The following is a 288,358-nucleotide window of genomic DNA, read 5'->3' on the forward strand; positions in this document are numbered from 1 at the left end:
CTATGATATGTGTTCTATGTCCTATTATGAATAAAATACGGCTATAAAACATTTAAAAATAATTGTATTCTTGTTGTAGTTATATTTTACACACCAGCCCAACATTTTTGAATTTGGGGTTGCAGATGTGATATGTGATGGTTGAAGGGAAGATTGAATCTTTTCACCTGAAAATACACTTTACCTTCAAAGTAAAATTCAAGGGGTTTTCTTGGATTAACAAACATATCTACAGTCATTCTATGTGACTGAAGATGGCCAAATCCTGCCAGTAAGCAATATGCACATTGTCAGGACTTTTTTATATTTCCATATCAAGCGGGTAGACATGTGACTGAATATGCGATATTCATAGTTGTGGTCACATGCTAACAAGCAACTTTTCCAGCTTCTCTCAATGTTCTATTGAGAGAAGTAGATAAGATAAGTAGCACATGACCACAATATCTCGACCTTTCATCATTCAACTCAATTAAATGTACCTAAAGCACCTTAGATTACATAGAACCCTTGAGATTCAGTTGCATATTTGTGATATGTGTAGCAGTGTATTATTGAGGATTGTACATTTTCAAAGGATTTGAGCCTTCTTACTTCACATCTATTTGTACTTTGCATTGTATGAATGAACCAAAACTTTGCTGCAGTTTCGTAATGTCTATTATGAAAACATACATTCACATGGACCCGCAGAAGCGCTAGTCATAGCGTGAAACAGCTGTCCTCCACCTCCTCCCCGCACTCCCTGCTTTCCATTCATTTTATCTGAATATGAAATAAAGGACTCTTTATTTTTACATAAACAGCGAGTGCAGCTTTTCATCATCTTCTCTCTATTGGACTATTGTTTCTGCATTTTAAAGCTGGCACCGCAGGTTTATGCGATGTGAATTTGCCGTTAAGATTCAGGTGCGGTCATTATGCGCTTAGAAGGTGGTGCAGGCTCATTCTCCATTTAGCTACATACATTAATTGAACCGGCCCATCTATGGGGTAAAGAGGGTGGCGCTAAATGACAGCAGACTTGTCCTTTCTCTGAGATGTGGTTACAGACACAAACATTTCAAGGTGCAATGAAACATCCAGTCGCTTGAAATAATAACACACCAGTACTTTATGCATTTCCTTTTTTTGTTTTATTAAAAACACTCAAGTAGAAAAGAAAGAAAAGACATTATCAAGACTCTCTGTGATTTTCATGCACACACAATTTGCATAAACGCAGGCACCGCGCAAGGTTTGCATGGGGTGAAGGGTGGAGGATCATTTTCAGACTCTCATAATAAATACATTGCAAACTGGCCATGGGGGGCAACTATTTGGGACAAACACCAAGTAAAAACCAATAAGACATTTGTTTTTGTCAGTCAGCTTTGCAGCATAATATTCTTTAGTAACAGATGTAGCGGTACCATCATACCACAAAGGTATTTAGTTCAAACATCATTACCATGCAGTGCTCCAAGAGGAGTCCAAATGCTTGTGCTATAGTAACATTTCTAAAAATGAGAAATTGAAATAGGCTGGATTGACCCACAAATGCCGCCTTTGCATTTAGCTGCTGAATTTTGTTAATTTTGGGGATTACCATTCATGTAATGGAATCCTGTTCAGACACTGAATTCTTATTGATGGAACAAATAGCAATGTCACTTGCAGTTTATGTAGGGAAAATGGTGGTTTTCTTAAAGGGGTTGTCCATTATTGTGTTATTAATAATGACCTATCTGTAGGAGAGGTCTGATCAGCTTTTACCGGTGACCAGATGTAAACAGCAAAAGTAGCATAATAGATCCATGACACTGTTAAGTAACCACCACGGAATACTGAAGATCAGCTCCTATTCAGAAAAATATTGAGCTGAGCTGCAGTACCTGACAGCAGCCACTAAAAACTGTGGAGTGGTGGTGTTCTTCTCGTACACTTTGTATCCGGCCACACTGTTCAGAATACTGAAAATCAGCTCCTATTTTAATAAAATAGAGTTGATTTGCAGTACTCAACAGCAGCCACCGAACAGTGTGCAAGAGTGGTGGTGTCCCACTTCACACACTATTTACTTCTAGTTGCTAACTACTGGGGTTATTGGGTGTTGCACCCTGACTAATCTGATATTGATGATCTATCCTAAGGACAGGTCATCAATATCATAGTTAAGTTAAGAACTTCTTTAATAGAACTGCTATCTAATTTTGATTATACATTAATTTGTTTGCCAGACGAAAATTGACCTTGGTCATCTAGACAAAGCTGCAGAAGTTAGTATGGCACAAGCATCCAGGCTCCATATGTAGCCATTTTATCTATGAAGGCCCTAATTGATCTTCAGCAGTCTTGGACTTTGCTGTAGCAGAATTTGTCTAGTTTTCCATGAAAAATGTATCACAAAATATAGTTTTAATGGAGCCAACCGTAATCTTGCCTATTTTTTAATATCTTCTTTATTCACATGTCACATGCCAAATTAAGCAAGCACATCTGGTGCAGATTAAAAAATACCTTCTTGAAAATTTTAAGAAGTAATTTTACAGGAACAAACAAATCTTCAGATTTTCAAAAATATAAAATTTAATTTCTTGGATATTTCATGAGATTAGGGTAGAAAGAATATATATTTTAAAATTTTAAACAAAACAGATCAAACTGATCAGTTCTGATATGTGAAATACTGTATATGGCATATGGCCTGTAATGTAAGATTTGAATCCAAAGAAGGCAACTTTAACATATAGGATTCAAATTTTAATACAGAATATTTCAGACTTATTTCAGTCCAGTCATTGAGGCAAATGATCTATCATAATTTAAAATAATCTCTCCCTGAGAGACCAATTTACGTTTCATTCTTAAGTAAGACAATTACATTTAGATCTATTTTGGCATTATATCATTGTTTATATATTGTTTTGGATCTAATAATTATGATTTCTGCAAAAGTGTTACAATCATATTCATGAATGTGCTGCAATTAATCAATTGCATTATATTGGCTTTTGAAAAACATTTTAGATTTTTCAGCAGAAAATAAAATTGTATTTTCAAATGAAATTATGGAACTAGAAAATATCAGCTTTTTAATTTGAAATGGGGCATTTGTTCAACTTTGGAAAATTCATGGTAAAAACTAAGTCAAATAAACCAGTACAATTAACAAGGATGCAGGCAAGATGAAAGGATACAACATAACTGTGAGGAAGTACAAGAATATTTTCTTCTTAAAATTAATGAGGGCACAAGTGAAAACCCTGACTTCAACAGCACAATAAGGAACAAAAATAACTTGTTTTATTTGTATCAAGAAGTAAAAAATACTGAAATGCAATAAAATTGGCACACCCAAAATAAATGTGCTTCTGTGAAATATAAGCACAAGAAAATATTCAATTAATGTATAAATCTGAACATAAAATGAAAAAATATTTAAAAAACAATATCTTAAACCAATAAAATTTAATTTTGTCTGGATCAAAGTAACAAGTTATGATGTGTTCCTGATCCATTGCATGGAAGGGAAGTTTATGTGCCCAGGTCTGTGGCTTTTATGCCATGTGTTTTCTCCCATCTGCGCCAGACGCGCCTTTCCGCCCCATGACGGGTTATCTAGTCATCCTGACTGATCTCATTTTTTTCAATAGTGAGCGGCATTTGACCACGGGTTTGGCCCCTCCTATTGTCCAATGGTGATTTCAATCAGTGCTGTCTATATAGCGTGGTTGCTGTAGCTGACATAGGTAGGCTTACTGGCCAGAGCTGTAAGAGAAACATAAAATAATTCTTTTTAATTACTAAAACCATTGAGGATCACTTAAAAAAGCCATGCAATAGCATAAAATAAATCTCGGTAATTGGTTTCACAAACACTGAAATGTCATCCAATTTATGTTGGTTGTCACTTTCTAATATTAATTTTCATGTACAAACCGTAAATAGTTACATACAAGTGCTTCTCACAAAATTAGAATATCATCAAAAAATAAATTTATTTCAGGTCTTCAAAACAAAAAGTGATACTCCTATATTATATAGAGTCATTACAAACAGAGTGATCTATTCCAAGTGTTTATTTCTGTTAATGTTGATAATTATGGCTTACAACCAATGAAAACACAAAAGTCATTATCTCAGTAAATTAGAATACTTTATAACAATAGCTTAAAAGATGATTTTAAAATCCGAAATGTTGGCCTACTGAAATGTACACTGCTCAAAAAAATAAAGGGAACACTCAAATAACACATCCTAGATCTGAATGAATGAAATATTCTCATTGAATACTTTGTTCTGTACAAAGTTGAATGTGCTGACATCAAAATCACACAAAAGTCATCAAATTTATTAACCAATGGAGGCCTGGATTTGGAGTCACCCCCAAAATTAAAGTGGAAAAACACACTACAGGCTGATCCAACTTTGATGTAATGTCCTTAAAACAAGTCAAAATGAGGCTCAGTATTGTGTGTGGCCTCCACGTGCCTGTATGACATCCCTACAATGCCTAGGCGTGCTCTTGATGAGGTTGCGGATGGTCTCCTGTGGGATCCCCTCCCAGACCTGGACTAAAGCATCTGCCAACTCCTGGACAGTCTTTGGTGCAACGTGACATTGGTGGATGGAGCGAGACATGATGTCCCAGATGTGCTCAATCGGATTCAGGTCTGGGGAATGGGCAGGACAGTCCATAGCTTCAATGCCTTCATCTTGCAGGAACTGCTGACACACTCCAGCCACATGAGGTCTGGCATTGTCCTGCATTAGGAGGAACCCACGGCCAACCGCACCAGCATATGGTCTCACAAGGGGTCTGAGGATCTCATCTCGGCACCTAATGGCAGTCAGTCTACCTCTGGCGAGCACATGGAGGGCTGTGCGGCCCTCCAAAGAAATGCCACCCCACACCATTACTGACCCACTGCCAAACCGGTCAAGCTGAAGGATGTTGCAGGCTGCAGATCACTCTCCACGGCGTCTCCAGACTCTGTCACGTCTGTCACATGTGCTCAGTGTGAACCTGCTTTCATCTGGGAAGAGCACAGGGCGCCAGTGGCGACTTTGCCAATCCTGGTGTTCTGTGGCAAATGCCAAGCATCCTGCACGGTGTTGGGCTGTGAGCACAACCCCCATCTGTGGACGTCGGGCCCTCATACCACCCTCATGGAGTCGGTTTCTAACCGTTTGTGCAGACACATGCACATTTGTGGCCTGCTGGAGGTCATTTTGCTGGGCTCTGGCAGTGCTCCTCCTGTATCTCCTTGCACAAAGGAGGAGGTAGCGGTCCTGCTGCTGGGTTGTTGTCCTCCTACGGCCCCCTCCACGTCACCTGGTGTACTAGCTTGTCTCCTGGTAGCGCCTCCAGTCTCTGGCCACTACGCAGACAGACACAGCAAACCTTCTTGCCACAGCTCGCATTGATGTGCCATCCTAGAGGAGATCCTACAGGAGACCATCCGCAACCTCATCAGGAGCATGCCCAGGCATTGTAGGGAGGTCATACGGGCACATGGAGGCCACACACAATACTGAGCCTCATTTTGACTTGTTTTAAGGACATTACATCAAAGTTGGAACAGCCTGTAGTGTGTTTTTTCACTTTAATTTTGGGGGCGACTCCAAATCCAGGCCTCCATTGGTTAATAAATTTGATTTCCATTGATGATTTTTGTGTGATTTTGTTGTCAGCACATTCAACTTTGTACAGAACAAAGTATTCAATGAGAATATTTCATTCATTCAGATCTAGGATGTGTTATTTGAGTGTTCCCTTTATTTTTTGGAGCAGTGTATGTTCAGTAAATGCACTCAATACTTGGTCGGGGCTCCTTTTGCATCAATTACTGCATTAATGCAGCGTGGAATGGAGGCAATCAGCCTAAAGCACTGCTGAGGTGTTATGGAAGCCCAGGTTACTTTGATATCAGCCTTCAGCTTGTCTGCATTGTTGGGTCTGGTGTCTCTCATCTTCCTCTCTCATCTTCCTCGCCTGACGTTGCTAAGGTCAGGAGAGTTTGCTGGCCAATCAAGCACAATGGACCAGGTATTGGTACTTTTGGCAGTGTGGACAGGTGGCAAGTCCTGCTGGAGAATGAATTTTCCATCTCCAAAAAAGCTTGTCAGCAGAGGGAAGCATGAAGTGCTCTAAAATTTTCTGGTAGACGACTGTGCTGACTTTGGTCTCTTGATAAAACACAGTGGACCTACACCAGCAGATGACATGGCTCCCCAAACCATCACTGATTGTGGAAACTTCATACTAGACCTCAAGCAGCTTGGATTGTGTGCCACTCCACTCTTCCTCCAGACTCGGGGACCTTGATTTCCAAATGAAATGCAAAATTTACTTTCATCTGAAAACAACACCTTGGACCACTGAGCAACAATCCATGTCTTTTTCTCCTTGGCCCAGGTAAGACGCTTCTGGCGTTGTCTATTGGTCATGAGTGGCTTGACACAAGGAATGCGACACTTGTAGCCCATGTCCTGGATACGTCTGTGTGTGGTGGCTCGTGAAGCAATGACTCCAACAGCAGTCCACTCCTTGTGAATCTGCCCCAAATTTTTGAATGGCCTTTTCTTAACAATCCTTTCAAGGCTGAGATTATCCCGGTTACTTGTGCACCTATTTCTACCACACTTTTTCCTTCCACTCAACTTACCAGTAATATGCTTGGATACAGCACTCTGTGAACAGCCAGCTTCTTTAGCAATGACCTTTTGTGGCTTACCCTCCTTGTGGAGTGTGTCAATGACTGCCTTCTGGACATTTTTCATGTCAGCAGTCTTCCCCATGATTGTGGAGCCTACTGAAACAGACTAAGGGACCATTTTTACTGAGATAATGACTTTTGTGTTTTCATTGGCTGTAAGCCATAATCATCAACATTAACAGAAATAAACACTTGAAATAGATCACTCTGTTTGTAATGACGCTATATAATATATGAGTTTCACTTTTTGTATTGAAGAACTGAAATAAATGAACTTTTTGATGATATTCTAATTTTGTGAAAAGCACCTGTATTTATGTGTGTGTGTATATATATATTCACAATCCTCAACATTGAAATTGTAACACCAAGAAGAAGAGGTCATTGAATTATGGAAATCACAGGATCGATAAACATGTTAATGATAGGAAACTAATGAAAAAATGTAAAAATAATTTCAAAACATTTCAATTTATTCAGTATCAAGTATGAGCGCCACATGCATAAGTACACACACACTACTTGGCATGTTATCAATGATGGTTTTAATGGCTTGTCTGAGGAATGTCCTGCCACACTTGGTCACACAAATCATCAAGATCTGCTTGTAGCTCTCTTCGCAATTGCCGACCAATGAAATACCAGATGTGTTCGGTGGAAGACAAGTTAAAAAATGCTGCAGGCAAAAGTAGTATGTTTACACCACACAAGCTGCATGTGTTGTGTTGGAAAATTACTCCTGGGGTACTTTAAAGAAATAGATATCCCACTGGTTCCACCACCAAACACCGATCTATTTTTGTACCTGGAAAGATGACAAGAGGGGTCTAGCTACTGTACATTATGACACCCCACATCATAATCCAGGGTGCAGAATTAGTGTGACATTTCCTTGTGAAGGCCTGTTCTTGGCATTCACAAATGCCAGGAATCTAACAAGCAAATTGGAACAGCTTGAGGCCTAAGGCACTGAAGGAACACACAGTGATGTTGCAAAGAGGTGGTTCAACTATGCTGTAAATGTTTCTTGGATTTGCGCTATTTTGGAAAGACAGGACAACTTGGAAAGTTGTAATATGACAGCGAGTGTCACAGAGGCATTAGGGGAGAAACCTTGTGAGGAAGTAGAAACCTTACAGGTGGAATTACAAAGAAATGTAAACATTGAAAATGTAATTTTTGGTGTAGTAATAAAAAAATAATAATTTTATTTATAATAGTGGCAACATATTCCGCAGCACTTTACAACTGAACAGGGACACAATAGATAGAATTTGCTTGTCATGTATGGTCCAGACATCCTTATGATAAATAGGGGTTATGAATATGATATAAAGCAGTATGAGCTAGTCATCAGCCAGTATGTATCTAAGCATAGTTACCAAGTGCTATTGGGTGCATGGAGGATGTGGAGACAGATGAATAAGAGGGACCAGATTCTGAGGACAAATTAGAAGGGGGAACAGTGTAGAGTTAGATTAGTGAAGTGAGGTGATGAGCCTGTCAATAGAGATGTCTTTTTAAAGCACACTTTAAAATGTGGGGGCTAGGTATTAATTGGGTCTTCTGGGGTAATGCATTCCAGAAAACTGGTTCAGCATGAGAGATTTTGGAGGATGTTGGTCTTAGATAAGTTGCAGAATGGAGAGCAGGGGTATGGTGATAGGAATGATGAAGAAGGAAATATATGGTGGTGCAGAACTGTGGAGAGCTTTGTGGGTGAAAGTGATGAGTTTATATTGTACTCTGTAACGGATGGGTAACCAGTGCAATGACTGGCACAAGGTGGAGGAATCAGTGTGGCAACTGGACAGAAATACGATTCTAGCTGCCACATTCAGGACGCATTGGAGAAGGGAAAGTTTGATGAGAGGGAGATCAATCAGTAGACGAGTTGCAGTAGGCCAGTTGAGAATGAATAAGAGCAACAATAAGAGATAAAGAGTTGATAACTCTGGATGTTTTTCAGATATAGGTGACATGAGAGAGTGAGTGATCAGATATAGAGAATAAAGGAAAGTTCTGGGTCAAATATGACGCCAAGACAGCGAGCGTGCTGCTTGGGGATTATGGTTGAACCCTGAGAAGAAATTGCTATATCAGATATAGACTACACAAATCTCCTTAGAGGCAATACCAAGGAGTACATAGGAGTCCAGACACAAGATAAGCGATAAAATATCTACATTTTTATTCAATAATAATTAAAATTTACACAAAATGAATAAAAGAAGAAGCGTGGCGAAACGGCGCCGTCGGGGTGCAGCACCGCTTAGCGTGGGACACTGGTTTCGTTTACTTCGGCTGTAAGTAGTTCCATCCAATGGCTTATCTATTTTTGTCTCGGTGGTAATGGTCTGGTTTAACACTATCTATTATGCCCAATGGGGAATATCTGGGGACCTGGACCTACTAATGGGCACGGTCTGATAGGGATCTAGCTAAGACATGATTGCTGCTAGCATGGTCACTTTATGAGGTACCGCTCAGGCACCTATTCAAGGCTACTGACACAGTCACTTTACTGCATTGACACTTTATTGCATTGACACTTTGAGATAGCTTTGAATAACATATTGAACCTTTGATTGGAGGAAGCCTAGCACTAGTATCACCTTTTCTATTTTGATACAATTGTATTGGATAATCTGTCATACAGCCCGTTGTGTTGTAACCCACTTGCATAAGCCCTGGTGCTGATTTATTAATCAATTTTCCTGTTTAATTTTATTCATTTTGTGTAAATTTTAATTATTATTGAATAAAAATGTAGATATTTTATCGCTTATCTTGTGTTAGGACTCCTATGTACTCCTTGGTATTGCCTCTAAGGAGATTTGTGTAGTATATAGATTATTTGGGTGTGACTATGCCAATATAGTGACTTATGATTGTGGTTATATCAGATATAGGTTGGGAGAGGGGGGAAACACAAGGAGTTCCGTTTTGGAGATATTCAGTTTTAGATTGAGGGAGGACATGATACTAGAGACAGCAGACAGACAATCCTTGGTATTGTGTAGTAATGCAGGGGTGATGTCAGAAGAATATGTGTATAATTGAGTGTCATCAGAGAAAGGGTTGGTTACTCTGGATGCTTTTTAGATATAGGTGACATGACGAGTGAATGATCAGATATAGGAAATAAAGGAAAGTTCCGTGTCAAATATGACGCCAAGACAGCGAGCGTGCTGCTTGGGGTTTATGGTTGAACCCCGAGAAGAAATTGCTATATCGGATATAGGTTGGGAGAGGGGGGAAACACAAGGAGCTCCGTTTTGGAGATATTCAGTTTTAGATTGAGGGAGGACATGATGTTAGAGACAGCAGACAGACAATCCCTGTTATTGTGTAGTAATGCAGGGGTGATGTCAGAAGAAGATGTGTATAATTGAGTGTCATCAGAATATAGATGGTACTGGAAACCAAATCTGCTGATGTTTGTCCAATAAAGGCAGTATATGTGAAAAGGAAAAAGAGGAGGGGGGCCTAGGACTGAGTCTTGTGGAATTTCGACAGTAAGGGGAAGAGGAGAGGGTGATGAGCCAGCAAATGAAACTGTGAAGAAGCTGTCAGAGAGGTAGGAGGAGAACCAAAATAAGAGCCCGTAGAGCGGAGCATAGTGAGGAGGAGCTAGTGTTCCACAGTGTCAAATGCTGCAGAGAGATCCAGGAGATTGTTAGACTTTAGTAAGGGCAGTTTCAGTAAAGAGCGGAAACTGGGTTGTGAAAAGTCAAGAAGAGAGCTATCTGAGAGATAGCGGATTAGCCTGGAGTGGACCAAGAGTTCCAGGATTTTAGAAATGAAGGGGAGATTAGAGACAGGTCTCCAGTTTGCAGAACAGTTCTGGTCCAGGGATGCTTTTTTTAAGTAGAGGAGTTATGGCAGCATGTTTAAACGGGGAGTGAAAAATACCTGAAGAAAGGGAGGTTAATTATTTTAGTTTGATGCGTAGTGACAACCAGGGAGAGTGACTGAAGGAGATGTAAGAGAATAGGGTCACAGGTACAGGTTGTAGTGTGAGGAGAAGCAAGGAGCCTGGTAACTTTTTCTATGATAGTTTCAAAGGTGGAAAGTGAACTTGAAGTGCGTAAAGGAAGGGGATACAAGCACCAAAAGACTGTGCGAAAATGTCCTTATGGATATGGTTGATTCTTTCTTGGCTAGATTGTAAGAGCTGAGGTTGGTGACATAGCTTCAGCCTGTATTTTAGGATTCAGAAAGGAGTGAAAAGTTTCAAAGAGTCATTTTGGGTTGTCGAATAGCCATATGATGGAGAGTAGAGTTATAAGTTTTTAGAATGAACTTCTAGTGAAGTCTTCTGCTAGGTGCTTGTTAACATTAGCATAGATTCAGTCATGCGAGAGAATCAGGCTGATTATGCTAAAGAAACTAGGCTCAACTGAGTGTAATCTTACTGTGATCCGATTTTCTCGAATGAGAGAGAATCGCAGCATAGGTGCGGAGAAGATGGGGAACTTAATTTCTCCATCTTCTCCATGGTCAACGGATGACATCAGAGTGCAGTCTGATGTTCTACACGCCCCTGTATGGGCACATGTGGTCCGAATTGCAGAGCCAGTCACAACATGCTGCGATTTTTTTTTCATGCCGATTCGGAGGACAAAAATTGTGAAACTAACCTAACTTTTTCTCAATAAGTTAGTAGAAATCCGGACAGTGGGGTAACTGTGGAAATAGTGTTTTTGGACATTGCAAAAGCATTGGACACTGTCCCACACAGACACCTAATGAGTAAATTAAGGTATTTCGATTTTGAAAGCAAGATTTGGACTTGGATTTAAAACTGTTTCAAAAACCATACCTGGAGAGTTGTAGTGAATGACTGCTATTCCATATTAATGATATTGAAGACAGGATTAATAGCATTGTTCCTATTTTTACAGATGACATCAACAAGATATGAATATCTTCCATAGACTGCACAAAACTACATACAGTAAGTTACAAGCTGACTTGGACTTAATGACTTAATAGAACATTCATGACAAAAAGCTTCAGGAACACAGATGGGTATATGTAGGGCTTCACCTGAGGACAATGATAATTAATTACCTTTGCTGGGTTATAATGAAGTTTGATTAACTTAATTTGTGTTCTATTTAATACAACTTAATTGGTTTATTAACATTGTTGTTAGCGAAATGAAAAACATATTAATAAATAATTTGCTGGAGTGGCCCCAAGATTTCAACCGCCTAGGGGCCTCCACAGGGTTTAACACGGCATTGCTTATATAGCGTCATTAATTCCACAGCGCTTTATAGACATTATAATCACTGTTTCCACTGGAGCTCACAATTTAAAATCAGAACCACTATCACTATCCCACATATTTGTTTTTGGAGTGTGGGAGGAAATTGGAGTACCTGGGGGAAACCCATGGAAACACGGGGAGAATAGCAAACACTAAGGCACTTGCTGAGCAAATATGTCTTTATTTTATCGTTTGTGCCTTACACATGACAGTGCTGAATCATAATATGTTAAAATATGATGACAGACGTAGAGAAAGTCAAAGAGCAGCCTTTGCATTATTATTGTTTTATTTATGTCCTTACCTTTTCACTGGATTATGTTGCTTGGCCACAGTCACATACTCCTTGCACATGTTGCTTAAGAACACCAGCACTACAAGATTATAGTATTAACCACTGAGCCACCATACTGTATGTAAATAATAACATCTTTGATAGCCTGTTAAGGCGTGCGTGTATTTCTGCACATGGCGCACATACTTGATACTGTCGCAGACTGACATGATTTGAAAAATGAGTTTCTAGTTTTTCCTATCTGTAAGATATCTATTAATCCTTTAATATTCAGAATTCTACGCCTATTTCTTTTTGGTGTTGCAATTTCAATGTTGCTTGGTAACATATCCAAACTCCTTGCAGATGTTTTCATTGGTTGGATTTGAACCCAGAACCCCAGCGCTGCAAATCTGCAGGGGTAATAAGTGAGCCACGGTATGTAACTAATAGCTCCATTGATAGCATGCCCAGACGTGTAAGTGCATGTATTTCTGCATGTGACGTACATACTGGATACTGAATAAATCAACAGGTTTTTAAACTTTCGTTTCCATCTACTCATAGTTTGCATATCATAAACATGTAAACATATCTAGCAATCCTGTTATTTCCATAACTCCAGAACTTTCATAAACTTGTATAAAAAAAACACTTTGACACATGCCTTTGGTTTTTAAAGTTGTAGAGAATGTTGTTTGTATAGCATTTTTAATCCTGCTTTTAAATTATGTCTAGTATCCAGGCGTCACGTTTCAATCCAGATTTAATGCCTTAGAAGTATGCAATAATTTGTCTATTTGAACGATTCTAAATTTCTCCCTTTTACCTCTACAATGCACACAACAAGACCGATTCAGGATCTACACTTGACATCCTGAAATTGTTGCCTCTCAAATATCAAGGCTTGCCTTTAATGTAAGACCTACTTCAATCAGACACATATATAATACATAAGCTTTTATGCAAAGTCAAGTGGAGTAGGCACAAAAAGCTGAAATTGCAAAACAGAAAATATATGCACAGAAGTGAAGTGGGCATAAATAAGTAAGTAATATGATAGCTTCCACAAAGGTGCCTTTTTAGATTTATTTGTGTGAGACAAATTTAAAAGGGTTTTCTTGATACAATATAGGATGACAAACCATGGAAACTTGTCATGTGAGTCCTGTGGGTAACTTTATACCAGGAATTCTTAAAGTAACCCTTCACCCTTGGACTAAAAAGTCACTAAACATTTTTCATGGAGGAGCTGATGAAAAAAGCGGCATGATCCGGGCGTCAATGTGGAGAATTTATTCATACAACGTGTTTCGGAGATGGTCCGACTCCTCTCTGAAACGCGTTGTATGAATAAATTCTCCACATTGATGCACGTTCAGTCTCTTACTCTTCTTGGCAGCGCCTGGGATTCGCTGCTTTTTTTTATCAACGTCCCAATTTTCTTTCCCACCATGGTGTGGGTCAGCGTCAGGAGTAGCAGCCTCCCATTGTGCTTTATGGTGGTCCATGGAGTTGTGCTGAAACACAACCCACCCAGGTGAGCAGAAACCTCCCTTGCCTATCCACTTAACGTTGTGGTAATACACATGGAGAGCCTCTTTCCTTTCTTTTTTAAATATTTTTCATGTATAGTTACCTTCAGATAGACTTTCCATTTCTTGTGCAGAAAGAAAGGCAGAAACTAAGGTCTAAATCGAACCTCCCCGATTTCACAGCACAGGTGAGGATTAACCTTATTGCTACACTCCACAGTAAAAAAAAAAAGTTTTCTGGGCTCACCGTATATAATACGCCCCCTCCATTATTGAGTGAATGGGTGCCACTCCACTGCTACCTGGCAGTACATAGGACAGGATGAAGACAAAGTGCTGGCACTTTCAAGAACATTAATAATCTGGTTTCCTTCTCTACGATTAAGGGCGTTTGTTATGCTGGAAATGCGTCAGAGGTGCAATATGGAGCCATGCATGTAACTTTTTAAACAAATGCATGAATGAATAAAACCAAAGTTTTAATGTTCTTGGAAGTGCCAGCTCTTTTTCTTTACCCTTTCCTATTGCTACACTCTCTTCGCTACTGTAGCGCTATGATGCAGGGAAAATGGAATACTAATCTGACCGAAGCAGGCAAAAGGAAGGCATCAAGTAGTGTGACTACATGAGAAATATTTAGAAAATTTTCAGTCCCAGGGTGAAGGGTCACTTTGACCTTTTAGAACCTAGGGTATGTGCACCCGATCAGTGTTCGCTGCAGATTGGACGCAGTGCACTTGCGCTGCATGCTCTCCGCAGCGGCCAGCTGTTACAGCATAGTGGATGGGATTTGTATTAATTCCATGTCCATTATGCATCTCCATACACCCGCGAAACTGACATGCGGTGCATCTTTCCAGACCTCAGCATGTAAATTTCTCCTGCGGGTCCGCATGCGGACTTTCCCCATAGACCTAACCTCTATGAGGAAAGTCTGTAGGTGAAAAATAAAAAAGGCTCCGCTCATTTGCATATTGAGCGGAAACCACGAACAGCTTCTCTGCAGCGTCGGTGCCGCAGGCGGTGAGAAATCGTGTCCACATACCCTTATACATATAATGGGATCCATTTGTTATTTCCATTCAGATGGCCATCATTTGCTAATATTTTTTTCTGGTTAAAGTGACAGAATTTGCAATAGAGCCTCTTAAGAGGGGATCTGACAAGAGGTAAGCATAGCATTAATACTCACATTGTTACTCTAGATTAGCAAATAAGAAATACTGATTGCAGACTGCCATGCTGATTTTGTTTGTTAGCATTAACTTGGCAACTTTATAATTGTAACCTGCATGGCACAGTGATTACGGCATTTACCAACCTTCTTACCATGTTGGACCCCTCAAACAAATGTGCCACTTATGGAAAAACCTTTACTTTCATTGCTTCCTCAGGAAAGCTTGATGTATGGGCTGGTGAAGCATTTTGCAATAGTTGCCCAGCGCTGTAGTCTGGCTGAGATATGCTGGTGATTGAGTGATTAAACATCTTAAATTGGTTTGCTAACTCTACCGTAAAAATCACATTTCCTTCTGGAGAACCCTGGTCAGCAAAAGCTATAAAGGGAGTGGTATGATGATTGCAGAATATATTTAATACCGTAGTCAGTCTTTTCTTTTTACTGGTCCTCACTTTTAATCCCATAGTATAGGTATGTGTCCTTTCAACTGGTAGGCAGGTCGCTACCTTACAAAACTATTGTTTTTGTTCCATGGGTGAGTTCTCATTGTTATTTTCTTTTCCAGTTTATCATTATTGTTCATGACCATGATTCTTGGGTTTCCATTGAAATTCAGGCAATGTGACATTAAGCGATAATTTATGACCGACAGAGGGACGTCATTTGGAGCATAATGGGGCATACGCAGGAAAATGACTGCACTTACATAACAGATACAGGACATTATGTTGCGTAACACAAGTCACGTTTTGTTATGTCACCTATACATTAGCACTGGTTTATGTTGTACCCTTCAATTGTTTCCATCCTAATTGAAGATCCTAGGCCTAGGTGAATAATATGCATGGGATATCAGCAAAGGCACTTTTTGAACAAATACGTCTCTATACGGGATGGTACTGAATTATGAAATGTTAAAACATAGTGGAGGACAGGGAGAAAGTAAGTGCAGATATTATTGTATCAGGAGTGAGAGTGTTTTCTGCATGTACTCCCCCGTTCACACCATGCATCGGCATACATAGAAATGTGCTGGCACTATATGCATCACTGCATTATGTTGCTTGGTAACATATACATTACGCACATTATGGTTATGAATAAATAGAATACATTTCTGCACAATGATGACAATAATGAGTCTGCAGCATTGTGACAGAAATTGTGTGGAAGCTATAGAGGTTTCACATTCTGCTTGATGAAGCTTTGATATGTGGAAATGTGCAGAGTATGTGGAATCCATGCAGAGTACACCCCCAGGTTACTGCAGGATGTCTACGGCTGCCGCCTGGGGGAGATGTCGCTTGACATTGAACCTGTGAATGAGAAGATGAAGTCTGACAGCGTCATTAGCTGTATGCTGTGTTTTCTGAGCGGCGGCACCAGGAGGGGTTGGGGGAGCTATTGATATACAGCTGTTTATTTAAAAGCTACGTGACCCAGGCTCGCGAACAAATCAGTGGCTAGGCTAATCCTCTTTACCATTTTAGTCACAGATCTAGCTTTGGCTTTGTTGATTTAACGTCTTGGAGCCTTATTTCTCATTTCTTGAACAAAGCGGCAGATTTTTGATTGACTATTAACCAGGTTTCTTTGACTTTCATGGATAAGATAATGTTTAGATTCCTTAATTACTTGTCATCCTGCAATAAATTGCTTTTGATGAAACAAATAAGTCTGCTGCAAAGTTAAATAGCGTAGACATGTTTGTTATGCTCAAAATATTACTTGCCTTGTGTCTCCATGCTATCACATAGCTCAGTCTTGGCCTCACCATTTGGTCTGTAGCCTCCTTTTTGTGTGAATTTGTTGCTCATAGTCGCTGCAGTGACAACAGCCTTGAGGCTTCTTTTGCGCTTGGGGACATTCAGTTCTGGGTGGAAAAGGATAACATAGACCTTGGGCATGTAGAGCATACCTAAGGACACTGAGGCACTCAAACTCACTGAAATGGTCAGTGTTGTGGTCTGGATATGCATCTGAGGACAAAATGTAGAGCAAAATGAGTCACTCAGGACTTTAGGATGCAAACAATACAAATTTTCATTTAGTAAAATATTATAGGTTATCTCAATGCTTACATGCAAATAGGCCTCATTCAGATGTTCGTGAGTCACATGCGTGTTCTGTTTGTGTTTTTCATGAATATAACAAGTACCCCTCTTTATAGTCTAAGGAAATCATGACATAATTGTGATTTTTGTAAACCAAGTCGTCTGCAAAAAATCAAGTGGATTTGTCCAATTTGATTTGAATCACTGTTCAAAATTAGCCATACAAGTGTATGAGTCCTAGAAAATCACGGATAGCACATTGATGTAATCTATGTCCAGTCCGTGCGCTGCTGTCCATGGTTAACATTGCAATGTACAGGAGAAGCTTTGCAATTTATTTATTTTTTTTATCTGATAAAACAGTGATGGTAAAAACTGTCAAACTGAAACTCGGATCCAAAATGCTGATGAATAAAGGTCCGTGTTTTTATATTCAAGAAAAATCACAGACGTCTGAATTAGGCCTAAAACTCAGTTTGAGCGATATAAAACACACACAATGTCATGTCATGCCTAGAAAGCTAACCATAGACATTATATAAATGGAGATCAGGATGGATGAATTTGTCAGCCATTCATTGGTCACCTCCTTTTGTACAAATAATGATTGTTATGTGTTTGTAGTTTGTAGATTAACACAATAACTCAGTTATAGGATAAGGTGTAACTACAACTGGATAACAAGAGTGAAATACAATTAAAGCTACAGACTAGATAAAAGACGGAAAACTCTGAACAAGCATTTCATTTCTAAATAATCTCGAACAGGTCAGTAGTGTTGAGTGAGTATGTTCTATTAACCCTTTCGCCGAGTATACTCGGGCCGAGCTCCGAGTTTTTACAGCTGCTCGGTGATATGGTTGAATCGCTCCCGTGTGCATGATTTGCAACTATTTGACAGCTTTATTACATGTGAGGAATGTCTATTTCTTACACATTCCTCACATGTAATAATGCTGCCAAACAGTTGCAAATCATGCACACGAGTGCGATTAAACCATATCACCGAGCAGCTGTAAATACTCGGAGCTCGGCCCGAGCATACTCGGACAGAACATACTCGCTCAACCCTACAGGTAAGTCTACAGTAAATCGAAAATAGTGAAAGAGCAAAGCTATCATTTTAAAAGACTGAAATAATAATTTGACCCCTGCTATTGACAATGTGATAGGAGTGGCCCTCAGTAGGCAAATATGTTGCATGACAACATGGTATTATGCTAAGTTCATCTGTGGCTTGCCGAGAAGCAATGGCATGCAAGATTGCAACATATGAGCCAATTCGGTGCAGTGCGTTCCTAGAGGCACAAAAATCATGCAGGATAGATGCAGAATTGTATTCTACATCTTATGTCTCCGCTTACATAGGCACAAAATGTTTTTTGAATGTTTGATTAGCATGGAAAAATTGAAAATACTTTAGGTTGCAATGGATATTTTATAAGTAACATCTCAAGATGATTTTACTACTGAAACGAATGGTATCACCGTATAGGTCCTAGTATAGCAATAACATTTATATCTGCCTTGTAGCAATCCAATGTGACTGCTGCATGATAGCATCAAACTATGAAGCCATACGCAAATAAGCCTGAAAGGGTATTGAGGGTGCACTCACACATCATTGACAGGCCCCACTGCACTTCTAAACTAATTTGCATGTGGCTTCAAAGCTGGATTTTATAGCGTTTGCACATTGGATTATTACAAAACAGTAGTGATGAGCGTAGGTGCTCGTTACTTGCTCGGGTATGCACCGAGTATGGTGGGTGCTCGAGTGACATGTTTTGCGGCTGTTAGACCACCACAAAACATGCAGGGATTGCCTTACAAACATGAGCAATCTCCGCATGTTTTTTTTTGGGGGTGTCTTACAACTGTGAAACATGTGGTACTCAAGCATGTCACTCGTGCACCCATGATACTCGTTGCACACCCAAGCACCCTAGGCAAACTCAAGTAACGAGCACTTGCGCTCATCACTAGTGTTGAGCCACCCCCGTAGTGTTCGGGTTCGGTTCGGTTCGTCGAACACCGGGATGTTCGAGGAACTGTTCGTCGAACTGTTCGTCGAACACCTTAGAACACCGTCGAACACCGTTAAAACCAATGGCAGGCAAACAAAAACACATAGAAACACATAGAAAACACCTGCAAAGGTGTCCAAAAGCTGACAAACTGCTCAGAAGACACTCTCTTTAAAAAAGCCGGCCGGCAAATTCAGCAGCGGCATACACCGGTACCCGACAATTTAGACAAGAAGAAATAGAGCATCACACATAGATTAGATAGAAACATGTCAGTCACACATATAAGAAGCACAGTGACAGTGTTGGTTACTGCACTTGTCATTTAGTGTAAAGGATTTATTAAAAAAAATATTAGTGTTTTCATGCACCGTCTCTTTAAAAAAGCCGGCCGGCAATTCAGCATCTGTACCCGACAATTTAGAACAGAAAGAATAGAGCTTCACACATAGATTAGATAGATAGAAACATGTCAGTCACATATATAATAAGTACAGTGATAGTGTTGCTTACTGTACTTGTCATTTAGTGTAAAGGATTTATTTAAAAAAATAATAGTGTTTTCATGCACTGTCTCTTTAAAAAAGCCGGCCGGCAATTCAGCAGCGGTACCCGACAATTTAGAACAGAAAGATAGAGCATCACACATAGATTAGATAGATAGAAACATGTCAGTCACATATATATGAAGTACAGTGATAGTGTTGGTTACTGTACTTGTCATTTAGTATTAAAATAAAGGATTTATTATTAAAAAAATTGGCGTGGGGTTCCCCTTAATTTTAGGCTCTAGCGGAGGTTAAGCAGACGGCTGGGGCAGATGTTTGAAGCCTGGGAAGGGGGTAATACCCACGGAGCTTCCCAGGCTACTAATATCAGCCCCCAGCTGAATACATAGCCTTTACTAGCTATTAAAATGGGGGACCCCCCCAAAAAAATGACGTGGGGTCCCCCCTAATTTAATAGCTAGCAAAGGCTAGGCAGACAGCTGGGGGCTGATATTAATAGCCCAGGAAGGGAGCCATGAATATTGGCCCCCTCCCAGGCTAGAAACACCAGCCGTCAGCCGCCCCAGAAATGGCGCATTCATAGGATGCGCCAATTCTGGCACTTAGCCTCGCTCTTCCACGCTGCCCTGGTGCGGTGGCAGGGGGTAATAGGGTTGGGGTTGATGTCAGCTTATAATGCCAGCTGACATCAAGCCCAGGTTAGTAATGGAGAGGCGTCTATAAGACACCCCCATTACTAACCCCATAGTCAAAGTTAAAAAAAACACAAACACCCAGAATAAAGTCCTTTAATTGAAATAAAGACACAATCCTTTATTGTTCTAAATTAAACCATACTTACCATCACGCCCATTCCAGCTGAAGCCAACGATCTCCTGCAATAAAAGAAAAATAATAAAGCAACCTCATCCTTACCTTTCCATGGTTCCCACGACAGCTTCAGCTCTGCTACATCGAGATGACAGGCTGGACCGCAGCAGAACGCTGCCATCCAGCCTGTCATCCCGCAGACACTGAGAAGCGCAGGCTTGCTTGCGCTGCTCAGCGTCTCTCTGTGACGACATCCAGATGAGCCGAGTTCATGTCCAATGAACTCGGCTCACCTCATGCACGTCACTGACAGCGTGGGAAAATTCTCACGCTGAAGCGCTGATTGCAGGAGAATTTTCCCACGCTGTCAGTGACGTGCAGGAGGTGAGCTGAGTTCATTGGACATGAGCTCACCTCATGCACATCACTGACAGCGTGGGAGAATTCTCCTGCACTCAGCACTTCAGCGTGAGAATTTTCCCACGCTGTCAGTGACGTGCATGAGGTGAGCCGAGTTCATTGGACATGACCTCGGCTCATCTGGATGCCGTCACAGCGAGACAGTGAGGAGCGCAAGCATGCCTGCGCTTCTCAGTGTCTGCGGGATGACAGACTGGATGGCAGCGTTCTGCTGCGGTCCAGCCAGTCATCTCGATGTAGCAGAGCTGAAGCTGTCGTGGGAACCATGGAAAGGTAAGTATGAGGTTGGTTTATTATTTTTCTTTTATTGCAGGAGATCGTTGGCTTCAGCTGGAATGGGTGTGATGGTAAGTATGGTTTAATTTAGAACAATAAAGAATTGTGTCTTTATTTCAATTAAAGGACTTTATTCTGGGTGTTGTGTTTTTTTTAAATACTTTACTAGAAATTCATGGCGGTCATGTCTAATACTGGCGTGACCCCATGAATTTTGGGCTTGGGGCCAGCTGATAATACCAAGCTGGCCCTAACCCCTTTATTACCCAGTGAGCCACCGCACCAGGGCCCTGGATGAGTTGGGTACAGCGCCAGAAGATGGCGCTTCTATGAACGTGCCATTTTCCGGGGTGGCTGCGGACTGCAATTTGTAGCGGGGGGGGGCCCAGAAAGCTTGGGCCTCCTTGCGCTGCAGATTCCAGCCCCCAGCTGCCTAGTTGTACCTGGCTGGACACAAAAATAGGGCGAAGCCCCACGTACTTTTTTTTTAATTATTTCATGAAATTCATGAAATAATTAAGAAAAAAAGGCCTTCCCTATATTGTTGTGTCCGGCCAGGTACAAATAGGCAGCTGGTGGTTGGGGGCAGCCCGTTCCTGCCTGCTGTACCTGGCTGGACACAAATATAGTGCGAAGCCCCACTTCAATTTTTTTTAATTATTTCATGAAATTCATGAAATAATTAAGAAAAAAAGGCCTTCCCTATATTGTTGTGTCCGGCCAGGTACAAATAGGCAGCTGGTGGTTGGGAGCAGCTCGTTCCTGCCTGCTGTACCTGGCTGGACACAAATATAGTGCGAAGCCCCACTTCAATTTTTTTAAATTATTTCAGGAAATTCATGAAATAATTTAAAAAAAATTGACGTGGGGCTTCGCACTATATTTGTGTCCAGCCAGGTACAGCAGGCAGGAACGAGCTGCCCCCAACCACCAGCTGCCTATTTGTACCTGGCCGGACACAACAATATAGGGAAGCCCTTTTTTTCTTAATTATTTCATGAAATAATTTAAAGAAAATTGACGTGGGGCTTCGCCCTGTTTTTGTGTCCAGCCAGGTACAACTAGGCAGCTGGGGGCTGGAATCCGCAGCGCAGGGAGGCCCAAGCTTTCTGGGCCACCCCCGCTGCAAATTGCAGTCCGCAGCCACCCCGGAAAATGGCGCGTTCATAGAAGCGCCATCTTCTGGCGCTGTACCCAACTCATCCAGGGCCCTGATGCGGTGGCTCACTGGGTAATAAAGGGGTTAGGGCCAGCTTGGCATTATCAGCTGGCCCTAAGCCCGAAATTCATGGGGTCACGCCAATATTAGACATGACCACCATGAATTTCTAGTAAAGTATTTAAAAAAAACACAACACCCAGAAAAAAGTCCTTTAATTGAAATAAACACACAATTCTTTATTGTTCTAAATTAAACCATACTTACCATCACGCCCATTCCAGCTGAAGCCAACGATCTCCTGAAATAAAAGAAAAATAATAAAGCAACATCATCCTTACCTTTCCATGGTTCCCATGACAGCTTCAGCTCTGCTACATCGAGATGACAGGCTGGACCGCAGCAGAACGCTGCCATCCAGCCTGTCATCCCGCAGACACTGAGAAGCGCAGGCTTGCTTGCGCTCCACAGTGTCTCTCTGTGAGGGCATCCAGATGAGCCGAGTTAATGTCCAATGAACTCGGCTCACCTCATGCACGTCACTGACAGCGTGGGAAAATTCTCCTGCACTCAGCGCTTCAGTGTGGGAGAATTCTCACACTGAAGCGCTGAGTGCAGGAGAATTCTCCCACGCTGTCAGTGACGTGCAGGAGGTGAGCTGAGTTCATTGGACATGAGCTCACCTTATGCACGTCACTGACAGCATGGGAAAATTCTCCTGCACTCAGCGCTTCAGCGGGAGAATTCTCACGCTGAAGCGCTGAGTGCAGGAGAATTCTCCCACGCTGTCAGTGACGTGCAGGAGGTGAGCTGAGTTCATTGGACATGAGCTCACCTTATGCACGTCACTGACAGCGTGGGAGAATTCTCCTGCACTCACCGCTTCAGCTTGAGAATTTTCCCACGCTGTCAGTGACGTGCATGAGGTGAGCCGAGTTCATTGGACATGAACTCGGCTCATCTGGATGTCGTCACAGAGAGACGCTGAGCAGCGCAAGCAAGCCTGCGCTTCTCAGTGTCTGCGGGATGACAGGCTGGATGGCAGCGTTCTGCTGCGGTCCAGCCTGTCATCTCGATGTAGCAGAGCTGAAGCTGTCGTGGGAACCATGGAAAGGTAAGGATGAGGTTGCTTTATTATTTTTCTTTTATTTCAGGAGATCGTTGGCTTCAGCTGGAATGGGCGTGACGGTAAGTATGGTTTAATTTAGAACAATAAAGGATTGTGTCTTTATTTCAATTAAAGGACTTTATTCTGGGTGTTTGTGTTTTTTTTAACTTTGACTATGGGGTTAGTAATGGGGGTGTCTTATAGACGCCTCTCCATTACTAACCTGGGCTTGATGTCAGCTGGCATTATAAGCTGACATCAACCCCAACCCTATTACCCCCTGCCACCGCACCAGGGCAGCGTGGAAGAGCGAGGCTAAGTGCCAGAATTGGCGCATCCTATGAATGCGCCATTTCTGGGGCGGCTGACGGCTGGTGTTTCTAGCCTGGGAGGGGGCCAATATTCATGGCTCCCTTCCTGGGCTATTAATATCAGCCCCCAGCTGTCTGCCTAGCCTTTGCTAGCTATTAAATTAGGGGGGACCCCACGTCATTTTTTTTGGGGGGTCCCCCATTTTAATAGCTAGTAAAGGCTATGTATTCAGCTGGGGGCTGATATTAGTAGCCTTGGAAGCTCCGTGGGTATTACCCCCTTCCCAGGCTTCAAACATCTGCCCCAGCCGTCTGCTTAACCTCTGCTAGAGCCTAAAATTAAGGGGAACCCCACGCCAATTTTTTTAATAATAAATCCTTTATTTTAATACTAAATGACAAGTACAGTAACCAACACTATCACTGTACTTCATATATATGTGACTGACATGTTTCTATCTATCTAATCTATGTGTGAAGCTCTATTCTGTCTGTTATAAATTGTCGGGTACCGCTGCTGAATTGCCGGCCGGCTTTTTTAAAGAGACGGTGCATGAAAACACTATTATTTTTTTTGATAAATCCTTTACGCTAAATGACAAGTACAGTAAGCAACACTGTCACTGTACTTCGTATATATGTGGCTGACATGTTTCTATCTATCTAATCTATGTATGATGCTCTATTCTGTCTGTTATAAATTGTCGGGTACCGCTGCTGAATTGCCGGCCGGCTTTTTTAAAGAGACAGTGCATGAAAACACTATTATTTTTTTAAATAAATCCTTTACACTAAATGACAAGTACAGTAATCAACACTGTCACTGCACTTCTTATATATGTGACTGACATGTTTCTATCTATCTAATCTATGTGTGATTCTCTATTCCTTCTATTCTAAATTGTCGGGTACCGCTGCTGAATTGCCGGCCGGCTTTTTTAAAGAGACGGTGCATGAAAACACTATTATTTTTTTTGATAAATCCTTTACGCTAAATGACAAGTACAGTAAGCAGCACTTTCACTGTACTTCGTATATATGTGGCTGACATGTTTATATCTATCTAATCTATGTGTGAAGCTCTATTCTTTCGGTTCTAAATTGTCGGGTACAGGTGTATGCCGCTGCTGAATTGCCGGCTTTTCATGTTTCACTGTTGGCACTGTTCCCATCGATTTGGGCAATCACTGTAATGCCACAACCACCATGGCTGTGGCATTACAGTGAGTGGCAGACAATCCCTGCATGATTGGTGCTCTAAATAGCGCCAGACATGCAGGACACGCTTTTGGTGCATGAACAGTTATCGAACATAACCTCGAACAGCCGAATTTTTTGCAAATCATTCGGGTTCGTCGAACAACTCGAACACCGCCCAAAACAGCTCGAATTTGAGATTGGCGAACAGTTCTAGTCGAACACCGCTCATCTCTACTCATCACTACAAAACAGATTTAATTTTTATTGCTATAGTTGGACCTAAGCACGCAATACGATTATTTACTATTGTAAAATCATCCTTACAGGGTTTATTTAGCTGCTGAAAGTCCAATATAGTATTTTTATGGGTTTACCATTTTTCTGTATTTAGGCTCATGTGGACTTACAACGACTTTATGTAGAATATGTGAGATCCCTGCATTATGAATTTTTATTTTCGGATGCTTTTTTTGACAAATTCACTTATTTACTGATTGGGAAAAAAGTGAGTTTTAAATCAATTGTATGAAAGTATTTGAATATGAAAAGCACTTAGTGGATCCTTGTTTGGTGGTCTCTTTGTACTACTTATGGTTTCAAATTCAAGCTTGATGCATGTGTCCTTGTCAGACTTTATAAAGCAAGAAAATAGGGGATGTAACTGGGTACCAACCGCATACTACATCATAAATAGCATTTTTAAGGTTAGTTTCACACACTCCTTTTGGAATTTACTAAAGCTATATGTTTTTTATAGTGTTTTTAATAACATGTTTTGGAATAGTTTGATATTGAAACTGATGTGAATGGATGGATTTTAATTCAAGCACATCCATTTTCTTTTTACATAAATGTTGCTCTTGTTGCTGTTGATCTTTGTTTTAGAGTGGGTAAGGGGATGGTAAGCCGATCATGTGACTGCCTTTTGAGAAAAATGGATTCAAAAATGGACACATTAACATACGCTAATGTCAGGAAATATGTAAAATATGTTTTCCACAGACTTTAATGTTAAAAGATGTAGCCTCATGAAAGTATTGCAGACTTCACTATTTTGATCTTTCTAAAAACGGATCCAAATCAAAATATCTACACATGTATGTCAAATGGATACCCATTTTTCACCCATTGTATTTAAATTTTCATTTTCATTTCATTTTATTCAAACTGAAACATCAAGGCCTCCACAAATGATTCTGAAACTAGCCTAAAAGTATAAATCTGATATACTGCTGTATTAAATTATCATTTCTTTGACAAGTCTTATTTTTTCTCGCATAAGGTAGTTTTAAATGGAATCGATCAATAGATTCGTGCTGCCAGGACCGCGAGCAGGTTGAATCAGAGCGTGGGTGCGCGAATGTGACTTTTCAGAGAAAGCCTAGGTTGAAAAGCCAGCTGGGGACATTTCTGGCTGCAATTTTGGTCTCGACGCTCTGATTCATGTTGCAAATGGTTAATGCTGCATCACTGTAGAGAGAGGTTCCCTTTAAACATATTAAAAGATATACAGTATAAATCTATACAAATGTGTAACCAGATAAATCCAATTGCAATAGACTTCCATTCTAAAAAAAGATGTACTAAAACGTAGACTTTTTATGCTTTCTGCAGCTGTAAAAAGCATGGCAGCCAACATCTTTCATTGCTATCCAAACAAGCATTTATTCTTATTTCTTCTTTATTCAGATGTAGAACAGACTTTCTCCATATGTCTGACCCATCTTTTTAGGCTTTTTATTTATTTTTTCATCTCATAGAACATATTGCATACTGTGCGTTAGTGTACATGATATTTTATTTTTCACCTATATATTGCCAACTGTATGGTCAAATATGGCACAAATAAACTCTTAAGCTTATTTTAGACTGCATTTTTTCCATTCTGAAATACACGTTTAGCAGGAGACATTGATGGATGCCTTACAGTGGCATCTGTCACCTATAGGTCTACATTAAAGGGAAAAAAATGAAGTATACAAGTGGCTTAGCTTCTGTGAGAAAAAAAGAAATGAGCATCTAATAAATCCAATATTCCTGAACCCCTTTTTTGTTAAACATATGCTTATACGGACCACTATATGAGGCATAGAGATTAGACTATGGACTAATACTGACGAAATCTGTGGTTTGGCTGAATTTTATCCCATTCAAGAAATAGAGGGCAGACATCCATAAGAATAATAGTAATTGCAAAAAATAATATAAACCTAGAAGACTATTCGAAAGTATAATAAAATATACCAACTTTTATTATATCAAAATAAAACCTTATTATAAAATACACATAAAATATTTAGAAGGAGTGTATGATACAGGAAGGAAAAAAAGGTCCTATTGTACATAATTAATAACAAATAATCCTAACATGCATATATTTTAGTTAAATTCAGTGTCTCCAAGGTGTAAAAAATAAGGAGAATTTAGAGAAAAAAATATAAGCTTATGATAATCCTTAAAGGACCACCTCAAAATGCACAAATGCAAAGAAGATAAATAGATATCTAATCAAATAATACACTGCTCAAAAAAATAAAGGGAACACTTAAACAACAGAATATAACTCCAAGTAAATCAAACTTCTGTGAAATCAAACTATCCACTTAGGAAGCCACACTGATTGACAATCAATTTCACATGCTGTTGTGCAAATGGAATAGACAATAGATGGAAATTATTGGCAATTATCAAGACACACTCAATAAAGGAGTGGTTCTGCAGGTGGGGACCACAGACCACATCTCAGTACCAATGCTTTCTGGCTGATGTTTTGGTCACTTTTGAATCTTGGTTGAGCTTTCACACTCATGGTAGCATGAGACAAACGCTACAACCCACAGAAGTTGCTCAGGTAATGCAGCTCATCCAGGATGGCACATCAATGGGCACTGAGACAAGAAAGCTTGCTGTGTCTGACAGCGTAGTGTCCAGAGGCTGGAGGTGCTACCAGGAAACAGGCCAGTACACGTGGAGGGGGTCGTAGGAGGGCAACAACCCAGCAGCAGGACCGCTACCTCCGCCTTTGTGCAAGGAGGAACAAGAGGAACACTGTCAGAGCCCTGCAAAATGACCTCCAGCAGACCACAAATGTGCATGTACCTGCACAAACGGTTAGAAACCAACTCCATGAGGGTGGTATGAGGGCCTGACGTCCACAGATGGGGGTTGTGCTCACAGCCCAACACCATGCAGAACGCTTGGCATTTGCCACAGAACACCAGGATTGCTAAAGTCGCCACTGGCGCCCTGTGCTCTTCACAGATGAAAGCAGGTTCACACTGAGCACATGTGACAGACGTGACAGAGTCTGGAAACGTCGTGGAGAGCGATCTGCTGCCTGCAACATCCTTCAGCATGACCGGTTTGGCAGTGGGTCAGTAATGGTGTGGGGTGGCATTTCTTTGGAGGGCCGCACAGCCCTCGATGTGCTCACCAGATGGTAGCCTGACTGCCATTAGGTACCGAGATGAGATCCTCAGACCCCTCGTGAGACCATATGCTGGTGCGATTGCCCCTGGGTTCCTCCTAATGCAGGACAATGCAAAACCTCATGTGGCTGGAGTGTGTCAGCAGTTCCTACAAGATGAAGGCATTGAAGCTATGGACTGGCCCGCCCGTTCCCCAGACCAGAATCCGATTGAGCACATCTGGGACATCATGTCACGCTCCATCCACCAACGTCACGTTGCACCACAGACTGTCCAGGAGTTAGCGGATGCTTTAGTCCAGGTCTGGGAGATCCCACAGGAGACCATCAGCAACCTCATCAGGAGCATGCCCAGGTGTTGTGGGGAGGTCATACAGGCACGTGGAGGCCACACACAATACTGAGCCTCATTTTGACTTGTTTTAAAGACATTACATCAAAGTTGGATCAGCCTGTAGTGTGTTTTTCCACTTTAATGTTGGGGGTGACTCCAAATCCAGGCCTCCATTGGTTAATAAATTTGATTTCCATTGATGATTTTTGTGTGATTTTGTTGTCAGCACATTCAACTTTGTACAGAACAAAGTATTCAATGAGACTATTTCATTCATTCAGATCTAGGATGTATTATTTGAGTGTTCCCTTTATTTTTTTTGAGCAGTGTATATGCTTTGCTTCTGCTTTACTTTAATAACTTCAACATGTGGTACTCTAAAGACCTTTCAGCAATCCTACCAAGCCCCTAAGAGTAAAATGTATGGTTTTATATATGGTGTATGTGTTAAGAGGACGGTTGCAAACAGCTTTATTTATAATGGAAAGCAACCGAACCCGGGGTCCGCGATGCAGCCTCGTGGACTGCGGCCGAACACCTTCCGGGTGAGAAGGTAATACAACCAACTTAAATGACAATCCCTTCCATGTTACAGCACACCGGGATGGGAATAGGGATTCGCACTATCTCCATTAACAGCACGAGAGATGTGCGATAAATAATATATCTGTAGTCCTGTTGCAGCACAGGGACTACACAGTTGGCGCTAGGATGCGTGTGTGACTCACGCAAGCGAATACGTGCTCCCAGCCGGCGTGCTACCGGACTGAGGAGGATCCCTCCACGTGGCTTACAGGTGGTACCGGGAATAGGTGTCTGCAGACTGCTTGGGGTGTAAGGCGACCCCTTTGTCAGAGCCAGGCTGTCAGATGAAGCTACCTGCCTTTTTCATCTAAGCCTGCCTATTTCCACTAAACCTGCCTGCCAGAAACTAAAGCACACGTGGAGCCCAAGAGACCAAGCGTCCACACAACACCATCACTGCTCAATGATCAGAGCGCACCACCATGTTAGTGGGCGGGTTTTTTAAAGATTAAGCCCTGCCCACCATCGCACCATTGGTGACATCACCCGCGACGAATCAGGCGGTGCCAGGTCACCGGATCAGCTGACTCCCAAACCACCAATCACGGTCCGCCATGTCACGGGCATGCTCAGTACAGAGAATCCTGGACTTAGGCTTTAACAGCCCTATCTCCCTCCGCAACCTATCCTTCATGTTGCTAGGAACGAAGACCTAAGAGACAACCTGTACATCTCATGCACCAGCTAGGCGTTGGGACTGATGATGATGCTGAGCAGCATCAGCCCCAGCTGGACTGGAATGGGAGACCATAGAGTCCACTGATGGTTCTGAACCCATTTCAAATCCAGCAAACGCCAGATGCCTAACAGTATGTGGCTCTCTTTTTAAAAGGGAACCTGTCATGTTTTATCCTGCATATATAGGGTTAATCTAAAGGTTACAAATCTATTCAGCAGTCTTAGGCTATGTTCGCACGTTCAGTATTTGATTGCAGAAATTTCTGCATCTCTCGGCAGCAAAAACGAGCGTTTTGATGCATTATTTGATGCGTTTTTGTACAGCAATGAATGCATTTTGGAGCTAAATAAAGAGATTTGCAGGAAATTACTTATAGATGAAGCAAAAACCAGCTGGGCAGAAATGGAAAAATCATACAATGGGAATTCTCCCTTAGACGTGCTTACTGTTGCGAATTTACTAGACCAATCCCTTCCTCAACCAGAGAATATACTAATAAAATCTACAATTATGACTTGGAGGAAATTATATAACATTTCTATCAACAACCAAGTTAGTTACACATTAGAAAACCTTTCTTTCTTTATATCCATCCTGCTCTTCCGGACTTCCCTATAGACAAATGGAGAAAGAATGGTATAACAAATTGTTCAGCCTTATTTACTGGACCTGAAAAAGATTCAATCATACATTTTCTATCCTTGACTCTATCGTACAACCTTCCCAAAGAGGAAATTTATAACTTTTTAGAACTAAGGAAATATATTAGGGAGAAAATCTTTCTTCCCATATCTCTTCCATGAGTTATCATATCTCTTCTGGAAAATTGCTTAAAAAATACTTGGAACACCAAAAATCTGTATACACTCTTCAATAGTGCCATAACTATTGAAAAATCAAAACACATGGTTAAGTGGGAAGAAGATATGAATGTATGTTTTTCACCTGAGACATGGAAAGAAGCAATTGAAATAACATACAAATCAAATGTAAATGCTAATATTCATGAGAATTATTTTAAAATCTTATCTCGTTGGTTCTATACACCTGTCAGATTAAAGAAGATTTTCGAGGACGGATCAGACTTATGCTGGAGGAATTGTGCTCAAAAAGCTAACATATTACATATTTTCTGGTCCTGTCCTAAAATAATCGACCTGTGGAAAGAAGTAGTTTATTTATTGAGCAATATTAACAACTCTGTAGTTGAAATCTCTCGCTTGATTCAAATCAACTCCCCCCAAAAATTAAACATCTCGCAATTCATCTATTTGCTTTAACAAAAATACTAATAGCATCTAAGTGTAAATCATAAGATGTTCCTTCCATTCCAGAAATAATGAAAAGAATGTCTACCCATAATTCTTTTGAACATTCTTACTCTCTAAGAAGTAATTCTTTAAGAAAATACTGCTCCACATGGTCACCTTGGAACCTATTTCTTTCCTCAAGTCAGAATGCCCCCTTTTAGATAAAAAGATTTATTATATGCCAAGAAGTACACGTACAATCACATATTTAATTAAGCAAATTGAAAAGTGTTTTGTTATAAATATTGCTTCAATAAGGGTGATCTTTTCCCCTGTCACGACTCTCCACGTTTATCTGATCCAACCTTCCCCTTGGCCGTTTTCTTTCCGTTCCCTTCTCCTCTACCCTTACTAACTTTTCCTTCTACATCCTTTTCCTCTTGCACTTACCCTTTTTTCTCTCTTGCTTCTTCTTTGAATAGAACTTCTTACTTATTTGTTTAATTGAACAAGTTTTAGATCATTCTGTTATGTTTTATCACTCACTTTATTGACTATAACTATAACCCCCTCCCTAAAAATTGTTAAAAAATCCCATTTTCATGTGTACTATTGATTTATGAACTAAAAATTAAAAGACGGTTACTTTTTAACATTCCACCAGGGTTTAGTGAATAAGATAGCGCAGATACACAGACATCTTTCCTATAGTATCCCAAATGGTGATATGTCGTCTCCTGGCATTTTTTTGTCCAATGGCTTCCCCTGATCTGCCTATAAAAAACTCTATGCAGTAAAGGTTCTCTTTTGTTCCGATCTTGAGTTTATTTCGTTTATATTACTGTATTATAGTCAAAGCAGCAGGCATTGAAGCACTTATTATGCGGAGCATACTGTGATAGTGGTTTAAACTATCCACACTAACTTCCTTCTGCTGCCAAATGGAAGAATATGCTGCAGCGTCTCAGCAAAGCAGAAACAGCCAGTGCTTGCATTTATGATTATAATACAGTGATATATGTCCAATAAATTTACAACTATATATGTTCCCCCCATCCTTTGGTATAATAAACAGAAACCAGGTGTTGTTAGGTTTCTATTGTAGGCTCTATAATCAGATTGCTCCTGCTTTGAAAAATATTTTTCACTACGTTAGTAAAATTGTCAGGCAACATTCTGGTTTTTTTTTGTATCAGGCTATGGACCTCTTTGCATAGTCAGCGGGAGTAATATTACCAAAGACATGCCATACATTGTTAAAGCTTTAGAGTTAGAGGTAAATATATGGTAAACAATGGACACATCATTTATTAGATGTTTTGCTCCTAGCAGCAGCATATTTGGTGGGGGGTGTGAGAGGCTGGCAAGGCATTTGCCTAATGTGGCAACCCAAGGTGTGTCTCATGTGGAGGCATCTTGCCGCTCCTCGAGAGTAGGATTCAACTATTCTTTAAACCAGTTGTCAAATTGACAGCTGTTTGTTAAATTGACAACCGACTCAGAGAACACCGGCTCCAGCAATCAATTGTACTTTCAGGTGTGACTACAGTTGAAACTTGGACCGCTGGCACTTCCAGGGTCATTATGATATCAGTAGATATAATTACCCAATCACACTGCAGATGTCACTCTTGCACCGAAGAGGAGGACAATTAGTGATAAGGTAAGCACGCTAATGGAGATGAATATACACACGAGTTTTGGGGGAGAATTGGGGAACACTATGGGGGAGAAAAGTGTGAGGGGACAGTATGAGGGGGAGAAAAGTAAAGGTACAGTATGTGGGGGGAAAGTGTTGGACAGTGGGGTGAAAAGTGTGAGGAGACACTATATGAGGGGAGTGTGAGGAGGGAGCACAGTATAGAGCCTGGGCAGTATAAGGGGACATAGAGTTTGGGTACAATGTGAAGAAGATGCCCAATATGGAAATGGGGCAGCAGAGTGAAGGATACTCAAGGTAGTGACAAAGTAGTGCATGTACCATAAGAGAGACAGTGAGAGGGAGATATATTGTGCAGGGAACACAGGGAGGGGCAATTATTTATTCAGGGGCACAGCATAGGACAAGTATCCTTATTCAGGAGAATGATAAAGACACTGTTATTTTTAATGATATTGGGGCGGGATGTGCTGCATAAGATCACAGAAGTCTGTGGAGATTCCGCATCAGCAAAGGTAACTGGATGTAAATGTGATACTGTCTTCATCTCACCAGTACTGTGGTACCTGTATGATCCACAGTCTGAGAATGGTTGTGAACAACAAATTCTAGTATCTCCTTATCATTACACTGTGTGCAGAATTATTAGGCAAGTTGTATTTTAGAGGATTATTTTTATTATTGATCAACATCTATATTCTCAATCAACCCAAAAGACTCATAAATATCCAAGCTTAATATTTTTGGAAGTTGGAGTGTTTTTTTTTTAGATTTGGCTATCTTAGGAGGATATCTCTTTGTGCAGGTAACTATTACTGTGCCGAAATATTAGGCAACTTAATAAAAACCAATATAATCCCATCTCACTTGTTTATTTTCACCAGGTAAACCAATATCAGTGCACAAAATTTAGAAATAAACATTTCTGACATACAAAAACCAAAACCAAAAAAATTAGTGATCAATATAGCCACCTTTCTTTATGATGACACTCAACAGCCTTCCATCCATAGATTCTGTCAGTTGCTTGATTGGTTTTTCATCAACATTGCGTGCAGCAGCTACCACAGCCTCCCAGACACTGTTCCGAGAGGTGTACTGTTTTCCCTCCCTGTAGATCTCACATTTTATGATGGACCACAGGTTCTCTATGGGGTTCAGATCAGGTGAACAAGGGCCATGTCATTATTTTTTCTTCTTTTAGACCTTTACTGGCCAGCCATGCTGTGGAGTAGTTGGATGCATGTGATGGAGCATTGTCCTGCATGAAAATCATGTTTTTCTTGAACGATACCGACTTTTTCCTGTACCACTGCTTGAAGAAGTTGTCTTCCAGAAACTGGCAGTAGGTCTGGGAGTTGAGCTTCACTCCATCCTCAACCCGAAAAGGTCCCACAAGTTCATCTTTGATGATACTAGCCCATACCAGTACCCCACCTCCACCTTGCTGGCGTCTGAGTCGGAGTAGAGCTCTCTGCCCTTTAATGATCCAGCCTCTGGCCCATCCATCTGGCCCATCAAGAGTCACTCTCATTTCATCAGTCCATAAAACCTTTGAAAAATCAGTCTTAAGATATTTCTTGGCCCATTCTTGACGTTTTATCTTATGTTTCTTGTTCAAAGGTGGTCGTTTTTCAGCCTTCCTTACCTTGGCCATGTCCCTGAGTATCGTACACCTTGTGCTTTTTGATACTCCAGTAACGTTGCAGCTCTGAAATATGGTAAAACTGGTGGCGAATGGCATCTTGGCAGCTTCACGCTTGATTTTCCTCAATTCATGGGCAGTTATTTTGCGCCTTTTTTGGCCAACACGCTTCTTGCGACCCTGTTGGTTATTTGCCATAAAACGCTTGATTGTTCAGTGATCACGCTTCAAAACTTTGGACATTTCAAGATTGCTGCATGCCTCTGCAAGACATCTCAGAATTTTGGACTTTTCAGAGCCCGTCAAATCTCTCTTCTGACCCATTTTGCCAAAGGAAAGGAAGCTGCCTAATAATTAAGCACACCTTATAAAGGGTTTTGATGTCATTAGTCAACACCCTTCCTCATTACAGAGATGCACATCACCAGATTTACTTAATTGGGAGTTGGCTCTCAAGCCTATGCAGCTTGGAGTAGGACAACATGTATAAAAAGTATCATGTGATCAAAATACTCATTTGCCTAATAATTCTGCACACGGTGTATAAAGAACATAATGGGAGTTGTAGGTTCATGAGATATAATAGTATATATGTCTGACTTGACATTGCACTTGATCACTGCACTAAGCTTGGTGATGTTGTATTCCTGTATTTATGGTGGTTCTGGTGATGGATTTATGTACTGATGATGGTTCTGGTGATCTTTTCATGTACTGAAGGTAGTTGTGATGCTGTATTTCTATACTGTTGTGCTTGCCAGTTCCAGCTGTCATTATATGACAGCTCATATGTGATTTTTATACTTACAGTCGCGTGCCAACTAGCTTCTCTTACTGCTTCTCTCAACGAAGCAGGGGCTGTGTAATACTAATCCCGGTGCCCCTGCATGGTTCCCCTTCTCCCCCATGTAGGAATACCAACATATTCATCGCTCCGGGCACGCGACATGGTCCCCGACATGTCTCCCTGCTCCCTGCCTCTGTCTGTGCACTTCCCGGTGGTGAGCCTAGTGCGCGCACGTGCTCCTCTGTTCTTAAAGGGGCAGCATGCACACCTGTTAAGTTGCCCACAGCCAATAGCTGAGAGGCATCTTGTATAAAAGGCACTCTCCCCAATAGGGAGGTGCCAAAGCAACATTGATTTACTAGTGAGTTAGTTTGAAACTAGTGAGTTGTTATGTCCCCTGTTTCGTGTGTGGCCCAGTCCTGAACCCGAATCCCTGATCCGTGTGTCGCCAGAGTCTGAACCTACCTCCCCTGGTCCATATGTGGGGAGAGCCTGAACCTACCTCCCCTGGTCTGCGTGGGGCCATTGCCTGTACCTGCTCACCTGGTCCATGTGTGGCCAGTGCCTGAACCTACCTCCCTGGTGCCTATGTGGCCTGTGAGTGAACCCAAACCCCTGGTCCTTGTTCAGCCAGTGCCTGAACCTTCTCCCCTAGTCCGTGTGTGGCCACTATCTGAATTCTGAAACTGGCAGTATCTGAACTGTGTTTCTGAATGTCTATCTATCCTAGTACTCCGATTTGTCCAGACTGTTAGGGCCAGATTCGGAGACTGGTATATCTGTGACTCCATGTCAGTATCCATCCTGCCCGAGGAGTAGCCTGAATGGAGTCCGAGTCCAGTCCGTGTCTGCGTACCTGACCCCTGGGGTTAGCAACTGCAGTACCGGGAACTGCCTAGGAGTGGTACCTGGTGGCTAGATGCAGCTCAAGCCTGACTCCACCATCAAGATCTCCAGTGAACACCAGGTAGCCGCTTAGCTATGCCACTCATAGGTAAGCCCGGCCCCATTGCACAGTGGGTCCATAAACAACGTGCGCCACTGGCATGCGTGACAAGCTGTAGTATTTCACTGAACATTGAGAGAATTATAGTCAGTCAGAACATATTATAAGTGTGTAATTCACATATGACTGGTCACATAATGACTACTCAAACTGCTTAAGCTGTGCATAGGAGGGAGGTGCCAAAATGAAATTTTGCCATAGGTGCTCGTCGAGTATCTTCAGCGTGCTCGGCCATTATGTTTTAGTCACTCCGTGAGCATGATTTGCGACTGTTTGACAGCTTTAATACATGCGAGGAAAGCCTAAGAAACAAGCATTCCTCACATGTATTAAAGCCGTCAAACAGTCGCAAATCATGAGCATGGCGTGACTGAAACATAACACCCGAGCATGCCGAAGATACTCGGAAAACACCCGAGCATGCTCGTAAATCTCGAGTAATGAGCATGCTCGCTCATCACTAGCTGCCATACATCCAACATGCTTTTGGCCACTATTAAGCCCTCATATAGAATGATGTTAATATATTTTATCAATGTGAGGAATAAAATAGCAGACTGAGCTATTCCACACAGAAATATCCAGAGGCTACATTCAGATAACCATTATTTTCTGACTGAGTGCTGTCTATGGAAAAACTGACAGCACTGAGACCAATATTATTCAATTGAGCTGTTCAGTCTATTTACACGGACCGAATGTCTGTGTGAAAAAGATTGCAAAAATTTACGGCTGATGTATAGAAATGAATGTCATACAGGTGACAATACAGAAAGAAAAATCATCCATTTTTTTCTAGATGAAAGTCAGACAATTTTGTATACACTCATGTGATCTCAGATACGCATATTATACCTGGGATGTTCAGATGACAGTTGTTCTTCATGTACTGAATGTTCACATAACCAAGAATCGCACCATGCAGTATTCTCTTCCGTATTTCATGAGACTTACCAAATCTAGTCAATGAGTGTGCAAAAAAATTGGATGATCATCCGAATAGAATCTAATTTTTATGGAAACAATTCTTAGCACTGTGAATTGCATTTGATTATGTACATCGTAGACTGTTAATGTATATATACATATGCCATATGGTTGTAAAAAACAGACACACAGATGGCACACGGATACATAAAAAGCTCTCTGCAAATACTGCTGTTGGCACAGCAAGGTATGGCTAGATTAAGGTCAAGTTGATCCCTTGCCCTCTATTGATTGAGAGCTTTCTTCTTAGGCATAGCGTAGGCAGAAAGATCACTATCAGAGATGAAGGGAAGTAATTGGAACTTTATGAATTTTAACTAGCTCCATCCCTTTTGCTGATTGATGGCTTTTTGACTATAATATTTACAGAAAACTGACAATCGTGAATATTGAGGCCAATAAAAGCACCAGCTCACCATTAAATTAGATAAGTGACCAGATTTCACAAAGCACATGGCATATATTATTAACCCCTTCATGACCGGGTCATTTTCCGTTTTTGAGTTTTCGGTTTTTTTGCTCCCCTTTTTCCCAGAGCCATAACTCAATATGCCCATGTGAGGGATTATTTTTTGCAGCACAAGTTATATTTTTGAATGACACCATTGGTTTTACCATATAGTGTACTGAAAAACGGGAAAAAATTCCAAGGGCAGTGAAATTGCAAAAAAAAAGTGCAATTCCACAGTTGTTTTTTTTTTTTTTTTTTTACAACGTTTGCTGAATGCTATAACTGACCTGCCATTATGATTCTCTAGGTCATTATGAGTTTGTAGATACCAAACATATGTAGGTTATTTTTTATTTAAAATAGTTAAAAAAAATCCAAAGTTTGTTAAAAAAAAAAAAAAAAAAAGAAGGAGCTATTTTCCGAGACCTGTAGCGTCTCCATTTTTCAGGATTTGGGGCCGGTTGAGGGCTTATTTTTAACGCACCGAACAACGAGCACGCCAAGCATTGTATCTACCATTTTGGGGTAGATACAATGTTTTGATCACCCATTATTGCATTTTATGCAAAAAAACATAATTCTGGCGTTTTGATTTTTTTCTCATTACGCCGTTTACCGATTGGATTAATTGGTTCTATATTTTGATAGATTGGGCATTTCTGAAGGCAGCAATACCAAATATGTGTATTGTTTTATTGTTTTATTTTGAATGGAGCAAAAGGGTGGTGAGTTGAACTTTTATATTTTTTTAACATTTTTGAAAGCATATTTTTTCTACTTTTTACTTGCTTCAATAGTCCCCTTAAGAAAGCTGGAGCAGCGATCTTCCAATCGCTTGTGCTACACAAGCAGAAATCATCATCTCCTATGAATGCCGGCTACAGGTTGGCATTCATAGGAGATCTGCAATGACAAGCACAGGGGTCTTCCACAGACCCCCGGCTGTCATCCCAAGCCATCGTTGCCCTGCGATCATGTGACAGGGGCGCCGATGGGCGGATCTTATGATGCGCTTCCGGTGCGCGCGAGTTAAATTCCTCTGTCAGTGATTAATAGCGGCATCTAACATGCCAAAAGCTACGGGTGGTTCGGGATTCCACTAGCAGCTGTTAGGGGCACATGACAGCTGATCAAATCAGGTTGTGAAGCGGTTAAAGGAAATCTATCAGCAGGTTTTTGCTATGTAATCTGAAGACAGCAGGAGATAATCACGGATTTCAACCATGTGTCACTTTTTGGCTGTATGCAGTTGTTTACCTACAGTACAATGAAGTTTTATCACCTGGAGATTATCACTGGAGATTATCACTGCAGTGAGCTCTGAAAGATTATGCCATGATTCTCATGATCATGGGTATGATTCTTTACTGCCCGGGGATGTATATTTAAAGGTAGCCTTTCTTGTCCAAGGGCACAGTCCATTGTCCCTCATCAGTCCTTAGGACAGAGACACAGTCTATTAGGGGCATAGTCCATTTTTGGATTGAACTCAGTCCTTAACTGAGGTGTATTGCACTTTCCAGCCGCTGCAACATCTCTCAATCAGCAGGGCGGTAAAAACTTCAGCTATCCGAGGCTAACAACGTGGGTCAGTCCCAGATACATGTGGGTCCTAGACTGCGTACCTCATGAACCTTGAACTGTTCTGGCTATTGAGTGCAGCTAGCACAATGTGGCCTTCTTCAGCTTCTGACTCCGTTTTCCTCACTGGTCCTCTGCCAACTTCTGCGATACACCGTTTCTTAGTGGTAGGGGTCTCTCCCTCGGAGGTGGGGACTGCTCTCGGGGTTGGTGGGGAACCCACAGGCATCTGATCTTGTAAGGCTTCCAGGCACTTGACCCTACCATGGGCTATGAACCAGGCCGTCATGAAAGGCTCCGGCTCCCGTACAAACTCCATCTTCTCCATCAGGCCGCCTGGTCTCACCTCCTTTTTCTCTATCGCCATTAACTGTCGTAAACACCCTTAGCCCATCTTCTCCTCCATGCATCTCACTCTGTGCCTGTTGCATTCCCATTCTGCTATCTTGCTCTCACACTGCTTCTTTGCCGACTCACAACTCACAAATGGCACAGTTTCTCGTCGCTTGAGGCCTGTCATAGTTCCCCCTTTCACTGGGTGAGGTTTTCTTTGATTCACCATCCCATTTCTTGATCTTCTCTGCCTGATTTCTTGGGTCACACCTTACTGGGCAGACCTTTTCCTTCCACTTCATTATCCTACAAATGCCACTCCTTGCTCTAGGAGTGCACTTCGACTTCCAGTTCCGACACTCCCTTCTGTAGGCGTAACTTCTGAAGGGCTGGACACCGCTTTGCACCCTTTTGTTCCTTCTATGCCCCATCTGGGCAGAACCTCCTTTTTGTTGTGCACCACTAACCACCACTCCAGAGTTCATGTTCGGCGCCATCGTAGACCATGTAACGGTCGCCATCTTTCTTGTAACTCAAGTTTTCCCCGCATCACCCTCCTCTTCCAGCTGCAAGACTTGATCCTGCTGACTTTGCCAAGTATAATGTGGCATTGGGCAGTAGCCATGGGTGAGGTACTCATGTCTTGTGCCCCGGCATGTTACATGAAAGTGGGGGTCCTAGCTGGGTGTGTAGATTTGTGCATTGAGGGCGCTGCGCCCATGCAGGCCCCATGTAACCGATGACACAGGTTTGCTAGGACCATATGTTAACCAATTCTTGAAAGGAGTCCACCAGTTCTTACAAACAAAGCTTTACTAAACAGCCATTGTACCTATTTACACAGTATAGGGGGTACACAACTTCTCGCATGTTTTTTCATTAATTTAGAGCATCTCAGTACACAGTCTTGTTACTTCCTTGGCCTCATACATTCCTGCCTCCACTGGTCTCATTTCCTTCACCACCACCCAGCTCCCAATCCAAACTACACTTTACATGATACACAGCACTGATGTCATCAAGGGGGAACAGGGCAATATGTCCATCTCCTTACATATACAGGGAGATTGGGAGAGCAAAAGCCATAGAGCTACACAGAGACTAATTAAACTTATGAACTAGTAGGAATGGTGCTAGGTGTTTCAGAATGTTTGATTACACTACAGTTGACTATATTATATGACCACTTGATCCCCCACAGTCCACTGACCTGTGTGATGCCATTGTCAGCACTTGGAACATTACCTTTAATTACACAATTAAAAAAGCACTCCCATCAAAGTTTTCATCCTCTTAATAAATTAGAGTCATCATATTATACAGCACTGTGTACTTACAATTGCTCATTTTGCCTTTCTACCCAGCTACAGTAATTCTTCTCTTTTTTCTGCTCTATGTATAAACAGAAATCTATTGCTCTGCATTTATCATTCCTCTCTTCAACTCCTGACCCAGCTGCTCCCTCCTTTCCCCTGTCAGGGACTTTTGGGTTGTGTGCCCACAATGCATTTTTTAAGCGTTTCCGCAGTGGCAATTCCGCCTCGGAAATGCTTAAAAAATGCATGGTAGAAGGCCTGCCATGTTCCCCAATGATAATCCGCATGTGCTGTGCACATGCTGCAGAAGTTTCCGTTGCAGATTATCATTGCAGAAAAATCCGCAGCATGTCCATTAATTTTGTGTAATCGCAGATTTTCGCAGCTATTGACTTGCATTGAATTGCATAACATCCGTATGACTACATGTGCACATGCGGATATTAAGCGATTCAATGTGCGGATGATACCCGGGTCTGGAGAAGAGGAGACTCTCCTCCAGACACGGGTACCATAGTACCTGTAAAGAAAAGAATTTAAAATAAAAAATAAACATTATACTCACCTTCCGATGTCCCCCGGTCTCCTCAGCGATGCATCCTGGCTCCCTGGCGGCTCGCGATGGTCTAAAAGGACCTTCCATGACATCATTTAGTCATGTGACAGGTCACGTGACCACTGACGTCGGCGGTCGCATGACCTGTCACATGACTAAATGATGTCATGGAAAGTTCTTTTAGACCACCGCGAGCCGCCCAACACGCCGGACGGACCGGAGAAGGAGACCGGGGGCCATCGGAAGGTGAGTATAATGTTTATTTTTTATTTTTTACTATTTTATTCTTTTTTTAACTATTAACTTGGTCACACTATAAAAATCCATGCCGGTTGCATGGATTTATATAGTGTGACCAAGTTGTCAAGCACTTTCCAAGTGATGCTAAAATCGCTTGGAAAAGCGCTTGACAACCCGCATGCGAAATTGCATGTGAAAAACGAGGGATATACGCTTGTCCCTGGCAGAAAAACACATGTACAATCCGCATGCGTTTTTTCAGCCAGGGAGATGCAGAAACGCTCAAGAAAAAATCCGGAGCATTTCTGCATCGTGGGCACATAGCCTTGCAGTTACTCATGACTCATGAAGGGAAAAGATGCTTCCTGTTTCTACATAAAGCTTAGAAGGATTCAGCTTGTCTGTTTTTAATTAAGTGATGTCATAGACCTAATGGAAAACAGAAGAATTAACTGGGTAGAAGAGCAAAATAACCAGTTGTACACAGTGCTATATAATATGATTGTAATATATTAAGAGAATATCAATTTTGATGGGAGTACTTCTTTTAAGGTGTCTCTTCAAATCCACAGTAGTTAAATTTATTATGGACTATTTTATATAAATCTGTCATTGCAGATCTATCTATCTAGAAATCTATCTATCACTCAAGTTAATAAATGTTACAGAGACAAGTGGAGGAAGAAAAATGTTATTACCTTGTTGTATGTTGGTAATTGGTGCCACAGTGTTTGAACCTTGAAACTTTAGATCAGAGATTCCATCCATGAGAGGGAAGTGGGAGGGATGTTAGAAGGAAGAAACCGTGGGCAGTAATTTATCCATCTTGACACTGTATAGGATGGGATTTTTGTAGGTGGAGTAGGCATCACTGAGGATTCCAATGAGGGGGCTGAACAACTTTGGCAACAAAGCCAGAGCACACTGTCTTTTTGGAAATGTACCTACATATGAATATGAAGGTTTTCACTGAACCACTCACATATAGTAGAATATAAAATACATTGTATTGTACATAATTAAAAGCATTTTTAAACATACTTAACAAACATGAGGTTCAAAGAACAAGAGGTGGTCATGGTGGTCCTTACAGTATATTACATTATGGGTAAGCAGTGACACTTTACTATTCTAACAAAGTATGATTTTGCTTTTTCTTACTTGGGTCAATATCAGACTGTTCCAATGAATGGCAGCCATCTTTAATATGTTATAGGGGTGAATACTGACCCCTTTTTACTTGGATTTACCATCTTTACTTAATCCTTGCTCTTTGAACCCTATTTTTGTGAAGTATGTTTAAAAACGCTTTTAATTATGTTCAATAAAATTTATTTTATATTTTACTTTGTGGGTATATTCAGATGTAGGTATTAATATTGGTGTAACCCACTCTCCTTGCTTTTCCATATACTGATGGAGAGACTGATATCAATATGTCTCTAGCCAAAGTGAGTGCTTTTTTAATACTATTGGGAAATGTAGCCTAGAGGCACAGAAGGAGAGCTGGCAAGAAGTTCAGAAAAACATTAACAGACCACACGGATAGCTGCAGGGAACTGAAAAGGATATAAAACATTGGTGGGAAATATTGGGGAGTTTAAAGACTCATTTCAGGGATTATATATATATATATATATATATATATACAGTACAGACCAAAAGTTTGGACACACCTTCTCATTTAAAGATTTTTCTGTATTTCAATGACTATGAAAATTGTACATTCACACTGAAGGCATCAAAACTATGAATTAACACATGTGGAATTATATACTTAACAAAAAAGTGTGAAACAACTGAAAATATGTCTTAAATTCTAGGTTCTTCAAAGTAGCCACCTTTTGCTTTGATGACTGCTTTGCACACTCTTGGCATTCTCTTGATGAGCTTCAAGAGGTAGTCACCGGAAATGGTCTTCCAACAATGTGAGTTCCCAGAGATGCTTAGCACTTGTTGGCCCTTTTGCCTTCACTCTGCGGTCCACCTCACCCCAAACCATCTCGATTGGGTTCAGGTCTGGTGACTGTGGAGGCCAGGTCATCTGGCGTAGCACCCCATCACTCTCCTTCTTGGTCAAATAGCCCTTAGACAGCCTGGAGATGTGTTTGGGGTCTTTGTCCTGTTGAAAAATAAATAATGGTCCAACTAAATGCAAACCGGATGGAATAGCATGCCGCTGCATGATGCTGTGGTAGCCATGCTGGTTCAATATGCCTTCAATTTTGAATAAATCCCCAACAGTGTCACCAGCAAAGCACCCCCACACCATCACACTTCCTCCTCCATGCTTCATGGTGGGAACCAGGCATGTAGAGTCCATCCGTTCACCATTTCTGCATCGCACAAAGACACGGTGGTTGGAAACAAAGATCTCAAATTTGGACTTATCAGACCAAAGCACAGATTTCCACTGGTCTAATGTCCATTCCTTGTGTTCTTTAGCCCAAACAAGTCTCTTCTGCTTGTTGCCTGTCCTTAGCAGTGGTTTCCTAGCAGCTATTTTACCATGAAGGCCTGCTGCACAAAGTCTCCTCTTAACAGTTGATGAAGAGATGTGTCTGCTGCTAGAACTCTGTGTGGCATTGACCTGGTCGCTAATCTGAGCTGCTGTTAGCCTGCGATTTCTGAGGCTGGTGACTTGGATAAACTTATCCTCAGAAGCAGAGGTGACTCTTGGTCTTTCTCTCCTGGGGCGGTCCTCATGTGAGCCAGTTTCTTTGTAGGGCTTGATGGTTTTTGCAACTGCACTTGGGGACACTTTCAAAGTTTGCCCAATTTTTCGGACAGACTGACCTTCATTTCTTAAAGTAATGATGGCCACTCATTTTTGTTTACTTAGCTGCTTTTTTCTTGCCATAATACAAATTCTAACAGTCTATTCAGTAGGACTATCAGCTGTGTATCCACCTGACTTCTGCACAACACAACTGATGGTCCCAACCCCATTTATAAGGCAAGAAATCTCACTTATTAAACCTGACAGGGCACACCTGTGAAGTGAAAACCATTTCCGGTGACTACATCTTGAAGCTCATCAAGAGAATGCCAAGAGTGTGCAAAGCAGTCATCAAAGCAAAAGGTGGGTACTTTGAAGAACCTAGAATATAAGACATATTTTCAGTTGTTTCACACTTTTTGTTAAGTATATAATTCCACATGTGTTAATTCATAGTTCTGATGCCTTCAGTGTGAATGTACAATTTTCAAAGTCATGAAAATACAGAAAAATCTTTAAACGAGAAGGTGTGTCCAAACTTTTGATCTGTACTGTATATATATATATATATATATATATATAATCTATTTTTTTATATATTTTTTAGTTTTAAATGCCTAAACAAGCTTTTTTAAGATTGGCAAAAACCTTGTGACAATCTCCAAGTAAGAGTAATGGTTCAACAAATCTGAATAACAAAAAATGTCAGACTTATGCAAAAAAAAAGTCATACATCACTATTATAAAAGGCATGCAATATAGTGTGCCTTCTTTACCTTCTCAGCAGACTGAGCAGTGCCAAAGAAGATTGGAATGAAGGCCAGCCAAACAATGCAGGTGGTATACATGGTGAAGCCAATAGGCTTTGCTTCGTTAAATGTCTCAGGAACTCCACGGGTTTTGATAGCATAAACAGTGCAGGTTACCATAAGAAGCATGCTGTAGCCCAAAAGACAAATGAGGGAAAGGTCTGAAATGTCACATTTGAGCACTCCTCGTGCAAGTTGTGGGTCCGGTGTACGTTGGTTCTCATAATCCACTATAGGTCGAGATGGGTCCACAAAAAACCACACAAGCACACCCAGTAATTGGACAGAAGAAAGACTAGCAGTGATTACCAGCTGAGAAGATGGGCTGATATATTTTGGTGCACTGACTGATCTTTTACCCTGTTCAAAAATACGGTAGATTCGGTTAGTTTTTGTGAGCAATGCAGCATAGCTAATGCTCATTCCGAGGCCCAAAAATACCCTTCGCAGTGAGCAAGTTCCATAGCCAGGTTGGGCCACCATAATAAACGTGTTGACATAACACAAGAAAATGCCAGTAAGAAGGACATAACTTAGCTCTCGACCAGACGCCTTAACAATTGGAGTATCGTTGTATCTCATGAAAGTGCCCACAACAATCAGCGTTGCTAAAATTCCAAGCACAGCAAGAAGTAAGGGCACTACAGCCCAAGGAGAACTCCACTCAAGCTTGATCACCGGAATGGGAGTGCAGAATGTGTGGTTCTCATTTGGTCTCATATGGATAGGGCATCTCTTGCAGGTGTAGGCATCAAGTTGGTACTGATAACCTTCACATTTTTCGCAATGCCAACAGCAGGGCATTCCTTTTACCACCTTCTTCCGCTCACCTGGAAGGCAAGGCTGGCTGCAGACAGAAGGGGGGATCTGAAGGAATTGGTAAGAGGTAGAATGTGTACCAGGCCAATGCATACGATCAATCTTGCCAACAAATTCAATGATAAAGAAAGAGGAAAGGAAGAGGAAAGCTTAGGTTAGTTTAACACAATGCATGTGTAAAATAAAATGAAAAGGATACAAAAGGTAAAATAATAAGATATAAGAATTAGATCACATTGCATTATTTTCAAAACAGTAACATATTCTTCATTCTTTCTCTCTTTATTAACATTTTTTCAGCTACTTCATCCCTTTGCTCTTTAAATATTCTCCACTTTTAAAAAAGTGGTTCCCAAATTATAGAACTCCTGTAAAAAAAAGCTAAATTATAGAACTAGTGTAAAATAAAAAAGGCTGAAGACTTTGCCAGCTAAATGGTACATTTCTAAAACATCAAACCAATTAGTTTAAGAAACCATACGATGATTTTCCACTCCATTATAATAAGTCACAATAAATGTCAAAAATGAATCGTCATGACCCACAAGAAAACCGCAATTTTACATGCTTGTTTGCATGCATCACTACTATAAATTAAAGGGAACCTGTCACAAGAAAAAATGCTATTAACCTGAGATATGCGGTTAATCTGCAGGTTAATAGCATTATTAACCTGCCCAGCGGCTGCATTTACCCGAACGCTGCGGGGAGAACTTTATTAACTTTATTCTCCCCAGCAGCAATCCGGTTTCAGTCACGGGGGCGGTGCCGGCGCAGGTTCAGTTATTGTTCTGAGTATACAGAGCGGATGTAACAGCACCCCCAGCCCTGACTGACACTGGATCTGCATTGGGGATGGCTGTCAGTCAGTGGGGTGCGGTTACTCAGAGCGGTGACTGAACCAGAGCCTGCACCGCCCGCGTGACTGAAACCCGAACGCTGCCAAGGATAATAAAGTTCATTTTCTTCATGCAGCATTCAGCTATGTGCAGGCCCCGGGCAGGTTCGTAACGCTATTAACATGCAGATTAACCCCATATCTGCAGGTTAATAGTGTTTTTTCTGGTGACAAGTTCTCTTTAACCCCTTTCTGACGTGGAGCTTAACAGTGCGCCCCATGTCAGATCCCCCTGTTTGGTGCGGGCTCCGGCGCTGAGCCCCCACCTTTCTGGGTACATGTCAGCGGATCCATACAGCCGACATGTGCTGCAACAGCCGCAGGTGGACTCGTGATCCACCCGCGGCTGTTACCTAGTTAAGTGCTGCTGTCAATCTATGACAGTGGCATTTCACTAGCTCTGCCAGGAAGCGTGTCATAGGCCCCGCCCATCGACGACCCCGTCACATGATCGCGGGTCGCTGATGGGTCGGCATGACAACCCCGGGTCTGCAGGAGACCACTGTGATTGTCACTGCCAGATTGCTATGAGTGCCACCCAGCGGTCGGTGCTCATGGCAAGTGAGCAAATCTGCTACACACAGACGATCTGATCATCGCCTGTGTGTAGCACAGGCAATCAGACAAGTGCAACTTCTAGTCTCCCATGGAAGCTATTGAGACATATATAAAGTGTAAAAAAATCAGCTCAGTGCGCAAAAAATAAGCCATCACCCGGCCTAAGATCACGAAAAATGGAGACGCTGCGGTTTTTTAAGCAAACTTTGGATTTTTTTTTCACCACTTTAATAAAAAAGAACCTATACTTGTTTGGTGTCTACGAACTCGTAATGACCTGGAGAATCATAATGGCAGGTCATTTTTAGCATTCAGTGAATGTGCTAAAAAAACAAACAAAAAACAACTGTGGAATTGCACTTTTTTTGCAATTTCACCGCACTTGGAATTTTTTTCCCGTTTTCCAGTACATGATATGGTAAAACCAGTGTTGTTGTTCAAAAATACAAATTGTCCTGCAAAAAATATCCTTCACATGGCCATATTGACTGAAAAATAAAAAAGTTATGGCTCTGGGAAGAAGGGGAGCAAAAAACGAAAACGCAAAAACGGAAAATGCTCTGGTCATAAAGGGGTTAAAGGCATGCACTATACTGTGCCTTTACCTTTTCAGCAGACTGAGCAGTGCCAATGAAGATTGAAATGAAGACCAGCCAAACAACACTGGTGCTATACATGATGCAACCATTAGGTTTTGCCTTGTTAAATGTTTCAGGAACTACACGGGTTTTGGTATTACTCTCACTACTAATGTAGACGGCACAAGCCTCTGAGCTCAGTGATTGGTGGCAGCGGTGATGTGCACTATCGACGTGATATTACCACTGCAGTCAAAACACTGAGACAGAAGCAACGGTGGAGAGCTGGCACTGGACCTGAGGAGGGTAAGTACTATCTGATTCTCTTATTTTACATGAGTTCTTTGAGAACCATTCTTTTTAAGTGGGAAACCCCATTTTATTTAGTTAATTCATTGATTCTTCTCTTACTTTGAGGTGAAGATGATCAGCCCATTGTCCAATCACTTTGTATTCAGGGGTTCCATTGTGGATCTGGTACTGATAAATTTCATAGCGACCTGGAGCATCACCATTCTCATTAAATGTCACTGGTGTGCCAGCAATTCCTGCAAAATGATATCTGCTTGAGTTACAAGTAGTATATACAATAACAAGAAACCTGCAACGCAGATGTGAAATAAAAGAAAAAAGTTTTATTTCACTCTGCAGTCTACATCACGCGTACATTTCAACATGAAAAATTTGGTGAAATTGTCATAATGTCATACTTTAAATCAACCTCTTCTTTTACCTTCATACTTTGCCTCCATTACTGGTTATACATTTTTCCACACTTAATTTATAATTGTAGAAGTAAGAATAATATTTACTAGTGCAATCGAGTGCCATTGTGTGCTTTACAATGGCTACATATACCAACATTGTTAAAAACAAAAGTGAACAATACTGCTTGAAGGAACTGCCATTTAAATTTTACCAGATCGTACCCACTTGTACCCATCGCAATACAAACTTAAAGTGATGAATCTTAGATGTCAAGTTTAATAGGCTCTGCACTGAAATGTATTTCTAGTAACCAATTTATCTTTGTGTTTGACTATATACGTGATATGTCTATATTATGGGTTTTCTACCTGACTTTACACTTTATCTCTTCAGTCCTTTGGAATATCTGCATATGTATTTTCCGTAGTATTTGTAATGTACTTAAGTAATTTAGTCTTTGTGTCCTGTTTACCTGTCTGTGTATTTGTCTGACTGACCCATTTATGTCCATTTAAGTATTCATCATAAGCGCCTGCCTGTCCACATTTATGTCTTTGTCCAATTTATTTATACAGTTTTCTATCTATACATCTGTATTTCCAGTGCATATATCTGCCTCAGGGATAACACTAACAAGAACAATATTTGGATCAGACATTGTAAGTGGGTTCTTTTTTTTTCTAAATAAGAACTATTTTAATATTTTTTTAAGTTTTTACAAGTTGGTATTCATAATTAAAGCTTTACACTGTAGAATATACAATGTATTTTGTATTAAACACTGATCAATACACTCACACAAAACATTTCCATTAATATGCCATGTATATGTTTTCTAATAGAAATCTAACTTAAAGGATTATTCTCAAGTTTCAAAGTTATCCCTTATCCTTAGTATAGGGATACTTTTCCAATAACCAGATGTCTAACCGCTGGGACCCCCACCGATTCAGAGTGTGAATAGAGTGGTGGTCAATCATGCGCACTGCAACTCAATTCACTTGGAGTGCCAAAGACCAGTCCATTGTAGCTCAGCTCGGTTATTTCTGGTGGTCCCAATGAAAATGATAAATGGAGAAGCTGTGCACGTTATTGACCACCACACCATTCATATAGAGTTCTTCAGAGCCCTGGTTTATGGGATTGCTGAGGGTTCCATTGGTCGGATACTCAATGATCAGGAAGCTATTACCCATCCCATGGGAAGGAGATAACTTCCAAACTTGAGGATACCCCTTTAAGATGTATTTAGAGAGGCTAAGAATTGACTCTGTGCAAATATTTCTCAGCCTGAATATTGACCCAAGTAGATATGCCAGCAATCACCCAACAAACAAAAAGCTTATTATTAGAGTGTCTGAATCATTTATGTCAGCATAAAAAATCATTGTTACCGGTAGCACATTACCCAATGTAATCAGAGGATGTGCTGCCAATATCATGATGCTGTGTGGGACAGAATAATCATATTAATTGTCTTTACCTGTGAAATTGACATTACGTATGTACTTCAATAGTTCAGCTCCATCAACTGGGTCCATGCGGCTGCACAGTCCAACACTCCCAGGACATACAGCTTTGTGTATGTTATGAAGGGCATGAGCCATTGCATACACTGCATCAATAACAAATTGTACCTTGCCTTCCTGTTCATATGCAGATCCCACACCAATTCTCTCCTGATCTGTGTGAAAGAGAAATGCAGATAAGTATATGTGTATGTGTGTATATATATATATATATATATATATATATATATATATAAGCTTATGATAATCCTTAAAGGACCACCTCAAAATGCACAAATGCTAAGAAGATAAATAGATAGATATATAATCAAATAATACACTGCTCAAAAAAATAAAGGGAACACTGAAACAACAGAATATAACTCCAAGTAACTCAAACTTCTGTGAAATCAAACTGTCCACTTAGGAAGCAACACTGATTGACAATCAATTTCACATGCTGTTGTGCAAATGGAATAGACAATAGATGGAAATTATTGGCAATTATCAAGACACACTCAATAAAGGAGTGGTTCTGCAGGTGGGGACCACAGACCACATCTCGGTACCAAAGCTTTCAGGCTGATGTTTTGGTCACTTTTGAATGTTGGTTGTGCTTTCACACTCGTGGTAGCATGAGATGGACTCTACAACCCACAGAAGTTGCTCAGGTAGTGCAGCTCATCCAGGATGGCACATCAATGCGAGCTGTGGCAAAAAGGTTTGCTGTGTCTGTCAGCGTAGTGTCCAGAGGCTGGAGGCACTACCAGGATAGAGGCCAGTACACCAGGAGACGTGGAGGGGGTCGTAGGAAGGCAACAACCCAGCAGCAGGACCGCTACCTCCGCATTTGTGCAAGGAGGAACAGGAGGAGCACTGCCAGAGCCCTGCAAAATGACCTCCAGCAGGCCACAAATGTGCATGTGTCTGCACAAACGGTTAGAAACCGACTCCATGAGGGTGGTATGTGGCCTGACGTCTACAGATGGGGGTTGTGCTCACAGCCCAACACCGTGCAGGACGCTTGGCAATTGCGACAGAACACCAGGATTGGCAAAGTTGCCACTCGCGCCCTCTGCTCTTCACAGATGAAAGCAGGTTCACTCGGAGCACATGTGACAGATGTGACAGAGTCTGGAGATGCCATGGAGAGTGATCTGCTGCCTGCAACATCCTTCAGCATGACCGATTAGGCAGTGGGTCAGTAATGGTGTGGGGTGGCATTTCTTTGGAGGGCCGCACACCCATCCATGTGCTCGCCAGAGGTAGCCTGACTGCCATTAAGTACCGAGATGAGATCCTCAGACCCCTTGTGAGACCATCTGCTGGTGCAGTTGGCCCTGGGTTCCTCCTAATGCAGGACAATGCCAGACCTCATGTGGCTGGAGTATGTCAGCAGTTCCTGCCAGATGAAGGCATTGAAGCTGTTTCCCAGACCTGAATCCGATTGAGCACATTTGGGATATCATGTCTCACTCCATCCACCAAAGTCACATTGCACCACAGACTGTCCAGGAGTTGGCGGATGCTTTAGTCCACGTCTGGGAGGAGATCCCACAGGAGACCATCCGCAACCTCATCAAGAGCATGCCCAGGCGTTGTAGGGAGGTCATACAGGCACGTGGAGGACACACACAATACTAAGCCTCATTTTGACTTGTTTTAAGGACATTACATCAAAGTTGGATCAGCCTCTAGTGTGTTTTTTCACTTTAATTTTGGGGGTGACTCCAAATCCAGGCCTCCATTGGTTAATAAATTTGATTTCCATTGATGATTTTTGTGTGGTTTTGTTGTCAGCACATTCAACTTTGTACAGAGCAAAGTATTCAATGAGAATATTTCATTCATTCAGATCTAGGATGTGTTATTTCAGTGTTCCCTTTTTTTTTTGAGCAGTGTATATATATACATATACACTGCTCAAAAAATAAAGGGAACACTGAAATAACACATCCTAGATCTGAATGAATGAAATATTCTCATTGAATACTTTGCTCTGTACAAAGTTGAATGTGCTGACAACAAAATCACACAAAAATCATCAATGGAAAACAAATTTATTAACCAATGGCTTATTAACCAATTTATTTATTAACCAATATATATATATATATATATATATATATATATATGTCTTGTAATAATAGAGTATAAGAAAAATGGATCTGGTCCCCTAGTCTATAGAGTACCATGATTTTTGCATTTTTCATGATTTGTGTTTAGGTGGTAGGAAAAAAGGCTGCAACTCATAGCGCTAAAGCCCCTTCAAACTGCTGATCAGTGAGCGTGCCACAAGTGGAACCTTAACTGATCATTTATTGATAAGCTATTCTAAGAGTAAGTAAATTAAATTTCTAGTGGAGCTCTGCACTTTTTCTGAAACAATATGGAGGTCCGCTATAAATGTGAATGTTCCGTGTACTGTTCTGTTATCATCAGTTATATATGAAATTATGGTACTTAAAGAGGTTGTCCAGTCTAAAATGACAAGTCTGCAATAATTAGTCTGCATAGAGTGACTGTAGACTTGTGAATCTGCCCAGCGCACACACTGCGTGTTGTGAGGATTTGCTGGTGTCAGTGCTGGGAACGGCAGTCACATGACCACAAGTATGTGAGTTGTATACTGTCGGCCATAACCCGACTAGACTGTTTCCGGATCGCTAAATACAAGTGTACTGCGCGAGGCCGGAAACAGACTAGTCGGGTTCTGGCAGGGAACATGCATAGTTGCAGTCACGTGACCGCCATTCCTGGTTCTGACATCGGCAAATGTTGAGAGCACATAGTGTGTGCGATGGGAGCATTCACAAGTCAGCAGTCACATACAGCGACTGTAGACTTGTCATTTTACACTGAACAACCCCTTTAACAGCATTACAAGAAAGTAGTACTGGAAAAACAGCTGTGAATAGCGTAGCCATGTATTATAATTAACATGAAGGCTATGATGAGAGATGTTAGAAAAAAGCAAAATAGGGTGCAGATAATTTTGCTGACTGGTCTGTGGATTCATCTGCAACATAATTGACATTCTGAAGTTTAAAAAAATCCACAACATGCTCTTTTTTCTGTCCATATTTTTTCAAAACCCCATCCACATGAATTGTACTGTAACTTGCTGCAGATTCCATTTAAATGAAAGGGTTTGTCCACTACAACTATTTACACTAAAATTGGGCCAGAGGAAAGTGCAGCTCTGTTTGGATGGAATGTTAAGGCCATAGCCAATTAGTGGTCACTGACTGGATGAAGTGGTCATGTGATGTCCCCCGTCAGAAGAGGAAATGAGGAGACCACAGATTGCAGCGCATGTAGGAGTGGCGGGGATCCAGTAAGTGGTTTTCTGCTTTTTTTCTGTTTACCATACATTTCTCAAAACAAACTTGCATTTACTTCCAAGTTTTGGAAGTTACTTGATTGTGATAAAAGAGTAAACAGGCAACTAAAGTTATTACAAATGTATTTAGATTTAGATTGCAGATCTATTATATAATCCATTCAAAAAATTCAAGTTTTTACTCCTGCATAGTAGCTCACATACTGAATTGCCAATCAAACACTATGAAAGAACATGATAAAAGAAATGTATGCTGCAAGACTGAACTCCATACTTGTTGACTGTGTCTATAACTTACTGGTGCATTTCTTTCCATGACCACCTCTGCGTAATGCATTTCTGCTCAGTCTGCAATGAAAATTGTCTTCCCAGAATTCAGCAAACCAGACATTCCTTCTATTATTGTCTAGTGTCCGACTAGTAAAATAACGGTCAAACCCTAAGTAAGAGAAAAATCTAAATATAACAACACATTAGAGGATAAAGGAAACTTGAAGAAAGATGTTTAGAACAAAAAACAAAATGTATGCTTATGTGAATAAACCTCTGACTGATGCCCTCCTTGGTAGTATGGTGACAGCTCCTTCTGCCACTTCCTCCTGTTGAAGTACTGGAGAAATCTTTGAACCCCAACTGTCGGAGCCAACCCACATGAAATGTCCGGTTTGATTTGCCCTCTTTGCTGCTGCAAGTACTCGCCTGTGGAAAAAACAGTCAAAATAAAAGTAAATGTCATCCACAAGGACCAATGTTTATCATACTCGGCATGTAGAACACAAGCAACAAAGGCTTTCTGCTTAGTTGTGAAAATAAATTCTCATCTGCAACGTAGAATTAGGCTGTGTGCCCACGATGCGTATTTCATGCGTTTTTGGTGCGGAAATTTCCGCAGCGTAAACGCCTGATAAACGCATGGTAAGCCTTCTGCCATGGTCCCCTATGCAATTCCGCACTTTCAATGCCCATGCTGCGGATTTTTCCGCAACGTTTATGCTGCGCTCAAAAATCCCCAACATGTCCATTAATTTTGCGGAAGCGCAGCGTTTTCGCTGCTATTGACTTGCATTAGAACGCGCCAATTCCGCATCACTGCATCTGTACTTGCGTAATTGGCGCGTTCTAATGTGCGGATGGTACCCAGGTGTAGAGGAGAGGAGAGTCTCCTCCACACCCAGGTACCATAAAAAAAAGAATAAAATAAAAAATAAAGATTATATTCACCTTCTGGCGGCCCGCGCCGCGCTCCTTCTCCTTTGCCGGCACATCGCGTTGGACTGTAGGACCTGCGGTGACGTCACAGTCATGTGACGGCAGGTCCTTCAGTACAGGGCATCGCGATATCCCGGCAGCCAGGAAAGAGCACAGCAACACACCCTGAGCCATCAGAAGGTAAGTATAGGTTTATTTTTTTATTTTTAACCATTCTAAAGGTCACACTATATAAAGCCATGCCGGTTACATGGATTTATATAGTGTAAAGTTGACAAGCACTTTCCAAGTGATGCTAAAATCGCTTGGAAAGCGCTTGACAACCCGCATGCGGAAATGCAAGTGAAGAACGCTTCACATCCGCATGTCCCTGGCAGGAAAAGCACATGTACAATCCGCATGTACAATCCGCATGTACAATCCGCATGCACAATCCGCATGTACAATCTGCATGTACAATCCGCATGCGGAAACGCATGTGAATCCGCATGTATTACGCAGGAAAAACGCATGTACAATCAGCATGTACAATCCGCATGTACAATCAGCATGTACAATCCGCATGTACAATCCGCATGTACAATCCGCATGTACAATCTGCATGTACAATCCGCGTGTACAATCCGCATGCACAATCTGCATGTACAATCCGCATGTACAATCCGCATGTACAATCCGCGTGTACAATCCGCATGCACAATCTGCATGTACAATCTGCATGCGTTTTTTCTGCCAGGGAGATGCAGAAACGCTGCAGAAATTTTCTGCTTCATTTCTGCATCATGGGCACATAGCCTAACACAAGCTTTTCTGAAATCTTTTTTTCAGTGATGAAAACAAATTACAAGGTGAAATTATTCTCTCTTGACTATAATTTCATTAAGGCCACGACCCCACTATCAATATTTGGTCAGTATTCAGTCAGTATTTTTTCTCAGGAGTGAGAGCCAAATCCAGGAGTGAGTGATAAATGCAGAATTGGTGACTTGTTTCTATTATACCTTTTCTCTGATTGTTCCTCACCTGGTTTTGGCTCCCACTCCTGAGAAAAAATACTGACCAAATACTGATAGTGGGGCCATGGCCGTAGACACTCTTCATTAAGTAGAAAGCCTTAAAATCGAATCTAATATGTCATGCACGCTGCCCGATTCGGGATCCATATTATATGGATCCCAAAAACAGTGCTAATTTGTGCCTACAATCTTTTATCATGGAGCAAAAGAAAAATGCAGAGAACTAAAAGGTAGCTTGTTCTAAAGTATTCCATAATACTGAGCTACTCTCACTAAAATACATTGCTGGTCGGGGAAAATATGATGATCCATAGAGGCAGCAAAAGGCAGCAAACACAGTGCAAACTGTACTGTCATACTGTATGAGTCATACAAATTGCATAAACTGGTGTAAAAAATCTAAGACTATAGCAGAACCATAGCTACTGAAAGGTGGGAGAGGCAGAGGTTGCCCCGGCCAAGCTTTCAGAGGGGCCCACCCAGAGCTACCTTCAACTGTACGAGTGTGTGCAGCACACCAATATAGTTAAGCTGTGCAGTAGAACAGGGAGATATGATCTCCCTGCACTAACGCTCTCCTTTCTGTAGACCGCAGGCCGTTTTATGCCTTAAGTCTACAGAAAGGCAGGGTGATGGAGTAACTGAGGCGCCGGCGCATGCACAGGACGTCAGAGTGTGGCGCAAAAGATGTTGGCCCATTATACTGTGTATAGGGGAGCTGTAATATTATAACTGCATATTAACATATTTGGCGCCAAATTTGTCCAGATAATTAATAAAGTAAAGAATATTTGATATATACACATTTATATTTTCAAAATATGGATTTGATAAAAGGTTGGCATAAGAAATAAGGCAGAGTTTTTCACCTGATATCATCTTCACTTGCAAAGATGATGACAGCTCGGGCATTGGACGTCTCCAGAAGTCTTCGTATTATCTTATCATATTCTCCTGCCTTTGGCTCCCGAGGAATTTTAACTGATTGTGCTACACACAAACCTCCTGCAAATACAAGGCAAAAATCCTATTTTATTGTGGTTTTAGACTTCACCGGCAAAACTAAGCACATAGTTTACATGAACCACAGATGAACACTAATAGACATGCTCATTTTCCCTGCAATATACACGCTACATAATTAATAAAGCTGTTTTTTTAAGCAATGTTTATTACAAGAACCACAAATGAATGACCAATGTTGCAAAAGAGCAGTTAAATTGTTTTATTCAGTGAAGTGCAGAAATGGATTTGGTAAAATCAATGTCATCTTCTTTTAAACTAACGGCTTCTTCTACTATCACCACAGGTTACTTTCAAGAGCCTAATTTTTGCTTCTTACCATCTTCCCTGGATTTCTGGATAAACGCCTCTACTCCACTTTCACCATAGCTGCCTTCAGAAGCAAGTGTTGACACATAACTCCACCGTAAGGCCTTGACAATATCCACCATGGCCTGAGCCTGATAGGTGTCAGATGGAACCACTCGAGAAAAAAAGTCATATCGACTGTTGTCACTAAGGTCGGGAGCAGTGGAGGCATAGCTCACTTGTGGAATCTAAGGAGATAGAACATTAGGCAAGTGAATTCAATAGAACAATAATAATAGAAGACAGGAGAAGGAAAGATCTAGATAAATGGGTCATACACAGAAACACTTTTATTATTGTCAATAATAATTGAATTTACCTCCAAACTGCATTACCAGCAATTGTGTAGAGGTACTTCATGTGAATTAAGCCTCCATGCTTTATATAAATTATAAAAGTAACATTGATTTACATATCTAAAAGAGAAACTCCACAGTTTGCGGTCTGTTGCTTAGGGAATGTGGCAATTTTAAGTAAGGCGGTGTTCAGTGTTTCAAATGACTTTTAGAAGAGAGAACAATGATTTTCATATCAAAAGATAACTAGTTCCTGTAAATTAGACATAAGCATAATATATATCAAAATACTAAATCAATTTCACAAACACCAAATTCACTTGTCACCATCTAAATATTTGAGCACATCAAAAAGTATTAGGGCAAGTTCTGTAAAGTAATGCTAAACAAATCATAAAGTGGAAATGCCAACCTAATATCGCCTATAATAATGGAGTTAGAAAAAGTCACGTAATTTCGATAAGATTACAAATTTTAATAGAAATAGACCCAGGGAAAGGCGATCAGTACAAGAACCCTGGATCAAAAGTACTACTATAGGTGTAACATTTTGTCTAATTTAACTGTAGCCCACAATGTTATGTGTATCGAGGAAATCATCAAGCCCTTTTTTGAACGCTGTTATAGAATCTGCCATCACTACCTCTTGTGGTAGGGCATTCCACAGCCTGACTGTAAAGAACCCTTTCCTGTTTAGGTGCCAGTTTAGGTTTCTTCCACCTGTAATTAGTGCCCCCTGGTCCTTAGTATTGTCTTTGGAAGGAATAAGTCATGGGCTAGACCTTTGTACTGACCGCACATATATGTATATATATAAATGAGATCTCCTCTGAAAGGTTTTTTTCTAAGCTAAACAAGCTTAACTTTTCCAACCTCTCATCATATGAGAGGCCTTCGATTCCTTGTAATATTCTAGTTGCTCGCCTTTGAACTGACTCTAACTTCAGAATATCTTTTTTAAAATGTGGAGCCCAAAACTGGTAAGGGGTAACAATACGTTGGGATCACGAGATTTTATTTCTCTTTTTAAACACCCTAAAATCTTGCTTTCTTTTGCGGCAGCTGATTGACATTGAGTACTGGTGCTCAGCTTACTCGTAACCAGAATACCCAAATCCTTCTTCTGTTCTGTAGTCCCAAGTATACTCCCATTTAATGTTTATGCAGCAATACGATTACTCCGTCCTATGTGCATTACTCAACATTTATCTACATTAAACCTCACAATTCTAATTATTATATTATTAATAATTATATTAATTGTATCAATTAATATTGAGCAGAATTAAGTATGCTCACATCCCCCTATATACTGTTTGAACCCAAATACAGCTAATTCTATATATCGTATGAGCCCCGCCACAGTCCCTTTTATATTGTATGATCCCCCCCACAGACCCTTATTTACCATAACAGCCCCCACACAGCCTCCCCTATAAACACCATGAGCCCCACACAGCCTCCCCGTGTCCAGCAAGAGCATCCCACACAGCCTCCCCCTGTCCAGCATGCGAGCCCCACACAGCCTCCCTGTGTCCAGCATACGAGCCTCACACAGAATCCTCGTGTCCAGCATGCGAGCCCCACACAGCCTCCCCGTGTCCAGCATGCGAGCCCCACACAGCCTCCCCGTGTCCAGCATGCGAGCCCCACACAGCCTCCCCGTGTCCAGCATGAGCATCCCACACAGCCTCCCCGTGTCCACCATGAGCCCCACACAGCCTCCCCGTGTCCAGCATGAGCATCCCACACAGCCTCCCCGTGTCCAGCATGAGCACCCCACACAACCTCCCCATGTCCAACATGAGTGTCCCACACAGCCTCCCCGTGTCCAGTATGAGCATCCCACACAGCCTCCCCGTGTCCAGCATGAGCGTCCCACAGCCGGAAGTCTCTCCTCCACCAATGCAGTCTGCATGGATGGAGACAGACTTAGAGGATACAGCAGGCGAGGGCACGGTGCGGCTATCTCGGTCTGTGGGCCGAACAGGAAAAGCCAGAGGGCTGGATGTGGCCCATGGGCCGCACTTTGCCCAGGTCTGCCCTAACACATACAGGATAATAAATGACTGCCATTTGATATACTGTTATACAGTATACACATTGTTATATATACAGTTGTGCTCAAAAGTTTAAATACCCGGCAGAATTTTTGCTTTCTTGGCCTTGTTTCAGAGAATATGAATGATAACAAAAACACTTTTTCTCCACTCATGGTTATTGGTTGGGAGAAGCCATTTATTGTCAAACTACTGTGTTTTCTCTTTTTAAATCTTAATAACAACCAAAAACATCCAAATGACCTGATCAAAAGTTCACTTACCCTAGTGATTTTGGCCTGATAACATGCACAGAATTTGACACAAATGGGTTTGAATGGCTACTAAAGGTAGTACAGATATATTACAGTGTGTATACTGTATAACAGCTGGTGTCTGTGTTATTCTTTATACTATAGTGGTGTACTCTGTGCACAGATATGCAATGTAGTATGCACTGGATTGATCAATCCTGCACCTGGCACAGGAAATCCATATTGTATACTGTATATACAGGGCTATATATATATATATATATATATATATATATATATATATATAAAATGTGTATATATAAAAACGTGATGTCCCGTAACCAGGCTCAGTGTCGTTCAGTCCAGTGCTGTATTCTGTATTGTGCCTCTGGTCACTCTGAGGTATAGGGATAGAGATTTATTGCAGCAGACTGAACTTTCCTTGGGGTCTGTTGATGATGAAGCCGATGACCTGGCACTGACAGAGCGACTCTGAAAGTTCAGACTCCTGCAATAAATCCTCCCCCTCACTTGACTTTCCCCTCTCCAGTCCATCCTTAATGCAACAGCCAGGGTCATCTATCTGGCTAATTGTTACTCGGATGTTTCTGCTCTGTCCCAGTCATTGCATTGGCTGTCCATACATTGTAGGATCCAATTTAAATTGCTTGTTCTCACCCATAAAGCTCTCCACAGTGCGGCACCCCCCTCCCCTACATCTCCTCCCTCATTTCTGTTTATCGGCCTACACGTTCTCCACGCTCCACAAGCGATTTTCGACTAACCTCCGCACTAATCCGTACCTCCCAATCCCGGCTCCAAGACTTCTCCCAAGCTGCACCTATTCTTTGGAATGCTCTTTCCCAAGCAATTAGGACTAATCACAACTTACACAGTTTTAGGAACTCACTAAAAACACATCTGTTTAGGGTGGCCTATCATGTTCCCAAATCGAAGAATTTTTATATATATCCTATTCACTATTTCTCCAAACATAATTCTCCATCAAACTACACCGCACCCAAAAGCACTAAAAATATTGGCTGGTGACTAGCTCATGCAGCCTTTATCTGTCCCCTATTCCCTCAAGATGGCTGGACCATCAATGTAAATAATCACCTGTACTTTGTGTCACCCCCACCTCATTGTAGATTGTAAGCTCTTACGAGCAGGGTCATCATTATTTTTGCTTTAATTATTGTATTATCTTTAACCGTTAGTTATGACTGTTGTATATGAACCTCTGAATTGGAATATTTTGGCGCTAAATAAATAAAGATTATTATTATTATCTTCCTAAAGCACAGGGGTTATGGTGTATCTTTTAAATGAGATCACCTCTATTAGGTGCAGATGATTGTTCATTAGTGCTATTAAGCTTTTACCAGAAGTAAAGTTACTGAAACATTTGAATTTTAATATACTGTATATTAGGCAACATTTTCTTCAAGCAGTTTTCCAGGCTCAAAATAAATTTCTGCAGTTAGATGTGACTGTATATAGGCAAAATGTAACAGTGTGCAATGTGCACACTATCAGAACTGCCCTCTAGTTCCATCAGGAGTGGGTGGTCATGTGATTGCATGTATGCTCTTAGAGGGGAATGGTACACTGTCCTGATTTGGTGATCTGCAGAAGGACAAAGTGACTGCAGAAATTTCTCTTGAGCTTAAAAGACCCTTTAAAATTATTTATAGCCTTAATTTTATACATTTACATCATATCCTATCAAGGTAGAGTTTAAAATATAATTTGCCAGCTGGAGACTTACACGCTATAACCATTTTTTATTCAATACCTATTAACTACATAGATGCTTCCTTGGGTTGCTTATGCCTTTAGGTATTTCAGACATTTCCCAGATAATGTAACATTTTACTAGATCTTTGCTCAGTAATTTTTATATTATTAATATTAGATTGCACTAAAAAACGGTAGCAGCAAATATGTCTGCAGTACATGCCTTCCTATATTTCAGGCGTATACAGCAGTGTGCCATTTACCTACATAATGCACTGGCTGAGTAGTGAGCGCAGATATAATGTATTCCCTTTGGTTTTGCACAGCATCTTAATAGGTTAATGTAACAGAACTAGGCAGCCATGCTTTAAGCTACCGCATATAGAGTGTACTGTTTATGGGGGCTAAATCCCTAAATATAACATCATCATACATGAAATCTATAATAGAATAAGGAGATACATGCCAAAACTAAAGACCCATACAAATTCCATATTGGTAACAGTTTTCTCGCAGCAGTCTACCTGATGGATTATTATCTGTTCTTACATTCCTTCTAGATTTCTTTGTGTACTTAAAGACTAATTAAGGCAGAATAGCAAATGTTATCCATAAAGCAGTAGAACTATGGGACTTCAATGCAAAGAATGACAAAAGAGAAGTAATTGCCATCAATTTTGTAACTTATCCGTATATAAAAGCAAGTAACATAAAGATGAAAGCAGTTCTATTAATTACAGCTACAGTGTATCAATGTCTGCTGCCAGGACAAAGCAAATACACATTTGAATGAAAGAACACAAATCTATTTGCAAATCGCTGTAAGATCATGATTCCTATCTGCACATTTCCACCACCGTGCGTCTGCATCTCCTTGCAGAATACAAAAGTAGTAAATAATGGTTGAATTCTAGTGATTGCGTATAGAGAGCTGCTGTTTGAGTTTCATATTGCTGCTTTTCTCTATTAACAAGCCATACACTCTTATAAGGCCTCCATCACACACAGGTTTTATTTGTAATATAAAATGCATATAAGAATGACACATTTATACAATTTTAAAGCACCATACCACTTTTTTTTCTTGCACCGGCAGGGTGACCTTAGTCTTATACTTAACCACTTTCATCTTCACCGTCTATTGGCGCCGCACCGGTTGGTCTTCAGCAAGTTGTGTGACCTGCCGAATCACTCCATAGTTTGCTGGAGCGAGCCGGAGGTCACTTTTCAATGCAAGTCTATGAGAGTCTTGTTCTAGCTGTCATAGATTTTCATTGAGAGCTTGAGACCGTTACTTCTGACTTTCGGTCAGTCAGAAGTGTCAGTCCTAAAATGGCTGGTAAGTAAACACTATGGGCAGGAGTCTTTGATTAGAAGCATCACTCCAGCACTGAAAAAAAAATGCAAGAGTGGTGCTTTAGTGGCCTTTTTTTAAATGCCTTTTGGGATTATTTTTTATTTTGTTACATTTTGTATAGACAAACTTTCAAAAAAGTGACAATTGAAAAAAATGTGTATACAATTTCTAAGTATTTAATATTCACTTTAATATTGGGGCATAGCATTTTTGAACCTAAAAAGTGCAAAAAAAAAGGCCATAAAAGGACCACCTAAAGCCCCCGTCTCACATAGCGAGATCGCAAGCGAGATCGCTGCTGTGTCACGGTTTTGGTGACTCACCAGCGACCTCACCAGCGATGTCGCTGTGTGTGACACTTTGCAGCGATCAGGCCCCTGCTGTGAGATCGCTGATCGCTGCAAAGTGTCCTGGACCATTTTTTGGTCGTTGCCCTCCCGCTGGTCAGCACACATCGCTGTGTGTGACCAGCGGGACCAGTGTTCAGGCTGCTAACCATGGTAAACATCGGGTTACTAGGGGGCACACGCGCACTTAGTAACCCGCTGTTTATCATGGTTACCACTCTGCTACGGTGAGCGGTAACCTCCCGCTCACGGTAGCTGAGTGGTAACCATGATAAACAGCGGGTTACTAGGTGCGCGTGTGCCCCCTAGTAACGCGCTGTTTATCATGGTTACCAGCCTGCTCCTGCTTCAGCAGGCTGGTAACCAGGAGCAGGACATCGTGGAAAGATTCTTTCCACGATGTCGCTGCTCCCCTGATCGTTGGTGAGCCTGCCTGTTTGACAGCTCACCAGCGATCACATAGCGACGCAGCAACGATCCCTGACCGGTCGTATCGTTGTCGGGATCGCTGTAGGGTCGCTAAGTGTGACGGGGCCTTAAGTGCTCTAAAGGAAGCTGTCCTAAAGGGAGTGGTCATTATAATGTGTGCATATTAAAGAACTGAAAGAAGAAAATATCCAGCTCTCAAGAAGCCGAATATCGATAAAACTTGTACATTCTTTATGCCAAATGATTTAAAAACAGGTGAGTATCCAATGAATATTCATAGGTATATGAAACCATTTTCCATTATAGAAAAAAAGAAAGGAACATGAGAAAAATATACAATTTATCAGACACGTTTCGAACAACACATGTTCTTGGACTTGGTATGAAATAAATAATATTTGGACATAGCATTTTTGTGCGAAAAAAGACCATAAAAGGACCACCTAAGTGCTCTAGGGAAAGCTATCCTAAAGGGAGTGGTCAATATAATGTGTGCATATTGGGGAACTGGCTACCATGTAATTCTCTAATGCTCTAAGAGCCACATTTTAGTAACCTTAAGTCTATGTGCACTTTTCATCACAAAACGGTATGGTGCTCAAATAGATTCCCAATTATCATAAAATTTGTATGGAACAGCAGTTTTATTTGCAAAACCAAGTGATCAACTTCAAAATTGTGCAGCTTCTATGAATGGTCCTAATCTAGTAAGTTAGATAAATTCTTCTTAGTGCCTATTTTATAGTTAAGTTTTCAAGAGAAACCAAAAATAGAATTTAAAATGGGCTGTTGATTAATCTTATAAAGCATTTATTTCTCTGAAGAATATGTCCTGTTGTGAATTACCCAGACAAACTATTGATTTGATTGAGCAATAAATAATGCTTTTTTGCCTCTGTAGTAGCACTGCCAGGTCCTAATAGGCAGATCTTTTGTAATCATCATATTGCCAAAGGACTCATCTAACAAGTATATATTGTCCAAAGCGAACAACTCCTTTAGAATAAATGTTTGGGAATCAAATGTACAGAATTGTGTAGCCAAGGTAAACCGACATTTACTTTATAGATTGGACATTAGATGAAAACATTTTGGTTTTCTAAGCAAAAAAGATACGTCCATTAACTTTGAATTTTTATTTAAAGATTCAATTAAAAACATCTCGCATACACCAATCTTCCATAGGCCAGTGTCCTCATCTGAGAGAACCGGGCCAATTATGCTAATCACACTCTGATCAAACTCTGGTCAGTTTGATCAGAATGTGATCAGAATGTGATCATAGTGTGATCCAATTTTCTCGGCTGAGAATATGGAGAATCAGATTGCACTCAGATGTCATCCAAGTGCAGTCTGATGACTTTTTTCGCACTCACTGACTTGCATGGCCGAGTATGATCCAAATATTGGATGCAAGTCTTGCATGCTGTGATTCTTTCCTTGGACAGGAAAAAATTAGACATGTGCGTGGCTTCATAGTAATAACATTGGTCCACGTGCGAAACAATGTTTTGTCGGATCACACTCGGACCAAAAATTCTGTCATCTGCACGAGCCCTAATAAAACTCCTTCTCTCCCTTCCTGGCAGTCTAACAGATCCTTGGATTAGCATTATGCAACAATCATACCAGTAACCTTGTCCAGTATCAACAGCACTATTATTATTATTTATTATTATAGTGCCATTTATTCCATGGCGCTTTACATGTGAAAAGGAGTATACATAATAAAAAGAAGTACAATAATCTTAGACAATAGAAGTCGCTGACTGGTACAGGAGGAGAGAGGACCCTGCCCGCGAGGGCTCACAATGTACACTATAATGCTATGTGAGCCTCTGCAAATACGGGAAAGTGCTATGACTTTCAAAATCTGTCTCATTTAAAAAAACAGGGGAAACAGTATTAGTATAGCTTCCTTGGGTACTCTGATTACTAATTAAATACAGTATTTTGGATAACATTTTATCCATTTGATAACTATGGCTAAGCATTGTTATTCCGTTAATATTTTCAAAGAACAAGACAGAAATTTTTTTTTTTTTTTTTCCGATTTTAACCCCTTAACAACATCTGATGTACTAATACGCGTGGACTTAAGAGCCAGACCCGTATTAGTACGTCATGGTGATCGCGCGTGCACACAGGCTGTGCGGGCGCGATCGCCGCCGGGTGTCAGCTGATTGTCACAGCTGACACCCGGTACTATGTGCAGGGAGCGGTCCTGCACTGCTCCAAGCACATTAACCCCCGCGATGCTGCGATCGAAGTCGATCGCAGCATTGCGTGGGCAAGGGGAGGTGATCGCAGATACTCACCTCCTCTTCCAGCACTGTCTGCAAAGGCTTCCCGGGTGTTGCCATGACGACCCGATGTCGTCATGACAACATCCGGGTCACCAGACAGCAGGAAGATTGTTTGGACATGCGCAGTGCATCTCCAAACAATCTTCTCCCTGTCCAGCGCTGACACCCTGCATGGCACAGGGATGGTGCTGCATTCCTGTGCCATGCAGGCGATCAGAGAAAAAAAAGTGAAAGTCCCAGAGTGGGACAAAGTAATAAACTATATAAGCTTCCAGAAAGTGAAAAAAATAAATAAAAAAAACTGCAAAAATATAAAAAAAAAAAAATAAAAAATAATCCACCAAAAATAAAAATATAATGTACCCATCAATAAATATTATTAAAAAAAAAAAAAAACAATAAAAGTACACATATTTGGTATCGCCGCGTCCGGAACAACCTGACCTATAAAACTGTACCACTAGTTAACCCCTTCAGTGAACACGGTAAAAAAAAAAAAAAAAAAAACGAAGCAAAAAACAATGCTTTATCACCATACCGCCAAACAAAAAATGGAATAACACACGATCAAAAAGACAAATATAAATAAAAATGGTACCGCTGAAAACGTCATGTCATCCCGCAAAAGACAAGCTGCTACACAGCTCCATCAGCCAAAAAATAAAAAAGTTATAGCTCTCAGAATAAAGCGATGCTAAACAATATTTTTTTCTATAAAATTGCTTTTATTATGTAAAAGCGCCAAAGCCATAGAAAAACAATATAAATGTGGTACTGCTGTAAACGTACTGACCCGAAGAATAAAGCTGCCTTATCAATTTTACCACACGCGGAACAGAATAAAAAAAAAAAAAAATAAATTCCTGAATTGTTGGTTTTTGTTTATTCTGCCTCACAAAAATCGGAATAGAAAGCGATCAAAAAATGTCACGTGCCTGAAAATGGCACCAATAACAACGTCAAGTCATCCCGCAAAAAACAAGCCGTCACATGACTGTCTGCCAAAATCTGGAAAAATTATAGCTCTCAAAATATGGCGATGCAAAAACTAGATTTTACAAAGAATGCGTCTTTTAGTGTGTGACAGCTGTCAGTCATAAAAACCCCATATGATTCTGGTATTGCTGTAATCACACCGACCCGAAGAATAAAGTCGTCTAATCACTTATACCGCACAAGGAACGGCGTCAAAAATAAACTCTTGGGTTAGGATTGGGCTAGGGTTAGGGCTGGGTTTGGGGTTAGGGTTGTGCTAGGGTTAGGGTTGTGCTAGGGTTAGGGTTGTGCTAGGGCTAGGGTTGTGCTAGGGCTAAGGTTGTGCAAGGGTTAGGGTTGTGCTACGGTTAGGGTTGTGCTAGGGTTAGGGCTGGGGTTGGGGTTGGGTTGGGGTTAGGGTTGTGATGGGGTTGGGATTTTTTTCAAAAGTGAGAAAAAAAGATGACGATATGGCGGCTAGTGTTGAGCGCAAGTGCTCGCTACTTGAGTTTGCATCGGGTGCTCTGGTATGCATTGAGTATCGTGGGTATTTGAGTGACATGCTCGAGTCTCTGCCCCATATGCTTCGCGGCCAAAAAAACTTTACGGGGATTGCCTGCCATGCACGAGCGATCCCCGCATGTTTTTTTTTTGGGTGTCTAATAACCGTGAAACATGCGGAGCAGGGACTCGAGCATGTCAATCGAGCACACGCTGTAGATGGTGCATACCTGAGTACCCGATGCAAACTCAAGTAGCGAAGTAGCGAGCACTTGCGCTCAAGACTATTGACAACTTATTCAATATGATGACCTAATGTAAAAAATTCTGTGTCGTACCTCTGGGTTCAAAATGTTCACTATACACCTTAATAAAATCCTTGAGGGGTATAGTTTCCAAAATGGGGTCACTTGTGGGGGGAGCTCCACTGTTTAGGCACATCACCGGCTCTCCAAACGCGACATGGTGTCCGCTAACAAATTGAATGGAAAATCGTCTCAAATTGTTATCGGACGCCATGTTGCGTTTGGAGAGCATCTGCGTGCCCAAACATTGGAGCTCCCCCACAAGTGACCCCATTTTGGAAACTAGACCCCCCAAGGCACCTATTTAGATGCATAGTGAGCACTTGGAACCCCCAGGTGCTTCACAAATTGATTCATAAAAATGAAAAAGTGTTTTTTTTTTCACTTTTTCATTTTTATGAATCAATTTGTGAAGCACCTGGGGGTTCCAAGTGCTCACTATGCATCTAGATAGGTGCCTTGGGGGGTCTAGTTTCCAAAATGGGGTCACTTGTGGGGGAGCTCCAATGTTTGGGCACACACGGGCTCTCCAAATGCAACATGGTGTCCGCTAACAATTTGAGCCGACAATTTGTTAGCGGACACCATGTTGCATTTGAAGAGTCCCTGTGTGCCCAAACATTGTAGCTTCCCCACAAGTGACCCCATTTTGGAAACTATACCCCCCAAGGCACCTATTTAGATGCATAGTGAGCACTTGGAACCCCAGGTGCTTCACAAATTGATTCATAAATATGAAAAAGTGTTTTTTTTTTCACTTTTTCATTTTTACGAATCAATTTGTGAAGCACCTGGAGGTTCCAAGTGCTCACTATGCATCTAGATAGGTGCCTTGGGGGGTCTAGTTTCCAAAATGGGGTCACTTGTGGGGGAGCTCCAAAGTTTGGGCACACAGGGGCTCTCCAAACGCAACATGGTGTCCGCTAACAATTTGAGCCGATTTTCCATTCAATTTGTTAGCGGATACCATGTTGCATTTGGAGAGTCCCTGTGTGCCCAAACATTGGAGCTCCCCCACAAGTGACCCCATTTTGGAAACTAGACCCCCCCAAGGCACCTATCTAGATGCATATTGAGCACTTGAATCCCCAGGTGCTTCACAAATTGATTCGTAAAAATGAAAAAATGAAAAAAAAACACTTTTTCATTTTTACGAATCAATTTGTGAAGCACCTGGGGGTTCCAAGTGCTCACTATGCATCTAGATAGGTGCCTTGGGGGGTCTAGTTTCCAAAATGGGGTCACTTGTGGGGGAGCTCCAATGTTTGGGCACACAGGGGCTTTCCAAATGCAACATGGCGTCCGCTAACAATTTGAGCCGACAATTTGTTAGCGGATATCATGTTGCATTTGGAGAGTCCCTGTGTGCCCAAACATTGGAGCTCCCCCACAAGTGACCCCATTTTGGAAACTATACCCCCCAAGGCACCTATCTAGATGCATAGTGAGCACTTGGAACCCCCAGGTGCTTCACAAATTGATTCATAAAAATGAAAAAGTGTTTTTTTTTTCACTTTTTCATTTTTACGAATCAATTTGTGAAGCACCTGGAGGTTCCAAGTGCTCACAATGCATCTAGATAGGTGCCTTGGGGGGTCTAGTTTCCAAAATGGGGTCACTTGTGGGGGAGCTCCAATGTTTGGGCACACAGGGGCTCTCCAAACGCAACATGGTGTCCGCTAACAATTTGAGCCGATTTTCCATTCAATTTGCTAGCGGATACCATGTTGCATTTGGAGAGTCCCTGTGTGCCCAAACATTGGAGCTCCTCCACAAGTGACCCCATTTTGGAAACTAGACCCCCAAGGCACCTATCTAGATGCATAGTGAGCACTTGGAACCCCTAGGTGCTTCACAAATTGATTCGTAAAAATGAAAAAGTGAAAAAAAAACCACTTTTTCATTTTTACGAATCAATTTGTGAAGCACCTGGGGGTTCCAAGTGCTCACTATGCATCTAGATAGGTGCCTTGGGGGGTCTAGTTTCAAAAATGGGGTCACTTGTGGGGGAGCTCCAATGTTTGGGCACACAACGGCTCTCCAAACACAACATGGCGTCCGCTAATTATTCAAGCAAATTTTACAATCAAAAAGTCAAATCGCGCTTCTTCCCTTCCGAGCCCTGCCGTGCGCCCAAACAGTGTTTTTTCCCCAAATATTGGGTATCTGCGTGCCCAGGGGAAATTGCACAACAAATTTTGAGGTCCATTTTTTCTTGTTACCCCTGTGAAAATAAAACAAATTGGGTCTAAAATAACATTTTTGTGAAAAAAGTTAAATGTTCATTTTTTTCTTCCACATTCAAAAAATTCCTGTGAAGCACCTGAAGGGTTAATAAAGTTCTTGAATGTGGTTCTGAGCATCTTGAGGGGTGCAGTTTTTAGAATGGTGTCACTTTTGGGTATTTTCTGACATAAAGACCTCTCAAAGTGACTTCAAATGTGATGTGGTCCCTAAAAAAATGGTTTTGTAAATTTTGTTGGAAAAATGAGAAATCGCTTGTCAACTTTTAACCCTTATAGCTCCCTAATAAAAAAAAAATTTTGGTTCCAAAATTGTGCTGATGTAAAGTAGACATGTGGGAAATGTTATTTATTAACTCTTTTGTGTGACATATCTCTCTGATTTAAGGGCATAAAAATTCAAATTTTCAAAATTGCAAAATTTTCAAAATTTTTGCCAAATTTCCGTTTTTTTCACAAATGAACGCAAGTGATATCGAAGAAATTTTACCACAATCATGAAGTACAATATGTCTTGAAAAAACAATCTCAGAATCAGGGGGATCCGTTGAAGCGTTCCTGAGTAATTACCTCATAAAGTGACAGTGGTCAGAATTGTAAAAATTGGCCTGGTCAATAACGTGCAAACCACCCTCGGGGCTTAAGGGGTTAAAGGAACATTATATCTTACACAAACTGCACCAATGATTCTTTAAAGCTACCAATAAGTTTACTACTTGTATAAGTTAATGTAAGCATTAGAAGATAACTGCTTAGAAAACTTTTTTAGCCATCCTATATTGCAACATTTCTATATACCGGTATTTGTCATACAAGTGATCTTCAGCAATACATTTAATCAGCTCACGATTGTTTTAACTCCTTAGTGGCCAAGCCAATTTGACTTTAATGATCAAGCCAATTTTTTGAAATCTGAACAGTGTCACTTTATGCGGTAATAACTCCGGAATAATTCAACTTACCCCAGTGATTCTGATATTGCTTTTTGTGACACATTGTACTTTATGTTAGTGGTAAATTTAGGTCAATATATTTTGCATTTATTTGTGAAAATATCAGAAATTTGGCAAAAAAAATTTTTTAAATTTGCAATTTTCAAACTTTCAATTTTTATATCCTTAAACCATAGTCATAATGTACATAATAATTAATAAATAACATTTCCCATATATCTACTTTACATCTGTGTCAAGGATACGCCGCAGCCAGGGTGCTCATACAGATCCCACCACTGCCAACAGTTGTTAACGGAATGCATCTTCACTGCCTCCAATTATCAAGACAATTATGCATTTGGCTGATGAATGATGGACGACACTGTGACTGCTTACAATACTAGGCTAGTTAATGGGGAACTAACAGTGAGTGTATGGTATATACACCTTTGATTCCAACACATGGAATATATGTAAAGTTGTGTAAAAAAATGTTTGCCCTCTGAATGGCTTAAGAAAAACAAAATTAAGACTTTGGAGTGGCCTAGTCAAATTCTTGACCTTAATCCAATTGAGATGCTGTGGCATGACCTTAAAAAGTCGGTTCATCCTCGGAAACCCTCCAATGTGGCTGAATTACAACAATTTTGCAATGATGAGTGGCCAAAATTCCCCCAGAGCATTGTAAAAGACTCTTTTTTTTTGTTTGCTTTTGTTTTAACACAAAGGCTCCGTTTTTAGTGTCAAAATGGGTTTTGCGCGCTCTTTTTGTGTTTTTTTTTTTACTTTATACACATTTTATTTTACTTCTTTCACTTTTTCACTTAGCGCCACTGTGAGAAAAGAATATTTTTTACTTTGATAACTGGTCACTGCACTGTAGTCGCTGAGACTTGTCAGTGTCTCACTGACTTTGCCGATTAGACCCTGCTTATAGCACAATCCAACAGGTTTTGGCGTGTACTCTGGTGACCTCGGGGTACCATGGCAACCATAGGCATTTGCGATTACAATTGCATGGGGCTGATGTTGTCAAAGGGGGTCTTTTAATCCCGTTTTAACCACTTAGATTCCGCTGTTGCGATTGACCACAGTATTTAAGGGGTTAATTGGCCCTGATCAGTTCCAAAACTTGGCAATGCCGCAGGATGTCAGCTGTCATATACAGCTGTCACCAGTGGGATTTTTAACCACTGGGGGCGCTATACATTTATTCTTGATCGTCACTTTAAAAAGGCAATCAGGAATAAGTCCCCTTAACGATCGACGTTTTAATGCATATTGGCGATCATTAAGAGGTAAACTTAAGATCCCTATTCACATTAGATAACTGTCAGCCAAACATTTGGTCGATTGAAAACTATCTTTCCCAACTCCCACAAGCACAAGCGCTCCTATGTTCTCTATAAGGGAACAGCTGCCATACCTCACCGGAGAGTCTTATATCACTGTGAACAAAAGGATAGGCCCCTGAAATTCAGCAGGTCAGGTTGCTCTCTTCCTTGACATCATCTACTGGGGCAGAGTAGGCTGATCCCGTCGATATTAGAGGGGTTCAGCAGACCTTAGGCTAAAGTGTATAGAGCATCTGAGTTAAAAAATACAAATCCATTCCTTCATCGAGAAATTCTCTCCAATTAAAATAAAGGGCCACAAAGTATTTTAATGGGTGCGTAATAAGGTCATTTAGGTGTCATAGGGAAAAAAAATCAACTTTTTGAGGGTCTGTGGAAGTGGACCAGCTCACATACTTTGCACAACAAGCTTTCAGCATTGCAGATTACTAAAACAATCTTTCGGCTCTCCAATACACGTCATGCCATCATTTATAAAGTTCTAATGGGAGATTTGGTCCGCATTAGAACTTGAGTACCCTGAGTGTGATTAAAGAAATCTTTTCCTAAGGTACAGTACATATCCAAACTCATGTCACCCTTAATTTCTTTATAAATACCATTGTAAATCTGTATTAAAGGGAATCTGTCAGCTGATGCATGCTGTTCAATCTGCAGGCAGCATAATTCACAGCCACGCTGCACAATTGCACCCAGGTATATGTTTCTTTGAAACACTCCATGTCTACCGTAAAAAACATTTTTTAAAAACATTGAAAATAGACACATATTTCCTATTTTTCTTCATCCAGAAATTTTGGACAGTCACCAAATCTTTGTGATGTGGCCAACGAGTGCCACTATTTTTAATTTAAAATTAAACAACTGAGATGCAAGTGAAGTGTAGACTTTCAGGTTTAATTAAATGGGTTGACCAAAAATATCCTGTGAAACATTTAGGAAGTGCAAACATTTTAATACAAAGCCCCCTCACTTCAGGGGCACAAAGCTAATTGGACAAATTAACTTTATCATAAATAAAATGTTCATTTTTAATACTTTGTAGGGAATCCTTTGCAGCGAATGACTGCCTGAAGTCTGGAAGCCATGGACGTCACCAAATGCTGGATTTCCTCCTTTGTGATGTTTCGCCAGGTCTTTACTGCAGCGGACTTCAGTTGTTGTTTGTGTGTGGGTCTTTCTGCCTTATGATTTTCCTTAAGCATGTGAAATGCATGTCCAATGGGGTTTAGATCTGGTGACTTACTTGGCCATTGAAGAATATTCTACTTACTTGCCTTAAAAAACTCTTGGGTTGCTTTTGCAGTATGTTTTGACTCATTGTCTATCTCAGTATGAAGCGCCGTCCAATCAACCTTGCTGCATTTGGTTTAATCTGAGCAGAAAGTATAGCGATGTACACTTCAGAATTCATCCGGCTGCTTCTGTCTCAGTCACATCATCAATTAACCCTAGTGACCCAGTGCCATTGGAAGCCATGCTATCACACAGACTGCCTCCACCATATTTTACAAATGATGTGGTGTGCTTTGGATCATGAGCCATTCCAAGCCTTCTCTAGACTTTCTTCTTCTCATCATTCTGGTACAAGTAGATCTTAGTTTCATCTGTCCAAAGGATGCTTTTACAGAACTGGGTTGGCTTCTTTAGATTTTTTTTTTGCAAAGTCTAATCTGGCTATTCTATTTTTAAGGCTTATTAATAGTTTGCACCTTGAGCTGAACTCTCTGTATTTGAACTCAAGAAGTCTACTCTTTTTGGCAGATTTACTGAACTCTACTTCCTCGAGAGTGTCTTTCACTTGGGTGGATGCTGTGAAAGGGATTTTCTTCAACATGCAAAGGATACTGCGATCATCCACTACGGTTGTCTTCTGAGGATGTCCATGTCTTTTTGAGTTCCCAGGCTCAACACTGCTCTTATTTTTTGAGGAATGTACCAAACTGTTGATTTGGCCACTCCTAACATTTCTGCTAACTCTCTGTTGGATTTCTTCTTTTTTTCAGCCTAATGATGGTCTGTTTCTCTTGAGAACTTCTTTGACTTCATGTTGATGAATCACTGCAACACCTTTCAAATGCAAAAGCCACACCTGGAATTAGCTACAGACCTTTTACCTGCTTAATTGATGATAGATTAACGAAGGAAAACAGTTAACATGCCAAAACTTGTCATTGTCCACATATTTCTGGATCTAACTGTATTTTTTCCAGAAAAAAAAGAATCTAAAAATTAAGTCCCAGGCAAAAATTATTTGAATATCCCAACTAGGACATTTTTAGAGCCATTAAATGAGCATGTATGATAAAATCTGAAAATGTGCTTTGTCGGGAATGGGCAAAAATGGCCTGGTCATGAACTGGTTAATGAAAATCACCCTCCATGCACTGTCTTCCTTTTGAGCCTGTGAGATAACTCAGAAAAGCAAAGCTGCAGGTGATGTACAAGAGCACACGCCTGTAACAATAATTCAGGAGGTGTGTCTCAGACTACCTTAGACTCCCTGTAGACACAGTAGCTAAACTGAAGTTCAAGAGCTTTACTCTGCTCTAAAGAAACTGGGGTATAAGCACAGCTAAAAAGAAATAAAACAAGTACTTTTAATTCATTTACTTTTCATTACTAATACTCCAAACTCTGGCACTCAGAATAGGGAAGTTCGGCTGACACCGCGTAGTGGCAGGTGTAGCCCATACACTTCTGTATTAAATGTACATTCTAGAACCAGTGGGAAAATAGGATTGCTTTGGGACTTCTTATATGTATAGAAAAACTGAACTTGCAACAGATCTGCTTCTTTTGATGCAGTAGTCAGCGGATATATGCCCCACTTTTAAATGCTATCCAATGGCCTAATTCTAGCATGAGTAATTTGATGAAAATATGGATGTATTTTCTGAACCTAAAGACATAAAAACATAACAGAAGTTAATATCTTGGAGGTGAATGATGATGTAGACTTGTTAGTTTTTGGCAGCAACACTTAGTATTTTAGCTGTTGACTCTATATTCAAATGAAGTATAGCAGTTCTAATGCATACAAATTAATGCTATCTTATAATCATTTTAATTTGATATAGCATACAATAGAACATATTATGCAGCACTTTAAAGAGAATTTATTAAACGTTTGTCCCATTAAAGCTTAAATTCCGTTTCCTTTAATGAATATGAGAAATCACTGACTGCAGTTTGTGGTGCTATGAAGAAGATCCACAGTTAAGGTATTATCTTTCTACTGACTTAATAACAGAAAAGATGAGTTTGCATCTGTGATATACAGAAAAATAATATGTTTTGTTCATACCAAAAGGATCATGACATTTAGCCTATTCAGTGATAATAAATGTTTTACATTTGGCAGCATCATGTAGCACAATTATTTCTTCTGCTTTTAGACCTTCTGATTTTTCCCAGTGTTGCTATGGGCCAGTGGACTCTGAACTTATCCAAATCATTTTGCTCATTTCTGCTCTCATGTGCAATCTGAAATACATAATCTTTTGTTAAGTCTAAATCCCATTTAAAATAATTTCTTATTCTAAAAATATTCATGTTGTCCAATCATTAAACCTTTAAATTTGTTTTCGCTCCACTCATAGCTTTACGGTCATAAGCGGCCAAATAAAGGAAACACATTCAAAACAAGATGATTCAATGTGATGTACTTTATTGTTCACTTTCTATAGTGCTGTTATTAAAAAATGACAGGCATTAAGCGTAATCATTTAATAATTTTAGTTTCTGTGTGCTTTTTAAGAGGTTCTTAAAATGTCAGAATATAAATGCATAGTGTTCTATGACAGAAATGTATCAAGAGAAAAATGAAAGTACATGGTGAACGAACAAAAACACTAAATTTAAAGAATACTATTTGTCCTGAGTTAAGAGTTTCAATCTAACTCCCTAAAGCAACAGATTATGAATTGTAAAATAGAATTAAAGTCAAAACTTTTCCCCAGTAGGTTTTCTACCAACAGAATGTATGAAACATATTTTAACCACTTCATGACATTTGGTGTAAGCTAACGTCATGATCGTTTTGCAGGGGTTCCTGCAAAATGACGTAAATTTATGTCACAAAAATCATATGGGCACAGAAGCAGTGACTGAAGGATCATCGCCAGCAGCTTGGCTTAAGTGAGCACCGAGCCTGGGATGAACCACCAAGAGCGGTGCCCGCACCACCCCGGACCCTTTAACCCCTTTCTTTTTTAATAGTACGCCCCACGTCAGATTCCACTGTTTGGTGCAGGCTCTGGCGCTGAGCCCGCACCTTTCCGGGTACATGTAAGCTGATCTATACAGCTGATATGTCCCCACAACAGCCATGGGTGGAATCGTGATCTACCCATTGCTTTTAACTAGTTAAATGCCACTGTAAATCTCTGACAGCGGCATTTAACTCAAGCATATGGGAAGCGCATCATTGACCACAGGTCGCTGATAGGTAGGCATAACAAACCTAGTGGTCGGCGCCCATAGCAAGTGAGCAATTCTGCTACACAGGCGATCTGATCATTGCCTGTATGCAGCAGTGGGGATCAGACAACTGCAGCTTCTAGTCTCCTATGGAGACTATTGACGTATGCAAAAAGTGTAAAAAAAATGTTTTTTTTAAAAAAATATTTAAAAAAAATATAAAAAAATATAAAAGTTTAAATCACCTCCTTTCGCTCCATTCAAAATAAAACAGTAAAAAAAAACACATGCACATATTTTGTATCATCGCGTCCAGAATCGCCTGATCTATCAATAAAAAAAAAAGAATTAATCCGATCGATAAACGGTGTTTATGTTTTTTTGGTTGCTGCAACATTTCAATAAAATGCAATAACAGGCGATCAAAACATTAGCGCGCAAAAAATAAGCCCTCACCCGGTCCCCAGATCACGAGAAATGGAGACGCTACAGGTCTTGGAAAATGGCGCCATTTTTTTTTTTTTTTAGCAAACTCTGGATTTTTTTTTCACCACTGAAATCAAAAAACAACCTATACAAATTTGCAATGACCTGGAGAATAATAATGGCAGGTCAGTTTTAGCATTGAGTGAACATGGTAAAAAAAACCACCAAAAAAACACTGTGGAATTGCACTTTTTTGCAATTTCACCACACTTGGAATTTTTTTCCCGTTTTCCAATACAGGATATGGTAAAACCAGTGATGTCGTTCAAAAGTAAAACTTGTTCCACAAAAAATAAGCCCTCACACGGCCATATTGACCAAAAATTAAAAGAGTTATGGCTCTGGGAAGATGGGGAGCAAAAAACGAAAATACAAAACGGAAAATGCTCGGGTAATGAAGGGGTTAACCCCCTAAATGCAGCAATCATAGCACTTAGAATACAGATAGAGGAAGCGGTCTCTCTCTCTCTTCAGATCAGCGCAACCACAACGTCGACGCGAGGGACCGATTCCTGCCATGACCTGGGTCAGTCAGCTACGGCAAGCCTCTTAGAGCATGGTCTAAGAGGATTCTGTAAGTGCAGCACTGACAAATATAATGCATTGCAATGCATTATACCAGCGATCAGACTAATAAAAGGAGGGACTAAGTAAAAAAGTTTATAAAAAAGTAAAAAAAAATTGTAAAAATATATAATAAAAAAAAAAATCATAAAATAAACAAAAAAAAAAATGAAACCAATAAATAGGTTATGGAGACACGGGGATCAGTGGATGCTCTTGTCCGCTGGTCCTGCTGTCTTTAGAAAGACCGCATGCACCAGGGCTCATACCACTGAACGTCACCACTCCTTCCCAGTGGGCATAATACTATTCAGACAACACAGGGTGAGGGTAAAACAGTGTGGCAATACTTTATTGAACCACCAACAGACAATAACATATAGAACAGTCCCAGCAAATACGCAAGATAGTGGAAATTGCAGAGTCTCACCCTTCCGCTGGCTTGCTGGGATTAGAGCTTCTGTGACTTCGGGGTTCCAGTGTCGACTACCCCCACCAGTGGCACCTCACTTTTGGTGGGCATCCACAGAGAGGAGGTAACAACAAGCTTAGAAAGCTGACAGTCTATTGAGGTACGTGTCCAGGTTACTGGAGGGTAACAACCTGACTTCTCTGAACACCTCTCTGGGGCCAGAAAACAAGAGGGTCTCAACCTGGCTTCCCCAAACATCTCCCTGGGTTCAGTGATGGTCAGTGGAGAAGATTGTATTGTTTCAACATGGGCCATGGTCCCTTAGGCTGGCATCCTGTAGATTGTCAAATCTGTGTCCCTCTTGATGGAGCCATGGTGTCCTGGCTGTTGTTTTGTAGAGTCTCCTCTAGCAGAAGGATAGGGATCCATTTTTATACCCACATCTGTGGTTCAGGCCATCATCTACAAATCAGGGGTCAATCTGCATAGTCTGGCCTTCGCATGGACTTATACAATGGGTAATCACCATATTAGCAAACATCGATTGTTCAATGACCCTGCATCCCTGTCCTCCAAGAATAGCAGTACAATAAATTGTAGGAGCTGATATAAGAGGTAAGCAGCAGCCATTCAACAATTCACAAACATCAATTCAAGAGTCAACGTTCATACTTATATGAACAATAGTCTATGTCTGCTGGCCTACTGAAAATATACGTCTGGCATAATTAAGGTTAAATGCTGTGTCGTCATATAAGTATAGTTCTGTAAAAAAAATAAATATAAATAACAAAAAAAAACACATATTTGGTATCACCGCGTCCGGAGCGACCTGACCTATAAATAAAATTATTTAATCTCGTCTGTGAACTCCATAAAAAATAATAATAAAAAACATGGCAAAAAAACTATCCTTTTTCATCATACTGCACCCAAAAAAGTGTAACAAAACGCAATCAAAAAGTCAAAAACTTCATCTTGTTCAACAAAAAAAACAAGCTGCTATACAGCTTAGTCAGCAGAGAAATAAAAAAAAGTTAAATCTCTCAGAATATAGCGATGCAAAAACAATTCTTTTTTCTAGAAAAAAATTTTATTGTGTAAAAGCGGCAAAACATAAAAAAATAATATAAATGTGGTATTGCTGTAGCCATACTTACCAGAAGAATAAAGCTGTCTTATCACTTTTACCATATGGTGAATGGCATAAAAAAATGCTAAAAAACAATTCCTGAATTGCTGATTTTTGTTTTTCTTGCCTCCCAAAAAGCGGATTAGAATGCGATCGAAAAATGTTATGTGCCCGAAAATGGTACAAATAAAAACATCAACTGCGCTCAGTGAGTGACAGGATACCGCTTGCTGAGCGCAGCTCAGGGGTCCGCTCACTGTAGCACATCATTCTTCCCGACTCCTCGGCATAATCGGTCACATGGATTACAGAGGGGGACACTTAGGACAGGTGAGTATAAGGATTTTTTATATTATTCTAATTTTTACAGTTGGACACTGCGGGACCAGACACTACTACCCTCATCATGGTCCCTGCTGATGCTGATCGCAGCGCCAGCAGGGAACCATGATGAAGGCAGTGTTCAGCGCTTGAGAACAGCACTAACTGTACCACTGACTCCCAAGCGCTGGTACGTGTCATACGGATGCCATCCGTGTGCGGTACGTGTTTGCACGGACCCATTGACTTGAATGGGTTCATGTGATCTGTGCTGCCAGTCAAAAACGGACATGTCTACATGTTGGTCACACGGACACATGGTCGGTGTAAACACACTGACATGTGCACAGACCCATAGATTTGAATGGATCTGCGTGTGTCAGTGTCTCCGGTACATGTGGAAACTGTCACCACACGGACTGGAAACACTGACATGTAAAAGAGCCCTCAAAGACAATAAAAATGGAAACTTGCATGTCTCATTTCAAATGCATCTACTAGACATAGCAGTAAGCCAAGCATTGAAATGACTGAGGATTGTTAAAAGTTTACTAATCAGAGGTTGTATTGCGCCGCTGGTCGATATGTGTAAACAGATCCTTACGGAATGGACAAAGCAAAACCAAGGTACTGAAAATATTGCACTAACATGTTACAGAGGTTGTACATATTTCACAATTTATATAGATCAGAAACACTTTCTATATACTATTATTACATGCTTATTGCATACTATTATTGCATATTATTGCCAACTAGTACTAATTTTCCCCTAAGTGGTACTTGTCATGTCTCTAGAGGGTATTTGCTCTGTGACCATACTGTGTTTTCAATAAGCAGCACAGTGTATAATCACAGCCTGAGGATACTTTAATGTAATATGCTTGATTAGAGGGCTCATAGCTTACAAACATTCCTAACTACTGAATTTACTGGATTCAACCCATACTTTATACATAGTGATAGGTCAATTGACTTTCTATATAAATAGTGACAATTTATGAATGGTGGTGAGGAATAATATTGGACTATAAAAGCAAAGGGAAATAAATGCTGCTATAGTAGCATTATACTAGCTTGGCTTCTTCCTGCAGAAGCTAACATGTGCAAGAAGCAAATATGAACTTGTTAAATCCCTAAAAATTTTCATTGAAGGGAATTAAGAGAAATACTGTGGTTTCATGAAACATCATGTAATTTGAAATAGTTCATAGTTTACAAGATAGCAAAAAATAGATTCTGGGCACCTACAAATGAAAAACATTCTGAAATAGAATCTATCATGTAGAAAAATCTGTAAATTTGCAGATATCATAGATTAAGTAATATATTACAGTGTGCTTGCTTTTTTTTTGCTTTCAGAGAACATGGCCTTCCCTCCAGTTCCTGCTGGGTGGCAGATGTAGGTGACCTCACAGAGATAGAGTAGGATATTGCTCTTAACCCCTTTACCCCCGAGGGTGGTTCGCACGTTAATGATCAGGCCAATTTTTATAATTCTGACCACCGTTTAAAAGTTGACCAGCGATTTCTCATTTTTACAACAAAATTTACAAAACCATTTTTTTAGGGACCACATCACATTTGAAGTGACTTTGAAGGGCCTTTATGACAGAAAATACCCAAAAGTGACACCATTCTAAAAACTGCACCCCTCAAGGTGCTCAAAACCACATTCAAGAACTTTATTAACCCTTCATGTGCTTCACAGGAATTATTGGAATGTGGAGGAAAAAAATTAACATTTAACTTTTTTCACAAAAATGTTACTTCAGACACAAATTTTTTTATTTTTGCAGGAGTAACAGGAAAAAATGGACCCCAAAATTTGTTGTGCAATTTCCCCTGAGCATGCAGATACCCCATATGTGAGGAAAAAACACTGTTTGGGTGCACGGCAGGGTTCGGAAGGGAAGGAGTGCCATTTGACTTTTTGAATGTAAAATTTGCTTGGAATAATTTGCGGACGCCATGTTGCGTTTGGAGAGCCCCTGATGTGCCTAAACAATGGAAACCCCCCACAAATGACCCCATTTTGGAAACTAGACCCCTTAGGGAACTTATCTAGATGTGTGGTGAGAACCCTGAACCCCCAGGTGCTTCACAGACGTTTATAACATTGAGCCGTAAAAATAAAATTTTCCCATTTTTCCCACAAAAAATGTTTTTCAGCCCCTAATTTTGCATTTTCATAAGGGTAACAGGAGAAATTGCACCATTCAGTTTTTTGTGCTATTTCTCCTGAGTAGGCAGATACCCCATATGTGGGGGAAAACTACTGCTTGGACATATGGCAGGGTTCGGAAGGGAAGGAGCACCATTTGACTTTTTGAATGTAAAATTTGCTTGAATAATTAGCGGATGTGCCCCTGATGTGCCTAAACAGTAGAAACCCCCCACAAGTGACACCATTTTGGAAACTAGACCCCTCAGGGAACTTATCTAGATGTGTGGTGAGCACCCTGAACCCCCAAGTGTTTTACAGAAGTTTATAACATGGAGCCGTGGAAATAAAAAAATCAAACTTTTTCCACAAAAATTATCTTTCAGCCCCAATTTTTTTATTTTCACAAGGGTAAGAGGAGAAAATGGACCCAAAAACTGTTGTGCATTTTTTCCTGAGTACGCCAATACCCCATATGTGGGGAAAATACAGTGTTTGGGTGCACGGCAGAGTTCAGAAGGGAAGGAGCACTGTGTGACTTTTTGAACGCAAATTGGCTGGAATCGAGAGCGGATGCCATGTCACCTTTGGAGAGCCCCTGATGTGCCTAAATAGTGGAAACCCCACACAAGTGACCCCATTTTGGAAACTACACCCCTCAAGGATTTTATCAAGGGGTATAGTGAACATTTTGAACCCAGAGGTACGACACAGAATTTGATAACATTAGGTCATAATATTGAATAAGTTGTCATTAGTCTTGAGTGCAAGTGCTCGCTATTTGAGTTTGCATCGGGTGCTCAGGTATGCACCAAGTATCGCGGGTGCTCGAGTGACATGCTCGAGTCCCCGCCCAGCATGTTTCACGGTTATTAGACACCCAAAAAAAAACATGCGGGGATCGCTCGTGCATGGCAGGCAATCCCCGCAAGATTTTTTGGGCTGTATAACAGCTGCAAAACATTTAGGGCGGAGACTAGAGCATGTCACTCGAGCACCCACTATACTTGGTGCGTACCAGAGCACCCGATGCAAACTCAAGTAGCGAGCACTTGCGCTCAACATTAGTCGCCATATCGTTGTCATATTTTTTTCTTTACTTCTGAAAAAATCCCAACCCCAACCCTAACCTTAGCCCAACCCTAACCCTAGCCCAACCCTTTTCCAACTCTAACCCTAGCCCAACCCTAACCTTAGCCTAACCCTAGCCTAACCCTAACCCTAGCCTAACCCTAGCACAACCCTAACCCTAGGCCAACCCTAACCCTAGCCCAACCCTAACCCTAGCCCAGCCCCAACCCTAACCCTAGCACAACCCTAACCCAAGCCCTAGCACAACCCTAACCCTAGCCCAACCCTAACCCTAGCCCAACCCTAACCCTAGCCCAGCCCCAACCCTAGCCCAACCCCAACCTTAACCCTAGTACAACCCTAAAGTTTATTTTTTACGCCATTCCTCGTGCGGTATAAGTGCTTAGACGACTTTATTCTTCGGGTTGGTGCGATTACAGCGATACCAGATTTATAGAGGTTTTTAATGATTGACAGCAGTCACACACTAAAAGACGCATTTTTTTGCAGACTAGTTTTTACATCGCCATATTTTGAGAGCTATAATTTTTCCATATTTTGGCCGACAGAGTCTTGTGGCGGCTTGTTTTTTGCGGAACAAGTTGACGTTTTTATTGATACCATTTTCGGGCGCATGACATTTTTTGATCACTTTCTATTCTGATTTTTAGCAGGCAGAATAAACAAAAACCAACAATTCAGGAATTGGTTTTTTGAGTTTTCTTTTATGCCGTTCTGCGTGTGGTAAAATTGATATGGTAGCTTTATTCTTTGGGTCAGTACGTTTATAGCGGTACTACATTTATATTTTTTTTATATTTTGGTGCTTTTACACAATAAAAACTATTTTATAGAAAAAAGAATTGTTTTTGCATCGCTTTGTTCTGAGAGCTATAACTTTTTTATTTTTCGGCCGTTGGAGCTGCATGGCGGCTTGTTTTTTGCGGGACAAGATGACGTTTTCAGTGGTACTAGCAGGACAGTTTTATAGGTCAGGTCGTTCCGGACGCGACGATACCAAATATGTGTACTTTTATTGTTTTTGTTTTTTTTTCATAAGATTATTTATTTATGGGTACAATATATTTTTATTTTTTTATTATTTTTTTTCATTTTTTTTTTAATTTTTACAATTTATTTTATTTATTTTTTTTTCACTTTCTGACATTTTTATTACTTTTTCACATTGTCCCACTATGGGACTTTCACTTTTTGCAGCCTGATCGGGTGCATGGCATAGAGAGCAGCAGCACCCTATGCCATGCAGCCTGTCAGCGCGACACAGGGAGACGTTCCTTTGGTCGTGCACTGCGCATGAACAAAAGTTTACCATGAACAAAAGTTAATTTTAATCAATAGTTCTCTGAATAATAATAATTTCCACAATTGGATGTATTTAAATAAAATGTTCCTGTGGTGAGATAATCTTATAAATGAGCCCCTGCTGTGTACTGTGTAATGGCTGTGTCTGACTGTGCAGGAACATGGTCTGATCATACCACAGCTCCTGGGCAGGGGTGAAAGCAAAAGACTATACAGACATTACAGCAGGGGATCACAGAGGATTCTTTCTTTGAAGTAAAACATTGTTTAAAAACAGGCAGAGAAATCTTTTATCTCAGCAAAAGAATCAGCTGTGATCCCCTGCTGTAATGTCTGTATAGTCTTTTGCTTCCTCCTCTGCCCAGGAGCTGTGGTATGATCAGACCATGTTCCTGTACGGTCACACACAGCCATTACACAGTACACAGCAAGGGCACATTTATAAGATTATCTCAGCATAAGAAAATTTTATTTAAACACATCCAATTGTGAAACTTATTATTACTCCAAGATCTATTGATTACAATGATCTTTCGCTCATGGGAAATCCCCTTTAACTTTGTGAATTAAAGTGAAAATATGTCCCCAGTGTACATACTTTATGACGCCTACAGGACTACCTGTATGCTCAGTTTTCTGAGGCTCGGATAGGTTATGGGGATTACAGTATTTTTCGGACTATAAGATGCACCGGACCATAAGATGCATCTAGGTTTCAGAGGAGGAAAATAGAAAAAAATAATTTAAGCAAAAAAATGTGGTCACTATGCCCTGTTATGGGGGAGGGGGTCTGCTGCTGACGCTGGTATTGGAGTAATGTCCCCCAATTCTGTTAATATCCTCCATGCTGGTATGTATGGCCCTCCTTCCTGGTTTACAAGGCCCTCATCCCCATCCTGGTATGAGTGGCAAGCATCCCCATCCTGGTATACTTGGCCCTCATCCCCATCCTGGTATGCATGGCACCCCAATCCCCCATCCTGGCATGCATGGCACCCCTTGATCCCCCATCCTGGTATGCATGGCACCCCTTGATCACCCATCCTGGTATGCATTGCATCCCTTGATCCCCCATCCTGGTATGCATGGCACCCCTTGATCCCCCATCCTGGTATGCATGGCACCTCTTGATCCCCCATCCTGGTATGCCTGGCACCCCTTGATCCCTCATCCTGGTATGCATGGCACCCCTGATCCCCATCCTGGTATGCATGGCACCCCTTAATCCCCCATCCTGATATGCATGGCACCCATTGACCCCCCATCCTGGTATGCATGGCACCCCTTGATCCTGGTATGCATGGCACTCCTTGATCCTGGTATGCTTGGCACCCCCTGTTCCCCATCAGGCTGCCCATAAAAAAAAATAAGCAATCATACTCACCTCCTCTTACCTCCAGCGCTGCGTCTCGCTCTGCTGCCGACACTCTCACTGTGTGAGCCACGCATTGCATCCCTGCCATGCGCCCTCACACAGTGAAGTGCTGTGTCGGAATAGTCACTGCTCCCCACGCCGGGACTGTGTTCATGGGGAGCAGTGACCATTCACTATCTTCAATAGCGCGCACACTGTAGCCGTAGCACGGCTCCTGCTGCGGCTAGCGGTCAGAGTGCCCGCTATTAAAGACTATGAATATTCACTACAACCCATGGGCGTGGGGAGCAGGGAATATTCATTTTCTTTAGCAGCGGGCACAGCGTAGGCTGCAGCAGGCGGCTCCTGCCTCCTGTGCCCTGCTCCTCCGCCGCTGCCTCTCCTCCCACACCACCCACAGCCACAGTATATAGTAAGGACATGTATAGTTTGGACTATAAGATGCACCCTCCACTTTCCTCCAAAATTTTGGAGGAAAAAAGTGCATATTATAGTCCAAAAAATACTGTAAATTTGAACATTTCTATATGATGTTATAGGAGATGTAATACCCGGAGATCCCAAAATATGCTTTTTGTCTATCAATCCCAAGATATTCCCATCCATGGCTAAGTGTCCCCTTCTTTAAGAGCTGTGACAAAGTCACTGCCAGAGTGCAGGAAGGAAGATATGTTTCGCTGAGGCTATTAGCTTCAGTGATGTGAAACCTGGAAGTATTCTCATGCATGATATGTGCTGAGAGGGTTAATCAGCCATATTTAAAGAGATTGCTTTTTTGGCCATAGCGAATAGCCATAGTGTGGGTGGGAGGCAATTCACCATATCTGCACCCCTGGGTGTGGTCTGGGGTTTAAATACTCGGCCTGTAGAGGCATTGAGTGTTCAGTGTCTGGAGAAGCTAGCTCCAGAGAGAAGCTTGTGTTAGTTTTTCCTGAACCATGTCTGCTGTGCTAACCCTGTGCGGGCGGACCCCTACAGGCCTATGGATTGTACTACCTTATTTTCTTTTGTTTACCCGTTATGCCAAGAAAGGCCTGTTTGTTTTGATGGACTTGATAATGGTTTATGCCATGTTTTTTAATAAACCACTCAGGAATTTAAAGGAACAGCATTCCTGAGTCTACCTCCGTGTGAAGCCGAGTGAGCAATCTACCACAGGGCTTATAACATGCTTGTAAACAATGGCAATAATTCTAAATAACTCATGAGCTTCCCTCCCTCAAAGATTAGATCCATTCTGTTAATTTGACCCAACCTTTCAAAAAACGGATATAAAGGCATAGGAGTTAAACGGTTTGTCAACTAGAGGAGAATAGCAATCTTGGGTTCCATTTAAAATTAAATCAGTTGATATTCGCCTCCTTCAGAGGAGCCATTTTGGCAATGTTTGCGCCACAGTTCCCAGTGGGTCACCTGACACTGTTGTGTCTCACGTCTGATGCAGCCAATCAGCGGACGTTGATCAGCTAATCAATATTCCGTCAGAGCAGACATCCACATTGACTAACTAGTAAAGACTGCAGTCAAGTAGCAGCCGCAAATTGGCTGCAACAGATCTGTCACACCAACTTCACATGCCCCACAAGAATGATGCTGCGGTAGCAGGTGAGTATTCACTATATTTAGTGGAGCCGAGAATTGGTTAACCTGGGATTGTCGAATAGTGGACAACCCCTTTAGGAGTCGAATTTCCATAGTGTCCCATTATTTATCTTTTGAAAGTTTCTAAACACAGAGACGTTTCCCTGTGTGTAGCTCCATTCTAAGGTACTTGGGAAACTGGTTAATATGTAACTTAAAATTGAACTCTTTACCAGTCCCCCTCTTCACTTACACACACTTATTTAAAAGGAAATCTTTCACTAGATTTTTCTGAAAGCAGGAAGGGACCCTGACTCCAATGATGTATCACTTACTGGGCTCCATGCTGTCATTTTGATAAATTCTCTATTTCATCTGGTACCAGTTCTCTAAATGCCAACATCACTAATTAGCAGCTTTCTATATGCTGTCCAAAGAAAACTGTTAATCATCTGGGGGTTATACAGAACCAATGAATATGAATTTCCTGCTGATAAAACTATGATTTTATCAAAACTACAGCAAGCAGCCCAAAAAGTGACACGTCGCTAGAATCAGTATCTCTGTCTCTACATTATGCTGCTCTCAGATTAGGTGGCAAAAACCTGGTGACCGATTCTCTTTAAGTACAAATTTCAGTTATATCTCTATTCTCAAATCGTAGCACAAAAAGGACTGGTGCACATACTACAATCGGAACGATACTCGTTTGTTTTTGTTTTGTTTTTTTTTTGTTGTTGCTGTGTTTTAGGGTAGGGTCACATGAACATATAAAAAATTGGTCCAGTTTTCATCCAGAAAAGTTGGACAATTATTTCTCGCTTGTCATCTGTGTGCTGTCCATGTGCAATCCATTTTTGTACTTAGCAGCTATTAATCATTTACAGGGCCATTTACAGTTTTCTATACTACAGAATTGTAATGTATTCGTAACAATTGGATGCCAAACTGTGCCTTCATATGGCATTCGCTTTTCTCCTTGCACCCATCCCATTTCAGAGTGAAATCACACACAAATTCGTCAGTTAAAAAAACTGTCATCACCACTGTTCCATTGAATAACACTGGTCCGAGTGCAATAAAACATCAGATAGCATTGATTTATACTGTGGTGTGAGCGAGCCCTTTACACTTAGTTGTGGTTGAAATCTGCTTCGGAATGTTAGGGATGGGATACATGCTGCCAATACCGTTTCAATTTAAATGTTTTTTTTTGTATTTCTGAAGATACTGTTTTATTCAATATGGATTGTATACAGCCAATTAACCGTGCTTCTCTAATTTATGTTCTCTTCAAGATGTATTTACTCCTCACTTGATGACAACAGCAATGTTCTTATTAGTCTGCTGCTTTTGAAATAGCAATTTTTTTTTCATGTATTAAGACTAAGAGGTATACGTAGAGTAGAAATTATATAAATCATTTTTGTGGTCTTACTTAAAATGTAAACTTTCATTTCTAGGCACTGTTTTTTGTGAAAACCTTCAGTGATAAATCTTGGGTTAGAATTTCATTTAGCATAATCTTTATGGATACTGGTAATATTACTATACATTGAGCCTGGAAGCTTTTTAATTAAAAGGATGAGCGTTTACTCGTTTCTTATATTAAAATTATACTGAATATATTAATTTTTCAACATCATGAATATGAATTCTTTCAAGTTCACACATCATAATTTGTAAGTGTCAAATGTATGGAACTGATAAGTGAGAGGTAATGATGAATGACGTACAATGGCTGATATATAATTAGATTAAAACATGATGTATGATTATTTAACTGAATTGCAAGCAAAATTATTAATGTAATGTAGAGTAGTAGTTTTAATAAATTAAAGAGAATTGGTCACCAAGTTTTTGCCACCTAATCTGAGAGTAATTTAATGTAGAGACAGAGACCCTGATTTCAGCGATGTATCACTTACTGGTCTGCTTGGTCGTAGCTTTGGTAAAATTATTGTTTCATCAGCAGTAGATTATCCATTTTGTCAGCTCGATCCTCCTCCATATTTGTGAGCACCCTTTACTGCAACTAACTGGCAGCTTTCTGCTTTTGCATAGAGTACACATAAAGGTGACGCTAGTCACTACTCAAGGACAAGCAAAGGCGTAGTCAAGACACATGCCGGGGTGAGAATTCCAAGATGGTAGTGTATGAAGACACAGGGCTACGCAAACAGATGGTCAAAGGCAAATTCAAGATCAGAACAATAGAACTCAGCTATCTGCTTTTTAATTGTTTTCATCACACGTTTTTTGTCTCTAATAAAAATTATATATTGTACATTACATGTGGGCTTATCATTAGTTACTGGTAATTTATTTTTATTTGTTCAGTTCACACTCAAAGCACAGTGTAACACACGTCACTTGAGCAGAGCTACAACTGGCAGAGATTAGAGGCATACAGCCAGTTAAATAGCCTGGCAATCATTCCAAACAGGAGACACCTGTAGGCAAACCTTTGAGGGGTCAACCTAGAACGGAAGGCCATGATCAGGCGATCGGCCTTCATAGCTTGAGCTGGAACGCAGGATCTCTCCTCAGGCCCGTATCCCTAACAATGGATGAAATACTAGAAGGAATTACGGACTTTCCGATAATCCACAATATTTGGTGCCTCAAACTCTAAACTGTCGTTGACAGAAAGTGGAGGAGGCGGGGATAAGGAGACAAAATCAAAAGGACAAACTCCTTTAACAGGGATTTATGAAAGACGTTAGGGATGCGAAGGGATGGAGGAAGCTTCAACCTAAAAACCATTGCGTTGAACACTTCCAGAATTTTATAGCGACTAATTAACTTTGGACCCAACTTCGTCAACAGTACTTTAAGTTTAATATTATTGGATTACAACCAAACCTTATCACCTACTTTAAAAACAGGATCCAGCGAACATTTTCTATCAGCCTTCTGTTTTTGCCAAATTTGAGCGGTCCCCATACTCTTTTGAATCTCCCTCCAGACATCCCCAAATTTCTGTATTTCGACCTTCACCCTAAATATTTAAAAGTTATCCTATAAAAATTCATCAAAATGGAATGAAAACCATAATTATAAAAAAACGGCGAGGTTTCAGTGGACTGATTGACTTGTCTGTTAAAGGTAAATTCAGCAAGAGGTAAGAATGAAGAAGACCAGTCCTCCTGCTGAGCCATAACAAAAAATCTTAAAATTAGTTCCAAAGATTGATTTGTCCTTTTCGTCTGAGAATTCGTTTGAGAGTGGTAGGCATAGGAAAATGACAAGTCCATCACCAGTTTCTTACAAAAAGCTCTCCAGAATATGGAGACAAATTGCCCTCCCCTATCAGACACAATGTTAAGAGGAATTCCATGTAATCTTACAACACAACAGCAAATAAACAACCCAGAGAGTGTCTCAGCATTTGGAAATCCCGATAAAAGGAACAACCGGTCAACCACCACACAAATAACAGTTTTCCCACCAGACAGAGGCAAATCCATGATGAAATCCATGGACTGATGAGTCCATGGTCTTTCTGGAATTGGCAATGGAGCCAATTTCCCGGCCAGCTATGGCAGACTTTAGCACATACGCAAACTTTACGAGTGGATATAAAATCTTTAATATCATTATTCACAGATGGCCACCAAAAGAGCCTAGAAATAGCTTTCCACATAGGTGTGAAACCAGGATAACTACTCAAAATGGAATCATGAAACTCCTGAAATCTTAGGTAGACAGGCACAGATAATTTGGACCCTGTAGTGGCTGTGATGTCAGTACCTTCTGACATACAGTTGGTCTCACTCGCTCCTGTAATGGCCCTTCCTGATAAATTTTCAAGAGAAAAAACAGTTTAGGGTGTTGAATGGAAAAGCTGTAAGCTATTTTTTATACTGCAACCTCGGTCTTCGGGGAATAAGTTCCAGCGGGTAGGGATAATCATGTCTCTACTGCGAGGGGGCCCTCAGACTTGGGCATTTTCTTTGTCCACACAAGTCCCACAAGGGTCTTCTGTTGACGCATTAGGTTTTATCTATGATGAACCCGACAGGTTCCAGGTTGCAGAGGCAAAGATAATAAACCTGCTACAGAGGGGCCGTACTGCCGAGGACTACAGTACTGAATTCCGGCCATGGTCCATTGAAATTCTATGGAATGATGCAGCTCTCAGTTGCCAGTTCCGCAAAGGTCTTTACGAGACTCTCAAGGACACTTTGGTTCTTCTTGATTCTTCTTGTTCTCTGAGGGGGACCCTGACCCTGGCCAAACCGATGGACCGCAGAATTCGTGAGAGATGTGGTGAGGAACAGGGGGACCATTATACTACTCTGAAGCAGGTCCATTTACCAGAGGTGAAGCCATTGAAGGTGGGAGTTGCCAGTTTTTGTGCTGTGGAGAAAAGATGCAGAAAAGATCTTGCACTCTGTCTATACTGTGGTTTTGAAGCACATTTTTTAAAGGACTGTCCATCTCGCTCTCAAGCGAACAAGCTGTCGGGAAATGCCTAAGTGTAGGAGATTGTTAAAGAGGTCACCCAGACTTCTTTAGACCTTTTTTTTCCCTCTGATAAAGTACAGCTATATACGTACGGTTTTGTTCTTCAACAACCAAGTATTGCCAGGATTGGCTTTCATTGACTGCGGGTCTGCAGCTAACTTTATTGATTCGGGACTGGTTCTAAAATCAGGATTAGAGGTTGTCTGGAAAAACTCATTCCAATATTTGCTATTGACAAAACACTGATACTTCAGAACTTTGTTAAACAGGTAACGGTGGAATTCATGCTTTAGGTGGGAGCACTTCACTCTGAATCAATTTACGGTTTTGTTTTGGATAATTTACCTGCTTCGGTGGTTCTGGGGCTTCCATGGCTGTTTATTCTAAATCCTGTTATTGAAAGGTGTCAGAAAGAGGTTGTTAAGTGGAGCCTCAATTATCATAAGAAATATCTCAGTTTTTTACAAATATGCTCCGCCAGTCTGGAGGCTCTGCCGGGGTACTTGAAAGACTTAGCAGATGTGTTTTTGGAAATAGAGGCAGAGACACTACCTCCCCATCTACCTTATGATTGTGCTATTTATCATGTCCCAAATCACCTAAAGCTCGTCATTATAATTTGTCTCGGCCAGTTGTAATGTGACGCTAGTCACTCCTCATGGACAAGCCATGAGGTGGAGAAGTCAAGGTCAAAAGCCAGGAGGGTACGTTATAAACAAATTGAAACATGATGTATGATTATTTAACTTTATTGCTAGTAAAATTATTAATGTAATGTAGAGTAGTAGTTTTAATAAATTAAAGGGTATCTGTCACCAGGTTTTAGCCACCTAATCTCAGAGTAACCTAATGTAGAGACAAACATCCTGATTTCAGTGATGTATCACTTACTTGTCTGCTTGGTTGTATCTTTGATAAAATCATGCTGCCATGTAGTCCTCCATTTTGTGAGCTCTGTTTTTCTCCATATTTGTGCGCACCCTGCCCTACAACTAACTGGCAGCTTTATCCCTATGCACAGTGTACACATAAATGTGAAGTTAGTCACTACTCACGGACAAGCCGTGAGGTGGGAAAGTCAAGGAGTCCGAGGTCAAAAGCCAGGAGGGTACGTCATAAACAGAGAGGTGATGCAAAGGCATAGTCAGGTCACAGTCTGGGGTCAGAATTGTAAGAAGATAGCGGATGAAGACATAGGGGCTAGGCAAAACAGATGGTCAAAAGCAAATCCAAGGTCAGGCAACATAGATCAGAAAACTAGAACTCAAAGCACAGCGTTCTGTGTCATTGCTACATATTTAGTATATTTTGGGGATATCTGTTTTTTAATTGTTTTTATCAAACTTGTTTTATTTTTCTCTAATAAAATTTATATATTGTACAAAACAGGTATGCTGCTCATTAGGTAAGTACTTTTTCTTTGTTCAGTTCACACTCAAAGCACAGAGTAACACACCACTTGAGCAGAACTACAACTGGCAGAGATCAGGGACAGATAGCCAGCTAAATAGCTCGGGAATCATTCCAAAACAGTAGACACCTGTAGGAAACCCAGCACATCCCAGCCCTGATTGGGCGACTGGATTGTCACTCGCCACACTGGCAGCTCAGCACGCCCAAGCATAAGATTGGACGGCTGAGCTGTCTATCACAAAAATGACAGCTCAGCACACCCCTGCCCAAGATTTAACAGTTGAGCTGCAAATCACCACACCGAGTGGAGGAATCGTGACAATAAAGCTGCTAATCAGTGGTGTTGGTGAGATTATATAGATCTCAGTATGCAGAGAACTGATAGATTAGCAGAAGATAAAAAAGTTTTTAATAAAACTTCCAGCAGCCAGTAAAGTAAATGATAAATCTCTCGAATCAGAGTCTCTATCCTTACATCATGCTACTCTCGGATTGCAAAAACCCTTTAACCCCTTAAGCCCCGAGGGTGGTTTGCACGTTAATGACCAGGCCAATTTTTACAATTCTGACCACTGTCACTTTATGAGGTAATTACTCTGAAACGCTTCAACGGATCCTCCTGATTCTGAGAATGTTTTTTCGTGACATATTGTACTTCATGATTGTGGTAAAATTTCTTCGATATCACTTGCGTTTATTTGTGAAAAAAATGGAAATTTGGCGAAAATTTTGAAAATTTTGCAATTTTCAAAATTTGAATTTTTATGCCCTTAAATCAGAGAGATATGTCACACAAAAGAGTTAATAAATAACATTTCCCACATGTCTACTTTACATCAGCACAATTTTGGAACCAAAATTTTTTTTTGTTAGGGAGCTATAAGGGTTAAAAGTTGACCAGTGATTTCTCATTTTTCCAACAAAATTTACAAAACCATTTTTTTAGGGACCACATCACATTTGAAGTCACTTTGAGAGGTCTTTATTACAGAAAATACCCAAAAGTGACACCATTCTAAAAACTGCACTCCTCAAGGTGCTCAAAACCACATTCAAGAACTTTATTAACCCTTCAGGTGCTTCACAGGAATTTTTGGAATGTGGAAGAAAAAAATGAACATTTAACTTTTTTCACAAAAATGTTACTTCAGACCCAATTTTTTTTTATTTTCACAGGGGTAACAAGAAAAAATGGACCCCAAAATTTGTTGTACAATTTCCCCTGGGCATGCAAATACCCAATACGTGGGGAAAAAACACTGTTTGGGCGCACGGCAGGGCTCGGAAGGGAAGGAGCACCATTTGACTTTTTGATTGTAAAATTTGCTTGAATAATTAGCGGACGCCATGTTGTGTTTGGAGAGCCCCTGTGTGCCCAAACATTGGAGCTCCCCCACAAGTGACCCCATTTTGGAAACTAGACCCCCTAAGGCAGCTATCTAGATGCATAGTGAGCACTTGGAACCCCCAGGTGCTTCACAAATTGATTCGTAAAAATGAAAAAGTGTTTTTTTTTTCACTTTTTCATTTTTACGAATCAATTTGTGAAGCACCTAGGGGTTCCAAGTGCTCACTATGCATCTAGATAGGTGTCTTGGGGGGTCTAGTTTCCAAAATGGGGTCACTTGTGGGGGAGCTCCAATGTTTGGGCACACAGGGACTCTCCAAATGCAACATGGTATCCGCTAACAAATTGAATGGAAAATCGGCTCAAATTGTTAGCGGACACCATGTTGCGTTTGGAGAGCCCCTGTGTGCCCAAACATTGGAGCTCCCCCTCAAGTGACCCCATTTTGGAAACTAGACCCCCCCAAGGCACCTATCTAGATGCATAGTGAGCACTTGGAACCCCTAGGTGCTTCACAAATTGATTTGTAAAAATGAAAAAGTGAAAAAAGAAACACTTTTTCATTTTTATGAATCAATTTGTGAAGCACCTGGGGGTTCCAAGTGCTCACTATGCATCTAGATAGGTGCCTTGGGGGGTCTAGTTTCCAAAATGGGGTCACTTGTGGGGGAGCTCTAATGTTTGGGCACACAGGGACTCTCCAAATGCAACATGGTGTCCGCTAACAAATTGTCGGCTCAAATTGTTAGCGGACACCATGTTGCGTTTGGAGAGCCCCTGTGTGCCCAAACATTGGAGCTCCGCCACAAGTGACCCCATTTTGGAAACTAGACCCCCTAAGGCACCTATCTAGATGCATAGTGAGCACTTGGAACCCCCAGGTGCTTCACAAATTGATTCGTAAAAATGAAAAAGTGAAAAAAAAAAACACTTTTTCATTTTTATGAATCAATTTGTGAAGCACCTGGGGGTTCCAAGTGCTCACTATGCATCTAGATATGTGCCTTGGGGGGTCTAGTTTCCAAAATGGGGTCACTTGTGGGGGAGCTCCAATGTTTAGACACGCAGGGGCTCTCCAAACGCAACATGGCGTCCGCTAACAATTTGAGCCGATTTTCCATTCAATTTGTTAGCGGACACCATGTCGCGTTTGGAGAGCCCGTGATGTGCCTAAACAGTGGAGCTCCCCCACAAGTGACCCCATTTTGGAAACTATACCCCTCAAGGATTTTATTAAGGTGTATAGTGAACATTTTGAACCCAGAGGTATGACACAGAATTTGTTTACATTATGTCATCATATTGAATAAGTTGTCATTAGTCTTCAGCGCAAGTGCTCGCTACTTGAGTTTTCATCGGGTACTTAGGTATGCACCATGTACAGCGTGTGCTCGAGTGACATGCTCGAGTCCCTGCTCCGCATGTTTCACGGTAATTAGACACCCAAAAGAAAACATCCGGGGATCGCTCGTGAATGGCAGGCAATCCCCGTGAAGTTTTTTTGGCCGCGAAGCATATGGGGCAGAGACTCGAGCATGTCACTCAAATACCCACGATACTCCATGCATACCAGAGCACCCGATGCAAACTCAAGTAGCGAGCACTTGCGCTCAACACTAGTCGCCATATCGTCATCTTTTTTTCTTACTTTTGAAAAAAATCCCAACCCCATCACAACCCTAACCCCAACCCTAACCCCAATCCCAGCCCTAACCCTAGCACAACCCTAACCGTAGCACAACCCTAACCCTAGCACAACCCTAACCCTAGCACAACCCTAACCCCAAACCCAGCCCTAACCCTAGCCCAATCCTAACCCAAGAGTTTATTTTTGACGCCGTTCCTCGTGCGTTATAAGTGATTAGACGACTTTATTCTTCGGGTCGGTGTGATTACAGAAATACCAGAATCATATGGGGTTTTTATGACTGACAGCTGTCACACACTAAAAGACGCATTTTTTGTAAAATCTAGTTTTTGCATCACCATATTTTGAGAGCTATAATTTTTCCAGATTTTGGCAGACAGTCATGTGATGGCTTGTTTTTTGCGGGATGAGTTGACGTGTTTATTGGTGCCATTTTCAGGTACGTGACATTTTTTGATCGCTTTCTATTCCGATTTTTGGGAGGCAGAATAAACAAAAACCAACAATTCAGGAATTGTTTTTTTTTGTTTTTTTTTAAATTCTGTTCCGCGTGTGGTAAAATTGATAAGGTAGCTTTATTCTTCGGGTCAGTACGTTTACAGCGGTACCACATTTATATAGTTTTTCTATGTTTTGCACTTTTACATAATAAAAGCAATTTTATAGAAAAAATTATGTTTTAGCATAGCTTTATTCTGAGAGCTATAACTTTTTTATTTTCGGCTGATGGAGCTGTATGGCAGCTTGTTTTTTGCTGGACAAGATGACGTTTTTAGCGGTACTATTTTTATTTATATTTGTCTTTTTGATCGCGTGTTATTCCATTTTTTGTTTGGCGGTATGGTGATAAAGCATTGTTTTTTGCTTCGTTTTTTTTTTTTTTTTTACCGTGTTCACTGAAGGGGTTAACTAGTGGGACAGTTTTATAGGTCAGGTTGTTCCGGACGCGGCGATACCAAATATGTGTACTTTTATTGTTTTTTTTGCTTTTTTTTTATAATAATATTTATTGATGGGTACATTATATTTTTATTTTTGGTGGATTATATTTTTTATTTTTATTTTTTATATTTTTGCAATTTTTTTTTTTTTTTCACTTTCTGAAAGTTTATATACTTTATTACTTTGTCCCACTCTGGGACTTTCACTTTTTTTTCTCTGATCGCCTGCATGGCACAGGAATGCAGCACCATCCCTGTGCTTTGCAGGCTGTCAACGCTGGACAGGGAGAAGATTGTTTGGAGATGCACTGCGCATGTCCAAACAATCTTCCTGCTGTCTGGTGACCCGGATGTTGTCATGACGACATCGGGTCATCATGGCAACACCCGGGAAGCCTTTGCAGACAGCGCTGGAAGCCGGAAGAGAAGGTGAGTATCTGCGATCACCTCCCCTTGCCCCCGCAATGCTGCGATCGACTTCGATCGACTTCGATCACAGCATCGCGGGGGTTAATGTGCTGGGAGCGGTGCGTGACCGCTCCCTGCACATAGTATCGGGTGTCAGCTGTGACAATCAGCTGACACCCGGCGGCGATCGCGCCTGCACAGCCTGTGTGCGCGCGCGATCGCCATGACGTACTAATACGATTCTGGCTCTTAAGTCCCAGGGCACAGACGCGTATTAGTACGTCAAATGTTGTTAAGGGGTTAAAGAGGCTGTCCGGGGAAAACAAGTTATCATTTATCCACAGGTGATCTCTGAGATTAATCAGCAGAATGAGAACATTTATTCCCAATGGGGCAAATTTATACCTGTGAGAATGGGACAGTAATGTCCATAAACGAATGTCACTCCATTTCTTCTTTATGGGACTGCCAGAAAAAGCTGAGCTTAGTCTCTATTGGGGATATAAGTGGCCTGCTCTGCTAATCCGTAGGGGTCTAAGTGGTCACTGATTAATATCTCATCACCTATCCATGATTACATGTTTTCATCAGACAACCCCTTTAACTAGGAAATTAAGTAATAATTAGTCTCATACAGATCAGATGTGCTTCAAAATTACAGACGTTTTGGGGAATTGTACTTGTTTTATTTTGTTTTATATATACAGTGCTGCTCACCATTATTTGCACCCCTTCATTTTTTCATAGACTGTACAATATCTTCAGAAATAAATGGAAATGTACCAAAGTTATATCCTCAGGATTCTTGAATTAGTGGTCCAAAATAATACAACAAACAATACATCCCCTGTGGATTTGGATTGTATACCATTACTCCTAAGGTAGATATCCTGTCTGTGGCCTATGGATATGTATATTGGTACATAATGCTTGTGGTGTTTGTCCTTTTGCTGGACATCTTGAAGCCAGCCCAAATGGAGATGAACCTGTCCTACACAAGGACTTTTTTCCAAAATACGAGGGTGCCAACTGCAGGAAGGTGTTGACCAATGCAGTCAATGACAATGTTCATACTACCGGAAGATGATTGGCTATATTTGCCACAGGAGATACCGGAGAAAAAGGGCGGAGTCGCGGGTTGTATGTGGGTGTGGATGTGAAATCTTTAGTATATATGAGGTAGAGTCAAAACTATCTCTCTCTTTCTCTTTCTGCCATGAAGGATTGTTGCTAAGTATCTTTATACTTGTATTTGTATTTTCTCTAATTAGAGGACACTGAAGAAAGGTTCTATTGTGAAATTGTTAATTGAATTGTCTTATTATTATCTTATTTTTCTTGTTATTAACCATCTTTATTATTTTCCCAAACTTGAGTTATTGATTATATAGGAAAGGTTCAGGACAGGATACAGAACTGGAAATCACCACCTACATGCCGTCTGTAAACAAACTGTTGCTTTGAATTGCCAAAAAACCCTATTTTTGTTTCATCTGTGCACAGAACATTTTCCCAGACGGATTGTGGTTTGTCAAGGTACTCTTTGGCAAAGGTCAGTCGTTCCTTTTTACATCTTTTCTTCAGCAATGGTTTCTTCCTTGCCTTCTCCAATAAAGCTCTGCTTGGTTTCATGTTTGGCATATGGTACTTATTGAAACCATGATCCCAGAGTGTTTCAGGTTGGCCTTCAGGTCTTTGGATGTTTGACCTGGTGTTTTTTCCACCATTTGCACCAACCTTAGAAGACATCTCGTCAATTTTCCTCTTTCCCCCACGTCCAGGGAGGTTCTTGTCAGTTCCATGCTTGGTAAACTTCTTAATAACATTGCGCACTATTGAAACTGGGATACCAAGGTCTTTAGAGATGGCCTTATACCCTTTGGAAGTCTTGTGTTTGTTAATAAGAGCATTTCTGATGTCCTCAGACACCTCCTTTGTCTTCACCATTGTGACAAAGGAACAGGGCCTACCATGTGGCTTTTTCAAACGTTGAAGTCATCATTCATTGGCTAATTCATATCACATGGGAACCGACAATTAATCACATGTGAATCTCTTTTGTGATTTACCACAGACAAGTCAAAATGTGTTTCCATACTAAATTATTGTAAAGGGTGCCAATACCAGTGACACAGCAATCTTTAGGTTTTTCTATTTGTCCTGTACATTATTTTTTGCTTTAAAATTATTATTTATCATTTGCTCCTTTGTATTTAACATGAGTGCTCTATACAAAAAAACTGTTTCACTTGATTAATTTTTTTCAGGGGATATTCCACATTATGTATTTAAACTTCATCAGTGCCAATAATGACGAGCAGGACTGTATGTATATATATATATATATATATATATATATATATATAATCGTCTAATTCTGTCTGTTTGTCTGTAACGGAAATCCCGCATTGCTGATTGGTCGCGTCAGCCGCCCGCGACCAATCAGCGACAGGCGCAGTCCGGCCGCGAATTGGCGCGGGATTTGAACCACGCTTCACTGATTGGTCACGCCCGGCCTGCCGCAACCAATCAGCGATATTGGTGCAGCTACTTTAAATTAACCCCCCAATGTATCCCCCGGGGCCCCTAATGAATTTCGTAAATACCTCATGTTGTCAATACTGCCTGTGCTTGGCGCTGTCGCTGACAGCGCACAGGCAGCTCGTGACCCCCGGCAGCAGCCGGCTCTTGCTTCCACTTACGTCACGACTATTTGCTGCTGCAGCCAGGGATCTCCTATTCCGCGTTCCATGGTGAGTGACGGGTTGTGGGCTGAGCTATCCCCCATCGCGTCACACCCTGCATCCACCACGCGCTCATCACTAACGTTTACTGAACAAGTTCTGTCAGTCACAGTGCCGCGTAGTTCACTCATGTTTACTGAACAAGTTCTGTCAGTCACAGTGCCACGTAGTTAAGTCACGTTTACTGAATAAGTTCTGTCAGTCACATTGCCACGTAGTTAAGTCACGTTTACTGAATAAGTTCTGTCAGTCACAGTGCCATATAGTTCACTCACATTTACTGAATAAGTTCTGTCAGTCACAGTGCCATGTAGTTCACTCACGTTTACTGAACAAGTTCTGTCAGTCACAGTGCCACATTGTTCAGTCACATTTACTGAACAAGTTCTGTCAGTCACAGTGCCACGTAGTTCAGTCACGTTTACTGAACAAGTTCTGTCAGTCACAGTGCCACTTAGTTCACTCACGTTTACTGAACAAGTTCTGTCAGTCACAGTGCCACGTAGTTCAGTCACGTTTACTGAACAAGTTCTGTCAGTCACAGTGCGACATAGTTCAGTCACGTTTACTGAACAAGTTCTGTCAGTTACAGTGCCACGTAGTTCACTCACGTTTACTGAACACGTTCTGTCAGTCACAGCGCGCTGAATAGATACTTCTTTACTGTACGCTATCACGATTTACGCTTTCTGTCTTCCAATGTGTCGTAAGCGAAAATACACCAATGAGGATGACAGAAAAGCAGCAGCAGCAAGGCAACAACAACGTCGAGAGCAAGAGACACTTCAACAAAACTGCCGCCAGACAAGCCCAGGATGCAGAATCTCACAGACAATGTCGGCAACAGGAAACACCACAACAAACTGCCACATGACAGGGACAAGTAGCTGATTCACAGAGACAACGTCGGGAACAGGTGACACCACAACACAATGCCGCTAGGCAGGAACACGATGCTGAATCCTACAGACAACATTGGGTGAACGAATCTCCACAATCCAGGGCAAACAGACAACAACACGATCGCCGAATTCATAAAAAACGAATGCTCTACCAACTAAGGCAAGCCCAGCAGAATATTCTACAACTTGCACATTACATAACAGACAGCGAAACTACAATTAATGAAAACTACTGTGGGAATATGAATGCAGTTTGCTCTAAATGCGACTCTCTGAATTTTATTGATGAAAAACCATCTGACAATCAATTTACTCAATGCTGCCAAAAAGGAAAAGTTATGCTACCAAGACCTCACTACTCAGATCTGTTTAAGCAGTTGATGAAAGGAACGCATCAACACAGTATAAATTTTATGGAAAATATCAGAAGAATCAACAGTTCTCATGCATTTGCTTCATTTGGTGCCAACATTGCACCGCCCCCTGGATTCTGACTGTATTGTTTTAAAATTCACGGCCAGATCTACCACCGCACTGGAACACTTCATCCAGAAATAGGACAACCACCAAAATTTGCACAATTATACATCCTTGATACAAATGAAGCTACAGAACAAAGGATGAACCTGAAAGAAAACGAAGTGTGATGCTGAACTGATGAACCAAATTGCCGTACATTTACAAAAAATCAGCCCATTTGCTGCCGCATATCGCATGCTAAAAGACGTCGAAGCTGAGGAGGAACAGAGGGCTATACAAAATGGGACTGAAATGCCTTCTATTGTAATGGCCATTAAATAAGAACGTAAACTGGATCCCTGACTTTACAACAAACCACGTGTAAGTGAGATCGCAGCTGTTTTTCATAACGATGACGGAGAGCCTCTTTTTCAAGGGGATATATTAGTCCATCTTAAGCCAGACCAAAACAACCCTTTGGTTGCTAAGACACAACGAATTAGCATTTTGCACAGCAACCTTGATGCTCTTCTGTATCCGCTATTCTTTCCAAGAGGTGATCAAGGGTGGCATGAAAACCTACACCAGCAAGGAACTTCAAGAAAAATTATACAACTGCAGTATTACAGTTTTGTTCTGTCTGTCCGAAATTACTTCAATCCTATTTTAAACAGTGGGAAACTGACACAACAGTACTTAGTCGACGCATACGTTAAAATTGAAGCTAATCGTCTAAATTTCATACGAATGAACCAAAAACAACTTAAAGTTGAAGATTACTGCATTCTTCAAGAACATTTGCAAAAATAATCAATTCAAAAGGGAATTCCAATTGGAAAAACAGTAATTCGTCGTTTGAAGGTAGCCCCCGCAACATGCAACAGCGTTATCAAGATGCAATGGCAATAGTAACAAAGTATGGAAGACCTGACATTTTTGTAACAATGACCTGTAATCCTAAATGGCCGGAAATTACCGAAAATCTAGAACCCTGGCAACAAGTTGAACACAGGCCGGACTTAGTCGCACGCGTATTTTCACTGAAACTTAGCAGCCTTTTGAAAGACATCAAAAATGGGCTTTTTGGAACAGTCGTAGCAATGGTACACGTCATAGAGTTTCAGAAATGAGGTCTCCCAATGTGCATATACTAATTATCTTAGACGCGGATTCCAAGTTTCGCACGGAGGAAGAAATCAGCAACATAGTGTGGGCTGAAATTCCTAACTAAGAAAAGTATCCTGAACTGTATAATATTGTAGTTTCTCATATGGTTCATGGCCCATGCGGTGTAGCAAATCCAAAAAGTCCATGCATGGAAAACGGAAAGTGTACAAAAGGGTTTCCAAAGGAGTTCAAACAGCACACTGTTAAAGACTTGGATGGCTACCCTTCCTAACCGGCGACAACACATTGATAACATTGTTCGCAACAAAAATATTATAAAAACTCATGGATAGTTCCATACAACCCGTACTTATCAAAACGCTACAACTGTCACATCAACGTAGAAATCTATGCTTCAATAAAAAGTGTAAAATATCTTTTCAAGTACATCTACAAGGGGCATGAGAAAGCCAACGTCAAAATACAACAGAAAACAGTCAATCACAATGAATCATCAACTTTTGTTGACTCAAGATATGTGAGTGCTCCAGAAGCTGCTTGGAGGATATTTGCGTTTCCAATGCATTCACAGTCCCATGCTATTATACGTTTAGCTATTCATTTACCAAATCAACACCAGCTTTATTTCTTTGAAGATGCTTAAGTCAAAGATGTCTCAAAAACTTTAAGCACAACGTCAACATTAATGGAATGGTTTTGCTAAACCAACGTGACGAAAACGCAAGGCAGTATTTGTATCGAGAGATTCCAGAGCATTACGTTTGGAATAAAACTTGGAATCCAAGACAACGAGGTCTTAGCAGAATAACTGGACGCATGTATACTGTTAGTGTCAAGGATCAAGAAAGATATTGCCTTTGGCTGTTACTACTGCATGTGAAAGTAGCTACAAGTTATGACGATTTTAAAACAGTTAACGGAGTATTGACGATACATTTAAAGCTGCAACTTTGGCTTTAGGACTTCTATTGGATGATACTGTGTGGAGACTTACTTTAAAAGACGCAGTTACCCTACATATGCCTAAGCAACTTCGTGAATTGTTTGCCTACATCTGCGTATTTGGACCGCCTACAAATCTGGACAAATTTCAAAGAACATATAATCGAGGATTACTGCTTACATCTTCACAACAGCAGTGGAAATTGTCAAAATTGCGAATCTTATGCCATGCAAGATGTCCAAAATGTCTTACTACTGTATGGAAAAACGTTTTCAGACTTTAATTTGCCACAGCCTGCAATTCAAGTTCCACAAGTTCTAGAGTATGATGAAGCTTATGAATTATTGTTGGCAACAGAGAAGAGAAACTCCTTAAATGAACAACAACGGATTGGATATGACACTATTGTGAGCGCTATAGAAAACCAAGCAGATGCAAGGCCAAAATGTTTCTTTATTGACGGTCCAGGAGGGAGCGGTAAAACATACCTCTATGAAATTTTAATCACGTTAGAGGGTTGGGAAAAGTCGTATTGCCATCGGCTACAACAGGTATTGCAGCAAACCTTTTATGAGGAGGTCGCACTATCTATTCACTCTTTGGGATACCAGTTCCAGTCAACAAAATCTCCGTTTCCAGAATAAAACAAGACATATTTGCAGGAAGACAGTTAAACAATGCAAATCTTTTGATACTTGACAAGTGCACCATGGCACCCAAATATGCTTTGAGCTTAATTGAAAGACTTCTGCGTGAAGTAATGACTAGAAATGTTACTGAAAAAAATGAAATTCCGTTTGGAGGTAAAGTTTTTGTCATTGGCGGAGATTTTAGGCAATGCCTTCCAGTCCTACCAAATGGAACAAGAACAGATGTTATCAAGTCCAGCTTAAAAATGACTGACCTTTGGAAACAGTTTAATAATCTCCAACTAATTAACAACATGCGATCTTCTGACCCAGAGTACAGCAAGGGGCTTCTTAAACTTGGTAACGGTGAACTTAGCAACGAATACAACCTTGGAGAAGACATTATTGAAATGCCAGAAGACATGATGTGAACTGACTGACTCTTCCCATGCAATTCTCTGTCCCAAGAACGATGACGTGGCTCTGCTAAATTCCCGTGTGATGGATAGAATGCCTGGAGAGTATAAATTGCACAAAAGTGATGATTCAGTGGATATAGACAATGAATATGAACAATGGGAGAATTATCCAGTTGAATTTTTAAATAGTCTTACGCCATCAGGAATGCCATCCCACAGACTACAACTTAAAGTTGGAACAATCGTAATGTTGCTGCGGAATCTAAATACAAAAAATGGTCTATGTAATTGAACTCGCCTTATTGTTACTGGACTCCATTCCCACGTAATTCAAGCAAGAGTAATCACTGGATCAGCAAAAGGAGATGAAGTGTTCATTCCACGCATTGATTTATGTCCTTCGGACACCGGTCTTTCATTTAGGCTTCGGTGTCGAGAGTTTCCAGTAAAACCAGCTTTTGCCATGACAATAAACAAGTCACAAGGTCAAACTCTACATCGTTTTGGCATATATCTACCGAAACCCGTTTTTGGTCATGGACAACTCTACGTTGCATTTTCAAGAATTAAAATGAGATCCAATGTCAAGGTGCAAGTTCTTCATACCCCTTTACAAGGAAAGTTGCTTATAGATAGTCAAAAAGTATTCACAAGAAATGTGGTGTACAAAAATATTTTGGATTGATATTGTTAACAAATATATTATAGTGTCGATGTACTTCTTTCATCCGATGATTTATTTAAATACAGTTAGATATTCATGTAATGGTTTATATATTTTGATGATCTGTTTAATAATTTCATTCAGTTGTATTAAGTTCTATGAGCAATAAAATTTAATGATAATGTATATATTTTACCCAGAAAATCCTGTCTATTCATTGCATTATTCTTAAATCTTTCTTCATAAATAAACTACATACATATTCTAGAATACCTGAAGAGTTAGAATTGGGCCACCGTCTAGTATTTACACTGCTCAAAAAAATAAAGGGAGCACTGAAACAACAGAATATAACTCCAAGTAAATCAAACTTCTGTGAAATCAAACTGTCCACTGATTGACAATCAATTTCACATGCTGTTGTGAAAATGGAATAGACAATAGATGGAAATTATTGGCAATTATCAAGACACCCTCAATAAAGGAGTGGTTCTGCAGGAGGAGACCACAGACCACATCTCAGTACCAATGCTTTCTGGCTGATGTTTTGGTCACTTTTGAATGTTGGTTGAGCTTTCACACTCGTGGTAGCATGAGACAGACTCTACAACCCACAGAAGTTGCTCAGATAGTGCAGCTCATCCAGGATGGCACATCAATGCAAGCTGTGGCAAGAAGGTTTGCTGTGTCTGTCAGCGTAGTGTCCAGAGGCTGGAGGCGCTACCAGGAGACAGGTCAGTACACTAGGAGATGTGGAGGGGGCCGTAGGGGGGCAACAACCCAGCAGCAGGACCGCTACCTCCGCCTTTGTGCAAGGAGGAACAGGAGGAGGACTGCCAGAGCCCTGCAAAATGACCCCCAGCAGGCCACAAATGTGCATGTGTCCGCACAAACGGTTAGAAACCGACTCCATGAGGGTAGTATGAGGGCCCAACGTCCACAGATGGGGTTGTGCTCCCAGCTCAACACCGTGCAGGACGCTTGGCATTTGCCACAGAACACCAGGATTGGCAAAGTCGCCACTAGCGCCCTGTGCTCTTCACAGATGAAAGCAGGTTCACACTGAGCACATGTGACAGACGTGACAGAGTCTGGAGACGCCGTGGAGAGAGATCTGCTGCCTGCAACATCCTTCAGCATGACCAGTTTGGCAGTGGGTCAGTAATGGTGTGGGGTGGAATTTCTTTGGAGGGCCGCACAGCCCTCCATGTGCTCAACAGAGGTAGCCAGACTGCCATTAGGTACCGAGATGAGATCCTCAGACCCCTAGTGAGACCATATGCTGGTGCGGTTGGCCCTGGGTTCCTCCTAATGCAGGACAATGCCAGACCTCATGTGGCCAGAGTGTGTCAGCAGTTCCTGCAAGATGAAGGCATTGAAGCTATGGACTTGCCGTCCCGTTCCCCAGATCTGAATCTGATTGAGCACATCTGGGAGATCATGTCTCGCTCCATCCACCAATGTCACGTTGCACCACAGACTGTCCAGGAGTTGGCGGATGCTTTAGTCCAGGTCTGGGAGGAGATCCTACAGGAGACCATCCGCAACCTCATCAGGAGCATGCCCAGGCATTGTAGGGAGGTCATACAGGCACGTGGAGTCCACACACAATACTGAGCCTCATTTTGACTTGTTTTAAGGACATTGCATCAAAGTTGGATCAGCCTGTAGTGTGTTTTTCTACTTTAATTTTGGGGGTGACTCCAAATCCAGGCCTCCATTTGTTAATTAATTTGATTTCCATTGATGATTTCTGTGTGATTTGTTGTCAGCACATTCAACTTTGTACAGAACAAAGTATTCAATGAGAATATTTCATTCATTCAGATCTAGGATGTGTTATTTGAGTGTTTTCTTTATTTTTTTGAGCAGTGTATAAACATATGGTGGGGAAAATAAGTATTTGATACACTGCCTATGTTGCAAGTTTTCCCACCTACAAAGAATGGAGAGGTCTGTAATTTTTATCATAGGTACACTTCAACTGTGAGAGACAGAATCTTAAAAATAATCTAGAAAGTCACATTGCATGATTTTTGCATTGTATTGCATGAAGTATTTCACCACTTACCAACCAGCAAGAATTCTGGCTCTCACAGACCTGTTAGTTTTTCTTTAAGAAGCCCTCCTACTCTGCACTTATTATCTGTATTAATTGCACCTGTTTGAACTTGTTACCTGTATAAAATACACCTGTCCACAAACTCAATCAATCACATTCCAACTTCTCCACCATGGCCAAAACCAAAGAGCTGTCTAAGGACACCAGGGACAAAATTGTGGACCTGCGCAAGGCTGGGATGGGCTACAGGACAATAGGCAAGCAGCTTGGTGACAAGGCAACAACTGTATTGCAATGGATCTGGTAGGTCCTCTAGTTAAGTCCACTAGTGGACACCAATATATTCTGGTTGTTCTGGGTTATGCTAGACGCTATCCAAAAGTGATCATTTTAGGAAAAAGAGCCATTGCCAAAGAGATATTTCATATGTTTACCCAGATGGGGCTAGCCAAGGAGACACTTGCTCATCAGGGAACACCCTTTATGTCAAAGTACAGTAAAATGTTTACCAAACACAAACAGATGTTTTAGTGAAGAGGTTTAATAAAACCTTAAAGGGGATGCTTTTAAAAAGTTGAGACATTGGATGTGCAAAACTGACACTGTCTTTTGCCATATCTTGTGTTTGCTATACAGGAAGTTCTCCAAGCATCTACAAGGCTTTCTCCTTTTGAGTTGTTGTGTGGTCGACACCCCAGAGGACTCTTTTATTTAGCCAAATAGGCCTGGGAGTAGAAAGCTATCAAATACCTAAGTGTTATAGAGCATATTGCTCAAATGCAGGACAGAATTGGAAGAGTCATGACCTAGTAAATGAACACAGCAAGCCTAGGAGAGTCAGTTGTGGGTGTACAAAAGGTTTTCTAAAACTATGGGCATCAGCCCTGGTTCTTGTTCTCATAGTAAAAATAAATACACACATGGTCAAAATTTTTGGTACCTCTCGTTTAATGAAAGAAAAACCCACAATGGTCACAGAAATAACTTGAATCTGACAAAAGTAATAATAAATTAAAAATCTATGAAAAGAAACAAATGAAAGTCAGACTTTGCTTTTCAACTCTGCTTACACAGAAGTTTTAAAAAAATTAAACTCATGAAATAGGCCTGGACAGAAATGATGGTACCTCTGAAAATAATGTGACAAAAGGGACATGTTAAATCAAGTTGTGTCCACTAATTAGCATCACCTGTGTCTACAATCTTGTAATGGAAACAAGGCTTAGCGACTCAACTATGCATAATAACTGGGGTGCAGAAAAAATGTTAGCAGGTGCTCTGAATCAATGAGTTAAAATTTAAACTATCTGGCTGCAACAGAAGGCATTTTGTTCATCAAAGGCCAGGAGAGCAATACAATAATGAGATTTTTAATGAGGCAATAGTGAAGTATGGTTGAGATTCCTTGCAAGTTTAGGGCTGCATTTCAGCAAACAGAGTTGGAGATATGGTGAGGATTAATGGTGTCATCAATTATGAGAAATATAGGCAGATACTTATCCATTATAAAATACGATAAAGAAGATATCCGATTGACTACAAATGTATTCTGCAACAAGACAATGACCCCAAACATACAACCAATGTCATTAAGAATTATCTTCAGTGTAAAGTAGAACAAGGAATCCGAAAAGTGATGATATGGCCCTCATAGACCCCTGATCATCAGGTCTGTTTGGAATTACATAAAGAGACAAAAAGATTTGTGCAAGCCTACATCCTCAAATGTCTGTGGTTCATTCTCCCAGATATTCTGAAGAACCTCCCTGTGAAGTTCCTTCAAAAACTGTGTGCAAGTGTACCTAGAATTGATGCTGTTTCGAAGGCAAATAGTGCAAACTGTCATCGCACTAAATATTGATTTGATTTAAACCTCTGTCTTGTTCAATTTTCTTCATTTAATCTTTTGGTAATTGGTACAAGTAAACTATTAATAGTTCTATTTTTGAAAGCATTCATACTTTGCAGTAGTTTGTAGTATTCTAGTATTCTGATTTACTGCATATATACAGTACAGACCAAAAGTTTGGACACACCTTCTCATTTAAAGTTTTTTCTGTATTTTCACGACTATGAAAATTGTACATTCACACTGAAGGCATCAAAACTATGAATTAACACATGTGGAATTATATACTTAACAAAACAGTGTGAAACAACTGAAAATATGTCTTATATTCTAGGTTCTTCAAAGTAGCCACCTTTTGCTTTGATGACTGCTTTGCACACTCTTGGCATTCTGTTGATGAGCTTCAAGAGGTAGTCACTGGAAATGGTCTTCCAACAATCTTGAAGGAGTTCTCAGAGATGCTTAGCACTTGTTGGCCCTTTTGCCTTCACTCTGCGGTCCAGCTCACCCCAAACCATCTCGATTGGGTTCAGGTCTTGTGACTGTGGAGGCCAGGTCATCTAGCGTAGCACGCCATCACTCTCCTTCTTTGTCAAATAGCCCTTACACAGCCTGGAGGTGTGTTTGGGGTCATTATCCTGTTGACAAATAAATGATGGTCCAACTAAATGCAAACCGGATGGAATAGCATGCCGCTGTAAGATGCTGTGGTAGCCATGCTGGTTCAGTATGCCTTCAATTTTGAATAAATCCCCAACAGTGTCAAAAGCAAAGCACCCCCACACCATTACACTCCTCCATGCTTCACGGTGGGAACCAGGCATATAGAGTCCATCCGTTCACCTTTTCTGCATCGCACAAAGACACGGTGGTTGGAACCAAAGATCTCAAATTTGGACTCATCAGACCAAAGCACAGATTTCCACTGGTCTAATGTCCATTCCTTGTGTTCTTTAGCCCAAACAAGTCTCTTCTGCTTGTTGACTGTCCTTAGCAGTGGTTTCCTATCAGCTATTTTACCATGAAGGCCTGCTGCACAAAGTCTCCTCTTAACAGTTGTTGAAGAGATGTGTCTGCTGCTAGAACTCTGCGTGGCATTGACCTGGTCTCTAATCTGAGCTGCTGTTAACCTGCGATTTCTGAGGCTGGTGACTCGGATAAACTTATCCTCAGAAGCAGAGGTGACTCTTGGTCTTACTTTCCTGGGGCGGTCCTTATGTGAGCCAGTTTCTTTGTAGCGCTTGATGGTTTTTGCAACTGCACTTTGGGACACTTTCAAAGTTTGCCCAATTTTTCGGACTGACTGACCTTCATTTCTTAAAGTAATGATGGCCACTTGTTTTTCTTTACTTAGCTGCTTTTTTCTTGCCATAATACAAATTCTAACAGTCTGTTCAGTGGGACTATCAGCTGTGTATCCACCAGACTTCTGAACAACACAACTGATGGTCCCAACCCCATTTATAAGGCAAGAAATCCCACTTATTAAACCTGACAGGGCACACCTGTGAAGTGAAGACCATTTCCGGTGACTACCTCTTGAAGCTCATCAAGAGAATGTCAAGAGTGTGCAAAGCAGTCATCAAAGCAAAAGGTGGCTACTTTGAAGAACCTAGAATATAAGACATATTTTCAGTTGTTTCACACTTTTTTGTTAAGTATATAATTCCACATGTGTTAATTCATAGTTTTGATGCCTTCAGTGTGAATGTACAATTTTCAAAGTCAAGAAAATACAGAAAAATCTTTAAATGAGAAAGTGTATCCAAACTTTTGGTCTGTACTGTATAGAAATATAGTATTCCTGTAAACGTACTCACCTGTGAAGAATAAATCTGCATTATCAATTTTACCACACGCGGAATGGCATAAAAAAAAATCCTGAATTTATGGTTTTTGTTTATTCTGCCTCCCAAAAATCGGAATTGAAAGCGATCAAAAAATGTCACGTGCCTGAAAATGGTACCAATAAAAATGTCAACTTGTTCCACAAAAAACAAGCCCTTACATGACAGTGTCAGACGAAATATGGAAAAATTATTGCAAAAACTAATCTTTGCAAAAAAAAAGCGTCTTTTAGTGTGTGACAGCTGCCAAACATACAAACCTGATATGAATCTGGTATTGCTGTAATCACACCGACCCGAAGAATAAAGTCGTCTAATCACTTATACTACACGAGGAATGGAGGAAAGGATTACAATTGAGGTTAGGATTGTGTTAGGGTTGTGTTTGGGCTAGGGTAGTGGGTTTTGTTAGGTTTGGGTTAGGGTAGGGATAGGGTAGGGTTAGGGTTGGGTTAGGGTTTGGTTAGGGTTGGGTTAGGGTTGTGTTAGGGCTAGGGTTGTGTTAGGGTTGGGTGAGGGTTGTGTTAGGGTTAATGTTGTGTTAGAGTTATGGTAGTGTTAGGGTTAGAGTTGTGTTAGGGTTTTTGTGAAGACATGGGATCTTCCGTGGGCGTAAGACTACTCAGACAATGCAAGGTGATGTTAAAACAGCGTGGAAATACTTTATCGAACCACAAAGCGGACACTAAGCAAACAGAACAGTCCCAGCAAATATCCAAGATGGTACAACATTAGACATTCTCACCCTTCCTTCTCCACCCGCTTGGGATAGAACAGCTGCAACTTTGGAGGCTTCCAGGGCCTACTACCTCAACCAGTGGCCCCCACGCTTCTGGCGGGCCCCAACAGAGAGGACATAGTGACAAGCTTAGGAAGCTAGCAGTCCATTCGAGGTACAAGGTCAGTAGACCCAAGGATCCCAACCTGGCCTCTCCGAGAGTTTCCATGGATCCAAATGACCGGTGGGTCCCAATCTGGCTTCTCCGAATGTCTCCGTGGGTTGAAGGAGACTGGTGGGTCCCTCCTGGCAATCCCAAACAACATATCCATGGGGCCAGGTGACTTCCACATTTCACCCTGGTCTCCCCAAAATGTATCCATATCCATGTCTCTCCAATGGTCAATGGAGCAGAACCAAATCTTTCCAGTCAGGGCCGGTACCCTTAGGTTAGAATCATGTAGAATACAAATCTGTGTCTCTTATGGTAACCATGCAATCCATCTACTGTCCTGAAGGATGTCTCTCATTCTCCTTGTAAAGTCTTTCCCCAATCTCTGTTTCACGTCTGACTGCTACAAAAACACATGACCCTTCTGCTTCTCTTGGCTCAGCCCCATGAATGGCAGAACTGCTCTCACCCTCCCCCCCTAAAGCTAAGTGCGCATTAGTGGAGGTATCTTTCTCAGGTCAACCTCATCACCTGGGTCTACATGTGAGACTCCCTGTGGTGAAGGCTCAGCCGGATCTTCTTTCAACACTTACCCAATGAGCCTAGACAATTTTTGAACAATGGTTAGAGGCTCCTGAGATATTAATGAGATTAGTGGAATGCTGGACACTTTACAAGTTAAATTTGTGCACATAAACTGATGAGCAAACAGAACATTAATAAAACACAGCCAGCAATCTCTAATAAAACACAACAAGGTATTTCTCTTGGATTAACAAAACTAATCATCTGGCTAATTAAGAAATTAAGCTGCATCGTCACAGTTGTGTTAAGGTTGTGTGAAGGTTAGGGTTGTGTTAGGGTTTCGTTAGGGTTAGGGTTGTGTTAGGTTTAGGGTTGGGTTAGAGTTGTGTTAGGGTTAGGATTATTGTTATGGTTAGGATTAGGGTTGTGTTAGAGTTGTATTAGGGTTGGGGTTAGGGTTGTGTTAGGGTTGGGATTAAGGTTGTTAGTGATAGGGTTGTATTAGGGTTGTGTTAGGGTCAGGGTTGTGCTAGGGTTGTGTTATGGTTGGGTTAGGTTTAAGGTTGGGTTAGAGTTGTGTTAGGGCTGTGTAAGGTTTAGGGATGGGTTAAGGTTGTGTTAGGGTTAGGATTAGGGTTAGGGCTGTGTTAGGATTAGGATTAGGCTTACGGTTGGGATTGGAGTTGCGATTAGGGTTAGAGTTGTGTTAGGGTTAGGGTTGTATTAGGATTGGGGTTAGGGTTGGGATTTTTCAAAAGTAAATAAAAAAATGATGATGACATGGCGCCTAGTGTTGAGCGCAAGCGCTCGCTACTTGAGTTTGCATCGGGTGCTCGGGTATGCTTCGAGTATCGCGGGTGCTTGAGTGACATGCTCGAGTCTCCGGCCCATATGTTTTGCGGCTGTTATACTGCCAAAAAAATACACGCTGGGATTGCCTGCCATGCACGGGCGATCACCGCATTATTTTGTTTGTCTAACAGCCGTGAAACATGCTGGGCGGGCATGTCACTCAAGCACCCGTGATACATGATGCATACCCGAGTACCTGATGCAAACTCAAGTAGAAAGCACTTGCACTCAAGGCTAATGACAACTTATTCATTATGATGACCTAATGTTATCAAATTCTGTGTTGCACCTCTGGGTTCAAAATGTTCACTATACCCTTTAGTTTCCAAAATGGGGTCACTTGTGGGGGATTTCCACTGTTTAGGTGCATCAGGGGCTCTTCAAATATGACATGCGTCCGCTCTCGATTCCAGCCAATTTTACGTTCAAAAAGTCACACAGTGCTCCTTCCCTTGTGAACCCTGCCATATGTGGTGTTTTTTCCCCACATATGGGGTATCGGCGTACTCAGGAGAAATTGCACAACAGTTTTTTGGGGTCCATTTTCTCCTCTTACCCTTGTGAAAATAAAAAACGGGGTTAAAAGATCATTTTTGTGGAAAAAGTTAGATTTTTTTTATTTTCACGGCTCTATGTTATAAACTTCTGTGAAGCACCTTGGGGTTTAGGGTGCTCACCACACATCTATATAAGTTCCCTGAGGGGTCTAGTTTCCAAAATGGTGTCACTTGTGGGGGGCTTACACTATATTAGGCACATCAGGGGCTCCCCAAACGCGGCATGGCGTCCGCTAATTATTCAAGCAAATTTTACATTCAAAAAGTCAAATGGCGCTCCTTACCTTCCGAACCGTGCCGTGCACCCAAACAGTGGTTTTCCCCCATATATGGGGTATCGGCGTACACAGGAAAAATTGTACAACAAATGGTGTGGTGCAATTTTTCCTGTTACCCTTATGAAAATGCAAAATTGAGGGTTGAAAAACATTTTTTGTGGGAAAAATGTGAAAATTTTATTTTTATGGCTCAATGTTTTAAACCTGTGAAGCATCTGAGGGTTCACGGTGCTCACTACACATCTAGACAAGTTCCCAGTGGGGTCTAGTTTCCAAAATGGTGACACTTGTGGAGGGTTTCCACTGTTTAGGCACATCAGGGGTTCACCAAACGTGACATGGCGTCCGCTAATTATTCAAGCAAATTTTACATTGAAAAAGTCAAATGGCGCTCCTTCCCTTCCGAGCCCTGCCGTATGCCCAAACAGTGTTTTTCCCCCACATGGGGTATTTGCGTGCTCAGGAGATCTAATTTTGTGGTCCATTTTTTTTCTGTTACCCTTGCGAAAATAAAAAAAAAATGGGTCTAAAGTAACATTTTTGTGAAAAAAAAGTTAAATGTTCATTGTTTTCTTCCACATTCCAAAAATTCCGGTGAAGCACCTGAAGGGTTAATAAACTTCTTGAATAAGGTTTTGAGCACCTTGAGGGGTGCTGTTTTTAGAATAGTGTCACTTTTGGGTATTTTCTGTCATAAAGACCCCTCAAAGTCACTTCAAATATGATGTGGTCCCTAAAAAAAATGGTTTTGTACATTTTGCTGGAAAAATGAGAAATCGCTGGTCAACTTTTAACCCTTATAGCTCCCCAATAAAAAAAAAATTTGGTTCCAAAATTGTGCTGATGTAAAGTAGACATGTGGGAAATGTTATTTATTAACTATTTTGTGTGACACCTTTCTGATTTAAGGGCATAAAAATTCAAAGTTTGAAAATTGCTAAATTTTCAAAAGTTTCGTCAAATTTACGTTTTTTTCACAAAGTAATGCAAGTCATATCAAAGAAATGTTACCACTATCATGAAGTACAATATGTCACGAAAAAACAATCTCAGAATCAGGGGGATCTGTTGAAGCGTTCCAGAGTTATTACCATAAAGTGACAGTGGTCAGAATTGTAAAAATTGGCCTGGTCATTACTGTGCAAACCACCCTCGGAGGTAAAGGGGATAGAACAGTTTTGTGATATATAAACTTTATGAGGTACACAGTCGCATTTAAAAGTCTAGATTTTGGGGAATATTCTTTTGTATTTTTAAAATATGATTATTCCCTCTTCACAAAAAATATTGAATAAGAAAAGAAAAAGAAAAAGTACAGTCACTCACTTGTCTCAAGCACACTTTCTCTGACTGATACTGAGTTCAGATTTTTCTTTGAAAAATAATTGTGTTGCCTTGCTACTTTCTAATCCATACAGAATTAAGATAAAATGTATAATTTAAATGCAGCAGGACAAACTGCCAGCCCAGCTACACTATAAGGGCTTGCTGACACTGGCGTATAACTCGGACGAGTGCAATCCGATAAAAAAACAGATTGCACGTGGACCAATGTTATTCAATGAAGCAATGTAGATCTGCATATTTTTTCTCAGCTGTATTCAGCATGAGAGAAAAATTTGCAGCATGCTGCGATTTCATTCTGAAATTGGATGGGTGTGAGAAAAAAATCGCAATCCATACCATCAATATGGCATGCGATTTTTACGGCTACATTACAATTCTGTAGCATAGGAAACATTAAATGGTCCCATAAAAGATTAATAGCTGCAGAGAAAAAAAACGGATTGCATACAGACACGAATGACAAGTGAGTCCAACTTTTCTGGGTGAGCGAACCCTGAGGCCACCTTCACAGGTACGTATAAAACTGATACCGGAAAAAACTGTACCTGTGTCAATAGTGTTTGGGGTCAGTGTGTCATCAATATGTCTTCAGTGTGCCATCTGTGTTCTTCGGGTATGGAAAAAGAAAGAATGAAATTACAAAGCTACTCATATACTTTGGACGGCACACGGACGACACGTGGATGCCATCCATGTGCTGTATGTGTCTTTCACAGATGCATAGACTTGTATTGGCCCTTATCATCTACCAGAAAAAAATGGACATGTCTCCATGTGGTTCACACAGACACACGGTCCGTGTGAACACACAGACATGTGAAGATCACCATGAGTTATAATGGGTACTTGTAGCATCTATGAAAAAAATGGATACCACACGTACTGTAAACACGGACATGTGAAGGAGGCCTAACACAGATCAATCCCACTGAGTCTGGTACTGCTGATGGCACCTCTGCTATCTCTCTCTCTCCTTCTATCAAATGAATCTCTGTATAAGGCCACGTTCACATGTTCAGTATTTGGTCAGTATTTTACATCAGTATTTGTAAGCCAAAACCAGGAGTGGGTGAAAAATCAGAAACGGTGCACGTGTTTCTATTCTACTTTTCCTCTGATTGTTCCATTCCTGGTTTTGGCTTACAAATACTGATGTAAAATACTGACCAAATACTGAATGTTTGAACGCAGCTTTATTCACAGACCACTACACTCATCTTCAGTGCTGCAGTTATATAGAATATTACAGTCTTAAGTATTTGTCCAATGCTTTAGGTTTTTCTCTCCCTATTTCTATTGCTGAGCTAAGAACTCTGATGTACTCTCACCATCATAAATCACCGTAGAATAGCTGCTGCATTCCCTGCCTTGTTTTTTATACAGGCTTTGATAGTCCAAACTTATTAACTGTGCTATATCAGGTTATGTAATGGTTACAAGGCATTATGAGGAAGCCCGCTTGACTATGCTGAACGTGACCTGAGCCATCTGTAACTTATGCAATCTTCTGCAAAGTGTAAAATGGTGGCGATCATTTTTTTGTGATTTACGTAAATGAAATAAAAAATGGACACAATTGAATGCACATTGAATTGATTTGCTAATCTCTGATACATATATATATATTTATTTATTTATTCCTTTAATTAATAGTACCAACCAATCAAATTCTAACTGTAAATGTAATTAGATTATCAGTAATTAGATTAATCAAATAGGCAATTAAGGTAGTTAAACAATGGACTTAAACAAATTAACTGAAGGGTCTGAGATTAGATGAAGTCTGTATTGAAAGATGTTTGTAGAATTTCATTAAACACACACTCCATTATTAAACCCAGGGGTAAGTTTCAGAAATTAAAGGTTCTGTGTCAACTCATAAATAATTACATCTAAAACATAATTTAAATTACATTTTCAGCAATATGTAAAATGATACCAGTGTATCAAAATGCATGACCATTGTGGGTGATTATCATCTGCTCACAGGGAATCTGTCAGCTGATTTAGGCTGCGTTAATCAAGGGCAGCATGGAATCTTCATAACACATTCACTCAGAAATACTGCATTTTTCTTTAAAATTGATTTAAAGAGCCAGCTAGGGGTGAAGTGTCCACCAGGTGGCCATCCAGTGTTTTTACCCCACCTGGCTCATCTTGATTGACACACCTTTTGCAATACACACATAGGAAAAGACCTGTCAATCAAGCTGAGTCAGATGGAAAGACAATGGAGAGGTTCAGAGGACACTTCACTAAGTTTGTTTCTTTTTAATTTTTTTTGTAATAAGAGAGTTTTTGGCTAGCCCCACTCTCCACAGAAGGACATGTGTAGGCCCTGGGAAACATTAGGAGTTTAAAATTAATCTAAAAAGGCACAGTATATACTGATTGCTGAAGTCCAAATAAAGCTAAAACTGGATATACTGACCATAATTAATAGATACAATTAAACAAGAGAAACACTGGTTCCCCCAATTGTTTAACCCTAAATTGGCACTAGTAAATTCCCCACTGGCATGGTAACAGTACACTGGAAAACAGTTTTGTAGTTCACTTACTAGAGTTGCATTAGATGAGTGTCCCAGCAATAGAGTCCCGAGTTGAGAATCCAGAGGAAAAACTTTAGAAGATCTTTAAACTCTTTTTAACCTAGTAAGAGTTCAAGAGTTCAGGAAAAATCCCTGACGAAGGACACCAACGTTTTCCAAAACGTGTAGGAAAGTTGAGCATTCTGACCACAAGAGGTCACTGTCATCCTGTTCAGTGTGACGTCACATGTTGGGACTCCTTTGTCCACAGTCCAAGCTCAGTGAGCCTAGTGGCCACCTGCATGAAGATTTCTCCTAAACAATGGGGTATTTACCAGTGCCTATTTAGAGGTATGCAATTGGGGAGGCCAATGTTTTTATTGTTTATTTGTGTCCAGTGTATCCATTTTTAGCTTTGTGGACTTTATGGTATATACTTTTAAAGATTAATTTAAACTGAGAAAGTCTACAAGTGCCTATTTTTATCCATGCAGCAGGTATTCACTTAGTGGTGGCGCCAGTGTATTTTTCTCTGTTAAATAAAAATTGGTTGTATAATGCATATTAAATGTATTAAAAGTACATGTGGACCCTCCGCTATCATCAGTGCTGGTGCAGGGAGCAGTGGAGTGTCTCAGGCTAATGCTGCACTCTGTCCATTGGACAGTCTGAGAAGCTAGAAAGCATATGAACTGAACAGAGGTCCGATAATGGTACATCTTTATGGAAAAACAGAAGGGTGTCTTAAACGTCAACCAATTTTGTTTACTTGTAATTGAAGTCTTTCACTTCCTGCAGTGATGGCATCGTATTGACCATGCGATCTGTAAATGTAGACATCCCTATTGATACAAGGTCATCAGTTGGTGGAAACAACTGGAGTGTCAGCACCAGAGTAGTAGGGGAATTAGCAAGTTAATATAAATTGTTTATTTCTTTTTGCACATTCTGTGCTTTTAGTTCATTTTTATATCAAAGACCATCCAATCACAGAAGATAATGCAATAATAATAACTTTCTGTTCACACATCGCAGAGTGGTGCAGCACTTACTGAAGAGGAGAAAAGCAATGCGTTTTTTTTCTGAGGTTGTACCACAGAGTGCTGGGCAATTTTAGCTTTCCACTTGGGTCCTGGTTAGTACCAGATTTCTATTTTTGAAGCCTGTAGCCACAGAATATCTCATTTTTAGGACATTAATAATCCTAAAGGCTATACTAAAAGTATGCATGTTTCTCACAACATCTAGCTTCCAACATTCCCGGCAGCTTACAACTTGTCCCGTCCTTTGAAAAGCATGTATAGCTCCTATATGGCACACTTTGTATCATACTTGTATAGCTAGCCTTTTTACAAGAACCCTGACAGTTCAACAAAATCTTCTGAATAAAAAAAAATATACAGTATGTATTTAGTAACTCAAGTTATAAGTATTCCATGCACACTGTAAAATACACTGAATACACTGTTTAGTTAATTTTTAATGGGCAGCGTCTTTCCAGAGAAAACGCTTTTAATATTTCATACTGCTATTGTATTAGAATGTTATGCTTGTTGCACTTTTGTATACAGTTGAAGGAGTACTTTAGTCTACAGTGCCTTGAAAAAGTATTCACAACCCATGAACTTTCTTACATTTTTTCACTTTACATCCACAAACATAAATGTATTTTATTGGGATTTTATGTAATACACCAACACAAAGTAGTAAGTATTTGAGAAGTGTAAAGGAAATAATACAAGATTCTCTAAATATTTAAAAAATATAAATCTGAAAATTGTGACTTCTTATGGCTTGTTTACAAAAATGTCTTTCTTCTTGCCACTATTCCATAAAGGCCAAATTTGTGGAGCTTACAACTAAGGGCTCACTCCCACTTGCGATGAAATGGGACTAATGCAATCCAATAAAAAAAATCAGATTGCATTCGGTCCAATGTTAATTTATGATGGTTTGCTCATATGTGTTTTTTTTTCAGCTCCGATTAGATCGAGGTCAGACTGAAAAAAACCCGCAGCTTACTGTGATTGCGTGCGAAATTCGGATCGCACACACCCATATAAGTCTGTGGGTGCGTGTGAAACATCGCACTGCACTCAGAGATCACCAGACTGCAGTGCGATTCCCTCGGATGCCGGCAATGGAGGAGATGGAGAAATTAATTTCTCCATCTCCTCCGTAGCTGTGCTGAGATCCACTCATGATAGAGGATCAGAGCACAGAGCACTGACACTCGGCTCCTTCTCGCAGCAGAGTTGGAGCCGAGTGTCATTAGCATATCGCATCCAATGCTCTTGCATCGGATGCCATACACTAATGTGACTCTGGTCTAATAGTCCAGTGGACAGTTTCTCCCACCTGAGCAATGGATCTCCGCATCTCCTCCAGAGTGACCATAGGCCTCTTGGCTGCTTCTCTAATTAGTGCTCTCCTTGCTTAGGATGTCAGTTTAGGTGGACGGCCATGTCTAGGTAGGTTTGCAATTGTGCCATACTACTTCCATTTTTGGATGATGGATTGAACATTGCTCCATAACATGTTCAGAGCTTGGGCTCATTTTTTTATAACCTTACTCAGCTTTACTCATCTTCACAGCTTTATCCCTGACCTGTATGGTGTGTTCTTTGGTTTTCATGATGCTGTTTGCTCTCTAATGTCCTCAAACCTCTGAGCCTTTCACAGAACAGCTGTAGTTATACTGAGAATAAATTACACACAGGTGTTACTCAATTTACGAATTATGTGACTTCAGGATTTAATTTAGGGGCATCCGACGACAGGTCGCTGAATACAAAAGCATGTCACAATTTTCAGGTATATATTTTGAAAATATTTAGAAAACCAGGCATCATCTCCTTTACACTTCACAAATACTTTCTAGTTTGTGTTGGTATATCACATAAAATCCCAATAAAATATATTTAAGTTTGTGGGTGTAACATGAAAAAATGTGGAAAACTTCACAGGGAATTAATACTTTTTCAAGGCACTGTACATACGGTATCACTCATCCACTGAACACTGCAAGACAGACGTCAGGGGATCTATAATGATGTGGTTGATTCCTCTATTTTGGCCTCCATGTGGAGAATGGCAGCCTATGAAAACATTTAAGATTCCACAAAGAGTTTTTTTTTCTGGCATACAACTTGAATGAATGAACGCACTAGGGTAGATTTACTATTTAAAATGAGCCAGAATTTGCAAAAAAGTCTTACATGCCTTGCATCACACTTATGTGTTTTAGATACTTTCACAAGGGGCATCACTTTGCTTTTAGAAGGTGTATGACTTCACAGGAAAGTTTATGTCCCAAGTTACTGTGTGCTTCAAAAAATGTTAACCAAATTTCCAGCACAAAGTAAGACAATTAATAGATGGCATAAACTTAGACTTAGACTATAGAGTCTAAAAATATACAAGGCTTAAAAACAGCATGAACGTCTGTGAAGCACCTGGCTAATATTAAGACTGTTTCATCTCAGGTGTCACTGTCGAAAACGATTTATATCAAATCTGCCCAATAATACTTACAATATGGGAAGGGGAAATTATAACCTCTAATTATTTGCCAAGTGATCTAAGGGTCCATTTACATGGAAAAAACTGACAGCTCTAAATGATCGCAGATCACTAAACTTTTACCTATCGGCAGTCGTTTAATAGCCCGTATACCAGGGGCATACATAGAAACCATGGAGCCCCATAGCAAAAGTCCTAAATGGGCCCTCCCTTCCCTCTCGGTGGAGTAGGCTGGGTCACGGCATCACAAAGCCCAGTCAATCAGAGGGGTTTTGCGTGCGACTGGGTCACGCCTGGGAAATCAAGGAAATCTCGAAGTTGACGTGATATCAATAGACATCAGCAGCAGCTGCAGACGGGGTCACATGGGGCGGACTGAGCGAACAGCGATAGCGCCGTTCAAAGGCACATATGGCAACCAGAGGTGTTTACGAGTCGCAGCACAGTAATTTATGTAGTGAAGATGCTAGTCACCGCTGCGTAGTTTCACCCATAGCCAGTCATTAGATGCGGTAAATCCGCATAGTTCCCTAAACACATGCAGATTTAAATATGTGATTAGAACACAGCGTTTTGGACACAGCAAAAATATGCTACGTCCAAAACACTGCTATTCCTGATCGCGGGCATGTACCCTTAGGCACACATTTTTAAATAAGATTTCTTTTCTTGCTAAAAATTCTGTCTTATAGCCCTAAAAGTACATTGTATACAAAAAAAACTATAATGGGGTTGTGCAAAATAATCAAAATGATGCACATGGGCAGCAATATATACTCCCCCTCAGGCCCAGATTGGTAATCTACCCTACCGGGCACTTCCCATTGGGTGGCCGTGTGGTGCTGCTGTCAGGGCCGCCAGCACGTTTTTACGGCTGCCGGCCCCTTTAATTTTACTGGTGCCTGTCCCGGTGGCCCGGCATCCCCGGGGGTGGGGCACGCGCACGCAGCATTCATCATTTGAACGCTGTCATGCACTGCACATGTGGCCGGGGGCGGCCAGGAACACGCTGACACATAGCAGTTCTGTGAGCAGAAAGCGCACGCTCTGCTCTCCTACCCGCGGTCCTAACAACGCTGCAGCCATGGCCCTAACAGCACAACAGCTGCGGCCCCGCCAGAGCAGCAGTATTTATTTTTTATTTATTTTTTTTATCATCAAACAGTACTTTGCGGGGGCCATCATATGTGGGTGCCATCATATGTGGGGCCATTATACTGTGTGGGCCTTGATATGTGGGGGCCATTATACTATTGGGGCCATTATACTATGTGGGCCTTCATATGTGGGGTCCATCATATGTGGGGTCCATTATACTGTGCAGACCATGATATGTGGGGCTCATTATACCGTGGGGGCCATCATATTATACTGTGGGGGCAATTATACTATGCGGGCCATTATACTGTGGGGGCTATCATACCATATGGGCCATTAAACTGTGGGGGCCATTATAATATATGGGACCATCATATTATGTGCAGCACTATATGTGGGGCCATCATACTATGTGCAGGACTGTATGTGGGACCATCATACTGTGTGCAGGACTATATGTGGGGCCATCATACTATGTACAGGACTGTATGCGGGGCCATCATAATATGTGCTGTGGGGCCATCATACTATGTGCAGGACTGTATGCAGGGCCATCTTATTATGTGCAGGACTGCATGCAGGACCATCTTATTATGTGCAGGACTATATGTGGGGCCATCATACTATATACAGGACTATATGTGAGGTCATCATACTATGTGCAGGACTGTATGTGAGGCCATCATACTATGTACAGGGCTGTATGTGGAGCCATCATACTATGTGCAGCACTATACTATATGTGATGCCAACATACTATGTACAGCACTACATGTGGGGGCCATCATAGTATGTACAGGACTGTATGCGGGGTCATCATATTATCTGCTGTGGGGTCATCATACTATATACTAGACTGTATGTGGGGCCATCTTATTAAGTGCAGGACTATATGTGGGGCCATCATACTATGTGCAGGGCTATTAGGACTTTAGCTATGGGGCCCCATGATTTCTATGTACGCCCCTGGCCGCCGCCTAATCCACTCCAGACCAGCAGTCTTCTACAGTGTGTTGTCGTTCCTGCCCCAATCAGCAGCAATCTGGGTCACTGGGTGAGTTTGTTTTCTATCCCAGCCCAGAGACACATTTAGTAAATTTTAAAGAGGTTGTCCACTCTTAACACTGATGATTTATCCTTAGGATAGGGCATCAATGTCTGATCTGTGTGGCTGTGACACCTAGCCCCCCCCCAGATCAGATGTTCTCACAGCTCAGTTATGGCACAGCAGTACTGGATAGCGGCCGCAGCCGGGTATTGCACATTTGTCACCTATTTAAATCAATAAGGGGCGGATGTGCAGTACTCGCTTGTGGCCACTATACAGTAGACGGAGCTGTGCATTTCTGTAACTGAGCAATTCCTGCTGGCACCGAGAACAGCTGATCAGCGGGGGTGCCAGGTGTCACACCAACAGCTGATCAGCGGGGGTGCCAGGTGTCACACCAACAGCTGATCAGCGGGGGTGCCAGGTGTCACACCAACAGCTGATCAGCGGGGGTGCCAGGTGTCACACCAACACCGATCAGACATTGATGACCTATCCTAAGGAATGGTTGAATGGGTGAAAAACCCCTATAACTAGGAGGTAGGGTGGGCTGAGTGTATACATGCTAATTATTATAATATGCACAGACCTTAGGTCCTCCTGCAGCTAGAGACATACATAGCAGAAGTTCTAATTCTGGTTCCCACTTTCAAAACCAAAAATTCTCAGTGGGGTCACGGGGCATAAGCACAGTCACAGAATGGCGTATCTCCCAACTTTTAAAGACAAAGTCATTTTTCACCTATTGAACTCCCTTGGCGTTCTCACCCACAAACTGTACAGAAAAGGTTGCATAGAAAAGATAAACTTCTATTTAAAAACAGCGATTTGCATGTGGGCTGCTTTGGTTTGAGTGCCAGGGCTGATTTTCAGTCCCAGTCCGGTCCTGCTCCCCTTTCTAGTTTGTATATCTCCAGTGCCATGTCTCTGATGCTTCTATTTACATGGGCTGCCGATGGCATAACCTGGTTGCCCTTAGTGTCTTTTGCAGCTTGTCTGTGGTATACGGCTCGAGACCATGAGGCCAGTGATTGGCTGGAGATGTCATATGGGGCATCTGGGCTCAGATGTCTGCAGCCATTGTAAACAGAAGCATCAGCTGATACTTTCTGCCCTGTATGATGGGTATCAGGCACCAGCTGTATGATCTCAGCCAGGTATGTCTGACTCTGAAACACTGCGGCTTTTCAGAGAAGAACGTACTTTAAAAGATACTGGGGACTGAGCCGCACAGTGGATAAATCGGACAGACATGACCCAGTGGGTTCTCACACCCGCTGTCAGTAATAGACATATCTACTGTATTACTGCATGCGTGATTACAGAGACCTGTCAGTCACTAACAGTGGGTGGTAGAAGCCACCAGGTTACGTCTGTCCAGCTAGTCGACCGTGCAGCGGCGGCTTTTAAAGTATGTTTTTATCTGAAACTCCGCCGTGTTTCAGAGTAAAACATTCCTGGCTGAGATCATTCAGCCAGTGCCTGTGGATGGTAGTGATGTGTTGGTCGCGAACGATCCGACACAAAGAGCCGGCTCCCTGCTGTGACTGATGGGAGCTGGCATCCCAGTGAGAGCCACTAACTTCACTTAATGGCTCTCACTGGGCGTAAAATACCTGTGCTTGTTGGATGTAACTCCGCCCACCCAAACCAAATTCTGCCCACTCTCCAATTTAATTAGCTAATTGTGAGTGGGCGGTGTTTCGGCCGTGGGTGGACGGACGTTCAGTGGCATCATCGTCATCTTAAATATGCGTTCACCTATGGTGAACACATATTTAGTAGGGATCCATTTAGGATCCAAAAGAGCCAGCTCTTTTTGGTGAGTGGAGTTAGAAGAGCCAGATCACCAAAAAGAGCCGGACTGCCCATCACTAGTGGATAGAGCAGCTGGTGTCATCTGTCAGGTTCACTTTAGGCAGCGCTCTATATCACAGGTGGGTACAGAACACGGACAGATTCTCCAGAGGACATACAAAAACAGCCGCACCACAGACATCATTAAAAGGGTTGTCCACTACTTGGACAACGCCTTCTTGATCTAAATGTTTGGCGCCGATAAAATAATAAAGCTTATACTCACCTCCCATGCTGATGCCGTTCCCGCACTGTCGGCACTCTCTCTCCCCGGGGCTCCTGTGCGTTTGTTGTGAAACGAGACTTCGGCGCCTAATCAGTGCTGGAATCACTGTCCCCGCCTCCTGTCAAATAAAACTTGAAGAATAAGTGTAAGATCAGCAGCAGCCCAGACTTCTTCTTGATGTTCGATTTTTCCGAAGGCGGGGACAGTGACACCAGCGCTTATTGGGCGCCGGCGTCACAACAACCGCACAGGAGCCCCAGGGACCGCGAGTGCCTACACTGGAACTGTGCCGGCACAGGAGGTATAAGTATAAGATTTTTTATTTTGCCGGGGCAAACAACTAATACAAGAAAGTTGTGTCCAAGTAGTGGACAACCCCTTTAAATGTATTTATTCACTTATATGTTCACATGTGGCACTTCAGCCCCACCACACAGGGTCTTTCTCAAACTTGTAATGGAGTTTAAATGCCACATATGAACCTAAGAGAATACATGGATGTACTACAGATAAATACATCTGCATCACATACACATATCTTCACAAATACATAGACATAACATATTTCAAATCTCTATACAAACATATTAGACATAGATACGTACACATATATATATACCCACATATTAGCATGGCCTTACCCACCCTGCAGATGATTTCGCATGGTGCCTTCAGCAGGTTTTTTTCTCTGAAGACTGTACCTCTATTTTCTCTGTGGTGCAGCCTTCCCTCCTCCTGGCAAAAAAAGATATATACAAGAATTGAATATGAATTTGTATATATCTTTTTTTGCCGGATACACTGATGAAGGTCTTACTGACCGAAACGTCTTTATTGAATCTGGAATTTCTATGAACAATAAAAAAATTCAGTCTAAGTGAAGAAGCGAGTGCCAAGTCTTTCTTACACTGTTTAAAGGACTGGGATCCTCCTTGAGCACTGAAGTATACCCGGAAGTGCAGTGCATGTTATCATAATTCCCCTCCTCCTGGGGCTTGACTGCAGAGCTCTCTTGATGTAATTGCAGCGCAGGAGCGGGAGAGCGGAGCAGTAATACAAAGAGCAGGGGGCAGGGAGAGCAGTGGCCATATTGTAAGCTGCCTTTCTGCTCTGCTGCAGGCCGGAGCTGGTGGGAGAAGCCTCCTCTCATGCTCTAACAGAGCAGACAGTGAGGCATCCTCTGCATGCCAGACACACAACTTTTGCAGAAGTGGATCCTTCTGCCTCCTGTCTCTTGGGCCCAATAGCAGTAGGGTGGTCTGCAACTATGTACTGTACTCCCCTGCTGTTTACACAGGCAGATCAAAGTAAGCATGGAAAGGTGTGTAAGAAGTGTTGGGACCCATTCTGAAAATCTGCTGAAAAACATGTATATTGATTGTAATGCACTGAACTGTTTTAGATATAACTTTATAAAAACTGTGTTCTGCAACAGTTTGGTTATCCTTAACAGGGTAACTGCAGTGCTAGCCCAGGTTTTGATGTGTTAAGTGGGCATGTATGAACTTCATTTCTGTTTGTTAGGCAATAGCTATTGAAGAGAGAAGAAGCATTATTGATTAGGAGATGGTCGCAAGTGATGAAGTGTTTTCAGCGCTAGAAGTTTAAAAGGGAAAGCAAGTTTGCAACAAAGTATTCTACAGCAACTGATTTCTATATGGCAGAGAGTGCATAGATTGGAGGAGTGTCCAGAAGGTTCCTTTCACCATCAGTGAGTACCAGCCATAGCAATAAACAGCGCTGAGGTAGGCAGAATTTCCTTGAGCAGCTAGAAGCAGTAGGCTACAGAAGGGCAGCATGTAAACCAGTTCTGGAGGTTTAGAGAAATCCTGTCCTGACCAGGAAGGAACAAGAGGCACCCATTGCAGTGGAGGATAAAGACAGTAAGAACAGAGCTATAAAGCTCGAGAAGTACTCTGTTACTCTTGTATTGTACCTATACATACATTTTTCAATGAAGGAGCCTATGCATAATGCAGAAGAACTGTATAGAAGGTATTGCGCCTGCTATCAGTTGTTGAAATCCTGTTTGAAGAATTCCAGTAAAGAATTTTTAATCTTTTTAAAATGGATACTGGTCTCACTGATTAGTCGCATACAGTACTTACCATCAAACCATTTGTGGCCTGTATAGGGATAAACAGGAAATCCCAGATCGCACACACACACACTAAGGGGTACCGCAAATGATGTTTGAGACCGGGAAGCAAACCTCGCCGCCAATGGTCCCTAATATTGTAAGTGCACTGAGCGATCTGAGTGTGCATAGTCTGCCATGATTCTTGGTAATGTGAGTCCTTTTAACAGGATGACACACTGCCGAGAACAATGATCTTTAGTTCTGCTAAAAAGATCACTTCACCGAATGACCAAGCATTTTACTCGTTCATCAATTGATCCGCAGCCTGTTTACACTGAAAGATAATTGTCAAATGAGTATTTTTAAAAACGTTTGTTCACAATTATCTGTACATTATCTGTTAATGCAGCTTAAGTGCTCTGGAAACTGTTGGACAACCTGTCTTTAATAATTTGACACTGACCAGTCAATTCTTCCTCATGCTGGTATGCATAAAAGGTTGGCACACTGTGGGAAAACTAAGGGCAATGCTTGCGCCAGACCAGAGCAGGCTAAAGACCTCCAATGCAGCAAAAACCTGGAGTAAAACCTTAGTAAACATTGAAGTGTTTCATAGAAATGTCCTTGTAGAGTGCAACATCGAAGTGCTATGTAGATGCTTCATAATACACAGCTGAGCTATGTGCTAGACTTTTCTGACAATACTTTCCGTATAGTATTAGCCACATTTATTTACTGCCATCAAATGTTTTCCGTATACCTCTGTCCAAAGAGCATAGTCAAATATAAAGTAAAGCGTCATAATAAACTTCATTTTAATATGTAATACAATGTACAGTACTTGTATTCAGCTGAAATAATCCTGGACTGCACTAAACACCCACCGCTAATCTAATACTGCCTTAAATTCCTGACTTTGTAGGCGGTATTTTCATCTAGAGTATTGACATATCGCTAAAATATGCAATCACTCTATGATCAGTGGTTAAAGAACCTCAGGGACCCTCACATTCTTGAAAATTAATTGTCAACAACAATGATTCAGCAAAGTGGCACCATCACTGTTTCTCTTCTAACCAACAGGCTATTCATGGAACAGCAACTGGCCCTAGTCACATTGGAGCCGTACTGCGCTGCCAGGGGACCACTGTGCATTGGAAGTCTGTGAAGGGGCACAAGAACCAATACTATGGTTCATAGTAGCACAAGAACAAATATGTATCAATCACAAAGTGGTGGCATATTCTAGTAATATGTCATTTTTATGTGCTAGGAATACAGCATTAGCACTGGGCTCTGCTGCAGTCCATCTTTTACTGCTATTTCCCATCTACTTTTAACGTGCAGTGAGTACTTACAGGGATGTCTAGGCCCTGTGCACACTGCTGCATTCTGGATCTTTATCCTATGCATCCAGGTCTATACTTTGTACTTTCTTGGCCAATTTCACAAAGAGATGCAGAGAAATCCTGACAAAAAAAAGTGCCATGCTTCATGTATTCATGATTATAGAAGTTCTAAGTTTGCTAAAGAGGATAAACAGAAATTTGTCACCATACAGTTTTAATGTTAGCGACATCAGCTTTAAATTCATCGTTTACATTTATAGTGCTATTTTAGGTACATGTAGCAAATGACATGGCAATGGATGTCTCTTTTCAGGACATTAAAATGAATATTCTCTGCAGAAAAAACACTTGACCTACCCATTTTTTATTTCGTGCAGTAAGAAAATAGCTCAAGATAGGAACAATCTATCATTTGAAGCATTGACTTTCCTCTGACAGATGATGTGGTAGGGAGTTAAGGATAGCAAGGTTTGGTGGGCTCCTTTGTCCTGCCGGCTGACTCTTCACCTTACTACACTCTCAGACACAACTCTTTCATTGGCGGAGCAATCCATCCATGTGGATGAGGAGTCAGGCGAGATGGATGTCTGCCGAACAAGCATCTGGCCGACAGTTATCGCAGGTGTATGGTCACCATATGAGATTCCTGTGCAATAATACAAGAGCTAAACTTATTATTATGAAAATGTAGTTTCCTAAAAAGCAGCGTGCTCGCAATGGGAACAAGCCAAAGAGGTAAGAGATCATGAATAACTGTAGAAAAAAGTTATGTAACTTTCTAATCTACGTCTTGTTTAACTACTCAACATTTTCAGTCCTCTGCCATCAATGAATAGAAACATATTATTAGCAATCAGAGGCTGAGAGCCTATTCTGACCTACTAGTTCTCACAAATATAAATTTGCCACTTTTTTTTTTTATCAAAATACATCAGTAGAACACATATATCTCCCCTCTGTCTCTCCCTCTCTCAACAAACCCTATGTGACACTACAAGTATAGATTTTTCACATTACAGTTCTAATTTATAAATCAGTTTGTTCAGATTCACTTACAGGGAAACTGTACTGATATGGTGACATCTATCACCAATCAGCTGATCTGGGCATGTGAGTATGCACGGCCAGAAATGGGGAATTTATGCTTCAAAAGACAGAAGCAAAAGAGGTCCATGTGGTATGCAAAATGAGAACGCGAACAAGAAGCCATGAGCCATCGTATTTAATATTTTATTAAACTATGTCTTGTGCCTAAACAGAATTGTATTCCTTGGTTTGCTCTACATCATGAAGTTGTAATTAGCTTACTGTAGTATCATTGAGTCACTGTATGGTGGTATTATTATTAGGATTTGGTCACTGTGAGACGGTATTATTTTGAGGAATAATAAGCATATCTGTTTGTGTAAAAAGCTAGCTACCATGTTCTTCTTCCCAACTGTCCTTAAAGCGAACCTGTCACCAATAAAATGCAGTGCGATCTGCAAGCACCATGTTATAGAGAAGGAGGAGGTGAGCGGAATGATATGTGATTTTGTGAGAAAAGATTCAGTATAACCTGTGATTTATTCATTAATACCTCTGCTGTTTCTGGAATTTCCGGTCCAGTAGGCGGTCCTATTGGTGACTGACAGTTATTTCTGTATGCACCTTATATAAAGAAACTGTCAGTCATTGATAGCCCGATCCACTGGACCAAAAATGCTAGAAAGAGCATAGGGTTAAATGATGAAAGTACAGGTTATACCGAGCCTTTTCTTGCAACAATATACATCAATCCACTGAGCTTCCCCTGCTTTATAACATGATATAAAAAGAAAAATGCACCAGCGCACCTCGGCTCTAGACGTGTTGAAGCCCGGATATTAGAAAGACCAGCTTGAGATGAAATGTAATGAGGAAAATATATCCAGATTCCAAAAAAGTGCAACATTTATTGAAGGGAGTAGAATAAAAACATGGTATTCATGGAATAACGCACCGACAGCGCAGCAACGCGTTTCGAACGCACATGGCGTCCTTTGTTAGAGGTTCAAAGAGAATGCCACCAAAGCATTTAACTAACTGGTAACCAATGAAAGTTTATCAGAACATCACATGGCAACAATTAAAATCACAGGCGTGCAATGCATGGTTTAAAACCCTACTAACCTAAAAACAAAAAGCAAATTAATAAGTAGCTATATAGACAAGAAAGGGAAAGACTGTGGCACAAGTAAACAGATACCCAGAAAGATGTCCTGGATTTAGATAAATCACTTCAGTAATGGAACATTAACTCTTTCCGCATGTTAAGCCCAGCAGGATGATGTGTTCAATGTGTTCGAAACACGTTGCTGCGAGGTCTGTCATTATTCCATGAATACCATGTTTTGATACAAAGTTTTTATTCTACTCCCTTCAATAAATTTTGCACTTTTTTGGAAGCTGGATTTATTTTCCTCTTTATAACATGATGCCTGCAGATTATACTGCATTTTCATGGTGGCAAGCTTCCTTTAAATACTCCACTAACTTAGCATTTGATTCGCTGATGACCTTGTTCTAATTAATGTTCCAAGTTTTCCATGTCAAGTACACCACTAGTGACAAATGAAGTGAGTAAGTTTCTAATATTGGGGCCATCTTCAGGAAAAACATTTTCATCACCAAAGTAATAAATTATCAGCCTTAACTTCTATATTGTACTGTTTGAACAAGTAAGATCGTAAAGTGACTTTACAAAATTTAATGTGTATCCCTCAGAAATAAAACTGTTAGGGCAGGTTCTAAGGTTACCAGATGAAAGATTTTGATTTATTTGTAACTTTTTATTGGGGTTTAGATACATATTGCACTGCAGTTATAAGAATAATATGTACAAGGGGCTGCAAGTTAAAGCTCTTGCTAAAAGCTGAACTGGAGCAATATTGTGATAGTGTTTCTGTACCCAAAAAAACAATAACCCGCCTTTTTAATGTATGGCTATTGGCTACATTCACATGTCCAGTAGTTATTTTTATATATTTTTTTTATCCAATTTGAAGTTTCAAAAATGGAAATAAAATGATCCGGTCATAGCCCATCAGAAAAACTAAGCACCTGGAAGGCATTTATGTTAAATTTTATACATAAACATGGGATACTGCATGTTTTATTCTTTGTTATTTAATTCACATCAATTGAGAATAAGCATCGTAAATTCTACTTCTTTCCTATCTTTCATTTATATATTGTTGAACATCTAATCCCCTTTGTTTTTGGACCAATCATTATAAGATCATATTAAAAATATATTCTGCAATACATGCCTTGTGATTGGTTGCCGAGTTCATGTGTTGAAAATGACACATCATCATTGCAACTTAGAATGTGGAATGAGGAATCATAAAGTGAAATTAATTCAGAAGGTGATAAACTATTTTTCCCTTTTAACCCCAAATTTAGTTGATTTAAAATTTTTGAAAGACATCTGAAAAGGATCTTTATTTAAATGTCTGTTGATTATTATTCTTTAGCGGCACCTCCCTTGCATAGCCCTTTTACAATACTGGATTTAGCTACTGATTGTTCGGTCACATGACCTTGATTACTCTACTGAGCCGCACTGGATCGAATTCCACATTGCAGCTTCAGACTTTATATTCATTTGGCTTAGACGGACCATTTAGCCCACAAGTTCACTTGTTTAGACCAAGAAAACCCAACAATTTTTTTGTGACTGTCCACTTATCAGGGTCTTCCATCAGCTGAAGGTCCAAACTAAACACCAACAGTTCAAGTGAAAGCCACATGAACAGTCCCACAATTAAATGGTAGCACAATATTGCTTGTAACAACTGTTTTAACCCAAAAAAATTTAGGGCGTTTAACAAATAGTTTTAAACAAACCACCCTGTGGTTCACCCTTAAAGTGATGTTTTGTTAAAAGAAGTCTGTCACTCCAAAAATGCTAACTAAATCACTTGTACAGCTTTATAGGGACTCAGCCCCTACAAAAATCATACCTGTAGTATAGCTTTTAGTGGTTATGTTTCCATAAAAAAAATTGTTTTTGTATTTGTTTTGGTTGCAAACAAGGGTTGGACCACAGGGTGATCATTGTAGTTTTAAAACGGCAATGATACTATGTTAGGCTAAATTTACATGTTGAGTATTTGGTCAGTATTTTACATAAGTATTCGTAAGCCAAAACCACGAGTGGGTAGAAAATGCAGAAGTGGTGCACAAGTTTCCATTATACTTTTCCTCTGACTTCTAGTTTTGGCTTACACTTATACTGATGTAAAATAGTGACCAAAATACTGCCGTGTGAACATAGCCTTAAGGTGGCTGCATTGTCTGTGCAGAGTAACTGATTGAGTTCAGGCAGGGCTTGCAGTCAATCAAGATATGACACTTCTCATGTCAATTATAGTGTCATAATAGTGCAAAAGGCCATTGAAAATAAATGACTTTTCAAAGGCATTTGACACAGTGCCACATAAAAAGTTTAAACATAAAATGAGAAGAATGGAACTAAGGAAAAATTTGTGTAATTAAGTTAATAAATGGATCAGTGATAGGAAACAGAAGGTGGTTATTAATAAAGCATACTCATATTGGGTCATAGTCAACAATGGGGTACAACAGGAGTCAGTATTGGGCTCTCTTATATTTAATATGTTTATTAATTACCTTGTTGAAGGCACACATAGTACGATTTCAATATTTACCTATGATACCAAGCTTTGTAAAGTAATTAACACAAAGAAGGAAAATGTAATATTACAGTTTAATGTTGATAAATGTTGTAAAGTCGTGCACTTGAGCAAGGGAAACAAAATATATAATTCTGTGCTAAATAGTAAAACAATTGGTAAAACTGTCATTGAAAAATACATAGGGGTATTGGTACCCAGAAAACTCAGCTTTGGTGATCAGTGCCAGGCAGCTAAGGCAAATAAAATCCAAGTCACTAGTGAGGTCTCACTTGGAATCCTGTGTATAATTGGCCCAAATAAAATACCATTGGATACGAATAACATAGCAGAACTAGAGAGGCAAAAGATTAAAGGGGTTGAATAGCATCATCATTACTTCCAGTGTAGACACAGAGCAATCTGCACCAGATTCATAGGGTTGGCAGCAGGTGTGTTGTCTTTTTTTCTTGACAATCCAAGCCCACAACCAACATTGTATTGAACCCAGACACCATCATCATTATCATCATAGATGGAGAATTTTTAGTGTACGCACAATGAGACTATGGAAGTCTATCATACATTGTTGTAATGGTCTATTCATTGAATAAGTTCAAGGTGGGCCTGAATGCCTTTCTTGAAAAACATATTACAGGTTATGGCTATTAGATTCTTTGATTCAATATTGATCCAGGAACTTGTCTAAATATCATACATAAAGTTGGGAAGTAGATTGTCCCCTAATATTTGAAAATTAGCATCTACATCATAGGTATTTACCTTTCTCTGGACTAACATGTTAGAATAAAAGGTTGGAAGCACGTTCATTGATTCTTGAGTAGAGATGAGCGTTGTTCTACTCGAACTGTTCGCCAATCTCAAATTCGAGCTGTTTTGGGCGGTGTTCGAGCCGTTCGGCGAACACGAACAATTTGAGAAAAATTCGGCTGTTCGAGGTTATGTTCGATAACTGTTCGTGCACCAAAATCATAACTGGATTTTTTCTCAGTAATGATGAAAATTAATGTTAATACGCAGTTTGAGTGTACAGCGGGGTGGGGGGAGGGGCAGGGGTTTTTGTTTGCCTGCCATTGGTTTTAACGGTGTTCGAAGGTGTTCGACGAACAGTTCGACGAACAGTTCGGTGAACACACGGGTGTTCGACGAACCGAACCGAACTCGAACACTACGGGGGTGGCTCAACACTATTCTTGAGCTCCTCGAATTCATCCTTACCGATAACTTCTTCATCTTCGGGGATCGGTTCCATCTCCAACGGTGGGGCACTACGATGGGGGCGGCGTGCGCCCCGTCGTATGCCAACCTCTTCCTGGGTCACTGGGAAGAGGGGTTGTTCGGCGAGGGCGTGGGCGCCTCCTGCCATGAGCAGTGTTGGCTCCGCTATATTGATGACATTTTTGTTGTCTGGAGTGGAAGCATCCCCGAAATCGAGGAATTTATGGGTATACTTAATTCCAATGACCTGGATATTAGACTGATGTTAAGCATCATTAATCCAGCATTGATTTTCTTGACATCAAGGTCTCTATACATCCAGGTGGGATGGTGGGACAAGTATCTACAGAAAAGACACGGCTGTGAATTTGCTTCGCCATGCAACCTTGTCACATACTCCTTCGACTATTAAAGCGATCCCCGTTGGGCAATTTTTGTGCCTTCGGAGGATCTGCTCAGAGAACACCAATTTCGAAGAATGTGCCGAGGACATGTGTGAGCGTTTCTTAGCCCGTGGTTATAGCAGGAGATGTATTCGTAGGGGGTATAAGAGAGCGAAGAAAACTCTGCGTCATACACTTCTTGGCTACAAAAATCAAAAGAAGGACAAAGGACCCCCCGTTACGAGATTTATCTCGACACATAACAATCAGTGGCAAGCAACTGGGGTATTTTGAAAACTGATCCAACTCTCTCAGACTTCCTACCAGAATGACCACTAATGACATCAAGGAGGGGTAGGAGCCTTAAAGACACGTTGGTACATAGTCACTACATCAGAACCCCACTTCTCCAGTTTAATACTAGATGACCGAAGTGGGGCTGTTATCCGTGTGGCTCTTGCCTCTCCTAGTTCTTATGATGTTCTTACAGATCTTTTGTCACGGCGGATGGATCTAGGGAATACGAGATACGCCACTATATCTCGTGTAGTACCACGGGTGTGGTGTATTATGCCACATGTGGTTGTGGCCTTATATACGTCAGACTCACCTCAAGGGAACTGAGGAGACATACCAGGGAGCATGTTAGGGACATATAGGTAGCAAGAGATATTGAGGAAGTGGAAACATTGAAAACTCTTCCCCGACATTTCAAGCGTTTCCATAACTGTGACCGAATGAGCCTCCAAGTTCGTGGGATTGATAGGGTCCAGCTCGGAATTCGGGGAGGTGACATCAAAAAAGCATTGACAAGACTCGAATGCTGCTGGATTACCAATCTCGGCACTTTGAGTCCGGCTGGCCTGAATGAAAGGCAGAGTTTTGCGCCCTTCCAAAAATGTTCTACCTGTACTGTCCAGTTACAGATATTTTAAGTCTTCATAGTTTTCTTTTAACTAATTTATTTTGCTCCCTGGTCTGGACTCTAACCTGTTTCCCTAGGTGATGTCTGGCCGCAACCACGTCCCAATCCCTCCGCCGTGAATGTTGACCCTTGTTTACTTGCTGTCATGATACTTTTTAACTATATGTCTCCTGGTTCCTTAGTTTCCACCTCCACCGGGCTCTGTGACTCCAATATTATTATTTTGAGGGGTGTCCATGCTGGGGTTGGCATTACAGAATCTGGGTCATTGTAATATATTGCACTTGCCTCTTTTTCTGCCTGAATTTTTCCTGCTTCCTATATATCTCTGCATAGGAACTATGTAGGTTGATTGACTCTTCTCGACTATTTTGCTCGTGCTTCAGTTTTTAAATTGTGTTTTTTTTATTTTTGTCACTTTACTTCACTAATTTTCTACGGTGAGAGATGTATCCGATGTGCCTCTGAAGAATCAGTTCTGGATACATTAGGAGGAAGAAACTATTGGAGCATTGGCGTGCACATATATGTGTTAGCTGGACTACTACACTGTGCGCTGTGATGTAAATTTTCGTAATGGATTGCAGCACTATGTTTATATTATGTAATTTCATATATTGTGCAGTGCCTATGCAGCCATGGCTGCAACTGCAGTCCATATATTTAAGTGTTTTCTATTTCTCTTCTTTCCCCTCTTTTATCCGAACTCTTCCTTCCTTTGTTTACCTTGCTTCTGCCCCCTTAATTATGTTATGGTCACATGACTGCTTCTAGCACCTCTATTGGTGGGTGGGTTTTAGCTTATGTAGCCTTTGGCTTGCCTTGAGCCAAGATGGCCGAACTGTTTACCTTGTCTCTGCCCCCTTGATGATGTTACGGTCACATGACCATTTCTAGCATCTTTATTGGTGGGTGGGCTGTAACTGATTTTTGCCTTTAGCTTGCCCTGAGCCAAGATGGCCAATTTGTTTACCTTGTCTCTGCCCCTCTGATCATGTTACGATCACTTCTAGCGCTTTTATTGGTGGGAAGAGCGGATTTTGTCCTTAACTTGCCCTGAGCAAAGATGGCCGATTTGGCAGTGCGCATGGGTGCTGTGGGCTGGGAATGAGCATGTGGGCGGGGCTTCCATCAGAGTGGTCACGTGTCTCTGACGTCACACGAAGTCATTCTTCCTGACCCGTGGCCATTTGGAAACGCCCCCTCTCTGCTCCTCTGCCGGCCTGACAAAGCCCACATGCGCCGGTGATGCCAATTAAGCATCAGAGGCGCTCCTATAAAACTACCCATTTGCACACTCCTCTCCACATGCCCCCGGAAGCAGCATCTAGCGAAACACGTTTCGGGGCTGCACTTTGACATGTTGACACGGAGGGACTCACGACTCCTGGATACAGTATGGGTGAGCAATAATTTACATATGGGGACCTGTTAGCACTTTAGAGAGGGATATAGGGACAGATTCTTCTACCCTTGTTATATCCCTAGTCATAATACTGGGACCCAATTTTGCTACTTTGCACAAGGACCCTTAACTGTACCAGATGCACTTTATCTTCCCTCTGTTGCCTTCATGTTATAGTTTTCCCCTACCTTGCCTCTCTGCTCAGTCCTTTGTTTATCCCCAAGATTTGTATAAGCTGTCCACAATGTAACCGATTAATAAACGGGATTGCATTTTGAGCACTAGCATGGACATTCCTGGTGTTCTTATTTGGGCCATTATGTACTCATTATTTTTTGGTTTAAATACTGCTACTAATGTTAGACTCATGGGTTAAAAATGAGGTTCATGAGGTACTGAAGAGACATGGGGTTATTTCTTATTGACCTAAGGCACATGGGGTTTCTAATAATCCCTTGAGTCTCCTACTTATACTAACACCCTGCATGACATTATGGAGGTACTCTGACTATTCATTGGAGCCTGTGGGCACTTTGGCTATTGTCATTCGAGGTAATGCATGTGGGAGAGGGGCTTGTGCATAAAATATTTTCATCAGCTTGCGGTTTGTGGCACATATATCTTATCCTAGATCTATTTTCTTAAAAGTAAGTACTAAATATAGGTGCAGCTTCACAGCTAAAGAGACATAAACACATGCATTAAAAAGAATGCAGAAAACTCGGCCCTCATCCCAAAAATGTTACCTCCATGAGCCATTTGCTTGTGGGAATGCTTGCTCCACTATATCTCACATTTTTATAATTAGACCCAATCTTTCTCATAACATCTTCACATCCTTTCACATGGACGGTTATTACAGTACAGATTCCTCACTGCCTTGGCTTTGCCCACAGATTATACAGTGAAGATGATTGATTTGTAGCAGTGCTCCAATGTTCTTACTTAAAAACAACAAAATGTATTGCATCATGTTAAAGCAAAGTAGCAAAACCTCTGACCACTGCTGAATATAAATCACCTTCTCTACAACAAATCACTGACCCATAGCTAAATTTCTCCCCGTTAATTTAGCTCAGGCAGAAACAGGGTTGATGGAGCCACCTCCAATCTGATGAACACTGCAAGGTCTTGTCCATTCACTTTACTCCAAGTCTATTCCCTCCTGTTTGTCGCAATTCTCCTGGTCTAAACATGAGGCAAATAGCATTCCAGTCGGGATTCAGACCGCAGTCTTTCAGTTTAATACCTCTGAGCCTTTGGCTGTCATAGCTATCAGCTAAATGCTCATTTGGCCCACAGATATTTCACTCAGCTCCCTCATACACATGAATGTTCAACTCTGCCAAGTGCTCATGTTATTTCAATCTGAGGAGCAGAGACAGCAGCTGCCAAGCAGCTCTGGCATTGCCTTTTCCTCCAGCAAACTAAAGGGTCATGCATCTCAATGCAATTCACAAATTAGATTGTTGGTTGATCAGGTACATTTGGGAGGTTTCACTGACTTTAATGTGTATAACGGGTGGAATCTGAGGCAAATCTCCAACTATCCTGTGGGATAATGGGTGAACTTACCCTACACTTTGAGGCTAATTTCATATTTAAATATATAGAGTTAAAGGGTTTTTTACAAAGATTGAATGTTATCCTCTATCCTTGAGATAATTACTTAAATAGAGGTGCACATACTTGACATCCACTGCATTCGGACACTGCAGGCACTTGTTTTCTGGATTGGCAGGGGTCCTAGATAACTTTGCATCTGTGTAAAACCCCTTAAAGAACTGCCAAAAATAATAATTGAGTGGCTCCATTTAGCTTTGGATTTATGTCTGTTATGTATTAGGGTCACATCAATATTGTGTTAGCATTTTGTTCTTCATGCTATTCAGTGTTTCAGATGACAATAAAGGAGATGATCAATCATCATTTACTTTCATTTAAATATAACAATGATTGGGGGTGGGGTTTACCCTCCGATCATTTACACTGCATCATTATGAGATCAAACATGGGAACTGTCTAAAGGTTAGTTTACAGTGAAGACTGGCAGCACGATATGACTGCCGTTCGACTAACCCATCGGCTCAGTGCTGCGTGCTCACGAGCTGCTATTTACACAGGATGATGCACAGCGCAGAAAGAGAACCTTATTCATTGGGTGATCGGCAGGCGGTTTACATGGTAAGAAGATTGTGACGCGAGCGGTTTTAACAACACTTGTTCACAATTATCTTGTAGTGTAAATGCTCCTTAAATGTGATGTTAGGTGCAACACATGTATTGTAGTCAACACTACTCAGAAAATACTATATATAAAAGAATATGCACACCAGATCATAATAAAGTACAATTTTTTTTATTCAAAACAAAAACAAACTCACTGCTTAGACATTGAAAAACAAACTAGGCACTAAACTCCCAGTTATATGGCCTTGGAGTATGGCAAAGAACCCTACAAGAAGGTAAACCACAAAATATAGCAGGACTAACAAACAAACAAACAAAAGCACCATAACTAAAAATATTCTGTCATCAAAAATAAAGAATACAAGGGGTGTTCAATAAGTTATCTACCCCAGCATGTTCTGTCAGTGCTAGAGCTGAGCTTTTCTGTGCATGATGAGACGTGTCTGAACAATCAACAGACACAATAGAAGTTCAGTCTGATGAAAGCACTGGAAGAGGCAGGATGGCAAGTGCAGTACAGTGCGGCCCTACAAAGAAAGTGAGGGAGTTGGTGCTGCATTCCGTGATTAAATTCCTTATAACGAAGAAAAGAAGCCCAAAGAAATCAATGAAAGGATGATTGTTGTATATGGTGAAGAGGCACCTTCCTACTTCCAAGTAAAATGGTGGGCCAGGCAGTTTAAATGGGGTAGTGAATCAATTGAAATTTCTGCGTGGGCAAGGATTTCCTGATGATAATACAGTCAGAGAAGCAGTATCAAGGTTGCAGCAGCAAGAAGCTTCTATTCTGAGGGTATCCGATCACTGGAGGTGAAGTGGAATAAGTGTGTTGAAGTCAAGAGGGATTATATTGAAAACTAGTAAGTTCAGTTTTCTCAGAAAATTTTGTTTTCATATTCAGGTAGATAAATTGGGAATGAACACACTATGGGTAGCAACCAAAGAACTAAAGTGCCTGGTGCAATAAATTATTTATATCAATTAATATGATTTCCAACATAAAATATATATCATCCAAACATCTGAGTATAACAGGGTCCTGCTAGGGTAATCAGTAATACGCCATGTGAATTTCCCCAAGTGTATCGCCGCTGGACTGTGGATGTGCTGCTGAACAATGATGAGCGTAAAAAAATGGGAACAAATTATAAGTGAGTATTTTGTTTGATTATTGTGTGTTTTATAGTTATAGTGGATAAAGAACAAGGTGGAACAGTCAGGTGAATATGCATCTGGACAATCATCACCTGGTGTAAACGGCCCTTAATCAGGGACCTTTCATTGTGTGGAAAAATATGTAATAGAAACTTGCTAGAATTATCTTTTTAAATGCTAAGGAAGGCTTGTGGTATTTAGTATGCTGCAAAAATCCTATACATGCATCTGCCTATACTGATATGACAGCTAAAGCGTTACACTTGCCTCCAATCAATAATATATGTACCAGCCTATGCATCTGCTATTATGAAGATAGCAGATAACCTAACTTTGATCTAGTTCCCATTACTAGCTGCTAAAGTTCATACAGATGCAAGAGAAAGGCAAGCGGAGGGAGAGATAAAAGGGTTTGACTAATGGGTACACCAAACAGAAAAAAAGAGGGAGGAGGTGTGGAAGAGAGACAAGCAAATCAATCCTTGTAGTAATACACCTAGAGCATAAACGTTCACATTTTACACCGGTTCTGTGACCCTCCTATATCTTACACCGTCTGATGACAAAACTAAACACTGGTTAATTCCTCGCATGTCTAATTTCCTACAATATTCACATAGACCTCTATCAGACACAAGAGTTTTGCAGTTTAAGAAATAAATTTAAATTGCCTTTAAAAATGCTTTATAATTGAATATGAAATGTCTATAGCCTGATTATTTTTTTTCTGCCATGTCATTTAACCCTTTAAATTCTCATCAATAAGCAGCTACTTGTACACTGGTATATGCAGAAAGATCATACTTAGCCACATTTGTACTTCAGAACGTTATAGCTAAAGGTAGATTCAGCTGCAACTATGTGATGTCACAAAGGCACTTGGCAACTTAATGTGGCAGTGCACTAGTGGACAAACCCTGCTTAAATGTAAAAGTTAGATGGTACAATATATATGTATATATATAGATATATTTATATGGTGGTTCCAGTGAGTTTATGTTTTATAATTTTTCTAGACACTTTAACATTTGTTGTACAATTAAAAAAAACAGTTATCTAGTGGGGGTCCAACAGTAGTGAAGCAAAAAGGAACCAGCTCCCCCACACTCCTTGGCGTCCTGAGGCACAGAACTCAAGGGACCACTTGTGATATGGAGAAAAATGTTCCAGCTTCTTTAGTATGCAAAAGTTTATTGGTAAAATTAGGATTAGGATGGAAAAATGGACATAGCAACGCGTTTCAAACACAAGTCTGCGTTCTTTGTCAAGGTTTTATCAATAAACTTTTGCATACTAAAGAAGCTGAAACATTCTTAATTTTTTCTCCAACAGTAGTGGACAACACCTTTCAAAAAGAGTGCCGATGCTCAACATTAATATCCTAACATGGTCAGTCATACTGTATTAAAGACTGGAACTAAGATGCCAAAGGCGAAAATCAACAGCACCAACAATTTTATAATACAAACACAAATATTTGTCTGCAAAGGATCATTACTATAAAGGGAAAACATGAAGCAATAATGTAATTATGAGCATCACAATAACCATTTTATCCTAAAAAAAACATCAGGGATGGACACTGACAGCAAAGAGCCTATGTTCAATAACAGGTACTTATCTATTTATTGCTTTCCAATTCGGAGAATCCAGCAGAATGATGAGCCATGATGTTTATCCTTCATATGCAATCTGATAGGAAAATGATTTTAAGATAACACTGACCCCCTTTAGGCACTGAGCGCCCAGGATTTTAGTATCCAGAGTTAGGTGAATATATTTATCTGTGTATTTTTTTATTTTAGTACTTGTAGTGGGTTGTGTGGTCATCCTACTATGTGTAGGGGATGTGAAGGGATCATAATATATATGGGGGGCTGTGGTGGAATCATACCTTGTTAAGGAGCTGTAGGGTCACTATACTGTTCAATAGTGCTTCAAGAGGGAAAAAAAATACTGCAGACATGTCTCTCTCTGTCTTTAAAGGTTGAGAGATATGCAATTTTTTTACCTACTAGTTGGGACACTCCTACTTTTTATGGCAGAACTCAGGTGGTATTATTAGTATGTGGGAGGAATCTGGAAATATTATTACTGTATGTGTGGCAACCATGGAGCCATTATTTTTGCCTGTTAAAGAACTAAGGGGACATTAATACTATATGGGATAAGACTAAGGAAATATTATGAGGGGAACTCAGGAGCCACTATTACTGTAAGTAGCAGGGATTCAGAGGACTTATAACTATATATGCAGGAACTCGGGACATTATTACATTATGTAGGGGGACTCTGGGAATTATCATGCTGAATCCCTAGCTACATCTCTACCACCCACTATAGTTACATTTCTGCCTGACTTAGACAACACAATAATGGTAAATTAAAAGCTACATCTATCAAGACTATACAACCGATAAGCAATGGAAGCAAAACACCCAGAATATTATACATACACAGTATAATCTGTATTAATAAATTATCAACAATCTAAAAACAGACTAAAAAATAAGAGTGTGGAACAAAGAAATCCACACTTCCACAAGAGGCAACTATTCACAATATAAAGGAAGACATACATGTAAGGTTACACATTGCAGTATAAATCCATTTGATATAAGCTATAGCCACACGCTTGGCAACAATAATGTGGAACAAAGTCCTACAAGAAAACTAGCACAGAGTGGACATAGAATCATGAATGTCTAAGGTAATAAATACTAAAACATACAAATAAGTGTAAGATGACAAATATACTCGTATAAGTCAGTTCAGCCTCAGAGAGATGGGGTACAAAAACCCCAATGTGCGTTTCACATCAGCTTCTTCAGGAGGTGTATCAACTATCAAGACTATAAAAATGTAATGAATATAGTTATTTTAAAAAATGTTAAAGGTGTCACCGTAGACAACCAATGCATATTCAGCAAGATAGTCCTACTGGCAGCTGCCAGCAACCTTTGTGGGAGACAGATCTGCACTACAAGGGGTTCAGAAGACTCTTAGACAATGCCAGAAAGTAGACAAATGTGAACTATTCACATATACAGCATGTTTCAAATACTGTTGTATGATGACCATGTACATATGCTCCCCATGTACAGTAATTTAGTGAAAAATAAATCCATAATACAGATCCATACACTGTGTGATTCAGACATTAACCAGACATTACCTCTCATGCTGGGAGAGTGCAGGAACAAGACAGGATACTCTAATATTGTCATTTAAGTAATTGACAAGGAAAAGACATTAAGTATTAGACTACTACTGAGAAATAATAAAGAGATAAAACAAAGCAATCTCCCAAAATAGAATAGTAACTAAAAGGCCACCAAATGAGCAGGAAATAAGAAGAATGAGCGAGATTGCAGAACAGAAACCCAAGTGTGGAGAGATGGGAGGTGGAGACAGCAGACTGAGAGGGTGAAAATAGCTGACAGTGAATCACAAGAAATCACAGGATTTATTTTTGCCTTAATACGCATTCAGATAAAGAATGATTAGAATGCTGGGTATTGAGAGCTTTGCATCAGAAATCATGAAGGACTTATTCACTCCATCTCTAAATTTGACTTCAGTGTACACTTTGACTTGACTAGAAACATTAAAGGGGTTTTCCAAAAGATACTTAATTGGATTAATCAATAATGCCACATTATGTCTTGCAAGGTCAAGTGAGGAGAATCTGATGGTGCATTCTGTTCAGGAGAGCATCTCAACCATTGTTTTACCAGTCTCAGGGATTCTAGTCATCAGACTAAATCATATTGAAATGTCAAGTTCTATAGATATACTATAGATTTATATGATTATAATACTGTATATTGATTATGTAATACAAAAAAAATGTAACCAATGATCAATTCATTTATATTAATTTGATATAATAAATATATTAAACGAAAACCGTAAACTCATCCATGCTATTTTATATATTTATTTAACTTGCTTATATAGTGCCATTAATTCCTTAGCGCTTTAATGACGTTATCATCATCACTGTCCCCATTTGGGCTCACAATCTAAATTCCGCATCAGTATGTCTTTGGAGTGTGGGAGAAAAACAGAGCACACCCATGCAAACACGGGGAGAACCCTATCGCTGCAAAGCAATGCTGCTAACCACTGAGCCACTGTGCTGCCCTGACAGGGTACCTGTCAAAGTGTGCTTGCCCTTTGCAAAAAACTTCTATAGAAGAATAGTCTTGCTTTTAAACTGCTTTTGGTACATATAATATGTCTAGCAACGGTCATAAACTACGTGTTGCTATCCACTGTTTTTGAGTGGGCAGTACTTCATCGTTCTACCAGCACTATAAGGCCGGTTTCACACGTTCGTATATTTCCGGTACCGGAAAAAACGGTGCAGGAGATATTCGTGTCCGTGAGGCAACCGTGTGCCGCATCGGGATCACATGTACCGGCGCCTGGGAATCAGCGCTACAGTTAACGCTGTTCCCAAGTGCCGGGTGCTGAACGCTGCCCTCACACCCATGTGTCATCGGTGAGACACATACCGGCACCTGGGAATCAGGGCTACAGTTAGCGCTGTTTCCAAGCGCTGGGTGCTGATCGCTGCTGTCATCATTGTCCCTTGCTGTGATCTCACGTCATGTAACGGCCTTTTCAATAGCCGGCACATGATGTCACTGCCAAGCGCAACTTATGACTTGCATGCCAATGTCAGCTGATTGCCTCTGATTGGCTGGCATCTTGTATTACAGTGCAGGGAGCTGGAGGATCTCTGCGCTGCAATACATTCACCTCTATCTATGGGCCCCAGTGTGGCTGCACCATCGGCATGTCCACCCCTGAGCAGGCTGCTGTGCACAGAATTTGTGGACATCTGACAGACACTTTCCTTAGGTTTATACTACTCCCAACATGGTTCATATACAGTAGAAACTAAAAGTTTGGACACACCTTCTCATTTAAAGATTTTTCTGTATTTTCATGATTATGAAAATTGTACATTCACACTGAAGGCATCAAAACTATGAATTAACACATGTGGAATTATATACTTAACAAAAAAGTGTGAAACAACTGGAAATATGTCTTACATTCTAGGTTCTTCACAGTAGCCACCTTTTGCTTTGATGACTGCTTTGCACACTCTTGGCATTCTCTTGATAAGCTTCAAGAGGTAGTCACCGGAAATGGTTTCCACTTCACAGGTGTGCCCTCTCAGGTGTAATGAGTGGGATTTCTTGCCTTATAAATGGGGTTGGGACCATCAGTTGTGTTGTGCAGAAGTCTGGTGGATACACAGCTGATAGTCCTACTGAATAGACTGTTAGAATTTGTATTATGGCAAGAAAAAAGCAGCTAAGTAAAGAAAAACGAGTGGCCATCATTACTTTAAGAAATGAAGGTCAGTTAGTGCGAAAATTGGGAAAACTTTGAAAGTGTCCCCAAGTGCAGTTGCAAAAACCATCAAGCGCTACTATGAAACTGGCTCACATGAGGACTGCCCCAGGAAAGGAAGACCAAGAGTCACCTCTCCTTCTGAGGATAAGTTTATCCGAGTCACCAGCCTCAGAAATCGCAGGTTAACAGCAGTTCAGATTAGAGACCAGGTCAATGCCACACGGAGTTCCAGCAGCAGACACATCTCCACAACAACTGTTAAGAGGAGACTTTGTGGAACAGGCCTTCATGGTAAAATAGCTGCTAGGAAACCACAGCTAAGGACAGGCAACAAGCAGAAGAGACTTGTTTCGGCTAAAGAACACAAGGAATGGACATTAGACCAGTGGAAATCTGTGCTTTGGTTTGATGAGTCCAAATTTGAGATCTTTGGTTTCAACCACCGTGTCTTTGTGCGACGCAGAAAAGGTGAACGGATGGACTCTACATGCCTGGTTCCCACCGTGAAGCATGGAGGAGGAGGTGTGATGGTGTGGAAGTGCTTTGCTGGTGAAACTGTTGGGGATTTATTCAAAATTGAAGGCATACTGAACCAGCATGGCTACCACAGCATCTTGCAGCTGCATGCTATTCCATCCGGTTTGCGTTTAGTTGGACCATCATTTATTTTTCAACAGGACAATGACCCCAAACACACTTCCAGGCTGTGTAAGGACTATTTGACCAAGAAAGAGAGTGATGGGGTGCTACGCCAGATGACCTGGCCTCCACAGTCACCAGACCTGAACCCAATCGAGATGGTTTGGGGTGAGCTGGACCGCAGAGTGAAGGCAAAAGAGCCAACAAGTGCTAAGCATCTCTGGGAACTCCTTCAAGATTGTTGGAAGACCATTTCCGGTGACTACCTCTTGAAGCTCATCAAGAGAATGCCAAGAGTGTGCAAAGCAGTCATCAAAGCAAAAGGTGGCTACTTTGAAGAACCTAGAATATAAGACAAATTTTCAGTTGTTTCACACTTTTTTGTTAAGTATATAATTCCACATGTGTTAATTCATAGTTTTGATGCCTTCAGTGTGAATGTACAATTTTCATAGGGTGGCATGGTGGCGCAGTGGTTAGCAATGCAGCCTTGCAGCACTGGGGTCCTGGGTTCAAATCTCACCAAGGACAACATCTGCAATGAGTTTGTATGTTCTCCCCATGTTTGCGTGGGTTTCCTCCGGGTTTTCCGGTTTCCTCCCACACTCCAAAGACATACTGATAGGGAATCTAGATTGTGAGCCCCAATGGGGACTGCAACAATAATGCATGTAAAGCACTGCAGAATATGTTAGCGCTATATAAAAATAAAGAAATAGTCATGAAAATACAGAAAAATCTTTAAATGAGAAGGTGTGGTCTGTACTGTATAAATAATTTTTTATTTTTCAAAACAATATTCTTACAAAATTTTCACAAAATTGCACTTTTCCCCATTCTGTCAGACTGGTCCACAGTCATCTCCAGCTGAAGCTTCCTGCTCCAATCTGCAACTCCAGGGCACAGAAGACAGTTGCATATCATCCCCTATCAGCACAGACAATGAGGCACAAATGTCACTGTGTGCAGTGCCTAAAACTTTATAAGGCTGTACCAGGAGACACTCAGAAGATCCCCTTCCCCATATACTAGCTAATTATGCCTTAGTTAAGCAATTTCTCTCTCCCTCCCAGTGCCGCCCCCCTTCTCATACCCTCCCGCGGATCTCCAAAAAAAGAGTGTGCATAGCACAGGCAGCAGCATACGCTGAGGTTCAGCGTAAGGGACTCCCTCGCCGCAGTGCAATGCGTCGCCATAGATATGACTAGCTTCCGCAGGAGAATTCTCTCACGCTCACTGCATGCGTGGGAGAATTCTCCCACGCTGTCAGTGATGTGCATGGCGTGAGCTGAGTTCATTGGACTTGACCTCGGCTCACCTGGATGCCGTCACAGCCAGACACTGAGGAGTGCGAGCATGCCTGTGCTTCTTAGTGTCTGCGGCATGGCAAGCTGGATGGCAGCTTTCTGCTGCGACCCAGCCTGTCATCTCGATGTAGCAGAGCTAAACCCGTCCTGGGGGTGTCTTATAGACGCCTCTCCATTACTAACCTGGGCTTGATGTCAGCTGGCGTTATAAGCTGACATCAACCCCAGCCCTATTACCCCACTGCCACCGCTACAGGGCAGTGGGAAGAGCGAGGCTAAGTGCCAGAATTGGCACATCCTTTGGATGCGCCAATTCTGGGGCGGCTGATGGCTGGTGTTTCTAGCCTGGGAGGGGGCCAATATTTATGGCACCCTTCCTGGGCTATTAATATCAGCCCCCAGCTGTCTGCCTAGCCTTTGCTAGGTATTAAAATAGGGGGGACCCCATGTCATTTTTTTGGGGGGTCCCCCATTTTATTAGCTAGTAAAGGCTAGGTATTCAGCTAGGGGCTGATATTAGTAGCCTGGGAAGCTCCGTGGGTATTACCCCCTTCCCAGGCTTCAAACATCTGCCCCAGCCGTCTGCTTAACCTCCGCTAGAGACTAAAATTACGGGGAACCCCACTCCAATTTTTTTTTTTATAAATCCTTTATTTTAACACTAAATGACAAGTACAGTAATCAACACTATCACTGTATTTATTATATATGTGACTGACATGTTTCTATGTATCTAATCTATGTGTGATGCTCTATTCTTTCTGTTCTAAATTGTCGGGCACCGATGCTGAATTGCCGGCCGGCTTTTTTAAAGAGACGGTGCATGAAAACACTATTATTTTTTTTAATAAATCCTTTAACACTAAATGACAAGTACTGTAACCAACACTGTCACTGTACTACTTATATATGTGACTGACATGTTTCTATCTATCTAATCTATGTGTGATGCTGTATTCTTTCTGTTCTAAATTGTCGGGTACCAATGCTGAATTGCCGGCCAGCTTTTTTAAAGAGAGTGTCTTCTGAGCAGTTTGTCAGCTTTTGGACACCTTTGAAGGTGTTTTCTATTTGTTTTTATTTGCCTGCCATTGGTTTTAATGGTGTTCGACGGTGTTCGACAGTGTTCTAAGGTGTTCAACGAACAGTTCCACGAACATACCGGTGTTCGATGAACCGAACCGAACCTGAACACTACGGGGGTGGCTCAACACTACTCTTTAACACACATTAATAGATGTCACTGAATCTATTGTTGTAGATATGTGTTAAACAAATAATTAATCTATCTATTCTGGCATTAGAAGCACATACAGTGCTGGACAAAAGTATTGGCACCTCTGCAATTCTGTCAGATAATACTCAGTTTCTTCCTGAAAATTATTGCAATCACAAATTCTTTGGTATTATTCCCTTCATTTAATTTGTCTTCAATGAAAAAAACACAAAACGAATTGTCCTAAAGCCAAATTGGATATAATTCCACACCAAACCTAAAAAAGGGGGTGGACAAAAGTATTGGCACCATTTGAAAAATCATGTGATGCTTCTCTAATTCGTGTAATTAACAGCACCTGTAACTTACCTGTGGCACCTAACAGGTGTTGGCAATAACTAAATCACACTTGCAGCCAGTTAACATGGATTAAAGTTGACTCAACCTCTGTCCTGTGTCCTTGTGTGTACCACATTGAGCATGGAGAAAAGAAAGTAGACCAAAGAACTGTCTGAGGACTTGAGAAACCAAATTGTGAAGAAGCATGAGCAATCTCAAGGCTACAAGTCCATCTCCAAAGACCTGAATGTTCCTGTGTCTTCCATGCGCAGTGTCATCAAGAAGTTTAAAGCCCATGGCACTGTGGCTAACCTCCCTAGATGTGGGTGGAAAAGAAAAATTGACGAGAGATTTCAATGCAAGATTGTGCGGATGCTGGATAAAGAACCTCGACTAACATCCAAATAAGTTCAAGCTGCCCTGCAGTCCGAGGGTACAACAGTGTCGACCCGTACTATCCGTCGGCGTCTGAATGAAAAGGGACTGTATAGTAAGATACCCAGGAAGACCCCACTTCTTACCCCGAGACATAAAAAAGCCAGGCTGGAACCTGAGAAAGCCTAAAACATTTTGGAAGAATGTTCTCTGGTCAGATGAGACAAAAGTAGAGCTTTTTGGGAAAAAGCATCAACATAGAGTGTACAGGAAAAAAAAGAGGCATTCAAAGAAAAGAACACGGTCCCTGCAGTCAAACATGGCGGAGGTTCCCTGATGTTTTGGGGTTGCTTTGCTGCCTCTGGCACTGGAATGCTTGACCGTGTGCATGGCATTATGAAGTCTGAAGACTACCAACAAATTTTGCAGCATAATGTAGGGCCCAGTGTGAGAAAGCTGGGGTCTCCCTCAGAGGTCATGGGTCTTCCAGCAGGACAATGACCCAAAACACACTTCCAAAAGCACTATAAAATGGTTTGAGAGAAAGCACTGGAGACTTCTAAGGTGGCCAGCGATGAGTCCAGACCTGAATCCCATAGAATACCTGTGGAGAGATCTCAAAATGGCAGTTTGGAGAAGGCACCCTTCAAATATCAGGGACCTGGAGCAGTTTGCCAAAGAAGAATGGTCTACAATTCCAGCAGAGCATTGTAAGAAACTCATTGATGGTTACCGGAAGCGGTTGTTCGCAGTTATTTTGGCTAAAAGTTGTGCAGTCAAGTATTAGGCTGAGGGTGCCAATACTTTTGTCTGGCCCATTTTTTGAGTTTTGTGTGAAATGATCAATGATTTGATTTTTGCTTCATTCTCTTTTGTGTTTTTTCCTTGCAAGCAAATTAAATGAAGAGAATAATACCAAAGAATTTATGACTGCAATCATTTTCAGGAAGAAACTGAGTATTATCTGACAGAATTGCAGGGGTGCCAATACTTTTGGCCAGCACTGTAGGTGACTAATAAATAGTGAAAGAACCACTAATGGCTAAAATCCAGTTTTCCCATTTCATTTGTTTAATTGAGACAAGGAATTTATTAATGGTAAAATGAATGTTCACAGTTCTCCTGATGACAGAGTAGCACAGTTAAGAAAGTAATAAGCCCAACATCACAAAGAATAATTTATGCACTGCAAAAGTGGGAAAGTAGAACACACATGCTCAGATGTCTATATTTGTGCAGGTGCTCTTACTTTTAAAATGCAAAGTATCTATGCAGGAACCAGATGTTTCTATGATTAAGTTGGATGATTTAATTGGAAATATGTTTATTTGTTTATTTAGTGAATCTCATGTGTAAATAAAATAGATAGATAGAGACATTGTTATGATAGTAGAGAATAAAAAAAATCATTGTCCCCTAGCGAAAAACAAAACAAAATGAAAGTACTGATACGGCTCAATAACCCTTTAAGCCCCAGTGGTGATCAGACTGGGTCAACATTCATCAACAGTGCTTTTTTGGCAGACAGCTATTCCTCTTGACTCCTCACCACCACCACATACACCTCCACACTTGGTTCTGACAAGGAAGACTGGAAATTTCTGGTATTATCTTATCACCCCTGTAGCAAAAGGATTAGCTATGGGGAGTCAACATGCCTAATGTGAAGTGCTGTGGAATATGTTGGCACTATAGAAGTAAAGATTATTATAATTATATGCCTCTTTCCCTCAAGATCACCTATTAAAGGAGAGTAAGGAGAACTCCATACACAATACATGCTTCTTAACATGATTTACATATTTATAGGGAAAATATAAAATCATTTTTTAACACCAGTTTTCATGTTTGCACTTTAATTATTACCTCCCCTTCTTCAAAGAACAAAGACTTTTTTTATTTTTCCATCAATATCACCATATGATGCCTAGTTTTTTGCAGGAAGAGCTGTATTTTTGAATGACACCAATCTTTTTACCAGATAATGTACTGCACTGCAAAATTAAAAAAGAATTCCAAATGTAATGGAATGATGAAAATGCAATTACGCCATTTTTGGGAGGGTCATGTTTTTACATCATTCATTATATGGTAAAAATTACATGGCAACTAGTGATGAGCGAGCATGCTCCTTACTCGAGATTTACGAGCATGCTCGGGTGCTCGCCAAGTATCTTCAGCGTGCTCGGGTGTTATGTTTTAGTCATGCCGTGCACATGATTTGTGACTGTTTGACAGCTTTAATACATGTGAGGAATGCTTGTTTCTTAGGCATTCCTCACATGTATTAAAGCTGTCAAACAGTTGCAAATCATGCACACAGATTGACTAAACATAACACCCGAGCACGCGGAAGATGCTCGGCGACCACCCGAGCATGCTCCCCGAAAGGGTTAACAGAACATACTCGCTGATCACTAATGGAAACATGATTCTCCAGGTGATCACAAGGGCAATTCCACATTTTTAAAGTTTGATTTTTTATTGATAAAATAAATCAGAAATCTGTAAAAAAATATATTTAATTTGTATTGTCATTTTTTGAGATCTATAACTTTTTTATTTTTGTCTTAATAGAGCTGTATAAAGGCTTGTTTTGTATATGGCAAGCTGCCATTTTTATTGATACTAATTTGGGTTATCAATGCAGGTGGAGGTGTGGCAAATAAAAAACACAATTTTCAATTTTCTCTTTCTTTATGGCAAGAATTTATTAATAAACCTGTCAAAAACCTATAAAGTACATAGTGCCATGATCAATTAATAAAAAAACAAGAAAGCTTCAGCTGCTACATCACAGGTAATTTGTGCATTGATCAGTGTTCTTTCTTAACACCCCTCCAGGCCCCCACCCTACACAGTGTTAGGCCTCCTTCACATGTCCGTGTTTGCAGTACGTGTGGCATCTGTTTTTTTCATGGATGCTACACGTACCCATTACATCCCATTCTGCTGTGCATATGTCCATGTAAACCACATGCAAAGCACATGGAGACAAGTCCGTTTTTTCCCGACAGCACAGATGACAAGGGCCAATACAAGTCTATGGGTCTGTGAAAAACACGTACGTGTCATCCTTGTGCCATCAGTGTGCTCTACTTGTGCTAACATTTCAAAGTGTAGGAAAAGCTTTGTAATTCATTTCTTTCTTTAAAGGTGATATCCAGGACTTTAAAGAAAAAAAAGTGCCTTAACACTAGCAGGCAGGTAGTTGCTAACAGAGGTAATTCCCTGCCTGTTGTACCCGGCTCTGGTCATTGACCGCTCCTGCCAGAGCTTCAGCTGCTCCCTGTCAACAGTGCAGAGGTTCCTCTTCCTATTGCTGATTGACAGCTGGCTTCCCACAATTAGGCAGCGGGGAGCTGGCTGTGAATCAGCATGACACCAGTATTCCCTCCCTGTCAACAGGAAAAGAAACCGCCACTCTGTTGACGTGACGTCAGCAAACGTCTGTGATCGCTCTGTGCCGGTGGAGAACAGCGCTGGGCACTATAGGCAGGTAGGTAACAACAACCTGCCTGTTAGTGCTTATTTTTTTAAAGTCCCGGATATCCCCTTTAACCATACGGGAAAAACACTGATGGTAAACATGGACACACTGATGTCACACTGAATGGAAAACAGAGACGACATCACAACAATTTTTCAGTTATATGTTTTATATGGACGTGTGAAGGTGGTCTTAAAGGGGTTGTCCACTACTTTAACATTGATGACCTATCTTTAAAATAGGTCGTCAATGTCTGATCAGTGGGGGTGCGACACTCGGCACCTCCACCGATCAGCTGTTCTCGGTGCCAGCGGCAGCCAAAAGTGCTCAGTTTCAGAGCTGCTCCATCTACTGATATTGGCGGCAGCTGGGTACTGCACATCCGCCCCCATTGAAATCAATAGTTCAAGGATAGGTTATCAATGTTAAAGTAGTGGACAACCTCTTTAAGCCCCTGTGAAACGTGCATCGGGCATTATTATTACAGGTGATCTGTATCCAGGTTTTCTGCATGCTAGAAAAATCTGAAAAATTGAGAGTACTCAGTGGTTGATACCTATTAATCACTAACTGAAAAGATGGTAACAAATTGTAGCTTTTGAGACTTCTCTGGCCTCTTCATCAGGCATAGTATAACATAAAATCTGAAGCGTTACAAATTTATACACAAAAGGACACAGAATAGTGCAAGAATAAGTGATATGAAGCAGAACTATCAATGTGGAAAGGGGAGAAACAGGTGTAGCAGTAAATATTGGAGCAATTCACAGATAAGGAGTGTGAAAGTTTTCTTGTCCTCTAATTGAGGCCTGGTCCAGGGTTGTGATGCCCCAAGTGGTCTGAGGAGCACAATCTTTAATTCATGTAGAAAGACATAAATCCATGTAACACATTCACAAGTTACCTTTCAATACCAACATTTCATTTCCATGATGATGTGATAAAGGCTACAAAAATGTTTGGCCACAGGTAGATCTATTAATTTTACATTTATTGTATGAAATTGAGAATTTACCCTTGTTCTAAGTTTTTGTCCTGTCTCCCCTATATACAGACCCACAGTTGGACATTTGGTGCATATAATTAAGTACACTACACTAGATGTACAACCCCTGGCAAAAATTATGGAATCACCGGGCTCGGAGGATGTTCATTCAGTTGTTTAATGAAAAAAAGCAGATCACAGACATGGCACAAAACTAAAGTCATTTCAAATGGCAACTTTAGGGCTTTAAGAAACACTAAAAGAAATCAAGACATAAAATGTGGTAATCAGTAAGGGTAATTTTTTTTCAGACCAAGCAGAGGGAAAAAATTATGGAATCACTCAATTCTGAGGAAAAAATTCTGGAATCATGAAAAACAAACACACAAAGGAACACTCCAATACATCACTAGTATTTTGTTGCACCACCTCTGGCTTTAATAACAGCTTGCAGTCTCTGAGGCATGGACTTAATGAGTGACAAACAGTACTCTTCATCAATCGGGCTCCAACTTTCTCTGATTGCTGTTGCCAGATCAGCTTTGCAGGTTGGAGCCTTGTCATGGACCATTTTCTTCAACTTCCACCAAAGATTTTCAATTGGATTGAGATCCGGACTATTTGCAGGCCATGACATTGACCTTATGTGTCTTCTTTCAAGGAATTTTTTCACAGTTTTTCTCTGGCAAGATGCATTAGCATCTTGAAAAATGATGTCATCATCCCCAAACATCCTTTCAATTGATGGGATAAGAAAACTGTCCAAAATATCAATGTAAACTTGGGCATTAATTGAAGATGTAATGACAGCCATCTCCCCAGTGCCTTTACCTGACATGCAGCCCCATATCATCAATGACTATGGAAATTTGCATGTTCTCTTCATGCAGTCATCTTTATAAATCTCATTGGAACGGCACCAAACAAAAGTTCCAGCATCATCACCTTGCCCAATGCAGATTCGCGATTCATCACTGAATATGACTTTCATCCACTCATCCACAGTCCACGATTGTTTTTCCTTAGCCCATTGTAACCTTGTTTTTTTCTGTTTAGGTGTTAATGATGGCTCATGTTTAGCTTTTCTGTATGTAAATCCCATTTCCTTTAGGCGGTTTCTTACAGTTCGGTCACAGACATTGACTCCAGTTTCACACCATTCATTCCTCATTTGTTTTGCTGTGCATTTCCTGTTTTGGAGACATATTGCTTTAAGTTTCTGATCTTGACACTTTGATGTTTTCCTTGATCTACCAGTATGTTTGCCTTTAACAACCTTCCCATGTTTGTATTTGGTCCAGATTTTAGACACAGCTGACTGTGAACAACCAACATCTTTTGCAACATTGCATGATGATTTACCTTCTTTTAAGAGTTTGATAATCCTCTCCTTTGTTTCAATTGACATCTCTCGTGTTGGAGCCATGATTCATGTCAGTCCACTTGGTGCAACAGCTCTCCAAGGTGTGATCACTCCTTTTTAGATGCAGACTAACGAGCAGATCTAATTTTATGCAGGTGTTAGTTTTGGAAATGAAAATTTACAGGGTGATTCCATAATTTTTCCTCAGAATTGAGTGATTCCATAATTTTTTCCCTCTGCTTTGTCTGAAAAAAATGACCCTTACTGAGTACCACATTTTTAATCTTGATTTCTTTTAGTGTTTCTTAAAGCCCTAAAGTTGCCATTTGAAATGACTTTAGTTTTGTGCCATGTCTGTGATCTCCTTTTTTTCAACAACATTAAACAACTGAATGAACATCCTGCAAGCCCAGTGATTCCATAATTTTTGCCAAGACAGGATTTACATTTTTTTCTGGTTGCAGGGAAAGCTTTCTGTTGTTGGAGAGGACAGAGAGCTTCTTACAATGATGTTTCTTAGATTTGGGGGCTACCTAAAAAACGGGGGGAGGGGGGGTCTGGAAATATAGATCTTTTTGTAGTAAGGGTTGTAGTTTCTGTACAGCTTCCCTTAGCACCTCCAGGTTTGGATTGTAGGTGACTATTAGAGGCACCCGGTTGCTTTTTTGTTTAGTTTTGCAATGTAGGAGGTGATTCCTTGATATTCTGATGGCTCTTGTAATCTGGTTCTCAATTGTTCTTGGATGGTGGCTTTTATTCAAAAAGGTCTTTCTGAGGCCACCAAGGTGTTTGTCTCTATCTGTATGGTTGGAACATATTTGATTGTATGTGATGGCCTGACTGTAGACAATAGTTTTTTATGTGTTTGGATGAAAACTGTCTCAATTAAGGTATGTTGGATGGTCAATTGGCTTCTGGTACAGCTTGATGGTGGTGTCCAAAATGTTTATTTTAGCACAGGAGTAGTTGAGTGTTTGTCTCCCACTCTTGAGAAAAATACTGACCGAATACTGACCAAATACTGATAGTAGGGCCGTGGCCTGAAGATTATAGTTGGATTAAACTGATTAAAGTGCTCATGGAACGTCTTTAGCTGTTGCTCAGATTCCGTCCAGCATGCTATCATTTTGGTACAATCACATTTTTCTCTGCTGTATATCTAGCAGTTCTCTGAATGCTGAGCTCTGTAGAACCCGGCCCACACCACAGATTAGCAGCTTTCTGTACACTGTACATTGACAGAAAGCTGCTAATCAGTGGTGGGGGCAGGGTAACAAAGCAGGAAGGCTACATGGCACAAGGCAGCTAGTCTTCTAGTGATAATCTCCTGCTGATAAATCCCTGATTTTATTGAAAAAACACACAGCCTATTAGTAATACATCCCCGGAATCAGGGTCTCAGCCCTTATATCATGCTGCTCTCATTTTACAAAGCAAAAACCTGCAAATAGGTTCCCTTTAATAGATCTGTGCACTTAAAGACACTGTGCATTTAATAGGTTTTTGAGCAGTATATTAATGGATTGTACTTAGGCTTTATATACACTTGAACTTTATAGTGTCTAGAATTCAGGCTAACCAGGTGCACAACAGGCCCTTTTTTGTATCTCCTGTTAATGTTTTTTAGTTTTTATGGATTTTTCTTTGTGAACTATGTTATATACTGTACTGTGGAATAGGCTCCCTTGTTTATAGGTTGTGTTTGTTATTTAGGGAATATCTATTCATTTTGAATTATTTTGTCACTTTACAAATGGATAAAAACAGTAGCGATCTGAGCTAGTTCTGGTCACTGATCTTACAGGCAGATGCCAGCTGTATAACACAACCAGCATCTGCTGGGTATGCTATAGGCTCAGCTTCTGAACCTTCTCCATACACATAAGGAACAGGGTCCCTATTTACTTCTCAGACACAGAATGTATGTCCTAAACGGGAAGAAGATTTTGGCTGCAGGGCCATATGAAATTATAAATGCACATATCAAATATATGTTCAAATCAGAATACCTGTCATTACTATATGTTGTTTTCAAAGCTGGTACCATGAAGAACTTTGCTTGTTACTATTAAATTAAATTGAGAATTTCATGAAAACAAAGTAAGTTGAAAACAACTTCAAAACACATCAATAGTTGATAATAAACTTGTTTTATGTTATGGAACTACACTGAAAGGTGCTTTTCATTGATTCCTGTTCCAAAATCTTTGATTTTCTATCACTGCAAACTAGCTAAGTTTCAATCAAATTAATAAAAAGTTTTAAAATTTCAAAACAAATTCAGTAATATGTCTCATGCCCCTCACTCGTCTGATTAATTTAAGCCGTAAAAAGAAGGTGGATCTAAGTGTATTTAACTTAAAACCATAAATTTGATGGTTACTGTTTGACAGCTACTGTGCTATACAGATCAGATTTACCAGACCATTCTGTAGCAACTCCTGAACCTGAATAGCATAATTTCCACTAGAATCTGTCATTTTTAAAGCGCTTAAAGTATATTAGAAGATGCCATTAGGATTTTTGCCAAAAAGTAGATAAAAATGAGCTGGACCCCATCATGTCTTGATAGGATACTGTGAGTCTTTTTATATTTAAATTATAGGATTGCAATTTAATATTGCTTAAACAAATAAAGTTTTTAAACCCGATGCCAAACATTCATTCATTATATTACCCTAAGCATGATTCTCACGCAATAATTCAATGTCATTCATGTAGACTGACTACCAGCATAATCAGTGTGACCACACGGTACAGCAGCTGGTATTGTGCCATACAGTAGTAATATACAGTATGTACATAGACGATGTACATATTACATCGTAATACCAACCTGTCACGTGAAAAAAATGAAATCCAGTCCTTCATCACAATTATTCATGTATTAGCAAGTATATATTTTACACTTGTGTGGTTGATGTGAATATGCATATAAATTTGCATGAGTATTGGACTGGCCCACAGGAGAACAGGAGGATCCTCCGGTGGGCCCATGTGCAAAAGTTAGTCTCCACCCTCTTATATGAGCAGTACTTGGCATAATACACTTGAATCACCATGTACAAACAAAGGCAGGATCTTATTCATTTAACAATCTACCCAGTTCATTATTATATAAATTTGTGATTAATGATAATATCACATTTGCATGTAGTTTAAAAGTGTGGCCCTGGAGCGGGCGAGGTTTCACCGCACGTCACAGCCGAACATCCACCACACGCTTTCCCAACAAAAGCAGAGCGGGAAAGCTCGCAGTGGATGCTGGACTGTGACGTGCGGTGAAAACCCGCCCACAGCCCATCGATCAGCGGGAGCGCGTCACTGGGTCACAACCGGCTGCAACTTGACGTGACATCAGCGGATGTCGGATCCGGATGCAACCGAGGTCATGTGATGCCTAGTGAGCGGCCAGCTATAGCGCCACTCACAGACAACAATGACCACACAAGGTATTTACAAAAGTACTTGTTTCCACAGTTTAAATTGATGGAAGCATTGTTAATAGTAGTGGACAACCTCCTTAAATAATTTTTATGTTCTTACAGTGATGAGTAGAATTTGCCTGTTTGCAAATATCTTTTCGATATGCCAAAAGTTATTTTCCACTAATTTATTGTCACATATAAAGTTCTGGGATCTATAGACCACAGAGCATAATTAACGTAAGATGTAAAAATAAAGAAAAAAGAAGGTCATGCATCACAGCGTGGGCTGCAAACTTTGCGAATGCATGTGCAGAACCCTCCCGGGCTTAGCAAACCCGGATGCCTCATCCTAGCGACCAAGGCCCAGAGAATTCACAGCTGTCGACACTCATCCGAAGATGTGACGAGTAATGAATGGGTGGTGTGAGGAGCAGTGGGGCCAGAGAGTTAAGTATACATCTTTTTTTATTTCTTAGCATTGTGATGGCTATTTATGGTTTAGAAAAATGGTGGCCAGGGGTTGCCATCTTTTTGGATCCAAGCGAAAGTGAATTACAAAAAAATTTGCACTTTGCCAGGTGCTAATTTTTTGTAGAATTCAATTTCGCTCATGTCTAGTGATGAGGCCTGTGATTTAATTTTTGCATTAATTTTATTAGAAAGTCTGCATCAACTTCTTGATTTACATAGCGCCTCTTATTTAGTCCACTCTCAATTAGTGACTGTAGACCATTCCAGTCTCAACATTTTCGCTCATAGAGCAACTTGTGACCATATCTGTCCATCAGTGACATCTATAAGATAAGATTGTGCACGGTGCTGTACATGTACTGGTATTTTCAAATATTGTATGTTATAAACCGCAACACTTTGCCCATCTTGTACCTTTGTATAGAGTTAGTATTCAAATAAATATGCAGTGACAAAATATGAAAAAAACAAACCTAACAGCGCAGTGAGAAACCGGGTTTTAAATAACACTTTACTGTTCAGTGATATGGCATTAAGCCCTTAATGACCGGGCCATTTTCCGTTTTAGTTTTTTGCTCCCCGCCTTCCCTCAGCCATAACTTTTTTATTTTTCAGTCAATATGGCCGTATGAGGGCTTATATTTTGCGGGATACGTTGTAATTTTGAACAATATCATTGGTTTTACCATATCGTGTACTGAAAAGCGGGAAAAAATTCAAAGTGCGGTGAAATTGCAAAAAAGTGCAATTCGACAGTTGTTTCGAGACCTGTAGCGTCTTCATTTTTCGGGATCTGGGGCCGGGTGAGGGCTTATTTTTTGCGCGCCGAGCTGACGTTTTTATTGATACAATTTTGAGGTAGATCCGATGTTTTGATCGCCAGTTATTGCATTTTATTGCAATGTGGCGACCAAAAATCGTAATTCTGGGGTTTTTAATTTTTTTCTCGTTACGACGGTTACCGATTGGAATAATTCTTTTTTTATTTTAATAGATCGGGCAATTCTGAATGTGGCGATACCAAATATGTGTATATATGATTTTCTTTTATTGTTTTATTTTAAATGGGGTGAAAGGGAAGTCATTTAAACTTTTTTTTAATTTTATTTTATTTTTAAACATTTTTTTTACACTTTTTGCATGCTTTGATAGTCTCCATAGGAGAATAGAAGTTGCTACAGTATCCATTTTAGGACAGTAGCGGACAGTGAACTTTTTATTATTATTATCCTTTCAAACCAAAACTATGTGACACAGATGCCTTACCATTAAACTATAGGTTCATTATTTGATTATTTAGGTAGTAATATATAATAAGCAAACAATAAGTTAGGTGTCAGAGTAAGTTGTCAAATTCACATATCAAAGTCAAATATCAAGGTCACATATCTTTGACATCTGACTTTGATAAGTAACTTTGATAAGTGACTTTAACAACTTAATTTACAAGAAAAAAAAAGTTCTTCTGCTCCTGAGATTTGAACCCAAAAGCTCCACTCTGTGAGCCTGAAACTTTACCATTTAGCCATAGGGTCAAGTGATAGTGACTGGTAGCTTTTCTTGTCTTATGGGATCAACCATGAAAATACTAAAAGTCATTGTGATTCTGATATTTGAAGAAAGTCACATATCAGGCTCACAGATCAAAGTCACACATTATTTGAATTTGGCTTGGAGGAGGTATTTGTGAAAGTTCCAATGAGTTTCAGACAGGTTTGCACTGAAAATCACATAACCAAATAGAATGCCTAGATTTTTTCAACTGAGTGTATAGCTCAATAGTAAGTGCACTGGCATCTAGATAGAGTTTTGGGTTCAAGTCCCATGAGCGAACAGTGACTTTTTTATTATTATCAGTTGTAAAAGTCACTTGTCAAAGTCACTTGTCAGTCATATATCAAAGTCACTTATAAACATCACTTGTCAAACTCACTTGTCAAAGTCACTTGTCAAAGTCATATATCAAAATCAGTTCTCAGACAGGGTATTTAGCCTCAAACTGACATCATTCTGATGGTTGACTTTGATATCTGATCATGTCCTAAAATGGACACTGTAAGCTGCAGTTATCTGATCCCCTCTGCTACACACAGGTGATGATCAGATTGCCTGTGTGTAGCAGAAATGCTCATTTGTATGAGTGCCAACGGCTGAACGGCACTCATAGCAATCTGGCAATGGAAACCACAGGGGTCTCCTGCAGACTCCGGGTTGTCATGCCAACCCATCGGCAACCCGCGATCATGTGACGGGGTCGACGATGGGCGGGGCCAATGGCATGCTTCCCAGAGATTGACAGCAGCATTTAACTAGTTAAAAGCCACGGGTGGATCGTGATTCAGGCACATGTCAGCTGTATAGATCAGCTGACATGTGTCCAGAAAAGTGCGGGCTCTGGCGCTGAGCCCACACCAAGCATGGGGGCTATGACGTGTGTTGTACTATTACGGCACACGTCATAAAGGGGTTAAAAATGTGCAAATGTGGAAAAAAAGAATAAAACGTTAATCTACTTCAGGCATTACAAGGTTATTCTCATGTTCTTGCATACATAGATTATATATCATACAGATCATATATTGTGAACATGGAACAACCCCTCTAAGACATATCTTTACAAACTATAAAATTGTAATTATATAAGATTGCTGCTTTTCAGTGTGAAATGTTTTATTACAGTAAAACAAAAAAAAAACTGTATTATTAAGGTAGATTTTGAGTTTAACGAGGTTGCAATTATTTGTCTATATCTTGCTGCCTGTCCTCCCAGTTGTTGTGATAGAACAATAAATGGGTAGGGTCAAACCCTTAAGGCCCCGTCACACTTAGCGACCCTACAGCGATCCCGACAACGATACGACCTGTCAGGGATCGTAGTTGCGCCGCTATGTGGTCGCTGGTGAGCTGTCAAACAGGCAGGCTCACCAACGATCAGAGAAGCAGCGACATCGTGGAAAGAATCTTTCCACAATGTCCTGCTCCTGGTTACCAGCCTGCTGAAGCAGGAGCAGGCTGGTAACCATGATAAACATCGGGTTACTAGGGGCACACGCGCACCTAGTAACCCGCTGTTTATCATGGTTACCAGCCTGATCGCTGCTCCCGCTGGTCACACACAGCGATGTGTGCTGACCAGCGGCAGGGCAACGACCAAAAAATGGTCCAGGACACTTTGCAGCGATCAGCGATCTCACAGCAGGGGCCTGATCGCTGCAAAGTGTCACACATAGCGACATCGCTGGTGAGGTCGCTGTTGCGTCACCAAAACCGTGACACAGCAGCGATCTCGCTAACGATCTCGCTATGTGAGACGGGGGCTTAAGCCTCTCTGGCTTAATATACATAAGTACATTGAGCAGACTAGTAAGCTAAAAGGCTAAGACAACACCAGTGATGTCATAACAGCTCAGAGGACTGCAGCTTCAGATTTTTGACATTTACCAAATCTTATTGGGACATATTACCAAAAACCTGAGAACATCAGGTGTTTGAAATTGATACAAAAGAGAAAGATACAATATGATTTCTCTTTGCTATTGTACATTTCCATCTATAGACTCTGCCTCATCTATAGACTCTGGTATTAAAAAATGTAAGATTTGAGCACAATGAATAGTGGAAAAGTTTGTCTAAATAGATATTTAAATGTCATTTAATTTTTAGTCTGTCAGATATAATAAACAATTAAAGATTTTTTACCCAAAGTTCTTCAATATTGAGCTTTTTAGAGTAGCAATCAAGTAATTGGGCATTTTAGTTGCAGCTCATTCCTTTTTGATGAATATATACAGTACTGTGCAAAACCTATAGGCAGGTGTGTAAAAATGCTGCAAAGCAGAATGCTTTAAAAAATAGAAGGGTTAATATTTTATCGTGAGCAATCAATAAAATTCAAAGTTAATGAACAAAAGAGACATCTACATTAAGTCAATATTTGGTTTGATCACTCTTTATTAAAAACAGCATTAATTCTTCTAGGTATACTTGCATACGGTTTTTGAAAGAGCTCGGTAAGGAGGTTGTTCTAAACATCTTGGACAACTAACCACAGATCTGTAGATGTGGGTTTACTCAAATCTTTCTGTCTCTTCATGTAATCCTAGACAGAATAGATGATGTTGATATCAGGGCTCTGTGGGGGCAATATCATTACTTCCAGAACTCATTGTTCTTCTTTATTTTTAAGTTATCTCTTAAAGGAGTTTGCCACTCTATCTTTACTTTACAAGACGTGGTTGGGGCATAATTTTGTGTACTTTCCATTATATAGGTATGATAGGTTCTCCTCCTGCTGTTGTTAGTGCAGCTTTCCTCACAGACAACACAGTTCTACAGTCCATAGAAAGGCTGATGGTGGAGGAGCATGTGACCAGTTCTGTACATTCGCCACCTTCAACAGAAAAGTAGTTTTGCATGTGAATATGCTAATGGACAGGTCTGGTCACATGGTCCTCCACTAGAAGCCATTTTATGGACTGGATATCTGTGCATTCTGTGAGGAAAGTTGCACTGACAAGTACAGGAGAAGAACCTGTCTTACCTATATAATAGTAAACGTAGAGAAAATTATATTCCCCATCTAATAAAACAAGAAGGAAAACAATGCAAAATCTTTGATGAAACCCAACTTCAAAAATTATTTTTAGCCCCAGTTACATTTAGGTAAGAAAACAAATTGTCTTCAAAGGTGGACAACCCCTTTAAACCCTTCACCTCCAAGCCAGTTTTCACCTTCCTGATCAGGCCAAATTTTACAATTCTGACCAGTGCAACTTTATGAGGTTATAAATCTAGAACGCTTTAACATATCCCAGTGATTCTGAGATTGTTTGATACATTTTACTTTGTTATTGGTAAATTTAGGTAAAATTTTTAGCGTTTATTTGTGAAAATATTGGAATTTGGGTGAAAATTTAGCAATTTTCTAAATTTTAATTTTTAGATCTTTTAAACAATTAGTCATGCTGTACAAAATAATTTAAAAATAACATTTCCCATATGTCTACTTTACATCTGCATAATTTTTGAAACATAATATTTTTCTGCTAGGAAGTTAAAAAGGTTAAAACTTCATCAGCAATTTCTCATTTTTCAAGCGGAAAATCCGTGCTTAACGCCCTCCGTACGGTCACTGTCAGCTTCACGATAGCCCAATTACTATTAATATTTGCTGCCACCACCGGCTGAGTTTAAAATATAATACAAGCCTGGCCGGACGCCTGCGTTTTGGTAGGTTTGGAACGATTACAGAACAAAACAAACAGAACTATTAAATTTTCTATTTAATCCAAAAGGGAGGCAGTGTTTAAGAAAAATATATACAAGGATGTTACAAAGGAGACATTAAAATACATAAGCAGTTACACAAATAAAACAAGATAAAAAAGGTGAAACTTACACTATAAAGTTTGCTGCGATGACTCAGTATAGGTGGAGGGGAGACGCTCCATTTACTGTTATCGAACAGGGTCCTCCGCTATGATAGACATATACTCCTGGGCAAAGAACACGGCTTCAGCCTCAACAAACTATTTTATGCTGAAGGGAGAGACCCCCCCTTCAGATTTGTATTAAAAACCTTTTTTTTGGGATAACTGATCGCACGTTGATCCCAGAAGCCAAAAAGTGATATCATGTTTTCCCTTATGATTTTATCTTCAGTAAGAGACCACACATTGCATAGCTGCAGTCTGCTATTCTGGTGTTTTTGTGCCACAGCTCTCTGATTTTGCTTACAGCCCTGGAAAACTACATATACATTCCTGGGCTGATTTGGTCACTAAACATATGGGTCCCGTTACTGTCGGACCTATGGAACTCACAATATTTCATATTTCATATCGGAGTTGACCTGGCTATGGCTGGTGGCTGGGAATTGTTTTTGAGTGCCTTTGAACTTAAGGAACCATTTCCTCTTTCTTCCAAACTCTGGCCTGGGAGAAGGTGTCAATCTATCTCACATCTATGGTAGGAGGAAATACATTTGCATTTTAGCTTGTGACACTTCATGGCTGGCATGTTTGTGTAAGGCATTTTGGCTGTGGGTGATAATTTGCAGTAAGACACTGTATAATTGTCATCTCTGGACAAACACTACAGGAGAGGGCATGGGAGAAGGGGCTAATATTCTGTCAATATGTCCCTGACATTAATATGTTCCTGACATACATACAGTAGATAACATTCATTGGTGGGTTATATATAGTCAAACCTCCTGTTCCAGATCATCATTACACGTCAGGAAGAAGGACCAGACGCTGTTCAGCACTTACTTATATACCCTGACATTGCATATCCTATAGCAGCGCTTCCGATTCAATGCTGCTACGCCTGCATCAAATCATTATATTATACGTCATCTCATTGGTCAGACACGCAGATGTACAAACCTTACATTTGTTACTGTAGGTCCGTGGTGCCTCTACTTCACATGCAGACTCACCAATCAGGATGTACCGCTACGTCATAGCGCATGCGCATTGTCATCTTAGTCCCGTCACGCTCCTAATCCATCTGCAGCCGTGTCCGGCACCCCAGGTTATGCGCACTGCTAGCAGCCTGTGCGCAGCTCCTAATGTACGGTCTACTATATATAGATGTGCCTATATATATATAGAGTACTGTTGCTGCTAAAATCGGACACCTGTTTAGGTCTGAAGAAAAATGAAACTTAGGTTCCAGGCCTTTCCTGGCTTGCAGCTATCTGTAGCTCTATACGCCGCCATCTAGTGCTCAGGTGTTTCATGCTGCCAAATCCTTCCTGCTCTGCACAGCGGTGTCTTGCAGTGCAGAAGTTTATTAGTTTTGTTTCTGGAGTGTTGTTAACTCGCAGCATTGTACCTTGTTTAGTTACTACTTGTTTGTGCACCTAACACACTAGTTTATTTCTTTCTCTGTGCTTAGCTGAACATTCCTCTGGGACTCAGCTGCTGCAGCTCCTCTGCAGTCCGGTGGACCCCAACGTGTCCTTTAAGTTTTATTTTATTTTATTAAAGGACACGCCAGCATAACAACAACAAACTGCTGGACTATGAGAGAGGTGCAGGCGGAGATGTTACGGTGGATTGAGAAAGATGTGGTGTGCTCGTTGTTTGAGATCGGTCAAAAACAGCAGACATGTCCACTTCTGTAGCAGCTGATGGGCTCTCACTCACCCCAACTATAGCGGGTAAACAAGTGGAGGTTCTGCGGCTGGAGACCTGTGTGAGAACACTTGCTACGGTGACGGAGGAGGAACAAGCAGCAGATGCGGTAGATGGGACAGGCGATGGTTGGTGAGGCCCGCTAGTCTGCATTTTAGCACAGAGAGATTCCCAGACTAATGCATGTTAATCACGCATGTGCTGGTTCATGCATGAAGTAGTCAAATCATTGGAATTTTTGCCTCTACTGAGTAATTTTTTACAAAGTTGGCAGATAACGTGAGTTGGGTCATCCTTTGAAGTCTCAAAAAAAGGCCCAGGCTAGGCAACCTTTGCCGCCCCTGCGAACTGGAGACCTGCAACCACTGCTGGTCACAGCCAGAGTTGTGGCTGAGAATGCAGTGCTTGTCATGGTTGCATCACTCCGTTAAGGAGGCCGCAACGTTACCTCCTTGTCTTCCTCCTCCACCTCCTCTGCTAGCTACTCAGCTGCGTGCCTCTGGGTTCACACCAAGTGGGATATACAAACTCATCATCATCCTCTCTGTTCTCCCACTCCCCGCCCTGTGAGTCACCCTCCTCCTCTTCCTGCCCTGACAGCACCGTACAGTCCGCGTGAGCCTCAAGTATCTGAGTCTCATCAGGATCACCTCCACCCCCTGGGATTAATGGCTGGTGACGAGGGTATGTATTCTGCTCGGACCTTACTTTGTCCTGCCCCGGATCAAACTGAAAAAAATTTGGGGCATCGGTGCAGATGCTTTCCTCTTGAGTCAGTAAATCTTTGGAGCAGACCTCTGATGCCCATGGAATAGAATGTGTGAACAGTTCTGCAGACTCGACCACCTGTGGTTCCCCACAGTCAGTTGGGTGGTTGTGATGCGGGGGGAAACAAAGGTAATTGGGGTGCCACCTTTGAGGACTGTATTGTCTGTGATGTTAAGGTGGCGAAAGAGGAGAAGAGGTCACTTGATGCAAAGCTTGCCATCCACTGGAGCATATGCTCTTTCTGGCCTTCAACTACAAGGCATACCGCTGTGCGGCTGCCAAAGAAAGTGAGTCGAGTAGCCCATCCAGTAACAGAAGTTGTCAGTTGTCTTTGGATAGGATGAGCCAGAGTTTGTTCAATAGAGCTTTCAGTAACATAACCACCTACCCCAAGTACAAGTCAGGCACCAAGTTTATTCCCCCTTCTACATTGATCTCGCTTTTTCCCACTCATGTTGGATGTATCCTTCCCCTCTTTTAACCAGCTGTTTCACAACCCTAGGCCCAGACCTATCAGTCACCTGTCACTAAATTAACAGTCAGTATTTATTTGCTGAGACAGTGTGGCTGGACCACAGAATTAGCGCAAAAGATTTATATTCTGAAATGTGAACTGGTGTCTGGACCACACAATTAGCACAAAGGATTTAGATGCTGAAATGTGGACTACTGGCTGGACCACACACTTAGCACAAAGGATTTATATGCTGAAATGTGGACTGCTGGCTAGACCACATAATTAGCACAAAGGATTTAGATGCTGAAATGTGGACTGTTGGTTGGACCACACAATTAGCACAAAAGATATAGATACTGAAATGTGGACTGGTGTCTGGACCACACAATTAGCACAAAGGATAGATATACTGAAAGGTCGATTTGACACAGAATCCTATCTATCTGAACTAGCAGACAATAAACTACCTAGCTAACTATCTGACTACTTGCAGCAGCCTCACTACACTGTTACACTGACATAATGGCACCGAAGCCACATGTCCGCTTTTCATATGGAGAGGGACATGTGACTTCAGCAGCCAAAGACTCAAGCCCTTGTGTCTGGACGTTGTGGATGGTTTCTGCATCCTGATTAGCAGCCGGAATCTCCACACATTAAGTTAATGAAAAAAAAAAGAAAGATTAACAGTCCGTCACTCATCTGAACCCTCCCCACTCCTTCCCTCATCAAACACGTTTTCCCCGTTATTATACAGCACCACTATCCTCGCCAAAGTCCTAACAAAATCATTAGCGAAAACAGAATCATTTACCAAACTTTGGCCGAATTTTACCAATTTTGAGGAAATTGCTTGAGAATCCGATCATGAATCCAAACGTGCAATGTTCGTGCCGACTTTGAGATTGGCAAACGTTTTTCGAACAAGTTCGCTCATCTCTAGTGCCAATATATTGTGCCCAGTTTGTGCTTCTGAAGACTTGGACCCAGCAGATTAAGTAGGCTCTCATTTCTACAGAAATGCCAAATGTATAAGCTAACTGCGGTTTAGGCACACTGTGGGACTCAGAAGGGAGGGGGTATTTTTATTTGGGAGAGCAGAATTCACTGGAGTTCTTTTGAAGGTCAAAGAGCCATTTTGCTTTTCCAGAGTCTTTGTGCAACCAGTAACGTGAAAGCCACCTATATTTCCATTGACCGATAATGGACCTGAGTGAGAACATGTTTTTTTGGTGGGTTGAGTTGAAGCTTACATCTGGGTTTCCATCTACATTAAATCTCCGAATGATGTGATTCAGATGAAACCTCTGAGCGACTTATTCACTATAACGAGGCAGCAGAGTTACTCTGGACTCCCATCTGGCCTCTTTCAGCAATGTCCTACTTTTCATAAGTGCACAAAACTGTGGACGACCACACTTTTATGCACACTTAAAAATATGGACACTGCCGGATCATAGGCCAGACAGCATCCACAGTGTCTCCATCTGCTTCATTATAGGGGATCTTCTGCCAGGAGTTCGGCCTGAATCATATATTTCAGAGATTTACATGAAAACCACAGAGCAAGGACTCAGCGCAGATCGCAGGATAATTGTGAGCCGAGCCTTACTGTGATCTTTGGGAAACACAATGAACAAATCAACAGCAGGTCAAGAATTGGTTCTATTTATTTTTTACGACGTTTTTCGTGCGATATAAGTGATTAGACAACTTTATTCTTCAGGTCAGTGAGATTACAGCAATACCTGATTTATATCTTTTTTATGTTAGGTTGCTGTCAGATACTAAAAGACTATTTTTCTTTGCGCATCTCCATATTTAAGAGCTATAACTTTTCTATATTTCTGCTGACAAAGTCATGTGAGGGCTTGTTTCTTACGGGATGAGTTGATGTTTTAACTGGTACCATTTTCGGTTACATAATATTTTTTGATCGCTTTCTATTCTGATTTTTGGGAGGCAGAATGAAAAAACAAACCAGCAATTCAGGAATTGTTTTTGTTTTTTTTAATGACGTTCAGAGTGTGATAAAATTGATAAGGCAGCTTTATTCTTCAGGGTCAGCGATACCACATTTTTATATTTTTTTATGTTTTGGCGCTTTTACACAATAAAAACTATTTTATAGAAAAAAAAATCTTTTTGCATTGCTGCATTCTGAGAGCTATAACTTTTTATTTATTTTTCTACTGATAAAGCTGTATAGCTGCTTGTCTTTTACAGAACAAGATGACGTTTTCAGCGATAGCATTTTTATTTACATTCGTCTTTTTATCGCGTTTTATTCCACTTTGTGTTTGGTGGTATGATGAAAAAGCATAATTTTTTGCCTTGTTTTTCAAATGTCATGAATGGGCTTATGATCCTGGCTGCATGTTCTCGGTTATTGTCCTGCTGCATAATATATTTGGAGGAAATCAGGTACCTCTCTAATGTTTTTGCATGATAGATTTGTGTCTGCTTGTATTTCTCAGCAGTGAGGACATTATTCTTGTCCAAATCCCCAACTTCATTTGTTGAAATGCAGTCCCAAACTTGCAAGGAACTTCCACTATATTTCACAGTTGCCTGCGGGCATTCATTATTGTTCTGCTCTCCAGTTCTTCCATAAACTGCTTTCTCTTGCAACTAAAAATGTTAAACTTTGACTTATCATTCCACAGCACTTGCTGCTAGTAAACTGCACCACAGTTTCTATGCTTTAGTGCACATTAAAGTCAATTGGCCATTTTCCATATATATCATAGAATTTATGGCTTTTTGGCAGCAATTTTCACCAGATGTTTTCAAACAATAGATGGGTGATGAGTATTGCTGGGTCCCATTAGCTGCTCTCAGCAGTTGTCACTGATGTTCTGATTTAAAAGGTGTTAGGTGTGTGCTGGATCTTAAATTGGGTCAGAATCATCAGTGGATTCTGTGGTCTCCCATTCTGGTCCAGCCAGGGCAGAAGCTGCTCAGCATCACCATCAGTCCCAACGCCTAGCTAGTGCACAAGATGTACAAGCTATCTCTCAGGTCTTTGTTCCTACTAGTGTTAAGCATAAGTTGCGGAGGGGAACAAGGCTGCTACAGCCCAAGTCCAGGATGCACTGCACTGAGTTTGCCCGTGACATGGCGGACCGTGATTGGTGGTTTGGTGTCAGCTGATCCGGTGACCTGGCACCGCCTGATTGGCCACGGGTGACATCATCAGTAGCGCGACCAATAACGCGACTGTGGGCAGGGCTTAGTCTTTAAATAACCCACCCACAAGCATGGCGGTGCGCTCTGATCATTCCGTCTAGGTTGTGTACATGTGTGGATGCTTGTCTGTTTGGGCTCCACGTGCTCTCTAGCTGCTCTCTCCGTGACCTGCCGATGCCAGTGTTCGCTCGGCTGATTAGCACAGGTCGCTCAGTGGGGGGAGGCAAGTAGTTCCCATTTGGCAATCTGACTCCAGCAAGGGGGTCGCTATACACCCCGAGCAGACTGCGGGTTCCATATCCATGGCACCGCCTGTTAGCCACTTGGAGAGTTACTCCGCAGACCGGTCACACTCCAGCTGGGAGCACGTACACTCCAGCGTGAATCACACACACTTCCTAACTCCTGCTGCGTAGCCTCTGTGCAGTCAACAGAGCTACAGCTACATTATTTGTCGCACATCTCCCGTGTAGTTAATGGAGATAGTGCGAATCCTTTTCCCATCCAGGTGTGTAGTAACACTGGAGGGATTTACACTTTAAGTTGGTTGTTTTACATTCTAACCCAGTGGGTGTACGGCCGCAGTCTTCTAGGCTGCATCGCGGACCCCGGGTTCGGTTGCATTTCATTTTAATAAAGTTATTGCAACTGTCCCCTTAACAAAAGGTAAGCATGATGAGTTTTTCATTTGCTGTATTAGGCTCCCTTAACATGTCCTGTTGATTCCAGTACTGGAAAAAACAGTACTGGTGAGATCCATGGTCCGTGTCCATGTGTCACCCTTGTGTACACTGTGTTCCAAATTATTATGCAGCATGAGACGGGGCATTATCATGCATGAAAATGATTTTGCTGCGGAATACACGGTTCTTCTTCTTGAACCATGGAAGGAAGTGCTGTTTGAGAAACTCAACATACATCTTTACCCCTTCAGGGATCCTAAAAAGGCTGACAATCTCTCTCCCCATGATTCCAGCCCAAAACATTACTCCACCTCCTCCTTGTTAGCGCCGTAGCCGTGTTTGCATGGGGTGTCCATCAACCAGCCATCCTCCACTCTATCCATCTGGACCATCAAGATCATTTCATGCATGATAATGCCCCGTCTCATGCTGCACATAACACATCTGCATCTCTGGCTGCTATGGGCATAAAAGGGGACAAACTTATGGTGTGGCACCCATGCTACCCTGACCTCAACCCCATTGAGAACCTCTGGAGCATCATCAAAAGGAGTGTCTCTGATGGTGGGAGGCACTTCACATCTAAGCAACAGCTCCGGGAGGGTATTCTGTCCTCATGCAAAACAATTGAAGCAGAAACCATCCAAAACCTGACAAATACAATGGACGAGAGAGTTCAGAAGCTCCTTTCGAACAAGGGGTCCTATGTGCAAATGTAACATCACCTAGAATAAAGTTTTGAGTTGAAAACTGTTTGATTTCAGTTTGTAATAACCTGCTAATGCTTATAATTTAAAAAATGACCATTTTTTTGTTCTTTATTAAAATGAAAAGGTTGAAAACTCTGCTGTGCATAATAATTTGGAACATGCATTTTGAGTGCAGTTTGATTTTTTGATTTTTTTAAAAATATACTGTTATCATAGGCAGTTTGTACAAAAACCTTTCAATTGTACTTTAATAGTTATTTGACTGGAAAATTACAATGACTGCAATTCATATAGGTAATTTGGGAAAATCTGAGAAAATATTATTTGCATAATAATTTGGAACACAGTGTATGTATATGACATCCGTGTGATGTCCGTATCCGTGTGATCTGTCAGTGTGCTGTCACTGTGACACGTATGAAATGAAATGCAGCATAGAAATTAAAGAATGTTCCGCATGTTCAAAGATATAAATAGAGATTCATAACATAGATAGAAATATGTAATTGTGATATATAATCAGTGCTTTGCGTGTGTAGTTTTCTGTACTTGTATGTATTGAATAATAAATTTAAAAAATGACGTGAGGTCCACCTTATTTTTACTAACCAGCTGAGGGAAAGCAGACAGCTATGGGCTGGTGTTATTCTGGGAAGGGGCCAATATCTATAAAGGTTCCCAGCCTATTAATAACAGCTCACAGCTGTCTACATAGCCTTTACTGGTTATTAAAAAGGGAGGACCCAAAAATGACGTGGGGTCCCCCCTATTTTGAATAACCAGCAAAGGCTAAGCAGACAGCTGTGGGCTGATCTTAATAGGCTGAGAAGGGGACATGGATATTGGCCCCCTTCCAGACTAATAACACCAGCTCTCAGCCTCCCCAGAAATGGCACATTCATTAGATGTCCCAGTTCTGGCGCTTTGCCTCAGCTCTTCCCGCTTGCCCTGATGCTTTGGCAAGCGAGGTAATGGTTTTGGGGTTGATGTCAGCTGTTTAATGTCCGCTGACATCAAGCTCAGGGGTTACTAATGGAGAGGTGTCTGTCAGACACTCCCATTACTAACCCTGTAGTCAAAAGTAATAAACACACAGAGAAAAGTCCTTTAATTGTAAAAATCACTCCCCGAAAATCATTCCCCAGCCCTACGACATTTTTTTTATTTATTTATTTAATGTGCTATTCCTAGACGGCGGTGCTGGCTACAACTGTTATCAGCATCACCTGGTCTTGCTGATCGTAGGGAGATCAGACGAGGATGATGATAGTTGTAGTTAGCGCTATTCCCAGATGGTGGGTGCTGATAACAACTGTCATCAATGTTGCCTGGTCTCGCTGATCGCAGGGAGACCAAGCGAGGATGATGATAGTTGTAGTCAGCAAACGGCGGTTGGAAAAAGCGCTAACTGTACTGCTTTTCCCAGCCACGGGAGAATTTAATTTGGATAAGTGTCACACAGATGTCACACGGATGTTATCATTGTGTCATCAGTGTGAACGTGTGCGGTGCGCCTATCATCTATGTTGCCCGAAAAAAAATGATATGTCTGAAGGTTTTTCACACGGACACACGGTCTGTGTGTAAAACCTGACATGTACGCACTACCATTGAATACAATGGGTGTGCATGTGTCCGTATCTGCGGAACTTAAAGAATGGACCACATACGGACATAAAAAACAGACGTGTGAAGAAGGCCTTAAGTTTCCTTGGCTGACCACTATATCTATCCTCAACGTTGGCCATTTCTTGGTGCTTCTTCAAAAGAGCGGCACATCTTGTAACCCCAGTTTGCTTTGAAATCTTTGCCTGAGAGAGACCTTTCTGATTCCGTACAACTACCTTTTGTCTTTCTGATGTGCTCAGTCTTGCCATAGTGTATGACGTGTGACATGACTTCTCCTCTGTAGCAGAGTTTGACTGTTTCTTGCCCAGTGTTAAGCCTCCTACATATTTTTTTTCTGTTTCAGTTAATGACTGTGTTTCAACCTACATATGAAAATGATGATCATTATAACCTATTTGGTATAATTAGTTTCTCATACACCTGAGTAAAATCCTACAAAATCTCTGCTTTTGTGCATGTTACACATTTGTCTCAGGTCTGGGCTCTGCTCCCTTCGCCCTGCTCTGCTGAACGCTGTTATGTTCCACATCAGCCTTTGCAGGTTGCCCAGCGTGTGACATTACTTTCTCAGACCTACTTAAGGCCCATTAGGACACTCACCTGTGTCTTCGGATTGTTGTTCAAGATCTCAGTGTGTTTATCTCCTATTCCTGTGCACCCTGTCGTTTTTTGATGCTATTTCTGCTGCCTTGCTGACTTTGCTTCCTCCATTAGTCTTGCTGTCCCACATATGCCTGAGTGTGCCTTGTTCCTCCTCTCCACCTGCCGTCCTGCCAGCTGCACCGACACCCGGGGACCGTGTACCCTCGTGGACTTGGGTTTAGTGTGCCCACTTCACATAGTGAGCCTAACAGTGCAAGTAAACCTAGAAGAATTGAAAGTCTAAGGGTGGTCACAGTAAATGTAGATTTGATTTAGATTTCTCTTTTACTCATTCATTTTGCATTCTATTGAGTGCCAAAAAAATTAACTAAGACCTGCCCTAAACTTTAGCATAGTACTGTATACCCTTCACACTTCAAACCAATATACAGAATGCACAGGCACCAAAAAATACCAACACTGTTCCGTCACTTCATAAGCATCTATTGGAGGATGGTTTTTAAAAAAAATTGGACCATTATAAAAGCCATTTTTAGATGTGGACAAGTTATTGGTGATGAATTATAGCGAATTCTCTGTATACCCATATCCACTGATCTGTCTCTAATTCAGCTTCCAAGAACCATCAGATGTTGCTGAACAATGGGAACGTGAGTAAACTTCTGCTGGACACTAGACATTAACCCCCTCCCCTACTACCGTAGACCCCAAAGGCAAGAATTTACCCCAAAGAACGCTAAGAGAATATCCAAGCATATGTTTGTATATTTTTTTTCAATATATCTGACTTAAAGGACAAACATGCTGGGAACACTTACTTGTTCTCATTCATTATTCTCCTTGGCTTCATTCTCCTCATGTATTTGACCTCAAGATACCAGCTGATACATACAGAAGGCACCTTGGTATTGCATGCTAATGACCTTCTGTTATATTGTCAGGATTCAGACTAGAAATTACTACATTCCATGGCAGAAACTATCAATGTGAGAAGTTTTTGGGTTTACTAATCAACCGCAAAAGACTTGCGCAACTAGATACTTGTGCAGTTATATGAGCAAAATATGTCCCCTAAATAACTATCAAATGGGGTATACTAAATTGCACCTCAAAATATATAGTTCATTCCAATGCCTAGGTCAATAAATATATATATATATAGAGAGAGAGAGAGAAATATATATAATGTATATCTAGATAGATAGATAGATAGATACCCCCAAAACAAACAAAGTGAACAATTGAGATCTTTAAAATATTAAAGTTTATTCAATTTTAGCTACATTGTATATTATATTAGAGTCTCTGCTTGATATATGTACCGACCATCTATATCATATAGTCTTCATTGGACACAAAAGCATGCATTGTGCTATACAATGAACAACTTAGCACTATGTGATATTTACCTCTGTCAATGTGATACATCATGTTTATCTGTTATTGGGATATATGTATATAGATGTAATAATATTCACTGCAATATATGCACCTCAATATCCTTATATATTTTTCTCATTTGCTTATCTTTAGATCTGCAACACTGTAAGTGAATTAGTGTAATATATATATTGAATACTTGTATGTTTTCCCTGAGTGCGCTTTGTAGTCTACATGCGTCACTCATTTCACCCAATGCTATGGTGCCTTGCGATCTCAAGCGAGCATTGTCGTCCTTCTAGTTACGTGGGCGATGCGCAATGCTTGCTTTCCACTGACCGATAGCCGGAAGTCACTTTTGATTATGTGGGACTGATCTGAGGCATCATGCGTCATACACGCATGGCACGCTCTAGTTGTTTATTGGCTCCTGCCCCCTCATCACCACATGACACAAACTGTCTGGCTAATATGGTAAATGTAAAAGACCAGCGTCCCCCTTGCTGAAATGCCCCCTGAGGAAGCAGGAGGAAATGCACGTCAGGGTGGAGGGACCGTGGACCTGACTCATAGCCGGTGACCTAGGCAGCTCTTCACAGCAAGGTATTATTAAACATTCACTGAATAATTACTGGGTAACGCATAGTGAGACACGCTATAGACACTGGTACTAAACATTTGTACACTGAATTTAAGCCCATTGTAAAGTTGTGAGTGCAGAACGCAGTCTTCCTTCCTACTAACAAAAGATTCCATTTCCTTACCAGTTCATAAAACTGGAGAAAAAGATCTAACAAGAAGGATGTTCTCATTATCTGTGGTAGGTCAGCTGATATTTAATATTTTTTGACACTGCAGATCTACTGTAATAGCTGTGAAACTTTGGAATAATCTTCCTCACTAATACAGTTGGTTGAAAAAAAGACAACCAACCAGTTCAGTCTATTCTCCTGCAATGTGATCTAGAAGAAAGCAAAAAAAAAATCATTATGCAGAAGCTAGTTTTCCTCCTCGTGAATCAATTCCTTCTCTAAATCTCCAGGGACCTAAATTTCTAATATTATTAGACTGAAGAAAGGCCCCTTTTAAACTCTATAAATTAATAAGTCATGGCAATTTCCTCTGACAAAGAGTTGCATAGTCTCACTGCTCTTTCAGTAAAGAACTCCACTTCTGTAGCTTTAGATGTTTTCTTAAAGGGAACCTGCCACCAGGTTGGTCTCATATGAGATAAGACCAGTACCTTTCAGCCCTCATATACAGCATACTACTATGCTGTGCATATGCCCCCAATCCGACCTGCAACAAAAGAAAAACACCTTTTATTATACTCACCTACATGGCAATTGGATCCGATGGCCGTTGCTGGTCTTGGTCCGGCACCTTCCTTTTCTTGAGATGTCGTCCTCCTTCTGTGCTTCATGTGCATGACGCATATTACGACATCCACACAACAGTGTCCTTGGCATCGCGCTCCTTACTTCTGTATCTTTGACCTTTTCCGGCACGTGGCAAAGAGGTACGCCTGTGCAGGAGTGTGATGCCGGTGACATTGTGTGGATGATGTAATACGCGGGAGGCTCAGAAGGAGGACGGCATCGCAAGAAGAAGGGAGGAGCTGTACCAAGACCAGCAATGCCCATCAGACCCAACTGCCACGTGAGTAGGTGACTATAATAAAAGGTCTTTTTCTTTTGTTGCAGGCCGGATTGGGGGCATATATACAGCATATTAGTAGACTGTCAGACAAAGATTATTTTTTAGTTTGCATGAAAGTCCTTATGGGTGTGAGTGAAGAGGGTAAAACAAAGTTTTAACACTTCAACATTCTCTAACCTCATTTGGTATAACTTTTTTCAAACAAACTATGTAAGTAAGGCTGTGTGCCCACTATGCGTTTTTCAAGCGTTTTTGCAGCAGAATTTCCGCACGTAAACGCTTGCAAAACGCTTGGTAATCCGTGCCCCATGATCCCCAATGAAAATCTGCATGCTCTGTGCCCATGCTGTGGAATTTTCCGCAGCGGATTTTACTTGCGGTAAAATCCGCAGCATGTCCATTATTTGTGCGTTTCTGCATGTGGATTTGAGGCCCCAATGCATGTGAAAAACGCAAGTCAAATCCATATGTAAAAATGCTGCAAAAACGCATCAAAATGCGTGTAAAATCCACAAGCGTTTTTACTGCCAAGAACATGCAGAAACGCTGCAAAAATGTTCCCGCTTCAATTCTGCATCGTGGGCACATAGCCTTACAGTGACAGCAAATTAGTTTTTACAAATCATAATCTTCTGTTACATATTCAACTACAAAGGCTGCCATTCATAGTTCCTGTTTTTATAAATGTTTATAAATGTTTTTATTTTTCTATCAATTCGCTTTGTATGAGAATACTATTTTTTTTACTTTTTCTAGCACAAAGGTTTCCATTCTTTACAAAATATGAAATTATTTGCAGGGTTTAACAAGATGCTAAGCAGAATGCTTCAAGAACAGAAAAGCTCACTAGCACAGTATTTCTCATTGCTGGTGCATTTATACTTAAAAGTTTGTAAACCCTTGAGAATTTGTTTTATTTCTGCATAAATTTGACCAAAAATGACATCAGATTTTCACACAAGTCCTAAAAGGAAATAAAGAGAGCCAAATAAAACAAACGAGTATAACATATTAGACTTTGTCATTTTTTTTAGCAGAAAATGATGTAATATCACATGTCTGTGGGTAGCAAAAGTTTGTGAACCTTTACAATTATCAGATAATTTGAAGGTGAAATTAGAATTTCTAGTGTTTCCTATCAATGGGATAACAATTAGGATTGAATGGGCCATCTGTTTTATATAAAGAACAGGGATTGATCAAATTCTCATATATAACATGTTTGTGGAAGTGTATCCAGGCATAAACAAAGGAGACTTCTGAGGACTTCAGAAAAATAGTTGATGATCATCAGGTTGGAAAAGGTTACAAAACTATCTGTAAACAATTTGGACGCCAACGATCCAAATTAAAGAAGATTGTGTACAAATGGAGGAAATTCAAGACCATTACTACCCTCCCCAGGAGTATTTGACTAATAAAAATCAATCCAACAGCAAGAAGTATATTAGTCTGCAAGGTCACAAAGGAACTCAAGATAAACTCATGCAACTAAAGGTCTCTCTCACATTAGCTGATTTTAATGTATGTTCACGAGTCAACTATGAAGAAGACACTGAACAGCAAAGCTGTACATTGCTGTATTGCAATGAGAAAGCCACCACTCTCCAAAAAGAACATTGCTGCCTGTTTGCAGTTTGCTAAGAATCAGCTGGACAAGCCAGAAGGCTATTGCAGCAATGTTTCGTGAACAGATGAGACTAAAATAGAGCTTGTAGTTTAAATGAGAATGTCTGGGGAAAGAAAACACTGCATTACAGCATAAAAACCTTACACATCTGAGAAACATGGTTGTGGTAGTATCAGTGTGCCTTTTGTGTCTGGATCTGGGCCAGGGTAGCTAGCCATTATTAATGGAGTAATGAATTCTGAATTTTATCAGCAAATTCTAAAGGAAAATGTCCGTCTTTACGCATAATCTCAGGAGAACATGGATCCTGCAACAAAACAATGACCCAAAGCACACAAGTCGTTTGACAAAAGAATGGTTAAAGAAGAATAAAGTTGAAGTTTTAGAAAAGCCAAGTCAAAGTCCTGACCTTAATTCTATAGAAGCGTTGTACAAGGATCTGAAGCAAGCAGTTTGTGTGAGAAAACTCACAACAGTTTAAGCTGTTTTGTAAGGTGAAATGGGCTAAAATTCCTCCAAACTAATGTGCAGGACTAATCAACATTTACTTGAAATGTTTATATGCAGTTATTACTATACAAGGGGGTCACACCAGATACTGATATCAAAGGTTCACATACTTTTGCCACTCACAGGCATGTGATAATGAATCATTTTCAGCCTTAAAAAATAACAGTCTAATATTTTTAACTATAGGCCATAGGCATTCCATCTACTTTCATAATACAGTTTACAATGGAACATGGCATAATGTGTTTTCCTGGATCCATAGGAATTCAACTGGAAAAAATACTGTATACCTCTGCGTGACACGACGGCATGTGATGTTATGGTCATACCTCATAGACTTCATGCACCTTAGAGGGGGCATGTAGCACTAAAACAGTTTATAGTATCTGTTCTAAGACTAATCAACTTTCCAATTCAAGAAAAAAAATGCTTCCAAAAATATTTCAATAAAAATACAGTACATAATGAATATGAAAACAAATTAGATCTAACACTTACTCATCTTATTTTTTTATTTTTTTACATGCTTAAGTAATAATGTTATGACACAATAATCTTCCTTCATCACTGCAGACATCTTGTCAGCTCAGTGTTTGTGTCTATTTATTGAGGCTTTTCTCTCCTCTGTTAGCTCCAGATAAATATAACATTACTTTTTATGTTAAAGGGAACCTGTCACATGAAAAAGCGCTATTAACCTGCAGACGTGGCGATAATCTGCAGGTTAGTAGAGTTCTGATTTTGACTGGCGCCTGTAAGTGGAGCCCCACTGCCGGAAGGAAATGAACTTCATTCCCTGGCAGCGTTCCACATTCAGGCATGAGGATGGCGCTGGCACACTTCAGTCACCGCTCTGTGTATAGTGAGCGGCGGCGGTATCCATGACCCCGGCACTGACTGACAGCAGCTCAGCATTAGGGCCGGCTGTCTGTCAGTGTTGGGGCGCGGTTACAGCTGCCTCACTCTGTGCAAATAGTGGTGACTGAAAGCCAAACATTGACTAATAGAGTTTTTCACGTAAGAGGTTCCCTTTAAGTGTGCTCAGATAGAAAGAACCTCTGCTGGTCTTTAAGAACCTGGTCTGCACATAATCTTTCACTATTTTCTGAGAAATTGTACATCACAACTCGGAGGCACAATGACAGGTGTGGGCTACAATTTTGCAGAAAGGGACTGTGAGTCACTTTATCTTTTGTCTATTGTTAGATCTGCAGGTCATCTGTTGGGAATTAGAAGTGACACCTCGTTGCCAGTTTCTGTTTCAGATTCTAATAATGCAAAATCATTGTATAACCGTCAGCTATGATACTAACTGCAAAAAAATGCAGCATGTGTGTTACATGCATGTGCTATTCTGCGTCTCTCTCATTTTAGCCTGCCTTTCTCTAGCTCTTTCTGCTCTCAATTAATTATTTAATATTGTCTTCTCATGCTGCATTACTGCTCGTTAAGAGCTTCCCTAGAAAATCTAATTCTATCAGCACTTCAGGGGAATTCAGAGAGGAGACTACCGAACAAGAAAGAAGAAAATGGAGGTGGCGGAGAGAAGTAAAAATATGCAGCATGCCAGCTAGAATGAGCAATAAAGCATTATAACAACGCAATGGATCAGCATTTAGCAGGTAGAAAACAGGTACAAAATTGTTCACATTGCTAAACTAAGATTACATTCAGTACATAGTATCAGAATAACATAACAATAGACTGTAGGATTCTAGAAATCCTAGAAATATCAAAAATGTAAAAATAGACAGATCAGAAATAATAAATGACAGATAGCTAAAAATAATTTGGAAAAGCACAAAAAGAGATACAGAAAAAAGATGTAGGAAGATCACCCACCTACTGTGTTCAGAATATTAAGATCACCATTAAAATTCTATTCAGCCCATAAGAGGCTGCAGGAAATGTCCTGAATTGGTTTTATTTTGCTTATTTTTCTGAGCATACAAGGATAGCTCCCTGTAGATGATATAACTGGTATATACATATCACCCATAAAAGAGTATTACATCCTGCTCCTGCTCCGAGGCACACCCTGTCCCATATAACTACCCAAAGCGACAATTTCCAGAACCGGTCACTGCAGGGATTTATTACTGATGTAAACCTCAGTTAAGACCTGATAGAAATGTTTAGCCAGTTGGGATATTTTAGTAGTGTAACAGCATTGTTCTGTGCTATCAAATGGAACTGTCTGTCAATAGGTACCAGAAAAATCATAAAGCTTTACAATACAATACCATAAATGACTTTTTCACAATTTTATTGTTAATTACAGATAGTTGCTGGTATATGATAATACTGTCATGTCAATGTCAACTACTTACATAATGGATACCATCACAAAACCAATGTGTTAAAATACATTACAAGAAGTTTGAAAGTAGCACGCATAACAGCAGGACGTCATACGTATATCTGATTAAGACACTATTGTTTTCTTTTTTTATGTATTTATTTTCTTTACTTACCATTATATTCCACAGCACTTCACAGACATCATCATCACTGTCCCCATTGGGTCTCACAATCTCAATTCTCTATTAATATATCTTTGATATGTGGGAGGGAGCTAGAGGAAACCCACACAAACACGGGGAGAACAAATAAATTCCTTACAAATGTTGTCCTTGATGGGATTGTTCTAACCTGCCATTAGATTAGGACTAGTGATGATCGAGCGTGTATTGTTAATCCTTTCGGCGAGCATGCTCTGGTGCTCACCGAGTATTTGCGGCGTGCTCGTCATCCATGTTAGTACCGCCGTGGCTGCATGTGTCACGGCTGTTAGTCAGCTGTGACACATGCAGGGATTGAGGGATTGCCTGTTTGTTAGACAATCCCTGCATGTGTCACAGCTGGCTAACAGCCGTGACACATGCAGCCACGGCGGTACTAACATGGATGACGAGCAAGCCGCAAATACTCGGCGAGGACCCGAGCGTGCTCACCGAAAGGATTAACAATACACACTTGATCATCACTAATTAGGACTTCTATGTTGCAAAGCAAAAGTAGTAATCACTGAGCCTGCCTTTAGTCACTAAAGTGTAATACAACTTATGGGCTTTTCCTGAATATTTCCTTTAAAATTTTTCCATAAAAATGGACCTTTCATTAGGACAAAAGTGGACAGTTTTTACACTCACTTTGTTCTCCCTACTCCCTTGTATTTTCTGTTTTGTTTTTAATGATCCAGAGAGATGTTTTTTTATTAAATATTAAATTGTATGGGGGACATTGCTAACAGGGTAATTAAGAAAAGTGGACAACAGGCCATGCCTCCCAGAGAATACTCTGAACAACTCGCTGTTATGCAAGTAGCAAACTCACACACGGGTAAAAGGAGTAAGGAATATTTACTATAGAGAGAAGCCGCACCTACACCTAACTGATCCCTGTACTATCATTACCACACAACTAAAAACACCACCTCAGACCTGGCTCCCTAAAAGGCCGTCGAGGAGTTTCTCAAGTTTCCTGAGGAACCAGAGTGGGGGGCAGCAACACACTGCCAACAAGGGGAGAGAAAGATGTGTAGGTGGACTCGAAGACTAGGCTGAGAAACTTATAGAGGTTGTCCGGTCCAAATCGTTGCCTGCAGTCACTCTGTGTAACTGCAGACTTAGGAATCCCCCCAGCATACGCACTGTTCACTGTGAGGATGTGATGCACCGTGTGGGAATGACAAAGTGCAACATGAACGGATGAGGAGAAGGAAGCCCAGACACTAGGGAAAGGGGGAGTGGAGACCCCTAGGCAGATCTAATAACATCCTGCCTACCCTAGCATCCCTATATTGGTTCCACACCAATCGCCGAGCAGAAAACCTAAGCCCTGTTTATCCCTAGAGCTAGGCCCTAGATAGGGAGGGGGGTGAGCACTGGTCAGACCCCACTATAAACTAAAGACAACAAAGGAGAAAGGGGGGAAAACTTAGCTTGAGTAGACACCATAGTGATAACACCAAACATCCTCCAAGGGCACCAGAGAGGAAGCTAGCCGACTGCTATAGCTTCAAGCCTTCACAAGGGAAAAATGAGAATATCAAGGGTGACTCCCTGAAGCAGACTGAGAGTTAATAAACACCCAGACCATGGCGTGTCAATAATAGCAGGAGGGAGGTTGCCACTGGGTCCAAAAGTCAGAAAGATTAAGAAGGCGTCTGCAATGCCAAACGCAGTGACCTTCTGCACCCAGATGCAGAGCGACTGTCTGTTACATCTGACACACCCGACAGGGGATTTGCCAGCTTCTGAACTGGGACCAGAGGGTATACATGCGTTATACATACTCCCAGCCAGAGCCTGCCCAGTGAACGTGGCCTTGCTCGATACACTTGCATGAAGCGCGGCCACACCCTCGATTTGGCCACACCCACTGGAAGGTATCAGTAGTCGGGGCGCAGCCTCGCTCCATACAAGTGTATTTAGTGAGGCCAAGACCACTGGACGGGCTCTGGATGGAAGTTTGCATAGCTCATACATACCCTCTGGTCGGTGCTCAGAAACCGGTGAATCCCCGCATCGCACAGTGCGTATACTGGGGGGATTCATAAGTCTGCAGTCACACAGAGTGAAACTGAAAACCCCTTTAAAGCATGTTCTTAAAAGGGGAGAGTGGGAATAATAAGGAGAACCAAAAATAAATTAAACTAAAATAACCTCCCAGAAACCTAAAAGTGGTAAAAGGAAAAAATGCTGGGAAGGTAGACAAACAGACACACAGCAAGAATATAAGTGGTGTAAGTCTAGCAGGGTAAATCCCTTCATTAGAGGGCTTATACTCCTTAGCACAAATCCACCTTTAAGTATAGCAAGCAAGGAAGTGCAGTGAAGGGATAATATATAAAGCCCCACCCAGAATGTCATAGGGAAAACCAAAATCGGAAACACCAGGGAAGGAGCAAACCAAGGAGAGAGAATAAAGATAACAGGAACAATCAGCATTTGGACAGGGAAGGAAAAGAGCAATAGCTCAAAAGACAGGAGAATATACCACAAAACAACAGGTCAACGGATAGAATCCGCAAACCGAGCAGTGACACTCACTTTGATAATGCCCAAGAAAATTATCACTGAATAAAAAGGCCCATATCTCTGGAGCGTATCGCAGAAAATACAAGATATCTCAAGGGAGCAGCAGGAATAAAATAAGAGGAAAAACGGCCATTTTTGATCTGGTGACTGGTTCTCTTTAAAAATATAGTTTGAAAAGCCGCCTGGTGACCACAGCCAGAGACAGAACTGGCCCAGCACCATCCCTAACTGGCTTTTCCTTGCAGTACTTAGGGTGTATGATAAGCCTCTTTCATGTGTGCACTTAGAGACAGACCTGGCAATCATCTGTAGCTAAGCTGTTGAAATCTAGCTGATGGCGGTGCCAGACTAGTCTCATCTCTCTTTATGGCTCCCGGTCACCTTTTTAACAAACCTGGCTGCATTTATGTAGCCAGGCTCTGATTCATGCTGCTTGTGGTGTGAGCAGCATGAATCAAGTAGCAGGATACCTTTAAGTGGACTTACTATTTACTAGCACTGTAAGTCTAAAAAGTTACATTGTTGATAAGGTTGAAAAACAACACAGGTCTTTTCACTAGGTTGGACTTCATAGTCCAACGTCCTGTATAATCCTAGAGAAAAGACAGAAACCCTTATGATACTAATTACCCCATATTAGGAAAAACATTTCTTTCTGACTAAAGAATAAATGTCTGGTAAATGTCCTATCTCCAAAAATTTAGAACCCATAATATAATATAATATTTTTCAAAAAAGGGAAACAGTACCTTCTTGAGTTTATTTAATGAATTATATTAAACTAAAACAAAAGCCCAAGAACTGAATTTAAAAATGTATCCAATAATCAATCAAATTTTATTAAATAGGCAATAAAAGCAATTCAACGTACAGTACAGACCAAAAGTTTGGACACACCTTCTCATTTAAAGATTTTTCTGTATTTTCATGACTATGAAGAATGTACATTCACACTGAAAGCATCAAAACTATGAATTAACACATGTGGAATTATATACTTAACAAAAAAGTGTGAAACAACTGAAAATATGTCTTATATTCTAGGTTCTTCAAAGTAGCCACCTTTTGCTTTGATGACTGCTTTGCACACTCTTGGCATTCTCTTGATGAGCTTCAAGAGGTAGACACTGGAAATGGTTTTCACTTCACAGGTGTGCCCTGTCAGGTTTAATAAGTGGGATTTCTTGTCTTATAAATGGGGTTGAGACCATCAGTTGTGTTGTGCAGAAGTCTGGTGGATACACAGCTAATAGTCCTACTGAATAGACTGTTAGAATTTGTATTATGGCAAGAAAAAAGCAGCTAAGTAAAGAAAAATGAGTGGCCATCATTACTTTAAGAAATGAAGGTCAGTCAGTCCGAAAAATTGGGAAAACTTTGAAAGTGTCCCCAAGTGCAGTTGCAAAAAACATCAAGCGCTACAAAGAAACTGTCTCACATGAGGACCGCCCCAGGAAAGGAAGACCAAGAGTCACCTCTGCTTCTGAGGATAAGTTTATCCGAGTCACCAGCCTCAGAAATCGCAGGTTAACAGCAGCTCAGATTAGAGACCAGGTCAATGCCACACAGAGTTCTAGCAGCAGACACATCTCTTCAACAACTGTTAAGAGGAGACTTTGTGCAGCAGGCCTTCATGGTAAAATAGCTGCTAGGAAACCACTGCTAAGGACAGGCAACAAGCAGAAGAGACTTGTTTGGGCTAAAGAACACAAGGAATGGACATTAGACCAGTGGAAATCTTTGCTTTGGTCTGATGAGTCCAAATTTGAGATCTTTGGTTCCAACCACCGTGTCTTTGTGCGATGCAGAAAAGGTGAACGGATGGACTCTACATGCCTGGTTCCCACCGTGAGCATGGAGGAGGAGGTGTGATGGTGTGGGGGTGCTTTGCTGGTGACACTGTTGGGGATTTATTCAAAATTGAAGGCATACTGAACCAGCATGGCTACCACAGCATCTTGCAGCGGCATGCTATTCCATCCGGTTTGCGTTTAGTTGGACCATCATTTATTTTTCAACAGGACAATGACCCCAAACACACCTCCAGGCTTTGTAAGGGCTATTTGACCAAGAAGGAGAGTGATGGGGTGCTACGCCAGGTGACCTGACCTCCACAGTCACCAGACCTGAATCCAATCGAGATGGTTTGGGGTGAGCTGGACCGCAAAGTGAAGGCAAAAGGGGCCAACAAGTGCTAAGCATCTCTGGGAACTCCTTCAAGATTGTTGAAGACCATTTCCGGTGACTACCTCTTGAAGCTCATCAAGAGAATGCCAAGAGTGTGCAAAGCAGTCATCAAAGCAAAAGGTGGCTACTTTGAAGAACCTAGAATATAAGACATATTTTCAGTTGTTTCACACTTTTTTGTTAAGTATATAATTCCACATGTGTTAATTCATAGTTTTGATGCCTTCAGTGTGAATGTACAATTTTCATAATCATGAAAATACAGAAAAAATCTTTAAATGAGAAGGTGTGTCCAAACTTTGGTCTGTACTGTATATATATATGACACTCGGAATTGCGTTTGCTTGTTTTATCTGGTTTTCATTTTCCCACCACACCACACTCTATGTAATCCTTGACCAATAAAATTATTATATTGCACACTTATCGTGGGCTTCTAATCTCGGTTCTTCGTCTTTTGAGTTCTTGAAATTCATTAAGTGGCAGGTGCCTCTTAATGAATTGGGCCCATTGTACTCCAGCGAGCCTTTCATTAAGATTGGCGTGCACAATGCCAGTTTACTGAATCGGCCCCTTAGACTGCAACATAATGTAAGGGGTAATAGTCACATAGAGAAAATATGTCTGTGCTCGTACGTTATGCTGTACATAAAATGAGTATTGATCAAATAACGGCAATGAGTTCATAATATCACAGAAAATCCTCCAATAGTTGATCTTAACTAAATGATTTCCCGTATGTGACAATTAAGGCTGGCAAAATTGAAAACAGTGTGGTATGTTCTAAAACAGCAAAACAAGGCATACTTACCTTACTGAACCCATGCTGCTCCAGCTCTTATGCTTCCATGATCCCACCACAGTTTACCCCCAGCAAAGAAGTCCCAAAATAGTCATGTGACCACTGCTGTTATTTAAATGTTTGGCTTGGGCTGAATAGCCCTTTAACCTTTACATATGTAATCATTACATTTATCTGCAGTATAATTTCTAGGAAAGACTTTTAATTAGTGCAGTGTATTAGGGGTTGTGACATGTTACCCCACTGTGATTTTCCTTATAGAATTGCTTTTATTGCCTATTTAATATATTGTGATTGATTATTGGATATATTTTTTGGGCTTACTGGATATATTTTTACATTTATCCGCATGAAAAATATGTTTCCATTTCTCTGACAAAACCTCTAGCTTCACCAAATTTCACTTTAATATTAAATTATCCTTGTTAGTGTTAATACCCTAATAGAGCTTAGCATCATCTGCAAATATCAAAATTATACTCTATGAGCCATGAAATAGGTCATTAACCTCTTAATGAACAGGCCAGAAAGGCCCTCAATGAGCAGCCAAGTTTTTGCATTTTTGGCTCTTTGCTTTTCAGGGGCCATACATTTTTTATTTTTATACTGACGTTGCTGCATGAGGTTTTGTTTTATGTGGTACACATTTTATTCCTTTCCTCTTTTGGGGTACATAGAATTTACTTTGCAATTTAGATAATTTTTTTTCAACGTAAATTTAGAGAAAAGCATGGTTTAGGGTTTTTCTCTTCATGATATTTTTTACTGCTAACATTGCATATCAAATAACTTCAACAAATTCTACAGGTTATTAAAGTCAAATGGATACATAATATGTGCAGATTTTTATTTATTTACTATGGAAAAAAATGAATTTTATATGAAAAAAATATTTGTTTTTTGTTTGTTTTTACGTTGGGGACTTTTTGTTTACTTTTAATTTTTATAACTTTTATTTTTTGCATATGTATTTTGTGTGTATATTTTTTACATAATTTGTCCCCAAAGACATCATCGTAGATTTCTGGAGAACATTTTTTTTTCTTTATTGATCATTTTTTCACACTGAAACTGGGACATCCATATTAGCCACAGTTACAGGGAAAATAAGACCACTGCAGTGACACAAGTCACTGTGAATCTGATCTGGGTCTGCTAGGGCCCAGCAGATCTGCTATGCTGGAATATACCCAGAGATCAAGCGATTGCCTGTTATATAGAAAAGCATTGGTGGTGCTCATGCTGCTGTTCACTACATAGCAATCATTGAACACTGTCTAGCAGGCAAATAGAAGTTAGAGAGGTAAAAAAATGGTTCTGTCTTCTCCCCCAACCTGCTCCTAATAGCTTGCAGAAGCTTTACAATGTGGTAAAAATTTACAATAATGTTTGGTAAAAACCCAGAGTAATTATAGGGTTAATATATATAACTCATCACCAGGTTTTTGATGCCTAATGTGAGAGCAGCATAAAGTAGGGGAAGAGACCCTGATTCCAGTGATGTGTCACATATTGGGCTGATTAATATAGTTTTTATAGAATCATTGTTTTATCAGTAGGAGGACTACAGGACTACTTGGCTTGCTGACACGTAGTCCAATCATGCCCGAACCACTGATTGGGAGCCTTTTGCTTGTGCACAATGTACACAGAAAGCTGCCAATTTGTGGTGGAGGTGGAGTTATACAGAGCTCAGCATTCAGAGAACTGGTAAAGCTGCAGCAGATAAAAAACAGTTTTTAATCAAAACTGTAGCACTAAGTAAAGTAAGTGACACATCTCTGGTATCAGAGTCTTTGCCCTTAATAATTCTGCGCTCAGATGTGGTAGCAGTAGCCTTGTGACAGATTCCCTTTCAATAGAAGAAGGCCCAGTACTGTTCACTAAGAAGCATTCAGAGTTGTTACAGTAGTTAATCCATTTACACATATTTTCCATTAGTCCAATAATTCTTATTTTATGTACTTTAATGTGGCACAGTATCAAATTTCAACTGCTTTACTCTGGTCTAATCTGAAAATGTATGCCTAATTCTAATCATTCTAATAATTTGACAGTTCAGATTCCTATTAAAACCATGCTAGTGCTGTTTTCTAAATGTATTATCATTGAGATAGTCCAGGATAGCATCTTTTAGATACACCTCTAAATATTTTATACATAATTGAGGTTAAACGTAAAGGTCGGGCTCACTATTTAATCTCTGTTTTAAATACTGGAATCGCATTTGCTATGTGCCAGTCTTATGTAAGAAACCCTTTCACTATAGAGTCCTTAAAGCGCACCTGTCAGCAGGATTGTACTTAGTAAACCACATACACTGTTAGATGGGTGCCGCTTCGCTAAGTAAAATGATACCTTTGTTGATGAAATCCGTCCTGTGGTTCTTTTATAATCTTTATTTTCAGTTCTGCCATAATGATATGCTCGTGCTCTGGGGCGGCCTGTAGGGGAGGGGCTGTAACTGGTGTTCTCATCATGTATTCCTAGCTTTGCCTTCTGACAGGTCACTGTGCTTTCAGTGACCTGCCTGATATTTTAAATACTGCCTTTGTAATTTCTGTGGCAAACATAAAATTTACATACAACAAAATGGCCCCCACAGCGCGCATGCGCAGTAGCATTTCTTGGTTGCCGAGAAATGCTACTGCGCATGCGCAGGGGCCATCTTGCTTCAGGCAAAATTCTTTTTCCTCTAGCAAAATGGCGCCCGCGCAGTAGCATCTCTCGGCAACCGAGAGATGCTACTACGCATGCGCGCGTGGCGGGTGCCATTTTGGGGGATGTAAATTTTATGTTTGCCACAGAAATTACAAAGGCAATATTTAAAATAGTAGGCAGGTCACTGAAAGCACAGTGACCTGTCAGAAGGCAGAAATATGAATACCTAAGCAGACCACCAGTTACAGCCCCTCCCCAAAGTTTCGCCCCAAAGCACAAGTATCTCATTATGTCAGAAATGAAAATAAAAATGATAAAAGAACCACAGGATGGATTTCATCAACAAAGGTATCATTTTACTCAGTGTAACGGCGCCCACCTGACAGTGTATGTGGTTTACTAAGCACAATCCTGCTGACAGGTGCGCTTTAAAAGGAGTTATTCATTTTAAATTTATTTTAAGAAATGTGTTGGCAGCATGAAATTATGATATTTAATAAGTATTACAGGTTCAGGACAACCCTTTATCTCACACACTGCACAGCTCTCGTTCTGATAATGACTGCTGGTGGAGAAGCATGTCGAGTGCACTTCCAGTCCTAGTTTTAGCTAGTAGGCCAGAGAGAGTATCACATACTGTATACGAGTTGGGGGTCACCTATGTATAGTGATCACTGATTAATACGCTTTCACTTATCTTTTATTAGGATATATTGTTATGGGGCTTCAAAAAAACACTAAACTTCAGGATGGTTAATCCACTAAGGGATTATCTTATTGCCATAAATTGGTATACTGAGTACTGAGTGTCCTTAAAAATAAAAGTAAACAATGTATATGAGTCACTATTGTAAGCATCCAGAATAGGTCATGTGCACAATATATACCCTATAGAACTAAACAAGTTAGAAACAGGAGTAAGCCACTGTGGCCAAATAGAGGTGTACGCATTAAATCAAATTATAGAGAGATAAAGAAAGTGTGTAAAAAACAAATCAAGACAGAAAAGACTGATAACAGCAGACTCATTCCTAAAGAAAGTAATAATAATCAAAACTATTAAGAATGTTTTAAAAAATTGAAGTGTTAATAATTTATTATCAATCAACAAAATGCAAAGTGAATAATCAAAAGAAAAATCTAAATCAACTCAATCAAAATCAAATCAGGCCTTTGTGTTTGAAACAGCATAAAATCTTTTAGATGCACTTGCACAAAATTCAGAGATTTTGTAGGATTTATTGTAAGGTATATAAGTAAACAATTATACCAAATGGGTGATAATTATCATTATTTTCACATGTACATTGAAAGACAGAACAGCTGTGTATGAGGCTTAAAACTAGGTGAGGAACAGCCAAACTTTGCTGCAAAAGCAAAGTTGTGAAAGACAGTTTCATGTCACACATCTTACACCATGGCAATAAGAACACAAAGTAGTTAAAGTGCATCAGCAGGGTCTCTCCCAGGTAAAGATTTCAAGGCAGACTGGGGTTTCAAGAAATGCTCCAAGAAATGACCAACACTATTTAAAAAAATAGGAACTGATGTACAGAAAAATGTCAGCAAGTGCTAAGGACTGATGAGTCAAAATTTTAACTATTTGGCTGTAACAGAAGGCAATTGAAGAGTGGCATAATAATGAGTGCCTGCAGGCAAAAGTGAAGCATGGTGGAAGTTCTTGCAAGTTTAGGGTTACATTACTGCAAACATTACTGCAAATGAAGTTGGGCATTTGATAAGGATTGATGGTGTCTTCAATGCCGAGAAATACAGGCAGATGTGGCACCCCAGGGGTCTGGTTTCCACAGTAACAGCAATGTTGTGTCTGAGAGCAGGTGGGAGGTCTCTTGGTCAGGGATCCTGTGCATGCCACACCTCCTGCCCAGTCCTGGGAGGGGAAGAACTTCCCCTATATAAACCTAGGGCTGAGGCAGGGTGAGTGAGTAGAGAAGAAGTAGAGACAGAGAAGAGAAGCAGATATAGGAAAAGAACATCAGGAGCTCTGTGGGAGCAGTGCTATAAGGAGTCAGGGGCTGGCAGCTGCAGAGCTCGCCCTGACTGAGAAGCTATCACCGGACCCGGAGTCCGAGGCTGTGGGGACTAATCTTTACCCAGCAGCAGAAACCGCCCGGCAGGGGATTTCAGGTCCTCTGGCCAAGAAACCCGAAGGCACGGTCACACGCGTGGGACCAGCACCGCCGTCGTGGAGCGGACGCCACTAGAAGGCCCCGAGTCACCGGCCATACGGGTGAGCACCACACGGTACACTCAGGGACGTGGGCTACTTATACCCGCCTCTAGCAAGGTAGCCAGAAGAGTACAGTCAGTTTGGGAGGCCTACAACTCCGCCTGGCCAGGGGAGATCCCATCTGCTCAAGGACTGACCAGGCCCCGATCGCTAGCCAGTACTCCGGGAGGGTCTATCTTTATCACCAGTAAAGACCCTGAATTACACCGCATCGTCTCTGAGTGATTAATGCTACCCCATCATCCACGTCGGCTGCCCTGAGGCCATACCCCTCCCGTTGGGGGTGATACTATCACGCTGCACAATCCTACCACCGGCCTCAGCGGTCTGCCCTGCAGCGGCAGCTCCTTCGCTGCATTCAACGGGTGGCGTAGTCGTCCAACATCTACCGCTAATACAGCGCCACTTAGTCTGACTCCCTGGGCACGGACCGGGTCACAGCCACGAGACTACAACCCTCAACAGATCCGGCTCCGGGTAAGCTCCCGCGTGCGCAACGCTGCGCGACACAGGCCCAGGGGTGCGTCAACTTTTGGCGTAGTCGGCAGGATCTCGTGCCCGCAACTACCGGGTACTGCGTGCCTGAAAAAGACTGTTCAAACTTACCAGTGGTGAAGATTCCCGCCATCCGGTGCCATCTTCTATCTTCTTCCCGCCATCCGCGAAGTTTTCCCGCCATCCGGCGCCATCTTCTGCCTTCTTCCCGCCATCCGTGGAGTTTTCCCGCCGTTGGACGCCATCTTGAAGACGCCGCGCGGGAAGAAGAGGGGCGTGGACTCCGAAAGCGCGCGAGAACTGAAGCCCCGCCTCACGTCTGGACGTTGCGTAAGGTCCTGGAAGGAGCCCAGCAGACGCCGACGTCACAGGAGCGCGACGGAAGGTCCTCAACCCTGACGATCCACTGCGGAGCCGCGGCCTACGGATGAGGATCATCGCAAGGTAGGCCACGGTCCACTAGGGGGGAGAAGGATGTCGGATACGGAGGAGAGCTTCACCGCTTCAACCCCCGCCAGCGCCACCGCTGTTGCGGTCATGCCTTTCACCATGCCCTATATCCCGGGGGCAGCCTGGCTACCCCAGTACTCAGGGGAGTCACATACCCTGCATGACTTTAGAGAAAAGCTGGATAGCCTCTTCCAGGTGTATCCCCTCACAGAGGAGCAAAAAGTGAGCATCCTGGTGGCCCAATTAACCGGGGCAGCCCAAAGGGAGGTAAAGTCCTGGCCACCTGGGAGGAGGACTGTCGCAGAGATACTAACCCGGCTGAGGGACACCTTTGATACCCGCACCTCAGCCGAGATCAAGCTTAGATTCTACGGGTGCAAACAGCGGGCACATGAGAGTATAAGGGACTATGCCCTGAACCTACAAGAGGCCCTGAGAGCCATTAAGCAGACCGACCCTGACGGCGTGGGAGACGAGGACAGGCTGTTGACTGAACAATTTATAGAGCGTTTATATTGCAATGCCCACCGAACCCAGTTGCGGGCAATGGCCTTACAGGACCCTCATCTGGGATTTGCACAGTTCAAGGACAGAGCCATCCGGGTGCTCCGAGAACCGGCACCAGGTGGCGTTGTGACCCACAGACGCCCCACTACCATTTACCACCAGGAGGCGGCACCCTTGTCGGCAGGGCCTGTGGGAGCTGATGCGCAGGCTTTGAACAATGACCCGGCTCCAGACCTGCACCATCAGGTCCAAGAGCTAGCTAAAAGCGTTGCCGCGCTAACCCGAACTGTGCAGTCTTTACAGGTTTCCACTCCAGGGAAGATCCAGCTGGCATCCGGACCGGAGGACATCCCGTGGCGTCGACCAAGGAGGACCCCACCGGCCAGAGGAAGACCCAGCGACCGATACAACGAGGACGGACAACCCATCTGCCGCCGCTGCAATCAACCCGGACATATGGCAAGGTACTGTCCTTTAAACTGGCACAACCTGGGGTAGAGGGCCAACCCCCAGGAAAAAGATCATCAGGCCCATCGAACTGGCGCGACAGATATGTGGGAGGACGTCCAGTCTTGCCTGTGGTACTGGATGGCATCCCTATGAGTGCCCTATTGGACACCGGGTCACAGGTCACCACTATCCCGTACGTGCTCTTCAAGCAGTACTGGAATGACTCGGATATCACCCGCTACCCTGACGACGACTTGAGTATCATCGCCAGCAATGGTCAGCCCGTGCCACAGATTGGATTTAAAGAGGTGACCATTAAAATCGGTAGAGTCGAACTGGCAGCACAGGGACTGATCATTGTAGACATTGATAAACACGAGAGTCACCCAAAGATAACTCTAGGAACTAATGTAATTGAAAATTGTCTTGCAGAGGTGATTTTCCTTTTACAACAGGTTGCCAAGAACGCCAGCTCCGGCCAGCAGCGAGTGCTCCAGAAAGAGATCCGGGCACTGATGCGACGGCAACAGATAGAACTCTCCGGTGGTGAGATTGGTAGCGTAAGAATGTGTGACCCTTTCCCTATTGCCATGCCCCCAAAAAGTGAAATGATGATTTGGTGCCGGGCAGCTATTGGTCTGAGAGGTAGAGATTACCAGGCAATGGTAGAACCAGTTTACTCAGACAGTAGGCCCACCATTTTGACAGCACGGGGGGTGGTCAATGTACACCATGGGAGGGTGCCCGTTCGCATAATAAATATCGGGAAGAGGGAAGTGTACCTGCCCCGGTATGCCACGCTAGCCAAATTGTATACCATCAATCAAAATTCCATACAGTCCGTAGAACCCTTGCCTCCATCTTCCCCGGAGGAAGGTAACGGCTCTAAGGAAACAATGGAGGACTGGTGTCAGCAACTACATTTGGGTACTGACTCCACTCCCTCACACCAGAAACAGGGAGTCTATCGGGTGGTTCAAGAGTATGAGAGAGTGTTTAGTAAACACCCGTTAGACTTCGGGCGAGTCAAGGGGGTAGAACACCACATCCCCACGGGAGACCATCTTCCTATAAAAGAGAGGTATCGACCCGTACCCCCTGCACACTACCAACACGCCAAGGGGATGCTTAGGGACATGAAGGAGGCTGGGGTGATCAGGGATAGCTGTAGCCCCTGGGCAGCTCCACTAGTCTTAGTCAAAAAGAAAGACAACACCATGAGGATGTGTGTAGATTACCGGAAAATTAACCGTATCACACACAAGGATGCGTACCCCTTACCAAGGATAGAGGAGTCTTTGGCTGCTTTAAGATCTGCTAACTTCTTCTCTACCTTGGATCTCACTAGCGGGTACTGGCAGGTTCCTGTAGCAGAGGCGGACCGGGAGAAGACCGCATTCACCACCCCGATGGGACTTAGCGAGTTTACCTGTATGCCGTTCGGACTCTGCAACGCACCAGGAACCTTCCAACGATTAATGGAGTGCTGTCTGGGCCACAGAAACTTCGAGACGGTCCTGTTGTACCTGGACGATGTCATCGTATATTCCAAGACTTATGAGGACCACCTGAAACACCTGGCGGAAGTGTTCGAAGCTCTGGCAAGCTACGGCTTAAAGGTAAAACCCTCCAAGTGTCACCTCTTGAAACCAAAGGTGCAGTACCTGGGACACGTGGTGAGCGCTGACGGAGTGGCTCCCGACCCTGATAAGATCACCGCAATTAAGGAATGGCCAAGTCCCTCCAGTGTAAAGAAAGTGCGGCAGTTCCTCGGGTTGGTAGGCTATTACCGCAGATTCATCCCCGGTTTCACCAAAAAGGCAGCTCCTATGCAGGACCTCCTGATAGGCCAGTCCCAGAAGGCCAAGAACCAGAAGCCGCCCTTCAAATGGGAGAAGTTAGAAGAAGAGTCCTTCCGCCAGCTGAAGATGGCCCTCACGGGGGATGAAATCCTGGCGTACCCTGATTACAGCCAGCCCTTTATCCTCTACACCGACGCAAGTAACATCGGGCTAGGAGCCGTACTGTCCCAGATCCAGCAGGGGAAAGAACGAGTAATCGCTTACGCTAGCCGAAAACTGCGACCCACCGAAAGAAACCCTGAGAATTACAGCTCATTTAAGCTAGAGTTCCTGGCAGTGGTGTGGGCAGTCACCGAACGCTTTAAGCACTACCTCGCTTCTTCCCGGTTCACCGTGTACACGGATAACAACCCGTTGACACACCTGGACACGGCAAGACTCGGTGCCCTAGAGCAGAGATGGATGGCCCGTCTGTCCAACTACGAGTTCACAATCAAATACCGGGCAGGACGCTCCAATACCAACGCGGACGCCCTGTCCAGGATGCCAAACCTACCAGACGTAGGAGAAGATCCAGAGGGACTGGAAGAAGTCGAACTCCCCGCGTTCCACCGTCATGGGACTATCCAGTATTCCCATCGGGTAAGGAGTAAGCAAGCCGCTACGTTTAACCCCTTGCCTCACTACAACTGGGAGGAAACGCAAGACAGTGACCCTGCCGTCCGGCTGGTGAAGGAGATGCTGACTCGGCCAGAGGCTCGCCTTGACCCAGACGCTCCGGAGGAAGCCAAGCAACTGTGGGCTGAGAAGAGTCGACTGTTCCTTTACAAGGGGAAGTTGTGCCGCAGAATGGTTAACTCCCGGACGCATGAACTAATCTGGCAAGTAATGGTGCCACGGAGAGACGCAGCCATGGTGATGGAAGCATACCACGACGGGGCTGGACACTTCGGATGGAAGAAGCTGGAGTTCCTGCTGCGTGGGCGGTTCCACTGGGTAGGCATGAGGGGAACCATCGAGAGGTGGTGCAGAGACTGTGGCCCGTGCAACCTAAGAAGGAAGGACCGTGCCAGCCAGAAGACTCCCCTGCAGTCCATCGTCACCCGGCAGCCGTTGGAACTGGTAGCCTTGGATCATGTAAAACTGACCCCAAGTAGAAGTGGCTACGTCTACGCGTTAACCATTGTGGATCATTACTCCCGGTTCTTGGTTGTCGTCCCCGTTAAGGACTTAACGGCTCAAACAGCAGCTAGAGCCTTCCAGCAGCACTTCTGCCGCCCACACGGGTACCCGGACCAAGTGCTGACGGACCAGGGACCTGCCTTTGAAGCGGAGGTCTTCCAGGAATTCTGCAATCTGTATGGCTGCCGGAAGATAAGGACGACACCCTATCATCCGCAAACTAATGGACTTTGTGAGAAAATGAACCAGGTGGTAATGGATCTCCTGAAAACGTTGCCCCTGGAAGAACGCAGTCTGTGGCCTGAGAAGCTGCCCGATCTGGTGGACCTATACAACCACATCCCGGTAGGTTCCACCAACTGTACCCCGGCTTACCTAATGAGGGCGAGACCTGGTAAGTTACCTGTTGACCTGGAAATGGGAGTCCTGACACCCGAGGACACTTCACCAGAGGCAGACTGGGACACAGAGAGGCAGCAGCAGTACCGGAAAGTACAGGAGAGCGTGGAGCGAAGTCTCTGTCAGGCTAGGGAAAGACAAGAGAAAACTTACAACCAGTATGCTCCCGCTGTTCCCCTGGTACCCGGAGAGCAGGTCTTGAAGAGGAAGAGACGGCTCCACAAGTTGGACGACCAGTGGGAGAAGGAACCGTACACCGTACTGCCCTCAAGCCACGAGAACCCGAAAGTCTGTACCATCAGTAAAGACGGAGGGGAGACCATAGCCATTGTATCCCGGGATCACCTGAAGAAGTGTCCTGAACAGCTACGGAACCCTGAAGAGGAACAAGAAGACCATCGACCCGTAGAGGAAAGGGAAGATATGGTTAGTACTGTGCTCGGAGACTTCCCTCGGTCCTGGACTCAAGTCAATGGTGCAGTTGTGGTACCCGTCCTCACGTTCCTCCAACCAGCATCCCAAGTGCCTACGGAGCAACAGGTAGAGCTGGAAGAGCAGCCGGTCCAGGAGGCAGAAGACTCCACACAAGCAGAACAGGAGGATCAACCCTCTGCTTATAGTGAGCCTGCCGTACCCCTAGTGAGCCAAAGAGCCGGTAGACAGCTGCCCAGTTTACCCTTGACAGCTCCTACACCCTGTAGTTCAGGGCTAGACAGTCAGCTCCGTAGGTCCACTAGGGCCACTAGAGGCCAGTTACCCGCATGTTGGAGGATTTGAAGTGTATAAATTGTTTTATTTGTGGTTACCTGTTTTTCTTGTTGCTTGTGTATAATTATGTGTTTCTAGTTATTTATAGGAGTCCTTGGTGGATTTACCGGGAATCCTTGTACATGGTTGGAGCGTAACCTAGGAATGGACTAAAGACTGTTAAGGACTCGGGGCAGGACAGACCCCTACCTGGTTACGTCTCCCTGTTTTGGTGAAATGGACACCTTGCTTTTCTTCAAAAACTGCACCCGGTTGCGGACACGCCGTGACCATCTTTATATGTTTTTCTTATTGTACTATTATTATTTATACCTTGTTATGTTTAAAAATATGTTTAGTCCCGGAGTACTAAATTTCACTAGGGGGGAATGTGGCACCCCAGGGGTCTGGTTTCCACAGTAACAGCAATGTTGTGTCTGAGAGCAGGTGGGAGGTCTCTTGGTCAGGGATCCTGTGCATGCCACACCTCCTGCCCAGTCCTGGGAGGGGAAGAACTTCCCCTATATAAACCTAGGGCTGAGGCAGGGTGAGTGAGTAGAGAAGAAGTAGAGACAGAGAAGAGAAGCAGATATAGGAAAAGAACATCAGGAGCTCTGTGGGAGCAGTGCTATAAGGAGTCAGGGGCTGGCAGCTGCACAGCTCGCCCTGACTGAGAAGCTATCACCGGACCCGGAGTCCGAGGCTGTGGGGACTAATCTTTACCCAGCAGCAGAAACCGCCCGGCAGGGGATTTCAGGTCCTCTGGTCAAGAAACCCGAAGGCACGGTCACACGCGTGGGACCAGCACCGCCGTCGTGGAGCGGACGCCACTAGAAGGCCCCGAGTCACCGGCCATACGGGTGAGCACCACACGGTACACTCAGGGACGTGGGCTACTTATACCCGCCTCTAGCAAGGTAGCCAGAAGAGTACAGTCAGTTTGGGAGGCCTACAACTCCGCCTGGCCAGGGGAGATCCCATCTGCTCAAGGACTGACCAGGCCCCGATCGCTAGCCAGTACTCCGGGAGGGTCTATCTTTATCACCAGTAAAGACCCTGAATTACACCGCATCATCTCTGAGTGATTCCTGCTACCCCATCATCCACGTCGGCTGCCCTGAGGCCATACCCCTCCCGTTGGGGGTGATACTATCACGCTGCACAATCCTACCACCGGCCTCAGCGGTCTGCCCTGCAGCGGCAGCTCCTTCGCTGCATTCAACGGGTGGCGTAGTCGTCCAACATCTACCGCTAATACAGCGCCACTTAGTCTGACTCCCTGGGCACGGACCGGGTCACCGCCACGAGACTACAACCCTCAACAGATCCGGCTCCGGGTAAGCTCCCGCGTGCGCAACGCTGCGCGACACAGGCCCAGGGGTGCGTCACAGACACTAACCCATCAAGCAAAAGCATCAGGGAGACATCTGATAGGCTCCAAATTTATTCTGCCGCAGGACAACAGCCCCAGTCTTTAAGAACTATCTTCAGTGTAAAGAAGAACAAAATTTATTGGGAGTGATAATATTTCCCTCCCTCCTGATGTCAACATCATTGAGTCTGTCTAGTATTATATGAAGAGACAGTAGGATTTGCACAAGCTTACATCCACAGGAGACCTGTTTTTAGTTTTCCTAGATGTTTGGCACAACCTCCATGCCGAGTTCATTCAAAAATTTTGTGCAAGTGTACATAGAAAAATTAATGCAGTTTTGAATGTAAAAGGTGGTTACACCAAATATTGATTGGTGGGCTGTGTGATCACAACCTAACCAGGTTATATTTCTTTTAAAAATTCCAACCGTATAAGACCCTACTGCGCTTCTTTTTCCTCCTTTCTAGCTCTTTACGATACAATGTACACAGAAAACTGCTTATCAGTGGTATGGTGGGGTTATACACGTTGAATATCCAATCTCAGCTAGAACTGCAACAGAGAAAACTCTGATTCTATCATAACTGATTCACCCAGCAAACTAAGTAATACATCACTGGAGTTAGGGTCTCTGTCCCTACCTAATGCTGCTGTCAGATTACATTACAAAAACCTGCTGACATATTCCATTTAAGTGCATGGGGAGGACTTGTAATACTTATATATTTACTGAGGAGGACCTGCAATACCTATATATTACTTATCATACTGAGAAGGAACTTTAACTTATTACTTATAATACTGAGGAGGACCTGTAATACTTATATACCGTATTTTGCGGATTATGAGACGCACCCAAAAGTTTGGGTGGAAAATGAAAAAATGTTTTTTTAAATAAAATGGTGCACCTTATAATCTGTTTTACCTGGGGGGCGGCAGCAGTGGAAGGGGTTTCACAGGAGCCAGGATCACTGCTTCAAGAGGTTGGCGGCAACTGCGGCAGGTGTGGGTCGATGCTCCTCTCAGAAGGGTCGCTGCTCCTCTCAGAAGGGTCGCTGGTACAGGAGGACTGGGGCGGTGGCAGCGGCGGGAGTGGGGCGATGCTGCGGGCCCGCAGCATCGCCCCACTCCTGCCGCTGCCACCGTCTCAGTCCTCCTGAACCAGCGACCCTTCTGAGAGGAGCATCGCTCGACTCCTGCTGCAGCCGTCGCCAACCTCCTGTATCTGTGAAACCGCTCCACCGACGACGTTCCCCGGTAAAATACCATAACTTCGCATTATAAGATGCACCACCTTTTTCCTCCCAAATTTGGGTGGGGAAAAGGTGCGTCTTATAATCCGAAAAATACAGTATTTACTGAGGATGACCTGTAATACTTACATATAACTTATAATATACTATATTATAGCACTTATATAATATTTATATATTTTTACCTTTATTAAAAAAAGACACTTCTTTAACTATAGTAAGAATATTGGTCTATTATGATATTTAATTTTTGCAGAAATCAAGTTTCAATGACATAACAATGAAAGCTATGTATTTTAGGTTATGAGCGTCTGAATGTATTTTTTCGATTTTAAGAATCTTTACAACATGGATAATATATAGGTTATTGATTGGAAACCTTTGTAGAAATATCAGTTAATTTCATTTATAAAATGACATGTCAATCACCTTAGATGTAGCTAAACATCCATAAAAAAATACAAGTTTGTCAACAAAAGCTCTTCCTTAAATCAAAAATCATGAATTAAAAATGTACTTACCTTAAAAAGTCTCAATATGTTGGCCACCATGATGGAGACAGAGCTAGAAGATGCTCCTATAACTCCAACCACCCTCTCCGGTTGAGCAATTATAGGGTTTCCACCACTAAGACACCTAACTTCTGCCCTATCCTTGTCTATAAGCGGCTGGACAAAGCTCAGAGATTGCTCTAGAGCATGTGTATCTCGAGAACAGGTATCCAGAATTCTTGCACCCAAGGTAATATTGGGCAAAAGGTCGGGGTCAGCATTGATACGATCAAGGGCATACAGCATAGCTTCTAAACGATGTATTCCCTTCTCTTTCTTAAGTTCGCCACATGCTCTGCCATCACTTCCTCTTCCATGGACAGGAAAAAGACCTCCTAAAATGAGGTCGCCATCTATCCTTACAGAATTCATATGTGGTGAACCTTTTGGTTTGGACCAACAAGTCCATGAACCTAGAAGTACCAACGTGCATACCATTACTGTAACCTTTGGCATATCCATAATGCAGGATTTTGGTAAACCAAAAAGTGTACTTTCTCTTTCGGATTCCAATCCAAAGTGAATTTGTCCAGTGGTCTGTTTGATGATTTAAGATGCTGAGGCCATGATGTTATGCAGTTATTGATCATGAGGCATCAGATATTCTGAAAGAAAAGATGATGTAAAATATAGATATATTAAAAAGTCATAATTCCATAAAACGTTTAATTTCAGATGCATGTCAGATAAATAGTTTATCTTATTTCAATGTGGATTTTTATGTGTTCCATTGTGTTGGGTTTTCCCTTTCTTGTTTAATATTAATAATTATTCTACCAATATATCGGACTTATTTAATATTTCATGTGACAATATGAAAGAAATACATTAGGATCTTATGGTAAGGCATATCTATCAGCAATCAAGCATTAGTAAGGGGAATAAGTGTACTGTTCTGCCCATAAAGTGGCACGAGTATATATTTCACTCATCCTATGTTATTAACCATCTCATAATGTAAACAGATGAATACTGAAAATGTTGATTTATAGTTATGTACTGCCAACTGCTGCTAAATGGGTTTTGAGTCATCCCAATAAATAAGCTTTTATTGACTTTTCCAAACAATAGCCTAAAAGTTATATTTTACCATATACAGAAGATATATTGTAGTTGTTGCTACTGCACGACATGGTCATAATAAAACTAAAAATTTACATGGTGCTTCCAAACTATAACACCACAAAACCAATAACCAATGGAATCCTGGGCCTGGTAAATCAATAATCCTTATTTATGAATAATAGGCAGACATGATTAAAATACACACAAAGTTAAAATCACAGACAATTTAACATAAGAAAAACAATCTGAACCACAACATGATGACTTGGCTAAAGTCAATTATAAAATACGCCAAAATGATATGCCGTTCATCAGTACCTGTAATATACATAAAGCCTCATGAATAAGTAAAGGGAGATAAAAAAAACAATAAATCTAATATAGCGTACACCCCAATCAGACATCAATTCTTACTGAGTAGATGATAAATTGGGGTTTGAAAGTTTGTAAACCTGTCACGATTCCACCACTTACGGTGTCCTAAGGACGCTGTGAGTGACAGTTCAGCCATGCTATAGGATCAAGGGTATGCTGGGCTGTCAGTATTGTGAGTAACAGTCCAGTCATCCAATCTGAGGCAGGGTGAATGCTGGGCTGTCAGTATTGTGAATGACAGCCCAGCTGTCCAATCTGGCCGGGCCTGTGGGGTTTCCTCCAGGTGTCACCCATTCAGTATGATCACCTGGCTATTTAGCTGGCTGTCAATGAGCAGAACATTGCCAATTTTAGCCTTGCTCTGTGGTCTGTTTGCTCTGTGCTCTGTGTTCTGATTTTCTGATCTTTGTTGCCAGATCTTGGATTTGCCTATTTACTACTCGTTTGTATTATCCTTTTTGCCTTTGACGCATTCTAACCTTAGTTACCTGACCACTGACTTTGCCTCTGACTATCTGTTTGTCTTATTCCTTTGTCTTTGACATACTCTCCTGGCTTTTGACCTCAGACTCCTTGACTCCGCATCATGGCTTGTCCGTGAGAAGTGACTCAGCATCACAAAACTATTCAGAATTCAGCATATTTATTGATAAATTTGACCTAAAACTACATCAGATTTTCACACAAGTTCTAAAAGTAGATAAAAATAACCAAATTAAACAAATGAGTAAAAAATATTAGACTTTGTCAATTTTTTTTTTTAAGAAAATTATACAATCTTACATGTCTGTGAGTGGAAAATTATGTGAGCGTTTAGGTTTAACAGATAATCTGATTGTGAAATTGGAGTCTGAGGTTTTCAATCAATGGGATGACAATCTGTTAGGGCGAGGGGGCAACTTGTTTTATTTAAAAAAAACAGGGATCTATGAAAGTATCTTTCACTCTAGAGTTGGCCCTAGAGTCTCTCTGAAAAGGCTATTTGCATCACTAGAGTCCCTAGTCTCTTTCTCTGTGAAGAGTGTACTTATATATTTAATTTTTCAGGGGAGCATTGCATGGCCTATAAGCCTCCTTTTGGCAACTTGTGCTCTCTATTCCATAAAAGCTTTACCCCTTAGACCCCCAGAGGAATTCCAAACATAAAAAGATTTTGCAAAGGTTTCCAATGCACCAAGAGTTATTACTGGGCGTTGTCACTCCAAATAAAACCAAGTCTAGGTATGTTCAATAACATTCAAATATTTATTCCAATAAGAACATATAATGAATTTCAAGGTTGGACTGACCTCCTATCCAGGTGTCTTGGTGGATTAAAGGTCAAAAGAGTCTCCTTTTGGCCGCCTTCAGAACAATATGTGTTATTATACACTTCTGCTATATGAAATGTTGTAGTTTGCTGCGGTATTCCATACAAATACTAGGGGCAACAGGTGAAACCGTATGCCTATACAATGAAATCCATTAGTGGTAAATGTCAGGAAAGAATCTACATAGTTACCTCCTCTGGAAATTGCAAAATGAGGTGTGAAGGCAGTATAATGCAGCTTTAAATAATAATCTATACGGGTTTCTTGTTTCCAAACTGAGGAAGCTAACAGGCTTGTGAACATTATATACTATCTGTAATTGTGAAAAATAGGTTATCCATAGAAAATTCACAGAGAATATTCTAATATTCTCATACTCCGTAGCTAAACTAGCAGAACTACTGCAAATAAGTATAACATAATTAACAGGTTACATGAAATTTATACATTTAATCATTAATGCAATTATAAATACAAAATTGTAACGTGGCATGGGGCATTAGCCATGGGCGAGGTACTTGTGTACTGCGCCTCAGCATGTTACATGAAAGTGGGGGTCCTGGCTGGGTGTATGTGTAGCGCCCCGAGGGTTCGGCCGCTACAGGGGTATTGCACCTCTGCCAGAGGTGTGGTATTCCACTCCCAGGTAAGGATGGAGTATGGACCAGGGTTCAGTTAGCTGCATACAGCACACTCACCCCATTTCCGAGGGACAGCTCAACGGTGCTCCCATTAGACAGAAGTGCAGGCACGACAGACCATGTCCCTGGCTGGAGTGGGGAGGGGGGAGGAATACCTAGTGATGTAGGAGCAGATAGGGGTTGGGTCCTGAGCATAGGAAGGAGCCCATTGGTTGCTGGTCACCTGGGCTCATGTTCTAGGGGAAGGTATATAAGGTGGGCACCATCTTAGTTCTGGGTCTTGTCTAGTCAGTGAGAGAAGAAGTTCAGCCAGAGTGGGCTGACAGGGAGCTGTGGCTCAGTCTGGGCCCAGCTCCATGAGGCAGGCCTAGGGTGAAGGCCGAGAACAGAAAGGAACAAGAACGGAAAGGAACAGAAACAGCAAGGAACAGCAGGGAAAGAGAAAGAGAAGAACAGAAGGGATCAGGAACAAGAAGGCAGAAGGGACCCTAAGAACCCACGAGAATACAGGGTGAAGGGTCAGGCAGATTAAGGGTACCGGATCCCAAGTTGGTGGAGGAGAAACAACCCTCAGCCAAAGACCAGAAGTCGTGATCATTTATTGGTGCGACACCTCATTAAACCTGCTAGGAAGGCACAATATAGAACAGCGGGGAACGGGATCCACGTTTACCCGCACAAGTTTGCGGCAGCTGGACAAAAGTGGGTCACTGGTGAGGCAGGCCAGAGAAAGGATAGAAGGGGGTCCTGGGCCATGCTCCTGAACTGCCTGGGGGTTGACCGAGCCCCTCACCTGGTGGACACCGCACTGCTTGGGTGGTCACTACCTGTACAGAAGTGACCCGGAGAATCTGAACTGTGAGTAAAAGGCATTGGACTGTAGTACGTTGTCTGTGTACTCTTTCGCTCTTCAGGCACTAACGGCACTGGGACGCCCTACACCATCACCCCCACCATCCACTGCACTGCCCTGGGGTTACACTCTTCCCGTGGGGAGTTATACAATCTCAGCAGCGCATACCAACAACCTCAGGGGACTGCCTTGCAGCGGCGGTTCCTAATAACCGCAATCCACGGGTGGCGTAGTCGGACATTGTCAACAGCACGTAGCAGACTACCACTGGTCTGACCACCCTGAGCCACGGAATCGGGCTGCCATTACTACCTCCCCATCGTCTCCTTATTGCCCGGCTCCGAGTGCCCTACGGCCCAGGGGGCGAGTCATATGGACTTGTGATGTGAGGGCGTTACGCCCATGCAGGACGCACATAACCAATGTTGCTGGTTTGCCAGGACCAGATGTTTTACAATGCAATGAGGAAGACCACCAGTCAAACATAAACTTTTTACTGAACAGAAACTTGGTAGGGAACATATACAAGAGATAGCGGGTACACAGTCTTTTAAACGTTTCATTTACAACTCGAAGCATTTTCCACACAGTTTGCTTCCTTCTTTTCTCTATTCCTCTCTATCTTCACCTTTCCTCTTTACTCTCTCTACTTGTCCTCTATTTCTCTCTACTTCACCACAACCCAGCTTCACCCTACTGTCCTGCTTAGCAAAAAGTCCAACAAAGAGGACTCCAAAAACAAGGGTCATAGGATCAGAATATGATGAAAATATCAAATAACCTTTATTGAAATATACAAGTGGGTATGTGGTGGCTGAAAGAGACAGGCACACACACAATGTTAAAATAAATAAAATGAATCATACAAACATGTACAAAAACCTGCAAAAATACCAAATGGATATGGTAATAAGTGGACATGTATAATGCCTAGAAGCAAAACCTATATAATAGTCAATGATACAAATAAATTTTTACATACAAACTATATATACACAAAGCACAAAGTTCACTTAATTCACTTAACTTCACTTAAGTTATTAATACCCAATTTGTATTATTACTCCAACAGACATAACATATGATAACAATGAATATGTACATCAAGAGAGATAACTATGGTACAATGCTTGCTGACTAAAGTGAGGACAATGTAATTGGCTGAGTAGTCAACTCACATGATATGGTACACTTGTAAATGGTTGTGTATTAAAAACAATATAAGAGATAATAATAAAAGAGAGGGGGAAACACTGTACAGAATGTGTGAGGACAATGTAATTGAAAAAGTAGTCAACTCACTGTTCTTTATTAAATAAAATGAATGCTCCCCACCTAAATATGGGGCTAAGATAGCTGTGAGGACAAAGTAATTGAAAAAATAGTCAACTGGTGCAAAAGAGTCACTCATCTCAGACCAATTTTAATACAGTCAGCCTGGTGATATACACTACACCAAAATCAGGTAGCCATAAATCAGGTACACATAAATCAGGTATAAAGTATAGGCAAAGAATGGCAAAGAATATCAAATTACCTTGCACGATAGAACAAACAGTTTGGCGCCCACCCCAACGCGCATTTCGGATGACTACCTTCGTCCTGTTTAGCAAGAGTTCTTTGTCCAACACGCGGATCGGCATTTTCTTTCCGTTAAGGATACCAATATAGCCAGTCTACTAATAATTAAGCCCTGGAACTCCCACCCAGGTCATTTTGCTCGTCTATCATACTCAGTCCTGTTTAGGCCCATTATCTTCAAGAGCTATAAGCTCTGGCCCTTTCTGCTAGGCATCCTCTCCCAGGACCCATCTCTTAGTAACTTCTGATCTGGATATCGCTATCTCTTGCTTTTGGGTCTCCTCTCACCTCAGGGACACCCCAGAATGCATCACTGCTCACAATGGACCTTAGGTCCTCTTTCTATGCACTGCAGGCCCTATGTGTCTTTCTACAGGAAATTGTCACTTTCCCTTCAACCTAACCCCTCCCACTCTGGGCAAATCCTAAACATTAACTCTCACTATCACTACTGTCAAACTTCACACGTTATCAATTCATTAACACCTTAAACGCATATCACAACTCCCATTATACATCACAGTTCACATTACATCACACATTATACTTGTTTCTTCAAGAAGGAACGTGGACAGTATATCCATCTCCTTACAAAATAACTAAAACAATAACGGAAATTACATATCCTTTAAAGGGAATCCAGCAGTAGGATCAACCCTGCTAAGCCATCTATATGGGCATGTCGGTCATAGGAAGTTGAATAAAATGATTCCTTGATATCTGCGATCAGATGTCTTATACCAGAGATATAAACATTTTTGTTATAAGTAACTGAGCAGTTCCAGGCTATGGGCTGTACACTGATCTGCATAAGAATTTGCTACCAAGGATTATTATACATGAAGCAGGAGTTACCCATGTGAGATATGTAACCAACACAGAACAGTAGAACTGAATTTTGACTCCTTACAAACACATTTGCTGCAGCTCTAGCAGGTCGGAAGCTGAAGCTGAGAGGAACCTGCAGATGTGTCAGTTATAATCACACACAGCTCTGCAGTGAGATAAGGAGAGCAGAGAACGGCCATTACACATCACACTGGTAACTCCCTTTATATATATAATAAGCTCTGGAGGCAGATTCTAATGCAGATCAGAGTCCGGCTCATAGCCTTGAAGAGGTCATTTACATACAGTACAGACCAAAAGTTTGGACACACCTTCTCATTTAAAGATTTTTCTGTATTTTCATGACTATGAAAATTGTACATTCACGCTGAAGGCATCAAAACTATGAATTAACACATGTGAAATTATACACTTAACAAAAACGTGTGAAACAACTGAAAATATGTCTTATATTCTAGGTTCTTCAAAGTAGCCACCTTTTGCTTTGATGACTGCTTTGCACACTCTTGCCATTCTCTTGATGAGTTCACATTGCTTGGTTTTTTGTCTTGTTTGCATTCGGTGCAAATTAGGGGTGTGGCATCCCCCTTGTTGAGCTGGTTAGTATATATGTAGCTTACCACGGGCTTGGGTGGTCTGATATTGGGACCCGGTTCTATTTGTCTACCCTTTTATATGCATTACTTCAACTTTGATATACAGTAAGGTTTTTAATATAGACAGTGTAGGACCGTCCCAATTTAGGGTCACCTTGTCACTGGTGGGACGGCTTGTATACTTTTTTTGATCAAAAATAGTTCACTAAGTACCCTATATTTCATATGCAACTTTGCTTTACATTTATATATAATGATGGTAGGGTATGGGATATATTTTTTGTCTTTTGTAGGTTTTGCATTTTTTTGCTAGTGTGAACATGCTCCTATTTCTTGCATGTGTACCATCTTAGACCTCAGTTCACATTGCTTGGTTTTTTGTCTTGTTTGCATTTTGTGCAAATTAGGGGTATGGCATTCCCCTTGTTGAGCTGGTTAGTATATATGTAGCTTACCACGGGCTTGGGTGGTCTGATATTGGGACCCGGTTCTATTTGTCTACCCTTTTATATGCATTACTTCAACTTTGATATACAGTAAGGTTTTTAATATAGACAGTGACTGTCCCAATTTAGGGTCACCTTGTCGCTGGTGGGACGGCTTGTATACTTTTTTTGATCAAAAATAGTTCACTAAGTACCCTATATTTCATATGCAACTTTGCTTTACATTTATATATAATGATGGTAGGGTATGAGATATATTTTTTGTCTTTTTGTAGGTTTTGCTTCAGTGTGAATGTACAATTTTCATAGTGATGAAAATACAGAAAAATCTTTAAATGAGAAGGTGAGTCCAAACTTTTGGTCTGTACTGTATAAGAAAAACATGAATTTCTCTGCAATAATACATCGGATATAAGATATCAAGGTATCATTTTATTCAGCTTCCTTTGACCTACATGCTAATATAGAAGGCTTAGGAGGGTTTATCCTACTGACAGATTCCTTTTAATGATATCAAATTTCAAAGAAATTGTAATTTTACATTGGCTATTTATTTTATAACTTTATGAGCTTCATGAATATTAGCAGGCCCGGCGTCAGCACCCGGCGCAACCGGGCAAGTGCCGAGGCCCTGAGCAGGCAGGGGGGCCCACTCGCCGTCAGACACCAAGTAGCGCTATGGGGCCTGTAAGTGGAGGAGTCCGATGCCAGCGCCCGTGAGTGGGCCACCTTCCCGCTTTCTCAGGGCCCCGGCACAATACTTACCTCTCCCCGTGCCTCAGCAGCTCCAGCGTCTTCCTCGTCTCCTGACTGTGACATCTCAGGTCAGAGGGCACGATGATGTCTTTCCACCGCGCCCTCTGCTGAGCAGTCACAGTGCAGCAGAGAGCGAGAAGACAGCGGCGCTGAAGAGTCCGGAGCAGAGCAGCGGCAGCAGGTGAGGTGAGTATTTGATTTTGTTATTTTTTTTATGTATGGAGGCATGGGGCATTATATGGGGCCCACGAGGCATGGGGCATTATATGGGGCCCAGGAGGCATAGGGCATTATATGGGGCCCAGGAAGCATGGGGCATTATATGTGGCCCAGGACGCATGGGGCATTATATGGGGCCCAGGAGGCATGGGGCATTATATGGGGCCTAGGAGGCATGGGGCATTATTTGGGCCCAAGCCTGCATGAGGTATTATATGGGGCCCAGGAGGTATGGGGCAATATATGGGGCCCAGGAGGCATGAGGCATTATATGGGGCCCAGGAGGCACAGGGCGTTATATGGGGCCCAGAAGGCATTGGGCATTATATTAGGCCCAGGAGGCATGGGGCATTATTTGGGGCCCAGCCTGCATGAGGCATTATAGGGGGTCCAGGAGGCATGGGGCAATATATGGGGCCCAGGAGGCATGGGGCATTATATGGGGCCCAGGAGGCATGGGGAATTATATGGAACCAAGGAGGCATTGGGTATTATATGGGGCCCAGCCTGCATGGGGCATTATATGGGTCCCAGCCTGCATGAGGCATTATATGGGGCTCAACCTGCATGGAGCATTATATGGGGCCCAACCTGCATGGAGAATTATATGGGGCCAGGCAGTATTGTTTATGCTGCATTATTTGGGGGGCAGTATTCTGTGTGGAGCATTATATGGGGGGCAGTATTCTGTATGGAGCATTATATGGGGGCCAGTATTCTGTATGAAGCATTTTATGGGGGCCAGTATTCTGAATGGAGTATTATATGGGGGCCATTATTCTGTATAGAGCATTATATGGGGGCCAGTATTCGGTATGGAGCATTATATGGGGTCCATTATTCTGTATGGAGCAATATATGGGGCCCATAATGCTGTATGGAGGACTATGCTATGTGGTGCTCATAATACTGTATGGAGGGCTATGTGGTGCCTATAATACTGTATGGAGGGCTATGTATTGCCCATGATACTGTATGGAGGACTATGTGGTGCTCATAATACTGTATGGAGGGCTATGTATTGCTCATAATACTGTATAGAGCCCATAATACTGTATGGAGGACTATGTGGTGCCCATAATACTGTATAGAGGGCTATGTGGTGCCCATAATACTGTATAGAGGGCTATGTGGTGCCCATAATACTGTATAGAGGGCTATGTGGTGCCCATAATACTGTATAGAGGGCTATGTGGTGCCCATAATACTGTATAGAGGGCTATGTGGTGCTCATAATACTGTATGAAGGACTATACTGTCCGGTCTGCACTGTGCGCTGTGAGGATTCGCCGGTTTCTGAGCTATTGTAGAATTTAGAATAGAAATCTCTCATGTAATGTAAGAAGTGAAATCTTTGTCCTTGTACTGTCTCTCTCTCTCTCTCTCTCTCTCTCTCTCTCTCTATATTTATTTCTCTGCGGTATCTGTGCATCATGAATCGTGATATGTGCTAAAGGGGCCAATGAGACTCTTTCGCAGGGGGCGCACGAAGATCTGGAGCCGGCCCTGAATACAAGCAAATGTAAAATGTTTATTTATTAAAGGACATAAATGTTAATTGAAAAATATTTCATAGTTCATGAAATGTCAAAAACTTTCTGTAGCATGTTATGATTTCTAACACTTAAATGAAGCAGATTATTTTTGCACTGTATTAAAATAATATTCAATGTTAAACCTCATGTGGAAATACAGGCAGTAAGGCCGTGATTCCTTAATGAAGTTGGTGTATCTTTCAACTGCCATGTGGCAGTACCACAAATGTACACTAGGCAGTTGCTGGCAAATAATTCTGGTGTCATTTACACCACTTTTGTAGTGTAAATTATGATGAATTTATTAGGTGTGCTTGACCCCAACCCATGCCGGTTGTTAACCTGTCAAATGCCACTGTCAATCTGAGACAGCAACATTTACAGCACACCAGTAAGGGGGCCCGCTGCTCTATGTGCCCATTGGCACACACATGACATGATCATGGGGTGCCAATGGTTTGCCATGACAGCCAGGGCTCTGCTGAAAATCCCTGTGCCTGTCATGACGGTATATCTGTGAAAGGCAGCCTGTGGCTGGTGTGCGTAGGAGACCGTTATTTTTGCTATACATAACAATACTATGGTATTGCTGTGTATAGTACAAGTGGTCAGATGATCACAGGTTCAAGTCCCCTAAGGGGACTAACAAATGCAGTTAAGGTGAAATAAAATGTTTTACAAAATAAAAGAATGTAAATGTTCAAACCACCCCCCATACCCCATTAAAAATGAAGAAATAAAAAATACTCATATTTGGTATCGCTGCATTCGTAAAAATCTGTTCTGTCAAAATATAAAATAATCTGATCCGATTGATAAACAGCTTAATGAAAAAAAATGAAAACACCAGAATTGCGTTTTTTCGGTTGCGGCAACAACACAAAGACATGTAATAAGAGGTGATCAAACCATTGTATCTACCCCAAAATGAAAAATGATATCAATGTAAACATCGGCTTCGAAAATTAAAAACATTACGGCTCTTGGAAACTGGCGTCACAAGCAATTCTTTTTTTCTTACAAATTTCAGAACTTTTTTAAAAAACTTAAGTGAAACAAAAATGATTCATGTTTGATATCTCCGTAATCATACTGACCTGGAGAATCATATTCATGTTTACCATAAAATGAACTCTGTAAATAAAAAAATTTATGGGAAATAAATAAACTCTAAGATCTTATCCCAATATTTAGTAGGTGTAATAAGAATAAGAATAATATTAGCAAATACATCCAATTAGAAATGTAGTATAGTTCTTCTAATTAGCTATGTCACTTACTCCATGTGCAAGGCATTGGAGTAGCTTAGGTAACCATGGTTATGGCCACTAAGAGTTAACTAATGGTAACTATATGAGTGGTCACTTTTACACCTACTACATATTGGGATAAGATTTTGTAGATGGAAATGCCCCTTTAAATCTACAAAATATAAGGAAATCTTATGACATCACATTTTGTCTTTATCTAATAGAAAGTAGGCTATTGTTTGTCTTTTTCTAAATAGTAAATAAAAAAGCAAGCTATTATTTAAAGGTAATTGTCAGCAGGGTTTTGCTATCTTCTCTGAGAGCAGCATCATGTAGGCAAAGAGACCCTGAATCCCATGATGTATAACTTAGTTTACTGGGTGCAGCGATTCTGACACAATCAGAGGTTTTAGATTTAGTAATGCAGCAGAGCTGAGAAAGCTAACCCCACCCACACCAGTCTCTGTATATGCAATGATAAGCTCCTGGTGATAAAACAATCATTGTAAGCAAACAAAGCCTGAGAGCTTGATAAGAGAGGCATCCCTGTAATCAGTATTTTAACCCCTACCTCATGCTGTCTTTAGATTACATAGCAAAAACCTGCTGACAGATTCCCTTTAAGGGCACAGGATGCTAGAAACAGCATCAAACTGAATTAGAAAACTGAGCTTTTATTAGTTGCTATTACTGATACATTAGATCCAGACTAATCTCTAACATGTCCGTACAAGAAACTAATGGAAGATAACTGAGTGATGAAACCATTGAAAAGTACTTTTATAACAACAAAGGCTTTCTTGACGGGGTTGTTTCAACAGGAGCGCCATGTCCATACATGCCATGTATTTCATGGCTAGCATATGCTAGGCTAAAGACAGCCACTCCTTGTTAGTGTCTCCTGTTCTTACCATAAAGGGGTCTATCAAGCAGAGGAACCCCATTTCTGATGTCTAAAGGCCCTATAAGAGCTTGTAGACTGCAGACAACTCTATTAAACAGTAAAACAAATGCAGACGTAAAGCCAACTAGGACATGATAATAAGCATTTCTGACTTCTCAGCTCATCCATTCAGATTACGTGAATTGTTCTCTTTAATGACAAACTTTTTCAACTTTTTCGCTGTGTGCGTGACTTTAGTTCTTCTGCTTCTATTTTGTTACACGGTATATTCATTTCAATCTGGCCCCTTTACTCCCCTTTGCCTGGATCCATTATTACCAAGCTTTCCCTTTTCATTATCTGTCTTCTGTTTTTCTTTCTCCCTCTGGCTCTCATTACAGATAATATTTCTTCTCCTTGCAGGCGGGAGGGGCAGCTGAGGCTCGTGCCCTGTGGCCCCTGATTACAGGCGGAGGCAGTGTAGCTCCTGACAGTACTCAGGACAAGACAAAGGTGCTGTGATAGCATTCTGTGGGTAAGGGAGGTCTCCATGCTTCACATCTGGAAGGAAATAGCTGACAGTGCCATGAACATGAATGCAATATAGGCACTGGCTGGGGACATTACAGAAAGCCACAAAAAGTGCAATGCATTCAGTTTATTTCTATTGAGTTTATTAACTATGACAAATTCCAGAGGCTACCGTTCCAGAAGTTAAATTTCCTTTTTCTTGTCCCGAAGATCAATGTCCACTAATAGAAATTAATGTCACTCATTCAGCACCATTTTGTTATTGTATAAATTCTTCTATGAAATTGACTTGTACAATACTGAGCGTGAATTCAGAGGCGGACATAGTGTATGTGCTCTGGTTTAGGGGTCACCAAGACAAATTTCTGCAGTCACTTTGTGCACAGTGTGGGCATTTCCTTGTATTCCCAGCAGGAGTGGGTGGTCACTTGACTACAATGTGCAATTTGCATACTTGCAATCACGTGCCAACTAGATTATTATGCTATGGTCAGACGGACGGAAATTCTCTCATTGGAGAGAATAGGGTCAATTATGCTAATTACACTTTGATCCGAGTTTGATAAGAGTGTCAGCATATTGTGATCCAACTCTCTTGGATGAGAGAAACATAGCATGTTGTGAGGAGAGGATGGAGAACAAAATTTCTCCATCTTCTCCATTGTGTGAGTCAGCGGAAATTGGACTGCACTCAGATGTCATCCGAGTGCAGTCAGATTTTTTCAACACACCCATAGACTTGAATAGGTGAGTGGCATCCGATTTCAAAGTGAAATCGCAGCATAATGTGATTATTTTCACTGACAGATTCTGTCAGTGAAAACAATTGTGCATCAGCAATGCCTCATTGAATAACATTGGTCCCAGATAACACTCGTCTGATGTATATGCTGCTGTGAGTGAGCCCAGACTCTCAATATTCTATTGAGCGAAGCGGATCAGAATGTAGTCAGCACATTTACCACTAGTATGCCAATGTAACCTTCCACTCAGGCTGGAAATACAAGGGAATTGTGACAATATGCACAGAGTGGCTGTAGAAATGTATCTAAAACACGAAAAAATCCCATTAATACATTTTTTTTTAAATAAATGTCACAAAGCAGAAAATAACATTAACGCATTTAGTATCTCTGTACATGTAATACAGTATTTACAGTGATCGGTAAATGGCATAACAAATGGCATGACTGTTCTTCATTTATATTAAATCCATAAAAGTTAATACAAATATAATGCTTACTCATGTGTTTGGCAAACAAGCAAGACGTCATATAGAGAAGCATGCATGAAAAAAATACATTTGGGGTGCTAATACTATAAATGAATGAACAAATAAAATTGCCTGGTCATCTGAACATGTGCAGCACCAAAATGTCATTGTGTATATGTATGTGTTTTCTATTCTATATTTTTGTCTAAATGCATGTATTATTTTATACATGTGTGCCTAATGTGATTATGCATGTAAATGTGCAGTGTATACGCAGGTGGGAGAGAGTAGGGGCCAGGCACAAGTCCTGCATAGGGGCCAGTCACAAGTCCTGCATGGGGGCCAGACACAAGTCCTGCATATGGGGCAGTCACAAGTCCTGCATGGGGGCCAGACACAAGTCCTGCATATGGGGCAGTCACAAGTCCTGCATGGGGGGCAGTCACAAGTCCTGCATGGGGGCCAGACACAAGTCCTGCATATGGGGCAGTCACAAGTCCTGCATGGGGGCCAGACACAAGTCCTGCATATGGGGCAGTCACAAGTCCTGCATGGGGGGCAGTCACAAGTCCTGCATATGGGGCAGTCACAAGTCCTGCATGGGGGGCAGTCACAAGTCCTGCATGGGGGCCAGGCACAAGTCCTGCATAGGGGCCAGTCACAAGTCCTGCATGGGGGCCAGACACAAGTCCTGCATATGGGGCCAGACACAAGTCCTGCATGGGGGCCAGACACAAGTCCTGCATATGGGGCAGTCACAAGTCCTGCATGGGGGGCAGTCACAAGTCCTGCATGGGGGCCAGACACAAGTCCTGCATATGGGGCAGTCACAAGTCCTGCATGGGGGCCAGACACAAGTCCTGCATATGGGGCAGTCACAAGTCCTGCATGGGGGGCAGTCACAAGTCCTGCATATGGGGCAGTCACAAGTCCTGCATGGGGGGCAGTCACAAGTCCTGCATGGGGGCCAGACACAAGTCCTGCATGGGGGCCAGACAAAAGTCCTGCATGGGGGGCAGTCACAAGTCCTGCATGGGGGCCAGACACAAGTCCTGCGTGGGGGGCAGTCACAAGTCCTGCATAGGGGCCAGTCACAAGTCCTGCATGGGGGCCAGGCACAAGTCCTGCATCGGGGGCAGGCACAAGTCCTGCATGGGGGCCAGACACAAGTCCTGCATGGGGGCCAGACACAAGTCCTGCATGGGGGGCAGTCACAAGTCCTGCATAGGGGCCAGTCACAAATCCTGCATGGGGTCCAGGCACAAGTCCTGCATGGGGGGCAGTCACAAGTCCTGCATGGGGGCCAGACACAAGTCCTGCATGGGGGCCAGACACAAGTCCTGCATGGGGGGCAGTCACAAGTCCTGCATAGGGGCCAGTCACAAGTCCTGCATGGGGGCCAGGCACAAGTCCTGCATGGGGGGCAGTCACAAGTCCTGCATGGGGGCCAGACACAAGTCCTGCATGGGAGCCAGACACAAGTCCTGCATGGGGGCCAGGCACAAGTCCTGCATGGGGGCCAGGCACAAGTCCTGCATGGGGGCCAAGCACAAGTCCTGCGTGGGGGCCAGGCACAAGTCCTGCGTGGGGGCCAGACACAAGTCCTGCGTGGGGGCCAGGCACAAGTCCTGCATGGGGGGCAGTCATAAGTCCTGCATGGGGGCCAGACACAAGTTCTGCATGGGGGGCAGTCACAAGTCCTGCATGGGGGGCAGACACAAGTCCTGCATGGGGGCCAGGCACAAGTCCTGCATGGGGGCCAGGCACAAGTCCTGCATGGGGGGCAGACACAAGTCCTGCATGGGGGGCAGTCACAAGTCCTGCATGGGGGCCAGGCACAAGTCCTGCATGGGGGCCAGGCACAAGTCCTGCATGGGGGCCAAGCACAAGTCCTGCGTGGGGGCCAGGCACAAGTCCTGCGTGGGGGCCAGACACAAGTCCTGCGTGGGGGCCAGGCACAAGTCCTGCATGGGGGGCAGACACAAGTCCTGCATGGGGGGCAGTCACAAGTCCTGCATGGGGGCCAGGCACAAGTCCTGCATGGGGGCCAGGCACAAGTCCTGCATGGGGGCCAAGCACAAGTCCTGCGTGGGGGCCAGGCACAAGTCCTGCGTGGGGGCCAGACACAAGTCCTGCGTGGGGGCCAGGCACAAGTCCTGCATGGGGGGCAGTCATAAGTCCTGCATGGGGGCCAGACACAAGTTCTGCATGGGGGGCAGTCACAAGTCCTGCATGGGGGGCAGACACAAGTCCTGCATGGGGGCCAGACACAAGTCCTGCATAGGGGCCAGGCACAAGTCCTGCATGGGGGGCAGACACAAGTCCTGCATGGGGGGCAGTCACAAGTCCTGCATGGGGGGCAGTCACAAGTCCTGCATGGGGGCCAGGCACAAGTCCTGCATGGGGGCCAGGCACAAGTCCTGCATGGGGGGCAGACACAAGTCCTGCATGGGGGGCAGTCACAAGTCCTGCATGGGGGCCACACACAAGTCCTGCATGGGGGACAGTCACAAGTCCTGCATGGGGGGCAGTCACAAGTCCTGCATGGGGGCCAGGCACAAGTCCTGCATGGGGGGCAGTCACAAGTCCTGCATGGGGGCCAGACACAAGTCCTGCATGGGGGCCAGACACAAGTCCTACATGGGGGGCAGTCACAAGTCCTGCATAGGGGTCAGTCACAAGTCCTGCATGGGGGCCAGGCACAAGTCCTGCATGGGTGACAGTCACAAGTCCTGCATGGGGGGCAGTCACAAGTCCTGCATGGGGGGCAGTCACAAGTCCTGCATGGGGGCCAGACACAAGTCCTGCATATGGGGCAGTCACAAGTCCTGCATGGGGGCGAGACACAAGTCCTGCATATGGGGCAGTCACAAGTCCTGCATGGGGGGCAGTCACAAGTCCTGCATATGGGGCAGTCACAAGTCCTGCATGGGGGGCAGTCACAAGTCCTGCATGGGGGCCAGGCACAAGTCCTGCATAGGGGCCAGTCACAAGTCCTGCATGGGGGCCAGACACAAGTCCTGCATATGGGGCCAGACACAAGTCCTGCATGGGGGCCAGACACAAGTCCTGCATATGGGGCAGTCACAAGTCCTGCATGGGGGGCAGTCACAAGTCCTGCATGGGGGCCAGACACAAGTCCTGCATATGGGGCAGTCACAAGTCCTGCATGGGGGCCAGACACAAGTCCTGCATATGGGGCAGTCACAAGTCCTGCATGGGGGGCAGTCACAAGTCCTGCATATGGGGCAGTCACAAGTCCTGCATGGGGGGCAGTCACAAGTCCTGCATGGGGGCCAGACACAACTCCTGCATGGGGGCCAGACAAAAGTCCTGCATGGGGGGCAGTCACAAGTCCTGCATGGGGGCCAGACACAAGTCCTGCGTGGGGGGCAGTCACAAGTCCTGCATAGGGGCCAGTCACAAGTCCTGCATGGGGGCCAGGCACAAGTCCTGCATCGGGGGCAGGCACAAGTCCTTCATGGGGGCCAGACACAAGTCCTGCATGGGGGCCAGACACAAGTCCTGCATGGGGGGCAGTCACAAGTCCTGCATAGGGGCCAGTCACAAATCCTGCATGGGGTCCAGGCACAAGTCCTGCATGGGGGGCAGTCACAAGTCCTGCATGGGGGCCAGACACAAGTCCTGCATGGGGGCCAGACACAAGTCCTGCATGGGGGGCAGTCACAAGTCCTGCATAGGGGCCAGTCACAAGTCCTGCATGGGGGCCAGGCACAAGTCCTGCATGGGGGGCAGTCACAAGTCCTGCATGGGGGCCAGACACAAGTCCTGCATGGGAGCCAGACACAAGTCCTGCATGGGGGCCAGGCACAAGTCCTGCATGGGGGCCAGGCACAAGTCCTGCATGGGGGCCAAGCACAAGTCCTGCGTGGGGGCCAGGCACAAGTCCTGCGTGGGGGCCAGACACAAGTCCTGCGTGGGGGCCAGGCACAAGTCCTGCATGGGGGGCAGTCATAAGTCCTGCATGGGGGCCAGACACAAGTTCTGCATGGGGGGCAGTCACAAGTCCTGCATGGGGGGCAGACACAAGTCCTGCATGGGGGCCAGACACAAGTCCTGCATGGGGGCCAGGCACAAGTCCTGCATGGGGGGCAGACACAAGTCCTGCATGGGGGGCAGTCACAAGTCCTGCATGGGGGCCAGGCACAAGTCCTGCATGGGGGCCAGGCACAAGTCCTGCATGGGGGCCAAGCACAAGTCCTGCGTGGGGGCCAGGCACAAGTCCTGCGTGGGGGCCAGACACAAGTCCTGCGTGGGGGCCAGGCACAAGTCCTGCATGGGGGGCAGACACAAGTCCTGCATGGGGGGCAGTCACAAGTCCTGCATGGGGGCCAGGCACAAGTCCTGCATGGGGGCCAGGCACAAGTCCTGCGTGGGGGCCAAGCACAAGTCCTGCGTGGGGGCCAGGCACAAGTCCTGCGTGGGGGCCAGACACAAGTCCTGCGTGGGGGCCAGGCACAAGTCCTGCATGGGGGGCAGTCATAAGTCCTGCATGGGGGCCAGACACAAGTTCTGCATGGGGGGCAGTCACAAGTCCTGCATGGGGGGCAGACACAAGTCCTGCATGGGGGCCAGACACAAGTCCTGCATGGGGGCCAGGCACAAGTCCTGCATGGGGGGCAGACACAAGTCCTGCATGGGGGGCAGTCACAAGTCCTGCATGGGGGGCAGTCACAAGTCCTGCATGGGGGCCAGGCACAAGTCCTGCATGGGGGCCAGGCACAAGTCCTGCATGGGGGGCAGACACAAGTCCTGCATGGGGGGCAGTCACAAGTCCTGCATGGGGGCCAGACACAAGTCCTGCATGGGGGACAGTCACAAGTCCTGCATGGGGGGCAGTCACAAGTCCTGCATGGGGGCCAGGCACAAGTCCTGCATGGGGGGCAGTCACAAGTCCTGCATGGGGGCCAGACACAAGTCCTGCATGGGGGCCAGACACAAGTCCTACATGGGGGGCAGTCACAAGTCCTGCATAGGGGTCAGTCACAAGTCCTGCATGGGGGCCAGGCACAAGTCCTGCATGGGTGACAGTCACAAGTCCTGCATGGGGGGCAGTCACAAGTCCTGCATGGGGGCCAGGCACAAGTCCTGCATGGGGGGCTGTCACAAGTCCTGCATGGGGGCCAGACACAAGTCCTGCATGGGGGCCAGACACAAGTCCTACATGGGGGGCAGTCACAAGTCCTGCATAGGGGCCAGTCACAAGTCCTGCATGGGGGCCAGGCACAAGTCCTGCATGGGGGGCAGTCACAAGTCCTGCATGGGGGCCAGACACAAGTCCTGCGTGGGGGGCAGTCACAAGTCCTGCATAGGGGCCAGTCACAAGTCCTGCATGGGGGCCAGGCACAAGTCCTGCATCGGGGGCAGGCACAAGTCCTTCATGGGGGCCAGACACAAGTCCTGCATGGGGGCCAGACACAAGTCCTGCATGGGGGGCAGTCACAAGTCCTGCATAGGGGCCAGTCACAAATCCTGCATGGGGTCCAGGCACAAGTCCTGCATGGGGGGCAGTCACAAGTCCTGCATGGGGGCCAGACACAAGTCCTGCATGGGGGCCAGACACAAGTCCTGCATGGGGGGCAGTCACAAGTCCTGCATAGGGGCCAGTCACAAGTCCTGCATGGGGGCCAGGCACAAGTCCTGCATGGGGGGCAGTCACAAGTCCTGCATGGGGGCCAGACACAATTCCTGCATGGGAGCCAGACACAAGTCCTGCATGGGGGCCAGGCACAAGTCCTGCATGGGGGCCAGGCACAAGTCCTGCATGGGGGCCAAGCACAAGTCCTGCGTGGGGGCCAGGCACAAGTCCTGCGTGGGGGCCAGACACAAGTCCTGCGTGGGGGCCAGGCACAAGTCCTGCATGGGGGGCAGTCATAAGTCCTGCATGGGGGCCAGACACAAGTTCTGCATGGGGGGCAGTCACAAGTCCTGCATGGGGGGCAGACACAAGTCCTGCATGGGGGCCAGACACAAGTCCTGCATGGGGGCCAGGCACAAGTCCTGCATGGGGGGCAGACACAAGTCCTGCATGGGGGGCAGTCACAAGTCCTGCATGGGGGCCAGGCACAAGTCCTGCATGGGGGCCAGGCACAAGTCCTGCATGGGGGCCAAGCACAAGTCCTGCGTGGGGGCCAGGCACAAGTCCTGCGTGGGGGCCAGACACAAGTCCTGCGTGGGGGCCAGGCACAAGTCCTGCATGGGGGGCAGACACAAGTCCTGCATGGGGGGCAGTCACAAGTCCTGCATGGGGGCCAGGCACAAGTCCTGCATGGGGGCCAGGCACAAGTCCTGCGTGGGGGCCAAGCACAAGTCCTGCGTGGGGGCCAGGCACAAGTCCTGCGTGGGGGCCAGACACAAGTCCTGCGTGGGGGCCAGGCACAAGTCCTGCATGGGGGGCAGTCATAAGTCCTGCATGGGGGCCAGACACAAGTTCTGCATGGGGGGCAGTCACAAGTCCTGCATGGGGGGCAGACACAAGTCCTGCATGGGGGCCAGACACAAGTCCTGCATGGGGGCCAGGCACAAGTCCTGCATGGGGGGCAGACACAAGTCCTGCATGGGGGGCAGTCACAAGTCCTGCATGGGGGGCAGTCACAAGTCCTGCATGGGGGCCAGGCACAAGTCCTGCATGGGGGCCAGGCACAAGTCCTGCATGGGGGGCAGACACAAGTCCTGCATGGGGGGCAGTCACAAGTCCTGCATGGGGGCCAGACACAAGTCCTGCATGGGGGACAGTCACAAGTCCTGCATGGGGGGCAGTCACAAGTCCTGCATGGGGGCCAGGCACAAGTCCTGCATGGGGGGCAGTCACAAGTCCTGCATGGGGGCCAGACACAAGTCCTGCATGGGGGCCAGACACAAGTCCTACATGGGGGGCAGTCACAAGTCCTGCATAGGGGTCAGTCACAAGTCCTGCATGGGGGCCAGGCACAAGTCCTGCATGGGTGACAGTCACAAGTCCTGCATGGGGGGCAGTCACAAGTCCTGCATGGGGGCCAGGCACAAGTCCTGCATGGGGGGCAGTCACAAGTCCTGCATGGGGGCCAGACACAAGTCCTGCATGGGGGCCAGACACAAGTCCTACATGGGGGGCAGTCACAAGTCCTGCATAGGGGCCAGTCACAAGTCCTGCATGGGGGCCAGGCACAAGTCCTGCATGGGGGGCAGTCACAAGTCCTGCATGGGGGCCAGACACAAGTCCTGCATGGGGGCCAGACACAAGTCCTGCATAGGGGCCAGTCACAAGGCCTGCATGGGGGACAGGTACAAGTCCTGCATGGGGGGCAGTCACAAGTCCTGCATGGGGGGCAGTCACAAGTCCTGCATGGGGGGCAGTCACAAGTCCTGCATGGGGGCCAGACACAAGTCCTGCATGGGGGCCAGACACAAGTTCTGCATGGGGGCCAGACACAAGTCCTGCATGGGGGGCAGTCACAAGTCCTGCATGGGGGGCAGTCATAAGTCCTGCATGGGGGCCAGACACAAGTTCTGCATGGGGGGCAGTCACAAGTCCTGCATGGGGGGCAGACACAAGTCCTGCATGGGGGCCAGACACAAGTCCTGCATGGGGGCCAGGCACAAGTCCTGCATGGGGGGCAGACACAAGTGCTGCATGGGGGGCAGACACAAGTCCTGCATGGGGGCCAGGCACAAGTCCTGCATGGGGGCCAGGCACAAGTCCTGCATGGGGGCCAAGCACAAGTCCTGCGTGGGGGCCAGACACAAGTCCTGCGTGGGGGCCAGACACAAGTCCTGCGTGGGGGCCAGGCTCAAGTCCTGCATGGGGGGCAGTCATAAGTCCTGCATGGGGGCCAGACACAAGTTCTGCATGGGGGGCAGTCACAAGTCCTGCATGGGGGGCAGACACAAGTCCTGCATGGGGGCCAGACACAAGTCCTGCATGGGGGCCAGGCACAAGTCCTGCATGGGGGGCAGACACAAGTCCTGCATGGGGGGCAGTCACAAGTCCTGAATGGGGGGCAGTCACAAGTCCTGCATGGGGGCCAGGCACAAGTCCTGCATGGGGGGCAGACACAAGTCCTGCATGGGGGCCAGGCACAAGTCCTGCATGGGGGGCAGTCACAAGTCCTGAATGGGGGGCAGTCACAAGTCCTGCATGGGGGCCAGACACAAGTCCTGCATGGGGGCCAGACACAAGTCCTACATGGGGGGCAGTCACAAGTCCTGCATAGGGGTCAGTCACAAGTCCTGCATGGGGGCCAGGCACAAGTGCTGCATGGGGGACAGTCACAAGTCCTGCATGGGGGGCAGTCACAAGTCCTGCATGGGGGCCAGGCACAAGTCCTGCATGGGGGGCAGTCACAAGTCCTGCATGGGGGCCAGACACAAGTCCTGCATGGGGGCCAGACACAAGTCCTACATGGGGGGCAGTCACAAGTCCTGCATAGGGGCCAGTCACAAGTCCTGCATGGGGGCCAGGCACAAGTCCTGCATGGGGGGCAGTCACAAGTCCTGCATGGGGGCCAGACACAAGTCCTGCATGGGGGCCAGACACAAGTCCTGCATAGGGGCCAGTCACAAGGCCTGCATGGGGGACAGGTACAAGTCCTGCATGGGGGGCAGTCACAAGTCCTGCATAGAGGCAAGGCACAAGTCCTGCATGGGGGGCAGTCACAAGTCCTGCATGGGGGCCAGACACAAGTCCTGCATGGGGGCCAGTCACAAGTCCTGCGTGGGGGCCAGACACAAGTCCTGCATGGGGGACAGTCACAAGTCCTGCATGGGGGGCAGTCACAAGTCCTGCATGGGGGCCAGGCACAAGTCCTGCATGGGGGGCAGTCACAAGTCCTGCATGGGGGCCAGACACAAGTCCTGCATGGGGGCCAGACACAAGTCCTACATGGGGGGCAGTCACAAGTCCTGCATAGGGGCCAGTCACAAGTCCTGCATGGGGGCCAGGCACAAGTCCTGCATGGGGGGCAGTCACAAGTCCTGCATGGGGGCCAGACACAAGTCCTGCATGGGGGCCAGACACAAGTCCTGCATAGGGGCCAGTCACAAGGCCTGCATGGGGGACAGGTACAAGTCCTGCATGGGGGGCAGTCACAAGTCCTGCATAGAGGCAAGGCACAAGTCCTGCATGGGGGGCAGTCACAAGTCCTGCATGGGGGCCAGACACAAGTCCTGCATGGGGGCCAGTCACAAGTCCTGCATGGGGGCCAGACACAAGTCCTGCATGGGGGCCAGGCACAAGTCCTGCATGGGGGCCAGGCACAAGTCCTGCATGGGGGCCAGTCACAAGTCCTGCGTGGGGGCCAGACACAAGTCCTGCGTGGGGGCCAGACACAAGTCCTGCGTGGGGGGCAGTCACAAGTCCTGCGTGGGGGGCAGTCACAAGTCCTGCATGGGGGCCAGGCACAAGTCTTGCATAGTGGCCAGGCACAAGTCTTGCATGGGGGCCAGGCACAAGTCCTGCATGGGGGCCAGTCACAAGTCCTGCGTGGGGGCCAGTCACAAGTCCTGCATGGGGGCCAGGCACAAGTCCTGCATGGGGGCCAGGCACAAGTCCTGCATGGGGGCCAGTCACAAGTCCTGCGTGGGGGGCAGTCACAAGTCCTGCATGGGGGCCAGGCACAAGTCTTGCATAGTGGCCAGGCACAAGTCTTGCATGGGGGCCAGGCACAAGTCCTGCATGGGGGCCAGTCACAAGTCCTGCGTGGGGTCCAGACACAAGTCCTGCATGGGGGCCAGGCACAAGTCCTGCATGGGGGGCAGTCACAAGTCCTGCATGGGGGCCAGACACAAGTCCTGCGTGGGGTCCAGACACAAGTCCTGCATGGGGTCCAGACACAAGTCCTGCATGGGGGCCAGGCACAAGTCCTGCATGGGGGGCAGTCACAAGTCCTGCATGGGGGCCAGACACAAGTCCTGCGTGGGGGCCAGACACAAGTCCTGCATGGGGGCCAGGCACAAGTCCTGCATGGAGGCCAAGCACAAGTCCTGCATAGGGGCCAGGTACAAGTCCTGTATAGGGGGCCTTCACTAGTAATGTGTCCCTAAATCAAGGGCACGGGGAAATAAGTCAAAATGTTAGGCTGCTTAAGTATTTTTCCAAACTCGAAGGTATGTTTAGATATTAGCATTGCAAATACATGCACCTAGTGGCTACATAAGGGTTAAAATTCCTGTTCTTTAGCTTGCTGGAAATCACAGTGAAACTGTCTTTTTGAGCTCTCAGGGGGATCTGAATATGGGCTTCAACAGTGGGTGTCGACTTTACTGACTATCTCTTAACTATCCATTTATCTATTTATCTTTTATCTATCTTTTGGTTACTTATATATTTTTATGTATATGTCTAAGAAGCTACATACTGTATGACTAAAAACCTCAGCTTTAGGCTTCATACAGTCATTTTTCATGTTCTATCTTTGTTTTTTCACAGAAGATGTAATCATTATAGTCCATGGCGCTGTTCACATGTTTGTGTTTTTGCGAACCAAGGGTCCGCAAAAGCGAAAATAGAACCATGAAAGTTTTTGATAAGAGTCACAGATCAAACTTGCCTATTCAAATAATTGGAAAATAAAGGACAGAACCCGGATGACATCAGTGTGTCACCTGAGTGCTCTTCATTTTTTTGCTGTTTAATGGGTAGTAGAAGCTTGGAAATGGATTTGTTTTTTTCTGCATAAAGGAAAAAAAGATGCCACTTCAATGGTAAAAATGGTCACACAGACCAAAAATGTTTCAGCACACTCTATCAGTTAGAGCACACTGATGACAAATGATGATTTTCATCACAATGATGATTTTTTCTTTCTCATATGCAGAAAAACAAGCATCTGAATGAGGCCTTAAAAGGACCTGTCACTTGCTCAATTCATATTCAGTTAAATAGCTTGAAAAAAAATAAAGATAAAACCTAAGCATCTGCTGTTTTTTTTGTTTTGTACTGCATCACTCCATTACAGAGATATTCACTTTTATTCCTTTTGGGCACAGTATGTGAAATCTCAGCTTGCAGAGCAACTGGGCGATTCTTCAGAATCTTTTCTGGGGTCGTGTGCTTTTACTGCTCCTACATGTTGCCGTTCACAGGTCGGCAGCTGATCTAAAAGTCTTGCAGCATTTGGGAGGGAGGCGTGAAAGCACATGCCCCCTTATATTCATCTATCGGATCTTAGTCATTATAGAAATGTATCTGCACTACTCAGAGATGTGTCAAATGCTAAGGGAGCAGTCAGATGGTCGTATAACACGATGATCGCATAGCAATGCACGGACTGGCCAGCGGCTCTCCTGAGCTGAGCGTGACAGCTTGTATTTCTATGCAGCAGGTCAGGAGAGCCGCCAGCCAGCCCATACACTGAGCTATAAAAATGAAGATGAAATTAAATTGTACAGTACAAAACAATCATAGAACTATTTTTCTTTGATGAACGTTTATCATCAGTTGTACATTTTTCAAAATGTCTGTGAATGTATGATAGTTGTAATAGAGTAAATGTCTATCTTTCGCTTGAAACTCTTGGCCTACAGTAGGAGATGAATAAGAGGTGTGATTGTAAACATTGGCTAGACAACTGACATTTAAACTGACAATTATTGCTTTCCACAATGCCTTAAATGGGTTCTCTAAGAAATGTAATAAAATAAATAAATAAATAACATTTATTTAAATATTACAAATTATAGTAAATACCTTTATTTAGCAAAAATGTATGAAAAAGTAAGCTTTATTTAGTGCACTGTCAGGATTTTAAATATGTCAGCTGCCATCTATAACAGTTTCTCAGCCATCCCAGCTGACATGTAGTAGGATGGGCTATATATATAGTAGTTCTAGTTCACTGTCAATATCTGTGAGCTATTGTGATAACTGATGCAAACACAAATAGATAAAAGAGATAGATAGATAGATAGATAGAGATAGATAGATAGATAGATAGATAGATAGATAGATAGATAGATAGATAGATAGATAGATAGATATAGCTTCAACCAAGGTTGTGTGCAAAGTCACATGCAGTACAAAGTCCTTATGTTGGCCTGCAAGTCATAGGATTGATAAGTATTTATATCATTTTTTGGGAGGGTGAGTCTCAGGTCTGAATTAATATTAAGAGTCTGGTCTTTGAATTAATTTTAGCAGACTGGGGTCTTAATTGTAAGAGCTAGTCTGAGTTCTAAAGAAATTGTAGGGGTTGGTCTAGGATCCAAATTAACTTTAGGGGTCTGATATGAGGTCCAATGAGTTTAGAGGTTTGGTGTCTAAATGGGTTTGGGGGAATATGAGTTTTGAATAAGCTTAGGCATCTGGTTTGAATTAATTTAGGGGTCTGATCTTTTTATCTATTAAAAATTCTTGATGTCAATACAGTCACTTTGCAAATTTTGTGAAAACAAAATGATTATACTTGGTGTTAAGCTCAAACCTTCAGCAGATCACAGAACCATTTTTAAATATTTTATATACAGTTTATTTCAATACAATATCAGTGCAAATGTAATTAGTGTGAAACTGTATTGTGTACCCAGTATCTCAATTACATATTCAGTATATTGAGGGGTCCAGGATTGTATGATCATAGCTGTATCCATCTAAAAATGGTGCAATATCTGTCGGGTTTGGTATTTTAGTTCACCTACACTGAAGAGAATTGGGCAGAGTTGCAATATTACACACAACCTGTGGATAAGTGCGGCACTGTTTTTGGGAGAAAGCAACCTTATTTTTCTATTTTTGGAAAACCCTTTTCATTTTTTACTCACAATAGCTAAGGATAATAAATAGTTCTTCCTAGTTACCAATAATGATGTCATTGATAAAGATCAACAAAATGTGATAATTTTATTGTTTATGATTGATCTTTTCTTGCATTCACATAATGCAATTAACATTATGGTTGGTAATCTAACAAATCTTAACGATAAATAAAAAGTGTAAAGATCTCTTAAACTGAAGGTCCACTTTTTAACACTATGTGGATTATACATCAATATTTCTCAGAGCTCTTTTTTTTTTATTTTGGTTCTGATTCAGGATCCAAATCCTCTGGATAAATATAGCATTAATCCCTTAGTGACCAAGCCAATTTTTACAATTCTGACCAGTGTCACTTTATGGTAATAACTCTGGAACGCTTCAACGGATCCCACTGGTTCTGAGAATGTTTTTTTCGTGACATATTGTACTTCATGATTGTGGTAAAATTTCTTCGATATCACTTGTGTTTATTTGTGAAAAAAACAGACATTTGGCAAAAAGTTTAAAAGTTTAGCAATTTTCAAAATTTGAATTATTTATGCCCTTAAATCAGAGAGATATGTCACACAAAAGAGTTAATAAATAACATTTCCCACATGTCTACTTTACATCAGCACAATTTTGGAACCAAAATTTTTTTTTGTTAGGGAGCTATAAGGGTTAAAAGTTGACCAGCAATTTCTCATTTTTCCAACAAAATTTACAAATCAATTTTTTTAGGGACCACATCACATTTGAAGTCACTTTGAGAGGTCTTTATGACAAAAAATACCCAAAAGTGACACCATTCTATAAACTGCACCACTCAAGGTGCTCAAAACCACATTCAAGAACTTTATTAACCCTTCAGGTGCTTCACAGGAATTTTTTGAATGTGGAAGAAAAAAATGAACATTTAACTTTTTTCGCAAAAATGTTACTTTAGACCCAATTTATTTTATTTTCACAGGGGTAACAAGAAAAAATGGACACCAAAATTTGTTGTGCAATTTCCCCTGGGCATGCAGATACCCCATATGTGGGGAAAAACCACTGTTTGGGCACACGGCAGGGCTCGGAAGGGAAGGAGCGCCATTTCACTTTTTGATTGTAAAATTTGCTTGAATAATTAGCGACACCATGTTGCGTTTGGAGAGCCCCTGATGTGCCTAAGCATTGGAGCTCCCCCACAAGTGACCCCATTTTGGAAACTAGACCCCCCAAGTCACCTATCTAGATGCATAGTGAGCACTTGGAACCCCCAGGTGCTTCACAAATTGATTCGTAAAAATGAAAAAGTCTTTTTTTTTCCACTTGAAGCATATGGGGTAGAGACTCGAGCATGTCACTCAAATACCCACGATACTCAATGCATACCAGAGCACCCAATGCAAACTCAAGTAGCGAGCACTTGCGCTCAACGCTAGTCGCCATATCATCATCTTTTTTTCTTACTTTTGAAAAAAATCCCAACCCCATCACAACCCTAACCCCAAACCCAGCCCTAGCCCTAACCCTAGCCCAACCCTAACCCGAGAGTTTATTTTTTGCGCCATTCCTCGTGCGGTATAAGTGATTAGACGACCTTATTCTTCGGGTCGATGAGACTATAGCGATACCAGAATCATATGGAGTTTTTATGATTGACAGCTGTCACACACTAAAAGAAGCATTTTTTGTAAAATCTAGTTTTTGCATCGCCATATTTTGAGAGCTATAATTTTTCCAGATTTTGGCAGACAGTCATGTGACGCCTTGTTTTTTGCTGGATGAGTTGACGTTGTTATTGGTGCCATTTTCAGGCACGTGACATTTTTTGATCGCTTTCTATTCCGATTTTTGGGAGGCAGAATAAACAAAAACCAACAATTCAGGAATTGCTTTTTTTGTTTTTTTTTATTCTCTTCCGCGTGTGGTAAAATTGATAATGCAGCGTTATTCTCCGGGTCAGTACGTTTACAGCGGTACCACATTTATATAGTTTTTCTATGTTTTGCACTTTTACATAATAAAAGCAATTTTATAGAAAAAAATATTTTTTAGCATAGCTTTATTCTGAAAGCTATAACTTTTTTATTTTTCAGCTGATGGAGCTGTATTGCAGCTTGTTTTTTGCAGGACGAGATGACGTTTTCAGCTGTACCATTTTTATTTATATTCGTCTTTTTGATCGCGTGTTATTCCATTTTTGGTTTGGCGGTATGGTGATAAAGCATTGTTTTTTGCTTCGTTTTTTTTTGTTTTTTTTTACTGTTCACTGAAGGGGTTAACTAGTGGAACAGTTTTATAGGTCAGGTCGTTCCGGATGCGGCGATACCAAATATGTGTACTTTTATATATTTTTTTGTATTTTTTTATAATAATATTTATTGATGGGTACATTATATTTTTATTTTTGGTGGATTATTTTTTTTATTTATTTTTTTTATATTTTTACAATTTTTTTTTTTTTTCACTTTCTGACAGTTTTTATACTTTTTTACTTTGTCCCACTCTGGGACTTTCACTTTTTTTATTCTGATCACCTGCAAGGCACAGGAATGCAGCACCATCCCTGTGCCATGCAGGCTGTCAGCGCTGGACAGGGAGAAGATAGTTTGGAGATGCACTGCGCATGTCCAAAAAATCTTCCTGCTGTCTGGTGACCTGGATGTTGGACATCGGGTCATCATGGTAACATCCTGGAAGCCGCGGCAGACAGCGCTGGAGGCCGGAAGAGGAGGTGAGCATACCGATCACCTCCCCTTGCCACTGCAATGCTGCGATCGACTTAGATCACAGCATTGCGGGGGTTAATGTGCTGGGAGCGGTGCGGGACTGCTCCCTGCACATAGTACCGGGTGTCAGCTGTGGCAATCAGCTGACACCCGGCGGCGATCGCGCCCGCACAGCCTGTGTGCGCGCGCGATCGCGATGACGTACTAATATGGGTCAGGCTCTTAAAGCCCAGGGCACTGATGCGCATTAATACGTCATGGGCTGTAAAGGGGTTAAAGAAGTAGTCCAGTACTTTATATTATCCCCCCAATGTATCCCCCCGGGGCCCCTAAGGATTTTTGTAAATACCTTACGTTGCAGATACTGCCTGTGAGCGGCGCTATCCTTGGCCGCTCACAGGCATCACATGACCCCACGCTGACGTCAAGACAAGTGAAGCGTGACTTAGCGCTGGAGCCCCGCGGTGGCTGCTGGGTTGTGGGCGGGGTTACACCCCCGCGTCAGACCCAGCATCCACTGTGTGCTTTCCCAATGAATGAGGAGAGGGAGAGCACGTGGTGGATGCCGGGTGTAACGCGGGGGGGTAACCCCGCCCACAGCCTGGCATCCACAATGGAACGCAAAAGACAGAGACCCCCGGCTGCTGCCAGCACTTGTCGTGACATCAGTAGATGTCAGCGCCGGCTGCATCTGGGGGTCACGTGATGCCTATGAGTGGCTAGTGATAGCGCCGCTCACAGGCAGTATCTATAACGTAAGCTAATTACAAAAATCTTTAGGGGCCCCGGGGAGATACATCGGGTGGGTAATATAAAGTACTGGACAACCCCTTTAACCCAATCCCACCTCTACTCTCCCTTATTCTCCCTTCTTTTGAAGTCCACTCTGTCCGCATCTACTCTCCCTCCAACCTCCAAGTGGATGTCATATACAGACCTCTGGGCCCAGTCACTCCCTTTATTGACAAATTCTCCACCTAGATTCTCCACTTTCTGTCTGCTGACATTCCCACCATCATCATGGGCGATTTCAACATTCCCACTAACACACACCAATCAACAGCATCCAAACTTCTGTCACTCACCTCATCTTTTGGACTTACTCAGTGGTCCTCCTCACCCACACAGACGGACATACATTGGACCTTATCTTCACCCAACTCTGCTCCCTATCTAACCTCTCAGTCTCCCCCCTCACCCTATCTGACCATCATCTACTCACTTTCTCATCCCTGTCCTTCTCACCTGTCACCCACGTTCAGCAATTGGCACACCCCCACAGAAACCTTGCACATCTAGACACTCACACTCTCTGACTCTATTCTATCACTGACATCCATTTCTTCACTCCATGACAAAGACAGCGCCACTGCTTTCTACAATGCCACTCTCACATCAGCTATTGACTCGGTCGCCCCTCTTGTGCATGGCAGAGTGCAACAAATCAATAGACAACCCTGGCACAACAACCTCACTAAAAAGCTTCGGCAAGCGTCCAGAGTTGCAGAACGGCATTGAAAGAAAACACATTCACAAGATGACTTCACTGCATTCAAACAAGCAACACTCGCATTCAAATCAGCCCTCATCTCCGTTAAACAGGCCTACTTCACAACCCTCATAGACTGCTTATCCTACAACTCCAAACAACTATTCAACTCCATCCTCCGCCCTCTACTGCCCCCACCGACCTCCCTCATCGCTGCTGAGGACTTTGCACACACTTCAAAAACAAGATTGACCAAACAAGGCAAGCCTTCATTGTCAGACCACCACAACACCTTTGTTTTCCATACCATTTCCCTTCCCCCTTAACCTCCTTCTCCAACATTACTGAAGGAAAGCTCCTCTCCAAATCACACATCACCACTTGCGCACTTGACCCCATCCAATCTCCTCGCAAACCTCACCCCAACACTTATCCCAACCCTAACCCATCTCTTCAACCCATCACTAACTTCTAGTACCTTCCCCTCTGCTTTCAAACATGCCATAATCACTCCTATCCCCAAAAAGCCATCCCTCAACCCAACCGCTTTGTCCAGCTATCGCCCCATATCGCTGCTCCCATTCACCTCCAAACTCCTTGAGCAACTTTCTTCCCATTTCTCATCTAACACTCTCTTCGACAACTAACAATCTGGCTTGCGTCCCTACCATTCCACCAAAACTGCCCTTACCAAAATTACTAATGATTTACTTACAGCCAAAGCTAACAGACAATTCTCCATACTCCTCCTTTTAGACCTGTCCTCTGCCTTCGACACGGTTGACCACTGCCTCCTACTACAGATTCTCTCTTCCTTTGGTGTCAAAGACCTTGCCCTATCCTAGATCTCCTCATACCTTTCCAACCGCACTTTTAGGGTCTCCCACTCCCACACTACCTCCTCATCCTGCCCTCTCTCTGTTGGAGTCCCTCAAGGCTCTGTTCTAGGACCACTACTCTTCTCCATCTATACCCTTGGCCTGGAACAGCTCATAAATTCCCACGGTTTCCAGTACGACTTGTACGCTGACGACACCTAGATCTACCTCTCTGGCCCAGACGTCACCTCTCTGTTGTCAAGAATCCCAGCATGTCTATCAGCCATATCCTCCTTCTTCTCCTCTCGTTTCCTCAAACTCTTTGTGGACAAATCTGAACTCATCATCTTTCCTCCATCTTGCATATCTTCTCCATCTGATCTATCTATCATAATAAAAGACACCACTCTTTCCCCTGTACCTGAAATCCGCTGCCTCTGTGTAACCTTTGACTCTGCTCAGTCATTCAAACCACACATCCAAGCTCTCGCCACCTCCTGTCGCTTCCAGCTCAAAAATATTTCCAGAATCCATCCTTTCCTCAACCCTCAATCTACTAAACTGCTTGTGCATGCCCTCATAATCTCCCGCCTCGACTACTGCAACATCCTCCTCTGCGGTCTACCAGCTAACATTCTCGCACCTCTCCAGTCTGTCTTTAACTCTGCTGCTCGAGTAGTTCATCTCTCTTCTCGCTACTCCTCTGCTACCCCCTTTGCAAATCTCTTCACCAACTCGAAACTGCCCAGCGTATCCAGTTCAAATTACTAACACTGACCTACAAAGCCATCCATAACCTTTCTCCTCCATACATCTCTGAACTAATCTCCAGATATATTCCCTCACGCAATCTCCAGTCCTACCAAGACCACCTCCTCTCCTCCACACTTATTCGTTCCTTACCCAATCGCCTCCAAGACTTCTCCAGAACATCCCCCATCCTCTAGAATTCTGTGCCTCAACACGTCCGCTTATCTGCCACATCCGGATCCTTCAGACGGAACCTGAAAACCTATCTCTTCAAGAAAGCTTACAACTTGCAATGACCACGCCGTCGACTCACCACCACCAGAGCTGCTGCTTTACCAACACCAGACCTGCGCCACACCACCACCAGAGTTGCAGCAACCCCCCACTTACTGTCTCCTTCCCCATTATCCAGTAAAATGTAAGTCCGCAAGGACAGGGTCCTCTTCCCTCTATACCAGTCTATCATGGTTAGTTCATATACTGTAAGTGATATATGTATTTTGTATGTAACCCCTTCTTATGTACAGCACCATGGAATCAATGGGGTTATATAAATAATAATAATGACTGTAAGAGTGCAATGCTGCGTGGCCACATCATAATTAAAATTGGACCATGAAAATGGCTGCAACCTGACTGCTATAAGAAATCCAAGCCTACTGGATTATTTTGTAACCCCTGAAACTGTTATTACTCGCAACTGTGACTGTGAATCAATGGATTTTATGTTGTATGGCTACAAGTCTCTGATAAGCCGTAGCCTAGGACACAAAATCACTAGGACATTATCATTGCTGTGACTAGAATGGCCACTCGCAAGACATCGCCCCCTTCTGTGATAAGCACCTCACTGTCTATAGACAAAATACATACAGAGCCTGGTGTGGGCGGGGTTAGCTTTCTCAGCTCTGCTGCATGCTAAATCGGAAGGCTCTGATTGTGTCAGAACTGCTGCACTCAGCAATCTAAGTGATACATCGTTGGATTCAGGGTCTCTTTGCCTACATAATGCTGCTCTCTGATGAGTTGGCAAAAACCTGGTGACAGATTTTTGCACATTCACGCTGCAACACATACATGTATTCCTAGATATTGGAAAAAGTACAACCCCCATCAGTAGTAGAGTGGTTTCAGAAGCTAAACCTTGTGATGATGGAGTATGTAATAGCTGGTAGAAGAGGATTTGGATGATCCTTCTAAATTCTCCATATGGTAACAACAATAATTATTTTTCCAAACCACTACTGAGTGTTAGGGTATGTACCCATGATGCATACCAGCCTGCGGCCCCGACGCTGCAGAATAGCCGCCTGCGGCTTCTATTCTTTATGCAAACTAGCAGCGCCATTTATTTTTTTTTGACATGCTGGAAAGACGCGCCGCATGTCCGTCTCCGCGGGTGATCCGCAGGTGCCCAGATATGCATAGTGGACATGGGATTTCTGGAAATCACATCCACTATGCTGTAACAGCTGGACGCTGCGGGTTTGATGCTGCATAAACACGAAGCGTCAAACCAGCAGCGGCTCCTGATCGTGTGCACTAATTCCCACCATTTTCCTTTTCTCCTTTCTTTTCTCTCTCACCTTTAATTTTACTCCTTCATCCTGTCTCTTCACATGTGTCATTTTTTTCTGTGCTTGAAATGGACAGGTTACCTGCAAATGGATACTGATTACTTACTATTATCCTGATCTTAAAGAAACTTACTATGTATACTTCTATTCAGACTGATGTCTGAGACTTAGCTAGTCTTTCCACTACCAGCAAGGTTGACTAAAATAAATACCTAATGTGTGTAAATAGATACATACATCCTGTTACGGATGGACAAATGACCGCTGCAACCATGCTCAAGTGACCAGAGCAAGGACGAGTCAGTCAGTGCTACAACCTATATTATTTGCAGCAAGCACATGTCCGTCCAGCCAGAACAGGATGTACAAAGACCATCAAGGAACCAGACATCATTGGTAGTGGAGCAGCAGGGAATCAGTAAGGTCATTATATTTCCTTTATTTCACTATACTTTTTACAGAGCATGCTGAATGGTTTTTAAATCCAATTTTGGGGAGTTCCACCCCTTTAAGCAATGCGCTGATCCCACAGCTACAGAGCACACTTCTGAATTACTCATTTGTAAGCTCTGACTGGCAAACTTGCAATATAATGAAATGTAAGAGTGATGAGTAGCTGCAGCATTTATTATCGTAAACTGATAGCATAGCAGATTAAAAAACTTTTTCTTACCCTAATTGAACCCGGGGCAGCGCACACCATTACATCTCCATGGTAACAGACTACAAACAAACTCTGTGTAGTCTGATTCAGCAACCTCTCTTCCAACTGTTCTTATCTTCTTGCTAACTCAGGAAATGTTCATGAATGATACATGAAAGGTAATATTACATTAAGGATAACTATGATAACAAAGTGAAAGAAAAATATTTGGCTTGTAAAGATGTACATAATCATATTTTTTAAAGTTATTTTTTTTCTTTTCCATTCACTGATCCACCACTTCCCAATACCGATGAATATAAAACTTTGTACATTTTGCACACAGAAAATAATAGGGAAACACTAACATATATAGATGCAATTCAAATAAATAGACACACCCAGTGTTCTTCTGTGTGTACCATGTCAATGGGGGGGGGTGCAAGTCAGACTAAGGCGATATGAGCAGCAGCAAAATTTCCTGTCTGGTGCCTGGGATGTAAATCATCCAGGAAGGTAGACTTTCCTTAATTACTCTGGATTTGGTGAAGGACATAACACTTCAATTGCATACTTATAAAATTGTGGTCGGTCAACAGACAATAAATATAAAGTTATCAATGCATTTATTTTTCAGTTACCTACATGATTATTTAAACAGTAAAGAGGGGTTATAGTTGCTGACAGATTTGCTTTAAAAGAAAACATTATATTCTAGAAGCAAAATACTGAGCAGACCAAGCATTATTTAAAGAGGTTCTGCTTTGAAACACGGACACATAATTTACAACTTTCTCTCCTAATCACATTGTCTAAATATTTCATGGTGAACATATCCTCATTCTACAGACGAAGCCACTAAGATGTTCTATGTACAAGTCTGCCTTTTACAATTTACTACATTTTGAAATAATAGTAGACATAGACTAACTGGGAGTCTAAATGGTAAAAAAGGTGAAATCCAGGCAAAATGATCTTGTAGTATGTCATAGATTATGTAAGAAAATCACATTGGTTAAGTCGGTTTATCAGACCACCACTGATTTCCAGAACTAAAAGGCTCCATATAGAGGCCACACCCCTTTGGCATTGCACAGAGATTTCTGCAGTTTCAAATCTGACACATCATTCAAAACTAGATTTCATAAAAGTCATTTTCTTAGACTGATCTATCTGAAACAAGAAAGTTTTCTGCACTGTACTGACTTAACATTACTGAACAATACTCAGTTAAGAGGTTAAGCTACTGTGTACTTGATACAATCTCAGCAATGCCCTATGCAGTAAAAGCGCTGTTGCTAAAAAATGATCCCAGAATGCAATCTGCAGACATTTGCATTCCTTGCCCGTTCACAACACTAAACAAAGCTCCCATGTAAATATTCCCATATAAGCACATCAAAAACTAGCATCTCCTAATCTGCAGTCTAGAGGATCAGTCATTAAAGAAACTGTGGCATCTGAGTGTGTCCATGCAATCTGCTGTATACCAAGACTACAATGCCATTAATTTTAGGAATGAATGCATCTGTACACAAGAACTTGTAATGATAAAGAAAAGAAAAACCAAAATGTGTCGCCAATGCTCTTCTAAACAACCAATGGTAAATCAAAGTCTGCAACTTATACCGCTGTATGTATGATATTTGACAAGTTCCTATAACGTGTGGTGAGCTTCTCATCTTGCACATAAGTGTGTGCTATCGTATTCATTTATCTAAAATATATCAATGCATTTTCCACTCCGCTCCAGAAATGTATTTCTTTCAGAATTATTGCTGTCAAGGTTATTTTTTACATAATTTCTTTATAAAACTTGATCTCTAATTTAGAAATAATTTCAAGCAACTCAACAAATTCAAGATGCTGTCTGATGCTATCACTTGACAATAAAATATCATAGATGTTATATTCCAGCAATAAATCATATTTTGATAAGAAAGACATACATTAAAACTAGAATCTAATTGTTCGACAGTTCTACAGAAGCCTTCATTCTACAAAGTGTCCAAATTTCCTATCTCCACCTGGTCTTTAATAAAAGTAGTACATCACTTAGTGTAACCTGACAAGGAAAATAAATATATATGGTCATTTACCTAGTGAGGTAATGTTACTATCCGATCTTCAACACTGTAATCTACACCCTTCCTCCTCCAACTAAAATGGATTTTTAATTGCCCACTGTATTCCAGCTACTATAAATCTCTCTACTGCAAGAGAACAGGTCTGATTTTAATCAAGACTTCTTGCTGCCAACCACAGACTGGAGCAGTCTGCCCTAAAGATGTTAAATGGGTGCAATTCAGAGGAGCAGATGAAAATATTTAACGCACAGGAAAACATAAGGGGGGTGGAGGGTGTATAGAAGATGAGAGGGAGAGCCACATAAGAAGCTAGAGGGAGGTATAGAAAATGGACAGGGAGTGCATGGGATAAATATGATACCTAGTGGCTGGAATGGAGATCCAGAGCACAACTGAGGAACAAGCAGGTGACAGTTATACCAGGTCACAATGCAGATAAGTAGGGCAGGAATGAAACTGAGATTCAATGATAGGCATAATGAGACCAGCAGTCAGGAAGAATAGATTTCTATTGATAGAGGAATGAGCACAGATCAGAGTAGGGCAGTAAATAGATGGACAGGTAGATGATAGTTAAATAGGATGGAATAATGAGAGAAGGATAGATAGATAGATAAATGATAGGCAGACAGCCAATGTGAAATAAGACAGAGGTAAGTAGCAGAGGCAGCTGGCTGTCTGCCATGAGTCACAATTTAGAACCATGAAAATAGGTACATGGAGCAATTTTCCAGCTCCAAGCTCATACAATCAAACACATCTGCATTTCCCAATCACAGCACTAGGATGCCACTCTCATTTCTTGTGAATTCAATCTGTTTTCTCCCTTTAATTCCATCTCTCACTTTCCAGGTAGTAAAGATGTCTACGATAATGGGATATGAGCAGCATATTAGGAACCAGATACAATGCTTGAATTAAGGGATATTTAACTGTCAAGTTACAGGCATAGATATCTCTCCACTGAGAAAGCTATGCTAAGTATTCCAAGCAGATAACTCACCAGCATGAGACTTTACACACCATACTGGTCGGTGGTCATCCTCTGCAGGAGGGGCTGAAGATACAGATGGGTTTCCCCTTTTCCTGCAGCACTTTAGGGGTTCTGCATACCCAGGAAGTGCCTGAAAGCCCTGTGAGGATGCATAGCAGTCCAATCAGTGCAAGGCTGGACCAGTGAATAGATCAGCTGCCCATAGAGAATAAATGCAAGTGACAACAGCTCCCCTCGGGTCCCAGGGAGAAAAACGTCTTCTTATTGATCTGGAGCAATGTGGCGAGCCTGGAGGAGCTGTCCACCACGGAGTGCTGAGTGACGCTGTAGTGGAGCTGTCCACCACGGAGTGCTGAGTGACGCTGTAGTGGAGCTGTCCACCACGGAGTGCTGAGTGACGCTGTAGTGGAGCTGTCCACCACGGAGTGCTGAGTGACGCTGTAGTGGAGCTGTCCACCACGGAGTGCTGAGTGACGCTGTAGTGGAGCTGTCCTCGGAGCCCAGCACTGCCTCACACGCTGCGATCAGTGTCCTGCCACTCACAGTGTACTCGGAGCTTGTTACAGCGGCGTCCTCTGATCTGTGGAGCTCCTGCACAGCTTACTGGTGTAGAACGGTAAAGGTCTTCTCCAGCTCCCCCACCCCCAGGAGAAGAAGGTTGTCTACAAAACTAACGTTGCTCCTTCTGTGATCTGGAAGCACCCACCCTCCATCTCCTCCTCTTAGAAGGCAGGTCCTTCCCTTCAAAGCTTTACATTCCTGCACTCTTACACAGCCAGCCTTCATCACCCCTCCTTCCAAACCCTTATTCTCTACCTCTAGGATAGCATTTGGGGAATGTGGGAATGTGTTAGTGACTTGTCCCATCTCCATGTTGTTGCCGGCTGCTGTTAAAAATCACACTGCCCTGTGCACCATTATTTGCTGGTATGAGTTAGATTTCGATCTTTTGCCAGACTGAGTATGAGTACACACAGTGAGGGGCTTCCTGCAGGCTGTGATGACGCAGTGAGGGGCTTCCTGCAGGCTGTGATGACGCAGTGAGGGGCTTCCTGCAGGCTGTGTGTAGTGACCCAGTGAGGGGCTTCCTCAGGCGACAGTGACCCAGTGAGCAGGATGTAGTGACCCAGTGATCAGCCTCCCACAGGCTGTAGTGACACAGTGTTCAGCCTCCCACAGGCTGTAGTGACCCAGTGATCAGCCTCCCCAGGCTGTAGTGACCCAGTGAGCAGCCTCCCCAGGCTGTAGTGACACAGTGATCAGCCTCCCCAGGCTGTAGTGACACAGTGATCAGCCTCCCCAGGCTGTAGTGACCCAGTGAGCAGCCTCCCCAGGCTGTAGTGACCCAGTGAGCAGCCTCCCCAGGCTGTAGTGACACAGTGAGCAGCCTCCCACAGGCTGTAGTGACACAGTGTTCAGCCTCCCACAGGCTGTAGTGACCCAGTGAGCAGCCTCCCCAGGCTGTAGTGACACAGTGAGCAGCTTCCCACAGGCTGTAGTGACCCAGTGAGCAGCCTCCCACGGGCTGTAGTGACCCAGTGAGCAGCCTCCCCAGGCTGTAGTGACCCAGTGAGCAGCCTCCCCAGGCTGTAGTGACCCAGTGAGCAGCCTCCCCAGTCTGTAGTGACACAGTGAGCAGCCTCCCACAGGCTGTAGTGACCCAGTGAGCAGCCTCCCCAGGCTGTAGTGACACAGTGAGCAGCCTCCCACAGGCTGTAGTGACCCAGTGAGCAGCTTCCCCAGGCTGTAGTGACCCAGTGAGCAGCCTCCCCAGGCTGTAGTGACCCAGTGAGCAGCCTCCCCCAGGCTGTAGTGACCCAGTGAACAGCCTCCCACAGGCTGTAGTGACCCAGTGATCAGCCTCCCCAGGCTATAGTGACCCAGTGATCAGCCTCCCCAGGATGTAGTGACCTAGTGAGCAGCCTCCCCAGGCTGTAGTGACCCAGTGAGCAGCCTCCCCAGGCTGTAGTAACCCAGTGAGCAGCCTCCCCAGGCTGTAGTGACCCAGTGATCAGCCTCCCCCGGGCTGTAGTGACACAGTGTTCAGCCTCCCACAGGCTGTAGTGACCCAGTGAGCAGCCTCCCCCAGGCTGTAGTGACCCAGTGATCAGCCTCCCCAGGCTGTAGTGACCCAATGAGCAGCCTCCCCAGGCTGTAGTGACCCAGTGAGCAGCCTCCCCCAGGCTGTAGTGACCCAGTGAGCAGCCTCCCCCAGGCTGTAGTGACCCAGTGAGCAGCCTCCCCAGGCTGTAGTGACCCAGTGAGCAGCCTCCCCCAGGCTGTAGTGACCCAGTGAGCAGCCTCCCCAGGCTGTAGTAACCCAGTGAGCAGCCTCCCCAGGCTGTAGTGACCCAGTGAGCAGCCTCCCCAGACTGTAGTAACCCAGTGAGCAGCCTCCCCAGGCTGTAGTGACCCAGTGATCAGCCTCCCACAGGCTGTAGTGACCCAGTGAGCAGCCTCCCCAGGCTGTAGTGACCCAGTGATCAGCCTCCCACGGGCTGTAGTGACCCAGTGATCAGCCTCCCCAGGCTGTAGTGACACAGTGAGCAGCCTCCCACAGGCTGTAGTGACACAGTGTTCAGAATCCCACAGGCTGTAGTGACCCAGTGAGCAGCGTCCCCAGGCTGTAGTGACACAGTGAGCAGCCTCCCACAGGCTGTAGTGACCCAGTGAGCAGCCTCCCACGGGATGTAGTGACCCAGTGAGCAGCCTCCCCAGGCTGTAGTGACACAGTGAGCAGCCTCCCACGGGCTGTAGTGACCCAGTGAGCAGCCTCCCACGGGCTGTAGTGACCCAGTGAGCAGCCTCCCCAGGCTGTAGTGACACAGTGAGCAGCCTCCCACAGGCTGTAGTGACCCAGTGAGCAGCCTCCCCAGGCTGTAGTGACCCAGTGAGCAGCCTCCCCCAGGCTGTAGTGACACAGTGTTCAGCCTCGCACAGGCTGTAGTGACCCAGTGATCAGCCTCCCCAGGCTGTAGTGACCCAGTGATCAGCCTCCCTAGGCTGTAGTGACCCAGTGAGCAGCCTCCCCAGGCTGTAGTGACCCAGTGAGCAGCCTCCCCAGGCTGTAGTAACCCAGTGAGCAGCCTCCCCAGGCTGTAGTGACCCAGTGATCAGCCTCCCCCGGGCTGTAGTGACACAGTGTTCAGCCTCCCACAGACTGTAATGACCCAGGGAGCAGCCTCCCCCAGGCTGTAGTGACCCAGTGATCAGCCTCCCCAGGCTGTAGTGACCCAGTGAGCAGCCTCCCCAGGCTGTAGTGACCCAGTGAGCAGCCTCCCCCAGGCTGTAGTGACCCAGTGAGCAGCCTCCCCAGGCTGTAGTGACCCAGTGAGCAGCCTCCCCCAGGCTGTAGTGACCCAGTGAGCAGCCTCCCCAGGCTGTAGTGACCCAGTGAGCAGCCTCCCCAGGCTGTAGTGACCCAGTGAGCAGCCTCCCCAGACTGTAGTAACCCAGTGAGCAGCCTCCCCAGGCTGTAGTGACCCAGTGATCAGCCTCCCACAGGCTGTAGTGACCCAGTAAGCAGCCTCCCCAGGCTGTAGTGACCCAGTGATCAGCCTCCCACGGGCTGTAGTGACCCAGTGAGCAGCCTCCCACAGGCTGTAGTGACCCAGTGAGCAGCCTCCCCAGGCTGTAGTGACCCAGTGAGCAGCCTCCCCAGGCTGTAGTGACCCAGTGAGCCACCTCAACAGGCTGTAGTGACCCAGTGAGCAGCCTCCCCAGGCTGTAGTGACCCAGTGAGCAGCCTCCCCCAGGCTGTAGTGACACAGTGTTCAGCCTCGCACAGGCTGTAGTGACCCAGTGATCAGCCTCCCCAGGCTGTAGTGACCCAGTGATCAGCCTCCCCAGGCTGTAGTGACACAGTGTTCAGCCTCCCACAGACTGTAATGACCCAGGGAGCAGCCTCCCCCAGGCTGTAGTGACCCAGTGATCAGCCTCCCCAGGCTGTAGTGACCCAGTGAGCAGCCTCCCCAGGCTGTAGTGACCCAGTGAGCAGCCTCCCCCAGGCTGTAGTGACCCAGTGAGCAGCCTCCCCAGGCTGTAGTGACCCAGTGAGCAGCCTCCCCCAGGCTGTAGTGACCCAGTGAGCAGCCTCCCGAGGCTGTAGTAACCCAGTGAGCAGCCTCCCCAGGCTGTAGTGACCCAGTGAGCAGCCTCCCCAGACTGTAGTAACCCAGTGAGCAGCCTCCCCAGGCTGTAGTGACCCAGTGATCAGCCTCCCACAGGCTGTAGTGACCCAGTAAGCAGCCTCCCCAGGCTGTAGTGACCCAGTGATCAGCCTCCCACGGGCTGTAGTGACCCAGTGAGCAGCCTCCCACAGGCTGTAGTGACCCAGTGAGCAGCCTCCCCAGGCTGTAGTGACCCAGTGAGCAGCCTCCCCAGGCTGTAGTGACCCAGTGAGCCACCTCAACAGGCTGTAGTGACCCAGTGAGCAGCCTCCCCAGGCTGTAGTGACCCAGTGAGCAGCCTCCCCCAGGCTGTAGTGACACAGTGTTCAGCCTCGCACAGGCTGTAGTGACCCAGTGATCAGCCTCCCCAGGCTGTAGTGACCCAGTGATCAGCCTCCCCAGGCTGTAGTGACCCAGTGAGCAGCCTCCCCAGGCTGTAGTGACCCAGTGAGCAGCCTCCCCAGGCTGTAGTAACCCAGTGAGCAGCCTCCCCAGGCTGTAGTGACCCAGTGATCAGCCTCCCCCGGGCTGTAGTGACACAGTGTTCAGCCTCCCACAGACTGTAATGACCCAGGGAGCAGCCTCCCCCAGGCTGTAGTGACCCAGTGATCAGCCTCCCCAGGCTGTAGTGACCCAGTGAGAAGCCTCCCCAGGCTGTAGTGACCCAGTGAGCAGCCTCCCCCAGGCTGTAGTGACCCAGTGAGCAGCCTCCCCAGGCTGTAGTGACCCAGTGAGCAGCCTCCCCCAGGCTGTAGTGACCCTGTGAGCAGCCTCCCCAGGCTGTAGTAACCCAGTGAGCAGCCTCCCCAGGCTGTAGTGACCCAGTGAGCAGCCTCCCCAGACTGTAGTAACCCAGTGAGCAGCCTCCCCAGGCTGTAGTGACCCAGTGATCAGCCTCCCACAGGCTGTAGTGACCCAGTAAGCAGCCTCCCCAGGCTGTAGTGACCCAGTGATCAGCCTCCCACGGGCTGTAGTGACCCAGTGAGCAGCCTCCCACAGGCTGTAGTGACCCAGTGAGCAGCCTCCCCAGGCTGTAGTGACCCAGTGAGCAGCCTCCCCAGGCTGTAGTGACCCAGTGAGCCACCTCAACAGGCTGTAGTGACCCAGTGAGCAGCCTCCCCAGGCTGTAGTGACCCAGTGAGCAGCCTCCCCCAGGCTGTAGTGACCCAGTCAGCTGCCTCCCACGGGCTGTAGTGACCCAGTGAGCAGCCTCCCACAGGCTGTAGTGACCCAGTGAGCAGCCTCCCCAGGCTGTAGTGACCCAGTGAGCAGCCTCCCACAGGCTGTAGTGACCCAGTGAGCAGCCTCCCCAGGCTGTAGTGACCCAGTGAGCAGCCTCCCCAGACTGTAGTAACCCAGTGAGCAGCCTCCCCAGGCTGTAGTGACCCAGTGATCAGCCTCCCACAGGCTGTAGTGACCCAGTAAGCAGCCTCCCCAGGCTGTAGTGACCCAGTGATCAGCCTCCCACGGGCTGTAGTGACCCAGTGAGCAGCCTCCCACAGGCTGTAGTGACCCAGTGAGCAGCCTCCCCAGGCTGTAGTGACCCAGTGAGCAGCCTCCCCAGGCTGTAGTGACCCAGTGAGCCACCTCAACAGGCTGTAGTGACCCAGTGAGCAGCCTCCCCAGGCTGTAGTGACCCAGTGAGCAGCCTCCCCCAGGCTGTAGTGACCCAGTCAGCTGCCTCCCACGGGCTGTAGTGACCCAGTGAGCAGCCTCCCACAGGCTGTAGTGACCCAGTGAGCAGCCTCCCCAGGCTGTAGTGACCCAGTGAGCAGCCTCCCACAGGCTGTAGTGACCCAGTGAGCAGCCTCCCCAGCCTGTAGTAACCCAGTGAGCAGCCTCCCCAGGCTCTAGTAACCCAGAGAGCAGCCTCCCCAGGCTGTAGTGACCCAGTGATCAGCCTCCCACAGGCTGTAGCGACCCAGTGAGCAGCCTCCCCAGGCTGTAGTGACCCAGTGATCAGCCTCCCACGGGCTGTAGTGACCCAGTGAGCAGCCTCCCACAGGCTGTAGTGACCCAGTGAGCAGCCTCCCCCGGGCTGTAGTGACACAGTGTTCAGCCTCCCACAGGCTGTAGTGACCCAGTGAGCAGCTTCCCCAGGCTGTAGTAACCCAGTGAGCAGCCTCTCCAGGCTGTAGTGACCCAGTGAGCAGCCTCCCCCAGGCTGTAGTGACCCAGTGAACAGCCTCCACAGGCTGTAGTGACCCAGTGAGCAGCCTCCCCAGGCTGTAGTCACCCAGTGATCAGCCTCCCACGGGCTGTAGTGACCCAGTGAGCAGCCTCCCCAGGCTGTAGTAACCCAGTGAGCAGCCTCCCCCGGCTGTAGTGACCCAGTGAGCAGCCTCCCCCAGGCTGTAGTGACCCAGTGAACAGCCTCCACAGGCTGTAGTGACCCAGTGATCTGCCTCCCCAGGCTGTAGTGACCCAGTGAGCAGCCTCCCCAGGCTGTAGTGACACAGTGAGCAGCCTCCCCCGGGCTGTAGTGACACAGTGTTCAGCCTCCCACAGGCTGTAGTGACCCAGTGAGCAGCCTCCCCCAGGCTGTAGTGACCCAGTGATCAGCCAACCCCGGGCTGTAGTGACCCAGTGAGCAGCCTCCCCAGGCTGTAGTAACCCAGTGAGCAGCCTCGCCAGGCTGTAGTGACCCAGTGAGCAGCCTCCCCCAGGCTGTAGTGACCCAGTGAGCAGCCTCCCCAGGCTGTAGTAACCCAGTGAGCAGCCTCCCCAGGCTGTAGTGACCCAGTGAGCAGCCTCCCCAGACTGTAGTAACCCAGTGAGCAGCCTCCCCAGGCTGTAGTGACCCAGTGATCAGCCTCCCACAGGCTGTAGTGACCCAGTGAGCAGCCTCCCCAGGCTGTAGTGACCCAGTGATCAGCCTCCCACGGGCTGTAGTGACCCAGTGAGCAGCCTCCCACAGGCTGTAGTGGCCCAGTGAGCAGCCTCCCCAGGCTGTAGTGACCCAGTGAGCAGCCTCCCCAGGCTGTAGTGGCCCAGTGAGCCGCCTCACCAGGCTGTAGTGACCCAGTGAGCAGCCTCCCCAGGCTGTAGTGACCCAGTGAGCAGCCTCCCCCAGGCTGTAGTGACCCAGTCAGCTGCCTCCCACGGGCTGTAGTGACCCAGTGAGCAGCCTCCCCAGGCTGTAGTGACCCAGTAAGCCGCCTCACCAGGCTGTAGTGACCCAGTGAGCAGCCTCCCCAGGCTGTAGTGACACAGTGAGCAGCCTCTCCCAGGCTGTAGTGACCCAGTCAGCTGCCTCCCGCGGGCTGTAGTGACCCAGTGAGCAGCCTCCCACAGGCTGTAGTGACCCAGTGAGCAGCCTCCCCAGGCTGTAGTGACCCAGTGAGCAGCCTCCCACAGGCTGTAGTGACCCAGTGAGCAGCCTCCCCAGTCTGTAGTAACCCAGTGAGCAGCCTCCCCAGGCTGTAGTAACCCAGTGAGCAGCCTCCCCAGGCTGTAGTGACCCAGTGAGCAGCCTCCCCAGGCTGTAGAGACCCAGTGATCAGCCTCCCACAGGCTGTAGTGACCCAGTAAGCAGCCTCCCCACGCTGTAGTGACCCAGTGATCAGCCTCCCATGGGCTGTAGTGACCCAGTGAGCAGCCTTCCACAGGCTGTAGTGACCCAGTGAGCAGCCTCCCCCGGGCTGTAGTGACACAGTGTTCAGCCTCCCACAGGCTGTAGTGACCCAGTGAGCAGCCTCCCCAGGCTGTAGTGACCCAGTGATCAGCCTCCCACAGGCTGTAGTGACCCAGTGAGCAGCCTCCCCAGGCTGTAGTGACCCAGTGATCAGCCTCCGACGGGCTGTAGTGACCCAGTGAGCAGCCTCCCCAGGCTGTAGTGACCCAGTGAGCCGCCTAACCAGGCTCTAGTGACCCAGTGAGCAGCATCCCCAGGCTGTAGTGACCCAGTGAGCAGCCTCCCCCAGGCTGTAGTGACCCAGTCAGCTGCCTCCCACGGGCTGTAGTGACCCAGTGAGCAGCCTACCACAGGCTGTAGTGACCCAGTGAGCAGCCTCCCCAGGCTGTAGTGACCCAGTGAGCAGCCTCCCACAGGCTGTAGTGACCCAGTGAGCAGCCTCCCCAGTCTGTAGTAACCCAGTGAGCTGCCTCCCACGGGCTATAGTGACCCAGTGAGCAGCCTCTCCAGGCTGTAGTGACCCAATGAGCAGCCTCCCCAGGCTGTAGTGACACAGTGAGCAGCCTCCCCAGGCTGTAGTGACACAGTGAGCAGCCTCCCACAGGCTGCAGTGACCCAGTGAGCAGCCTCCCATGGGCTGTAGTGACCCAGTGAGCAGCCTCCCATGGGCTGTAGTGACCCAGTGAGCAGCCTCCCACAGGATTCAGTGACCCAGTGAGCAGCCTCCCCAGGCTGTAGTGACCCAGTGAGCAGCCTCCCCAGGCTGTAGTGACCCAGTCAGCTGCCTCCCACGGGCTGTAGTGACCCAGTGAGCAGCCTCCCACAGGCTGTAATGACCCAGTGAGCAGCCTCCCCAGGCTGTAGTGACCCAGTGAGCAGCCTCCCCAGGCTGTAGTGACCCAGTGAGCCGCCTCACCAGGCTGTAGTGACCCAGTGAGCAGCCTCCCCAGGCTGTAGTGACACAGTGAGCAGCCTCTCCCAGGCTGTAGTGACCCAGTCAGCTGCCTCCCGCGGGCTGTAGTGACCCAGTGAGCAGCCTCCCACAGGCTGTAGTGACCCAGTGAGCAGCCTCCCCAGGCTGTAGTGACCCAGTGAGCAGCCTCCCACAGGCTGTAGTGACCCAGTGAGCAGCCTCCCCAGTCTGTAGTAACCCAGTGAGCAGCCTCCCCAGGCTGCAGTAACCCAGTGAGCAGCCTCCCCAGGCTGTAGTGACCCAGTGAGCAGCCTTCCCAGGCTGTAGAGACCCAGTGATCAGCCTCCCACAGGCTGTAGTGACCCAGTAAGCAGCCTCCCCACGCTGTAGTGACCCAGTGATCAGCCTCCCATGGGCTGTAGTGACCCAGTGAGCAGCCTCCCACAGGCTGTAGTGACCCAGTGAGCAGCCTCCCCCGGGCTGTAGTGACACAGTGTTCAGCCTCCCACAGGCTGTAGTGACCCAGTGAGCAGCCTCCCCAGGCTGTAGTGACCCAGTGATCAGCCTCCCACAGGCTGTAGTGACCCAGTGATCAGCCTCCCACAGGCTGTAGTGACCCAGTGAGCAGCCTCCCCAGGCTGTAGTGACCCAGTGATCAGTCTCCGACGGGCTGTAGTGACCCAGTGAGCAGCCTCCCACATCCTGTAGTGACCCAGTGAGCAGCCTCCCCAGGCTGTAGTGACCCAGTGAGCAGCCTCCCCAGGCTGTAGTGACCCAGTGAGCCGCCTCACCAGGCTGTAGTGACCCAGTGAGCAGCATCCCCAGGCTGCAGTGACCCAGTGAGCAGCCTCCCCCAGGCTGTAGTGACCCAGTCAGCTGCCTCCCACGGGCTGTAGTGACCCAGTGAGCAGCCTACCACAGGCTGTAGTGACCCAGTGAGCAGCCTCCCCAGGCTGTAGTGACCCAGTGAGCAGCCTCCCACAGGCTGTAGTGACCCAGTGAGCAGCCTCCCCAGTCTGTAGTAACCCAGTGAGCTGCCTCCCACGGGCTATAGTGACCCAGTGAGCAGCCTCTCCAGGCTGTAGTGACCCAATGAGCAGCCTCCCCAGGCTGTAGTGACACAGTGAGCAGCCTCCCCAGGCTGTAGTGACACAGTGAGCAGCCTCCCACAGGCTGCAGTGACCCAGTGAGCAGCCTCCCATGGGCTGTAGTGACCCAGTGAGCAGCCTCCCACGGGCTGTAGTGACCCAGTGAGCAGCCTCCCACAGGATGCAGTGACCCAGTGAGCAGCCTCCCCAGGCTGTAGTGACGCAGTGATCAGCCTCCCACAGGCTGCAGGAACCCAGTGATCAGCCTCCCACAGGCTGTAGTGACCCAGTGAGCAGCCTCCCCAGGCTGTAGTGACCCAGTGATCAGCCTCCCACAGGCTGTAGTGACCCAGTGAGCAGCCTCCCCAGGCTGTAGTGACCCAGTGAGCAGCCTCCCCAGGCTGCAGTGACCCAGTGATCAGCCTCCCACAGGCTGTAGTGACCCAGCGATCAGCCTCCACAGGCTGCAGTGACCCAGTGATCAGCTTCCCCAGGTTGCAGTGACCCAGTGATCAGCCTCCCCAGGCTGTAGTGACCCAGTGATCAGCCTCCCCAGGCTGTAGTGACCCAGTGATCAGCCTCCCCAGGCTGTAGTGACCCAGTGATCAGCCTCCCCAGGCTGTAGTGACCCAGTGAGCAGCCTCCCCAGGCTGTTGTGACCCAGTGAGCAGCCTCTTACGGGCTGTAGTGACCCAGTGAACAGCCTCCCCAGGCTGTAGTGACCCAGTGAGCAGCCTCCCCAGGCTGCAGTGACCCAGAGATCAGCCTCCCCAGGCTGTAGTGACCCGGTGATCAGCCTCCCCAGGCTGTATTGACCCAGTGAGTAGCCTCCCACAGGCGGTAGTGACCCACTAAGCAGCCTCCCCAGGCTATAGTGACCCAGTGAGCAGCCTCGCCAGGCTGTAGTGACCCAGTGATCCCACAGGCTGCAGTGACCCAGTGATCAGCCTCCCCAGGCTGTAGTGACCCAGTGAGCAGCCTCCCCAGGCTGTAGTGACCCAGTGATCAGCCTCCCACGGGCTGTAGTGACCCAGTGAGCAGCCTCCCACAGACTGTAGTGACCCAGTGAGCAGCCTCCCCAGGCTGTAGTGACCCAGTGAGCAGCCTCCCCAGGCTGTAGTGACCCAGTGAGCCGTATCACCAGGCTGTAGTGACCCAGTGAGCAGCCTCCCCAGGCTGTAGTGACCCAGTGAGCAGCCTCCCCCAGGCTGTAGTGACCCAGTCAGCTGCCTCCATAGGCTGTAGTGACCCAGTGATCAGCCTCCCACAGGCTGTAGTGACCCAGTGAGCAGCCTCCCCAGGCTGTAGTGACCCAGTGATCAGCCTCCCACGGGCTGTAGTGACCCAGTGAGCATCCTCCCACAGGCTGTAGTGACCCAGTGAGCAGCCTCCCCCGGGCTGTAGTGACACAGTGTTCAGCCTCCCACAGGCTGTAGTGACCCAGTGAGCAGCCTCCCCAGGCTGTAGTGACCCAGTGATCAGCCTCCCACAGGCAGTAGTGACCCAGTGAGCAGCCTCCCCAGGCTGTAGTGAACCAGTGATCAGCCTCCCACGGGCTGTAGTGACCCAGTGAACAGCCTCACACAGGCTGTAGTGACCCAGTGAGCAGCCTCCTCAGGCTGTAGTGACCCAGTGAGCAGCCTCCCCAGGCTGTAGTGACCCAGTGAGCCGCCTCACCAGGCTGTAGTGACCCAGTGAGCAGCCTCCCCAGGCTGTAGTGACCCAGTGAGCAGCCTCCCCCAGGCTGTAGTGACCCAGTCAGCTGCCTCCCACGGGCTGTAGTGACCCAGTGAGCAGCCTCCCCAGTCTGTAGTAACCCAGTGAGCTGCCTCCCACGGACTATAGTGACCCAGTGAGCAGCCTCTCCAGGCTGTAGTGACCCAATGAGCAGCCTCCCCAGGCTGTAGTGACCCAGTGATCAGCCTCCCCAGGCTGTAGTGACCCAGTGAGCAGCCTCCCCAGGCTGTAGTGACCCAGTGAGCAGCCTCCCACAGGCGGTAGTGACCCACTAAGCAGCCTCCCCAGGCTGTAGTGATCCAGTGATCAGCCTCCCCAGGCTATAGTGACCAAGTGAGCAGCCTCGCCAGGCTGTAGTGACCCAGTGATCCCACAGGCTGCAGTGACCCAGGGATCAGCCTCCCCAGGCTTTAGTGAACCAGTGATCAGCCTCCCCAGGCTGTAGTGACCCAGTTAGCAGCCTCCCCCAGGCTGTAGTGACCCAGTCAGCTGCCTCCCGTGGGCTGTAGTGACCCAGTGAGCAGCCTCCCACAGGCTGTAGTGACCCAGTGAGCAGCCTCCCAAGGCTGTAGTGACCCAGTGAGCAGCCTCCCACAGGCTGTAGTGACCCAGTGAGCAGCCTCCCCAGTCTGTAGTAACCCAGTGAGCAGCCTCCCCAGGCTGTAGTAACCCAGTGAGCAGCCTCCCCAGGCTGTAGTGACCCAGTGATCAGAATCCCACAGGCTGTAGTGACCCAGTGTGCAGCCTCCCCAGGCTGTAGTGACCCAGTGATCAGCCTCCCACGGGCTGTAGTGAACCAGTGAGCAGCCTCCCACAGGCTGTAGTGACCCAGTGAGCAGCCTCCCCCGGGCTGTAGTGACACAGTGTTCAGCCTCCCACAGGCTGTAGTGACCCAGTGAGCAGCCTCCCCAGGCTGTAGTGACCCAGTGATCAGCCTCCCACAGGCTGGAGTGACCCAGTGAGCAGCCTCCCCAGGCTGTAGTGAACCAGTGATCAGCCTCCCACGGGCTGTAGTGACCCAGTGAACAGCCTCACACAGGCTGTAGTGACCCAGTGAGCAGCCTCCCCAGGCTGTAGTGACCCAGTGAGCAGCCTCCCCAGGCTGTAGTGACCCAGTGAGCCGCCTCACCAGGCTGTAGTGACCCAATGAGCAGCCTCCCCAGGCTGTAGTGACCCAGTGAGCAGCCTCCCCCAGGCTGTAGTGACCCAGTCAGCTGCCTCCCACGGGCTGTAGTGACCCAGTGAGCAGCCTCCCACAGGCTGTAGTGACCCAGTGAGCAGCCTCCCCAGGCTGTAGTGACCCAGTGAGCAGCCTCCCACAGGCTGTAGTGACCCAGTGAGCAGCCTCCCCAGTCTGTAGTAACCCAGTGAGCTGCCTCCCACGGGCTATAGTGACCCAGTGAGCAGCCTCTCCAGGCTGTAGTGACCCAATGAGCAGCCTCCCCAGGCTGTAGTGACCCAGTGATCAGCCTCCCCAGGCTGTAGTGACCCAGTGAGCAGTCTCCCCAGGCTGGAGTGACCCAGTGAGCAGCCTCCCACAGGCGGTAGTGACCCACTAAGCAGCCTCCCCAGGCTGTAGTGATCCAGTGATCAGCCTCCCCAGGCTATAGTGACCAAGTGAGCAGCCTCGCCAGGCTGTAGTGACCCAGTGATCCCACAGGCTGCAGTAACCCAGGGATCAGCCTCCCCAGGCTGTAGTGACCCAGTGATCAGCCTCCCCAGGCTGTAGTGACCCAGGGATCAGCCTCCCCAGGCTGTAGTGACCCAGTGAGTAGCCTCCCACAGGCGGTAGTGACCCACTAAGCAGCCTCCCCAGGCTGTAGTGATCCAGTGATCAGCCTCGCCAGGCTATAGTGACCCAGTGAGCAGCCTCGCCAGGCTGTAGTGACCCAGTGATCCCACAGGCTGCAGTGACCCAGTGATCAGCCTCCCCAGGCTGCAGTGACCCAGTGAGCAGCCTCCCCCAGGCTGTAGTGACCCAGTGAGCAGCCTCCCACAGGCTGTAGTGACCCAGTGAGCAGCCTGCCCAGGCTGTAGTGACCCAGTGATCAGCCTCCCCAGGCTGTAGCAACCCAGTGATCAGCCTCCCCAGGCTGTAGTGACCCAGTGAGCAGCCTCCCCCAGGCTGAATTGACCCAGTGAGCAGCCTCCCCAGGCTGTAGTAACCTAGTGAGCAGCCTCCCCAGGCTGTAGTAACCCAGTGAGCAGCCTCCCCAGACTGTAGTGACCCAGTGATCAGCCTCCCACGGGCTGTAGTGACCCAGTGAGCAGCCTCCCACAGGCTGCAGTGACCCAGTGAGCAGCCTCCTCAGGCTGTAGTGACCCAGTGGCAGCCTCCCCAGGCTGTAGTGACCCAGTGAGCAGCCTCCCCAGGCTGTAGTGACCCAGTGAGCAGCCTCCCCCAGGCTGTAGTGACCCAGTGAGCTGCCTCCCACGGGCTGTAGTGACCCAGTGAGCAGCCTATCACAGGCTGCAGTGACCCAGTGAGCAGCCTCCCCAGGCTGTAGTGACCCAGTGAACAGCCTCCCCAGGCTGTAGTGAGCCAGTGATCAGCCTCCCCATGCTGTAGTGACCCAGTGAGCAGCCTCCCCAGGCTGTAGTGACCCAGTGAGCAGCCTCCCCAGGCTGTATTGACCCAGTGATCAGCCTCCCCAGGCTGTAGTGACACAGTGATCAGCCTCCCCAGGCTGTAGTGAGCCAGTCATCAGCCTCCCCAGGCTGTAGCGACCCAGTGAGCAGCCTCCACCAGGCTGTAGTTACCCAGTGAGCAGCCTCCCCAGGCTGTAGTGACCCAGTGAGCAGCCTGCCCAGGCTGTAGTGACACAGTGAGCAGCCTCCCACAGGCTGTAGTGACCCAGTGAGCAGCCTCCCCAGGCTGTAGTGACCCAGTGATCAGCCTCCCCAGGCTGTAGTGACGCAGTGATCAGCCTCCCTAGGCTGTAGTGACCCAGTGAGCAGCCTCCCCCAGGATGCAGTGATCAGCCTCCCACAGGCTGTAGTGATCCAGTGAGCTGCCTCCACAGGCTGTAGTGACCCAGTGATCAGCCTCCCCTGGCTGTAGTGACCCAGTGAGTAGCCTCCCACAGGCGGTAGTGACCCACTAAGCAGCCTCCCCAGGTTGTAGTGATCCAGTGATCAGCCTCGCCAGGCTATAGTGACCCAGTGAGCAGCGTCCCCAGGCTGTAGTGACCCAGTGATCCCACAGGCTGCAGTGACCCAGTGATCAGCCTCCCCAGGCTGCAGTGACCCAGTGAGCAGCCTCCCCCAGGCTGTAGTGACCCAGTGAGCAGCCTCCCACAGGCTGTAGTGACCCAGTGAGCAGCCTGCCCAGGCTGTAGTGACCCAGTGAGCAGCCTCCCCAGGCTGTAGCAACCCAGTGATCAGCCTCCCCTGGCTGTAGTGAACCAGTGAGCAGCCTCCCCCAGGCAGAATTGACCCAGTGAGCAGCCTCCCCAGGCTGTAGTAACCCAGTGAGCAGCCTGCCCAGGCTGTAGTAACCAAGTGAGCAGCCTCCCCAGGCTGTAGTGACCCAGTGATCAGCCTCCCATGGGCTGTAGTGACCCAGTGAGCAGCCTCCCACAGGCTGTAGTGACCCAGTGAGCAGCCTCCTCAGGCTGTAGTGACCCAGTGAGCAGCCTCCCCAGGCTGTAGTGACCCAGTGAGCAGCCTCCCCAGGCTGTAGTGACCCAGTGAGCAGCCTCCCCCAGGCTGTAGTGACCCAGTGAGCTGCCTCCCACGGGCTGTAGTGACCCAGTGAGCAGCCTCCCACAGGCTGCAGTGACCCAGTGAGCAGCCTCCCCAGGCTGTAGTGACCCAGTGAACAGCCTCCCCAGGCTGTAGTGAGCCAGTGATCAGCCTCCCCATGCTGTAGTGACCCAGTGAGCAGCCTCTCCAGGCTGTAGTGACCCAGTGAGCAGCCTCCCCAGGCTGTAGTGACCCAGTGATCAGCCTCCCCAGGCTGTAGTGAGCCAGTCATCAGCCTCCCCAGGCGGTAGTGACCCAGTGAGCAGCCTCCCCCAGGCTGTAGTGACCCAGTGAGCAGCCTCCCCAGGCTGTAGTGACCCAGTGAGCAGCCTCCCCAGGCTGTAGTGACACAGTGAGCAGCCTCCCACAGGCTGTAGTGACCCAGTGAGCAGCCACCCCAGGCTGTATTGACCCAGTCATCAGCCTCCCCAGGCTGTAGTGACGCAGTGATCAGCCTCCCCAGGCTGTAGTGACCCAGTGAGCAGCCTCCCCCAGGATGCAGTGATCAGCCTCCCACAGGCTGTAGTGACCCAGTGAGCTGCCTCCACAGGCTGTAGTGACCCAGTGATCAGCCTCCCCAGGCTGCAGTGACCCAGGGAGCAGCCTCCCCCAGGCTGTAGTGACCCAGTGAGCAGCCTCCCCAGGCTGTAGTAACCCAGTGATCAGCCTCCCCAGGCTGTAGTGACCCTGTGAGCAGCCTCCCACAGGCTGCAGTGACCCAGTGAGCAGCCTCCCACGGGCTGTAGTGACCCAGTGAGCATCCTCCCCAGGCGGTAGTGACCCAGTGAGCAGCCTCCCACAGGCTATAGTGACCCAGTGAGCAGCCTCCCACGGGCTGTAGTGAACCAGTAAGCAGCCTCCCCAGGCTGTAGTGACCCAGTGATCAGCCTCCCACTGGCTGCAGTGACCCAGTGAACAGCCTCCCCAGGCTGTAGTGACCCAGTGATCAGCCTCCCCATGCTGTAGTCACCCAGTAATCAGCCTCCCCAGGCTGTAGTGACCCAGTGAACAGCCTCCCCAGGCTGTAGTGACCGAGTGATCATCCTACACAGGCTGTAGTGACCCAGTGAACAGCCTCCCCCAGGCTGTAGTGACCCAGTGAGCAGCCTCCCACAGGCTGTAGTGACCCAGTGAACTGCCTCCCCAGGCTGTAGTAACCCAGTGATCAGCCTCCCCAGGCTGTAGTGACCCAGTGAGCAGCCAACACAGGCTGTAGTGACCCAGTGATCAGCCTCCCCAGGCTGTAGTAACCCAGTGATCAGCCTCCCCAGGCTGTAGTGACCCAGTGATCAGCCTTCCCAGGCTGCAGTGACCCAGGGAGCAGCCTCCCCCAGGCTGTAGTGACCCAGTGAGCAGCCTCCCACAGGCTGTAGTGACCCAGTGAGCAGCCTCCCCAGGCTGTAGTAACCCAGTGATCAGACTCCCCAGGCTGTAGTGACCCAGTCAGCAGCCTCCCCCAGGCTGTAGTGACCCAGTGATCAGCCTCCCCAGGCTGTAGTGACCCAGTGAGCAGCCTCCCCAGCCTGTAGTGACCCAGTGAGCAGCCTCCCCAGGCTGTAGTGACCCAGTGAGCAGCCTCCCCCAGGCTGTAGTGACCCAGTGAACTGCCTCCCACGGGCTGTAGTGACCCAGTGAGCAGCCTCCCACAGGCTGTAGTGACCCAGTGAGCAGCCTCCCCAGGCTGTAGTGACCCAGTGATCAGCCTCCCACAGGCTGTAGTAACCAAGTGAGCACCCTCCCCAGGCTGTAGTAACCCAGTGATCAGCCTCTCCAGGCTGTAGTGACCCAGTGAGCAGCCTCCCCCAGGCTGTAGTCACCCAGTGATCAGCCTCCCCAGGCTGTAGTGACCCAGTGAGCAGCCTTCCCAGGCTGTAGTGACCCAGTGAGCAGCCTCCCCAGGCTGTAGTGACCCAGTGATCAGCCTTCCGAGGCTGTAGTGACCCAGTGAGCAGCCTCCCCAGGCTGTAGTGACCCAGTGAGCAGCCTCCCCAGGCTGTAGTGACCCAGTGAGCTGCCTCCCACGGGCTGTAGTGACCCAGTGAGCAGCCTCCCCAGGCAGAAGTGACACAGTAAGCAGCCTCCCACAGGCTGCAGTGACCCAGTGAGCAGCCTCCCACGGGCTGTAGTGACCCAGTGATCAGCCTCCCCTGGCTGCAGTGACCCAGTGATCAGCCTCCCCAGGCTGTAGTGGCCCAGTGATCAGCCTCCCCAGGCTGCAGTGACCCAGGGAGCAGCCTCCCCCAGGCTGTAGTGACCCAGTGAGCAGCCTCCCACAGGCTGTAGTGACCCAGTGAGCAGCCTCCCCAGGCTGTAGTAACCCATTGATCAGCCTCCCCAGGCTGTAGTGACCCAGTGAGCAGCCTCCCACAGGCTGCAGTGACCCAGTGAGCAGCCTCCCACTGGCTGTAGTGACCCAGTGAGCAGCCTCCCCAGGCTGTAGTGACCCAGTGAGCAGCCTCCCACAGGCTGTAGTGACCCAGTGAGCAGCCTCCCACAGGCTGTAGTGAACCAATAAGCAGCCTCCCCAGGCTGTAGTGACCCAGTGATCAGCGTCCCACAGGCTGCAGTGACCCAGTGAACAGACTCCCAGGCTGTAGTGACCCAGTGATCAGCCTCCCCATGCTGTAGTCACCCAGTGATCAGCCTCCCCAGGCTGTAGTGACCCAGTGAACAGCCTCCCCAGGCTGTAGTGACCCAGTGATCAGCCTCCACAGGCTGTAGTGACCCAGTGAGCAGCCTCCCCATGCTGTAGTGACCCAGTGAGCAGCCTCCCACAGGCTGTAGTGACCTAGTGAGCTGCCTCCCCAGGCTGTAGTAACCCAGTGATCAGCCTCCCCAGGCTGTAGTGACCCAGTGAGCAGCCTACCCAGGCTATAGTGACCCAGTGAGCAGCCTCCCCCAGGCTGTAGTGACCCAGTGAGCAGCCAACACAGGCTGTAGTGACCCAGTGATCAGCCTCCCCAGGCTGTAGTGACCCAGTGATCAGACTCCCCAGGCTGTAGTGACCCAGTGAGCAGCCTCCCCCAGGATGCAGTGACCCAGTGAGCTGCCTCCCCAGGCTGTAGTGACCCAGTGATCAGCCTCCCCAGGCTGCAGTGACCCAGGGAGCAGCCTCCCCCAGGCTGTAGTGACCCAGTGAGCAGCCTCCCACAGGCTGTAGTGACCCAGTGAGCAGCCTTCCCAGGCTGTAGTAACCCAGTGATCAGCCTCCCCAGGCTGCAGTGACCCAGTGAGCAGCCTCCCCCAGGCTGTAGTGACCCAGTGAGCAGCCTCCCCAGGCTGTAGTAACCCAGTGAGCAGCCTCCCCAGGCTGTAGTAACCCAGTGAGCAGCCTCCCCAGGCTGTAGTGACCCAGTGATCAGCCTCCCACGGGCTGTAGTGACCCAGTGAGCAGCCTCCCCAGGCTGTAGTGACCCAGTGATCAGCCTCCCCAGGCTGTAGTGACCCAGTGATCAGCCTCACCAGGCTGTAGTAACCCAGTGAGCAGCCTCCCCCAGGATGCAGTGATCAGCCTCCCACAGGCTGTAGTGACCCAGTGATCAGCCTCCACAGGCTGTAGTGACCCAGTGATCAGCCTTCCCAGGCTGCAGTGACCCAGGGAGCAGCCTCCCCCAGGCTGTAGTGACCCAGTGAGCAGCCTCCCCAGGCTGTAGTAACACAGTGATCAGCCTCCCCAGGCTGTAGTGACCCTGTGAGCAGCCTCCCACAGGCTGCAGTGACCCAGTGAGCAGCCTCCCACGGGCTGTAGTGACCCAGTGAGCATCCTCCCCAGGCGGTAGTGACCCAGTGAGCAGCCTCCCACAGGCTGTAGTGACCCAGTGAGCAGCCTCCCACAGGCTGTAGTGAACCAGTAAGCAGCCTCCCCAGGCTGTAGTGACCCAGTGATCAGCCTACCACAGGCTGCAGTGACCCAGTGAACAGCCTCCCCAGGCTGTAGTGACCCAGTGATCAGCCTCCCCATGATGTAGTCACCCAGTGATCAGCCTCCACAGGCTGTAGTGACCCAGTGAACAGCCTCCCCAGGCTGTAGTGACCCAGTGATCAGCCTCCACAGGCTGTAGTGACCCAGTGAGCAGCCTCCCCCAGGCTGTAGTGACCCAGTGAGCAGCCTCCCACAGGCTGTAGTGACCCAGTGAGCTGCCTCCCCAGGCTGTAGTAACCCAGTGATCAGCCTCCACAGGCTGTAGTGACCAGTGAGCAGCCTCCCCCAGGCTGTAGTGATCCAGTGAGCAGCCAACACAGGCTGTAGTGACCCTGTGGTCAGCCTCCCCAGGCTGCAGTGACCCAGTGATCAGCCTCCCCAGGCTGTAGTGACCCAGTAAGCAGCCTCCCCCAGGATGCAGTGACCCAGTGAGCTGCCTCCCCAGGCTGTAGTGACCCAGTGATCAGCCTTCCCAGGCTGCAGTGACCCAGGGAGCAGCCTCCCCCAGGCTGTAGTGACCCAGTGAGCAGCCTCCCACAGGCTTTAGTGACCCAGTGAGCAGCCTCCCCAGGCTGTAGTAACCCAGTGATCAGCCTCCCCCGGCTGTAGTGACCCAGTGAGCAGCCTCCCCCAGGCTGTAGTGACACAGTGATCAGCCTCCCCAGGCTGTAGTGACCCAGTGAGCAGCCTCCCCAGTCTGTAGTGACCCAGTGAGCAGCCTCCCCAGGCTGTAGTGACCCAGTGAGCAGCCGCCCCCAGGCTGTAGTGACCCAGTGAGCTGCCTCCCACGGGCTGTAGTGACCCAGTGAGCAGCATCCCACAGGCTGTAGTGACCCAGTGAGCAGCCTCCCCAGGCTGTAGTGACCCAGAGAACAGCCTCCCCAGGCAGTAGTGACACAGTGAGCAGCCTCCCCAGGCTGTAGTGACACAGTGAGCAGCCTCCCACGGGCTGTAGTGACCCAGTGAGCAGCCTCCCACGGGCTGTAGTGACCCAGTGAGCAGCCTCCCACGGTCTGTAGTGACCCAGTGAGCAGCCTCCCACAGGCTGCAATGACCCAGTGAGCAGCCTTCCCAGGCTGTAGTGACCCAGTGATCAGCCTTCCACAGGCTGCAGTGACCCAGTGAGCAGCCTCCCCAGGCTGCAGTGACCCAGTGAGCAGCCTTCCACAGGCTGCAGTGACCCAGTGAGCAGCCTCCCCAGGCTGCAGTGACCCAGTGAGCAGCATCCCACAGGCTGTAGTGTCCCAGTGAGCAGCCTCCCCAGGCTGTAGTGACCCATTGAGCAGCTTCCCCAGGCTGTAGTGACCCAGTGAGCAGCCTCCCCCGGGCTGTAGTGACCCAGTGAGCATCTTCCCCAAGCTGTAGTGACCCAGTGAGCAGCCTCCCCAGGCTGTAGTGACCCAGTGATCAGCCTCCCCAGGCTGTAGTGACCCAGTGAGCAGCCTCCCACAGGCGGCAGTGACCCAGTAAGCAGCCTCCCCAGGCTGTAGTGACCTAGAGATCAGCCTCTCCAGGCTGTAGAGACCCAGTGAGCAGCCTCCCCCGGGCTGTAGTGACCCAGTGAGCAGCCTACCCAGGCTGTAGTGACCCAGTGAGCAGCCTCCCCAGGCTGTAGTGACCCAGTGAGCAGCCTCCCCAGGCTGCAGTGACCCAGTGAGCACCCTCCCACAGGCTGCAGTGACCCAGTGAGCAGCCTCCCACGGGCTGTAGTGACCCAGTGAGCAGCCTCCCTAGGCTGTAGTGACCCAGTGAGCAGCCTCCCCAGGCTGTAGTGACCCAGTGAGCTGCCTCCCATGGGCTGCAGTGACCCAGTGAGCAGCCTCCCCAGGCTGCAGTGACCCTGCTATCAGCCTCCCACAGGCTGTAGTGACCCAGTGAGCTGCCTCCCATGGGCTGTAATGACCCAGTGAGCAGCCTCCCCAGGCTGCAGTGACCCAGTGATCAGCCTCCCAGAGGCTGTAGTGACCCAGTCTTCAGCCTCCCACAGGCGGCATTGACCCAGTGAGCAGCCTCCCACGGGCTGTAGTGACCCAGTGAGCAGCCTCCCATGGGCTGCAGTGACCCAGTGATCAGCCTCCCCAGGCTGTAGTGACCCAGTGAGCAGCCTCCCCCAGGCTGCAGTGACCCAGTGATCAGCCTCCCCAGGCTGTAGTGACCCAGAGAGTAGACTCCCCAGGCTGTAGTGACCCAGTAATCAGCCTCCCCAGGCTGTAGTGACCCAGTGAGTAGCCTCACACAGGCGGCAGTGACCCAGTAAGCAGTCTCCCCAGGCTGTAGTGACCCAGTGATCAGCCTCCCCAGGCTATAGTGACCCAGTGAGCAGCCTCGCCAGGTTGTAGTGACCCAGTGATCCCACAGGCTGCAGTGACCCAGTGAGCAGCCTCCCCAGGCTGCAGTGACCCAGTGAGCAGCCTCCCACAGGCTGTAGTGACCCAGTGAGCAGCCTCCCACAGGCTGCAGTGACCCAGTTAGCAGCCTCCCCAGGCTGTAGTGACCCAGTGAGCAGCCTCCCACAGGCTGCAGAGACCCAGTGAGCAGCCTCCCCAGGCTGTAGTGACTCAGTGAGCAGCCTCCCTCAGGCTGTAGTGACCCAGTGAGCAGCCTCCCACAGGCAGCAGTGACCCAGTAAGCAGCCTCCCACAGGCAGCAGTGACCCAGTATGCAGCCTCCCACAGGCAGCAGTGACCGAGTAAGCAGCCTCCCACAGGCTGTAGTGACGCAGTGAGCAGCCTCCCATGGGCTACAGTGACCCAGTGAGCAGCCTCCCCAGGCTTCAGTGACCCAGTGTATGGGGGGCTAGCTCTCCTGTCTCTGCAGAGCTCGCAGCTGCTCCAGTCACCTGCAGGCTGTGGTGACCCAGTGAGCAGCCTCCCACAGGCTGTAGTGACCCAGTGATCAGCCTCCCCAGGCTGTAGTGACCCAGTGAACAGCCTCGCACGGGCAATAGTGACCCAGTGTACAGCCTCCCCAGGCTGTAGTGACCCAGTGATCAGCCTCCCACAGGCTGTAGTGACCCAGTGATCACCCTCTCAAGGCTATAGTGACCCAGTGAGCAGCCTCGCCAGGCTGTAGTGACCCAGTGATCCCACATGCTGCAGTGACCCAGTGATCAGCCTCTCCAAGCTGTAGTGACCCAGTGATCAGCCTCCCCAGGCTGTAGTGACCCAGTGATCAGCCTCCCCAGGCTGTAGTGACCCAGTGAGTAGCCTCCCACAGGCGGCAGTGACCCAGTAAGCAGCCTCCCCAGGCTGTAGTGACCCAGTGATCAGCCTCCCCAGGCTATAGTGACCCAGTGAGCAGCCTCGCGAGGCTGTAGTGACCCAGTGATACCACAGGCTGCAGTGACCCAGTGATGAGCCTCCACAGGCTGCAGTGACCCAGTGAGCAGCCTCCCACAGGCTGCAGTGACCCGGTGAGCAGCCTCCCCAGGCTGCAGTGACCCAGTGAGCAGCCTCCCACAGGCTGTAGTGACCCAGTGAGCAGCCTCCCACAGGCTGCAGTGACCCAGTGAGCAGCCTCCCACAGGCAGCAGTGACCCAGTGAGCAGCCTCCCCAGGCTGTAGTGACCCAGTGAGCAGCCTCCCTCAGGCAGTAGTGACCCAGTGAGCAGCCTCCCACAGGCAGCAGTGACCCAGTAAGCAGCCTCCCACAGGCAGCAGTGACCCAGTAAACTGCCTCCCACAGGCTGTAGTGACCCAGTGAGCAGCCTCCCATGGGCTGCAGTGACCCAGTGATCAGCCTCCCACAAGCAGCAGTGACCCAGTAAGCAGCCTCCCACAGGCTGTAGTGACCCAGTGATCAGCCTCCCCAGGCTGTAGTGGCCCAGTGATCAGCCTCCCCAGGCTGTAGTGACCCAGTGAGCAGCCTCCCACAGGCTGTAGTGACCCAGTGAGCAGCCTCCCCAGGCTGTAGTAACCCATTGATCAGCCTCCCCAGGCTGTAGTGACCCAGTGAGCAGCCTCCCACAGGCTGCAGTGACCCAGTGAGCAGCCTCCCACTGGCTGTAGTGACCCAGTGAGCAGCCTCCCCAGGCTGTAGTGACCCAGTGAGCAGCCTCCCACAGGCTGTAGTGACCCAGTGAGCAGCCTCCCACAGGCTGTAGTGAACCAATAAGCAGCCTCCCCAGGCTGTAGTGACCCAGTGATCAGCGTCCCACAGGCTGCAGTGACCCAGTGAACAGACTCCCAGGCTGTAGTGACCCAGTGATCAGCCTCCCCATGCTGTAGTCACCCAGTGATCAGCCTCCCCAGGCTGTAGTGACCCAGTGATCAGCCTCCACAGGCTGTAGTGACCCAGTGAGCAGCCTCCCCATGCTGTAGTGACCCAGTGAGCAGCCTCCCACAGGCTGTAGTGACCTAGTGAGCTGCCTCCCCAGGCTGTAGTAACCCAGTGATCAGCCTCCCCAGGCTGTAGTGACCCAGTGAGCAGCCTCCCCCAGGCTGTAGTGACCCAGTGAGCAGCCAACACAGGCTGTAGTGACCCAGTGATCAGCCTCCCCAGGCTGTAGTGACCCAGTGATCAGACTCCCCAGGCTGTAGTGACCCAGTGAGCAGCCTCCCCCAGGATGCAGTGACCCAGTGAGCTGCCTCCCCAGGCTGTAGTGACCCAGTGATCAGCCTCCCCAGGCTGCAGTGACCCAGGGAGCAGCCTCCCCCAGGCTGTAGTGACCCAGTGAGCAGCCTCCCACAGGCTGTAGTGACCCAGTGAGCAGCCTTCCCAGGCTGTAGTAACCCAGTGATCAGCCTCCCCAGGCTGCAGTGACCCAGTGAGCAGCCTCCCCCAGGCTGTAGTGACCCAGTGAGCAGCCTCCCCAGGCTGTAGTAACCCAGTGAGCAGCCTCCCCAGGCTGTAGTAACCCAGTGAGCAGCCTCCCCAGGCTGTAGTGACCCAGTGATCAGCCTCCCACGGGCTGTAGTGACCCAGTGAGCAGCCTCCCCAGGCTGTAGTGACCCAGTGATCAGCCTCCCCAGGCTGTAGTGACCCAGTGATCAGCCTCACCAGGCTGTAGTAACCCAGTGAGCAGCCTCCCCCAGGATGCAGTGATCAGCCTCCCACAGGCTGTAGTGACCCAGTGATCAGCCTCCACAGGCTGTAGTGACCCAGTGATCAGCCTTCCCAGGCTGCAGTGACCCAGGGAGCAGCCTCCCCCAGGCTGTAGTGACCCTGTGAGCAGCCTCCCACAGGCTGCAGTGACCCAGTGAGCAGCCTCCCACGGGCTGTAGTGACCCAGTGAGCATCCTCCCCAGGCGGTAGTGACCCAGTGAGCAGCCTCCCACAGGCTGTAGTGACCCAGTGAGCAGCCTCCCACAGGCTGTAGTGAACCAGTAAGCAGCCTCCCCAGGCTGTAGTGACCCAGTGATCAGCCTACCACAGGCTGCAGTGACCCAGTGAACAGCCTCCCCAGGCTGTAGTGACCCAGTGATCAGCCTCCCCATGCTGTAGTCACCCAGTGATCAGCCTCCACAGGCTGTAGTGACCCAGTGAACAGCCTCCCCAGGCTGTAGTGACCCAGTGATCAGCCTCCACAGGCTGTAGTGACCCAGTGAGCAGCCTCCCCCAGGCTGTAGTGACCCAGTGAGCAGCCTCCCACAGGCTGTAGTGACCCAGTGAGCTGCCTCCCCAGGCTGTAGTAACCCAGTGATCAGCCTCCACAGGCTGTAGTGACCAGTGAGCAGCCTCCCCCAGGCCGTAGTGATCCAGTGAGCAGCCAACACAGGCTGTAGTGACCCTGTGATCAGCCTCCCCAGGCTGTAGTGACCCAGTGATCAGCCTCCCCAGGCTGTAGTGACCCAGTAAGCAGCCTCCCCCAGGATGCAGTGACCCAGTGAGCTGCCTCCCCAGGCTGTAGTGACCCAGTGATCAGCCTTCCCAGGCTGCAGTGACCCAGGGAGCAGCCTCCCCCAGGCTGTAGTGACCCAGTGATCAGCCTCCCACAGGCTTTAGTGACCCAGTGAGCAGCCTCCCCAGGCTGTAGTAACCCAGTGATCAGCCTCCCCCGGCTGTAGTGACCCAGTGAGCAGCCTCCCCCAGGCTGTAGTGACACAGTGATCAGCCTCCCCAGGCTGTAGTGACCCAGTGAGCAGCCTCTCCAGTCTGTAGTGACCCAGTGAGCAGCCTCCCCAGGCTGTAGTGACCCAGTGAGCAGCCTCCCCCAGGCTGTAGTGACCCAGTGAGCTGCCTCCCACGGGCTGTAGTGACCCAGTGAGCAGCATCCCACAGGCTGTAGTGACCCAGTGAGCAGCCTCCCCAGGCTGTAGTGACCCAGAGAGCAGCCTCCCCAGGCAGTAGTGACACAGTGAGCAGCCTCCCCAGGCTGTAGTGACACAGTGAGCAGCCTCCCACAGGCTGCAGTGACCCAGTGAGCAGCCTCCCACGGGCTGTAGTGACCCAGTGAGCAGCCTCCCACGGGCTGTAGTGACCCAGTGAGCAGCCTCCCACAGGCTGCAATGACCCAGTGAGCAGCCTCCCCAGGCTGTAGTGACCCAGTGATCAGCCTTCCACAGGCTGCAGTGACCCAGTGAGCAGCCTCCCCAGGCTGCAGTGACCCAGTGAGCAGCCTTCCACAGGCTGTAGTGACCCAGTGAGCAGCCTCCCCAGGCTGCAGTGACCCAGTGAGCAGCATCCCACAGGCTGTAGTGTCCCAGTGAGCAGCCTCCCCAGGCTGTAGTGACCCATTGAGCAGCTTCCCCAGGCTGTAGTGACCCAGTGAGCAGCCTCCCCCGGGCTGTAGTGACCCAGTGAGCATCTTCCCCAAGCTGTAGTGACCCAGTGAGCAGCCTCCCCAGGCTGTAGTGACCCAGTGAGCAGCCTCCCACAGGCGGCAGTGACCCAGTAAGCAGCCTCCCCAGGCTGTAGTGACCTAGAGATCAGCCTCTCCAGGCTGTAGAGACCCAGTGAGCAGCCTCCCCCGGGCTGTAGTGACCCAGTGAGCAGCCTACCCAGGCTGTAGTGACCCAGTGAGCAGCCTCCCCAGGCTGTAGTGACCCAGTGAGCAGCCTCCCCAGGCTGCAGTGACCCAGTGAGCACCCTCCCACAGGCTGCAGTGACCCAGTGAGCAGCCTCCCACGGGCTGTAGTGACCCAGTGAGCAGCCTCCCTAGGCTGTAGTGACCCAGTGAGCAGCCTCCCCAGGCTGCAGTGACCCCGTGAGCAGCCTCCCCAGGCTGTAGTGACCCAGTGAGCTGCCTCCCATGGGCTGCAGTGACCCAGTGAGCAGCCTCCCCAGGCTGCAGTGACCCTGCTATCAGCCTCCCACAGGCTGTAGTGACCCAGTGAGCTGCCTCCCATGGGCTGCAATGACCCAGTGAGCAGCCTCCCCAGGCTGCAGTGACCCAGTGATCAGCCTCCCAGAGGCTGTAGTGACCCAGTCTTCAGCCTCCCACAGGCGGCATTGACCCAGTGAGCAGCCTCCCACGGGCTGTAGTGACCCAGTGAGCAGCCTCCCATGGGCTGCAGTGACCCAGTGATCAGCCTCCTCAGGCTGTAGTGACCCAGTGAGCAGCCTCCCCCAGGCTGCAGTGTCCCAGTGAGCAGCCTCCCACAGGCTGTAGTGACCCAGTGATCAGCCTCCCCAGGCTGTAGTGACCCAGTGATCAGCCTCCCCAGGCTGTAGTGACCCAGAGAGTAGACTCCCCAGGCTGTAGTGACCCAGTAATCAGCCTCCCCAGGCTGTAGTGACCCAGTGAGTAGCCTCACACAGACGGCAGTGACCCAGTAAGCAGTCTCCCCAGGCTGTAGTGACCCAGTGATCAGCCTCCCCAGGCTATAGTGACCCAGTGAGCAGCCTCGCCAGGTTGTAGTGACCCAGTGATCCCACAGGCTGCAGTGACCCAGTGAGCAGCCTCCCCAGGCTGCAGTGACCCAGTGAGCAGCCTCCCACAGACTGTAGTGACCCAGTGAGCAGCCTCCCACAGGCTGCAGTGACCCAGTTAGCAGCCTCCCCAGGCTGTAGTGACCCAGTGAGCAGCCTCCCACAGGCTGCAGAGACCCAGTGAGCAGCCTCCCCAGGCTGTAGTGTCTCAGTGAGCAGCCTCCCTCAGGCTGTAGTGACCCAGTGAGCAGCCTCCCACAGGCAGCAGTGACCCAGTAAGCAGCCTCCCACAGGCAGCAGTGACCCAGTATGCAGCCTCCCACAGGCAGCAGTGCCCGAGTAAGCAGCCTCCCACAGGCTGTAGTGACGCAGTGAGCAGCCTCCCATGGGCTACAGTGACCCAGTGAGCAGCCTCCCCAGGCTTCAGTGACCCAGTGTATGGGGGGCTAGCTCTCCTGTCTCTGCAGAGCTCGCAGCTGCTCCAGTCACCTGCAGGCTGTGGTGACCCAGTGAGCAGCCTCCCACAGGCTGTAGTGACCCAGTGATCAGCCTCCCCAGGCTGTAGTGACCCAGTGAACAGCCTCGCACGGGCAATATTGACCCAGTGAACAGCCTCCCCAGGCTGTAGTGACCCAGTGATCAGCCTCCCACAGGCTGTAGTGACCCAGTGATCACCCTCCCAAGGCTATAGTGACCCAGTGAGCAGCCTCGGCAGGCTGTAGTGACCCAGTGATCCCACATGCTGCAGTGACCCAGTGATCAGCCTCTCCAAGCTGTAGTGACCCAGTGATCAGCCTCCCCAGGCTGTAGTGACCCAGTGATCAGCCTCCCCAGGCTGTAGTGACCCAGTGAGTAGCCTCCCACAGGCGGCAGTGACCCAGTAAGCAGCCTCCCCAGGCTGTAGTGACCCAGTGATCAGCCTCCCCAGGCTATAGTGACCCAGTGAGCAGCCTCGCGAGGCTGTAGTGACCCAGTGATACCACAGGCTGCAGTGACCCAGTGATGAGCCTCCACAGGCTGCAGTGACCCAGTGAGCAGCCTCCCACAGGCTGTAGTGACCCAGTGAGCAGCCTCCCACAGGCTGCAGTGACCCAGTGAGCAGCCTCCCACAGGCAGCAGTGACCCAGTGAGCAGCCTCCCCAGGCTGTAGTGACCCAGTGAGCAGCCTCCCTCAGGCAGTAGTGACCCAGTGAGCAGCCTCCCACAGGCAGCAGTGACCCAGTAAGCAGCCTCCCACAGGCAGCAGTGACCCAGTAAACTGCCTCCCACAGGCTGTAGTGACCCAGTGAGCAGCCTCCCATGGGCTGCAGTGACCCAGTGATCAGCCTCCCACAAGCAGCAGTGACCCAGTAAGCAGCCTCCCACAGGCTGTAGTGACCCAGTGAGCAGCCTCCCCAGGCTTCAGTGACCCAGTGTACGGGGGGCTAGCTCTCCTGTCTCTGCAGAGCTCGCAGCTGCTCCAGTCACCTGCAGGCTCTGGTGACCCAGTGAGCAGCCTCCCGCAGGCTGTAGTGACCCAGTAATCAGCCTCCCCAGGCTGTAGTGACCCAGTGAGCAGCCTCCCACGGGCAGTAGTGACCCAGTGAACAGCCTCCCCAGGCTGTAGTGATCCAGTGATCAGCCTCCCACAGGCTGTAGTGACCCAGTGAACAGCCTCCCCAGGCTGTAGTGACCCAGTGAGCACACTACCCAGACTGCATTGACCCAGTGAGCACCCTACCCAGACTGCAGTGACCCAGTGAGCAGCCTCCCACAGGTGGCAGTGGCCCAGTGATCAGCCTCCCCAGGCTGTAGTGACCCAGTGATCAGCCTCCCCAGGCTGCAGTGACCCAGTGAGCAACCTCTCACGGGCTGTAGTGACCCAGTGAGCAGCCTCCCCAGGCTGCAGTGACCCAGTGAGCAGCCTTCCACAGGCTGCAGTGACCCAGTGAGCAGCCTCCCCAGGCTGCCGTGACCCAGTGAGCAGCATCCCACAGGCTGTAGTGTCCCAGTGAGCAGCCTCCCCAGGCTGTAGTGACCCATTGAGCAGCTTCCCCAGGCTGTAGTGACCCAGTGAGCAGCCTCCCCCGGGCTGTAGTGACCCAGTGAGCATCTTCCCCAAGCTGTAGTGACCCAGTGAGCAGCCTCCCCAGGCTGTAGTGACCCAGTGATCAGCCTCCCCAGGCTGTAGTGACCCAGTGAGCAGCCTCCCACAGGCGGCAGTGACCCAGTAAGCAGCCTCCCCAGGCTGTAGTGACCTAGAGATCAGCCTCTCCAGGCTGTAGAGACCCAGTGAGCAGCCTCCCCCGGGCTGTAGTGACCCAGTGAGCAGCCTACCCAGGCTGTAGTGACCCAGTGAGCAGCCTCCCCAGGCTGTAGTGACCCAGTGAGCAGCCTCCCCAGGCTGCAGTGACCCAGTGAGCACCCTCCCACAGGCTGCAGTGACCCAGTGAGCAGCCTCCCACGGGCTGTAGTGACCCAGTGAGCAGCCTCCCTAGGCTGTAGTGACCCAGTGAGCAGCCTCCCCAGGCTGCAGTGACCCCGTGAGCAGCCTCCCCAGGCTGTAGTGACCCAGTGAGCTGCCTCCCATGGGCTGCAGTGACCCAGTGAGCAGCCTCCCCAGGCTGCAGTGACCCTGCTATCAGCCTCCCACAGGCTGTAGTGACCCAGTGAGCTGCCTCCCATGGGCTGCAATGACCCAGTGAGCAGCCTCCCCAGGCTGCAGTGACCCAGTGATCAGCCTCCCAGAGGCTGTAGTGACCCAGTCTTCAGCCTCCCACAGGCGGCATTGACCCAGTGAGCAGCCTCCCACGGGCTGTAGTGACCCAGTGAGCAGCCTCCCATGGGCTGCAGTGACCCAGTGATCAGCCTCCTCAGGCTGTAGTGACCCAGTGAGCAGCCTCCCCCAGGCTGCAGTGTCCCAGTGAGCAGCCTCCCACAGGCTGTAGTGACCCAGTGATCAGCCTCCCCAGGCTGTAGTGACCCAGTGATCAGCCTCCCCAGGCTGTAGTGACCCAGAGAGTAGACTCCCCAGGCTGTAGTGACCCAGTAATCAGCCTCCCCAGGCTGTAGTGACCCAGTGAGTAGCCTCACACAGACAGCAGTGACCCAGTAAGCAGTCTCCCCAGGCTGTAGTGACCCAGTGATCAGCCTCCCCAGTCTATAGTGACCCAGTGAGCAGCCTCGCCAGGTTGTAGTGACCCAGTGATCCCACAGGCTGCAGTGACCCAGTGAGCAGCCTCCCCAGGCTGCAGTGACCCAGTGAGCAGCCTCCCACAGACTGTAGTGACCCAGTGAGCAGCCTCCCACAGGCTGCAGTGACCCAGTTAGCAGCCTCCCCAGGCTGTAGTGACCCAGTGAGCAGCCTCCCACAGGCTGCAGAGACCCAGTGAGCAGCCTCCCCAGGCTGTAGTGACTCAGTGAGCAGCCTCCCTCAGGCTGTAGTGACCCAGTGAGCAGCCTCCCACAGGCAGCAGTGACCCAGTAAGCAGCCTCCCACAGGCAGCAGTGACCCAGTATGCAGCCTCCCACAGGCAGCAGTGACCGAGTAAGCAGCCTCCCACAGGCTGTAGTGACGCAGTGAGCAGCCTCCCATGGGCTACAGTGACCCAGTGAGCAGCCTCCCCAGGCTTCAGTGACCCAGTGTATGGGGGGCTAGCTCTCCTGTCTCTGCAGAGCTCGCAGCTGCTCCAGTCACCTGCAGGCTGTGGTGACCCAGTGAGCAGCCTCCCACAGGCTGTAGTGACCCAGTGATCAGCCTCCCCAGGCTGTAGTGACCCAGTGAACAGCCTCGCACGGGCAATAGTGACCCAGTGAACAGCCTCCCCAGGCTGTAGTGACCCAGTGATCAGCCTCCCACAGGCTGTAGTGACCCAGTGATCACCCTCCCAAGGCTATAGTGACCCAGTGAGCAGCCTCGCCAGGCTGTAGTGACCCAGTGATCCCACATGCTGCAGTGACCCAGTGATCAGCCTCTCCAAGGTGTAGTGACCCAGTGATCAGCCTCCCCAGGCTGTAGTGACCCAGTGATCAGCCTCCCCAGGCTGTAGTGACCCAGTGAGTAGCCTCCCACAGGCGGCAGTGACCCAGTAAGCAGCCTCCCCAGGCTGTAGTGACCCAGTGATCAGCCTCCCCAGGCTATAGTGACCCAGTGAGCAGCCTCGCGAGGCTGTAGTGACCCAGTGATACCACAGGCTGCAGTGACCCAGTGATGAGCCTCCACAGGCTGCAGTGACCCAGTGAGCAGCCTCCCACAGGCTGTAGTGACCCAGTGAGCAGCCTCCCACAGGCTGCAGTGACCCAGTGAGCAGCCTCCCACAGGCAGCAGTGACCCAGTGAGCAGCCTCCCCAGGCTGTAGTGACCCAGTGAGCAGCCTCCCTCAGGCAGTAGTGACCCAGTGAGCAGCCTCCCACAGGCAGCAGTGACCCAGTAAGCAGCCTCCCACAGGCAGCAGTGACCCAGTAAACTGCCTCCCACAGGCTGTAGTGACCCAGTGAGCAGCCTCCCATGGGCTGCAGTGACCCAGTGATCAGCCTCCCACAAGCAGCAGTGACCCAGTAAGCAGCCTCCCACAGGCTGTAGTGACCCAGTGAGCAGCCTCCCCAGGCTTCAGTGACCCAGTGTACGGGGGGCTAGCTCTCCTGTCTCTGCAGAGCTCGCAGCTGCTCCAGTCACCTGCAGGCTCTGGTGACCCAGTGAGCAGCCTCCCGCAGGCTGTAGTGACCCAGTAATCAGCCTCCCCAAGCTGTAGTGACCCAGTGAGCAGCCTCCCACGGGCAGTAGTGACCCAGTGAACAGCCTCCCCAGGCTGTAGTGATCCAGTGATCAGCCTCCCACAGGCTGTAGTGACCCAGTGAACAGCCTCCCCAGGCTGTAGTGACCCAGTGAGCACACTACCCAGACTGCATTGACCCAGTGAGCACCCTACCCAGACTGCAGTGACCCAGTGAGCAGCCTCCCACAGGTGGCAGTGGCCCAGTGATCAGCCTCCCCAGGCTGTAGTGACCCAGTGATCAGCCTCCCCAGGCTGCAGTGACCCAGTGAGCAACCTCTCACGGGCTGTAGTGACCCAGTGAGCAGCCTCCCCAGGCTGTAGTTACCCAGTGAGCCGCCTCCCCAGGCTGTAGTGACCCAGTGAACAGCCTCCCCAGGTTGCAGTGACCCAGTGAGCAGCCTCCCCAGGCTGTAGTGACCCAGTGTGCAGCCTCCCCAGGCTGCAGTGACCCAGTGAGCAGCCTCCCCAGGCTGTAGTGACCCAGTGAGCAGCCTCCCCAGTCTACAGTGACCCAGTGAGCAGCCTCCCCCAGGCTGTAGTGACCCAGTGAGCAGCCTCCCCAGGCTGTAGTGACCCAGTGAGCAGCCTCCCCAGGCTGTAGTGACCCAGTGATCAGCCTCCCCAGGCTGTAGTGACCCAGTGATCAGCTTCGCCAGGCTGCAGTGACCCATTGAGCATCCTCCCCAGGCTTCAGTGACCCAGTGTACGGGGGGGCTAGCTCTCCTGTCTCTGCAGAGCTCGCAGCTGCTCCAGTCACCTGCAGGCTTGAGTGACCCAGTGAGCAGCCTCCCACAGGCTGTAGTGACCCAGTGATCAGCCTCCCCAGGCTCTAGTGACCCAGTGAGCAGCCTCCCACTGGCAGTAGTGACCCAGTAAACAGACTCCCCAGGCTGTAGTGACCCAGTGATCAGCCTCCCACAGGCTGTAGTGACCCAGTGAACAGCCTCCCCATGCTGTAGTGACCCAGTTAGCTCCCTACCCAGACTGCTGTGACCCAGTGAGTACCCTACCCAGACTGCAGTGACCCAGTGAGCAGCCTCCCACAGGCGGCAGTGGCCCAGTGATCAGCCTCCCCAGGCTGTAGTGACCCAGTGATCAGCCTCCCCAGGCTGTAGTGACCCAGTGAGCAACCTCTCACGGGCTGTAGTGACCCAGTGAGCAGCCTCCCCAGGCTGTAGTGACCCAGTGAGCCGCCTCCCCAGGCTGTAGTGACCCAGTGAACAGCCTCCCCAGGTTACAGTGACCCAGTGAGCAGCCTCCCCAGGCTGTAGTGACCCAGTGTGCAGCCTCCCCAGGCTGCAGTGACCCAGTGAGCAGCCTCCCCAGGCTGTAGTGACCCAGTGAGCAGCCTCCCCAGTCTACAGTGACCCAGTGAGCAGCCTCCCCCATGCTGCAGTGACCCAGTGAGCAGCCTCCCCAGGCTGCAGTGACCCAGTGATCAGCCTCCCACAGGCTGCAGTGACCCAGTGAGCAGCCTCCCCAGGCTGTAGTGACCCAGTGAGCAGCCTCCCCAGTCTGTAGTGACCCAGTGAGCAGCCTCCCCAGGCTGCAGTGACCCAGTGAGCTGCCTCCCCAGACTGCAGTGACCCAGTGAGCAGCCTCTCACAGGCTGCAGTGACCCAGTGATCAGCCTCCCCAGGCTGTAGTGACCCAGTGATCAGCCTCCCCAGGCTGTAGTGACCCAGTGAGCAACCTCCCACGGGCTGTAGTGACCCAGTGAGCCGCCTCCCCAGGCTGTAGTGACCCAGTGAGCAGCCTCCCCAGGCTGTAGTGACCCAGTGAGCAGCCTCCCCAGGCTGTAGTGACCCAGTGAGCAGCCTCCCCAGGCTGTAGTGACCCAGTGTGCAGCCTCCCCAGGCTGCAGTGACCCAGTGAGCAGCCTCCCCAGGCTGTAGTGACCCAGTGAGCAGCCTCCCCAGTCTACAGTGACCCAGTGAGCAGCCTCCCCCATGCTGCAGTGACCCAGTGAGCAGCCTCCCCAGGCTGCAGTGACCCAGTGATCAGCCTCCCACAGGCTGCAGTGACCCAGTGAGCAGCCTCCCCAGGCTGTAGTGACCCAGTGAGCAGCCTCCCCAGTCTGTAGTGACCCAGTGAGCAGCCTCCCCAGGCTGCAGTGACCCAGTGAGCTGCCTCCCCAGACTGCAGTGACCCAGTGAGCAGCCTCTCACAGGCTGCAGTGACCCAGTGATCAGCCTCCCCAGGCTGTAGTGACCCAGTGATCAGCCTCCCCAGGCTGTAGTGACCCAGTGAGCAACCTCCCACGGGCTGTAGTGACCCAGTGAGCCGCCTCCCCAGGCTGTAGTGACCCAGTGAGCAGCCTCCCCAGGCTGTAGTGACCCAGTGAGCAGCCTCCCCAGGCTGTAGTGACCCAGTGAGCAGCCTCCCCAGGTTGCAGTGACCCAGTGAGCAGCCTCCCCAGGCTGTAGTGACCCAGTGATCAGCCTCCCCAGGCTGCAGTGACCCAGTGAGCAGCCTCCCCAGGCTATAGTGACCCAGTGATCAGCCTCCCCAGGCTGCAGTGACCCAGTGAGCAGCCTACCCAGGCTGCAGTGGCCCAGTGAGCAGCCTCCCACAGGTTGCAGTGACCCAGTGAGCAGCCTCCCCAGGCTGTAGTGACCCAGTGAGCAGCCTCCCCAGGCTGTAGTGACCCAGTGAGCAGCCTCCCCAGGCTGTAGTGACCCAGTGATCAGCCTCCCCAGGCTGCAGTGACCCAGTGAGCAGCCTCCCCAGGCTATAGTGACCCAGTGATCAGCCTCCCCAGGCTGCAGTGACCCAGTGAGCAGCCTACCCAGGCTGCAGTGGCCCAGTGAGCAGCCTCCCACAGGTTGCAGTGACCCAGTGAGCAGCCTCCCCAGGCTGTAGTGACCCAGTGAGCAGCCTCCCCAGGCTGTAGTGACCCAGTGAGCAGCCTCCCCAGGCTGTAGTGACCCAGTGAGCAGCCGCCCACAGGCTGTAGTGACCCAGTGAGCAGAGTCCCCAGGGTGCAGTGACCCAGAGATCAGCCTCCCACAGGCTGTAGTGATCCAGTGAGCAGCCTCCCACAGGCTGTGGTGACCCATTGATCAGCCTCCCCAGGCTGTAGTGACCCAGTGAGCAGCCTTCCCAGGCTGTAGTGACCCAGTGAGCAGCCTCCCACGGGCTGTAGTGACCCAGTGAGCAGCCACCCCAGGCTGTAGTGACCCAGTGAGCAGCCTCCCCAGGCTGTAGTGACCCAGTGATCAGCCTCCCCAGGCTGTAGTGACCCAGTGAGCAGCCTCCCCAGGCTGTAGTGACCCAGTGAGCAGCCTCCAACAGGCTGTAGTGACCCAGTGAGCAGCCTCCCCAGGCTGCAGTGACTCAGTGATCAGCCTCCCACAGGCTGTAGTGACCAAGTGAGCAGCCTCCCACAGGCTGTAGTGACCCAGTGATCAGCCTCCCCAGGCTGTAGTGACCCAGTGAGCAGCCTTCCCAGGCTGTAGTGACCCAGTGAGCAGCCTCCCCAAGCTGTAGTGACCCAGTGAGCAGCCTTCCGAGGCTGTAGTGACCCAGTGAGCAGAATCCCCAGGCTGTAGTGACCCAGTGAGCAGCCTCCCCAGGCTGTAGTGACCCAGTGAGCTGCCTCCCACGGGCTGTAGTGACCCAGTGAGCAGGCTCCCCAGGCAGAAGTGACACAGTGATCAGCCTCCCACAGGCTGCACTGACCTAGTGAGCAGCCTCCCACGGGCTGTAGTGACCCAGTGAGCAGCCTCCCCAGGCTGTAGTGACCCAGTGAGCAGCCTCCCACAGGCTGTAGTGACCAAGCGAGCAGCCTCCCCAGGCTGTAGTGACCCAGTGATCAGCCTCCCACAGGCTGCAGTGACCCAGTGAACAGCCTCCACAGGCTGTAGTGACCCAGTGATCAGCCTCCCCCTGCTGTAGTCACCCAGTGATCAGACTCCCCAGGCTGTAGTGACCCAGGGAACAGCCTCCCCAGGCTGTAGTGACCCAGTGATCAGCCTCCACAGGCTGTAGTGACCCAGTGAGCAGCCTCCCCCAGGCTGTAGTGATCCAGTGAGCAGCCTCCCACAGGCTGTAGTGACCCAGTGAGCTGCCTCCCCAGGCTGTAGTAACCCAGTGATCAGCCTCCCCAGACTGAAGTGACCCAGTGAGCAGCCTCCCCAGGCTGTAGTGACCCAGTGTGCAGCCTCCCCAGGCTGCAGTGACCCAGTGAGCAGCCTCCCCAGGCTGTAGTGACCCAGTGATCAGCCTCCCCAGGCTGCAGTGACCTAGTGAGCAGCCTACCCAGGCTGCAGTGGCCCAGTGAGCAGCCTCCCACAGGTTGCAGTGACCCAGTGAGCAGCCTCCCCAGGCTGTAGTGACCCAGTGAGCAGCCTCCCCAGGCTGTAGTGACCCAGTGAGCAGCCTCCCCAGGCTGTAGTGACCCAGTGAGCAGCCTCCCACAGGCTGTAGTGACCCAGTGAGCAGCCTCCCACAGGCTGTAGTAACCAAGTGATCAGCCTCCCCAGGCTGTAGTGACCCAGTGAGCAGCCTCCCCAGGCTGTAGTGACCCAGTGAGCAGCCTCCCCAGGCTGTAGTGACCCAGTGAGCAGCCTCCCACGGGCTGTAGTGACACAGTGAGCAGGCTCCACAGGCTGTAGTGACCCAGTGAGCAGCCTCCCCAGGCTGTAGTGACCCAGTGAGCAGCCTCCCCAGGCTGTAGTGACCCAGTGAGCAGCCTCCCCAGGCTGTAGTGACCCAGTGAGCAGCCTCCCACAGGCTGTAGTGACCCAGTGAGCAGCCTCCCCAGGCTGCAGTGACCCAGTGAGCAGCCTCCCCCAGGCTGTAGTGACCCAGTGAGCAGCCAACACAGGCTGTAGTGACCCAGTGATCAGCCTCCCCTGGCTGTAGTGACCCAGTGATCAGCCTCCCCAGGCTGTAGTGACCCAGTGATCAGCCTCCCCAGGCTGCAGTGATCCAGTGAGCAGCCTCCCCTGGCTGTAGTGACCCAGTGAGCAGCCTCCCTCAGGCTGTAGTGACCCAGTGAGCAGCCTCCCCAGGCTGTAGTAACCCAGTGATCAGCCTCCCCAGGCTGTAGTGACCCAGTGAGCAGCCTCCCACAGGCTGTAGTGACCCAGTGAGCAGCCTCCCCAGGCTGTAGTGACCCAGTGAGTAGCCTCCCACAGGCTGTAGTGACCCAGTGAGCAGCCTCCCACAGGCTGTAGTGAACCAATAAGCAGCCTCCCCAGGCTGTAGTGACCCAGTGATCAGCCTCACACAGGTTGCAGTGACCCAGTGAACAGCCTCCCCAGGCTGTAGTGACCCAGTGATCAGCCTCCCCATGCTGTAGTCACCCAGTGATCAGCCTCCCCAGGCTGTAGTGACCCAGTGAACAGCCTCCCCAGGTTGTAGTGACCCAGAGATCAGCCTCCCCAGGCTGTAGTGACCCAGTGATCAGCCTCCCCCCCAGACTGCAGTGACCCAGTGATCGGCCTCCCCCAGGCTGTAGTGACCCAGTGAGCAGCCTCCCACAGGCTGTAGTGAACCAGTGAACAGCCTCCCCAGGCTGTAGTAACCCAGTGATCAGCCTCCCCAGGCTGTAGTGACCCAGTGAGCAGCCTCCCCCAGGCTGTAGTGACCCAGTGAGCAGCCAACACAGGCTGTAGTGACCCATTGATCAGCCTCCCCAGGCTGTAGTGACCCAGTGATCAGCCTCCCCAGGCTGTAGTGACCCAGTGAGCAGCCTCCCCCAGGATGCAGTGACCCAGTGAGCTGCCTCCCCAGGCTGTAGTGTCCCAGTGATCAGCCTCCCCAGGCTGCAGTGACCCAGGGAGCAGCCTCCCCCAGGCTGTAGTGACCCAGTGAGCAGCCTCCCACAGGCTGTAATGACCCAGTGAGCAGCCTTCCCAGGCTGTAGTAACCCAGTGGTCAGCCTCCCCAGGCTGCAGTGACCCAGGGAGCAGCCTCCCCCAGGCTGTAGTGACCCAGTGAGCAGCCTCCCCAGGCTGTAGTGACCCAGTGAGCAGCCTCCCCCAGGCTGTAGTGACCCAGTGAGCAGCCTCCCCAGGCTGTACTAACCCAGTGAGCAGCCTCCCCAGGCTGTAGTAACCCAGTGAGCAGCCTCCCCAGGCTGTAGTGACCCAGTGAGCAGCCTCCCCAGGCTGTAGTGACTCAGTGATCAGCCTCCCACGGGCTGTAGTGACCCAGTGAGCAGCCTCCCACAGGCTGTAGTGAACAAGTGAGCAGCCTCCCCAGGCTGTAGTGTCCCAGTGATCAGCCTCCCCAGGCTGCAGTGACCCAGGGAGCAGCCTCCCCCAGGCTGTAGTTACCCAGTGAGCAGCCTCCCCAGGCTGTAGTGACCCAGTGAGCAGCCTCCCCCAGGCTGTAGTGACCCAGTGAGCAGCCTCCCCAGGCTGTAGTAACCCAGTGAGCAGCCTCCCCAGGCTGTAGTAACCCAGTGAGCAGCCTCCCCAGGCTGTAGTGACCCAGTGAGCAGACTCCCCAGGCTGTAGTGACTCAGTGATCAGCCTCCCACGGGCTGTAGTGACCCAGTGAGCAGCCTCCCACAGGCTGTAGTGACCCAGTGAGCAGCCTCCCCAGGCTGTAGTGACCCAGTGATCAGCCTCCCCAGGCTGTAGTGACCCAGTGATCAGCCTCCCCAGGCTGTAGTGACCCAGTGATCAGCCTCCCCAGGCTGTAGTGACCCAGTGAGCAGCCTCCCCCAGGCTGTAGTGACCCAGTGAGCAGCCTCCCCAGGCTGTAGTAACCCAGTGAGCAGCCTCCCCAGGATGTAGTAACCCAGTGAGCAGCCTCCCCAGGCTGTAGTGACCCAGTGAGCAGCCTCCCCAGGCTGTAGTGACTCAGTGATCAGCCTCCCACGGGCTGTAGTGACCCAGTGAGCAGCCTCCCACAGGCTGTAGTGACCCAGTGAGCAGCCTCCCCAGGCTGTAGTGTCCCAGTGATCAGCCTCCCCAGGCTGCAGTGACCCAGGGAGCAGCCTCCCCCAGGCTGTAGTTACCCAGTGAGCAGCCTCCCCAGGCTGTAGTGACCCAGTGAGCAGCCTCCCCCAGGCTGTAGTGACCCAGTGAGCAGCCTCCCCAGGCTGTAGTAACCCAGTGAGCAGCCTCCCCAGGCTGTAGTAACCCAGTGAGCAGCCTCCCCAGGCTGTAGTGACCCAGTGAGCAGACTCCCCAGGCTGTAGTGACTCAGTGATCAGCCTCCCACGGGCTGTAGTGACCCAGTGAGCAGCCTCCCACAGGCTGTAGTGACCCAGTGAGCAGCCTCCCCAGGCTGTAGTGACCCAATGATCAGCCTCCCCAGGCTGTAGTGACCCAGTGATCAGCCTCCCCAGGCTGTAGTGACCCAGTGATCAGCCTCCCCAGGCTGCAGTGACCCAGTGAGCAGCCTACCCAGGCTGCAGTGGCCCAGTGAGCAGCCTCCCACAGGTTGCAGTGACCCAGTGAGCAGCCTCCCCAGGCTGTAGTGACCCAGTGAGCAGCCTCCCCAGGCTGTAGTGACCCAGTGAGCAGTCTCCCCAGGCTGTAGTGACCCAGTGAGCAGCCGCCCACAGGCTGTAGTGACCCAGTGAGCAGCCTCCCCAGGCTGCAGTGACCCAGGGATCAGCCTCCCACAGGCTGTAGTGATCCAGTGAGCAGCCTCCCACAGGCTGCAGTGACCCATTGATCAGCCTCCCCAGGCTGTAGTGACCCAGTGAGCAGCCTTCCCAGGCTGTAGTGACCCAGTGAGCAGCCTCCCACGGGCTGTAGAGACCCAGTGAGCAGCCACCCCAGGCTGTAGTGACCCAGTGAGCAGCCTCCCCAGGCTGTAGTGACCCAGTGAGCAGCCTCCCCAGGCTGTAGTGACCCAGTGAGCAGCCTCCCCAGGCTGTAGTGACCCAGTGAGTAGCCTCCAACAGGCTGTAGTGACCCAGTGAGCAGCCTCCAACAGGCTGTAGTGACCCAGTGAGCAGCCTCCCCAGGCTGCAGTGACCCAGTGATCAGCCTCTGACAGGCTGTAGTGACCAAGTGAGCAGCCTCCCACAGGCTGTAGTGACCCAGTGATCAGCCTCCCCAGGCTGTAGTGACCCAGTGAGCAGCCTTCCCAGGCTGTAGTGACCCAGTGAGCAGCCTCCCCAGGCTGTAGTGACCCAGTGAGCAGCCTTCCGAGGCTGTAGTGACCCAGTGAGCAGCCTCCCCAGGCTGTAGTGACCCAGTGAGCAGCCTCCCCAGGCTGTAGTGACCCAGTGAGCTGCCTCCCACGGGCTGTAGTGACCCAGTGAGCAGACTCCCCAGGCTGTAGTGACTCAGTGATCAGCCTCCCACGGGCTGTAGTGACCCAGTGAGCAGCCTCCCACAGGCTGTAGTGACCCAGTGAGCAGCCTCCCCAGGCTATAGTGACCCAATGATCAGCCTCCCCAGGCTGTAGTGACCCAGTGATCAGCCTCCCCAGGCTGTAGTGACCCAGTGATCAGCCTCCCCAGGCTGCAGTGACCCAGTGAGCAGCCTACCCAGGCTGCAGTGGCCCAGTGAGCAGCCTCCCACAGGTTGCAGTGACCCAGTGAGCAGCCTCCCCAGGCTGTAGTGACCCAGTGAGCAGCCTCCCCAGGCTGTAGTGACCCAGTGAGCAGTCTCCCCAGGCTGTAGTGACCCAGTGAGCAGCCGCCCACAGGCTGTAGTGACCCAGTGAGCAGCCTCCCCAGGCTGCAGTGACCCAGGGATCAGCCTCCCACAGGCTGTAGTGATCCAGTGAGCAGCCTCCCACAGGCTGTAGTGACCCATTGATCAGCCTCCCCAGGCTGTAGTGACCCAGTGAGCAGCCTTCCCAGGCTGTAGTGACCCAGTGAGCAGCCTCCCACGGGCTGTAGAGACCCAGTGAGCAGCCACCCCAGGCTGTAGTGACCCAGTGAGCAGCCTCCCCAGGCTGTAGTGACCCAGTGAGCAGCCTCCCCAGGCTGTAGTGACCCAGTGAGCAGCCTCCCCAGGCTGTAGTGACCCAGTGAGCAGCCTCCAACAGGCTGTAGTGACCCAGTGAGCAGCCTCCAACAGGCTGTAGTGACCCAGTGAGCAGCCTCCCCAGGCTGCAGTGACCCAGTGATCAGCCTCTGACAGGCTGTAGTGACCAAGTGAGCAGCCTCCCACAGGCTGTAGTGACCCAGTGATCAGCCTCCCCAGGCTGTAGTGACCCAGTGAGCAGCCTTCCCAGGCTGTAGTGACCCAGTGAGCAGCCTCCCCAGGCTGTAGTGACCGAGTGAGCAGCCTTCCGAGGCTGTAGTGACCCAGTGAGCAGCCTCCCCAGGCTGTAGTGACCCAGTGAGCAGCCTCCCCAGGCTGTAGTGACCCAGTGAGCTGCCTCCCACGGGCTGTAGTGACCCAGTGAGCAGCCTCCCCAGGCAGAAGTGACACAGTGATCAGCCTCCCACAGGCTGCACTGACCTAGTGAGCAGACTCCCACGGGCTGTAGTGACCCAGTGAGCAGCCTCCCCAGGCTGTAGTGACCCAGTGAGCAGCCTCCCACAGGCTGTAGTGACCAAGCGAGCAGCCTCCCCAGGCTGTAGTGACCCAGTGATCAGCCTCCCACAGGCTGCAGTGACCCAGTGAACAGCCTCCACAGGCTGTAGTGACCCAGTGATCAGCCTCCCCATGCTGTAGTCACCCAGTGATCAGACTCCCCAGGCTGTAGTGACCCAGGGAACAGCCTCCCCAGGCTGTAGTGACCCAGTGATCAGCCTCCACAGGCTGTAGTGACCCAGTGAGCAGCCTCCACCAGGCTGTAGTGATCCAGTGAGCAGCCTCCCACAGGCTGTAGTGAACCAGTGAGCTGCCTCCCCAGACTGAAGTGACCCAGTGAGCAGCCTCCCCAGGCTGTAGTGACCCAGTGTGCAGCCTCCCCAGGCTGCAGTGACCCAGTGAGCAGCCTCCCCAGGCTGTAGTGACCCAGTGATCAGCCTCCCCAGGCTGCAGTGACCTAGTGAGCAGCCTACCCAGGCTGCAGTGGCCCAGTGAGCAGCCTCCCACAGGTTGCAATGACCCAGTGAGCAGCCTCCCCAGGCTTTAGTGACCCAGTGAGCAGCCTCCCCAGGCTGTAGTGACCCAGTGAGCAGCCTCCCCAGGCTGTAGTGACCCAGTGAGCAGCCTCCCACAGGCTGTAGTGACCCAGGGATCAGCCTCCCACAGGCTATAGTGATCCAGTGAGCAGCCTCCCACAGGCTGTAGTAACCCAGTGATCAGCCTCCCCAGGCTGTAGTGACCCAGTGAGCAGCCTTCCCAGGCTGTAGTGACCCAGTGAGCAGCCTCCCACGGGCTGTAGTGACCCAGTGAGCAGGCTCCCCAGGCTGTAGTGACCCAGTGAGCAGCCTCCCCAGGCTGTAGTGACCCAGTGAGCAGCCTCCCCAGGCTGTAGTGACCCAGTGAGCAGCCTCCCCAGGCTGTAGTGACCCAGTGAGCAGCCTCCCACAGGCTGTAGTGACCCAGTGAGCAGCCTCCCCAGGCTGCAGTGACCCAGTGAGCAGCCTCCCCCAGGCTGTAGTGACCCAGTGAGCAGCCAACACAGGCTGTAGTGAACCAGTGATCAGCCTCCCCTGGCTGTAGTGACCCAGTGATCAGCCTCCCCAGGCTGTAGTGACCCAGTGATCAGCCTCCCCAGGCTGCAGTGATCCAGTGAGCAGCCTCCCCTGGCTGTAGTGACCCAGTGAGCAGCCTCCCTCAGGCTGTAGTGACCCAGTGAGCAGCCTCCCCAGGCTGTAGTAACCCAGTGATCAGCCTCCCCAGGCTGTAGTGACCCAGTGAGCAGCCTCCCACAGGCTGTAGTGACCCAGTGAGCAGCCTCCCCAGGCTGTAGTGACCCAGTGAGTAGCCTCCCACAGGCTGTAGTGACCCAGTGAGCAGCCTCCCACAGGCTGTAGTGAACCAATAAGCAGCCTCCCCAGGCTGTAGTGACCCAGTGATCAGCCTCACACAGGTTGCAGTGACCCAGTGAACAGCCTCCCCAGGCTGTAGTGACCCAGTGATCAGCCTCCCCATGCTGTAGTCACCCAGTGATCAGCCTCCCCAGGCTGTAGTGACCCAGTGAACAGCCTCACCAGGTTGTAGTGACCCAGAGATCAGCCTCCCCAGGCTGTAGTGACCCAGTGATCAGCCTCCCCCCCAGGCTGCAGTGACCCAGTGATCAGCCTCCCCCAGGCTGTAGTGACCCAGTGAGCAGCCTCCCACAGGCTGTAGTGAACCAGTGAACAGCCTCCCCAGGCTGTAGTAACCCAGTGATCAGCCTCCCCAGGCTGTAGTGACCCAGTGAGCAGCCTCCCCCAGGCTGTAGTGACCCAGTGAGCAGCCAACACAGGCTGTAGTGACCCAGTGATCAGCCTCCCCAGGCTGTAGTGACCCACTGATCAGCCTCCCCAGGCTGTAGTGACCCAGTGAGCAGCCTCCCCCAGGATGCAGTGACCCAGTGAGCTGCCTCCCCAGGCTGTAGTGTCCCAGTGATCAGCCTCCCCAGGCTGCAGTGACCCAGGGAGCAGCCTCCCGCAGGCTGTAGTGACCCAGTGAGCAGCCTCCCACAGGCTGTAGTTACCCAGTGAGCAGCCTTCCCAGGCTGTAGTAACCCAGTGGTCAGCCTCCCCAGGCTGCAGTGACCCAGGGAGCAGCCTCCCCCAGGCTGTAGTGACCCAGTGAGCAGCCTCCCCAGGCTGTAGTGACCCAGTGAGCAGCCTCCCCCAGGCTGTAGTGACCCAGTGAGCAGCCTCCCCAGGCTGTAGTAACCCAGTGAGCAGCCTCCCCAGGCTGTAGTAACCCAGTGAGCAGCCTCCCCAGGCTGTAGTGACCCAGTGAGCAGCCTCCCCAGGCTGTAGTGACTCAGTGATCAGCCTCCCACGATCTGTAGTGACCCAGTGAGCAGCCTCCCACAGGCTGTAGTGACCCAGTGAGCAGCCTCCCCAGGCTGTAGTGTCCCAGTGATCAGCCTCCCCAGGCTGCAGTGACCCAGGGAGCAGCCTCCCCCAGGCTGTAGTTACCCAGTGAGCAGCCTCCCCAGGCTGTAGTGACCCAGTGAGCAGCCTCCCCCAGGCTGAAGTGACCCAGTGAGCAGCCTCCCCAGGCTGTAGTAACCCAGTGAGCAGCCTCCCCAGGCTGTAGTAACCCAGTGAGCAGCCTCCCCAGGCTGTAGTGACCCAGTGAGCAGACTCCCCAGGCTGTAGTGACTCAGTGATCAGCCTCCCACGGGCTGTAGTGACCCAGTGAGCAGCCTCCCACAGGCTGTAGTGACCCAGTGAGCAGCCTCCCCAGGCTGTAGTGACCCAGTGATCAGCCTCCCCAGGCTGTAGTGACCCAGTGATCAGCCTCCCCAGGCTGTAGTGACCCAGTGATCAGCCTCCCCAGGCTGTAGTGACCCAGTGAGCAGCCTCCCCCAGGATTCAGTGATCAGCCTCCCACAGGCTGTAGTGACCCAGTGAGCTGCCTCCACAGGCTGTAGTGACCCAGGGAGCAGCCTCCCCCAGCCTGCAGTGACCCAGTGAGCAGCCTCCCCAGGCTGTAGTAACCCAGTGACCAACCTCCCCAGGCTGTCCTGACCCAGTGAGCAGCCTCCCACAGGCTGCAGTGACCCAGTGAGCAGCCTCTCACGGGCTGTAGTGACCCAGTGAGCATCCTCCCCAGGCGGTAGTGACCCAGTGAGCAGCCTCCCACAGGCTGTAGTGACCCAGTGAGCAGCCTCCCACAGGCTGTAGTGAACCAGTAAGCAGCCTCCCCAGGCTGTAGTGACCCAGTGATCAGCCTCCCACAGGCTGCAGTGACCCAGTCAACAGCCTCCCCAGGCTGTAGTGACCCAGTGATCAGCGTCCCCATGCTGTAGTCACCCAGTGATCAGCCTCCCCAGGCTGTAGTGACCCAGTGAACAGCCTCCCCAGGCTCTAGTGACCCAGTGAGCAGCCTCTCCAGGCTGCAGTGACCCAGTGAGCAGCCTCCCCCAGGCTGCATTGACCTAGTGATCAGCCTCCCCAGGCTGCAGTGACCCAGTGAGCAGCCTCCCCAGGCTGCAGTGACCCAGTGAGCAGCCTCCCACAGGCTGCAGTGACCCAGTGAGCAGCCTCCCCGGGCTGTAGTGACCCAGTGAACAGCCTCCCCAGGCTGTAGTGACCCAGTGAGCAGCCTCCCCAGGCTGTAGTGACCCAGTGATCAGCCTCCCCAGGCTGTAGTGACCCAGTGAGCAGCCTCCCCAGGCTGTAGTGACCCAGTCATCAGCCTCCCCAGGCTGTAGTGACCCAGTGATCAGCCTCCCCAGGCTGTAGTGACCCAGTGAGCAGCCTCCCCAGGCTGTAGTGACCCAGTGAGCAGCCTCCCACGGGCTGTAGTGACCCAGTGAACAGCCTCCCCAGGCTGTAGGGACCCAGTGAGCAGCCTCCCCAGGCTGCAGTGACCCAGTGATCAGCCTCCCCAGGCTGTAGTGACCCAGTGAGCAGCCTCTCCAGGCTGCAGTGACCCAGTGAGCAGCCTCCCCAGGCTGTAGTGACCCAATGATCAGCCTCCCCAGGCTGCAGTGACCCAGTGATCAGCCTCCCCAGGCTGTAGTGACCCAGTGAACAGCCTCCCCAGGCTGTAGTGACCCAGTGATCAGCCTCCCCAGGCTGCAGTGACCCAGTGAGCAGCCTCCCCAGGCTGCAGTGACCCAGTGAGCAGCCTCCACAGGTTGTAGTGACCCAGTGATCAGCCTCCCCAGGCTGTAGTGACCCAGTGAGCAGCCTCCCCAGGCTGTGATGACCCAGTGAGCAGCCTCCCACAGGCTGCAGTGACCCAGTGAGCAGCCTCTCCAGGCTGCAGTGACCCAGTGAGCTGCCTCCCCAGGCTGTAGTGACCCAGTGAGCAGCCTCCCCAGGCTGTAGTGACCCAGTGAGCAACCTCCCACGGGCTGTAGTGACCCAGTGAACAGCCTCCCCAGGCTCTAGTGACCCAGTGAGCAGCCTCCGCAGGCTGTAGTGACCCAGTGATCAGCCTCCCCAGGCTGTAGTGACCCCGTGATCATCCTCCCCAGGCTGTAGTGACCCAGTGAGCAGCCTCCCCAGGCTGTAGTGACCCAGTGAGCAGCCTCTCAAGGGCTGTAGTGACCCAGTGAACAGCCTCCCCAGGCTGTAATGACCCAGTGAGCAGCCTGCCCAGGCTGCAGTGACCCAGTGATCAGCCTCCCCAGGCTGTAGTGACCCAGTGATCAGCCTCCCCAGGCTGCAGTGACCCAGTGAGCAGCCTCCCCAGGCTGTACTGACCCAGTGAGCAGCCTCCACAGGCTGTAGTGACCCAGTGATCAGCCTCCCTAGGTTGTAGTGACCCAGTGAGCAGCCTCCCAGAGGCTGCAGTGACCCAGTGATCAGCCTCCCCAGGCTGTAGTGGCCCAGTGAGCAGCCTCCCCAGGCTGTAGTGACCCAGGGAGCAGCCTCCCACAGGCTGCAGTGACCCAGTGAGCAGTCTCCCCAGGCTGTAGTGACCCAGTGAGCAGCCTCCACAGGCTGTAGTGACCCAGTGATCAGCCTCCCGAGGCTGTAGTGACCCAGTGAGCTGCCTCCCCAGGCTGTAGTGACCCAGTGAGCAGCCTCCCTAGGCTGTAGTGACCCAGTGAGCAGCCTCCCCAGGCTGTAGTGACCCAGTGAGCAGCCTCCCCAGGCTGTAGTGACCCAGTGAGCAGCCTCCCCCGGGCTGTAGTGACCCAGTGAGCAGCCTCCCCAGGCTGTAGTGACCCAGTGATCAGCCTCCCCAGGCTGTAGTGACCCAGTGAGCAGCCTCCCCAGGCTGTTGTGACCCAGTGAGCAGCCTCCCACGGGCTGTAGTGACCCAGTGATCAGCCTCCCCAGGCTGCAGTGACCCAGTGAGCAGCCTCCCCAGGCTGTAGTGACCCAGTGATCAGCCTCCCCAGGCTGCAGTGACCCAGTGAGCAGCCTCCCCAGGCTGTAGTGACCCAGTGAGCAGCCTCCCCAGGCTGCAGTGACCCAGTGATCAGCCTCCCCAGGCTGTAGTGACCCAGTGATCAGCCTCCCCAGGCTGTAGTGACCCAGTGATCAGCCTCCCCAGGCTGTAGTGACCCAGTGAGCAGCCTCCCCAGGCTGTAGTGACCCAGTGAGCAGCCTCTCAAGGGATGTAGTGACCCAGTGAACAGCCTCCCCAGGCTGTAGTGACCCAGTGATCAACCTCCCCAGGCTGTAGTGACCCAGTGATCAGCCTCCCCAGGCTGCAGTGACCCAGTGAGCAGCCTCCCCAGGCTGTAGTGACCCAGTGAGCAGCCTCCACAGGCTGTAGTGACCCAGTGATCAGCCTCCCCAGGCTGTAGTGACCCAGTGAGCAGCCTCCCACAGGCTGCAGTGACCCAGTGATCAGCCTCCAGAGGCTGTAGTGACCCAGTGAGCAGCCTCCCCAGGCTGTAGTGACCCAGTGAGCAGCCTCCCACAGGCTGCAGTGACCCAGTGAGCAGTCTCCCCAGGCTGTAGTGACCCAGTGAGCAGCCTCCCACAGGCTGTAGTGACCCAGTGAGCAGCCTCCACAGGCTGTAGTGACCCAGTGATCAGCCTCCCGAGGCTGTAGTGACCCAGTGAGCTGCCTCCCCAGGCTGTAGTGACCCAGTGAACAGCCTCCCCAGGCTGTAGTGACCCAGTGAGCAGCCTCCCCAGGCTGTAGTGACCCAGTGATCAGCCTCCCCAGGCTGTAGTGACCCAGTGAGCAGCCTCCCCCGGGCGGTAGTGACCCAGTGAGCAGCCTCCCCAGGCTGTAGTGACCCAGTGAGCAGGCTCCCCAGGCTGTAGTGACCCAGTGAGCAGCCTACCACGGGCTGTAGTGACCCAGTGAGCAGCCTCCCCAGGCTGTAGAGACCCAGTGAGCAGCCACCCCAGGCTGTAGTGACCCAGTGATCAGCCTCCCACAGGCTGTAGTGACCCAGTGAGCAGCCTCCCCAGGCTGCAGTGACCCAGTGAGCAGCCTCCCCCAGGCTGTAGTGACCCAGTGAGCAGCCAACACAGGCTGTAGTGACCCAGTGATCAGCCTCCCCTGGCTGTAGTGACCCAGTGATCAGCCTCCCCAGGCTGTAGTGACCCAGTGAGCAGCCTCCCCAGGCTGTGGTGACCC

The 288,358-nt window shown here is 45.5% G+C and overlaps 1 protein-coding gene across 2 annotated transcripts; it reads right to left on the bottom strand.

The window, feature by feature from the left end:
* Positions 1-2,599: 2,599 nt before the first annotated feature.
* On the bottom strand, positions 2,600-241,259 carry GRM4 (glutamate metabotropic receptor 4). Of its 2 annotated transcripts, XM_073666513.1 has the most exons (11): positions 240,555-241,259; positions 202,608-203,242; positions 57,187-57,403; positions 56,714-56,849; positions 54,164-54,318; positions 53,918-54,058; positions 50,252-50,452; positions 48,472-48,608; positions 45,175-46,128; positions 16,701-16,947; positions 2,600-3,750 (listed from the first exon to the last, which is right to left on the bottom strand). In XM_073666513.1, exons 2-11 carry the CDS (start codon positions 203,097-203,099, stop codon positions 3,701-3,703), a joined length of 2,730 nt encoding a protein of 909 aa, XP_073522614.1. In that variant the 5' UTR covers positions 203,100-203,242; positions 240,555-241,259; the 3' UTR covers positions 2,600-3,700. The 2 variants fall into 2 exon arrangements, with proteins under 2 accessions (XP_073522614.1, XP_073522615.1); XM_073666514.1 differs by lacking the exon at positions 45,175-46,128 and having other exon boundaries at positions 240,555-241,256.
* Positions 241,260-288,358: the final 47,099 nt, after the last annotated feature.

Source organism: Phyllobates terribilis, unplaced genomic scaffold (genome assembly GCF_046119375.1).
Source record: "Phyllobates terribilis strain yellow unplaced genomic scaffold, ASM4611937v1 Scaffold_2__4_contigs__length_985480577, whole genome shotgun sequence".
NCBI classification, from domain to species: Eukaryota; Metazoa; Chordata; class Amphibia; order Anura; family Dendrobatidae; genus Phyllobates; species Phyllobates terribilis.

What these genes read in the sequence shown, in the direction of transcription:
- GRM4 (XM_073666513.1), bottom strand. Translation starts at nt 203,099, where the DNA reads ATGGATATGCCAAAGGTTACAGTAATGGTATGCACGTTGGTACTTCTA. An exon ending in GCAAGTGAAGATGATATCAG is followed by an intron (nt 54,319 to 56,713) that starts GTGAAAAACTCT and finishes TTTTTTCCACAG; the next exon opens with GCGAGTACTTGCAGCAGCAA. An exon ending in CTGCTCAGTCTGCTGAGAAG is followed by an intron (nt 16,948 to 45,174) that starts GTAAAGAAGGCA and finishes TTTTGTCCTCAG; the next exon opens with ATGCATATCCAGACCACAAC.